The sequence below is a fragment of the Bos grunniens genome, chromosome 15, assembly GCF_055505025.1.
Source record: "Bos grunniens cultivar Pamir isolate PY7600 chromosome 15, Bosgru_T2T1.0, whole genome shotgun sequence".
Taxonomy (NCBI): domain Eukaryota; kingdom Metazoa; phylum Chordata; class Mammalia; order Artiodactyla; family Bovidae; genus Bos; species Bos grunniens.
The window spans coordinates 17,418,271-17,706,628 of NC_141179.1; the positions used below are offsets into that span (position 1 = coordinate 17,418,271).

The window sequence follows — 288,358 nt, forward strand, 5'->3', positions numbered from 1 at the left end:
CGTACCGGGGTCTCCTGCAATGCTGGAGACCAGCTGAGGTAGCAGAGAAGCCCAACATCTCTTAAGACCAGCTACTAATTGTAGGATTACCCTAAAGAGTCTTCACAGGATTAAGGTAGCAACCTGCTAAGCTGGCAATCAGTGTCCTTATTATAGAGGACAAAACTGGGGCTCTAAGAAGGGGGTAACTCAGCTATAGCAGGGAAGTGTGTAGCCAGACAACCCCCCCAGATCCTGCTGTTAGAACTCAGGGAGGCCACATGGTGGGGCTTGTTCATGTGACAGGGACTAAGGCACCCAGCCCACTGGGTGCTGTGGGGACCTGACTTGGTAACTGCCATCTGGCAGCTCTGAGACTCATTTGCACTATAGTTGGCACTGAAGAGAGGAAGGGCATCTCCCTTCATCCACCCAACCACACCCTCCGGGTACTCCCACACCCTGCCCCCTTTATCTTGCTTTGTGAGGAAATTAGAGTCATGCTCATGTGACCACGTTGGCTGTCCACTGTTCACAGGATACCAACTGCAGCTGCTACAGCAAAGGCCAAGAGCCTTTGCCCCTTTGCCTCTTTCCTCTTCTCTTTCACCATCGGGGCCCTCCTCCACACTTGTACACTAGAGGCCTTTTCTGAGACATGCGGGGACCCTCCTTCAGTTTGCAACAGGTTGTATCCACTGCTGTCGTTTCAATGCCTCCCTTGAAACTCAGCTCATGAGCTCCTTTGCCTGCATTGTGGCCCACCTGGCTGCCACGGGAGGGTCCGAGCTGACTGTGAAGCCAAAGCTCAGATCTGACAGCTGGATATCTGTGTATAAAGGACCTGATTATTCATGCTGTAAAGGCTGTAGTAGGCTCCAGGGGTCCAGAACTAGGGCTTGGGCCAGAGTGACTCTACAGGCAAATGTTTTGATGCCTGGGGGGGCTTCTGGTTATAGTGGCGCTGGGGCGAGTTTCTTGAGGTTCTGAAGGCCCACTGTGTGCAGGTTCACGGTGCATAGAGAAGAGAAGATGGAGTCTACCCTGGAGGTGGTCACAGCTCCTGGATGAGCCAGACAGGCAGGCAGGTCCCGAAAGCACCTGAGCTGCCTTCATGAGGGAGTGGTGTGGGGGCAGAGGAAGAGAACCAGGTCTGCTCCCTCGTGTGGTGCCCGGGGCAGGTTGTCGCCAGACTAAACACTTACCACGGTGATGACCATCGCTGCTGTCTGCAAAGGGTGTACACTGGCATGTGTCTTCATCTGAGCGGTCAGGCTGTCTCTAAACTATACTGGCCATGGGCATGGCCTGTCCTTGGACCTTCACATGTTTCTTCTCTTCCTTACTGAACATTCATTTCCAAGAGGGTTTTTGGGCTATAGGATGTTGGGTTTTCTCTAGCTTTGTCCAATGAGGATTGCTTTTCTGTTGTTGGTGTGGTTCGTTTTTCCAGCTCTCTTTCTTGGCTTATTCTGTGAATTTGTTTGTGCCAGAGAAAGAGCTCAGCATCTCCCTTCTGGCTGATATGTCACACAACAGCAATGCCTACCAGGAGATTCTGACCACATTTGCCAAAAGGGCTTCGTTTTGCAGATGACATCTTGAAAGTACCTACACTGTCCTTTCAGATACCCAAAGGCTACCTCAAAAGAAATAAAAACAAGAATTCTCAAGTTTAGTCTTCCAATATGTGGAGAGTCAGAAAAATCCCCTGGAGAAGGGAAAAGCTATCCACTCCAGTATTCTGGCCTAGATAATCCATGGACTGTAAAATCCATGGGGTTGCAAAGAGTCTAGCAAGACTAAGTGACTATAACTTTCACTTTCAGTCAGAAAAAAATCCAGTTTTCTGTCATTTCAGTGATTGGCATTGATTGTGGACACCCAAAGAATGGGGAGAAATGGAGAAAGAAGAAGACTAAATGCTGTCAGGTGGGGGAGGGAGGAACAGGGAGTGCTTGACATGAATCCCAGCTTTGCTGAGAGGTGGAGGGGATAGAATGAGAGGGTCCAAATGTAGACACTGGTGATGGTTACACAGCTTTGTGAAGGCCTTAAGATTCCCAGATTGCATCAATTAAAGTAAAATTTATTAAAAAAACTTAACAGAAAAATATATATAAATCCATAAAAAAAATAAAACCTCACAAGAAAACTAAACACAAACCAGATTAAAATAAGCTCAGGGGAAGGGAACTCAATTTCCCCTGGGTGGGGAGCGAGTTGATGGCGTCCACGGGAATCAGACAGGGATGGAGGCTGCAGAGCCAACCGTGCTCCTGGACGAGGTGTTTCCAGAAAGGGATCTGGGTCTCTGTCCAGAGCGGGGGCCCATTCTCCCTGCAGGGGTGGGTGAGTCATCATGGGCATCTGGGTCTTGGGCAGGAGCCAGGGCAGGCTCTCCCTGCAGAGGTGGTAACTCATCCCCGGACACGGGTTCTTCTGCCAAAGCCCGAGCAGGTACAGGTGCAGGTGGAGGTGGAGGTTTTCTCTGAGGGGGTGGGACATCGGTGCCTGGGGCTGGGGGTCCTGCAGGCACAGAGATCCGATCTTCTCAGGGTGCTGGCCAGTACCCAGCTGGCCCAGTGTCTTTGGGAGGGGAAATCTCAGGTCTCGATCTCCCCTCAGTGGATCCCTGGGTCCTGCACCTGTAGCAACCACCTCTGTAGGGACAGGTCTTGGAAGTGGAGCCTGGTTGAATTTGAAGGTCAGAGCTAGAGCTGAGAGAAGAGAAAAGTTTGCCCATAGGTCAACCTTGCCATGTGCCTAACTGGGCACTAAAGCTTCCTAGAGATTCCCAAAGAATTCCCAGCATGAGTCTTCTCTGCAGTCTATAAGATGGGTGGTGTGAGGCCAGCCTTTGCTTCAGGCCCAGCCACAGCTCTAGGGGACTCCTCCCTGTGTGGCTCAGCAGCCCCTCCCCACACCCTCACATGCACAGCCCCAGCCTCCTCACCTCTGTGCTCTGCCGTGCTGGGCTCCAGGTCCTCCTGCTGCCTCAGAGGCAGGGGTTCTTGGGGCTCTGGGCTGGAGCCGGATGTGCTGAGTTTTGTGGGAGCCTGAGACTGGGCCCCAGGGTGTGTCCTGGGTGGTGTCTGGGCCACAGCCTTCCCTGCTTCCTCTTCATTCCCAGTTGGGCTGACCCCTCCGTGGGCACACTCACCTGGAGCCTGCACTGGGGCTCACAGGCAGGGGGGTGGTGGTCCAACCCCTCCGTCAGGGAGGTGGACGGGGTGTCCCCCTCATCGGCCACATCCAGTGGGAAGCTCTGCAATGATAATGACCGTCAGCCAGCCCTGCTTGGAGTTTTCCAAGCTGGGCCTGGCCAGTATGGCTGCTGCTTCTGCCCACTCGAACTTCTGCTCCCAGCAGAGACATATGTCTGCTCAGGTACCCACCCAGGAGGAAGGAGACCCACCTGAGGGCGTGAGGTCAGCCTGAGCAGCCGGCCCTGCCTGAATTCTTCCCATCCTGCCTAGCCTGCTCTCCCCTGGGGTGTGGACACAACTGGCCCACAGGCTTCTGACCCACATCCGCCTGGGCTTGCTTGAGGCAGACACAGCCCGAGAAACCCCCATCCACGCACACAGGGAAAGGACTCAGGGTTACCTGGATGGGATGGGAGAGGGGACCTGGCCTGGCCTGGGGCTCCTGTGTTACCTTCCTTTTCCTTCAGGCAAAGGGACAGAGGCCTCTCGGGGGGAGCCTGAGCCAGCGTCGAGCATGTTCCCACACACTCTGCCTGTGAGCTCTCCCGAGGCCCCGGCCTCTGGGCAGGGGCAAACAGCAGAACATCTTGGCAGCAAGCGATATGGCTGGGGGCTCCTCTCCGCTGTGGAGGCCTGGATACCCACGTTCCGGGTTCTGTTGGGTTCTGTTGCCAGGAAGTGACATCATTTCCTGGGTTCTTACTAAGGTCCCTTAAACAAAGTTCCCCATGGGAACCTCTGGGTTGACTGTTCACCCACCCTTTTAGGCCATGTGCAGGCACAGTGACACCCACACCACCCACCCCACAGCCTTGAAAGGCCTGGGTGCAGCCAGGGCCTGAGCTCTGAGGACACAGCTGCTTTCAGACCAGGCTCCTTCTTCTCATCTGTGATGTGGCTCTGGACAAGCCATGTGCCCTTCAGGGTTTCCCCAGTCTCTCCTTCTGCAGAATGGGGGTCATTCTCCCATCTACTGCCTAGGACTGTTGGCCTACAAGACCTCCATGCCTTTCAACCTGGGGCTGGTATCACATGGAGCTTGTGCGCTGGGACTTCCCAAAGGAAGGATTCAATACAGGGCTGACCTAGCACAGAATGGGGCAGAAACAGGCCTGGATGGGCTCTGGGACCTAGGAAAAGGCACTCCCCTTCCTGCCTATTTCGAGACCCTGATCCCCCAATGGAGGACTGAAAGAAGACTCGAAGGTCACCTTCTCTTATACAAAAGAGGGCCCAACTTTCTGGTCCTCTTTTTCCACTGAGATTCTGGTTCAAGTGCCCCATCTCGGCTTCTGTGGGTGGCTGAGCTTATAATGGCTCCCTGCATTCTTGTCTTTTACTCTCATAACCTTGGGTCATTTTCCCCGTTCTGGGGTGGATGGACACTGTCATTGCTTCTAACTTCCAGATAGATATATGAAAAGTCTCTAAAATCTACTCATTTCCTCTCTTTTGTTCAGTGTCTCTCTCTAGATGTTTCTCTTTCTTTTCCTTTCTGAATTCAGCCTATGTCTTCCTCTTTCTCTCTCTCTGTCTCTCCTGTGGATGGATGGATGCCTTTGAATGCACATGTATATTATTAGCTTAGGGATAGGTTTTAGGGACAGGTTAGGTGACTGCAGCCATGAAATTAAAAGACGTTTACTCCTTGGAAGGAAAGTTATGACCAACCTAGATAGCATATTCAAAAGCAGAGACATTACTTTGCCAACAAGGGTCTGTCTAGTCAAGGCTATGGTTTTTCCTGTGGTCATGTATGGATGTGAGAGTTGGACTGTGAAGAAGGCTGAGTGCCGAAGAATTGATCCTTTTGAACTGTGATGTTGGAGAAGACTCTTGAGAGTCCCTTGTACTACAAGGAGATCCAACCAGTCCATTCTGAAGGAGATCAGCCCTGGGATTTCTTTGGAAGGAATGATGCTAAAGCTGAAACTCCAGTACTTTGGCCACCTCATGCAAAGAGTTGACTCATTGGAAAAAGACTCTGATGTTGGGAGGGATTAGGGGCAGGAGGAGAAGGGGATGACAGAGGATGAGATGGCTGGATGGCATCACTGACTCGATAGACGTGAGTCTGAGTGAACTCCAGGAGTTGGTGATGGACAGGGAGGCCTAGTGTGCTGCAATTCATGGGGTCGCAAAGAGTCGGACACAACTGTGCGACTGAACTGAACTGAACTAGAGTGAGATAATGGAGAAGGCAGTGGCACCCCACTCCAGTACTCTTGCCTGGAAAATCCCATGGATGGAGGAGCCTGGTAGGCCGCAGTCCATGGGGTCGCAAAGAGTTGGACACGACTGAGCGACTCCACTTTCACTTTTCACTTTCATGCATTGGAGAAGGAAATGGCAACCCACTTCAGTGTCTTGCCTGGAGAATCTCAGGGACGGGGGAGCCTGGTGGGCTGCCATCTATGGGGTCGCACAGAGTTGGACACGACTGAAATGACTTAGCAGTAGCAGTAGAGTAAGATAAAGGGTTTAGGTTGGAGTTGGTGTTGGGGGAAGGGACAAGGGTGGTGTGTTTTTTCTTGGAGACTTGAGTGCTGTTTGTTCTTAGTCTATTTTACATATGAACCGCTTATCAGATACATCACTTGCAAGTAGTCTCTCATGTTCAGTTGACTATTTTTTTGATTTGTGAATGCTTAGCTTTTCTGTTGCAAAGCTGTTCAATTGGATGGAAACCCATTGGTGTACCTTGTTTTCCTGTTTCCCTTACTTGAAGAGAGACCCATTTCTGCTTCTGCCCACCAAATGCGAAGGAGACTCTCATGTTAAGGAGCCTACGACCTATGCTTATTTCTAGAAATCTCGTAACATCGGTCTTTGGGTTGATGTGTTTCACTGATATTCAGGTGGTATGAGATAAAAACCAATAGAATTTTTTGGATGTAGCTGTCCGATTTTTCCATGGACATTTACTGAAGACACCTTCTTGTTCCCATTTGTATATTCTCCCCTTCTTTGTCACAGATGAGTTGACCATGGATGCTTGGATTTGTTTCTGGACTCTCAACTTGATGACATTTCTCCAAAGACACACAAATGTCCAAGTTTTAGATGCTCAGCCTCACTAATCACTAGAGGAGACAAGGATCACCATCCCTCATTAGGATGGCCTACTGCATAAATTGTGTTGTTTTGTGTGTTATTTTTTCAAAGTTCATGATTTTTCAGAGATATAGTTATTTATGGTACTGTGGAAGCATTGGAAACATGCTGTATGAAGAGATGACTGATTTTAAAAATAATGGTGTTTAAATATGTATAATTGAGTGTTTTATACCTTATTTGATAAAGCAAAAAGTATTTAAACTGAAGTTGATCATTTTTTATGGATATTAAATAATAACAGCCATAAAGTTTCACTTTTTACTATCTTCAAAGAAAAAAAGGTAAATTTTTGTTTCCTATAATGTTGTTATATGAAGGTCTGTCTAAAGGGTTTATTTAAAGCTTGTTCAGATGTATTCATAGCAGTGAAAATGCTGTTAACACCAGAAATGTTTTTCTATGATAGAAAGTCAAGCTGGCCTGTCTTTCTCAATAGCTTTTAATTTTGTGTTTACTACATCGTGTTTCTTTTTATTTCTTTAATTGGAGAATAATTACTTTACAGCTTGTGTTGGTTTCTGCCATACATCAGCATGACTCAGCTACAGGTATACATATGTCCCCTTCCTGCTGAAACTCCCTCCCTTCTCCTTGCCCATCCCACCCCTCCAGGTTGTCACAGAGCACTAGGTTGAGCTCCCTGTGTCACAGAGCAAATTCCCACTTGCTCTGGTTTTACATAAGCTCATTTATATGTCTCCAAGCTGTTCTCTCAATTGGTCCCACCCTCTCTTCCCCGACTGTGTCCACAAGTCTGTAGTCTGTTCTCTATGTCTGCGTCTCCATCTCTGCCTTACAAATAGGTTCATCAGTCACATCTTTCTAGATTCCACACCCATGCATTAACATACACTTGCTTTTCTCTGACTTATATACTTTTCTTTTTGGTGGTACTTTTCTTAATACTTGACTTAATTTGCAATGAAACAGTAAAAGGATTTCATGGACGAAAATGGCAACAACTGAGTGTTACATTTTAGCCTAGCACTCCAGGCCTAAGTAAGTCTAGGGTAAATTCATTTCTATGACAGCTTCTTTGATCACATTCACTACTTTTCCCTGTTGTCATGTGTACAATTTTCTGTTCCCTACATAATAATTACACGTGTCAAGTATCGTCTGTCAGAAGTTGTATAGCAATGAGGAAATATGTTCATAATGCAGACACCACAAACACCCTCCAAAAGGTGTATGTAATAAGAATACATTTTGTAATGAATTTCACGCCCTGAAAATATAGTTTAAAAATTGAAAAAGTGACATTAATATGGGTTATAGATAGGTTTTCAGTGAAGGTGGGCTAGACTAACAGCTAGGATCCCATCTTTCCTTAAAATGCAGAATTAAATATAAAAGGAACACACAATGGAGAAAAAAAAAAAGAGTCTCTTCAGTAAATGGTGTTGGGAAAGCTGGTCATTGACTTTTAGAGATGGGGAAACTGAAATTCAAGCAGACTTGCCAGGCACCAGGGCATCGTCTGGACCAGCCTCTCGTCCTCCTGACCTGGCAGGTGATCATCCACTTCCCTATGTGCAGCACAGCCGTAACCCAGCCTGTAGGGGTGCATTGGCTCATCCAGACGTTGCCCCTGAATAGAGGTTCCCAAGGCCAGCCTGGCTCTCAGGGACTGAAACAGCCTGCTGGACTCAAGGCTGGGATGGCAGTTGAGTGTTGCCAAATGAATGGGAGGGGAGAATAGAGCAGGCTATGACTGAAGTCCAAGGTTCCACCGTCCTGGTGGGAAATGTGTTGTCCTAGGCTCTGAACGTTCACGACGTACACTTGATCTGTGGTCTGTGGCTCAGACTTCAGCCTTTCAGGTGGGTCATTTGGGTGACCCTGACTTGAGCAGACACAGCTCTGTGGCCCTACCATTAGCCGTCGCATCCCTGTTGGCCAGAAAGGCAGCTGGACTGAAGGACAGGTGAGCTCGGATCACACCCTGGGGAGCGGGAGCACCAGGGCTGCCTTTGCGTTCCTTCCATTTTATTACAGTTTCCAAGTGTCTAGTTAGGAAGAGTGAAGTTGACCCCATTTTTTTGTGGTGGAATCTAGACAGGGGCAAGGTAGGGATTTTTCTTAGTGTAGGCATGTCTAGAGGCAGCTTTTTCATCAAACTTGCATCTTCAAACACAAGCCCTTCCATGGACTTCACTTAATGAACACATCTTCAGGAATGACAGAGGTTTCTATATATCTGCTGTTTCACCTGTCTACTATCTGTTCTGCCTATCAGAGGGTTTGGGGGGGGGGTGCAAATTTGTTGCTTTCATTGTTCATTTTGTACCTGCACATATATTTCAGCCCTCCTCATATTGTCTGTGACAATAATTTCCTAACAAATTAGGGTTCAGTTCACGTCAATTACTCAGTTGTGTCCAGCTGTTTGTGAACACATGGACTGCAGCACACCAGACCTCCCAGTCCTTCACCAACTCCCAGGGATTACTCAAAGTCATCTCCATTGAGTTGGTCATGCTATCCAACTTCTCATCCTCTGTCACCCCCTTCTTCTCCCACCATCAGTCTTTCCCAGCATCAGGGTCATTCAGATGAGTCAGTTCTTCTCATCAGGTGGCCAAAGTATTGGAGTTTCAGCTTCAGCATCAGTCCTTCCAGTGAATATTCAGGACTGGTTTCCTTTAGGATGGACTGGTTTGATCTCTTTGCTGTCCAAGGGACTCTCAAGAGCCTTCTCCAACACCACAGTTCAAAAGCATAAATTTTGGGGGGCTCAGTTTTCTTTACAGTCCAACTCTCACATCCATACATGACTACTGGAAAAACCATAGCTTTGACTATATGGACCTTTGTTGGCAAAGTAATGTCTCTGCTTTTTAATATGCTGTCTAGGTTGGTCATAACTTTTCTTCCTAGGAGCAAGCATATTTTAATTTCCTGGCTGCTGTCACAATCTGCAGTGATTTTGGAGTCCAAAATAATAAAGTTTCTCACTTTTTCCACTGTTTCCCTATCTATATGCTATGGAATGATGGGACCATATGCCATGATCTTTGTTTTTTTAAATGTTCAGTTTCAAGCCAGCTTTTTCTCTCTCTTTTTCCTTCATCAAGAGGCTCTTCAGTTCCTCTTTGCTTTTTGTCATAAGGGTGGTGTCATCTGCATATCTGAGGTGATTGATATTTCTCTCGGCAATCTTGATTCCAGCTTGTGCTTCATCAAGTCCAGCATTTCTCATGATGTACTCTGCATATCAGTTAAATAAAGAGAATGATAATATACAGCCTTGACTTACTCCTTTCCCAATTTGGAACCAGTCTGTCATTCCATGTCCAAGTCTAACTGTTGCTTCTTGACCTGCATACAGATTTCTCAGGAGGCAGGTCAGGTGCTCTGGTATTCCCATCTCCTGAAGAATTGTAGACAGTTTGTTGTGTTCCACACAGTCAAAGGGTTTGGTGTAGTCAATTAAGCAGAGGTAGATGTTTTTATGGAACTCTCTTCCTTTTCTGATGATCCAAGGGATGCTGGAACTTTGATCTCTGGTTCCTCTGCCTTTTCTAAGTACAGCTTGAACATCTGGAAGTTCACGGTTCATTTACTCATGACCTGGATTGGAGCATTTTTAGCATTACATTGCTAACGTGTGAGATAAGTGCAATTGTGTGGTAGTTTGAGCATTCTTTGGCATTGCCTTTCTTTGGGATTGGAATGAAAACACCTTTTAAGACCCACTTGACTTCGAATTCCAGGATGTCTGGCTCTAGGTGAGTGATCACACCATGGTGATTATCTGGGGTTGTGAAGGTCTTTTTTGCACAACTCTTCTGTATATTCTTGCCACCTCTTCTTAATATCTTCTACTTCTGTTAGGTCCATACAATTTCTGTCTTTTATTGTGCCTATCTTAGTGTGAAAAGTTCCCTTAGTGTCTCTAATTTCCTTGGAGCTATCTCTAGTCTTTCATATTCTCGTTTTCCTCTATTTCTTTTCATTGATCACTGAGGAGGGCTTTCCTATCTCTCCTTCCTATTCTTTGGAACTCTGCATCAAATGGGTATATTTTTCTTTTTTCCTTTGCCTTTCACTTCTCTTCTTTTCATAGCTATTTGTAAGCCCTCTTCAGACAGCCAGTTTGCCTTTTTACATTTCTTTTTCTTGGGGATGATCTTGATCACTGCTTCCTGTACAGTGTCAGCAACTTCTGTCCACAGTTTTTCAGGAACTCTGTCTACCAGATCTAATCCATTGAATCTATTTGTCACTTCCACTGTGTGATTGTAAGGGATATGATTTAGGTCATACCTGAATGGTCTACTGGTTTTCCCTACTTCAACTGAAATCTGAATTTGGCAATAAGGAGTTCATGATTTGAGTCACAGTCAGCTCCCAGTCTTGTTTTTGCTGACTGTATACAGCTTCTTCATCGTTGGCTGTAAAGAATATAATCAGTCTGATTTTGATATTGACCATCTGGTGATGTCTATGTGTAGTGTCATCTCTTGTGTTGTTGGAAGAGGGTGTTTGCTATGACCAGTGTGTTCTCTTGGCAAAACTCTGTTACCCTATGCCCTGCTTCATTCTGTATTCCAGTGTCAAATTAGCCTGTTGCTCCAGCTATTTCTTGACAAATTAGGGTGTGTGAGTGCAAAGTCACTTCATTCGTGTCCCACTCTGTCCGACCCTATATACTGTAGCTTTTCAGGCTCCTCTGTCCATGGTATTCTCCAGGCAAGAATACTGGAGTGGATTGCCATGCCCTCCTCCATGGGATCTTCCTGACCCACATAGAGCCACCTGTGAAGCCACACAAATTAGGGGGATCATATGTATTTTCATTTTGTAATCTATAGCTCTGTACTGCTAAAAGACTCTTAGTTCTGGAAGGATCTCTTTTGTATTGAAATGTTTCTGTGATGAGCTGTGAAAGATACCGGGATTCTTGGCCTCCAGAGATGAGGAAATTGATCCAGTGCCAGTGATGAGGCTTGATTGCTCAGAGCTTTTTATACAATAAAGTTTTATTAAAGTATAAAAAAGATAGATAAAGCTTCTGACATAGAAATCAGAAGGCTAAATTTTTAGCCTGTAATTCTTTCTTCTCATATCATGAACCTTACAAATTCATCTAAAGGGCAAATGTATAATCTTGTACTGAAATTCCATGACAAAGGTAATCAATATCTCATCTAAGAGTTATTGATCACTACTGTTTCTGCAGGGCTTCCCTGCTGGCTCAGTGTTGTAAAGAATCCACCTGGCAGAGAGGAAGACACTGGAACCCACCAAAAAAAGATATCCCATATCAAAGGACAAAGGAGAAGCCAGAGCAAAATGGTAGGAGGGAAACAATTACGATAAAATCAAATCCTATACCTGCAGGGTCGGCCACTCACAAACTGGAGAACAATAATACCAAGGAAGTTCTTGCACTGTAGCGAAGGTTTTAGACACCATCGACAGAGGAATGGGTAAACGTGGTATATATATACACATACACACAATGGAATATTACTCAGCCATTAAAAAGAATGAAATAAGGCCATTTGCAGCCACATGGATGGATCTAGAGGGTGTCATATTGAGTGAAGTAAGTCAGACAGAGAAGGAGAAATATCATATGAAAACCCTTACATGTAGAGTCTAAAAAGAAATAATACAAATGAACTTATAAAACAAAAACAGACTCACAGGGTTGGAAAACAAACTCATGGTTGCCAGGGGGAAGGGATAGTTAGGACTCTGGCAAGGTCATATACATACTGCTATACTTAAAATGGATAACCAACAAAACCCTAATGTATAGCACATGGAACTCTGCTCAATGTTATGTGCTAGCCTGGATAGGTCTCAGAGGGGTTTGGGGGAGAATGGATATAGGCATATGTATGGCTGAGTCCCTTTACTGTTCACCTGAAACTATTACAACATTGCTAATCGACTATGAAGTCACGCAGTCACATCGGAAGCCTTGTGACCCCATGGACTACGTAGGCCACCAGGCTCCTCTGTCCATGGAATGTTCTAGGCAAGAATACTGGTGTGTGTTGCCATTCCCTTCTCCAGGGCATTTTCCTGATCCAGGTATCAAACCCAGGTGTCCTGTATTGTTTATTGTCTGTCTTTCCTTCTAGAATGTAAGCTCAACAAGGGCATCGACTTTGTATTTTTCTTGTTCACTGTTCGCCTCCCAGAACTTAAAATAGTGACTGGTACATTGTACAATTTCAGTAAGCTTTTATTGGATGAAAACCCCTACCTTAATGTATGGGTACTATCCAACTGACTAAAATTTTACTGAGTACCTATGATGTGTCAAGGCCTGTGCTAGTAAAGTGCAGTGACAGAGTGGTTATCATCTGTGATTTTACAGAGCTAACAATCACAGATAAAATTTCAGACAATTTTCTACTGAACAGGAATATTTTATTATTGATAAAAAGTTACGTGATTACTTCGTTAAGATTCTACATAATTTAGTTCATTTAGCAACACTTTGTAACAAAAGTTTATCTTCAAAATGCTGTACTCTTACCCCAAGATCCCAAATATTTCAGGAACTACTTCAATTACTTTAAAAACCATCCCTGTTCCTCCATCATGGATTAAGTGATGTCAGCAATAGTAGTAGACTGAATATATTCTAACTAGTCTCTACTTCCAAATTTCTCCCAGGCACTCTCCTTTGATACTTTTCCACACATTTTCTCTTTAATTAAAAAATATAGGTAATTTAATCTCATTAAAAAAAAAAAAACGCTGAGCACTTCTTCCCTATATATAATATGTTCATAGAGATAATCAGACCTTTTGAAGAATTACACACCAGTTTCCCTGATCATAGTAACTTTGCAGTATGCTGATATTATTCAAAGTCCGGCAGGCAGCTTCCAATTCTCCCTCACAAAACACATGATAATAACGATGAAACACAGGACCTGGGTCACGGGATCCTAATGGACCAAATGGCTCAACACGCTTGTCCTTACCAGGATTTCCCTTAAAATGCCAGGGAACCAGTAAGTCTTGAGAATGAAAAGAAGTCCTGTTAGTATGAATAGGCAACTTGGAATTAGCAACATTCTTTGAATTACATCCCCCATCTTGAAAGTCATTTATGGAGGAGACAGAATGTGCTGAGTCTTGATTGCCTACATTAGGCAACTGCTTCACAAGCAACTCTTGCACTGATGCATCATTGCTGATTTCCTCTTTCATGCCTTGGCTAGTTCTGTTTTCTCTAAGATACTTGGACTTCTTCTTCTTATATTCTTGCTCCATAGCCCAAACATAGATGAGTGCCTTCCCACCAGGTCTTAGGAGTCGAACAAGTTCTTGGAGAGCTGCCACTCTACGCTCCTAGTGGAAAAAAACAAGAAAGAAACAAAACTGTATTGTTTATCAGCCAGAAAGAGATACAGAGAGGAAATGGGAAATATGATTGACTACAGGACTGTTTTCAATTAAGATGGACAGCACAGAAAATCAAACATAAGACAAATCTTATATAAAAAAAAAAAAGGAAAAAAGAAGAATTGTGTTCTGCAGTCAAGGAGGGTAAAAGGAGAAATAGAAAAAAAATTTTTTTTCTTTCCAATAATGGGCACAGAAGGTGTTCTGTTTTGTTTTGAATTCAGTTAAGGTGCCAGTAACTCCAAATCTATGTTACTGCTTAGATCAGGAGAAAATGAGTAGTACTCAGGAGTAATAAGATTTTTTTTTCCTATAAAATATTAAATTCACTTATTTTTAAATGAGAAGCATAGTGACTAATTAAAAACATTAGCATACCACTACCAGTTAAATACTTGAGTTTTGAAAAGAAAAGAATATGAAAAGAAGAAAAATAGAAACTCAGATCTTGGGAATGAGAGAAACAGCTGAGGAAGTAAGATGGGAAACAGAAATAGAGAAGAAGCTCAGAGGCTGAGAAGAGAGAACAAATCCTCAAAAGGCCTACAGCTGATCTCTTAAAGTCTCTTATAGCTCAAGTTCTGCAACTCTGTGTATTTGAGGAAGACATTTAAAGATGAGTAAGACTCAGGCAGGAAAAACGCAGAAATACGCAGCAGTAAAGCATAGTCACAACAGATCTCTGTTTAAGAAAGCACAACTCCCATGTAGCTCATCTCCAGTCCACGGGCTTTCTTTCAAAACTGGGGTACACTTTATGACATGGAAAGAAAGGAAAAGCTGAAATGTAGTCCAAGTCAGTGAAATCTATGAACATTTCCTGCCACTTAGTATTATCCCAGAGGTCTCTGAGACTGCTGCTGCTGCTGCTGCTGCTGGCTAAGTCGCTTCAGTCGTGTCCGACTCTGTGCAACCTCATAGACGGCAGCCCACCAGGCTTCCCCATCCCTGGGACTCTCCAGGCAAGAACACTGGAGTGGATTGCCATTTCCTTCTCCAATCCATGAAAGTAAAAAGTGAAAGTGAAGTCGCCCAGTCATGTCCGACTCTTAGCGACCCCATGGACTACAGCCTACCAGGCTCCTCCATCCATGGATTCTCCAGGCAGGAGTACTTCTCCGCTCTGAAACTGCCTCAATTCTTTTCATTCTTTTACTTTATTCTTCTCTCCAGCAGTTATTTCCACCATTTTATCTTCCAGCTCAATGATCCATTCTTCTGCTTCACTTATTCTGCTATTGATTCCTTTTAGAGTATTTTTAATGTCATTAATTGTATTGTTTGCCTCTGTATGTTTATTCTTTAATCCTTCTAGGTCTTTGTTAATTGATTCTTGTATTTTCTCCATTCTATTTTCAAGGTTTCTGATTATCTTTATTATCATTATTCCGAATTCTTTTTCAGGTAGTTTGCCTATTTCCTCTTCATTTATGGACTTCTGTGTTTCTAGTTTATTCCTTCATTTGTGCAGTATTTCTCTGCCTTTTCATCATTTTTTTTTTTTCAAACTTGCTGTGTTTGAGGTCTCCTTTCTCCTAGCTTCAAGGTTGAATTCTTTCTTCCTTTTGGTTTCTGCCTTCCTAAGGCTGGTGCAGTGGTCTGTGTAAGCTTCCTAAAGGGTGAGATTTGTGCTGAGGTGTTTTTTTTTTTTCCCTCTGATGGGGCAGGGCTGAGTGAGGTGGAAATCCTGTCTCCTGATGATTGGGTTTGTATTTTTGTCTTGTTTGTTGTTTGGATGAGGCATCCTGCACAGGGTGCTACTGGTAGTTGGGTGATGCTGGGTCTTGTATTCAAGTGGTTTCCTTTGTGGGAGTTCTCACTATTTGATACTCCCTAGGATTAGGAGTTCTCTGGTGGCCTAGGGTCTTGGAGTCAGTGCTCCCACTCCAAAGGCTCAGGGCTTGATCTCTTGCCAGAAATGGAGATTCCACAGGTGGTTTGTTATGGCATTAAATGAGATTAAAACAAATACCCAAACATAAGAAACCAAAGATGATCTACAGACAAGTGCAGTTACAAAATCAGGCAAATAATAATTAAAATAATGGAATATACACATAAATACCCATAAGCAAACTCAAAACAGTCCAACAAAAATAAAGTACAATAGACTGACCCTACAAACAAAGGAAACCAAAAATGATATCCACCAGTTAAGAACAAAATTAACTGAAGCACAAACTGGAAAACAAAACTAAAGCAAGATGTCAACTGGGGAATAAAGCAATGAAAACAAAACAAATATGGTGAGAAAAAGAAAGGGAAGAAAGAAAAGAATAGAAATGCAAAGTTAAATAGAGGTAGACAAAGATTTATATACATTAAAGATTAACTGCAAAGGGAAAAGGACAGGAAAAGGATAGGAAAAGTAAACAGAGGAATAAATATAGAAAAAATAATAGGTTAAAAAAATTTTAAGTTAAAACTATAAAAAAAGAGAGAGAAAAAAAAAGGAAAACTCCACAGAACTGCAAAAGACCAATGTAGAGGGAGAGGTTTATTATAACAGCAATACAAAGTGTGATTTAAAAAAACTCAAAAGCTTAATTAGATCTCACAGTGCTAATAAAACTGACAACTACAACAAAGGGGGTAAAAAGGAAAAGGGGGAAAAATCCAAAAGAAACTAAAGAACAAGTCAAAATATAAGAATAATAAATGTTTTTCCTGAGTCACTGCTGTCAGAGTCCTTTCCCTCACTGGGAGTCACAGTCCACCTCACCTCCTAGGATGCCCTCCAACACTGTGCTGGTCTCTGGACCTGCTGTGGGGACAGCTCAGACTCTAATCTGGTCCCACTCCTGTGTGTTCTTGCCTCCAATGTCCACAGCTATCAGAACGAGTACATTTTCTTTTGTGGGAGCTCTCAATGTCCTTTTATATATTCTATAGAGACAGTGTCTGCTTAGTTGATCATGTGGATTTAATCTGCAGCTGGTACAGCTGGTGGGAAGGTTTGGGGTCTTCTTCCACACTGCCCCTGGGTTTCAATTGTGGTTTTATTTCCACCCCTGCATGTGGGTCATCCACTGGGGTTTGCTCCTGAGGCTTCCCTGAAGGACTTGGTTTTGCCCCTGTGAGGGCCAGGAGTGGAGGTGGTGCAGCTGTTTGGGTCGCAGGGGTTCTGGCAGCACCAGGTACTCAGGGGAGTTGGCAGCTAGGGCAGCAGGAAATATAGTTCTCTAGAAGGGAGGGCAACCAGTATTGGCCAATACGCTCCAGTATTCTTGCCTGGAGAACCCCCTCCCTGACAGAGAAGCCTGGCAGGCCACAGTCCACAGGGTCACAAAGAGTTGCACACAACCGAAGAGAACCCATGTGCATAGGTGCAAGTCTTTTTTTGCCTGTGGCAGCTCTGTCCCAGTGAGGATTAAGTGTGAAGGTGGCATGGCTGCTTGGGTTGAGGGGACCCTGATGGCACCAAGTGTGCAGGGACACAGACTGCCTCAGCCGCAGGAGTTATGCCCCTATCAGAGTCTTTTTTCAAGCCTCTAGTAGTTGGCAATCAGAAGGCCTCTTTGGCTAGTCTTTCTCCATATTTCCACCCCTTCAGGCACTTAGAGGGCGTCCTTGCCTGGGGTCCTTCTCTGTTGTTTGTGGCATCAGGCACATAGACGGGCCCCCCAACTGGGGTCCTGCTCTGTAGACTGGCATGTCAGGCACTTAAAGGGGCACCCTGGGTGGGGTCCTATTCTGTTGTTCTGTGTGTCAGGTGCTTGATGGGCCAGCCTATCTATTGTTCAGCTACCAATGCTGGGGTATGGGGAGAGAGAGGCTACAGTGACTGATCCACTATGCATGACTCAGCAGTATCATCTTGCTTCCATGGCTGCCTGGCTTTCTCCACAGGCATGTCCCACCACAATCTCCTCCCTCATGTCCCCTCGGTCCATCTCTACACAGTTAATAGCAGTCCTTGCCCTGGGATTCCTCCAGCACCCTTACACTCCAGCTCCCAGCTGCTGCGGCTTCTAGGGGACCTGCGTCCCTGTCCGGGGCACATATGGCTGCAGCAAGGACTGTCTGATTCTCATTCCATTTAGGCTGTCACAGATCAGCTGCTTCACTCTCAGCCTTAACTGTTGGACCTAGCAATTGCCCTGATGTGGGGACCATCAGGGTCCCCTGCTTGGGGACCCTGCTTCAGTTCCCCCACCTGCTGAGGGCAGATCCAGTTCTACTAACACTCCTGTTTTTCCCCCTAGTTCCTTCATCCTACGGAGTTCTGCGTGGTTCTATATATTCTTTTCTGGTGGTCAAGTACTCTGTCTGCTCTCAGCTGGTGTTCTGCAAGCACTGCTGTGTCTGAAGGTGCACTCCTGATGTATCCGTGCAGAGAGATGTACTCCATGTCCAACTTGTTCCGCCATCTTGTTCCTGCTTCCTGCCACTTAGTTACAAGTTTTTAGAGCAAAAAAGACAATACTTACTGCTGTAGCAAAATGGTGAATAACAGCAATGGAAATGCAAGCGTCACAAGATCCACTGCGAATTGGTACTGCCAAAGCATCACAGACAAAGGCCTGATATTGCCTCTCTCTACAAATGTCCACAAGGTTTTGGCTATGATCACAGCCAATCTGTAAGAGATAAAGAATTACAAAACATCTTGTTTAAATGCCATAAAGTTATTAGACAGATTTCATATTCATTGTGAAAGGGTCTAAGACTATGATATTATCAGTTCTTACAGCCAGTACAAAATCATTTATATAATTTACAAGGGAGCATTTATTATTTTAACAGATACCAGACAGAATTCAAATTAGTGAATCGAAACAAATGACTAGAATAAAAATACCATTGGTGGAAACGAGAAGTTCTAATTGGCATCTAATTGATCACCATTCAGAATCTTGAATTTTTTTGTAATATTTTATTTTTTATCTTATTTTATTTGCCATGCCACATGGCATGTGGATCTTAGTTCCCTGACCAGGGATCAAACCTGCGCCCCATGAAGTGGGAGCATGGAGTATTAACCACTGACTGCCAGGGAAGTCCAATATCACACATTTTAAAATGGAAATTATGACATAAATAAAGACATTTAGTCGTTTGGGGGCGCTACAAATAATAGGTTTAAAGTATCTCTTATTAGGATATAAACTATTTAGTAATGGCCCAGATGTCATGAGGATGGCTTATTTTATCCTGCTTCTTTATACTTTCAAGATGTATTACATGCACCATCATAAAATAAAATCACCCTAAATAAAGTTAAATAACTTATTTCATTCTTTAAAGCCATTGATTCTTGTTCTGCTAAATATGTATATCTCAAGAAAGCTGAGCACTGAAGAATTGATGCTTTTGAACTGTGCTGTTGAAGGAGATTCTTGAGAGCCCTTGGACTGCAAGGAGATCAAACTGGTCAATCCTAAAAAAAAATCTATCCTGAATATTCATTGGAAGGAGTGATACTGACACAGAAATCCAATACTATGGCCACCTGATGTGAAGAACTGACGCATCAAAAGACCTTGATGCTGGGAAAGATTGAATGCAGGAGGAGAAGGGGACAACAGAGGATGAGATGGTTACATGGCATCACTGATGGATATGAGTTTGAGCAAGCTCCGGGAAATGGTGATGGACAGGGAAGCCTGGATGCTGCAGTCCACGGGATCACAAAGAGTCGGACACAGCTGAGTGACTGAACTAAACTGAGCTGACAAGAATACAGTGTTGCATTTGAAATTTGTAAAATGCAATTGAATTAAATTTTTTAGTATAACCAATATGGCATTCTATGGCAATGAAAACAGTGAAGGCAGCTAACAGCATCCTTTAATCTCCCCAAGCAGGTGAGGCCTAACATGCCTTATGCATATGTCTGGTACTGTGGCAAGTGTCTATGGGTTAGGACTGCCTGTCTTTTCTCTAGTTTTGCTATTGTTTTGTACACAGCTTTGCTGTTCTAAAGATACCATATATAGAGGGAGTGACAGAAACAGAGAAAGACAAGAAAGAGAAAAAAAGAGAAAGTGCATACATGCACATGCAACGTGCACATATAAACTAGGGAAGGAATTGGAGATTAAAGTTAAATCACTAATGATTATCTCCAGATATTTCTTCTTAATCCAGTCTCTACAATAGAGAGGAGATATATATATAAGTAGATTTCATCTAACAGAGGTAGCCACATAAAGTTTATAATTTACTCATTGGAATTTTTGATGTGATAAGTTTTGATTAATGCTGAAGGATCAGTATTCCCTCAGTTCATCTGAGAATAAAGATATGAATCTTCTCATCAAAAGAATTCTTTCTGAGTCAAGTCACACTGCCATGTCAGTAATACTTAATATGAATTTGCTCAATTTCTAGTTAACATTCAATAGCTTCAGTATTCCAGCCCACAGCTGCATTAATACCTGAGGTATAATAAAGGTACCAAGCTAGAAGTAAAGTATAGTAATGTCATTTTGATTACATTTTAAGATGGAAAAGTACTAAGAGTCCTTTAGTAACAACAGTGGCACAATTCCCAATTAACTGCTCTTGTTACCTGTGTAAGATATATAATTGGCCTTGTTGTTGTTCAGTGGCCAAGTCATGTCTGACTCTGTGACCCCATGACTATAGCACACCATGCTTTTATGTCCTTCATTTTGATATGTAGTTAGCAAGATAGTTTTTCTGACTTATTTGTTAAGCTCCTGGAAACTTAAAAGTTTCCAATCTCTGGAAGGATCAGGTAGAGAGAAAAGGTAAATGTTTCAATTTTGCTTTGTTGTTCTTGTTCAACCACTCAGTTGTGTCTAACTCTTTGTGACCCTGTGGACTGCACTACACCAGGCTTCCTTGTCCTTCACTATCTCCCTGAGTTTGGTCAAATTCATGTCCATTGAGTCAGTGATGCCATCCAACAATCTCATCTTCGGTTGCCTCCTTCTCCACCTGCTCTCAATCTTTTCCAGCATCAGGGTCTTTTCCAATGAGTCAGCACTTTGCATCAGGTGGCAAAAATATTGGAGCTTCAGCATTGGTCCTTCCAGTGGAAAAGAACCCCAATGCTGGGAAAGATTAAGGGCAAGAGAAGAGGGTGACAGAGGATGAGATGGTTGGATAGCATCACTGACTCAATGGACATGAATTTGAGCAAACTCAGGTAGATAGTGAAGGACAGGGAATCTCAAAGAGTCAGACATGACTTAGGGACTGAACAAGAGACTCTTTAGTTTCTCATTTTCTGGCATTAGAGTGGCATCATCTGCATATCTGAGATTGTTGACATTTCTCCCAGCAATCTTGATTCTAACTTGTGATTTATCCAGCCCAAGATTTCGCATGATGAACCCTGCATATACATTAAATAAGCAGGGTGACAATACACAGCCTTGACATACTCCTTTCCCAGTTTTGAACCAGTCTCTTGTTCCATGTCTGGTTCTGTTGCTTCTTGACCTGCATACAGGTTTTTCAAAATTTTAAAATCATCAACGTAATATTAAATATTCAATTCTAAAGATACTGATAAAAAGGAAAAAGCATTCAACTTAATAACAGAACTAAATCAAGTTTCACTTTTCTTCTATTAAAGTATCAAAAATATTTCAAAACCGAAGTATACTACAGTAATAGCACTGTGATGTAACTTCCTCTCATAACATATTCATTAATACAAATTGGCTGGACCTAGTTTAAAAAGCAATTTTACAAACCATCTTTTAAGAAAGATAAAAATGTTCACAATTTTGACCCCAATATTTATTCTTCGAAAAATTTATCCTAAGAAAATAATCCAAAGTATGGAAAAAGGTAAACAAGCTAATGAAACTGTCTTTAATGAAATCTACCATATGTTACAGCACATTCTTTGTATTAATGTACTTAACTCTTGAGAGTGACAAGATGGTAGAGTAGAAGGACTTGAGCTCACCTCCTCTCACAGAAACACCAAACTACTCTCAAGAAAACACGAAAATCACTACCAACTGCTGAACAACAATCAACAAAGAAGATATTCTACATCCAAAGATAAGAAGAATCCACAATGAGACAGCAGGAAGAGTGCATCTGCAACACAATCAAATTCCATTCCGACTGAATGGGCAACCCACAAACTGGAAAATACATCACAGAGTTTCTCCCACAGGACTGAGAGTTCTGAGCCCCAGATCAGGCTCCCCAGTCTGCAAGCCTGGCATCAGGAGGAGGCCCCAGAGCATTTGGCTTTGAAGGCCAGCAGGGTTTGACTGAAGGAATTTCAGAGGACTAGGGAAAACAGAAACTCCAGTATGGAGGGGGCACACAAGGTTTCATGCACACCAAGACCCATGAACTTGGTGACTTCGCAGGAGCCTGTGCTAGACCTACCTGTTTGTCTTGGAGGGTATGCTGCAGGGGCAAGTGTGTATATGTAGGGGTAGGGAGGGCTCTGGCTCATTGCGGGGATAAAAACCCTGGTGGCAGTGAAAGTGAAGTCGCTCAGTCGGGTCTGACTCTTTGCAGCCCCGTGGGCAGTAGCCTGCACCAGGCTCCTCCGTCCATGGGATTTTCTAGGCAAGAGTACTGGAGTGGGTTGCTATTTCCTTCTCCAGGGAATCTTCCCGACCCAGGGATTGAACCCAGGTCTCCCGCATTGGAGACAGACGCTTTACCATCTGAGCCACCAGGGAAGGTGGCAGAGGTACCAGCAAACTGGTGTGAGCTCTCCTGGAGACACCAAGACCTGGCCCCACCCAATAGCCTCTGGCTCCAGGGCTGGGATGCCTCAGGCCATATAACCAAAAGGGAGGAAACACAGACCCACCCATCAACAGAGAAGTTGCCAAAAGTTTTCTTGAGCCTACAACCACCTCTTAAACACATCTTTGACACAGCCCAGCCCAGCAGAACAAGACCGAGCTCCACCCACCAGCAGGCAGGTACCAGTCTCTCTAACCAGGAGACTCACATAACCCTCTAGACCAGCTTTACCTACCTACAATCCTGCAGCCTACAATCTACAATGCTGCAGCCTACAGAATAGAGATTGCAAACACAGAAAGTGTCAAATTGGAGCTTGCCAAGGGCATTTGCCTCTGCAGAGATTGAATCCTGTGCTGCTGCAGCTGCTAATGTTTGACACACCCTGAAAAATGAAATTAAAAGACGCTTACTCCTTGGAAGGAAAGTTATGACCAACCCAGACAGCATATTAAAAAGAAGAGAAATTACTTTGCCAACAAAGGTCCGTCTAGTCAAGGCTATGGTTCTTCCAGTGGTCATGTGTGGATGTGAGAGTTGGACTATAAAGAAAGCTGAGCGCTGAAGAATTGATGCTTTTGAACTGTGGTGTTGGACAAGACTCTTGAGAGTCCCTTGGACTGCAAGGAGATCGAACCAATCCATCCTAAAGGAGATCAGTCCTGGGTGTTCATTGGAAGGACTGATGTTGAAACTGAAACTCCAATACTTTGGCCACCTGATGCGAAGAGCTGACTCATTTGAAAAGACCCTGATGCTGGGAAAGATCGAAGGCGAGAGGAGAAGGGTACGACAGAGAATGAGATGGTTGGATGGCATCACTGACTCAATGGACATGAGTTTGAGTGGATTCCAGGAGTCAGTGATGGACAGGGAGGCCTGGTGTGTTGCAGTCCATGGAGTCGCAAAGAGTTGGACACTACTGAGTGACTGAACTGAACTAAAGGGAGTTCAGGGTGGACAGTGAGGCACTCAGTGCTCCAAAGAAACTGGTAGAACAGGTCTTTAGGTAGTTAGATATTTTCAGGAAATGATTTCACAATCCCAATCCTTACATCTCCTCATTTTAGAAAACACTAAATCCCTACATGGTGACATTGTTGGTCTTGTTGTTCAGTCACTTAAGTAGTTTTTGACTCTTTGCAACCCCATGGACTGCAGCATGCCAGGCATCCCTGTCCTTCACTATCTCCCTGAGTTTGCTCAAACTCATGTCCATTGAGTTGATGATGCCATCCAACCACCTGATCTTCTGTTGCCTCCTTCTCCTGCCCTCAATCTTTTCCAGCATTAGGGTCTTTTTCAGTGAGTTAGCTCTTTGCATCTGGTGGCCAAAGAATTGGAGCTTTAGCTTCAGCTTCAGCACCAGTCTTTCCAATGAATATTCAATGTTGATTTCCTTCAGGATTGACTGGTTTGATCTCCTTGCTGTCTAAGAGACTCTGAAGAGTCTTTTCCACCACCACAGTTCAAAAGCATCAATTCTTTGGCACTCAAGCATCTTTATGGGCCAACTCTCACATCCATACATGACTACTGGAAAAACCATAACTTTGACTATACGGACCTCTGTTGGCAAAGTAATGTCTCTGCTTTCTAATATACTGCCTAGTTTGTCATAGCTTTTCTTCCAAAGAGCAAGTGTCTTTTAATTTTGTGGGTGCAGTCACTGTCCACAGTGATTTTGGTGTCCAAAAAAATGATATCTGACACTGTTTCCACTTTTCCCCCACCTATTTGCCATGAAGTGATGGAGTCAGATGCCATGATCTTTGTTTTTTGAATGTTGAGTTTTAAGCCAGCTTTTTCACTCTCCTCTTTCACCTTCATCAAGGGGCTCTTTAGTTCCTCTTTGATTTCTGCCATGAAGGTGGTGCCATCTGCATATCTGAGATTATTGATATTTCTCTCAGCAATCCTGATTCCAGCTTGTGAATCATCCAGCCCAGCATTTCATATGATGTACTCTGCATATAAGTTAAATAAGCAGGGTGACAATATACAGCCTTGATGTACTCCTTTCCCAATTTTAAACCAGTCCATTGTTTCATGTCCAGTTCTAACTGTTGCTTCTTGTCCTGCATACAAGTTGATCAGGAGGCAGGTAAGGTGGTCTGGTATTCCCATCTCTTCAAGAATATTCCACAGCTTGTTGTGATCCACACAGTCAAAGGCTTTAGCGTAGTCAATGAAACAGATGTTTTTCTGGAATTCTCTTGCTTTTTCTATGATCCAGCAGAAGTTGGCAATTTGATCTCTAGTTCCTCTGCCTTTTCTAAATCCAGCTTGTACATCTGGAATTTCTTAGTTCACATACTACTGAAGACTAGCTTGAAGGATTTTGAGCATAATCTAGCTAGCATGTGGAATGAGTACAATACTCCAGTAATTTGAACATCCGCTGGCATCAGGTCCTCATAACTAGCTGAAAACCATTTGTAAAATAAGCACTTGATTGCACTGAACTCTCCCTTCACCAAAATCATATACCTTCCCCCACCACCACTCTGGAACAGTTTCTCAGAGCTAGCTGAGCTGCTGTCTCTGGAGCTGCAGTCCTCATTTTGCCCCAGACAAAACCTAACTTGCACTCACGTTGTGCATCATATTTTAGTCAACCCTTATGGCAACCAGTGAAGCAACCCAGATGGACTTCCCTCCTTCACCTGCACTCTATAAGGAACCAGAGCTTTGCTACCAGCAGCAGCCCCTTGTGCCCATCTGCTTCCTCAAGGAGTCCAAATGAATTTTGCTAAGTCTCTCCTGGTTCTTTGATCTCCTGTATTGGTTGATGATACTGAATTTTATTTGACAGTTGAGCAGGTTACCTGCCCCTCCCAGTTGAAAGATACTGGGGGGAGGAGGCCAGCTGAACTATACTCAGACATACCCACTCATGGTCTAGACACTAAGGGGGCTCAGTTGTAAGATACCAAGAAATACCCCTCCAGTAGACAAATTTTAGTGGGGGAGGGATGGTTGAAAGACACCAGGAAAAACCCACCAGTGTAAAAGTACTGGTTGGGGGAGGGTCAGTTGAAAGATACTGAGGTTGTTCAGTTGTAGCAGATTGAGTGGTCTGTGCTGAGTTAGGTAAGAGGCTGACATAAGGCTCTTCCTCAGTTCAGGTGCCTTAATAGAATTTGTTGGGATAAAAGTGAAGAGTGAATTTTATTCACAACACATTCAACTTAAAATGGGAAATAGAGCCTCCTAGAAAGAAGGAGCATCAGAAAGTAGCTTCTAACACTTCAGCCAGGGTTATGAACACACAAAACTTATACTTGCAAGTAACTACTTAATTGAGGAAATTATACTGAAGGAGACATCAACCGAAAAAGTTGAGGTTCTTTTGATAGTCCAAAATTGATATTTTTTGCATGCATAGTTAGAAAAAGCCAGTCCATAAAATCAAACACACTGAATAGAATGCTTACTTTAGTATCAGAAGGTTCTAGAAAAGGAAATAACAGAGGAACTTCACAGGAAACCAACAAGAAATTGCTTTAAACTATATCAGAACTGAAAAAGGCTGCTAGCACTGACTCTGCTAGGTCATAGATCTAGTAGGACTGAGAAGTCACATTTGGCTTTTCTTATGGGTACCTCTTTGGGATCCTCTTGGGGCATTTTTTTTGCCTTTTGGCTTTCATTTTGGGTTATTACATTGCTGTTTATTCCATTTGGCTTTTGATTTCTAGGCATCTTTGCCATTTGTTTTATTTGGAATGTGACTTCCAGTTGGTGAGGTTCTGGTTTGCTTTGGTTACTTTGGTTTGAACACAAAGATTGGTTTGAGCACGCAGACATCCAGTATGAACTGCTTGAGCTGAAATGGGAAATGCTTCCTCTAAGGTTCCACAACCAACCTGGGAACCCCTTGGGAAAAACTGTAAATGACTGTTTTATAGCTCTGATCCAATGACAAAGAAAAATGGCCTAAAAATATTAGATCTCTACGATGGGTAAATGGACTGAAGTTCCCTTACTTTCAGGACTCTTCCCCTATAATCAACAGCCTGTTGTTACTTCTGCTAAGTTGCTTCAGTCATGTCCGACTTTGTGCGACCCCATAGACGGCAGCCCACCAGGCTCCACTGGCCCTGGGACTCTCCAGGCAAGACACTGGAGTGGGTTGCCATTTCCTTTTCCAATGCATGAAAGTGAAAAGTGAAAGTGAAGTCGCTCAGTCGTGTCCGACTCTTTGAGACCCTATGGACTGCAGCCTACCAGGCTCCTTGGTACATGGGATTTTCCAGGCTAGAGTACTGGAGTGGGTTGCCATTGCCTTCTCCAAATCAACAGCCTGGGGCTGGTCAAACTAAGACCTCTCACCTCCCCAGAGGGGCAGTCCCCAATGGGACCAGTTGCCCTTGTTATCAGGGCTGATTTGAGGACTATCTAGTCTAAATTTAGGCTATGAAACTATGACCATAGAAATATAAAGAGAATTTTTGATAGTGTGGCCATAATAGTCTTTAGACTCCAGAGAAAATTGGCTAAAACTTTTTTGAAATTTTCCTACTAGGAAAAGATGCTTTTCTCTCCCTTTGCCTTGAGACCATGGCTCTCGGGGACACTTGTCTAGATCATTACTAATTCTTGAAACTGAGAAAAAAAAAAAAAAAAGGAAAAATCCTTATTCCAACTGTTACATATAAACTAGTGAGTTTTATATTGTGATATGTGATTCATGCCTAAGTTTGGAAAACAAAGTTATGAGATCTCTTGTGTCTATTTGGATATATGTATATCTCAGTATATGTCTTTGTATTTGGATATTGTTGCTGAAGTTAATTTGTAAATGAGCTCTATTTAATTGGTTTAAAGAAAAGTAGGCACTTAAAAATCAAACAATGCTAAGTCCAAGAGAAATTAAGCTAAATGGATTTCAGGTTCAAATGAATTGGGAAATACTAAGGATCTAATTAATACTTGGTATTAATGTTTGTTTGTTGACATGTGTTGGTACTTACATTGATTTTGGTAAATAACAGGACAGGGCTCACATGTGACCACACCAGGGAATCCCTCCCTATTGACTCAGGTTTTGCTTGTGGTGGAAAGTTCACTGGGATTTTCCGTTTTGGACTAGCTTTGTTATGGGTAAGCTTTGTTCCATCTTGTAGTCCCCCCAAACACCCAGGGTATTTTTAGAAGACTGCGAGACCTTCAACTATGCTTCCATGAAAGCAATTGGTATTTCCCTCTCCTGTGCCCAAGCCCTCAGAGGAAAAAAAAAAGAGGGGTGGGGGCAGTGATAGGGAAAAATCCTTTTGAACTCAAGCCAAAAAATAAAACAAAAAACACTGAGATTTCTGGTTCAGTCTTTATGTAAAAGTTAACAGGTAAAAGAATTTTGAACTGACTTGAAAGTAAGTACTTACAAATTAAATCTAAATATATAAAAAACTGGCCAAGATAAATTTTAGGACTTGTGATCTGGGAGATATTCAGTACTGAATTGATATCTGCTACTGAAGTGGCTTAAGCTTGTTGGTTTGATTAATATAGATTTGTCTAAAGTTACCAATGTTAAGTATAATATTCCTGTTGTACCTAGGTTTCAGTTCAGTTCAGTTCAGTCACTCAGTCATGTCCGACTCTTTGCAACCCCATGAATCGCAGCACGCCAGGCCTCCCTGTCCATCACCAACTCCCAGAGTTCACCCAAACTCACGTCCATCGAGTCAGTGATGCCATCCAGTTATCTCACCCTCTGTCGTCCCCTTCTCCTCCTGCCCCCAATCCTTCCCAGCATCAGAGTCTTTTCCAGTGAGTCAACTCTTTGCATGAGGTGCCCAAAGTACTGGAGTCTCAACTTCAGCATCATTCCTTCCAAAGAAATCCCAGGGCTGATCTCCTTCAGAATGGACTGGTTGGATCTCCTTGCAGTCCAAGGGACTCTCAAGAGTCTTCTCCAACACCACAGTTCAAAAGCATCAATTCTTCGGCGCTCAGCCTTCTTCACAGTCCAACTCTCACATCCATACATGACCACAGGAAAAACCATAGCCTTGACTAGACAAACCTTTGTTGGCAAAGTAATGTCTCTGCTTTTGAATATGCTATCTAGGTTGGTCATAACTTTCCTTCCAAGGAGTAAGGGTCTTTTAATTTCATGGCTGCAGTCACCATCTGCAGTGATTTTGGAGCCCAAAATAATAAAGTCTGACATTGTTTCCACTGTTTCCGCATCTATTTCCCATGAAGTGATGGGACCGGATGTCATGATCTTCATTTTCTGAATGTTGAGCTTTAAGCCAACTTTTTCACTCTCCACTTTCACTTTCATCAAGAGGCTTTTGTGTTCCTCTTCATTTTCTGCCATAAGGGTGGTGTCATCTGCATATCTGAGGTTATTGATATTTCTCCTGGCAATCTTGATTCCAGCTTGTGCTTCTTCCAGCCCAGCGTTTCTCATGATGTACTCTGCTTATAAGTTAAATAAGCAGGGTGACAATATACAGCCTTGACCTACTCCTTTTCCTATTTGGAACCAGTCTGTTGTTCCATGTCCAGTTCTAACTGTTGCTTCCTGACCTGCATACAGGTTTCTCAAGAGGCAGATCAGGTGGTCTGGTATTCCCATCTCTTTCAGAATTTTCCAGTTTATTGTGATCCACACAGTCAAAGGCTTTGGCATAGTCAATAAAGCAGAAATAGATGACCACTGGAAAAACCATAGCCTTGACTAGACAGACCTTTGTTGGCAAAGTAATGTCTCTGCTTTTTAATATACTATCTAGGTTGGTCATAACTTTCCTTCCAAAGAGTTCAGTTCAGTTTAGTCGCTCAGTCGTGTCTGACTCTGCGACCCCATAAATCGCAGCACGCCAGGCCTCCCTGTCTATCACCAACTCCCGGAGTTCACCCAGACTCAGGTCCATCGAGTCAGTGATGCCATCCAGCCATCTCATCCTCTGTCGTCCCCTTCTCCTCCTGCCCCCAATCCCTCCCAGCATCAGAGTCTTTTCCAGTGAGTCAACTCTTCGCATGAGGTGGCCAAAGTACTGGAGTCTCAGCTTCAGCATCATTCCTTCCAAAGAAATCCCAGGGCTGATCTCCTTCAGAATGGACTGGTTGGATCTCCTTGCAGTCCAAGGGACTCTCAAGAGTCTTCTCCAACACCACAGTTCAAAAGCATCAATTCTTTGGCGTTCAGCCTTCTTCACCTAGGTTTACTAGTGGTCAAATAAAACCTTATCTGTTAAAAATCTGTTGACAAGGCAAGTAACTCAATGTGGAAAAAACTGTAAGGAAACTAAGCTCTGTTTTCAGTAAAAGAAAGTGTGAGAAATAAAAGAATACTGAAAAGAGTTATGCATAATCAGGATTTCCTAAGACTGAACTGAATTTAGTTGGGTAAACGAACCTTTTTGAGACTAAGCTAAGACTTGGATTTGGCTTTTTCTTTCTGTTCAGAGAAAAGTTTTCTTGGAATGACATTTTTGATCATATGATTTCAAATCATATGATCAAATATACATTGATAACAGATGATATGAGTTTCTTTGCCTTTAAATGATTTGTATTTGCTTTTGAGATCTCTGGTAACTTTTGTTAAGGAATAAGTATGGTCTCACAGTGACTGATCTTATCTAATCAAGTGATTTTAAACTTTTTGACAAGTTTCCCAAATATCAAATTTTAATTAAAGTTCTTTTGATTTCTGGCTAATATTGGGATGCTTCAGAGGACCCCTGAAACATCCCAAAGAGAGATATTTAATTAGGTGCATTTGGTATGCTGAATTGCACGGAAAGTATTGTTGAGTGAGTAATAAATCACCTCAGATTATATACTATGGTAAATGTTACTAATACAGCTATCCTAGAAATTATATGGAGTGCCTAAAGTTCTTATATGTCCTGGTTAATATGTTATCAGTCATAATTCTAGTTATAATAGTAAAGTGTTGTCATGGCCATAACCAAGTGTCTTTGTCAATTGCATTGTGATTAGATTTTAAATGTGCCTTCAAAGTCTTTTGCCATTATAGACAGTTAAGGTTTTATTTTGATGTTTTTGCAAAAATGCTTCCTCCTCAAGAAGATTTATAAAAAGGACTTTTGGATAAATACAATTTTCTGACTTTCAGACCATAATGCTGAAGCGGGTAAGAAATTAAAGGATTCTAATGGGAAATCTGATGGCTTCCCAAAGGTTAACAAAAGGACAGAATGAACTGGTGAATATGCTTATAACTTTTATGGTTTATATCTGAAAAACTACTGGTTTGCACTGTGTTTTCCAGGTATAAGGAAAACCTTCCCCTCAAACTAATTATGACTTAGAGTAATTTGGTAAAGTTACACTTTTACAACTTGAGGCCTTGCCTCCAGGTGCATGCAGAGGCAACCTAGTTCAGGCAGAGCTATCTACATTACACAAAGATGGCCAACTAGAAGGGTATGCGCTCATCTTCTCCTGCGAGAACACCAAAATTACGACTAGCTGCTGAACAATCATCGATAGGAGAATGTTGGGACCCACCAAAAAAAGATACCCTATGTCCAAGGGCAAAGGAGAAGCTGCAACAAGATGGCAGGAGGGCCACAATTGCATTTAAAAATCAAACCTCATACCCACCAGAGAAGCTTGGGAAAGTACAACAAAACCTTGTGTACACAGGAACCAGGGAAAGGAACAGTGACCCCCAACAAGAGACTGAGCCAGACCTGCCTGTGAGTGTTTGAGGGTCTCCTGTGGAGGCCTGGGTTAGCAGTTGCCTGGCATGGGGACAGGGACTCTAGCAGCAGCAGTCCTAGGAGGTGTGGCATGTGGCATCAGTCCTCCTGGACGAGGTTGCCATTAGCCCCACCATAGAGCCACAGGGTAGGCAATCCCAAATTGGAGAACAATTATACCAAAGAAGTTCTGGCACTACTGTGAAAGTTCTAGGCCCCACAACAGACTTCCCAACCTGGAGATCCAACAAAGGGACTGAAAATCCCCAGTGAATTTGACTTTGAAGGTGAGTGGGATTTGATTATAAAATGTCCACAGGACTGGGAAAACAGAGACTATTGGAGGGCACAAACAAAATATAGTGTACACTGGAGCCAAGGAGAAAGGAGCAGTGACCACATAAGAGACTGACCCAGACTTGCCTGTCAGTGTTTGGGAGTCCCCAGCAGAGGCACTGGGTCAACAGGGACCTGCTGCCAAGTCTGGGCATTGACAGCAGCAATTCTAAGGGCATGGCATGCTGGCATAAATCCTTTTGAAGGAGGTTACCATTATCCCTACTGTAATTTGGCTTGAGGCCAAACTATAGGAAGGGAACACAACCCCACCCATCAGTAGAAAACTGGATTAAAGATTTACTGAGCATGGCTTTGCCACTAGAGCAAGAACCAGTTTTCCTCACAGCCAGTCCCTCCCATCAGAAAGCTTGCATAAACCTCTTATCCTCATCCATCAGAAAGCAGACAGAATGAAAACCACAATCACAGAAAACTAACCAAAATGATCACATGGATCACAACTTTGTGTAATTTAATGAAACTATGAGCCAAGCCTTGAAGGGCCACCCAAGCAAGATAAATAGGTCATGGTGTAAAGTTCTGACAAAACACATAGTCTACTGGAGAAAAATGGCAAACCATTTTGGCTCCTGCCTTGAGAACTCCATGCACAGTATGGAAAGACAAAAAGATATGACACTGAAAGATGAACCACCCAGGTCAGTAAGTGTCCAATATCCTACTGGAGAACAGTGGACAAATAGTTCCAGAAGGAATGGGGAAGCTGAGTCAAAACCAAAATAACACCCAGGTGTGGATGTGACTGGTGTGAAAGTGAAGTCCAATGCTATAAACAATATTACATAGGAACCTGGAATGTTAGGTCCACGAATCAAGGTAAATTGGAAGTGGTCAAAAAGAGATGACCACCATTTTAGGAATCAGTGAACTAAAATGGACAGGAATGGGCAAATCTAATTCAGATGACCATTATATCTCTTCATGTAAGCAAGAATCCCTTAGAGGAAATGGAGTAGCCCTCATAGTCAACAAGAGTCCAAAATGCAGTACTTGGGTACAATCTCAAAAATGACAGAAGGTTCTCCATTCATTTCCAAAGCAAACCATTCTACCACAGTAATCCAAGTCCATGCCCCAACCTTAATGCCAAAGAACCTTAAGTTGAACACTTCTATAAGGACCTATAAGACCTTCTAGAACTAATACCAAAAAAAGATGCCTCTTTCATCACAGGGTACTGGAATGCAAAAGGATTAAGTCAAGAGATACCTGGAGTAAGACGCAAGTTTGGCCTTGGAGTACAAAATGAAGCCAGGCAAAGGCTTACAGAGTTTTGCCAAAAGTATGCATTGGTCATAGCAAACACCCTCTTCTAACAACACAAGAAATGACTGCCCATCATGAAAAGATGGTCACATAAAGGACAGAAATGGTATGGACCAAACAGAAGCAGAAAAGATTAAGAAGAGGTGGCAAGAATATACATAAGAACTGTACCAAAAAGGTTTTAATGTCCCAGATAACCATGATGGTGTGATCACTCACCTTGAGCCAGATATCCTAGAGTGTGAAGTCAAGTGGGCCCTAGGAAGCATGACTATGAACAAAGCTAGTGGAGGTGATGGAATTCCAGTTGAGCTATTTCAAATCCTAAAAAATTATACTGCTAAAGTGCTGTATTCAATATGCCAACAAATTTGGAAAACTCAGCAGTGACCACAGGACTGGAAAATGTCAGTTTTCATTCCAATCCCAAAGAAGGGCAATGCCAAATAATGTTCAAACTATCACACAATTGCACCCATTTCACATGCTAGCATGATTATGCTCAAAATCCTTCAAGCTAGGCTTCAACAGTACATGAACCAAGAACTTCCAGATGTACAAGCTGGACTTGGAAAAAGCACAGAGATCAAATTGCCAACATCTGCTGGATCACAGATAAAACAAGGAAATTACAGAAGAACATTTACTTCTGCATTACTGAGTACAGTAAAGCCACTGACAGGTGTGGATCAAAACACAGAGTGGAAAATTCTTAAAGAGATGGGAATATCAGACCACCTTACCTGCTTTCTGATAAATTGGTGTGCAGGTCAAGAAACAACAGGTAGAACTGGACATGGAACAATGAACTGGTTCAATATTGGGAAAGGAGTATGTCAAGGCTGTACATTGTCACCCTGTTCACTTAACTTATATGCAGAGTACATCATGCAAAATGTAAGCCTGAATGAAGCTCAGGATGGAATCAAGACTGCCAGGAGAAATACCAATAACCTCCGATATGCAGATGACATCACCCTAATGGCAGAAAGCAAAGAGGAACTAAAGAATCTCTTGATGAAGGCAAAAGAGGAGAGTGAAAAAGCTGGCTTAAAACTCAACATTTAAAAAATGAAGATCATGACATCCAGTCCCATCACCTCATGGCAAACGATGGGAAAACAGTGGAAACAGTGACAGACTTTATTTTCTTGGGCTCCAAATCACTGCAGATGTTGACTGAAGCTATGAAATTAAAAGATGCTTGCTCCTTGGAAGAAAAGCTATGACAAACTAGATAGCCTATTAAAAAGGAGAGGCATCACTTCACTGACAAAAGTCTGTATAGTCAAAGCTATGCTTTTTCCAGTAGTGATATTTGTATGTGAGAGCTGGACCATAAAGAAGGCTGAGAGCCAAAGAATTAATGCTTTGGAACTGTGGTGCTAGAGAAGACTCTTGAGGTTTCCATGGACAGTAAGGGGATCAAACCAGATAATCCTGAAGGAAATCAACTCTAAATAGTCATTAGAAGAAGTGGTGCTGAAGCTGAAGCTCCAATACTCTGGCCACCCGATGAGAAGAGCCAACTCACTGGAAAAGACCCTATTGCTGGGAAAGATTGAGGGCAGGAGGAAAAGCGGGTGACAGAGGATGAGATGGTTGGATGGCATCACCAACTCATGGTATAAGAGTCTGAGCATTCTCTGGAAGATAGTGAAAGTCAGGGAAGGCCAGCATGTTATAAGTCCATGGGACTGCAAAGACTTGGACATGAAGGAGCAACTGAACTGAAAGACAACAACAAGAAAGCAAAATTGAAACATTTTTACCTTTTCTCTCTACCCTATCCCTCCAGAGATTGGAAACTCTAAGTTTCCAGTAGCTTTTTCAGATAAATTAGAAAAACTATCTCAGTAACTGGTCCATATAAAGAAATCTTGGAATTCTGCAGATCAGGAGAAGGGAAGAATTCACCTAGATCTGTTGGGTAAAATCTGTGATAAGCCCTTGGTGTGACTTTCCTAGCCCTAAGAGTTTTAAGTTCAATCTGAGACTCTTTATAAAAGTTTCAGTGAAGCAAAAAAAAAATATATAGATAGATAGCATATTCAAAAGCAGAGACATTACTTTGCCAACAAAGGTTCGTCTAGTCAAGGCTATGGTTTTTCCTGTGGTCATGTATGGATGTGAGAGTTGGACTGTGAAGAAGGCTGAGCACTGAAGAATTGATGCTTTTGAATTGTGGTGTTGGAGAAGACTCTTGAGAGTCCCTTGGACTGCAAGGAGATCCAACCAGTCCATTCTGAAGGAGATCAGCCCTGGGATTTCTTTGGAAGGAATGATGCTGAAGCTGAAACTAGTACTTTGGCCACCTCATGCGAAGAGTTGACTCATTGGAAAAGACTCTGATGCTGGGAGGGATTGGGGGCAGGAGGAGAAGGGGACAACAGAGGATGAGATGGCTGGGTGGCATCACTGACTCGATGGACGTGAGTTTGAGTGAACTCCGGGAGTTGGTGATGGACAGGGAGGCCTGGCATGCTGCGATTCATGGGGTCGCAAAGAGTCAGACACGACTGAGCGACTGATCTGATCTGATCTGATAGTTATGGTTATATAAACCACCAGGCCAGTTTTATTGAAACCAGGCTTAGTTTGCAAACAGACTTGTCTTAATTTAGTTATATTTGGTAAAAATCAAGGTTAATTTTAGGGAGAAAAAGATATTTTGATGAATGTTAAATCCCAGTTTGTCAATTGAGGTCTGTATCTACTAAGACTCATTTCCTAGATAGTTGTTTGTTGTTATGCTATACTAATATATATTGTCGCCCTGCTTATTTAACTTATATGCAGAGTACATCATGAGAAACCCTGGGCTGGAAGAAGCACAAGCTGGAATCAAAATTGCCGGGAGAAATAACAATTACCTCAGATATGCAGATGACACCACTCTTATGGCAGAAAGTGAAGAAGAACTAAAAAGCTCCTTGATGAAAGTGAAAGAGGAGAGTGAAAACGTTGTTTTAAAGCTCAACATTCAGAAAACTAAGATCATGGCATCTGGTCCCATCACTTCATGGGAAATAGATGGGGAAACAGTGGAAACAGTGTCAGACTTTATTTTTGGGGGCTCCAAAATCACTGCAGATGGTGACTGCAGCCATGAAATTAAAAGACTCTTACTCCTTGGAAGAAAAGTTATGACCAACCTAGATAGCATATTCAAAAGCAGAGACATTACTTTGCCAACAAAGGTCCGTCTAGTCAAGGCTATGGTTTTTCCAGTGGTCATGCATGGATGTGAGAGTTGGACTGTGAAGAAAGCTGGCGCCGAAGAATTGATGCTTTTGAACTGTGGTGTTGGAGAAGACTCTTGAGAGTCCCTTGGATCAAGGAGATCCAACCAGTCCATTCTAAAGGAGATCAGTCCTGGGTGTTCATTGGAAGGACTGATGCTGAAGCTGAAACTCCAACACTTTGGCCACCTCATGCGAAGAGCTGACTCACTGGAAAAGACTCTGATGCTGGGAGGGATTGGGGGCAGGAGGAGAAGGGGATGACAGAGGCTGAGATGGCTGGATGGCATCACCAACTCGAAGGACATTAGTTTGAGTGAACTCCGGGAGCTGGTGATGGACAGGGAAGCCTGGTGTGCTGCGATTCATGGGGTTGCAAAGAGTCGGACACGACTGAGTGACTGAACTGAACTGAATATAAAATTTAATTGAATTATTAAAGGATATTCTAAGCTTTTTTCTTAGGCTTATCTCAGTAATCAATCTTTTGACAAAGATGAGATGCCTCACAACCTGCAGCAAGGACTGGAAAAAGACATAACTGGACCATAACTAGAAGACAAGTGTCTAGAGATCTTTGACTATTAAGACCTAAATCCAGTAAGAGCACACTGAGTAGCCTTCTCCAGAACTAGGAATGAGTCTTCCTAGCAATGTGGAATGGGATGGTCATGAAATGCCTCCCAAAGTATGATCAAATTTATTACCATGAGGGGGTCCTCTATTGGCACTTGCAAAGGGCATTTGTCATCTGCCTCTGGAGAGAATGAATCCTCTGTTGCTACAGCTGTTTACTTTCACACCCTGAAGGGAATTCAGGGTAGAGAGTGAGGCACTCTGTGCTCCAAGGAAACTGGTGGAACAAGTCTTTAGATAGATATTTTCAGAACTGATTTCATGATCCTTATCTCCTCAGATCTAGAAAAGCACTAAATCCCTTCATGGTGACATCACCTCCTCATGCCTAGCAGAAAACCTTTTGTAAGGTAAGCACTGGATTGCATTGAACTCCCCTTTCACCAAAATTATATATATTGAGCTATCTTCCTGACCCAGGAATCGAACCCGAGTTGCCCGCATTGCAGGCAGATGCTTTACCGTCTGAGCCACCAGGGCAGCCCTATTGAGCTTCTCTCACTACCAATTTAGGGCAGTTTCTCAGCTATCTGAGATACTGTTTCTGGAGCTGCAGTCTTCATTTTGCCCCAAATAAAACCTAACTTGCATTCTCACATTGTGCATGTTTTTCTAGTTGACAAAAGCGGGACAAAGTGAGATGGCAGAGAAATATGTTCCAAATGAAGGGAGAAGATGAAAACTGAGAAAAACAAGTAGAGAAATAGGCAATCTACCCAAAAAAGAGTCCAGAATAATGATAGTAAAAATGATTCAAGATCTTGAAAAAGAATGGAGGCACAAACTGAGAAGATACAAGAAACATCCAATAGGCACTTCCCCGGTGGTCAGTGGTTAAGAATCTGCCTGCCAATTCAGGGCACATGGGTTCGATCCCTAGTCTGGGAAGATCCTACATGCTGCAAAGCAACTAAGACTATGCCCCACAGCTACTGAAGCCCTTGCGCCTGTGCTCTGCAACCAGATAAGCCACCACAATGAGAAGCCTGTGCATTGCAATGAACAGTAGCCCCTGCTCACTGCAACTAGACAAAGTACAAAGATCCAAAACCTATGGGTGGCAGCAAAAGCAGTTCTAAGAGGGAAGTTTACAGCAATACAGTCTTACTTCAAGAAAGAGAAAAATCTCAAATAAACCTAACCTTACACTTAAAGCAATTAGAGAAAGAAGAACAAACAAAACCAAAGTTAGTGGAAGGAAAAAAATCATACAGATGAGAGCAGGAATAAATGAAATAGATGAAGACAGAGAAAAAAAATCAATGAAAGTAAAAGCTGGTTCTTTGAGAGGATAAACAAAATTGATAAACCTTTAGCCAGGTATATCAAGGAAAAAAGGAGAAAGGACTCAAAACAATAGAATTAGAAATGGGAAAAAAAATCACAACTGATACCACAGAAATCCAAAGGATCCTAAGAGACTGCTGCTGCTGCTGCTGCTACTAAGTCACTTCAGTCGTGTCTGACTCTGTGCGACCCCACAGACAGCAGCCCACCAGGCTCTCCCTTCCCTGGGATTCTCCAGGCAAGAACACTGGAGTGGGTTGCCATTTTCCTTCTCCAATGCATGAAAGTGAAAAGTGAAAAGTGAAAGTGAAGTTGCTCAGTCGTGTCAGATTGCTACAATTAAATAAACTCAAAATGGATTAAAGACCTAAATATAAAACCAGATACTATAAAACTCTTACATACACACACACACACACAAAAACAGGCAAAAACACTCTTTGATATAAATTGCAGCCATATCTTTTTGGATCCAGCACCAAAAATAATGAAAACAAACAAACAAATAAACAAAAATAAACAAATGGGACCTAATTAAACTTAATAGTTTTTGGACATAAAGGAAACCATAAACAAAATAAGACAACTCAGAGAATGGGAGAAAATATTTGCAAATGAAGCAACCAACAAGGTATTTTGTATATCTCAAAAAAAAAAAATCCTGACAAGATATTTTGTATATCTCAAAAATACACAAACCTCTCAGGCAGCTCAACATCAAAAAAACAAACAACTGAATAAAAAAATTGGGCAGAAAATCTAAGTAGACATTTCCATACATATAGACAAAAAGCACAAGAAAAGATGGTCAACATCACTAATAATCAGAGAAATACAAATCAAAACTATAATGAGGTATCACCTCACACCAGTCAGAATGGCCATCATTAAAAGTCTATGAACAATAAAGGCTAGAGTGTGGAGGAAAGGGAACTCTCCTCCACTATTGTTGGGAGTGTAAATTGGCATAACCACTTTCAAGAAGAGTATAACGGTTACTTAAAAAAAAACAGAACCAGTATATGATCCAGCAATCCCTCATATTAATATGTTTGTGTGTATATACATATATATATGTACACACACACAACATAATATTACTCTGCCATAAAAATGAAATAATGCCATTTGTGGCAACATGAATGAACCTAGAGGTTTATCATACTAAGTGAAGTAAGAAAGATAAATATATATATTATATTATTAAATATAATATCATGTATATGTAAAAATTAAAAAAAATGATACAAGTAAACTTATTTACAAAACAGAAACAGACTCATAGACTTAGAAAAAAAACTTATGATTACCAAAAGGGAAATGTGGGAGGAGGGATAACTGAGGAGGTTGGGATTAACAGATACACACTCTCAATATATATAAAACAGACAGTCAACAGAAATCTACTCAATCCTCTGTAATAACCTATTGGGAAAAGAATCTGAAAAGGAATAGATATATGTATATGAATAACTGAATCACTCTGCTTTACACCTGAAATTACCACAACATTGTAAATCAACTACAATCCAACATAATTTTTTTTAAAAACACACAAATAAACAATGTACTTAACTCTTCCATTATCTATTTTACACATAGTAGTGTGTGTGTGTGTGTATATATATATATATATGTATGTCAGTCCTAATTTCCCAATTCTTCCCACCCTCCCTTTCCCTGCCTCCACCCACTGTGTCTACATGCTCATTATCTATGTCTGCATCTCTATTCCTATTCTGCAAATCTACTATTTTTCTAAATTCCACATATATGCATTAATATATGATATTTGTTTTTCTTTTCTGACTTACTTTACTCTGTATGACAGACTCCAGGTCCATCCACATCTCTACAAATGACCCAATTTCGTTCCTTTTCATAGCTGCATACTATTCCATTGGATATATATACCACATCTTCCTTCATCTGTTAATGAACATTTAGGTTGCTTCCATGTCTTGGCTATTGTAAATAGTGCTGCAGTGAACACTGGGGTACATTAATATAACACCATAAAGCAATTATACTTCAATAAAAAAATGTATTTAACTCTGATAAGACACTGTGAGTCAGATATTATTATTACCATATTCCTGATGAGAAAACTCCATCTCAAAGAATATAAGTAATTTGCCCTAAGTTGAGCAGTAGTAAAGTGGGTGCAGGGATTTAAACCCAGGTCTGTTACACTCTAAAAATTCATGTTCTTCCTCTTGTCACATTTGTATTTAATATACATGTTCACTACAGTGTTATTTAGTAGCTCCAAACTGAATACAACCAAATGTCAAGTTATAGCCACATCTTAGAATATTATAAAGTCCAGGAACTATATAAGACTACATATCAAGACAGAAATATTAAGTGATATATTTGAGTTATCAAATTGTATGCATACTCATGACTACATTAAACAAAATATAGGAAAAGAACACTAAAAGGATATCTTCACAATAAACTTGTTTATTATGGCATTAGGATTATAAGGGAATATATTTTACTTCACCCATTTTCTGAGTTGTGCCTATATTGTTTTTATTTCTTAAAAGTATAGAGCACATGAGCCACCCTCTCAAGTCTGGCTCCCACTGGTTCTGTGGTTCTTTTCTGTGTAATCTGCCTTAGTTTTTGTTAAGCCAGCATTTTGTGAGCATAGACTAAGAGACTGTGGTGCAGGAAAAAGGAATGTTATTTCTGGTATGCAAGATTTAAATATCAAACTAAGCAGTGTTTTCTGCGTGTGGGTCCCTACAGTCCCTTCCAAGGCAGGCATCCCGGGAAATTGGTTTTGGGGTGGGGACAGTCTAGGAACAGACCATCCAGCCTCTCCCATCTCCACTCTACTGGGCTCAGCATGAATTAGAAGGATAGGTACCACGTCTGAGTTTCAGATGCTGTTCTCCACATGGTCAGCCATGAGATCCGGAGAAGAGTTGGGGACTGTGGATGAAAAATCACTAAGAGGAAACATCAGGGCATTCTGGCTAAACCAACCTGACAAGGGTCATTAAAGATGACAGCACTATCCATCTAGCTGCTCAGAACATAAAGCCAGGCATCTGACTCCTCATTCTCTGAGGGACCTCACATCTAATCCATAGCAAATACTACTAACTCTAGAAAAAAATAACAATGAAAACACGACAACTCAAAACCTATGGGACTCAGCAAAAGCAGTTCTAAGAGGGAAGTTTATAGAAATATAATCCTACCTCAAGGAACAAGAAAAACACTGAAGAGCCAACCTAACTTTACACCTAAAACAACTGCAAAAAGAAGAACAAAAAACCCTCAAAATTAGTAGAAGGAAAGAAATCATAAAGACGTGAGCAGAAATAAATGGGAAAAAAAAGAAAGAAACAATAGTAAAGATTAATAAAACCAAAAGCTGGTTCTTTGAGAAGATAAACAAAATTGACAAGCCTTCATCAAGAAAAAAAGAGAGAAGAATCAAATCAACAAAATTAGAAATGAAAAGGAGAGGTTACAATAGACATTGCAGAAATACAAAGATTACAAGAGACTATTCAGTTCAGTTGCTTGGTCGTGTCCGACTCTTTGTGACCCCATGAACCGCAGCACGCCAGGCCTCCCTGTCCATCACCAACTCCCAGAGTCCACCCAAACCAATGTCCATTGTGTCAGTGATGCCATCCAACCATCTCATTCTCTGTCGTCCCCTTCTCCTCCTGCCCTCAATCTTTCCCAGCAACAACTATATGGCAATAAAATGGATAGTTTGGGAGAAATGGACAGATTCTTAGAAAAGTCCAATCTTCCAAGACTGAACCAGGAAGAAATAGAAATTATGAAAAACACAATTACAAGCACTGAAATTGAAACTGTGATCAAAAATCTCCCCCCAAAAAAAAGCCCAGGGCCAGATGGCTTCACAGGAGAATCTATCAAAGCTTTAAAGAAGTACTAATGCCTATTCTTCTTAAACTCTTCCAAAAGATTACAGAGGAAGGAACACTTCCAAATTCATTCTACGAGGACACCATCACCGTGATACCAAAACCAGATAAAGACAATACAAAAAAAAGAAAACTACAGGCTAATATCACTGATGAGCATAGATGCAAAAATCCTCAACAAAATTTTAGCAAACAGAATTCAGCAACATATCAAAACATATCAAAACAGCAACATATCATACACCATGATCGAGTTGGGTTTATTCCAGAAATGCAAGGATTCTTCAATATATGCAAATCAATGTGATACATCATATTAACAAATTGAAAGATAAAAACCATATGATAATCTAAATAGATGCAGAAAAAGCCTTTGACAAAATTCAGCACCCATTTATGAATTCAGTTCAGTTCAGTCGCTCAGTCATGTCCAACTCTTTGCGACCCCATGAATTGCAGCAGGCCAGGCCTCACTGTCCATCACCAACTCCCGGAGTTCACTGAGACTCACATCCATCGAGTCAGTGATGCCATCCAGCCATCTCATCCTCTGTCGTCCCCTTCTCCTCCTGCCCCCAACCCCTCCCAGCATCAGAGTCTTTTCCAATGAGTCAAGTCTTCACATGAGGTGGCCAAGGTACTGGAGTTTCAGCTTTAGCATCATTTCTTCCAAAGAAATCCCAGGGCTGATCTCCTTCAGAATGGACTGGTTGGATCTCCTTGCAGTCCAAGGGACTCTCAAGAGTCTTCTCCAACACCACAGTTCAATAGCATCAATTCTTCAGCGCTCAGCTTTCTTCACAGCCCAACTCTCACATCCATACATGACCACTGGAAAAACCATAACCTGACTAGATGAAGTTTTGTTGGCAAAGTAATGCCTCTGCTTTTCAATATGCTATCTAGGTTGGTCATAACTTTTCTTCCAAGGAGTAAGCATCTTTTAATTTCATGGCTGCAGTCACCATCTGCAGTGATTTTAGAGTCCCCAAAAATAAAGTCTGACACTGTTTCCACTGTTTCCCCATCTATTTGCCATGAAGTGATGGGACCAGATGCCATGATCTTCGTTTTCTGAATGTTGAGCTTTAAGCCAAAGTTTTCACTGTCCTCTTTTCACCTTCATCAAGAGGCTTTTTAGTTCTTCACTTTCTGCCATAAGGATGGTGTCATCTGCATATCCGAGGTTATTGATATTTCTCCCGGCAATCCTGATTCCAGCTTGTGCTTCTTCCAGCCCAGCGTTTCTCATGATGTACTCTACATATAAGTTAAACAAGCAGGGTGACAATATACAGCCTTGACCTACTCCTTTTCCTATTTGGAACCAGTCTGTTGTTCCATGTCCAGTTCTAACTGTTGCTTCCTGACCTGCATACAGATTTCTCAAGAGGCAGATCAGGTGGTCTGGTATTCCCATCTCTTTCAGAAGTTTCCACAGTTTACTGTGATCCACACAGTCAAAGGCTTTGGCATAGTCAATCAAGCAGAAATAGATGTTTTTCTGGAACTCTCTTGCTTTTTCCATGATCCAGCGGATGTTGGCAATTTGATCTCTGGTTCCTCTGGCTTTTCTAAAACCAGCTTGAACAACTGGAAGTTCATGGTTCACATATTGCTGAAGCCTGGCTTGGAGAATTTTGAGCATTACTTTACTAGTGTGTGGGATGAGTGCAACTGTGCAGTAGTTTGAGCATTCTTTGGCATTGCCTTTCTTTGGGATTGGAATAAAAATTGACCTATTCCAGTCCTGTGGCCACTGCTGAGTTTTCCAAATTTGCTGGCATATTGAGTGCAGCACTTTCACAGCATCATCTTTCAGGATTTGAAATAGCTCAACTGGAATTCCATCACCTCCACTAGCTTTGTTCGTGGTGATGCTTTCTAAGGCCCCCTTGACTTCACATTCCAGGATGTCTGGCTCTAGGTCAGTGATCACACCATCGTGATTATCTGAGTTGTGAAGATCTTTTTTGTACAGTTCTTCTGTGTATTTATGAATAAACGTCTTCAACTAATGGGCATAGAAGGAACCTACCTCAACTTGGTAAAGGCCATGTAAGATAAGCCTACAGCAAACATTATTCTCAATGGTGAAAAACTGAAAGCATTCCCTAGTCGAAGATCAGGAACAAGACAAGAGTGTCCACTTTCACTACTATTATTCAACATAGTTCTGTAAGTCCTAGCTAAAGCAATCAGAAAAGAAAAAGAAATAAAATGAATCCAGTTTGGAAAAGAAGAATTTAAGCTCTCACTGTTTACAGATGACATGATACTGTACATAGAAAATCCTAAAGATAGTATCAGAAAATTACTAGAGCTGATCAGTGAGTTTAGCAAAGTTGTGGGATACAAAATCAATACACAGAAATCACTTGCATCTCTACAGAGACACGTGTACCCCAATGTTCATCGCAGCACTGTTTATAATAGCCAAGACATGGAAGCAACCTAGATGTCCATCAGCAGATGAATGGATAAGAAAGCTGTGGTACATATACACAATGGAGTATTACTCAGCCATTAAAAAGAATACATTTGAATCAGTTCTAATGAGGTGGATGAAACTGGAGCCTATTATACAGAGTGAAGTAAGCCAGAAGGAAAAACATAAATACAGTATACTAACGCATATATATGGAATTTAGAAAGATGGTAACAATAACCCGGTGTACGAGACAGCAAAAGAGACACTGATGTATAGAACAGTCTTATGGACTCTGTGGGAGAGGGAGAGGGTGGGAAGATTTGGGAGAATGGCAATGAAACATGTAAAATATCATGTAGGAAACGAGTTGCCAGTCCAGGTTCGATGCACGATGCTGGATGCTTGGGGCTGGTGCACTGGGACAGCCCAGAGGAATGGTATGGGGAGGGAGGAGGGAGGAGGGTTCGGGATGGGGAACACATGTATACCTGTGGCAGATTCATTTTGATATTTGGCAAAACTAATACAATTATGTAAAGTTTAAAAATAAAATAAAATTAGGAAAAAAAAAAGAAAACCACACACACACAAAAATTAATAAATAAATAAATAAAAAGAAAGAGGCTGATCTCTGTATACTGAGAGAAAATTAGGTGCAAAGCCAAGATGAAAAAAAGTGCAATGTTCTCTTGATTATGTTTAAGTAAAAGAGGATAAACACACAGATGTATATATGTGCAAAGACTGTGGAAGTAGATTGAAGAAACTATCATTGGGAGATGAGGGAGGGGGAACTAGGGTGAGAGGGAGACTCATCTGCTATTTTTTATCCTTTTATACTGTTGTAATTTCTGAAAATCAGCATGTATCATTTTCATAATAATAAAACGATCTTTGTTAGATTTCTGGGTTAAAAAAAAAAAAAAAAGAAATCACTTGCATCTCTATATACTAACAATGAAAAATCAGAGAAATTAAGGAATCAATGCCATTCACCATTGCAACAAAAAGAATTAAATATTTAGGAATAAACTTACCTAAGGAGACAAAAGAACTGTACACAGAAAATTATAAGACACTAATGAAAGAAATCAAAGATGACATAATCAGATGGAGAGATATTCCATGTTCCTGGGTAGGAAGAATCAATATTGTGAAAATGACTATACTATCAAATTCAATCTACAGAGTCAATGTGATCCCTATCAAATTACCAATGGCATTTTTCACAGAACTAGAACAAAATGCTTCACAATTTATATGGAAACACAAAAGACCCCAAATAGCCAAAGCAGTCATGAGAATGCAGCTGGAGGAATCAATCTTCCTGACATCAGATTATACTACAAAGCTACAGTCATCAAGACAGTATGGTATTGGCACAAAAACAGAAATACAGACCAATGGAACAAGATAGAAAGCCCAGAAATAAACCCATGCACCTATGGATACCTTATTTTCAACAAAGGAAGCAAGACCATACAATGGGGCAAAGACAGCCTCTTCAATAAAAGGTGCTGGGAAAACTGGACAGCTACATGTAAAAGAATGAAATTAGAACACTTCCTAACACCATACACAAAGATAAACTCAAAATGGATTAAAGACCTAAATGTAAAAACAGAAACTACAGAACTCTTAGAGTAAAACATAGGCAGAACACTTGATGACAAATCAAAGCAAGATCCTCTATGACCCACCTCCTAGAGTAACAGAAATAAAAACAAAAGTAAAAAAGTGGGACCTGATTAAACTTAAAATTTTTTGCATAGCAAAGGAAACTATAAGCAAGGTGAAAAGACAACCATCAGAATGGGAGAAAATAATAGCAAATGAAAAAACTGACAAAGGATTAACGTCCAAAACATACAAGCAGCTCATATAACTCAATGCCAGAAAAACAAACAACCCAATCAAAAAGTGGGAAAAAGACCTAAACAGACATTTCTCCAAAGAAAACATACAGATGGCTAACAAACACATGAAAAGATGCTCAACATCATTCATTATTAGAGAAATGCAAATCAAAACTACAATGAGATATCACCTTATACCGGTCAGAATGGCCATCATCAAAAAGTCTACAAACAATAAACGGTGGAGTGGGTGTGGAGAAAAGGGAATGCTCTTGCACTGTTGGTGGGAATAAAAATTGATACAGCTACTATGGAAGACAGTATGGAGATTCCTGAAAAAACTAGGAATAAAACCAGCAATCCCCCTCCTAGGCATATACCCTGAGGAAACCAAAATCGAAAAAGACACATGTATCCCATTGTTCACTGCAGCACTACTTACAATAGCTAGAACATGGAAGCAACCTAGATGTCCATCAACAGATGAATGGATAAGACGTTGTGGTACACATACACAATGGAATATTACTCAGCCATAAAAAGGAACACATTTGAGTCAGTTCTGATGAGGTGGATGAACCTAGAACCTATTATACAGAGTGAAATGAGTCAGAGAAAGATAAATATCGTATTCTAATGCATATATATGAAATCTAGAAAAATGGTACTCAAGAATTTATTTATAGGACAGAAGTGGAGAAACAGACATAGAGAGTAGACTTATGGACATGGGGGAAGGGAAGGAGAAGGTGAGATGTATGGAAACAGTAACATGGAAACTTATCTTACCATATGTAAAATAGATAGCCAACAGGAATTTGCTGTATGGCTCAGGAAACTCAAATAGGGGCTCTGTATCAACCTAGAGGGGTGGAATGGGGCAGGAGATGGGAGGGAGATTCAAAAGGTAAGGGATAAATGTATTCCTATGGCTGATTAATATTGAGGTTTGACAGAAAACAATAAAATCCTATAAAGCAATTATCCTTCAATAAAAAATAAATTTTAAAAATAGCATATTAAGAACTACTGAGAAAACATGCAATTATAGGAAAATCAGATTGTCAACATATAGTTTAAAGGGCAGAGAAATAAGCAAAGGCATAAAGTACAATGAAAAGATCATATTAAACTCTTGATCTGAATTCTGTCTTGAGTAATAGCTAATCTCTCAGAGCCTCTGTTTTCTCATTATAAAAATACCTGCTTTTCAGGGTTAGCATGAGAATCAAATGAAATGATTCATATTAAATATTTAAATAACTATAAAAGCACTATGCAAATGTTAGTTATTATTGCTATATGAAACAAAGGATGCACAAGATTCTTGTCCTGAATTCTAGATATGAAGAGAAGTCCATGTAACGTACTCTGAGTTAGGGTACCCCACTGAGTTAAAAGACCATGCATTTTGAGGTTGTCACATTTCCTTCAAGATTATAGATCACATCATATATATATATATATATATATATATATATATATATATGGTGTGGTATTCTTCAATTTCATGTAAGAAATTGAAGGTGAATTCACAGATTTGCTCCTCACTATTCAACAAACCATTAATAAGTTTCTTTTATGTGTAAGTAAGTGGACATCAGACAGCCCTGCTGTGTCTGAGCTAACAGCCTGATGCTGTCACCATAGCTAGCCTCTAAGGTATCTCTCTTCTTAGAATGCCACACAGTATGAACTCTACAGTTAGAAATGAGGTTAAAACTTGTCCTGACACCTTGTAATCCTGAGCATGTCATAACCTGATCAAGTGTCAGCTTTCCCACTTCCCCATTATAGCACTTAGCACACAGCAGGTACTTGACACTGTTAGGTCCTTTCTGTTCCTTTCTTTACTGGGCAGTCAACAGTTAAAAAGCAAAGCCAAACAAAAACAGAAATGTATAAAAGAAACCTATATAATCATATCTTCAATTCTTACCATTATAGATACCTGACATTATTATTATTTTATTAAATTTGCAATCTCAACTATTTATAACAACCAAGAAAGTTCATACCAAATATTAATTATTTATCTAAGAAATACATCTGGACTAAAAGTACTTAAGAACAATGCACAAAACATCACTTGGCAAATAAGCTAGGCCAAGCTCTGGGTATGCATATCTCATCTATTATTGGAACAATTATAAAGGCCATAAGTTTCTTGAAGGTATAAAATCTTTTTGGTAAATTTTAACTCTGAAAATAAAGCCAACAGCTAATGCTGATGCTAGGAATGAAGAAGTCTGAAAAAGAAGTGTTTCTTAGCCAGAATATAGAAATTTTGAGTTAAATAGCAAAAGAAAAAATGCATGCATACCTCAGATAGGAAAAGAACAGATTTACTTCTAAAAGAAATGAATAGTTGTTCATAAAACTATTTCTAAGAGAACCCAAGCTAGGATTTAAAAAATATACTTTGTTAGAAATTATATAAAACAGTGATACTAATAATTTTTTAGATTTTGAGACTATCCTACATTTGAATACTTAGAATAATGTCTCAGGTCACATCATCTCATGAATGTCAAGAAACGCACATGTTTTCATGCTCAAAGATGCTGTTCAAAATACACTCAAATATCATTGCTCCATCCAGGTTGGGGCCTCAGCAGCTTAAAAGAGTAGGTTTCTCTTTTATCATACATAATTCCATTTCTTGTATAATGAAAACCCTAACTCCAACCCAGACAAGCAGTTTTCATTCATTCATGAACAACATCTACCAAGCCTTCTCTAAGGTCAGAAAATGCCAGTAGAAGAGCGGAAAGAAAAGAATACATGCAGCCTGCCACAGATGAAGTGAATGCAGATAATGGAGAGTGAGGGCACTTGTGATTTTCTAATTCTTCTGAATATATTCCTTCTTGAATCAGCTTTAGATTCTTCGTTCAGATTATCAAGAAATCATTTGTCTCGACTGTAAAAGGATAATGTTATACTGTGACTGAATCAATGTGGCTGACTTCAACCTAGTTTCACTGTCACAAATGATACCTGACTAGATAAAGCCGTAGGTTACCATCAAGAAAGTGTAAAAGCAGAACTCACTGAAAAACATTTTTGGACAGTACCTTAAGATTAAAACATCAGAAGATATATTGTTTGAAACTATGGTTAGAGCTGTGACAAATCTAAAACCTATCTCCTCTTAAATATAAACAAAGTTAATTCACAAGACCTTATTCTTTATAAACTAAAATTTAGTTGTAAGCATGATGGCAATATATGAATACTTATGTCTTATTTTTATGAAAAGCAATTCTTTTGTCTGTCTCTTAATGAAGAAAGTCTACCTTTCCTCAACTGCAGTATTACCTTTCTTTCTTTATGTAGGTGTATAATATCTAGGATGAGGTAAAGATTACAAGCAATCTGACATACTACAACAGCCCATGAGTGAACTGCTCTCATTCCCCTTACATAATCCCCTTACTCTAGTCCTTCCTTCCCTAACTTTGAGAAAGGGAAGCTCCAGTCCTCAGAGAGTAGTGCGGACAGGAGTATTTATAAACAACACAGTAATGCACGGAGAACTTCCTACTTCCTAACATAGCAGGGAAAAAAAAGTGATCCCTAAGAAAAGGAAATTGTAAAAACTGAAAACTTTGGCATCAGAGAGAAGTGGGTTCAATCCTAGGTAGAGCACTATAACCTTGGTCAAATTTTTAATCTACTTGAGGCTTAATTTTCTCAACAGAAAGACAATAAATACTAACCTTTTTTTCTACTATGAGTAAAAGAATACTAGATTTGGAGTCATAAGGCATGGGCTCAAGTTCTAGTTATCTCCTCTAAGACAGGGAGAGGCTACCCACTCCAGTATTCAGGCCTGGAGAATTCCATGAACTACACAGTCCATGGGGTCGCAAAGAGTCAGACACAACTGAGCGACTTTCACTTCTTCTTAGTTGCTCAGTCGTGTCTGACTCTTTGCGACCCCATGGACAGTAGCCTGCCAGGCTCCTCTGTCCATGGGGATTCTCCAGGCAAGAACATTGGAGTGGGCTGCCATGCCTTCCTCCAGGGGATCTTCCCAACCCAAGGATCAAACCCAGGTCTTCCACATTGCAGGCAAATTCTTCACTGTCTGAGCCACCAGGTAAGCCCAATAATAAAATACCAAGGAAATAATATAAAAACTCTGTGAGACTCAGTTTCTTCAATTATTAAAGATGGATCAAAGTATCTACTTTATACTTCTTATGAGGAACTAAGCAAAGAAAATGTTTCCTATAAATAAAAATCCTTTTTATAACCTATAAAGTTATATAAGATAGTTTTACTGATAAAGTAATCTTCTTAGAAAGCATAATCTAAAGGGAACAAAAAGCCAAGAAACTACAAATAACGGCATGCCTCTAAATTTCTAGGGGAATAAAAAAGAATAAGAGTGTTCATTAATTTTCAACCTGTTATAAATTTTCTGCAATGACCTAAAAACACAGCATTATAACATGAGGAAGGTGATAACCTTTACAAATAAAGCAAAAATAAAGCCAGAAAAGGTAATTACTTGCCATATATAACTCGTTATTGATGCCAAGATACTTTCCATTTCCACATCCAATATCAGCAACTAATGAACCACTTGGCAAAGCTTTCAAAAACTCGACTATATGTGGCCAAGGGGTGTGTCTCGTGCTGCTGAAGTGCCTAGCAATTTCCTCATAAACCCGATGGACATAATCTTGCTCCAGTTGTAAGGCTTCTTTATCACTCTCTGGAAATGATGCAGGAGTCTCCTTCATCTGGCTATCACAGACCAAAGGGTAACCTGATGAAAAAAATAAAGCAATATAAACCATTTATTTATTTTTAGGCCATGCCATGTGGGATCTTAGACCCCCAAACAGAGATCGAGTCCAGGCCTCCTGCATTGGAAGTGCAAAGTCTTAACCACTGGATTGCCAGGGAAATCCCTAAACCATTATTTTTATCCAAATGAATAATAAAGTTATGACTGCTTTCACAAAAGAAAAGGCAAATCAATCCACATTTGATGACCAGGGATAAGTAGGTTCTTATTTATCATTTTAAAAAAGTAGTTCTTACCAGTTATATATGTGAAGGGTCTAATATAAAAAGGGGTAAATCCATCTGCAACAAAACATGACTATAATTCTGCATGCCTTATATTGAAGATGCTTATTTCATCTTAGGATTAAGGGTCCTCCTGTTGAAGAAAGGATATTGATGGGCCTGGCCTAATCTGAAGAAACTTAGCAATTAACAGGATTTAGGGGTTTTGTCTTAGTAGGAGTTCTGGGGACCCTAATACTCTCAGAAGAAGAACCAGACCTAGAAACTGTGTGTGATTTGGTAATAATCACAAGATTTAATGAATACTATTTGAAGTGGTTTATATATATTGTCTCACAGTAACACTGTGAGGTAGGAACCAGTACATTCATTTTACAGATGAGGAAACTGACACAGAACATTAAATAATGATACTAAAGTGACAAAGATGGTAAGTCACAAAGTTAAGATTTGAACCCAGGCAACGGAAACTCCAAAACCCACATTCTCAATGACTACATTGTGCTGCCTCCTTCCAAAAAAAAAGGTAAATCATAAGGAGAACACAAAGTAAATGAGGTGACTGAGGAAATTTAGAATACAATATGTCAAATTAATTTTGAATTTGTCCCCTGTTCTTTATAATAACATCTAATATTCATTTCAAATTCTTCCTATTCTCTGCTATGCTCTAAATTCCCTTTATCTTCAGCCAGCCTGTGACACACATTTTTTTATGGGTAGTATACTAGATAATCAGAGAAGGCAATGGCACCCCACTCCAGTACTCTTGCCTGGAAAATCCCATGGACGGAGGAGCCTGGTAGGCTGCAGTCCATGGGGTCGCGAAGAGTCGGGCACGACTGAGCGACTTCACTTTCACTTTTCACTTTCATGCATTGGAGAAGGAAATGGCAACCCACTCCAGTGTTTTTGCCTGGAGAATCCCAGGGACGGGGGAGCCTGGTGGGCTGCCATCTATGGGGTCGGACACGACTGAAGTGACTTAGCAGCAGCATATTAGATAATAAAGGAAAAAGGAGTGTTCCCAGAGAAATCACAGACAAGACTTAAAGCAATATATATAAATCATATGGCAGCAAAGAATTGGGCTATAGCATTGATGACTTCAGGAGTTTTCCCTAAATGTAACTAGAAGATGCCAAATCTTAAATGGGGGTGGAACTATCTAGTCCTTACTAATGAGTAAAGTGAGGCTCTAAACACTTTATGTGGACATTTAAGAAAAGAGTAACCCTAGAAACTTTGAGGGCTCTAACATACATGTGGCAACAGATGGGTTAGTATGTCAGTTACAACAGAATTACAATTACACTACAATATACAAATTCCTTTCAACTAGTCTTGGTAAAAATCGTATTCTCTTGGAAACTATGAACATCTAAATTAGGTAAAGGGAGGATCACTTAAATCCACAAATTTTGACTAAAAGTATCTAAAAGTTGGCCTTGAACTTTTAAAAAAAAATCTGTAAACTGAATAATCAGAGCTTCTTACACCATCCCTTACACTAAATTAATAAATTCAGCACTCCCATTTCATTTAGTTTATGCTTTCCAATTTCTTAGTCTCTTTTTTTGTTGTTCTTTCTCAGGCCTTTATCAGGTGTAGTCGAAAAGCTTTTATACACACACACATATACATACATAAATAGTAAGTATAATATATACATTTTAGAAACTTTACAAATTTTTGCTTAGCTAAAAAATTTATGACATTTTGGTCCCATTTGTTTGACTAAGTATGAATAGAATGCTAGATTTCTAATTTATATTCACTCAAAACTTTATATAGGTCCAATTATTCTGGCATCTAGTATTACTGTTGAAAGTCTTAAAAGCTTATTATTTTATTAATATTTGAAAAAAAATTGAGGCCTGAAACTTCTAAACCAATTCTGAAAGTAAAGAAATATTATGTTGTAAAAAAAAAAAAAGGAAATTACCATATGATACAGTATTAGTAACTAAAGTTCAGGTTTTGTTCAAATTTCACTTATGCCAGTGTCCATTATTTGTTTTCATAACTTATCTAATATTCCACATTGTATTTAGTTGCACTGAGCAGCTTCAGCTGCATGAAATAAATTTTCCTTTCATTTTTATCCTGTTACAAATATTTTCCAATTTTCCTTGTTATGGCTTCTTAGATACACCCATCATTTAAAAATAGACATTTAATTACCAAATGCATGGAGATTTTTAAATATCCTTGATATTAATTTATCATATTGATATTAATTGCTCACTTAAATGCTTTCTTCTCTGCAATCACCCTCTGTGTTTTTTCAGTCTTTTAACCTTCCTGAGGCTTTCAATGGCTAGCCAAAGATCTCTCTTGGGAAATGTCACACTGCACTTGAAAATATGCATGTTATTTTCAAATATCTTTTTCTATCGATTTCTAACATAATTCCACAGTGATAACAGACTCTGTATGATTTCAAAACCTTTCAGTTCAGTTCAGTTGCTCAGTCGTGTCTGATTTTTTGAGATCCCATGAACTGCAACACGTCACGCTTCCCTGTCAATCACCAACTCCAAGTGCTTGCTCAAACTCATGTTCATCAAGTTGGTGATGCCATAAAACCATCTCATCCTCTGTTGTCCCCTTCTTTTCCTGCCTTCAATTTTTCTCATCATCAGGGTCTCTTCCAATGAGGCAGTTTCAATGATGTTCAGGACTGATTTCCTTTAGGATGGACTGGTTGGACCTCCTTGCAGTCCAAGGGACTCTCAAGAGTCTTCCCCAACAACACAGTTCAAAAGCATCAATTTTTCGGTGCTCAGCTTGCTTTACAGTCCAACTCTCACATCCACACACGACTACTGGAAAAACCATAGCTTTGACTAGATGGACCTTTATCGGCAAAGTAATGTCTCTGCTTTTTAATATGCTGTCTAGGTTGGTCACAGCTTTTCTTCCAAGGAGTAAGCATCTTTTAATTTCATGGCTGCAGTCACCATCTGCAGTGATTTTGGAGCCCAAAAAAATAAAGTCAGTCACTGTTTCCACTGTTTCCCCATCTATTTGCCATGAAGTGATGGGACCGGATGCCATGATCTTAGTTTTCTGAATGTTGAGTTTTAAGCCAAAGGCTCTTTAGTTCTTCACTCTCTGCTATAAGGGTGCTGTCATCTGCATATTCAAGGTTATTAATATTTCTCCCAGAAATCTTGATGCCAGCTTGTGCTTCATCCAGCCCAGCATTTCATATGATGTACTCTGCACAGAAGTTAAATAAGTAAGGTGACAATATACAGTCTTGACGTGCTCCCTTCCCAATTTGGAACCAGTCTGTTGTTCAATGTCTGCCTCTAACTGTTGCTTCTTGACTTGCATACAGGTTTCACAGCAGGCTGGTAGGATGGTCTGGTCTTTCCATCTCTTTAAAAATTTTCCACAGGTTGTTATGATCCACACAGTCAAAGGCTTTGGCATAGTCAATAAAGCACAAGTAGATGTTTTTCTGGAACTCTCTTGCTTTTTTGATGATCCAAAGGATGTTGGCAATTTGATCTCTGGTTCCTCTACCTTTTTTAAATTCAGCTTGAACATCTGGAAGTTCTCAGTTCACTACTGTTGAAGCCTGGCTTGGAGAATTTTGAGCATTTCTTTGCTAGTGTGTGATCATGAAAATTGTGCACCTTGTTTTACGTCCCTGGATATTCTAATGTCTCCTGGTTCATAGTCTATGGGAACTTAAATAGAATTTGTACCCTGCTGCTGTGTGAAAATTTGTATAAATCCTTAATTTTGTTGAGCTGGTTCATAGTGCTTTTCAGGTCTACTATATCCTTCTATTTTTCTGTACATTCATTCTATTATTTTTTGAGAGTTTGATAATGAAACTCCAAATAAAAATCTTGATTTATCTACTTAAAAATAATTGTAATATATTGTAAAACTATATATTATTTTTTCTGTATTTTCCAAGTCTCCTGTAAATGTTATCATACTTTTATAACTTAAAAAATAAAAATTACTTAGTCAATGTCCTTAACAACAAGAAAAATATTGGCATAAGAAAACGAACTTTTCTCTCCTACTAGACTTCAAGTTCCTGGGGTACAGAGCCATGCTTTACTTTTTTATAGCTTGTAAATCTATGGCTGTGTTAGACATTCATCAAATGCTAAATAAACATTTTTAATCAATGAAAAAATTGTGATATTTTAAGTCTTCATTGCCACTTTTAGCAGAAGAAACAAAAATCTGTTAAAACCTATTTTAAGCTTTTCACTAACATGACAATATCAAAAATGAAGCTTTCAAGTTTCCTAACAGAATAATATCATGCACATATAAAAAGGATTTCTAATTTAAAACATAATTTTAAGATAACTAAGTCCAAAAGCTCCTGTTGAGATACCTTCCATAATTGAAACCACCAAAATGTAAAAAGAATCTTAACATCACTGTCATTACTTATAAAACAAAAAGGGATTTTAATTTATTGAGTCTAAGAAAAACAGGTAATGATGCACTTGTAGAGACAATACAAAACAGCATCCTCCTGACAAGTTTTTGAACACTCCTTTCCAACTAAGACAAACCACTCTTTATCCCCCTAAAGTTATCTACTTATTAGAGAACAATTTGTCATCCTCAATTTCCCTGTTGCATTAATGAGAAGTAATTTAAAAATGTGATAAGCTGTTTCACGAAAAAATCTATTTTTGTACAGTGATACTTTAATGCCCCCAAACTGTAGTCCTCTTAACCATGAGTACAATAAATAAAACATTTAGAATCCAATAATGCTCAAGTACTATGTTTAAGGAAAATAAAGATGAGTAAGATACAGTTCCTGCCCTCAAGAAATATAAACTCTAATGTGGGTGGTTAAGAAAAGTATAAGTAAGTACAATACAAGGCAGAATATGGTAAATGCCATTACAGGAGTTAAGATAAAGCTCTTCTCAGTTCTGATGGACTTAAAAAGATTTTCAAACTAGATTTACTCCATTTACAGTAGAAACAAATTATATACTTACTACAATTACAAGGTGTTTGCCTCACTTTCCTAAATGTAAATGATGTCCGTATTCCCCTCTTGTTTAAAGTTAAGTCTTCAACATCACTGGTGATAATTCCACTTTTGTGACCCTTGGATGCTTGAACAGTATCAAATTTTCTGGGTGTGATTCTAGAAACAACAGTTAATTTATTTAACATTGTATTCATAAAAAATATTTCAGGTCCTTTAAAAACATTAAGAGAATACAGTAAATCTACAAGAATTTGTTGCAAATGTTAAACAAAGAAATAGAAGTCTCCTGTCTCTTAGGAAATCATCTCCAGGGTAATCATTAAAAGAATTTACAGTTAACTAACTATTCAAGGGGGAAAATAGAATAATAACAAATGTTTAATTAATATCAATGCCAAGAGGGAAAAAAAATAAGAAACAGATGGCAAAAGGGAAATAGCAAATTTCAATCCAATTATCAGTAATTATGTTGAATGTAAAAGGACTTCAAATCCAATTAAAGAACAAACAATTTCAGATTGGATTTTTTTTAAAAATCCAAGTACATGCTGATTACAAGAGATACACCTTATAATAAAGAAAGAATGGTTGAAAAACAGATAGAAAAAAAAATACAACATACAAACAACAATTATTTTGCATATACTTAGCAAAGCCAGAGAAAAAGTGGTATAGTTATACTAATCACAGAAAGTAGAAGTGAAATGAAGTGAAGTGAAGCCGCTCAGTCGTGTCTGACTCTTTGCGACCCCATGGGCTGTAGCCTACTAGGCTCCTCTGTCCATGGGATTTTCCAGGCAATAGTCCTGGAGTGGATTGCCATTTCCTTCTCCAGGGGATCTTGCTAACACAGGGATCGAACCCGGGTCTCCCGCATTGTAGACAGATGCTTTACTGTCTGAGCCACCAGGGAAGTCTACAGAAAGTAGCCTTTAAGGCAACTGGTATTAATAGAGATAAACAGGAACATTTCATAATGATAAAAAGGTCAATCCAACAAAAAACATAAAAATTCTACATATTTGTACGCACCTAATAGGGCATTCTCAAAATATATAATCCAAAAAATGAAAAAAAAAATCTAAATGGAGAAATACATAAATATCTTTGGAATTTCTAATATATCTTTCTCAGTAAGTGAAATCTAGCTGTGAGACAAAGACATCAACATCAGAAAACAACAGATAATGGAACAAAAAAGCATATGATTAACACAGATACAATAAGTAAAACAAAGATGCAAAATAAAAAGAGAAAAGTACAAGCCATTGTAAATTTTAAGAAAGTTTAAAGGGAGTCTTGGAAGTAAGATCAAGCTTTTGAATAGAAAAAAGAAATCATTTGGTATGATTCTTGCTAAAAGTAAAAAAACAATGGCCTTTTCAAAGTTAAATTTATAGAGTGAAATGCATGGATCTTAAGTGTATAGTTCATGCGTTTTGGCAAATGTATACAACCATGTAGCCACCATCCCAATCAAGATGTAGAATATTTCCAATTAACCATGAAACTCCCTCATGCCCTTTTCCAGTCAATCTTCCCCGCTCCTCAAAGCAACACATCAGCACAGTTTGCCTGTTCTTGAATTTCATATATAGTTGGCACTATCTTCTCTCTGGCTTTGCCCATTCCACATAATTTGGAGATTGAGCTGTGCTTTTTGTGTTTCAGTAGTGCATGTTTTTCTTTAATCACTGAGCAAATGTCACTATATGAACATGATGCAATTTATCCAAAATCTCCTGTTTACTAATATTTAGTATTCCCAGTCTGGGACTATTACAAATAAAGCTTATATACATTTCTTTCAGATACATTATTTTATACTCCTGGGAAAATACTTAAGAGTGAGATTGTTGGGTCAGAGGGTAAGAAAATACCAGTTTTCCAAAATGGTTGCACAGACTTTTATACTCCCACAAGCAGCATATGAGAGTTTCAGGCTCCTTGACATTCTCACCAAAACAATGTAAGTTTTAAATTTTAATAATTTTAGCAAGTGGAAATTGACATGAAACTGTAGTTATAATTTGTATTTATCTGATGACCAATGATACTGTATTTCTTTTCATGTGCTTTTTAGCCATTCATAGATCCTTCTGGTAAAGGATCTGTTGAACAGATCTTATGCCCAATCCTTTGTTATATATATGTACTATGGATATTCTTCCCCAAGTATAGATTGATTTTTCATTTTCTTGATGCTGTCTTTTGATAAACAGAAGTTTTAAATTTGGATGCAGTTATTTTGTCTTCTTTTTCTTCTAGTGTTCTGAAACCTTTCTCAAGGGGGGAAAAAAAAAACTTTGCCTACCTCAGATTTGCAAAAGTATCCTCTTGTATTGTCTTCTAGACAGCTCATAATTTGTGTTTACATTTAAATCTATGATCTACCCCATATTAATTTTTGTGAATGGCATGAGGTATATCAAGGTTAATGCTATTTCCACACAGATCTCTGATTTTCCCAGCACCATCTGTTGAAAATTTTCCATTCCATAATGAACTGTATTGGCATCTTTGTCAAAAATCAGCTGACACTACATCTATGAATATATTCTGTCTCACTGATTTATCTGTACAATACTACTATACTCTTTTGATTAGGTAGCTTTATACACAGTAAATCTTAAACATCAAGTAGAATAAATCCTCCAACATTGGTCCTATGTTCAAGATTGTTTTGGTTATTCTCTATCACTCACATTTCCTGATAAATCTTCAGTTCAGTTCAGTTGCTCAGTCGTGTCTGACTCTTTGCGACCCCATAAATTGCAACACGCCAGGCCTCCCTGTCCATCACCAACTGCCGGAGTTCAATCAAACTCACGTCCATCGAGTTGGTGATGCCATCCAGCCATGTCATCCTCTGTCGTCCCCTTCTCCCCCTGCCCCCAATCCCTCCTATCATCAGAGTCTTTTCCAATGAGTTAACTCTTTGCATGAGGTGGCCAAAGTACTAGAGTTTTAGCTTTAGCATCATTCCTTCCAAAGAACACCCAGGGCTGATCTCCTTTAGAATGGACTGGTTGGATCTCCTTGCTAGGGACTCTCAGGAGTCTTCTCCAACACCAGAGTTCAAAAGCATCAATTCTTCGGTGCTTAGCTTTCTTCACAGTCCAAATCTCACATCCATACATGACCACTGGAAAAACCATAGCCTTGACTAGACGGACCTTTGTTGGCAAAGTAATGTCTCTGCTTTTGAATATGTTATCTAGGTTGGTCATAACTTTCCTTCCAAGGAGTAAGCTTCTTTTAATGTCATGGCTGCAGTCACCATCTGCAGTGATTTTGGAGCCCCCCAAAATAAAGTCTGACACTGTTTCCACTGTTTCCCCATCTATTTCCCATGAAGTGATGGGACCGGATGCCATGATCTTCGTTTTCTGAATGTTGAGCTTTAAGCCAACTTTTTGACTCTCCTCTTTCACCTTCATCAAGAGGCTTTTTAGATCCTCTTCACTTTCTGCCATAAGGGTGGTGTCATCTGCATATCTGTGGTGATTGATATTTCTCCCAGCAATCTTGATTCCAGCTTGTGCTTCTTCCAGTCCAGCGTTTCTCATGATGTACTCTGCATATAAGTTAAATAAGCAGGGTGACAATATACAGCCTTGACGTACTCCTTTTCCTATTTGGAACCAGTCTGTTGTTCCATATCCAGTTCTAACTGTTGCTTCCTGACCTGCATACAGATTTCTCAAGAGGCAGGTCAGGTGGTCTGGTATTCCCATCTCTTTCAGAATTTTCCACAGTTTATTGTGATCCACACAGTCAAAGGCTTTGGCATAGTCAATAAAGCAGAAATAGATGTTTTTCTGGAACTCTCTTGCTTTTTCTATGATCCAGCGGATGTTGGCAATTTGATCTCTGGTTCCTCTGCCTTTACTAAAACCAGCTTGAACATCTGGAAGTTCATGGTTTGGGATCTGCTTATCAATTTCTACAAAAAAAGTCCTTTTAAGATTGTGATTAGAATTACACTAAATCATTAGACCAATCTGGGAATAACTGCTATCTAACAATATTAAGTTTCTATCCATGATTATGATATCTCTTATCTCTTCATTTATTTTGGCCTTCTTTAATTTCTCTTAGCAATGTTTCATGATTTCTAGCATACATGTGTTGTGTATCTCTTGTTAAATCTACTCCTAACACTTAACTCATTTGAAGCCAAGTTTTCTGCTTGATTTACTTTAGCAAGGCTATATGCCTATAGAAGTAGATTTCATGCTCACAGAGAATGTGCCAAGCCTGAAAGATGTCAGCAGATTTTTTAAAAGCATAATTTTATACTAAAGTTGTTGATACATCAAGAAACAAATATGTTGACTACACACCTAGAAAAGAGAAAAATCAACCATATAACTAAAGTGGGCTTGATCCTAGAATGAAATAATATGATGTATTTCAATTTTCATTTGGTCACTGTTCACTCAGCCTGATCCTAGAACTGGATTCCCAAAATGCAGCAGAACAAAAAATAAGTGGGACTACATCAAACAAAAAAGTTTCTGCACAACAAAAGGAAATCATTAACAAAATGAAAAAGAAACCTATGGTATTCCTATGGCATGGGAATTCTTATGGAATGGGAGAAAATATTTGCAGATTAAATATCTGATAAGGGTTAATATCCAAAATATATTAAGAACTGGTGGGGGCCAAGATGGTGGAGTAGGAAGACCCTGGGCTCACGTCCTCCCAGCAGCACACCAAAACTACAACTATGTATAGAGCAACTATCAATGAGAACAGCCTGAAGATTAGCAGAAGAGATCTACAACTAAAGACATACAGCAGGAACCACAATGATATGGGTAGAGGGGCAGAGATGTGGTAGAGTCAGGATCCATACCCCAGAGATCTGAGCCCCACATCAGGCTCCCCACCTGAAGGTACAACACGGGGAAGATGAGGTCCCAGAACACTTGACTTTGGAAGCCAGCAGGGCTTAATTTCTGGAAAGCCAGAGGGCTAAGGGAAATAAGAGACTCCACTCTTACAGGGAGTCTCACATACTTCAGGACCCAGGACAGAAGCAGCAATCTGAAAGGAGCCTGGGTCAGACCCACCGACCAATCTTGAAGAGCCTACCAGACAGGCAGAGGCAATTAGTACTTACCTTGGGGACACTGGTGCTGGCATCTACCATTATGGAATCCTCTCTCTTGCTTATTAGGGCTGGGACCTGCCCCTACCCTCCAGCCAGTATGAACCAGTCCTGGCAGGTAGCTGAGTGAGAACACAGCCCCATCCACTAGCAGGACAACTGTCATAGGACCTCTGAGCCTGATCCTGCCTCACCCACCAAAGGGCCCAGGACCTGGCCCTACTCACTGGCTGGTGGCACTAGCCCCAGGAGCCCAAGGACCCTGGCCTGCCCACCAGAGGGCCAACACCAGCTCTAGGGCCCTCAGGCCCCACAGCCAAAGAACCCAGAACTCAGCTCCACCTACCAATGGGCAGATACCAGTCCAGCACCCTGAGGGCCCTGCTCTACTCACCAATGAGCAGACACCAACTTCAGAATACCTTGGGCTCTTCAGCCAGCTGTGTCAGGAACCCGCCCTGCCTACCAGCAGGCCAATACTAGCACTACACACACCCCCCTACACACACCTCCCAGGGCTCCATAGCCAGCTCCCTCCTGATCCTGTCTCACTCACCAGCAGGCTGGCACCAGCACCAGGACCATTCTCAACATGCAGCCAGCCATGCCAGGACCAAGCCCCACCCACCAACAGAGGGCAGCTACCCACAGGGTGTGGCCTCACAGACAACCAGGCTGGGGGCAAGCTATGCCTACCAGACTGCCCACAGAAGGAACCAAGCAGTTCACACAGAGGGCACCCCTGGAGCATATAGCTCTGGTGTCCAGAAGAGAGTGTTCTGCTGGGCCCCACAGGATACTTCTTACATAAGACCACTTCTCTAAGATTGGGAAATGTAACCCAAAAAATACATAGACACAAAAACAGCAATTTAAGCAAAAAGAGGTGACAGAGAAAGAGATTCCAAATGAAAGAACAAGATAAAAGCCCAAAAGAAGAACTAAATGAAGTGGAGACAAGCAATCAACCCAACAGAGAGTTCGAGGTAGTGATCATAAAGATCATAGGAAGGGTAAAAGATAAAACCTAGTTTACAAAGCAAACATGACAAAAATATGATCAAGTTAAGATGAAATTTATTATCCACAAATTCTAGTTTAAAGAGAAAATAGAAAACAACTGACCATAGTTCAAACTATATGCCTCTGCAAAAAAAAATTAAGAACTCATACAGTACAATAACAAAAACCAAACAATCATTCAAAATCAGGCAGAAGATCTGAATAGATACTTTTTTCAAAGACAACATACAGAATGACTAACTCGTACATAAAAAGGAGCTCAATGTTACTAATAATCAGTGAAATGCAAATCAAAGTCACAATGAGATCAGTCCATGCTTATTAGAATGGCTATTACAAAAATGACAAAAAATAACAAGTGTTCGCAACTATGTGTAGAAAAGACCATCCTTATACATGTCAGTGATTATGTAAACTGGTATATCCCTATGGAAAACAGAAAGGAGATTTCTCAAAAAATGTTAAATAGAACTACCATAGGATCCAGCAATTCCACTTCTGGGTATTTACCTGAAGGAAACAAAAACACTAATTGAAAAAGACATCTGTACCCCTATGCTCACTGAAGCATTTACAATAGCCAAGACATGAAAACAACTGGGAATTACACTAAGTGAAATTAGTTGACAGATGCTATATGATCTCATTTACATGCAATATATAGAACAAAAATAAACTTACAGATACAGAAAACAGGTGGTTATGGGGCAGGTGGGGCGGGGTGAAGTGGGGTGGGGGAAGGTGTGTGTGGGTGGGAGAAGGTGAATGTGGTCAAAAGACAACTTCCAGTAATACAGTAAATAAGTTCTGGCTGTAATGGTATCTATAGTTAATAATACTATTTTGAATACTTGAAAGTAGCTAAGACAGTGTATCACAAAAGTTTTCAGTGTAAGAAAAAAATGTTTAACTGTGTGGTTGCAGATATTAACTAGACTTACTGTTTTGCCTATTTTGCAATATATACATGGAATCAGGTTGCTGTGCATCTGAAACTAATACAACCCACTCCATATGTAGATGAACATATGGAGAGAGTAACACGGAAACTTAAAATACCATATGTAAAATAGCCAATGGGAATTTGCTGTATGACTTGGAACTCAAACAGGGGCTCTGTGACAATATAGAAGGGTGGGATGGGGAGGGAGATAGGAAGGAGGCTTGGGAGGGAGGGGACAGGGTGTACCTATGGCTGACTCTTATTGATGTCTGACAGAAAACAACAAAATTCTGTAAAGCAATTATCCTTCAATTAAAAATAGATTAGCAAAAAAAAAAAAAAATCAGAACTTCTGGGCTGACATCTTTTGAAACTGTTTACTTTTGAAACTAATTAATTCAGAGTATTAGAAAAGAAGTATTTTACAAGTTGTAACCAAGCAGGACCCTACGTGGCCTTCCGCAAGAGATCCCTCCCCCATATCCTCTGCTCTTGATGGTTTAGTCACTAAGTCGTCTCCGACTCTTGTGACCCCGTGGACTGTAGCCTGCTAGGCTCCTCTGTCCATGGGGTTCTCCAGGCAAGAATACTGGAGTGGGTTGCCACTTCCTTCTCCAGGGGATCTTCCCAACCTAGGAATCAAAGCCGGGTCTCCTGCATTGCAGGCAAATTCTTTACTGACTAGGTTTGAGGGAAGCCCATCCTCTGCTTCCCTCATAGCTCAATTGGTAAAGAATCCTTTGCTTTTAGCTCCTCTCTAAAGTACCTAGATAATAGTTTCTGATTTGAATTTCCTTAATTGTTTTACAGATGCTAAAACCCCTCCCAAATGAAAGAAATCAACTACTTGATGACCATGAGCACCCAAGACCTACTGGAGCCTAAGGATGAAAATTAACCCCTGTGACACCATCATTTACTTCACTGACATCAACCAATCAGACAACTGTACATATATGCATCACATAACCTGGGAGACCCCTCCCTCACTCTGACTTTAAAAATGTTTTGCTGAAACCCACTGAGGAGTTCAGGCTTTTTGAAAACTAGCTGTCCCAGACTCCATGTATAGTACCCAACAATAAATGCTGCAATTTCCTTCACCACAATATGAAGTCAATAGACTGGATTTTACTGAGTGTGGGCAAGCGAACCCAAGTATGCTTGGGTAACAAAGTCCTGATGCTGTTTCAAAAATGATTTCACTTCTCTCTCCAAAAATTAATTTTTGATTATCAACCTTATATGTTACAGCCTTGTATGCCACATTTGGTTATTAATTCTAGTACTTGTGTTTCAGATATGCTCAGTTCAGTTGCTCGGTCGTATCCGATTCTTTGTGACCCTATGGACTGCAGCACGCCAGGCCTCCCTGTCCATCACCAACTCCTGGAGTTTACCCAAACTCATGTCCATGGAGTCGGTGATGCCATCCAGCCATCTTATCCTCTGTCATCCCCTTCTCCTCCTGCCCTCAATCTTTCAGAGCATCAGGGTCTTTTCAAATGAGTCAGCTCTTCGCATCAGTTGGCCAAAGTATTGGAGTTTCAGCTTCAACATCAGTCCTTCCAGTGAACACTTAGGACTGATTTCCTTTGGGATGGACTGGTTGGATCTCCCTGCAGTCCAAGGGACTCTCAAGAGTCTTCTCCAACACCACAGTTCAAAAGCATCAATTCTTCAGCACTCAGCTTTCTTTACAGTCCAACTCTCACATCCATACATGACTACTGGAAAAACCATAGCCTTGACTAGACGGACCTTTGTTGGCAAAGTAACATCTCTGCTTTTTAACATGCTGTCTAGGTTGGTCATAACTTTTCTTCCAAGGAGTAGGTGTCTTTTAATTTCATGGCTGCAGTCACCATCTGCAGGGACTTGGGAGCCTCCAAAAATAAAGTCAGCCACTGTTTCCACTGTTGCAGATATGCTAGAATTTTCCAATCCACAAAGGGTTTTACTTTTTTCCTTTCAAATACATATGATATTTTTTTCTTAATATGTATATTTTATTGAAGTATAGTTGACTTACAGTGTTTCAAGTGCACAGCAAGGTGATTCAGTTATATATATACACATATATTATTTTCAGATTCTTTTCCATTATAGGTTTACAAGATACTGACTATAGTTCCCTGTACTACACAATAAACCTGTGTTGCTTGTTGCCTATTTTTTTAAAAATTAGAAACCTAGCATTCTATTCATACTAAGTTAAGCAAGTGGAATCAAAATGTCATAAATTTTTTAGCTAGGCAAAAATTCATAAGTTTTCTAAAATATATCTATTATCTTATATATACTATATATATATGTATACAAAGGTTTTTCTACTATGCTTGATAAAGGCTTGAGAAAGAACATCAAGAAGAAGAGATGGAGAAGCTGGAAACAAACTAAATGAAATGGGAGCATTGAATATGAAATAGAAAATGTGAAACAAACAAGATAAAGATCATCATATAGTCTAGTTATTTTTAAACATGGCTACTCATTAGAAACACATCTGGAGCTCTGGAAAAAAAATGCAAAACCTGGGCATTTGTATTTATGAAAAAATTCTAAGATAATTCTGATATGCATCTGGATTTTAAAAAGTGATAATAGATTTTTCTATTAAATGATAGCTTTGGTGATATAGAATTCTACTATCGTCTATTGACCAATCATGATACAATGGTATTAAGTGAATAATAGTTACATAATCACAATAGTAAAGATGTTTATTAGTTTTCACAATCAATAGCCAGACAAAAAATAAAAGATCATTAGGAAATATGATTAATCTAACAATATAAAATAATTACATATAATTTGGGGGGTTAAGTAGAGTGATGTGGTAAGTTGAAATACATACATGTACATGTTCTCATCTGCCCAGTCTATGTCTTTTGGTTGGTACATTTAATCCATTGGCAACCCACTCCAGTGTTCTTGCCTGGAGAATCCCAGGGACAGGGGAGCCTGGTGGGCTGCCATCTATGGGGTTGCACAGAGTTGGACACGACTGAAGCGACTTAGCATGATCCTATTACCATTTTCTTAACTGTTTTGGGTTTATTTTGCATAGGTCTTTTCCTTCTCTTGTGTTTTCTACTTAGAGAAGTTCCTTTAGCATTTGTTGTAAAGCTGGTCTAGTGACACTGAATTCTCTTAACTTTTGCTTGTCTGGAAAGCTTTTGATTTTTTCTATCAAATCTGAAGGAGAGTCTTGCTGGGAGACTATTCTTGGTTATAGATTCTTCTCTTTCATCACTTTACATTATGTCATTTCCTTCTGGCTTGCAGAGTTTCTGTTGAGAAATCAGCAGATAATCTTATGGAAGTTCCCTTGTATGTTATTTGTCATTTTTTTCCCTTGTTGTTTTAATATTTTGTCTTTAACTTTTGTCAGTTTGATTATTGTGTGTCTTTGTGTGTTCCTCTTTGAGATTATTCTGCCTGAGACTCTCTGTGCTTCCTGGACTTGGCTGACTGTTTCCTTTCCCATATTGGGGAAGTTTTCAGTTATTATCTCTTCAAATATTATCTCTGGTCCTTTCCCTCTCTTCTCCTTCTGGGACTCCCCCTATAATGCAAATGTTCATGCATTTAACATTGTCCCAGAAGTCTCTTTGACTGTCTTCATTTTTTTTTCCCCTATATTCTGTTCTGTGGCAGTGATTTACACCATTTTGTTCTCCAGGTCACTTATGCATTCTTCTGCCTCAGTTATTCTGCTATTGATTCCTTCTAATGTATTGTTCATCTCTGTCTGCTTGTTCTTTAGTGCTTCTAGGTCTTTGGTAAACACTTCTTACATCTTCTCCATTTTGTTACCAAGATCCTGAATCATCTTTACTATCATTATTCTGATTTCTTTTTCTGGAAGGTTTCCTATCTCCACTTCATTTAGTTTTTTGAGGTGTTTTATCTTGTCCCTTCACGTGGGACATAACTTTCTGCTTTTTCATCCTGATTAACTTTCTGTGATGCTTTTGAGACTGTGGTTCTTCTTGCTTCTTTTATCTGCCCTCTAGTAGATGATGCTAAATGCGGCTTGTATAAGCTTCCTGATGGAGGGATTGAGTGGGAAAAACTGGGTCTTGCTCTGGTGGGCAGGGTCTTGCTCAGTAAAGCTAGAATCCATTTATCTGCTGATGGGTGGGGTTGTTGCTCCCTCCCTGTTGGTTGTTTGGCCTGGTTGTTTGGCCAGCTCTGGGATCTATGAACTCTATGGTAGGGTTAATGGTGACCTCCAAGAGAGCTTATACCAAGGGACATCTTCCAGGACTGCTGCTACCAGTGCCACCATCCTTGTGGCGAGCCCTTGCTGACCCATGCCTCCACAGGAGACTGCCTAACACTAGCAGGTAGGTCTGGCTCAGTCTCCTGTGAGGTCACTCCTCCTTTCCCCTGGGTCTTGGTGCAAGCAAAATTTTGTGCCCTCAAAGAATGGAGTCTCTGTTTCCCCCAGTCCTGTGGAAGTCCTATAATCAAATTCCGCTGACCTTCAAGGTCAGATTCTCTGGGGATTCCCATTCTTTGTTAGATCCCCAAGCTGGAAAGCCTGTCATGGGGCTCAGAACCTTCACAACACTCAGAGAACTTCTTCAGTGTTATTGTTCTCTAGTTTTTGGGTTGTCCACTCAGCGGGTATGGGATTGGATTTTATCGCAATTGCGCTCCTCCTACTATCTCACTGTGGCTTCTTCTTTGTCTTTGGATGTGGGGTATCTTTTTTTGGTGTCGATGGCTGTTCAAGAGTTCAAAACAGTTGCGATTTTGGTGATCTTGCAGGAGATCAGTACACACCCTTCCATTCCACCATCTTAAACTGGAAGCCCCCAATCACATATGATTTTTATTGCTTTCTCTTGTATTATCATACTAAGATGTCCAATATAATATTAAATAGAAGTGATGAGAACAAAAATCCCTGCCTTTTCAATATTTTAGGAAAAAGCATTCAATATTTTATTATTAACTGTGATACTGCCCGTGGGTTTTTCACAGATGCTCTTTAATCACACTTAAGAACTTTTCTTCTTATTTGGTTTGCCAAGTTTTTATCATGAATGGATGCTAAATTCTTTCAAGATATATTCTCTGCATCAATCAAGATGATTATTTTTTCTCTTTTGTTCTTTGATTTCCAACTGTTAAACAATCTTGCAACTCTGGGATAAATTCCACTTAATCTTGATGTATTTTCATTTTTATATATTGTAGGTTTGAGTTTTCTAATAATTTGTCACAGACTTTTACTATCTCTGAGAGATATTGGTCTGCAATTTCCTTTTTTGTAATGTCCTTGACAAATTTTGGTGTCAGGATAGTGCCAGCTTCATAAAACAAGTTGTAAGAACAGCTCATTTAAAAGAGTTCATGCTAAAGGCAATTTTTTAGAAGTAAAAACAAACAAACAGTGCCTGAAATTATATGACTGTTACTCTGATAGCAGAAAATGATTGAAACTAAAATGCTGAACAAAGAACAAAATTCAGTTATTTTATAACAATGAATATCTTGAAACTCTTATTAGCAGTTCTCTCTTAGGTACTAAATAGTTCTCTATTATGGCTCTTTGAAGTCAACTACTTCAGTTGCCTAGAGTTAAATCTTAGGCAAAGGTCAAGCAGTACTTACTGCTTTTGGAACCAATCTCAGATTTTCGGGAATAGGCAATCTATATGTTAAAAATAATTATTTAAGTATCTCTGAACATTTTTTTCCCCTGTACTCAAATTATAATCTAGTTGGGAAAACATTAAATAAAAAGATAAAACCATTATTATAAATTTAAATGATAGTTCAATACGATAGAAAAGACAGCACAAGCCAGTAGGAGACAACACAGTCTTTAGGAGTTAAGGGAGAAATTATTTCAGGCTCTTGTCATCAGAAAAAACTTTATACATCATAAAGGAAACAAACAAACAAAAAAGTTGAGCTATATGTTAAAAAGAAGTGAATGGAAAGGAAAATGAAATTTATTCCATTAAGAGTTGACAAAAGTGTGAAGGCTACAAGGCACCTGCATAAATTCAGATGAAAGGGAGCAAACAAATTTAGCTGTAACAGTATGGTTAAGAGCGTAGATCCTGAAGGCAGACTCTGATCTTGTCTCTGTCCCTGACTGGTTTTGTAACTTTGTACAAGTTATGGAACCTCCTTATGCTCCAGTTTCCTTTAAAAATGTGGACAAAACCATGAAAAAAAACTTTCCACTGTGATTATATCAGTTACATGAGTTAATGTATGTAAAGCTTTCAGACAGTATCTAGCACAAAGGGCTCCAAAAATATTTAAAAGGAGAGCTCAAACAGATTCATGAACTAACTGAACCCAAGGCTAGTCTAATAACATAAATGAGTGAAGCAGGTAGACTTTAGAAATACACTGTTTGCCATTAAACACATAGGAATTGTCTTCATTTCAAAAAAATTAAGCATTCTCTTCCATTTTTCTTAAAACACACATTCCTATTCCTTCTAGCTTTCCCCCCCACTTCTAAAACAGATGTAAGTTTAAGAAATAATTAATTTTCATTTAACTCTGTTATAAGATAAAAACATTAGTATGAGCACAGTGATAAATGACAACTGATACTCAGTCATACTGCAGGCAATCATAGAAAGCAGTAGGAACCTTAAGAGAACCTGAAAATATAGTTGCACCTAAAGAAGGCCATTGATAGTCTCAGCTACTGCTGTCAAAAGATACTGTGGTCTTATGTTTTCAGATGTTCTCAATTTTCAAAAGAAGCTGAAAATTCAGAATCATGTAAAAGCTGCTGATATTCATATACAACCAATTTTTTTAAATTCTACAATGTTGACTGCCAGTGCCCCAGCTAAACAGTCTGACTGCTATATCTGACTCATGTTCTGCCAGTCTGCCATCTCTGTTTTAGTGCATAGTAACTAGAACAGTAAACTTTAACTATATCCAATTAAAAGTGTTTGGGGACTTCCCTGGTGGCATAGTGGATGGGACTCCACCTGCCAGTGCAGGAGACACAGTTCGATACTTGGTACAGGAGGATTCCACGTGCCTCAGAGCAACTAGGCCCATGTGCCACAACTACTGAAGCCTAGTTTCAAATACTGAATCCTGCATACCTAGAGCCTGTGCTCTGCAACAAGAAAAACCACCTCAACGAATAGTCCAAGCACTGCAACAAAGAGGAGTCCCCCCTCACCACAACTAGAGAAAGTCTGCACAAAAACCAACAAAGACCCAGTGCAGCCAAAAAAAAAGTATTTGAACTGACTGTGTGAATCAGTCTTCTTCAGTGGTGCTTTCTAATGCTTTTTAACACAGATCAAAATATTTTTAATTCAAAGTTTATTTCTAGAGTTTATATGTATTTTTAGTACATTAAGTGTGCTTCTTTGATTAATTCTCCCTTCCACTCACATTCCAAGGAACCTTCCAATAGTTGACACACCGTTTCTTTGGTCAGTCTCCCTCTGTTCCTATCACTGTCTCTTCCCTTCACTTTTCTCCCTTCTTCTCTCTCTTTTCTTAACACACACATACATACACACACAGAGACAGGATAAACCCAAGGAGGAAAACACCGAGACATACAGTAATCAAACAGACAAAAATTAAAGACAGATAAAATATTAAAAGCAACAAGGGGAAAATGACAAATAACATACAAGGGAACTCCCATCAGGATACCAGCTGATTCCTCAACAGAAAATCTACAAGCCAGAAGGGAATGGCATGATATATTTAAAGTGAAGAAACAAAAGAACCTACAACCAAGAATACTCTACCCAGCAAAACTCTCCTTCAGATTTGATGGAGAAATCAAAACTTTCCAGACAAGTAACAGTTAAGAGAATTCAGCATCACCAAACCAGCTTTACAACAAACACTAAAGGAATTTCTCTAGGAAGAAAACACAAGAGAAGGAAAAGACTGGCAGAAAGTAAACCTAAAACAATTAGGAAAATGGTAATAGGATCATACATATTGATACATACCTTAAATGTAAATGGATTACATGCACCAACCAAAAGATATAGACTGGCTGGGTGGATGAAAACATGTGCATGTATACACTTCCACGTACCACATTACTCTGCTTGACCCTCCCAAATTGTATGCAACTATTTTATATTGTTAAGTTAATCATGTTTGCATTATGGTTTGCAATTGCAACTTTTATTTTTTTTCTGGCTATTGATTGTGAAAACTGATAAATATCTTTTACTCTTGTGGTTACGTAACTATTGCTATTAATACCTATTAACTATTAATACCATTGTATCATGATTGGTCAACAGAAAAACAACAGAACTCTATATGACCAAAACTAGGATCTAATAGAAAAATCTGTAATCAATTTTTAAAATCCAGATGCATATCAGAAAAATCTTGAAATTTTTTGAAAAATACAAATGCTCGGTTAGGAGTTCAGTCTCTCAGTCATGTCCGACTCTTTGCAACCACATATACTGCAGCACACCAGCATTCCCTGTCACCAACTCCCAGAGCTTGCTCAAATTCATGTCCTTCAAGTTGGTGATGCCATCCAACCATCTCATCCTCTGACATCCCCTTCTCCTCCTGCCTGCAATCTTTCCCATCATCAGGGTCTTTACAGTGAGTCAGTTCTTCACATCAAGTGGTCAAAGTATTGGAGCTTCACCTTCAGCATCAGTTCTTCCAATGAATATTCAGGACTGATATCCTTTAGGAGTGACCGGTTCGATCTCCTTGCTGTCCAAAGGACTCTCAAGGGTCTTCTCTAATGCCACAGGTCAAAAGGATCAATTCTTTGGCACTCAGCTTTCTTAATGGTCCAACTCTCACATCTATACACGACTACTGGAAAAACTATAGCTTTGACTAGACGGACCTTTGGCAGTGAAGTAATGTCTCTGCTTTTTAATATGCTGTCTAGGTTTGTCATAGCTTTTCTTCCAAGGAACAAGTGTCTTTTAATTTAATGGCTACAGTCACCATCTGCAGTGATTTTGGAGCCCAAGAAAATAAAGTCTGTCATTGTTTCCATTGTTTCCCCATCTATTTGCCATGAAGTGATGGGACTGGATGCCATGATCTTCGTTTTTTGAATGTTGAGTTTTAAGCCAGCTTTTTCACTCTCCTCTTTCACACTTCATCAAGATGCTCTTTAGTTCTTCACTTTCTGCAATAAGGCTAGTATCATCTGTATTTCTGAGGTTATTGATATTTTTTCCAGAAACCTTGATTCCACCTTGTGCTTCATCCAGCCAGGCATTTTTGCATGGGTACCCTGCATATAAGTTAAATAAGCAGGGTAACAATGTACAGTCTTGACGTACTCCTTTCCCAATTTGGAACCAGTCTGTTGTTCCATGTCCTTGACCTGCATACAGATTTCTCAGGAGGCAGGTAATGTGGTATTCCTATCTCTTTAACATTTTCCACAGGTTGTTGTGATCCACACAGTCAAAGGCTTTAGCGTAGCCAATAAAGCAGATGTTTTTCTGGAACTCTCTTGCTCTTTCTATGATCCAAAGGATGTTGGCAATTTGATCTCTGGTTCCTCTGTCTTTTCTAAATCCAACTTGAACATCTGGAAGGTCTTGGTTCACACACTGTTGAAGCCTAGCTTGAAGGATTTTGAGCATGAGCTTGCTAGCATGTGACATGAGTACAACTGTGCAGTAGGTTGAACATTCTTGGCATTGCTCTTCTTTAGGATTGGAATGAAAACTGACCTTTTCCAGTCCTATGGTCACTGCTGAGTTTTCCAAATTTGCTGGCATATGGAGTGCAGCACTTTCACAGCATCATCTTTTAGGATTTGAAATAGCTCAATTGGAGTTCCATCACCTCCACTAGCTTTGTTTGTAGTGATGCTTCCTAAGGCCCGCTTGATTTCATATTCCAGGATGCCTGGCTCTAGGTGAGTGATCACACCATCCTGGTTATCTGGGTCATTAAGATCTTTTTTGTATACTTCTGTGTATTCTTATCACCTTTGCTTAATATCTTCTGCTTCTGCTAGGTCCATACTGTTTCTGTCCTTTATTGTGCCCATCTTTGCATGAAATGTTACCTTTGTATCTCTAATTTTCTTGAAAAGATCTCTAGTCTTTCCCATTCTATTGTTTTCTTCTATTTCTTTGCATTGATTGCTGAGGAAGGCTTCCTTACCTCTCCTTGCTATTCTTTGGAACTCTACATTCAGATTAATATATATTTCCTTTTCTCCTTTGCCTTTAGTATTTTCAAAATTATAGGAAAGCTGGATCTCATCACCATTTTCAATTGCTGAAAGTGAAAAATATTTTAAATGGATATGAAAAAAAAATCAGGCAAATGTAATCCTTAGTGCACAAAATCAGGCTATCTGTCTTTATGGTTCATTTAGGACACGTTACAAACTCATTTAAATGCTCACTTCTCTGAATTTTTAAGAAATGAGTCAAAAAAAAAAAAATCTCCAACCAGGGCAGCATTAATAAGTTCGGAATTCAGCAGTATTTTAAGTGACAATATATGTAAATTTTAGCAGAATGATGCTTCCACCTCAAAAGGCTGAGGATTTATTCCTGCCAAGAATTAATAACTCATTTTATTTACATTAGATTCAATAAAAAAAACTCAGGGTCATTATGTAAAACAACTGGCATTCTTAAAAGTGTAAATGTCAAAAAGACAAAAAAAAGTTGAAAAACTGCTTCAAATTAAAGAATGCTAAAGAGAACTGACAACTAAATGTAATGCAGGATCATGGATCAAATCCTAGATCAGATGGAAAACTTACCATGAGGTACTGACAGACTCTCCTCAACCAAACTTTTGGCAGGTTCTTATGAGCCCAGACCACCAGACCACCTTACCTGCCACCTGAGAAATCTGTACGCAGATCAAGAAGCAACACTTAGAACCAGACATGGAAAAGCCAACTGGTTCAAAATTGGGAAAGGAGTACATTAAGGCTGTATATTATCACCTTGCTTATTTAACTTATATGCAGAGTACATCATGCAAAATGCTGGGCTGGAAGAATGAAGCACAAGCTGGAATCAAGTTTTCCAGGAAAATATCAATAACCTCTGATATGCAGATGACACCACCCTTATGGCAGAAAGAGAAAAAGAACTAAATTGCCTCTTGATGAAGTTGAAAGAGGAGAATGAAAAACCTGGCTTAAAACTCAACATTCAAAAAACTAGGATCATGGCATCTGATCCCATCACTTCATAGGAAATAGATGGGGAAACAATGCAAACAATGACAGACTTTATTTTCTTGAAGGGCTCCAAAATCCCTGCAGATGGTGACTGCAGCCATTAAATTAAAAGACACTTACTCCTTGAAAGAAAAGTTATGACAAACCTAGACAGCATATTAAAAAACAGAGACATTACTTCACCAACAAAGGTCCATATAGTCAAACCTATAGTTTTTCCAGTTGTAATGTATGGATGTGAGAGCTGGATCATAAAGAAAGCTGAGTGCCAAAGAAATGATGTTTTTGAACTGTGGTGTTGGAGAAGACTCTTGAGAGTCCCTTGGACTGCAAGGAGATCAAACCAGTCAATCCTAAAGGAAATCAGTCTTGAATATTCACTGGAAGGACTGATGCTGAAGCTGAAGCTCCAATACTTTGGTACCTTATGCAAAGAACTGACTCATTGGAAAAGATGCTGATGCTGGGAAAGATTGAAGGCAGAAGGGGGCGACAGAGGACAAGATGGTTGGATGGCATCATTGACTCAATGCACATGAGTTTAAGCAAGCTCTGGGAGTTGGTGATGGACAGGGAATCCTGACCTGCTGCAGTCCATGGGGTTGCAAAGAGCTGGACATGACTGAGCTACTGAACTAAAGTGACTCTGAGCCCAAATAGGCCCTGTCCTTAGGCATGTCTGCTGCTACTGCTTCTGCTAAGTCACTTCAGTCGTGTCCGACTCTTAGCGACCCCATGGACTGCAGCCCACCAGGCTCCTCCGTCCATGGGATTTTCCAGGCAAGAGTACTGGAGTGGGGTGCATTGCCTTCTCCTAGGCATGTCTAGAACCCCATTTTAGCAAGAATCCTGTTAAGTCAGTTTAGCCACAATCCACTATCCTCCATTATCTGATCATCCTTGGTAACTGACCAAATTCCTTACACCTATCTTTCCCCCAGGTGATGTCTGATCACTGTGGCCTGCCTTCAGGAAGAATCCTATTGTAGCCAGAATTTTCCCTTCCTACTGATGTTTCTTGTTAGTAATTTTCTATCCATACACACTGCCCTACCCTCAACCCCGGGCTCCCTGCCTATAAATCTCCATTTTTCCTTATTACATTTGAAATTGAGTCCACCCCTATACTCTCTTCCTTTATTCCAACAGTTCCTGAGTAAAATCTGTTTTTGTTGCTCTAACTACTGTCAAGGTCTGGTTTTCTTTGACAGTAGTATAAACTGCAACTAGCAAATTTTCAAAATGGATTGTATGAGCCTGATAAGAGCATTTGATTAATGTTGAATTTCCTGAATTTGAGGCATACACTGCAGTTTCGTAGAATAAGGGGCTGGAAAACTTATTCTGTAACAAGACCAGATAGTATGTATTTCAGGCATAGAAGGTGATCTATAGTCTCTATCACATATTCTTTTTTGTTTTTATTCTTTATAACACTTTAAAAATGTAAAACCACTTTTAGATCAAGAGCTATGTAAAAATAAGGGCTGAAGTTAGCTCAAGAGCCATAGTTTGCCAACCCCTAATACAATGTTCCTGCTCCTTAAAAATATGCAATGAACCATGTAAAGATAAAAGGTCATCATAGCTGCAACTTCCTCTCAAAGATTGAGCAAAAATAATAATAACAATAACACATTAGAGAAAAAAGTGATGACAAACAGTGCAGACACCTGATCAGCATAGTGTACTACCCAGAACTCCTGGGACTCAAGCAATCCTCCCTCCTTAGCTTCAAAAGCTGAGGATTAAAGCCAGATTTCTATTTCTTCCAAACTCTTTCTTCATATTTCTGTGTGGCAGCAGTGGACATAGAGACAAGATTTTGGCAGCAATGAAAACAGACAGCAGAATATTCACAATTGGTAAACCTATGTGAAAGGTGAAGGGAATTCACCATATTATGCTTATAATTTTTCTTTAAATTTGATATTTTTTCAAAATAAAGAGTTTTTTAAAAAGCCATAGATGTCCCTGGGGAAGCCAGGATATGTGCAAGCCTCAATGTGCAAGCCTGAGGCATGGTTCCAGTGGCTCAGAAAAGAATGAGACTCCCACAAGGCAAAAGGTATCCTGTCATCTGGGTCATCTCAGTACATACCCATGGGTCCAAAGGTATCTAGATTCTCCTGTCATCACCAGCAAACTCCGACAAGGCAGCATAACTGGCACTGTCATACCATCTGGGTGCTTAAAATCCATGACAATCTTGAAATAAAAGCAAAAGCATGAAGATCAATCAACCCAAAAAGTCATATACTCCAAAGATAAGAGCAATTCACTGATTCTATCTTTCTAAGCTAATAGAGATTAAAACATGGTAATGTTTATAGGAAAGCATAGCACAGTGGTTCTCAAACTTCAGTGCACATAAGAATCAACTGAATGACTAAAAGTAGGTCTACAGTAAGGCTCAAGAATCTGCATTTCTAACAATTACCTAAGGAAATTATGATGCAGGTGGTCAGAGAAGCATTCATACTATGAAAAACATTAGTAGTCAAATTCAAGGACTTAGAACCTGAAACATTCATATCTTGGCTTTTTCACTTACTGGCCATATGATTCAGGACAACTTATTTAATACCTCTGTGTCCAGTTTCCTCAATTCTTATAGGATTGTCAAGTATCTGGTACATTGTAAGTACAAAAACAGTAGATATTATTCATATGCAGGCATGCGAAGTCACTTCAGTCATGTCCAACTTTTTGTGACTCTCTGGACTGTAGCCTGCCAGGTTCCTTCGTCCATGGGATTCTCCAGGCAAGAATACTGCAGTGGGTTGCCATGCCTTCCTCCAGAGGATCTTCCTGACTTAGGAACTGAACGTGCATCTCTTATATCTCCTGCACTGGCAGGTGGGTTCTTTATCACTAGTGCCATGTGGGAAGCCCATTTTAGAATATTAACAATTAACAATTTAAGGAGAAGTAACTATTACATGCAGATTTTCATGTAATTCATTTTTCCTTTAAAGTGACACAACATTTTAGACTTAAATATTCTCTTATTTATTTATTTGGCTGCACTGGGTCTTAGTTGCAGTACATGGGATCTAGTTTCCTGACCAGGAATTGAACCTGGGGCTCTTGAATTTGGAGTACCATCTTAGCCATGGGACCACAAGGGAAATCTCTAAATGTGAATTTTTAAAAGGCACATCAAAGGGCTAAAAAAAATTTAAGTGAACAAATCAATCCATGTGAAAAATAAATATGCCAAGTTAGTATCAGCGGGATGAACATTATTTAGCATAATACCTTCATCAGAGGTAAATTTAGGACAGCACCAGGCACCAAAGCAAGCATTTAGTAACTAATACCTATTAATAATAATAATATTGGGTAAACAGATGATACACATGAAAATTCTTCATAAATTATATAGAATTATATTGATCCTTATTGCAAAATTCAGACTTAAATTGAAGAAAACAGGGAAAACCATCAGGCCATTCAGGTATGACCTAAGTCAAATACCTTATGACTATACAGTAGAAGTGACAAATAGACTCAAGGGATTAGATCTGGTAAACAGAGTGACTGAAAAACTATGGACGGAGGTTCGTAACACTGTTCAGCAGGCAGTGATCAAAACCATCCCCAAGAAAAAAAAATGCAAAAAGCAAAAATGGCTGATGCACGATACTGGATGCTTGGGGCTGGTGCACTGGGACGACCCAGAGGGATGGTATGGGGAGGGAGGAGGCAGGAGGGTTCAGGATGGGGAACACATGTATACCTGTGGCGGATTCATTTTGATATTTGGCAAAACTAATACAATATTGTAAAGTTTAAAAATAAAATAAAATTTAAAAAAAAGCAAAAATGGTTGTTTGAGGAGGCCTTACAAATAGCTGAAAAAAGCAGAGAAATGAAAGGCAAAAGAGAAAAGGAAAGATACACCCATCTGAATGCAGAGTCCAAAGAATAGCACACAGAGAATCAGAAAGCCTTTTAAAGTGATCAATGCAAAGAAACAGGGGAAAACAATGGGATGGGAAAGACTAGAGATCTTTTCAAGAAAATTAGAGATATAAAGGTAACATTTCATGCAAAGATGAGCACAATAAAGGACAAAAATGGTATGGATCTAATAGAAGCAGAAGATACTGAGACGAGGTAGCAAGAAAACACAGAAGAACTGTACAAGAAAGTCTTAATGACCCAGATAACCATGATGGTGTGATCAATCACCAACAGCCAGACATCCTGGAGCATGAAGTCAAGCAGTCCTTAGGAAGCATCACTAGAAACAAAGCTAGGGGAGGTGATGGAATTCCAGTTGAGCTATTTCAAATCCTAAAAGATGATACTATTAAAGTGCTACGCTCCATATACCAACAAATTTGGAAAACTCAGCAGTGGCCACAGGACTGGAAAAGGTCAGTTTTCATTCCAGTTCCAAAGAAGGGCTTGCCCTTCTGCACAGTTGCACTCAGTTCACATGCTAGCAAGATCATGCTCAAAATCCTTCAAGCTAGGTTTCAACAGTATGTGAACCAAGAACTTCCAGATGTACAAGCTGGATTTAGAAAAGGCAGAGGAACCAGAGATCAAATTGCCAACAACCACTGGATCATAGAAAAAGCAAGGGAATTTCAGAAAAACATCTACTTCTGCTTCATTGACTATGCTAAAGCCTTTGACTTTCCACAACAACATGTGAAAAATTCTTAAAGAATTGGGAAAACCAGACCATCCTACCGGCCTCCTGTGAAACTTGTATGTGGGTCAAGAAGCAACAGTTAGAACCAACGGGACATGGAAAAACGAACTGGTTCCAAATTGGGAAAGGAGTATGTCAAGGCTGCATACTGTCACCAGTTTATTTAACTTCTGTGCAGAGTACATCATGCAAAATGCTGGGCTGGATGAAGCACAAGCTGGAATCAAGATTTCCGGAAGGAATATCAATAACTTCAGATATGCTGATGACACCACCCAAATGGCAGAAAGTGAAGAAAAATTAAAGAGCCTCTTGATGAAGTGTGAAAGAGGAGAGTGAGAAAGCTGGATTAAAACTCAACATTCAAAAATCTAAGATCTAAAAGAAAAACAGAAAACGAAGATCATGGCATCCGGTCCCATCACTCCATGGCAAGCAGATAGAGAAAAAATGAAAACAGTGACAGAATTTATTTCCTTGGGCTCCAAAATCACTGCAGAGAGTGATAACTATCATGAAATTAAAAGACATTTGGCTCCCTGAAAGAAAAGCTGTGACCAACCTAGACAGCGTATTAAAAAGTAGAGTCATCACTTTGCCAACAAAGGTCCACATAGTCAAAGCTATGGTTTTTCCAGTAGTCATATATGGATGTGAGAGTTGGACCATGAAGGCTGAGTGCCAAAGAATCAATGTTTTCAAATCTGTGGTACTGAGAAGACTCCTGAGAGTCCCTTGGACAACACAGAGATCAAACCACTCAATCCTAAAGGAAATCAGTCCTGAGTATTCACTGGAAGGACTGATGCTGAAGCTGAAGCTCCAACACTTTGACCACTTGATGCAAAGAGCCAACTCACTGGAAAAGACCTTGATGCTGGGAAAGATTGAGGGCAGGAAGAGAAGCGGGTGAGAGAGGATGAGACAGTTGGATGGCATCACTGACTCAAGGGACATGAGTCTGAGCAAACTCCAGGAGATAGTGAAGGACAGGGAACTCTGGCATGTTAGTCCATGGGGTTGCAAAGAGTCGTACATGAGTGAGCGACTGAACAACAATAATACTGGTCTAAAAAACTCTTTTTCACTTTCTCATATGCCCTTTCAAACTAAGTATGGAAAAATAAAGTATGATGATAGAATTTAGTTTTCCAATTATCTATTCCAAACGATGACACATAATTTCAAACAGTCCATAAAGCACTCTCCACACTCCAAAAGCATTCTATTTTAAAAACACCGTAGATAAATTATGTTTGGGACATGAAACGTACTGAAACCTGAAACTTCCCTGAAATGTATAACTAACAGAAGATGGGCTGACAGACTGAGGATCAATAGATGAACAGACATTTAATAAAGCAGATATATTAAAATGTTAACTGTAGTATCTAGGTGGTGAATTTATACAGATTTACTGTATAATACGATCAACTTTTCTGTCTAAAAAATTTCATTATTAAATGTTGGGAAAAGGGGAGAAAAGTACCACTGTAGCCCATTTTTAAGCAAACAACATATAGGCTTCAATTTTCTGAATAAACACTAAGGTCCATAAAAAAGAAACAATAATAGATTGTTATTAATTTGGCTCAGTGGTAAAGAATCTACCTGCAATGCAAGAGACACAGGAGATGTGGGTTCCATCCCTGGGTCAAATCCCTGGGTTGGGAGGATCCCTGGAGGAGGAAATGGAAACCCACTCCAGTATTCTTGCCTGGAAAAACCCCTAGAGAGGAGCCTGGAGGGCTACAGTCCAAATGGTTGCAAAGAGTCAGACACAACTGAGCACTGAGCACACACAAACATTAATTCCTTCATTAGAGATGATCAGCTATGACTCAAAGGAATGAAATCAATCTGGGTGAAAACGCTTGATGGGAAAATATCATCAGATACTAGACTCAGACTCTACAGTTTTATCACTTCAGTTCAGTTGCTCAGTCACGTCTGACGCTGCAAAGCCAAGGACTGAAGAACCCCAGGCTTCCCTGTCCATCACCAACTCCCAGAGCCGGCTCAAACCCATGTCCATTGAGTCAGTGATGCCATCCAACCATCTCATCCTCTGTCGACCCCTTCTCCTCCTGCCCTCAATCTTTCCCAGCATCAGGGTCTTTTCAAAAGAGTCAGTTCTTTGCATCAGGTAGCCAAAGTATTGGAGTTTCAGCTTCAGCATCACCCTTCCAATGAATATTTAGGACTGATTTGCCTTAGAACTTACTGGTTTGATCTGTTTGCAGTCCAGGGGACTCTCAAAGAGTCTTCTCCAACACGAGAGTTTAAAAGCATCAATTCTTCAGCACTCCGCTTTCTTTATAGTCCAACTCTCACATCCATACATGACAACAGGAGAAAAGATAGCTTTGACTAGACGGACCTTTGTCAGCAAAATAATGTCTCTGCTTTTTAATATGCTGTCTACGTTGGTCATAGTTTTTCTTCCAAGGAACAAGTATCTTTTAATTTGATGGCTGCAGTCACCACCTGCAGTGATTTTGGAGCCCCCCAAAATAAAGTCTGTCGCTGTTTCCATTGTTTCCCCATCTATCTGCCATGAAGGGATGGGACTGGATGTCATGATCTTAGTTTTCTGAATGCTGAGCTTTAAGTCGAGTTTTTCACTCTCCTCTTTCACTTTCATCAAGAGATTCTTTAGTTCTTCTTCGCTTTTTGCCATAAGGGTGGTGTTATCTGCGTACGAGGTTATTGATATTTCTCCTAGCAATCTTGATTCCAGCTTGTGCTACATCCAGCCAGGCATTTCCCATGATGTACTCTGCATAGAAGTTAAATAGTAAGGAAGGTGACAATATACAGCATTGACATGCTCCTTTCCCAATTTGGAACCAGTCTGTTGTTCCATTTCCAGTTCTAATTGTTGCTTCTTGACCTGCATACAGATTTCTCAGGAGGCAGGTAAGGTGGTCTGGTATTCCCATCTCTTGAAGAATTTTCCACAGTTTGTTGTGAACCATACAGTCAAAGGCTTGGGTGTAGTCAATAAAGAAGAAGTAGATTTTTTCTGGAACTCTCTTGCTTTTGTGATGATTCAACAGAAGTTGGCAACTTGATCTCTGGTTCCTCTGCCTTTTCTAAATCGAGCTTGAACATATGGGAGTTCATGGTTCACATACTGTTGAAGCCTGGCTTGAAAAATTTTGAGCATTACTTTGCTAGCGTGTGAGATGAGTCCAATTGTACAGTAGTTTGAACATTTTTTGGCATTGCCTTTCTTTGGGATTGGAATAAAAACTGATCTTTTCCAGTCCTGTGGCCACTGCTGAGTTTTCCAAATTTGCTGACATATTGAGTGCAGCACTTTCACAGCATCATCTTTTAGGATTTGAAATAGCTCAATTGGAGTTCCATCACCTCCACTAGCTTTGTTTGTAGTGATGCTTCCTAAGGCCCACTTGACTTTGCATTCTAGGATGTCTGGCTCTAGGTGAATGATCATATCATCCTGGTTATCTGGGTCATGAAGATCTTTTTTGTATAGTTTTCTGTGTATTCTTGCCACCTCCTCTCTTAATATCTTCTGCTTCTGTTAGATCCATACCATTTTTGTCCTTTATCAAGCCCATCTTTGCATGAAATGTTCCCTTGGTATCTCTAATTTTCTTGAAGAGATCTCTAGTCTCTTCCATTCTATTGTTTTCCTCTATTTCTTTGCACTGATCACTGAGGAAGGCTTTCTTATCTCTCCTTGCTATTCTTTGGAACTCTGCATTCAAATGGGTATATATTTCCTTTTCTCCTTTGACTTTTGCTTCTCTTCTTTTCTCAGCTATTTGTAAGGCCTCCTCAGGCAACCATTTTGCCTTTTTGCATTTCTTTTTCTTGGGGATGGTCTTGATCACTGCCTCCTGTACAATGTCACGAACCTCCATCCATAGTTCTTCAAGCACTCTATCAGGTCTAATCCCTTTAATCTAGTTGTCACTTCCACTGTATAATTATAAGGGATTTGATTTAGGTCATACCTGAATGATGTAGTGGTTTTCCATACTTTCTTCAAGTCTGAACTCTGCAATAAGGAGTTCATGATCTGAGTCACAGTCAGCTCCCATTCTTGTTTTTGCTGACTCTATAGAGCTTCTCCATCTTTGGCTGCAAAGAATATAATCAGTCAGATTTCGGTATTGACCACCTGGTGATGTCCATGTGTAGAGTCGCCTTTTGTGTTGTTGGAAGAGGGTATTTGCTATGACCAGTGTGTTCTCTTGTCAAAACTCTGTTAGTTTTGCCCTGCTTCATTTTGTACTCCAAGGCCAAACTTGCCTGTTACTTCATATATCTATTGACTTCCTCCTTTTGCATTCCAGTCCCCTACAATGAAAAGGACATCTTTTTGGGGTGTTAGTTCTAGAAGGTATTGTAGGTCTTCACAGAACCATTCAACTTCAGCTTCTTCAGCACTACTGGTTGGGGCATGGACTTGGATTACTGTGATATTGAATGGTTTGCCTTGGAAACAAACAGAGATCATTCTGTCATTTTTGAGATTGCACCCAAGTACTGCATTTCAGACTCTTTTGTTGATTATGAGGCTATTCCATTTCTTCTAAGGGATTCTTGCCCACAGTAGTAGATATAATGGTCATCTGAGTTAAATTCGTCCATTCCAGTCCATTTGAGTTCACTGATTTCTAAAGTCGATGTTCACTCTTGCCAACTCCTGTCTGACCACTTGTAATTTACCTTGATTCATGGACCTAACACTCCAGGTTCCTATGCAATATTATTTTCTACATCATCAGACTTTACTTCCTTCACCAGTCACATCCACAACTGGATGTTGTTTTTGCTTTGGCTCCATCTCTTCGTTCTTTCTGGAGTTATTTCTCCACTCTTCTCCAGTAGCATATTGGGCACCTACCAACCTGGGGAGCTAATCTTTCAGTGTCCTGTCTTTTTGCTTTCTCACACTGTTCATGGGGTTCTCAAGTCAAGAATACTGAAGTGGTTTGCCATTGCCTTCTCCAGTGGACCATGTTTTGTCAAAACTCTCTACCATGAACTGTCCGTCTTGGATGGCCCTACATGGCATTGCTCATAGTTGCACTGAGTTAGACAAGGCTGTGGTCTATGTGATCAGTTTGGTTAGTTTTCTGTGATTCTGGTTTTCATTCTGTCAGCCACCTGATGGATAAGGATAAGAGGCTTATGAAAGCTTCCTGATCAGAGAGACTGACTGTGGGGGAAACTGGGACTTGTTCTGATGGGCAGGGCCATGCTCAGTAAATCTTTAAGCCAATTTTCTGTTGATGGGCAGGACTGTGTTCCCTCCCTGTCATGGTCTCAGGTCAAACAACAGGGAGGGAATATTATAAAATCTATAATGTTTTCCTGAAAACACTGCTTGTTAAAGACCAAGAAAGAAAAAAAAAAGACTTTTTCAAATATTTATTAAGGATTCACAATCAACAATCCTTGCCAGCAACTGCTGAATCATTCTGCCCTGTGACAGCTTTGCTCCACTGGAAGTTTTTCCAATTATTCTTTTCGGTTTTACATATTTTATTTTCTGAGTCAATAAAGATCAAGTTCGCAGCAAGCTCATGATAAGACAGGAAGAAAGGCAACAGGATACAATCACTATAACAATGACACAGCCATTGAGAATACAACAAAACTGGTTATAACCAATGTGGCCCAAGATGGCTGAAGATTCGAATTCCAAAAGCACTTGAGCCTTATTATACTTTTATTGCAGTGCATTAGCATGCTAAATGACACATTCTCAGACACCATGACAGGTTCCAGGTTGACCATAAAAAGACAAAAAGTGGGCTGTGGCCCAGCTCCTGGAAACTTCTGCCCCTTGTCTCAAACGGTTACAATAGTCCTCCTACTTCTTAGCATATGTAATTACCCAGCCCATAAACTAAATACACCACAGCCTGAAATCTTATTCTCGCCTTCTGAGAGTGTCCACATTCTGTCTATGGAATGTTTATCTCTCTACAAGATCTTTTACTTTACTATGGCTCACTCTAGAATTCTTTTCCACATGAAGCCAAGAATCCTCACTTGGCAGCCATCCCAGGAACTCACCCAAGACCTGGGACATGACTGTTTTCTCACACCCCCTTCTCCTGCAACAATGGGGCAAGATTAAAGATAATATTTAGTTCAAAGCAAACAAAAAACCCTAAACATGCTGCTCTCATAAAACCTTTAACACAACCAAATACAACAGAAAGGAAACTGCATAGTTATCAAGTATTTACTGAAGTAAAGATAAGATGTGAGAAATGAAATATTTCCTGCTGAATCAGTAAACAAGGATGTCACAGTCATCAGCAATTGCAGTGACTCATTGGAAAAGACCCTGATGCTGGAAAGACTGAAGACAAAAGAAGGGAGTGACAAAAGATGAGGTGGTTAGAAAGCATCACCAAGTCAATGGACATGAATCTGACCAAACACTGGGAAATACTGGAGGACAGAGAAACCTGGTGTGCTGCAGTCCATGGGTCACAAAAAGTCAGACATCTCTTAGTAACTGAACAATAATAATGTGGGCTGGTAAGCTCTGGGGACACTCAGGAAGAAGAAGAAACCTGTGATCTAGCAGCTATCAGACTGCAACCACTCCCTACAATGAGCCCCATGGAAGTTCAGGATGTGAAAAAGCTCAGGACACTGACCCCAGGACAGCAAGATGCATATTATAGGAATGATTTCAGTGAGCCCAGACACGTGCATCTTCCCATACACAGAAAAGCATTAAATTCCTTAACTTGGGATATCTGGTTTTCTTTTTATTAACAATCTTTTGACGTTCAGACTACTGCCTTTGGCTACAAAACTTCGCTCCCCCTTTTACCTCCTCAGACCAGTTCTCTCAGGGTTACTTGAGATGCTGTCTCCCAGACTTGAAGTCCTAAAAATTCCCACAGAATAAAATGTAACTCTCAACTTATAGGTTTTGAATATTTTTTAAGTTGACAGATGCATAACCGAAAAGTCCATGACACTGATCTCCTCCATGCTGGCTAAACAGGAAAATGAAAACATATAACACTCTGGGAGCACTTCTGAGAAAGAAGACAAATTTAATCCTGATCCTTATTGGTTAAAAATAGGCTGAGACCTTTAACCTTTTGAAACTCTTAAGGATATATCAACAAGAGACAATAAGACATGAAGAATGATGTGTGATTCATAGAGAATGAAGAAAGCTGAGAGGATATATTTAGCTGGAGAAAATATTTCATGCCTGAGAATTTAGCAGACTACAAAGAAGCCTGCCAAATATAAATCTTCTGTAGTTGCACTAACTTTTCCATGGGATTCAAACTGCAACTGGGCAGGACCCTATTGGGCTTTCCTGGGACAGACCTCTCCCCATAGCCTCTGTTTTAGCTCCTCTCAGTAGTACCTAGGTAGTAGTATCTGACACATATTTCCTGAGTTTTTAGATGCTAAAACCACCACCAAAGGAAGAAATTAACTACTTGATGAATATGAACATGTAGCTCCCAAACTTCTGGTGCCTAAAGACTGATTATCATCAATCAATCAGAGAACTGTGCAAGAGCTGATCACACACCCTGGGACACTCCCCTCCCTCACCTGGCCTTTTAAAAAGCTTTTCTGAGACTGTTTGAAGACTTCAGGGTTTTAGAGCATAAGCCACCCATTCTTCTTGTATTGATGCCTTTACAAAAAATGCTGCACTCTTCCTCCCCACAATACAGTGTCAGCAGATTGGCTTTACTCTTTTCAGGCAAGCAGATACAAATTTGGTTCAGTAACAACTTGTAAGTAAGTTTGCTTTTTATTTTAAACAGCACACAAAGGATTCCACATACCTCATCATGGCCATGTCTGCCACATTTGTGAGGTAGAAATTGTTAGGTAGTCACTGTAGGGCCAGGACCTCAGTTCATTTTTTTAACTTCAACTCCTTCTCCCATATAAACATTTTGCTCCACTGACTTAAAGCTATACTTGTTGTTCCAGATTCCAGGCATTCAGAGGAAAGTCTCCCTGGCATGGAGGGTCACAAAATATCCAGACTCAAGACAGAACAATCAGTAACTGTTGACCAACTTATCAGATAGGAAAACACTAGATGGACCATTAACTCTTAGCCCATACTTCTGGTCCTTATCCGGTCCTTAAACGATGGCGTGGGGTCATGAGAAAGAGTCACAGGATGGTGACCCAATGTCTAAGAAAACTCAAGGACAGAGGAATTTTTTAAAAAGTCATAAAAATAACAAAACTGGAAGACATAGGGACTTTCAAACTAATTGGTCAGAAATTATATACATCAGGGATGTGAGCCAACCAAAAATGAACAGATCAATACTGGTAAAGATATAAACCGCTATAATTGATGCCCTTTTGGGGCACTTCACCCCCTCTCAGTGTCTATGCTGGGAGCTTTATATTTCTCTCTCTCCTTCAAAATAAAACCCTGCCTGTGTGACTATTTGCATGTTTATAAAGTTCATTCTTCGGCTCCGTGAACAAGAACTCAGATTACTGTTTTATCCTGACAAGTAGAAAAGGAGAAAAAGAAAAGAAGAGACAAACACAACTGCAGAGATACAAGACTGAAACAAATTACTTACAAAAAAATACAACAATAACAAAAATACCTGTTAACATGTTCCCTGGATTTATAAATACAGAATCCCACCATATCATAAGATAATTAGTCCACTGTTGGGGTGAAGAGGAACTCAGTATATTTTTAGTAAAATAAATACAGCTTTTTGTCACTCTACAAAAGATGATACTCCCAAAAGTATACTTTCCTAAGCTGAAAAGTACCTAGAAGAGAAGCCTTCTGGTATACCATATTTTTCCAAAGCAGAGGAATTTAAATCCCCTACCTATACTACACGGGATTCCCTGGTTGCTCAGATGGTAAAAAATCTGCCTGCAATTCAGGAGACCCAGGTTCAAGTTCTGGGTTGGGAAGATCCCCTAGAGAAGGGAATGGCAACCCACTCCAGTATTCTTGCCTGGAGAATTCCATGGACAAAGGAGCCTGGTAGACAATAGTTCATGAGGTCACAAAAAGTTGGACATGAATGAATGACTAACACACACACACACACACACATACACACACACACCCCTACATCACACATGACTGCTTAGTTTCCAACCTTTAAGAAAAGTTAAAATCAAAGACCACAAGAAACCAGTTTCCCTTCCTTGCCTCCTACCTGGGAGCTACAGACCAGAAGGGAGTGACAGGATATACTTAAAATGATGAAAGGGGAAAACCTAAAAGCAAGATTACTCTACCCAGCGAGGATCTCATTTAGATTCAACAGAGAAATCAAGAGTTTCACAGAAAAGCAAAAGAGAAGAGAATTCAGCACTACCAAACCAGCTTTACAACAAATGCCAAAGGAACTTCTCTAGGCAGAAAACACAAGAGAAGAAAAAGATCCACCAAAACAATTAAAAAAATGGTAAGGGGAACATACATATTGATAAGTAATTTGAATGTAAATGGATTAAATGCTCCAACCAAAAGACACAACTAACTAAATGGATATACAAACAAAACCCTATATATGCTGTCTACAAGTGACCCACTTCAGACCTAGGGGCACATATTGACTGAAAGAAGGGGACGGAAACAGATATTCCATGCAAATGGAAATTAAAAGAAAGCTGGAGTAGCAATACTCATATCAGATAAAATAGACTTTAAAATAAAGAATATTACAAGAGACAAAGAACCATATTACATAATGATCAAGGGATCAATCCAAGAAGATATAACAATTATAAATGTTTCTGCACCCAACATAGGAGCACCTCAATACATAAGGCAGATGCTAACAACCACAAAACGGGAAATCAACAGTAAAATAATAATAGTGGGGGAACTGTTGTTGTTATTCAGTCTAAGTGACTAAGCACTCTTTGTGACCCCATGGACTGCAGCACACCAGGCTTCCTTGTCCTTCACTATCTCCAGAGTCTGCTCAAACTCATGCCCACTGAGTCAGTGATGCCATCCAACCATCTTATCCTCTGTCGCCCTCTTCTCCTGCCCTCAATCTTTCCTAGCATCATGGTCTTTTCCAGTGAGTTGGCTCTTCATTTCAGGTGGCCAAAGTATGGAGCTTCAGCTTCAACATCAGTCCTTCCAATGAATATTCAGGGTTAATTTCCTTTAAAATTAACTGATTTGATCTCCATGCTGTCCAAGGAACTCTCAAGAGCTTTCTCCAGCACCAAAGATTCAAAAGCATCAATCCTTCAGCACTTAGCATTATTTACGGCACAACTCTCATATCCATACATGACTACTGAAAAAAATCACAGCTTTGACTATATGGACCTTTGTCAGCAAAGTGATTTCTCTGCTTTTTAATATGCTGTCTAGGTTTGTCAAAGCTTTTCTTCCAAGGGCAAGCATCTTTTAATTTCATGGCTGCAGTAACTGTCCACAGTGATTTTGGAGTCTAAGAAAATAAAATCTACCACTGCTTCCATTTTTTCCCCATCTATTTACCATGAAGTGATGGACTGATGCCATGATCTTTGTTTTTTGAATGTTGAGTTTTAAGCCAGCTTTTTCACTCTCCTCTTTCACATTCATCAAGAGGCTTTTTAGTTCTTCTTCACTTTCTGTCATAAGAGTGGTATTGTCTGCGTATCTGAGGTTATTTATATTTCTCCCGGCAATCTTGATTCCTGCTTCTGCTTCCTCCAGCCCAGCATTTCTCATAATATACTCTGCATATAAGTTAAATAAACAGGGTAACAATATACAGCCTTGACGTACTCCTTTTCCTATTTGGAACCAGTCTGTTGTTCCATGTCCAGTTCTAACTGTTGCTTCCTGACCTGTATACAGGTTTCTCAAGAGGCAGGTCAGGTGGTCTGGTATTCCCATCTCTTTCAGAATTTTCCACAGTTTATTGTGATCCACACAGTCAAAGGCTTTGGCATAGTCAATCAAGCAGAAATAGATGTTTTTCTGGAATGCTCTTGCTTTTTCAATGATCCAGTGGATGCTGGCAATTTGATCTCTGGTTCCTCTGCCTTTTCTAAAACAAGCTTGAACATCTGGAAGTTCACGGTTCACATACTGCTGAAGCCTGGCTTGGAGAATTTTGAGCATTACTTTACTAGCGTGTAAGATGAGTGCAACTGTGCGGTAGTTTGAGCATTCTTCGGCATTGTCTTTCTTTGGGATTGGAATAAAAACTGACCTTTTCCAGTCCTGTGGCCACTGCTGAGTTTTCCAAATTTGCTGGCATATTGAGTGCAGCACTTTCACAGCATCATCTTTTAGAATTTGAAATAACTCAACTGGAATTCCATCACCTCCACTAGCTTTGTTTGTAGTGATGCTTCCTAAGGCCAACCTGACTTCACATTCCAGGATATCCAGCTCTAGGTGAGTGGGAGTGATCACATCTTTGAGATTATCTGGGTCATGAAGATCTTTTTTGTACAGTTCTTCTGTGTATTCCTGTCATCTCTTCTTAATAACTTCTGCTTCTGTTAGGTCCATACCATTTCTGTCCTTTATTGAGCCCATCTTTGCCTGAAATGTCCCCTTGGTATCTCTAATTTTCTTGAAGAGATCTCCAGTCTTTCCCATTCTATTGTTTTCCTCTATTTCTTTGCATTGATCACTAAGGAAGGCTTTCTTATCTCTCCTTGCTATTCTTTGGAACTCTGCATTCAGATGGGTATGTCTTTCCTTTTCTCCTTTGCTTTTTGCTTCTCTTCTTTTCACAGCTACTTGTAAGGCCTCCTCAGACAGCCATTTTGCTTTTTTGCATTTCTTTTTCTTGGGGATGGTCTTGCTCCCTGTCTCCTGTACAATGTCATGAACCTCCTCTGTCCATAGTTTATCAGGCACTCTGTCTATCAGATCTAGTCCCTTAAATCTATTTCTCACTTCCACTGTATAGTGATAAGGGATTTGATTTCAGTCATACCTGAATGGTGTAGTGGTTTTCCCCACTTTCTTCAATTTAAGTCTGAATCTGGCTTGTATAACTGAAACTAATACTGTAAGGCAATTATACTTCTTTTTTTTTTTTCCACTAGAGGAAAAAGTGTGTAACTCCAGAGACACCAAATGGAGATAATGATTACAGTAGATTTTCACTGCAACTAGAGGCAAGTTTTCCCCTTCTTTATAACTTATAGTTAAAAACTATATAATCACCTTTTAGGGTGTTGGAGGAATATTTAGGCCCCATTTTTTATATGTCTGTAGGAATGGAGAGAATTTCGATAAGAGTGAAAGTAATAGGAAGACCTGTTTTTCTCCATTTCTTTACTTCCAACTCTCCACAGAGAAGGCACACCTCAGCTCATTGGTTGGCCTAGAGCCAAACCTGCTTCAATGAGCCCTTTCTTCTACTTTTCAAATCTAACTCTAATTCAGAGTTGAAGTATTAATAAATCCAGTTGGCAACAGATCCAAAGCCATTATCTTTCATGTTTTCTCAGCTGCTGACATTCTGATATTCATTTATCTTTTATTTCATTTCTACACTGGTTACACAGTTAGGAGGAAAAAACAAAGATATTCTTTACTGTTCCCCTAAAGCTACAAGCCAGGATAAGAGGTAAAATGAAAATAAACAAAACAGAGAAGAGCTCTTTTCCCTTCCTGTCCTCATTACTTTTTAAAGCACTTAATAAGAATCCACACGTGGAGAGGATAAGATGGTTTTGCCTTATCAAACGTATACACTAGCTCTATAGACACAGTATCAACATGATCACACAAGCTTAGCAAAAGTTCAAAAGCCAAAGCAAAATTTAGCGATGCTGCTAAGTCGCTTCAGTCGTGTCTGACCCTGTGTGACCCCATAGACGGCAGCCCACCAGGTTCCCCTGTCCCTGGGATTCTCCAGGCAAGAACACTGGAGTAGGTTGCCATTTCCTTCTCCAATGCATGAAAGTGAAAAGTGAAAGTGAAGTCGCTCAGTCATGTCCGACTCTTCTCGACCCCAAGGATTGCAGCCTACCAGGCTCCTCCACCCATGGGATTTTCCAGGCAAGAGTACTGGAGTGGGTTGCCAAGCAAATGGAGTAACAGACTGGTTCCAAATAGGAAAAGGAGTACGTCAAGGCTGTATATTGTCACCCTGCCTATTTAACTTATATTCAGAGTACATCATGAGAAACTCTCGGCTGGGTGAAGCACAAGCTGGAATCAAGATTGCTGGGAGAAGTATCAATAACCTCCCATATGCAGATGACACCACCCTTATGGCAGAAAGTGAAGAATTAAAGAGCCTCTTGATGAAACTGAAAGAAGAGAATGAAACGTTGGCTTAAAACTCAACATCCAGAAAACTAAGATCATGGTACCTGGTTCCATTAATTCATGGAAAATAGATGGGGAAACTGTGAAAACAGTGACAGACTTTATTTTCTTGGGCTCCAAAATCAATACAGATAGTGACTGCAGCCATGAAATTACAAGACACTTGCTCCTTAGAAGAAAAGTTATGACCAAACTAGACAGCATATTAAAAAGCAGACATTACTTTCCCAACAAAGGTCTGTCTAGTCAAAGCTATGGTTTTTCCAGTAGTCATGTATGAATGTGAGAGTTGGACTATAAAGAAAGCTGAGCACTGAAGAACTGATGCTTTTGAATTGTGGTGTTGGAGAAGACTCTTGAGAGTCCCTTGGACTGCAAGGAGATCCAATCAGTCCATCCTAAAGGAAATCAGTCCTGAATATTCACTCGAAGGACTGATGTTGAAGCTGAAACTCCAATACTTTGGCCACATGATGCAAAGAACTGACTCATTTGAAAAGACCCTGATGCTGGGAAAGCTTGAGGGCAGGAGAAGGGGATGACAGAGGATGAGGTGGTTGGATGGCATCACTGACTCAATGGACATGAGCTTGAGTAAACTCTGGGAGTTGGTGATGGACAGGAAAGCCTGGCCTTCTGCAGTCTATGGGGTTGCAAAGAGTCGGACACAACTGAGCGACTGATCTGAACTGAACTAAGCATATGCAAAAAATACTAGAAAACAGTATTTACATCCAGGAACAAGATAAGATTTTGAAACAACCTCATACTTAAAAGACTCTTCTAGATTTGAAATTTTGATTTCTATCTAAAACTCTATCTTCAGTTTGCATGAAGTAAAGTGAAAATCGCTCAGTCATGTCCAACTCTTTACGACCCCATGAACTATATAGTCCCTGGAATTCTCCAGGCCAGAATACTGGAGTGGGTAGCCTTTCCCTTCTCCAGGGGATCTTCCCAACCCAGGGATCGAACCCAGGTCTCCCACATTGTGGGCGGATTCTTTACCAGCTGAGCCACAAGGGAAACTCGAGAATACTGGAGTGGATAGTCTATCCCTTCTCTAGCAGATCTTCCTGACCCAGGAATTGAATCGGGGTCTCCTGCATTGCAGGCGGATTCTTTACCAACTGAGCTATGAGGGAAGGCCTCAGAGCTTCAGTTTGCATGGATTGCTTTAAATCATGCTTTTGATAGCTTCTATAGCAGTTTAAGGGCTTCTCTTGTGGCTCAGCTGGTAAAGAATCCACCTGCAATGCAGGAGTCCTGGGTTCAATTCCTGGGTTGGAAAGATCCTCTGGAGAATGCCAAAGCTGCCTACTCCAGTATTCTGGCCTGGAGAATTCCATGGACTGAATATGTATAGTCCCTGGGGTCGCAAAGAGTAGAACATGACTGAGCAACTTTCAAATAGCAGATCAAATAAAGTACAACTATACTATAAAAATATATCAGTGAATAAACATGAACCTCTTCTTTATTTGTAAAGAAAACAACATTACCCATTACTGTTCAAAGTTTTTCAAGGGACTGAATCATTAAATATATGTGAACAAGTTTATCAAAATTCCAGACACATTTTAGTTTTATCTATAGACTGCAGTTACTATCTTTAGCCACTAGATGGCAATGTTGCTACAGTAAATCACTGTAAAATGGCCATTTCGGTTTTACTTAACAAAAGTACCATTACAGGGCTTTCCTGCCATCTAGTGAGCTGATACCTAAAACTCTGGACACCTAAAAGAAGAGACTGTGATAATTTCACATTCTATAAGAAATTAAATACTAATGGTGTCTTTACACTTCATTTTTAACTCTTAATTCATCTGAAATGAGAAATGTGAGAAATCCTATGAAAAGGGCATTGCATAAAGTAAGACATTTGCTGATAGCTAATAAAAGTGTTTGAAAATTTACCTCTGATCCCAAACTGAGAGAAATGATCTCATCCTCAAAAGCAGAATGTGTGTCAATATGAGCAGGAATTCCTGAGATTGAAGATAGGGTAACAGGTCACTTCACTTTTCTTTTTAGTACATTTAAGACATCTCTAAATATAGCCTCAAGGATTATAGTGAAAACATCATTTGATAAACAAGAATCTACTATAATTTTAGGTAAAGGAAACATTTAAGATTAATGTAAATAAAATTAAATTTGTTGTTGCTGCTGTTGTTGAGTCTCTAAGCCATGTCTAATTCTTTGTGACCCCGTGAACTGCAGCATGCCAGGCTTCCATGTCCTTCAATATGCCCAGAGTTTGCTCAAATTCATATCCACTGAGTTAGTGATGCTATTTAACCATCTCATTCTCTGCTGCTCCCTTCTTCTTTGGCTTCAACACATTCCCAGCATCAGGGTGTTTACCAAAGAGTCAGCTATTCCCATCTGGTAGCCAAAGTACTGGAGCTTCACTCTCAGCATCAGTCCTTCCAAAGAATATTCAGTATGGATTTCATTTAGGATTACTGCTTTGATCTCCATGGAGTCCAAGGGACTCTCAAGAGCCTTCTGCAGCACACAATCGAAAGCATCAAATCCTTGGTGCACAGCCTTCTTTATGATCAAACTCTCACATCCATACATGACTACAGGAAAACCAACACTTTGACCATATAGACATTTGTTGGCAAAGTGATGTCTCTGCTTTTAGTACACTGTTTAGGTTTGTCGTAGCTTTCCTTCCAAGGAACAAGTATCTTTTAATTTCATGGCTGCAGTCACCGTTCATGGTGATTTTGGAGCCCAAGAAAATAGTCTGTCACTGTTTCTACTTTTCCCCTTTTATTTTCCATGACATGATGGGAACAGATGCCATGATCTTAGCTTTTTGAACGTTGAGTTTTAAGCCAGCTTTTTCAGTCTTCTATTTCACCCTCATCAAGAAGCTCGTTAGTTCCTCTTCAATTTCTGCCATTATCATGGTATCATCTACATATCTGAGGTTCTTGATATTTCTCCCGGTAATCTTACTTCCAGCTTGTGCTTCATCCAGCCTAGCATTTTGTATAATGTACTCTGTATATAAGTTAAATAAGCAGGGTGGCAATACACAGCCTTTCCTAATTTTGAACCACGCCATTGTTCCATGTCTGTTCTAACTCTTGTGTCTTGATTTGCATATCGGTTTCTCAGGAGACCATTAAGGTGGTCAGAGATAAATTAAACTATCTCTTTAATAATTTTCCAGTTTCTTGTGATTCACAAAGGCAAAGGCTTTAGTGTAGTCAATGCAGAAGTAGATGATATTCTGCAACTCCCTTGCTTTATGATCCAATGGATGTTGGCAATTTGATCTCTGGTTCCTCTGTTTTTTCTAAACCCAGCTTATACATCTGGAATTTCTTGGTTTACACACTGCTGAAGCCTAGCCTAAAGGATTTTGAGCACAAGCTTGCTCAAAGTGTGAAATGTGTGCAACTGTACAGAAGTTGGCTTTAGCATTGTCCTTCTTTGGGACTGGAATGAAAACTGATATTTTCCAATACTGTGGCCAGTGCTGAGTTTACCAAATTTGCTGACATACTATGTGCAGAACTTTAACAGCATCATCGTTTAGGATCTGAAACAGCTTAGCTGGAATTCCATCACCTTTACTAGATTTGTTCATAGTAATGCTTCCCAAGGCCACTTGACTTCACATTCCAGGATGTCTGGCTCTAGGTGGTTATCAAGGTCATTAAGACTTTTTTTTTTTCCTGTGTATTCTTGCCACCTGTTCTTAATCTCTTTTGCTTCTGTTAGGTCCTCAGTTTTTGTCCTTTGTCGTGCCCATCCTTGCATGAAATGTTCCCTTGATATCCCCAATTTTCCTGAAGAGATCTCTAGTCTTTCCTATTGATTGTTTTCCTCTATTTCTTTGCATTGTCCACTTGCGAAGGCTTTCTTATCTCTCCTTGATATTCTCTGGAACTCTGCACTCAGATGGCTGTTGCCTTTCACTTCTCTTCTTATCTCAGCTATTTGTAAAGCCTCCTTAGACAATCACTTTGCCTTCTTGCACTTCTTTACTTTTGGGATGGCCTCCTGTACAATGTTATGAACCTCTGTCCATAATTATTCAGGCACTCTATCAGATCTAACTCCTTGAATTTATTCATCACCTCCACTGTATAATCATAAGGAATTTGATTTAGGTTATTCCTGAATGGCCCAGTGGTTTTCCCTACTTTCGTCTATTTAAACCTGAATTTTGCAATAAGGAGCTCATGATCTGAACCACAGTCAGCTTCTGGTCTTGTTTCTGCTGACTGTATAGAGCTTCTCCATCTTCAGCTACAAACAATATAATCAATCTGATTTTGGTATTGAGCATCTAGTGATGTCCACATGTATATTCATCTTTTGTGTTGCTGGAAGAGGGTGTTTGCTATGACCAGTGCATTCTCTTGGCAAAACTCTGTTAGCCTTTGCCCTGCTTCATTTTGTACTTCTAGGCCAAACTTGCCTGTTAATCCAGGTATCATGTGACTTCCTACTTTTGCATTCCAATCCTCTATAATGAAAAGGACACCTTTTTTTTTGGTATTAGTTCTAGAAGGTCTTATAGGTTTTCATAGAACCAGTCAACTTCAGATTCTTCGGTATTAGTGGTTGGGGCATAGATTTGGATTGCTGATACTGAATGGTTTGCCTTGGAAAAGAACCAAGATCAGTTTTGCACCCAAGTACTGCATTTCAGACCCTTCTGTTGATGATGATGGTTACTCCACTTCTTCTAAGGGATTCTTGTCCACAGTAGTAGATATAATGGTCATCTGAATTAAATTCACCCACTCTCACCCATTTAAATTCACTAATTCCTAAGATGTCGATGTTCACTCTTGCCATCTCCTGCATGACCACATCCAGTTTACCTTGATTCAAGGACCTAACATTCCAGGTTCCTATGCAATACTGTTCTTTACAGCACTGGACTTTACTTTCACCACCAGACATATCTACAACCGTCATTTCTGCTTTGGCCCAGCTTCTTCATTCTTTCTGGAGCTATTAGCAATTACCTCCACTCTTCCCCAGTAGTATAATGGACACTTTCTGACCCATGGGGCTCATCTTCCAGATCACAGCCTTCATGGATCACAGCCTTGTTGTGGCGAAGGTGACTGTGTAATTCAATGAAGCTATGAGCCATGCTGTGCAGGGTCACTCAAGATGTCAGGTCATAGTGGAGAGTTCTGACAAAATGTGGTCCACTGGAGGAGGGAACGGCAAACCACTCCAGCATTTTTGCCACGAGAATCCCATGAACAGAATGAAAATTAAACTAGGTCTAAACTAAAAATATAACTTTACATTAAAGCACCGTTGTGACTTGACTGTAAAATCAAGACTTGAGAGTCCCTGCTTAACCAGGGCATTTCCCAAATCTCATCCCAAGATAGCTAACAAAGTCATTCTGACCTATGAATACTGGATTCCCAAGTACTTGTAGAACAAAAACAACAGCCAGGCATGAAAACTAATCTTATGATTATTTAAGATACAGCTTCTTTCACGAGTCTCTCAATCAACACTGCTGTGGTTTTTCAGTCACTAAGTCATGTCCATCTCTTTATTACTCCATGGACTGCAAAATGACAGGTTTTCCTGTCCATCACCATCTCCCAGAGTTTGCTCAAACTCACGTCCACTGAGTAGGTGATGCCACCCAACCGTCTCATCCTCTGTTGTCCTGTTCTCCTCCTGCCTTCAATCTTTCCAAACATCAAGGTCTTTTTCAACAAGTCAGTTCCTCTCATCAGGTGGCCAAAGTAATGGAGCTTCAGCTTCAGCACCAGTCCTCCCAATGAATATTCAGGGTTGATTTCCTTTAGGATTGACTGGTTTGATATCCCTGCTGTCCAAGGGACTCTCAAGAGTCTTCTCCAGCACCAAAGTTTGAAGGCATCAATTCTTTGGCACTCAGCCTTCTTTATGGTCCAGCTCTCACATCCATACATGACTACTGGAAAAAACCATAGCTTTGACTATATGAACCTTTGCTGGCAAAGTGATATCTATGTTTTTCAATATGTGGTCTAGTTTTGTCATAGCTTTTCTTCCAAGAAGGAAGTATCTTTTAATTTCATGGCTACAGTCACCGTCCACAGTGATTCTGGAATCCAAGAAAATAAGTCTACCACTGTTTCCATTTTTTCCCCATTTATTTACTGTGAAGTGATGGGACCGAATGCCATGATCCTCTTTTTTACAAATATTGAGCTTAAGCCAGCTTTTTCACTCTCCTCTTTCACCTCCATCAAGAAGCTCTTTAGTTCCTCTTTGCTTTCTGCCATTAGGGTGGTACCATTTACATACTGAGATTATTGATACTTCTCCCATCAATCTTGATTCCAATTTGTGATTCATCCAGTCCAGCATTTCACATGGTGTACTCTGTATATAAGTTAAATAAGCAGGGTGACAATATACACCCTGAAACTACACTGACTGAGTATCTCTCTTACTTAAAAGAAACTTTGCTACATTGTGAGAGTATATAAAGCTAGTAAGACACAATCCCTGTCTTTAAGGAGTTTATAGACCAATGGAAACTAAGCTATCACAAAACATGATAAATGCAGAGGGAAAAAAAATGCCATAACTTGTCACTAATAAAGCCCTCAATATCATTTGATTAGTACAAATATCAGATGAAGATGCTGACAAGTGCAAAGAAGTTAATAACCTAAAATTTTCCCATTAAAATGTCATCCTAGAATTATCTTCCACATTCTCTACAGAAGAATAAGAAGATCAAGATGATCTAACTAATTAGCCTTCTTCTTGGTACCTATACATTATTTGATTTCTTCCATTTTACATGCTTTCTTTGTTTTTAAAGAAATCTTCTTCCTCTCCAAAAAACAATGCTGAGGGGGGAACAAAAGAATATTACAAATAACAACATGTCAATCTGTTTACACTTAAGATGCAAATTCCTCAAGAAACTGAGTGTAAAATTGCAAAGGGATTAAAATCAACACAGGTAATGGACATAAGCAAATTACTCTAAAAGTAAATTTAAGCAAAAAAATAATATCTTTGATCTTAGGGAGCTATGTAACCCACTAAATTACGAAATTTATGACTGGAATTGTAAAAGAAGAAATACTCACCATGCCCAGGTTCATACTGGTTTATAGTCAATTGATTAGGTTTATGTTTAATGAATCCTTCCTTCAACCATTTCTCTAAAATGCTCTCACAAATGTCAGGAAGACCTGAAATCAGTAATGATAAAAGTGAAACATATTAAATTATTTACTTTTCATGTTTAACCCAAGAATGAAAAAAACAGTCACTGTGATAAAAATCACACAGCTTTTAGTTTAGTAGTCAGATCCAAACATAACAGTAAGTTCACAAGCAAAAGAAAAAAAAAACAAAACTTAATAACCTTTTAAAATTATTTTATTAACTTTATCAAATAAAATATACAAAAGAATTTTGCAGACAACAATTTTGGTATTTTTTAAAGTAGCAATAAAATTATAAAATTTACTATATTATATGGAAACTAGCCTGACCAATTTCTTATTAAATTATTAATTTATTTTAAATTTAATTATTTGAAATTAATTCATTTAAAAAACATGTTTTTCAAAGTAGAACTAAGTTACTTTTATTGGAGTCATAAATGTTATTTCATGAGGCAAAGGAAATCCTTAAATAAGATGAAAGTCATAAAAATACACATAAATTGAATTCCAACAAAGACATCTACCAAAGGATTAATATCTAGATTATATGGTAAAATCTTATTATTAGATTGGACTACTCATTAGAAAAAACTAGCAAAGAAGATGAAAAAGAATTCACAGAAAAGGAAATAAAAATGGCCAATCTCACTAGTAATTGGGTATAAAGTTAAAAGTGATATTTCACATGCAACTGAGGTAGGGGGTAAGGAAGTAAGCACTTTGTGAGAGAATGTTGGTATAGCTCTTTTAGGATGCAATCTGTCAGTGTCTACTGACATTTTTAAGTGAGCATAACTTTGACAGAATTCTAATCCAGCAGTTTCATTTCCCTTGAGCAACTCTTGCTTAACAAATAAAGAGGTGTATACAAAGATATTTACTGTAGCACAACTTGTAAAAGCCAAAAGCTAGAAATAACCTAAATATCTAGCAAAAGGAAACTAAGTGAATAAGAAATTACTGAATATTCAATAAAATGAAAACCTGTATAAGATCTCTAACATATACTGTGATAATGTGACAATATATGAATATACAATTCATGACATACAATATACTGCTACATGTTAACAACTATATACTTAAACAGGTTATTTGGATGTAAATTCATTTATAAAGATTGAAATAATATACACTAAACTGTTAACTGTATTACTTCTGAAGAGGTGTATGGGAGTAAGGATAGTGCTCAAGAGAAATTAAATTTAGCTTTATTCGTATGTATAACATTTTTAACACAAAACTACACTATTTAATCTAAATGACTTAACATTTAATCAACTGTTTTATATGTTAACATACAAATAACAAATGAAAAATAATCTCAACCATGATATCCTAATATTATATATTAATATTTTTTCCTGAACCAGATCTTATTGTTTGCTAACAATTACTTACCCCCAGGTAACGGCTTATCTTTATCTACATTGTTGTTCTCATAGTGGAATTCATAGCCAAAATGCTTTACTCTTCTGTGTTTTAAGGATTTTTGAACTGTATCAAGAGAAGTAAACTATTTAGGAGAAAAAGAATTTCATTCCTTCATATATTTCAAAGTTAACTTTATGAATAAGGATTAATTTAGTAATGGTAATTTTTGTTAACTGCTAAACTATTGTCTTCAGTAAAATTGAACATTCTACTTCATATCTGCTATTCTTTTAAGTCTAAAATTGAAACAATCTTTTAAGGGTTTCACCCAATCAATTTGAAAAAGCTAAACATATACCCTGCCGCTCACATGACTGCTAATGATCTGGAAACAGAGTAACTACTTTGTAAATTTCTCTAGGACGTTCTTACTACATTATAATCATACAGTACTGAACTGCTAATTTCTCACTGTAAAAATTGCCTTAGAGTAGAGAGAACCAAATAAGACAATTTACATGTGTCCCTGTGTATCCTTGGGGAATTGGTTCCCTCAGATGCCAAAATCCAAGGAGGATTAAGTCTCTTACATAAAATAGCGCAGCATTTGCATATAAAGTAAACATATCTTTCACATCCTCCAGAATGCTTTAAATCATCTTTAGATTACTTATAATACCTAGTACAATGTATATGACATGTAAAACAGTTGCATATACAATATATATGTGTGTATATATATATACACTGGGCTTCCCTGGTGGCTTAGAGGTTAAAGCATCTGCCCGCAATGCGGGAGACCTGGGTTCGATCCCTGGGTCGGGAAGATCCTCTGGAGAAGGAAATGGCAACCCACTCCAGTATTCTTGCCTACAGAATCCCATGGATGGAGGAGCCCGGTGGGCTACAATCCATGGGGTCACAAAGAGTCAGACACGACTGAGTAACTAACAAAATCCAAGGAGGATTAAGTCTCTTACATAAAATCGTGCAGCATTTGCGTATAATCTAAACATATCTTTTACATCCTCCAGAATGCTTTAAATCATCTTTGGATTATTACAATACCTAGTACAATGTATATGACATGTAAAACAGTTGCATATACAATATATATCTGTGTTGCATATACAATTGCATATATAAAACAGTTGCATATACAATATATATCGAAAGTTATGACCAACCTAGATAGCATATTCAAAAGCAGAGACATTACTTTGCCAACAAAGGTCCATCAGGTCAAGGCTATGGGTTTTTCCAGTGGTCATGTATGGATTTGAGAGTTGGACTGTGAAGAAAGCTGAGTGCCAAAGAATTGATGCTTTTGAACTGTGGTGTTGGAGAAGACTCTTGAGAGTCCCTTGGACTGCAAGGAGATCCAACCAGTCCATTCTGAAGGAGATCAGCCCTGGGTGTTCTTTTGAAGGAATGATGCTAAGCTGAAACTACAGTACTTTGGCCACCTCATGCAAACAGTTGACTCATTGGAAAAGACTCTGATGCTGGGAGGGATTGGGAGCAGGAGGAAAAGGGAACGACAGAGGATGAGATGGCTGGATGGCATCACCGACTCGATGGACGTGAGTTTGAGTGAACCCTGGGAGTTGGTGATGGACAGGGAGACCTGGTGTGCTGTGATTCATGGGGTCGCAAAGAGTCGGACACGACTGAGCGACTGAGATGAACTGAACTGATATATATGTTGGGCTTCCCTGGTGGCTCAGAGGTTAAAGCATCTGCCCGCAATGTGGGAGACCTGGGTTTGATTCCTGAGTCGGGAAGATCCTCTAGAGAAGGAAATGGCAACCCACTCTAGTATTCTTGCCTGGAGAATCCCATGGACGGAGGAGCCTGGTGGGCTACAGTCCAGGGAGTTGCAAAGAGTTGGACACAACTGAGCAACTTCACTTTCATATATTATGAACTGCCAACATATTTTACCTTTTGGAACTTTCTAGAATTTTACTTCTTTTTCAGATTTTTTTCAACCCAGAGTTGATCGAATTCATGCATACAGAACCCATGAATACAGACAACCAAACGTATGTGAAACAGCTTATTAATGTTAGCTCTACAGTTCAGTTCAGTCGCTCAGTCATGTCCAATTCTTTGCAATCCCATGGACCGCAGCACGTCAGGTTTCCCTATTCATCACCAACTCCTGGAGCTTGCTCAAACTTATGTCCTTTGAGTCGGTGATGCCATCCAACCATCGCATCCTCTGTCATCCCCTCCTCCCCCTGCCTTCAATGTTTCCCAGCATCACAGTCTTTTCCAATGAGTCAGTTCTTTGCATCAGGTAGCCAAAGTATTGGAGCTTCAGCTTCGGCATCAGTCCTTCCAACGAATATTCAGGACTGATATCCTTTAGGGTTGATGATTTGATCTCCTGGTAGTCCAAGGGACTCTCAAGAGTCTTCTCCAACACCACAGTTCAAAAGCATCAATTCTTTGATGCTCTGGAAAAACATGACTACTGGAAAAACCATAGCTTTGACAAGATGGACCTCTGTCAACTCCACAAATGTTGGCTAATAAATATTCATCAATTTGGAGTTTTAAATTGATACCTATATATAAAAGCTATCTATTATTAATGCTCTTAAGAGTTGTTAGTATGACTTACCTAACAGTGGATCCAGAGCACTTTCAGTAATTTTGAGGAAACAGAATTTAATAAACCAAAGGAAAAGAAGACATTTTGCAGAAGCTTTTAAATATCAGATTTAAAGTTTTACTTACAATTTTGATTTTCTGTATCTTCTGTCCAGTTAACACTCTCCAAAAGCATTTTCTCGTCCTCAGAAGAAATAATTTCTTCTATTACTTTGAGACCTGGAGGCAAGGCTTGAAGCCCCAACTCTTTCCACTGTGCTGTGGGAAACAAAATTAAAACAGTCAACATACAAAACTTAAAGTTCTCATAGACAAATAATTCTGTTCAGTTAGCCTTTTACCAGTTCACAAAACCCCTGTGAAGTGGAGTATGTCCTGCTGTATCAGTAAACAAGGATGGCACAGTGATCAGCGATTTTGGGCCTCCAAATATAATAAATTGCTGAGCCCGGAGGGCGCCCAATGCCTGCAATCCACCAGCTATCAGCTGCTAGCAATCCCTACAGTGAACAAGGAACTAAGGATATAACAAAATCAAGAAACAGGATGCTGGCCCCAGAGAGATGAGGTTTGTAGAAAGAAGGATTTCAGTAAATAAGTCCCAGATGCTTGCATCTTCCCATACTTAGAAAAGCACTAAATCCCTTGAGATACCTGGTTTTCCTTAATTAACAATCTTTTATGTTCAGACTACCTGCCCCCCTTTGTTGCAAACTTTTCTATAACCTGACTGCTTCCTTCACCTCCTCAAAGCAGAGCTTTGAGGGCTACTTGAGATGCTGCCTCCTGGGCTTGAAGTCCTAAGAATTCTCACTGAAAACTCTCTACTTTCAGGCTGTGACTAGTTTTTTTAGTTGACACTTGGCTGATGGACAAGGGAACCAGAGCAGATTCCTCTTCTTCACCTGGATGCTACAGAGATCCAGAGCCTTGGTTCCTTTGCCCATCAGCCTGCTCGGCCAGTCCAGATGAATCTGGGTGAGTCTCTCCTGGTTCTAGGATTTCCCATTATTGGCTGATGATCCTAAGTTTTATTCAGTGGGGGAAAAAGTTATCCTCGAAACTTGGTTTCAAGGTGTACCTGGCTGCTCAGTTTAGACACAGGGTGGGATACCCTCAGTCAGAGGACTAGGAAGATTCTGCTCCAGCAGGGAACCCTCAGTGTTAAGGCACTGGGAAGGCTCAGTTTGGATACTGAGTAGATAGCCTCGGTTGAGAGACTTTGCTCAGTTAAACACTGAGTAAGGTAGGACTGAGTTATTAGGGGTAAGACTGACTTGTTGTTTTTCCTTGATTTGGTTTACCTTAACAGAGTGGCTCAAAATAAAATAAAAATCTTATGAGAACTTCTGAGCTCCAAAGGGACTCTTCCTTCCAGCCAGCAATGGCTTTCTCAGGTGACAGAAACTTGCAGGACTGGTAGAGGCAGACCTCTAGGTCTGTAGGTGCATGAGGCTGCAGCTACAGGGAAACCCACTCACATAATTAACAATCTGCTCAACCAGGGACGTGCATAAGAATGGGCCATTCCCCAATCTGAGCACTTGTGGAAGTCTTATACTTCACTGGGATACCCAAGGCACATAAGAGGGGGCTGAAACAACTCTGAGGCAAAACCAGAAGAGTAAGCCTTCAAGCAGCACACGCTGGTCTGCCACACGATCCTCATTAGCAATTTTGTCTTGACAAACTGACTTCAAAATGGGAAACAAAGGTTTCAAAATAAAAGAAAAAGGAAGGACAAAGTTCTAGTACCCTAGCTGGGCAAATGTATGTTACAAAACTTACAAGTGTTTAGTTGATCGGAAATTGGAGAAAATCTCACCCTGGAAATTGAGGGGGCTCTTCACTGCAAACACAGTTAAAGTTAAAACCTGGCTTGGTAAAACCTTAAACAAAGGGCTTTAGTTTCTTTATACAAGATGGTTACATCTCTTCTGCTTAAATTAACTGTGAAATAGGCATGTTCCATTGGGGAATAATTCCCCTGCATGGTATTATAAGACAAGGCATATAGATTACCACTAAGAACATACTAACTGAATGTACTAACCAGCAGTTACCTGAACCACACAAACAAGCAAAAACTGGGAACTAACATGCAAGGGGTAATTAATATAAAACTAGTGATTTTGCTTTAGTTTAACTCATAAACTCAGAATAGTCTTTGCTGAATGTTTTATACAAACCTTTAAAGGCATGATAAATTAAATTCTAAAATTATAGAACACAGAATTTTGTAAAATACATTTCAGTTCAATTAAAATCTTGTCACTGATTTCAGTAACTTTAGGTGATAGAACTGTTCTTCGTGGAGCTAAAAACAACTGTCTTTCTCTTCCAAATCTCTAAAACCAGAATGTGAATACAGGCCATAAGGACCTGAGACTGAGCCCAATTAACTCAAGCACACAAAACCTAAAACAAAGGGGAAAAAATGGCAGTTTTAAAATTCAAACCACTGGAAATGCTCCCTTAGCCAAACTTACAGATAACAAGCCTTAGTCATCTGAGCAAGCAATCTTAATGTATTCTGTTTGTAAACTAGTAAGTTTATATTGTTATATGTGGTTCATATCTAAGCTTTTAGTAAAGCCATGAGATCTCTAGTTTGCCTGTTTATGTCTGTGTACACATTATACATATGAGATATCTCTACTTCTAGAAAGTACTATCAAAATTAAGTCTATAAAGAGTTATACTTAATTTTAATAAAAAACATTTACATTTAAAATGGCAAAGATGATTTTCAGGTTCATGTGAACTGAGAAATATTCACTATTAGGCTGATACCTGATATTGATGCTTAAGATTGTTGATCTAATTAAGACATGTTAAGATTATTGTCAGACAGGACTGAGCAACTGAACTGAACTGAACTGAACTGAAGACGATTGTACCTAACCTAGGTTTAATAAATAAGACCTTACTAGATCTCTTGCAAGAAAAATAACTTGACATGAAATAACTTTAAAGTAAAAGTAAATGAAATAAGAACTTTGGTATAAAAACTTTAATGTAATTACATTTTAGAAATATCTACTTAAAATGATCTTTCCAGATATTTGGTAACTTAAAGTTCTAGAACTGTGTTAAATTAAGTGATGAAAGTTTATTAAATAGCTAAAAAGATACTGAGACATCAATTACTAAATAGAAAAATTAAGGTAGTTGGAAATATTGTTGAAAATGTTTGATATCACCTGAGATGTTCTCTATAAGAAAACAAATGTTTTTAAAAATTATCACTGGTGTTTATGCTCACCAATTTATAGAATGCTTCCCTGATAGCTCAGTTGGTAAAGAATCCACCTGGAATGCAGGAGACCCTGGTTCAATTCCTGGTTTGGGAATATCTGCTGGAGAAGGGATAGGTTACCCACTCCAGTATTCTTGGGCTTCCCTTGTGGCTCAGCTGGTAAAGAATCTGCCGGCAATGTGGGAGACCTGGGTTCAATCCCTGGGTTGGGAAGATCCCCTGGAGAAGCGAAAGGCTATCCACTCCAGTATTCTGGCCTGGAGAATTCCATGGACTGTATAGTACATGGGGTCAAAAAGAGTCTGACACGACTGAGCCACTTCACTTTCACTTTCAATTTAAAGACAGTTCATAATTGCTTGTTAGCTTTACTAAAAATCAAAGCTTTAAGAGTTGAGGATTCTAATTTAAACATGTAGTTAATGTGAATAAGAATAACACAGTAACATTTCAGTATACAATAAGAAGTAGAATGCATGATTTCAGTAAAGAAGGTATGAGAAATGGAATTACATTTTATTAAAAAAAAATATGAGCTGGTTAATTTTATTTGGATGGAAAATGAGACACAGGATGGATACAGAAAGTGATGAGAGAGTGTGGAAACAAACCCTGAGGAAAGAGTTCTATACACAGTCAGGATTAACCAAATTTAGACTGAAGTTGTTGAGTAAATGGACTTTAAGTGAGCTAGGACAGGACTGGAATTTAATTTGTTAAAATACTCCTTTTATAATAGATTGTGTGAGTTTCTGCACCCTTAAATGATCTATATTTATTTTCTTTTAATAGTTTTTGTGACTTTGGTTAAAAGAATAGGTATCATTTCATTGACCTATGATCCTGTTATGTTTTAAAACCTTTATGATATTTCTAACAAACTTCCCAAATATCAAAATCTAACTAAAGTTCTTTTAGTCTCCAGCTAACTCTGGGATGGATACTTTGAAGAAGCGTCTTTGAGACATCTCAGAGATGAATATTAAACTAAGTTTATTTGGTATTTTTATCTTCCCAACCCAGGGATTAAACCCAGGTCTCCCACATTTTACACAGATTCTTTACTATCTGAGCCACCAGAGAAGCCCCAACTCAAAAACATTCTCAAGTGATTGAAGATGAACTTTAGGTTGTAATGTATGGATAAATATCATTAATACAGATATTCCAAAATTTATATGACATCCCTAACATCTGGTATGTCCTGATATAATGTTATCAGTCATAATTGTAATGATTATACTAACATATGTTGCAGAAATATCCAAGTTTCCTAATTACATTGTACTCAACTCTATACCATGCTATTTTAAGTTTTGTCCTTTACAGACTATCATAATTTTATACTGCTTTTACACAATAAAGATTTTCAAGAAGACATAGAAAGAACTTTTAAAAAAATGTGTTTCTGATAGGCTTGATGCTACTAAATTGTATAACAAATTACAAACTGTAATGGAAAACCTGCTTACTTCATACAGATCAAAAGGAATCAATTACATGGGACTAAATGAACTGATAAATGTAATAAATAACTTTGACTTCAGAACATACTAACTTCAATCTGTTTAAATAAACTTTTTTTTTATGCTGTGACTTACAAGTTGATAAAGAATGCCTTTGTAAATAAAGATAAAACATTTTCAGTATTCTCTCTGCCTGCTGCTGCTAAGTCACTTCTGTTGTGTCCGACTCTGTGTGACCCCATAAATGACAGCCCACCAGGCTCCCCCGTCCCAGGGATTCTCCAGGCAAGAACACCGGAGTGGGTTGCCATTTCCTTCTCCAATGCATGAAAGTGAAAAGTGAGTGAAGAAGCTCAGTCGACCTTGCCAAGATTTGGCTTCTCTGGCTGGCCTTCCTATGGACTTGATGGTATTGCAACTTGATTACAACTAGTTATACTAATAATTTGTTCTTTAACTTGTTTTCTGTTTCCAAATTGTTTATATCTTTATCTCTCTGCTACACTATGACTTTGTCAATGTTACTAGCTACATTACTTATAATATTTTTGTCTCTTACGGTATGTGACCAGGCATCCAACAAATGTAATGATGATTACATAACTTCAAGCAACTGGTCAAAAATGTAGTTCTATATGCCATCAATAATTGTGATAGTGTGATTCTAGGTGTGGGAGGAAGCAGGCAAGGGAAACTATCTCGTGGATCCTAATAGGTTAAAAGATAGAGGATCCAGAGAATCTTTTATTATCTGTCAATGAGTCTAATCTACTACATAGTGGCTCAGACAGTAAAGAGTCTGTCTATAATGCAGGAGACCCAGGTTCGATCCCTGGGTCGAACTTGGGAAGATCCCCTGGAGAAGGAAATGGCAGCCCACTCCAGTATTCTTGCCTGGAAAATCCCATGGACCAACGAGCGGTGGCTGCACAGGCGCAGGAGGGCCTAGAGGAGCTATTCCACATTCAAGGTCAGGAGGGGCAGCACTGAGGAGATACCAAGGTAAGGAGCAGCAGATGCGCTTTGCTGCAGCAGCCGTGAAGAGATAACCCACGCCAAGGTAAGAGAAACCCAAGTAAGACGGTAGGTGTTGCAAGAGGGCATCAGAAGGCAGACACACCGAAACCATAATCACAGAAAACTAGTCAATCTGATCACACTAGGACCATAGCCTTGTCTAACTCAATGAAACTAAGCCATGCCCGTGGGGCCACCCAAGATGGGTGGGTCATGGTGGAGAGGTCTGACAGAATATGGTCCACTGGAGAAGAGAATGGCAAACTACTTCAGTATTCTTGCCTTGAGAATCCCATGAACAGTATGAAAAGGCAAAATGATAGGATACCGAAAGAGGAACTCCCTAGGTCAATAGGTGCCCAATATGCTACTGCAGATCACTGGAGAAATAACCCCAGAACGAATGAAGGGATGGAGCCAAAGCAAAAACAATACCCAGTTGTGGATGTGACTGGTGATAGAAACAAGGTCCGATGCTGTAAACAGCAATATTGCCTAGGAACCTGGAATGTCAGGTCCATGAATCAAGGCAAATTGGAAGTGGTCAAACAGGAGATGGCAAGAGTGCATGTGGACATTCTAGGAATCAGCGAACTCAAATGGACTGGAATGGGTGAATTTAACTCAGATGACCGTTATATCTACTACTGTGGGCAGGAATCCCTTAGAAGAAATGGAGTAGCCATCGTGGTCAACAAAAGAGTCCAAAATGCAGTACCTGGATGCAATCTCAAAAACGACAGAATGATCTCTGTTCGTTTCCAAGGCAAACCATTCAATATCACAGTAATCCCAGTCTATGCCCCAACAAGTAATACTGAAGAAGCTGAACGGTTCTATGAAGACCTACAAGACCTTTTAGAACTAACACCCAAAAAAGATGTCCTTTTCATTATAGGGGACTGGAATGCAGAAGTAGGAAGTCAAGAAACACCTGGAGTAACAGGCAAATTTGGCCTTGGAATACGGAATGAAGGAGGACAAAGACTAATAGAGTTTTGCCAAGAAAATGCACTGGTCATAGCAAACACCCTCTTCCAACAACACAAGAGAAGACTCTACACATGGACATCACTAGATGGTCAACACCAAAATCAGACTGATTATATTCTTTGCAGCCAAAGATGGAGAAGCTCTATACAGTCAACAAAAACAAGACCAGGAGCTGACTGTGGCTCAGATCATGAATTCCTTATTGCCAAATTCAGACTTAAATTGAAGAAAGTAGGGAGAAACCACCAGACCATTCAGGTTGACCTAAATCAAATCCTTTATGATTATACAGTGGAAGTGAGAAATAGATTTAAGGGACTAGATCTGATAGATAGAGTGCCTGATGAACTATGGACGGAGGTTCGTGACATTGTATAGGAGACAGGGATCAAGACCATGCCCATGGGAAAGAAATGCAAAAAAAGCAAAATGGCTGTCTGAGGAGGACTTACAAATAGCTGTGAAAAGAAGAGAAGTGAAAAGCAAAGGAGAAAAGGAAAGATATAAGCATCTGAATGCAGAGTACCAAAAAATAGCAAGAAGAGATTAAGAAAGCCCTCCTCAGGGATCAATGCAAAGAAATAGAGGAAAACAACAGAATGGGGAAGACTAGAGATCTCTTCAAGAAAATTAGAGATACCAAGGGAACATTTTATGCAAAGATGGGCTCGATAAAGGACAGAAATGGTATGGACCTAACAGAAGCAGAAGATATTAAGAAGAGGTGGCAGGAATACACAGAAGAACTGGACAAAAAAGATCTTCATGACCCAGATAATCACGATGGTGTGATCACTCATCTAGAGCCAGACATCCTGGAATGTGAAGTCAAGGGGGCCTTAGAAAGCATCACTACAAACAGAGCTAGTGGAGGTAATGGAATTCCAGTTGAGCTATTCCAAATCCTGAAAGATGATGCTGTTAAAGTGCTGCACTCAATATGTCAGCAAATGTGGAAAACTCAGCAGTGGTCACAGGACTGGAAAAGGTCAGTTTTCATTCCAATCTCAAAGAAAGGCAATGCCAAAGAATGCTCAAACTACCGCACAGTTGCACTCATCTCACATGCTAGTAAAGTAATGCTCAAAATTCTCCAAGCCAGGCTTCAGCAATACCTGAACCATGAACTTCCAGATGTTCAAGCTGGTTTTCAAAAAGGCAGAGGAACCAGAGATCAAAATGCCAACATCCGCCTGATCATCGAAAAAGCAAGAGCATTCCAGAAAAACATCTATTTCTGCTTTATTGACTATGCCAAAGCCTTCGATTGTGTAGATCACAATAAACTGTGGAAAATTCTGAAAGAGATGGGAATACCAGACCACCTGACCTGCCTCTTGAGAAACCTATATGCAGGTCAGGAAGCAACAGTTAGAACTGGACATGGAACAACAGACTGGTTCCAAATAGGAAAAGGAGTACGTCAAGGCTGTATATTGTCACCCTGCTTATTTAACTTATATGCAGAGTACATCATGAGAAATGCTGGACTGGAAGAAGCACAAACTGGAATCAAGATTGATGGGAGAAATACCAATAACCTCAGATTTGCAGATGACACCACCCTTATGGCAGAAAGTGAAGAGGAACTAAAAAACCTCTTGATGAAAGTGAAAGTGGAGAGTGAAAAAGTTGGCTTAAAGCTCAATATTCAGAAAACGAAGATCATGGCATCTGGTCCCATCACTTCATGGGAAATAGATGGGGAAACAGTGGAAACAGTGTCAGACTTTATTTTTGGGGGCTCCGAAATCACTGCAGATGGTGACTGCAGCCATGAAATTAAAAGACGCTTCTTACTCCTTGGAAGAAAAGTTATGACCAACCTAGATAGCATACTGAAAAGCAGAGACATTACTTTGCCAACAAAGGTCCGTCTAGTCAAGGCTATGGTTTTTCCAGTGGTCGTGTATGGATGTGAGAGTTGGAGAGTGAAGAAAGCTGAGCGCTGAAGAATTGATGCTTTTTAACTGTGGTGTTGGAGAAGACTCTTTGAGAGTCCCTTGGACTGCAAGGAGATCCAACCAGTCCATTCTGCAGGAGATCAGCCCTGGGATTTCTTTGGAAGGACTGATGCTAAAGTTGAAACCAATACTTTGGCCACCTCATGCGAAGAGTTGACTCATTGGAAAAGACCCTGATGCTGGGAGGGATTGGGGGCGGGAGGAGAAGGGGACGACAGAGGATAAGATGGCTGGATGGCATCACTAACTTGATGGACGTGAGTCTGAGTAAACTCCGGGAGTTGGTGATGGACAGGGAGGCCTGGCGTGCTGTGATTCATGGGGTCGCAAAGAGTCGGACAGGACTGAGCGACTGAACTGAACTGAACTGAGTCTAATCTGGAAATTACCAGAAGTGGCATATCAATAAGAAAGAACTTTGGTCCAATCTGGGATAATCCGCCAAGTACCATGTGACAAAAAATAGTCATGAAATGTCTCTCAAATATTGGTCAAATTTCCGACCATGGGCAGAGACTGTGAAATGGGAGTATTTCCTGCCATATCAGTAATCAAGGATATAAAAACCATCAGTGATTTCTTGCCTCCAAATGTAAACTGCTGAGCCCAGAGGGCACCCAAAAGAGAGGACAATGCCTTCAATACAGCAACTGTCAGCTGTCACCACTCTCTATGTTGAATGAAGAACTAAGGATATAATAAAATCAAGAAACAGGGGGTGGTCCCAAGATGGCAGAGGAACAGAATGGGGCGACCACTTTCTCCCCCACAAATGCATCAAAAGATCATTTGAATATGGAGAAACTTCCACAAAACAACTTCTCAACACTGGCAAAGGACACCAGACACTCATAAAGGTAGCCCAATGTCTTCACAAGGAGGTAGGACAAAAGATAAAAGATGAAAACAAAGATAAAAGATTTAGAGATGGAGACCTGTCCCAGGGAGGGAGTCGTGAAGGAGGAAAAGCTTCCACACAATAGGAAATACTTTCACAGGCTGTCAGTGGGGAGCTGTGGAGTCTCAGCCACCAGCATAACTGGAAAAAAAAAAAGAAAACCCACAGAATACACGCCTAACCACAACTACCAGTGGAGAAGTGGCTCAGATACTCACATCTGCCACCAGTGAGTGGGGGCTGGGCAGGGAGGCACAGGCTGGATCATCAGTCCTTAGGATAAATACCAGGTTTGGATGACCTGCGAACAATCTGAGTAGGCTAATTTGACATAGCAACCAAAACTATGGGATCGCCAGAGAGATGAAAAAAAAAAAAGGATGTTTCCTACAAAAGGCTCTAACGCCACGTGGTAACACCTGGAGCACTCACAGAACAAAAGACTGCATCTGCATCCTAGCAAATACCAAAGGAGAGGAAGCTAGCTGCTATTTGAAGCCCTCCCTCCCCGGAGGCAGAGAGGCAGGTGTGCGACAGCCAGAGTCGCAAGGCAAGGGGCCGCTGCAATGTTGGCCCAAGAGACTGCATCTTCCACCAAGCTGTAAACAGGCTGCCAGCTAACCACATCTTCCTGGGATCCTGGAAGGTCCACATCCACCAGGAGAGTCACAGCCTGAGATCAGCTTCCCAGAGACACACGGGACACGTGGGACTAGGCCCTCGTGGCACACACAGGAAACCAAGCAGCAGGGACTAGGGAGGTGGTAAGATGCATGACCCACCTGGGACCGTGGGCTCGCCAAGCACTGGTCGCTTGAGCAGCTTGGACCTGGGATGAGCACTAAACAGACACCCCATCTGGGCCTGTGCCCTTGTGGGGCACCCAGGAACCTGAGAGGCTTAGACTTGTGAAGTGCACAAAACACAGGATCCACTTGGGACAGGACTCTCACGGAGCACCCTGAGCCTGAGCACTGTGGACCCGGAAAGTACACTCCGCCTTGGGCTGTGGCAAACCCAGGGTGGTCCATCCAATGCGAGCATTGCCCACACATGCCAGCAGTATTTGTTTGCAATGTTCCTCCCTCTCCACAGCACAACTGAACAAGTGAGCCAAAATAAGTGGCCATCTTCGCCCCCTCATGTCAAGGCAGAAATTAAGACACTGAAGATACTTGCAAACAGAGCAAGCCAAAATAAACAAAGAAGGGGTAGCCACCCTGGAAGTGACAGGTGCAACAAATTAAAACCCTGACGTTAATGCTGATACTGTGTATTTTGGGGGCAGCTATAGACCTGGAGAACAAGTACAAGCCAGAACACAATCTGACACAGAACTGAACCCACATTGCCCACAACAGCTCCATAGAAATCCCTACATGTATTTTTACTATTATCACTTTCAATTTTTGAAAACTTGAATACTTTATTACTCCTTTAACTTTCATTTTTATAGCCTACTGTCACCTTTCTAAAAAAAAAAAGAAACTATTTTTTAAAAAACAAATTCCATAAAAAGATAAAAAATATCTTTTTAATTTTTGTGATCAATTTTATATTTTCTATATTGGATCTTTGGGAGTTTAACCTCTAGTCTAAGTTTTTAATCTTTGCTTTTTGATATTTATTATTAATTTTCTATCTTTAAGAATCTAATCTTCAATATCCATTTTCACTCAGGGATTTGATTACTGGCTTGATAGCTCTCTCCCCTTTTGACTCTTCCCTTTTCTCCTCCTGGTCACCTCTATCACCCTCCTCCCTTTTCTCTTCTCTATATAACTGTGAATTTCTCTGGGTATTCTTAGCTGTGGAGAGGACTTAGGGACTTTATTACTGGCTTGACTTCTCTCTCCACTTTTGTCTCTTCCCTTTTCTCCTCCTGGTCACCTCTATCTCCCTCCTCTTTTCTCTCTACAACTCTGTGAAACTCTCTGTGTGTTTCTGGCTGTTCAGAGTTGTTTCACCACTAACCTGGGGGTTTTATCTTCTATGCTGTATGGATGGAGAAGTCGTGAGGCTACAGTAAGATTGGGAACAAAACCCAGAGGCAGGAGGCTCAACTCCAGAACTTTAGAACATCAGAGAATTCCTGACTCAGGGAACATTAATAGACAAGAGCCCACCTTAAAGACTCCATACCTACACTGAAACCAAGCTCCACCAAAAGCCAGCAAGTTTCAGTTCAAGACACCACACTAACTCTCCAGCAAAATAGGAACACAACCCTGAACATTAAAAGATGGGCAGCCCAAAGCTATACCAAACCCATAGACAACCCAAAACTACTTCTGAACATCTCATGGCATTCTGGAGAGAAGAGATCCAGCTCCAACCACCAGAATACAGACACAGGTTCCCCCACCCAAGAAACCTTGACAAGCTGCTGGTCCAACCCCACCCACAGTGAGCAGACTCCACAATTAAGAGGAACCACAACCTTCCAGACTACAGAAAGGGCACCCCAAACACAGCAAGCTAAGCAAAATGAAAACACAGAAATCTCCAGCAGGTGAAGAAACATGATAAAAACCCACCAAACCAAACACAAAACAGGTAAACAGGGAGTCTATCTGAAGAAGAACTCGGGATAATTATATTAAAGATGATCCAAAGTTTTGTAAACAAAATGGAGTTACAGATAAATAAACGAGACAAGGATTGAGAAGATGCAAGAAATGTTTAACAAGGATCTAGAAGAAACAAAGAAGAGTCAATCAATAACGAACAATGCAATAACTAAGATTAAAAACACTCTGGAGGAAACCAACAGCAGAATAACTGAGAGAGAAGAGAGGAAAAGTGAGGTGGAAGATAGAATGGTGGAAATAAATTAAGAAGAGAGGGAAAAATAAAAAGAAATGAGGACAACCTCAGAGACCACTGGGACAATGTTAAATGCCCCAACAGCTGAATCATACATGTCCCAGAAGAAGAAGAAGACAAAAAGAAAGGGCATGGAGCTAGTTAGGGAGGGAGGGGTAGAAGTGGGCGTCTGCTGCTCTGGGGCAAGAGGAAAGCTGTAGCCCCCTCCAGGGTTCGGGGGTCGTGATAAGAAATCCTTCTAAAGGTTGGCCCAAGCTCCCTTTTGTTGCGCCTCTACGCACCGAGCATCTTTCATCTGCCTGCCCTGGAAGTCGCAGACTGGTTTTCTTTGGTCCCAGCTGTCTCTCCCATTCTGCAAAAAAAAAAAAAAAAAAAAAAAAGGGCATGAGAAAGCACTTGAGGAGATAATGGTTGAAAACTTCCCTAAAATGGGGAAGGAAATAGCCAACCAAGTCCAAAAAACTCAGAGAATCCCAAACAGGATGAACCCAAGGCAAAACACCACAAGACACATATTAATCAAACTAACAAAAATTATACACAAAGACCAAATATTAAAAGCAGCAAGGGAGAAGCAATAAATTATACACAAGGGGATCCCCATAAGGATAACAGCTGATCTTTCAAAAGAAACTCTTCTGATTAGAAGGGAATGGCAGGGCATATTTAAAGTGATGAAAGAGAAAAACCTACAACCAAGATTACTCTACCCAGCATGGATCTCATTCAGATATGAAGGAGAATTCAAAAGCTTTAAAGACAAGCAAAAGCTAAGAGAATTCAGCACCACCAAACCAGCTCTTCAACAAATGCTAAAGAATCTTCTCTAGACAGAAAACACAGAGGTTTATAAAAATGAACCCCAAATAACAAAGTAAATGGTAATGGGATCATACTTATCAATAATTTACCTTATACATAAATGGGTTAAATGCTCCAACCAAGAGACAAAGACTAGCCAAATGGATACAAAACAAAACCCCTATATATGCTGTCGACAAGAGACCCACATCAAACCTAGGCACACATACAGATTGAAAGTGAGAGGCTGGAAGATGATATTTCATGCAAATGGAGACCAAAAGAAAGCAGGAGTAGCAATACTCATATTAGATAAAATAGACTTTGAAATAAAAACCATGACAAGGAACAAAGAAGGACACTACATAATGATCAAGGGACTAATCCAAGAAAAAGATATAACAATTATAAATATATATGCACCGAACACAGGAGCACTTCAATAATGTAAGGCAAATGCTAACAAGTATGAAAGGGGAAATAACAGCAACACAATAATAGTGGGGGAATTTAATACCCCATTTACACCTATGGATAGATCAGCCAAACAGAAAATTAGTAAGGAAACACAAGCTTCAAACTATGCAATGGACCAGTTAGACCTAACTGATATCTACAGGGCATTTCGCCCCAAAACAATGGATTTTGCCTTTTTTCTCAAGTGCACACGGAACATTCTCCAGGATAGATCATATCCTAGGCCTAAAATCTAGCCTTGGTAAATTTTAAAAACTTGAAATTGTTTCAAGCATCCTTTCTGATCACAATGCAGTAACATTAGATAATAACTACAGGAAAAAAAAACTATAATAAACACAAACATAAGGAAGCTAAACAACATGCTTCTGAATAACCAACAGATCATAGAAGAAATCAAAAAGGAAATCAAAATATGCATAGAAACAAATGATAATGAAAACATAACAATCCAAAACCTATGGGATTCAATAAAAGCAATGCTAAGAGGGAGGTTCATAGCAATACAAGCCTACCTCAAGAAACAAGAGAAACATCAAATAAACAACCTAACTTTACACATAAGCAACTAGAAAACAACAACAACAACAACAATAAAACCCAAAGTTAGTAGAAGGAAAGAAATCATAAAAATCAGAGCAGAAATAAATGAAAAAGAAATGAAGTGGACTATAATAAAGATAAACAAAACTAAAAGCTGGTTCTTTGAGAATATAAACAAAATAGACAAACCATTAAACAAAATAAACACAATAGACAAAATAGACAAGCCAGACTCATCAATGAAAAAAGGAAGAAGAATCAAATCAACAGAATTAGAAATAAAAATGGAGATATCACAACAGACAACACAGAAATACAAGAGATCATAAGAGACTACTATGATCAACTATATGTGAATAAAATGGACAACTTGGAAGAAATGGACAAAAGTCTTAGAAAAGTATAACCTTCCATAACTGAACCAGGAAGAAATAGAAAATCTGAACACACCAATTACAAGCATGGAAATAGAAACTGTAATCAAAAATCTTCCAACAAACAAAAGCCTAGGACCAGATGGCTTCACAGGTGGATTCTACCAAAAATGTAAAGAGCTAATACCTATCCTACTCAAACTCTTCCAGAATATTGGAGAGGAAGGTAAACTCCCAAACTCATTCTATGAGGCCACCATCACTCTAATACCAAAACCAGACAAAGATGCCACACACAAAAAAATAGAAGCAAACTCCAAGCTAATATCACTGATGAACATAGATGCAAAATCCTCAACAAAACTCTACCAAATAGAATCCACCAACATATTTAAAAGATCATACATCATGACCAAGCGGGCTTTGTTTCAGGGATGCAATGATTCTTCATATTCACAAATCAATGTCATACACCACATTAACAAAATTAAAGATAAAAACCATATGATTATTTCAACAGATGCAGAGAAACCCATTTATGATTTAAAAAAAAAAAAATTCTGCAGAAAGCAGGAATAGAAGGAGCATACCTCAATATAATGAAAACCACATATGACAAACCTACAGAGAACATTATCCTCAATGGTGAAAAACTACAAGGATTTTCTCTAAAATGAGGAAAAAAGGGTGCCAACTCTCACAACTACTTTTCAACAGTTTTGGAAGGCCTAGCCACAGCAATCAGAGAAGAAGAAATAGAAGGAATCCAAATTGGAAAAGAAGTGAAACTCTCACTGTTTGCAGATGACATGATCCTCTATATAGAAAACCCGAAAGATACCACCAGAAAATTACTAGAGTTAATCAATGAATATAGTAAAGTTGCAGGATATAAAATTAATACACAGATATCACTTGAATTCCTATATACTAACAATGAAAAAACAGAAAGAGAAATTAAGGAAACAATCCCATTCACCATTGCAATGAAAAGAATAAAATACTTAGGAATAAATTTACCTGAAGAAACAAAAGACCTATATATAGAAAACTATAAAACAATGATGAAAGAAATCAAAGATGACACAAATAGATGGAGAAATATACCATGTTCGTGATTGGAAGAATCAATGTAGTGAAAATAACTACACTACCCAAAGCAATCTATAGATTCAATGCAATTCCTATAAAGCTACCAATGGTATTTTCAACAGAACTAGAACAAATAATTTCACAATTTGTATGGAAACACAAAAAACCTCAAAGAGCCAAAGCAATCTTGAGAAAGAAGAATGGAACTGGAGGAATCAACCTGCCTGAATTCAGACTATATTACAAAGCTACAGTCATCAACACAGTATGATATTGGCACAAAGACAGAAATATAGATCAATGGAACAAAATAGAAAGCCCAGAGATACATCCATGCACCTCTGGACACCTTATATTTTTGACAAAGGAGGCAAAAACATACAATTGAGAAAAGACAGTCTCTCTAGCAAGTGGTGCTGGGAAAATTGGTCAACCGTGTGTAAAAGAATGAAACTAGAACACTTTCAAACACCATACACAAAAATAACTTCAAAATGGATTAAAGATCTAAATGTAACACCAGAAACTATAAAATTTTAGTGGAAAATATAGACAGAACACTTAAACCACAGGAAGATCCTCTATGTCCCAACTCCCAGAGTAATGGAAATAAAAACAAAAATGAACAAATGGAACCTAATTAAACTTAAAAGCTTTTGCAAACAAAGGAAACTATAAGCAATGTGAAAAGGCAGTCTTCACAAGAAAATAACAGCAAATGAAACAACTGACAAAGAATTAATCTCCAAAACATACAAGCAGCCCATGCAACTCAATACCAGAAAAACAAATAACCCAATCAAAAAATGGCCAAATAACTAAACAGACATTTCTCCAAAGAAGACATACAGATGGCTAATAAACACGTGAAAAGATGCTCAACATCACTCGTTATTAGAGAAATGCAAATCAAAACCATGATGAGGTATCATCTCATGCCAGTCAGAATGGCCACCAACAAAATGTCTACAAACAATAAATGTTGGAGAGGGTGTGGAGTAAAGGGAACCCTCTTACACTGTTGGTGGGAATGCACACTGGTACAGCCATTATGGAGAACCATATGGAGATTTCTTATAAAACTGCAAATAGAACTGTCATATGACCCAGCAATCCCACTGCTGGGCATGTACACCAAGAAAACCAGAAGTGAAAGAGACACATGTACCCCAATGTTCACTGCAGCACTGTTTACAATAGGTAGGACATGAAAACAACCAAGGTGTCCATTGGCAGATGCATGGAAGTTGTGGTACATAAACACAATGGAATATTATGCAACTATAAAAGGGAAGACATTTGAGTCAGTTCTAATGAGGTGGATAAACTGGAATCTATCATACAGAGTGAAGTAAGTGAGAAAGAGAAACACCAATTCAGTATAATAACACATATATATGGAATTTACAAAGATGGTAATGACAATCCTATATACAAGGCAGCAAAAGAGACACAGATGTAAAGAACAGACTTTTGGACTCTGTGGGAGAAGGTGAAAGTGGGATAATTTGGGAGAATAGCACTGAAACATGTATATTACCATATGTAAAATAGATGACCATGCAAGTTCAATGCATGGAGCAGAGCACCCAAAGTCAGTCAGTGCTCTGGGACAACCCAGAGAGATGGGGTAGGGAGGGAGATGAGTGGGGGGTTCAGGATTGGCAGACATATGTGCACCTGTAGCTGACTCATGTCGATGAATGGCAAAAACCATCACAATACTGTAAAGTTAATTATTCTTCAATTAAAATAGTTAAAATTTTTTTTAAGTCAAGAAACAGGATTCTGGCCCCACATAGGTGAGGTTCACATGGAAGAAATTATTTCAGTATACCCAGACGCTTGCATATTTCTAAACTTAGAAAAGTGTTAAATTCCTTAACTTGAAAGATATATGATTTTCCCTAATTAACAGTAATCTTTGACATTGAGACTACCTGCCCCACTGTATTGCAAACTCCTACATAACTTGACTGCTTCCCCCACTGCCTCAAAGCAGTTTCTCAGGACTACTTGAGATGCTGTCTCCTGGGCTTGAAGTCCTAAACATTCCCACCAAATAAAACATAACTGTCAATTTCTAGGTTGTGACTGGTTTTTTTAGTCAACATTCTAAGCCTCATTTTTAGAAATCATAATGTTGAAAGGCATATAACACGTCAGTATGTGTGCTGCCAAAGGGAGCCCAGCACACAACATATTAAAAATACAAAAATTAAGGCTGAGATAAAAATCATGGTACATTTTATCCACTGCAATTACCAATAGCAAATACAACAGTATTTACTTAAGTATTTTGTTTGAACACGATCAGGCCACTTTTTAAATCTAAGAAAGTTTTCTCATATCTACAGTATGCCCCTCCATAAACAAACCAGATTCTAAATACTTAATATAAAATTTAAATATTCATTTTTACTTCTATGGTCAAGTAATAGAAAAATGTGAAATAACAGTATGGTGGTTTCTCAAAAATCTAGAGTTGCTATATGACCCAGCAATTCCACTCCTGGGCATACATCTGGACAAAGCTATAATTCAAAAAGATACACACACACCAATGTTCCCAGTAGCATTATTTACAACAGCCAAGACATGGAAGAAACATAAATGCCCATGGACAGATGAATGGATAAAGAAGATGTATGTGTACACACACACACACACACATATATATATAATGGAATACTACTCAGCCATAAAAAAATGAAAGAATGCCACCTGTAGCAACATGGATCGAAACAGAGATTATCATACTAAGGTAAGTGAGAAAGAGAGAGACAAATACCATATGATATCACTTATATGTGGAATCTAAAATATGACACATATGATCTTATTTACAAAACAGAAACAGATTTACAGATATAGGGAGCAGATTTTTGGTTGCTTGCCAAGGGCAGGGAAGTAGGAGAGGCATGGTTTGTGAGTTTGGGGTTAGCAGATGCAAGCTACTGCATATAAAATGGACACACAACAAGGTCCTACTGTGTAGCACAGGAAACTATATTCAATATCCCATATAAACCATAGTGTAAAATATATCACATATATATATAACTGAATCACCTCGCTATATACCAGAAACTAATACAACATTGTAAGTCAACTATACTTCAATTAAAAAAAAAGAAAGTCTCTGGATCTAATATAGGATTTCAAATAAAAACCATTCCAAAATTCATTTCATGCAATTTCTTACACTGTTCAACATGCTGGAGGAAAACCCAATGATAATATTCTCTGATTAAGATTTATTCTTAAACCATATAATTTTTAAAAACTGACCACAAAAACAAAATATGAAAACAATCTGCTTTGCAAAATCTGAAAGCTTAAGTCAGATTTAAAATTAAGTACATATAGAAACTGAGAATTATAACTTATAAAACATATCTTCAATGGAGTTATTTAAAGTTTCCTTTGAGTCTTATTTTAAAAAACATCATTTTGACATATACTCACTTACTTACCCACAGCTTATCTAGACAAAACTGTTTAACTGCCTAAACAGGTAGCAAATGAATATAATAGCAGGAGATGAGATGTTTAAACATCAAAGTTCATCTCAATATATCTCATTTCCATGGGTCAGTGGTGAAAAGATGGAATAACCCCTACAGCAATTTTGTAAAGCAGTCTGTCAAACTTTTATTTAAATTAGTTAATTGAATTTATTTAAATAAAATCAAATTTTAAAATCCACAGAATCATGCTGGACAACACAGATATAAAATATAAACATATTTCTACCAACACAGAAAGTTCAACTGACTATCACCACTATAAAGCTTCATGCATCTTTGGTGGCTAAAGCTGTTCCTCCATAATCGTGAGCCTTGGCACACAATCATTTGGATCACAATTAATTCCTAAGTGATTAATTGAAAGCTTCTAGGTAGACATTGTAAAATAAATCTGAACCCTTAACAATAAATACTGAAAAACACAATTAGACAGCAGGGTTCCAAAATAAATAACATATATAATAAAGATATTGTTAGCTTGGTGGGACCAGCTCCTCAGAAATAATTAACTGTATCTCAATCATCTCCCTTCAACTACTAGTCCCATACCTATACAATACTAGGAGTTTAAAGAATGTTAAAAAAAAGGGGGGGTTTGCTTAACCCCAAAATGGGATGTCCTATTTTGTTTCACAATAACTAAAACTTTTGACTTAGATATGAAAGAAAACTCACACAAAAGCAAAAACATTTTTAAAAAGATACCTGTCTGATATACCTTTTTCCACAAAATTCAAGTACAGGATGATCTTTTGTCCTAAATCATCTACTATTTCTTTACCATTGAGAGTATCATAGGCTTTCTTGGATTCTTCTACAGTTTTGTATCTTACACATGAGTAGGGTTTATTAGGTGGCATTAAGAGAGCATCCACCAATCCACATTTCTCTAAAACTGGAAGCAGTTGGTTCCTACTCACTTGATTACCCAAACCACCATTGGCAACAATCAGACTCTAAAAAGACAAAAAAAGAAAGTAATGAGCAGTTGATATCAACCTGTTATTTTTAAATAACATTTTAAAATAAAATATTGTAAATGATACTGATTTTTAAATAGCCTTTTAGTGACCATAAACACAAATTAAAAGATAACTTTCACTGTTCATAAATTTAACATAATGAAACAGAAAGAAGAGGTAGAGAGGAGAAGAAACGAGGATTTACATAAATCTTGCTTTTTGGCTAGACATTGTGCTATATATTTTTATACTCAATCTTCATTAAAACAATCTTCACAACAATCTTGTATGTGCTCAGTCACATCTGACTCTTTGTGGCCCCACAGACTGTAGCCCACCAAGCTCTTCTGTCCATGGAGTTTTCCAGGCAAGAATACTGGAGCAATTTGCCATTTCCTACTTCAGGGGATCTTCCCAATTAAGGGACTGAACCTGCATCCCTGCAACTCCTTCATTGGCAGGTAGATTCATCACTAGCACAACCCGAGAAGCCCTCACAATAATCCTACAAAGTGGGTAATATTAGCCCCACTTCATATGGAAAGAAACTAAAAATCAGAAAATGAGGGTAAGGTAGTAATTGTTTGGGGCTGAATTTCAAATTTACTTCTTTCAGTTTCCAGAATCTATACTTTTGGATATAACCATTATACAATGTTTACTAAAAACTAAAGGTAAAGGTACTGGCTCAAAGAAAAAAACAACTACGAGTTCTATTGAATACGAAATAGGAAAAGTTTCCTGTATCTGGATTATCCAGTCATTTTGCAATTAAATTTTTTTTCTTTGAAAATATCATGCTTACTTCCTTGTCATTTGCAATCCTGTTCAACTTTACTCAAGGAATTTGGTGGGGAAGAGGTCTCCTATTTTTATCCTGATGCTTGTAGCCTCATAGTCTCTATACTTAAAAACATTCTTCACCATGTTAAGATCTTGAAATTCTGAAGCATAACAAAAGTAAACAACTAATGGCCTACCCGCATCAGTTTCATCATTTACACCAGACACTGGCAAAGCTTTTCTGAAAAATGCCAGAGAGTAAATATTCTAGGTTTCACAGATCATACATGGCTCTGTCACATAGTTCCATTAATTATTTTTTGTTGTTCAGTCATCCAGTTGTGTCCAATTCTTTGCAACCCCAGGGACTGCAGCATGCCAGGTCTCCCTGTCCCTCATCATCTCCTGAAGTTTGCCCAAGTTCATGTCCATTGCATCAGTGATGACATCCAGCCATCTCATTCTCTGACACCCTCTTCTTCTGCCCTCAATCTTTTCCCAGCATCAGGGACTTTTCTAATGAGTCGGCTGTTTGCACCAGTTGACCAAAATACTGGAGCTTCAGCTTCAGCATCAGTTCTTCCAAAGTGTATTCAGGGTTGATTTCCCTTAAGATTAACTGGTTTGATCTCCTTGCCGTCCAAGGGACTTTCAGGAGTCTTCTCTAGCACCATAGTTTGCAGGCATCAATTCTTTGATGTTCTGCCTTCTTTACAGTCCACCTCTCACAACTGTGCATGACCACTGGGGAGACCACAGCCTTGACTATTACAAACCTTTTGTCAGCAGAGTAATGTGTCTGCATTTCAATATACTGTCTAGGTTTGTCATAGTTTTCCAGCCAAGAAGCAATCATCTTCTGATTTCTTGGCTGCAGTTACCATCTGCAGTGATTTTAGAGCCCAAGAGAAGGAAATCTGTCACTACTTCCACCTTTTCCCCTTCTATTTTCCATGCAGTAATAGGGCAGGATGCCGTGATCTTATTATTAATATTTAGTTTTAAGCTAGCTATTTCACTCTCCTCCTTCACCCTTATCAAGAGGTTGATCAAGAGGTTCTTTAGTGCCTCTTCACTTTTTGCCACTAGAGTGGTATCATCCACGTAACTGAGATTGTTGATGCTTCTCCCGCCTATCTTGATTCTAGCTTATAACTCATCCAGCCTGGCATTCCTCATAATGTGCTCAGCGTACAGGTTAAATAAACAGGGTGACAGCAGACAGCCCTGTCATACTTTCTTAATTCTGAACCAATCAGTTGTTCTGTACAGGGTTCTAACTGTTGCTTCATGACCCACAGAAAGGTTTCTCAGGAGACAGGTTAAATGTGTCTGGTATTCCCATCTCTTTGAGAGCTTTCCACAATTTGTTATGATCCACACAGTCAAAGGCTTTAGTATAGTTGATGAAACAGAGATAGATGTTTTTCTGGAATTCCCTTGCTTTCTCTATTATCAGGCGAGTGTTGGCAATTTGATCTCTGGTTACTATGCCCTTTCTAAACCCAGGTAGGTCGTCTGGAAGTTCTTGGTTCGTGTATTGCTGAAGCCCAGTGTGCAAGATTTTAAGCATAACCTTACTAGCATGGGAGATGAGTGCAACTGTCTGATGGTTTGAACATTCTTTAGTACTACCCTTCTTGGGGACTGGAATGAGGATTGACCTTTTCCAGTCCTGTAGCCACTGCTGGGTCTTCTAGATGTGCTGATATATTGAGTGCAGCACTTTGACAGCATCATCCTTTGGGGTTGTGAACAGCTACTAGAATTCCATTGCATCCACTAGCTTTCTTAATAGCAGTGCTTCCTAAGTAAGGCCCACTTGACTTCACACTCCAGAATATCTGGCCCTGGGCTCTGGGTAACTGATCACACTATCATACTTATCCAGTTCATCAAGATCTTTTTTGTACAATTCTTCTGTGTATTCTTTCCATCTCTTCTTGATCTCTTCAGCATCTACTAAGTCTCTATTTAGTTGTAATTTTTTAACAACCCTTAAAATGTAAAACTCTTTCTTAGCTAACAAGTCAGATTTGACCTGAAGACAGTAGTCTGCCAACACTTGATTTATATGAAGCTGGAGTTTAGAACATAATGTATCAGTTTCATATGTATAAAATGAGAAGGTTCATATCTAGAACCTTGTTTTAAAAGAATATAAAAGAAATTATTATAAAATTGGATAATAAGTAAAACTCTGCTCTGTTATGGGGCAGCCAATAGTTTATATGTACGGTGGCTCAGTGGTAAAGAATCCACCCACAGTGCAGGAGAAACAGGTTTGATCCCTGGGTGGGGAAGGTGCCCTGGAGAAGGAAACGTCAACCCACTCCAGTATTCTTGCCTGGGAAATCCCATGGACAGAGGAGCCTGGCAGACTACCATCCATGGGGTTTCAAAAGAGCTGAACAGGACTTAATGACAAAAGAACATGTAAGTATACACACACATACACACAATAAACATACTAATACAATACTATAAAATATGGTATAAAATTTAGTCTCAGATGGTTTATCCTGGACTCATTAAGTGAGATTATAAATTAAAGTACCAGAATAGCTTTGGTCATATGTAGCCATAATACAAAAATATTTCCAGTATTCCCAAATCTAAGGACATACAAGTTTTGTAACTGACAAGGATCCATAGCCCTACCTAGGAATTGGGGAAGACAGTGAGAGGTGACCTGAGGAGTAGCAGTACTCAGAAATGCTGTCCAAGTGATTTGTGGGCAATGCTAAAGTCAAACCATACAAAAACAAGTGCAATGCGGGAAGGAAGGGAGGAACTTACTTACTATTACATGTGGGCTATACAATTAACGCTTACTTTAATAAACAGTTGTTCAGTCAAGCAATTTTTCCAGTAATATGAAGAAAAGAATTCAGATTTTTTTAAAGTTATCTCAGTCCTGATAGGTTGAGGACCATGGCTCTAGAAAAACCTAACAATCTCTGTAACATTGTACAAAGATACCTACGTGCATCCGTGCTAAGTTGCTTTAGTCGTGTGTGACTCTGTGCAACCCTAAGGACTGAAGCCTGCCAGGCTCCTCTGTCCACAGGTTCTCTAGGCAAGATCACTGGAGTGGATTGCCATGCCTCCTCCAAGGGATCTTCTGACCCAGGGATCAAACCTACGTCTCTTAAGACTCCTGTACGGGCAGGCGGGTTCTTTACCACTATTACCACTGGGAAGTCCACAAAGATATCTATATTTATGACATATAGTAAAAAAAGCATTTGTTCTCCTCTAGATATATAACATATAATTGGAAGTCCTTCTACAAATGTTTTCTCTTCCTTAAAAAGTACTGAGGAGAAAAAAATAATCAAGTCCAAATAAAATGACACTTTGGGAGCCATGAAGATGAGGTTAAAACTTTTAAAGATCTAAAAGAGAAGTTCATCTCAACCAGAAACAAGTTTCAGAGGCAGCAAAGAAACCCATTTCTTTTCTTACTACTTTTCTACACAACCCCTGTAAGGGGAAAAAAAGCCAGTTATGCTTGAGAATTGATGAAAATAGAGTATGTCATTAATCTTCTGAAAGCCTCACAGCCACAGTGGCTCTTGGCAGTAAGTGTGTGCATATATATTAATTCTAATCTATTATCTACTCCATCCTTTTTTGTGGGATTTGGTTTAAATTATCTGAAGTTATTAATTTGTGTGTGTGTGCATGCTTTTATCGAAGGTCTTCTTCAGGAAAGGAAAAGTCCTCCACTAGGCTGGTTTTTAGATGATGTCTTACAACTGTTTCTTCAGTGCTTAGTGTTTGATAAGGATTTTGCATCTGCAAAGCACATTTCTTATCAGCCCCATCTTGGCGCTCCTGCTCTCCACTGCAGAACCAGGCCACAGGAACGCATCTCACACCACAAGCAGCTTACCTAATTACATTAAACTGTATTTCATCGGTTGTGGAGCCCACGAGCCACCCAGCATTGTCAGCACAGGCAGCGGGAGCAGGAGTACCTGGAGGCCCGTGACCATGAGGGAACAGTACAGGAACCTGGGCGTGAGGCACACTGTGCAAGGACACCATGGGTGGGTGAGCCTGAAGCTACTAATATGTAAGGAAATCTAAGCAGGGCTAATACTAAAGCTCCACTCATTCCTAAACTGCGATGCAGCACAGAAGACAGAACAAGAGTGACAGAAGAGTACTAGTCTGAGAATCAAGAGATCTAAGTTTTGATCTCAGCTTCACCTTCTAAACTGTATGTCTTTGGCCCTCAGTAGTAAGTTCCCTTACTATCCTTATCCTATATCTTTACAATCAGAACGAATAGCATAAGAATACTTTATACTCATATGGTATTTCAATGACTAGGAAGTACAATCATACACATGTTCTCTTTAGAATCTAACAACCCAATGTAATAAAAAGGTATGTAATAGTATGTCCTTACAAATGAAGAAAGCTGAGGTCAAAGGGTACTGCTCATGTACAAATAAGTGGAGAAGCTAAGAGTTAAGCTAACGTCTCCTCATTCATAGCCCAGGAAGAGTTGTGTGTGTGTGTGTGTGTGTGTGTGTGTGTGTATATACATGCATACATATATATCATTTAATCATTGCCCATCAGATAATAAAAAGGTTTTATAAATAAAATCTGATAAATAAAAAATGTTTCACAGCATATAATCAAAATACTTTATAATGGAGATGAAGTTAGGAATAGAAGAAAGAAGACTGCATTAGGGTACAAAAGATCTACCTTTAGATTTCAACTCAGCACCTTATATCAATGGACATATCACAACCTCAGAACCTTAGTTTTCTCACCTATCTCATAATGACTTCTAGGAAATTAAATATAATAATGAATATAAGTATGCTTTATAAACTGTAAATAGATATATGGTGTTATTGTTATTAATGCAGAATTGCAGTTTCCTCTAGTTCAAACAACACAATCAATGGAAATTCAAACTATACTAGGCTATGTCCCAAAACAGAAAGTTAGAAGCTCCTATCATATATATATATATATATATATATATATACACACACATTTAACAGAGATTGTAACACATGATGGAACTTCTTCTCTGAGCAATTATTAACAATGCTACTTAGAACACAATAACATGACAATACATTTAAATTCAAATTATAATAATAGTTCTAGGTTACCTGAGTAGCATAAGATACTGTCTCAATGCCTTCATGTCTCAGCAAAGTATGCCTGGCTTTAATTTGTTTCCTTAAGAGTTTCTTCTCAGTTTTACTGAGTTTGTAATTACTTTGGTGGTTGCTATCCATGACAATCCTGGGGAAAAAAAGAAAGGACAAAATGTCAATCTTAGGAATCAGAAAGGGATAGTTATAATACTGTTCATGTATTTTATACTTTATAAATGTTTCTATGTGACAATTTTTAAACACCTACTATACTTTTCACCAACCAAGAGAAGTGAGAACAAACAGATGCATGGACAACAAAGGAATATTTAAGAAGGTAACAAAGAAGCAAAAACATCTAACAGCATCCCTGGTAGGTTCTACAAAACAGTCAGTGCTTTAGTGCTATTAAGTGGGCTGTTTTCCCATATCCAATCTCTTTATTTATGAAGTCATAAGTAAAATGCGCCAGACAAATCTCACATGTTCTTGTTATTGTTGTTCAGTCACTAAGTCGTATCCTACTCTTTGCAGCTTCATGGACTGCAGCACACCAGGCTTCCCTGTCCTTTACTTTCTCCTGGCGTTTGCTCAAACTCATGTCCACTGAGTCAGTAATGCCATCCAACCGTCTCATCCTCTGCTGCCCCCTTCTCTTCCTGCCCTCAATCTTTCCCAGCATCAGGTTCTTTTCCAATGAGTCAGCTCTTTCCATCAGGTGGCCAAAGTACTGGAGCTTCAGCTTCAGCATCAGTTCTTTCAATAGTCAGGGCTGATTTCCTTTAGGATTGACTGGTTTGAACTCCTTGCTGTCCAAAGGACTCTAAACAGTGTTTTCCAGCATCACAATCCAAAAGCATCAATTCTTTGGCACTCAGCCTTCTTTGTGTTCCAACTCTCACATCCATACATGACTACTGGAAAAACCATAGCTTTGACTTTATGGACCTTTGTCAGCAAAGTGATGTCTCTGCTTTTGAATATGCTGTCTAGGTTTGTTATAGCTTTCCTTCCAAGGAGCAAGTGTCTTCCAATTTCATGGCTACAGTCACCATGTGCAGTGATTTTGGAGCCCAAGAAAATAAAAGCTGCCACTGTTTCCACTTTTTTCCCATCTATTTGCCATGAAGTGAAGGGACTGGATGCCATGATCTTAGTTTTTTGAATGTTGAGTTTTAAGCCAGCTTTTTCACTCTCCTCTTTTACCTTCATCAATATTAGGAAAGGAAAAAAAAAAGAAGCAAAACAAAAAATTCACAGTAGAATATACAGTATGATTCCATTATATAAAGTTCAAAATTCAAAAGTAAGCCATATGTTGTTCAGAAATACATATATAGCATAAAAGCAAGGAAATAATAAATACAAAGTACAGGAGAGAAGTTATTTCAGGGGAGAAGAGAGAACTACAATATGAAAGGGACACACAGAAGTATTAAAAGTATTTAAGCTAGGTGGTGGTTTAGGTGTTTATTTTATTGTTTTTATAAACTCTGTATGTTAAATATTTGGTATCTATAACTGTCAAAATAACAGGTATAAGAAACCATAGAATTATGTTTTCACTTTTTAAAGATATGTCAATCAGTAAGTAGTTCCTGAGTGCTTTCCCCAAAAGGTCTTCACACTATCCAAATCAGCGCCCTGCATCATGCTTTATTACAGAAGCCTGTTTTATAGCAAAATAAATACAGAATTTAACAAAATTTGTGATGTTTAATTTGTTGGCTTAATTCCTCCATCAGGATGTAAACTCCAGGAGAACAGGAATGCCAACACACAGCAGGTGCTCAATAAAAGTTTGTTAAAGGGATAAACGAATGATGAGTGAACACACACATGCCTACTTAAGGACTCAGCACTCTACAGCATACAAATTCAATACATGGTTTATGCTTTCAACACAGGTTTATAAGTTAGTTGAGGAAAACAGACAAACATTAAACAATGAAAGAATATGACATATCTTTAGGTAATTAAGTGTTAATGTTCTTTAAGAGTGATATAGAAACAAAAAAGATAAGATTGATGTTAACTGGAAAAGTTTGGGAGAACTTCAAAACAGAAGGGGACTTGAGATGAGTATCACAGGACAAGAAGATTACACAGTCATACGGAAGGGAAGGGATCCAGAGAGGCAATAAAGAACAGAAGCTAAAAACAGAAATGGATGTGTCTGGCAAAGACACTGAGTAGCGACATAATTTTTTAGAAGAGAGAATGCTGGCTGACCCACCAATTCCACTCTTCACCCACTTGAAAGCCTTCAAAGCTAGCAAACAAAATAAACATGAACTTAAATAAAATAATTTCAAAGTGGCTCTTAAAGAGTCAAAACTCTATTAGTTTTTATATACAGAATAAAAATGTTGAGACTACTGAAAAAACGGCAGTAATCCAGCTTAAATAATACATGTAGCACATGAGACAGGAGGTAAGGCCAGTAAAATAGGCGAGCTGGACAGCACAATAGGGAAATGAGAGGCAAGAGGACTTGCAATAATCCAGTTTAAGAAGTAGAAATGCTGTGTCTCATCCAGGGTGAAGGCTGTAGAAAGAAGGAAAAGGCAAACAGGGAGAGAGGGCAAAAGATAAGTTTTTTTTAGGCTGTGATGACTACTCAATAGGCTGTGATGACTACTCAGACATGAGGAAGAGAAGAATCGGACTGGTGGCTCAGACAGTAAAGAATCTTGCAGGAGACCTGGGTTCAATCCCTGGGTCAGGAAGATCCCCTGGAGAAGGGAATGTCTACCCATTTCAGTATTCTTGTCTGGAGAATTCCACGGACAGAGGAGCCTGGTGGGCTACAGTCCACGGAGTCACAAAGAGTGAGATTGGACTGAGTTCCTATTACTTTCACTTTGACTTTACTAACAGGACAGAGTGAGTGACAGAGAGGCTACAGTAATATCATTCCCAATTCTGACTGCAAAGTCAGAAGACGGTCAGGAAGAGCAGATCAGTAAGGGGAAGTGATAAGTCAGATTTAGGATATCATACATTTGAATTACTGGTGAGATACACAGTTCCAATGTCTAGCTGGCAGGTGAAAATATAAAGTGGCAAAGGAGAAGAAATAAGGTTAGAAAGAAAGTTTCTGGAGTCATCATTAGACAAGGAGATAGCTGAATATACATTTTTAACACTGCACTATTTGTTCTGTTTGTCCCCTTCCACTGGACTACGAGCTCTTTAATGACAAAAATTAAATATTTTTGTTTCCCCACAGCCTCCTCAGACAATATAACACAGTGTTTAGAGGTCGAAGTTCTAGTTCAAACCTCAGCTTTACCCTTTATTAGCTATCATGAACCTGTGTGAGTTACTAAGTTTTTTCTGTACTTAGGTTTCTTCACCTATAAAATAGGAATAAGAGTGCCTATTCGTGGCACATAACTCCATCCAAACCCTGCCCTAAAAAATGTGACCAAACTCTACCACGGTTTATAGTAGCATAAAGCCATATCTTAGGATGATCCCAGCTTCTCATTAAAATGAATGCCTGAACCTAGAGGTATATCAACAGATGAATGGATAAAGAAGCTGCAGTACATATATACAATGGAATACTACTTAGCCATAAAAAGAAACACATTTGAGTCAGTTCTAATGAGGTGGATGAACCTAGAGCCTATTATACAAAGTAAATCAGAAAGAAAAAAAAAACAAATATTGTATTAATGCATATATATGGAATCTAGAAGGATGGTACTAACAAACTCGTTCACAGAGCAGCGATGGAGATGCAGACATAGAGAACAGATTTATGGACAAGAGTGGGGGAGAAGAGGAAGAGGGTGAGATAAATGGAAAGAGTAGCATGGATGCATCAGAGAAGGCAATGGGAACCCACTCCAGTACTCTTGCCTGGAAAATCCCATGGATGGACGAGCCTGGTAGGCTGTAGTCCATGGGGTCACTAAGAGTCAGACACGACAAGCGACTTCACTTTCACTTTTCACTTTCATGCACTGGAGAAGGAAATGGCAACCCACTCCAGTGTTCTTGCCTGGAGAATCCCAGGGACGGGGGAGCCTGGTGGGCTGCCGTCTATGGGGTCGCACAGAGTCGGACACGACTAAAGTGACTTAGCAGCAGCAGCAGCAGCATCAATGCATATACACTAACATATGTAAATAGATAACCAATGGGAATTTGCTGTATGACTCAGGGAACTCAAACTGAGGCTCTGTAACAACTTAGAGGGGTGGAAATGGGTGGGAGACATGAGGGAGATTCAAGAAGGAGGCAACATATGTACACCTAAGGTGAATTCAAGTTGACGCATGACAGAAATCAAACCAATATTGTATGCCAATCATCAATCAATTAAAAATAAGTATTTTTTTTTAAATGTTTGACTGAGAAAACTTAAAATGCTGCCAGGAAATTTTGCTATTTGTTCTAGCAACTCATAACAATGCCTCTGACCTTCCTTTTTTTTAAGGCACTTATTAAAAACAGCTTACAGTTGTGAACATGTATCAGTATCTCTTACAATTCAGAAGTTTTTCTCTCAAGGACCTGAGTGTTATTCTTTTGAAATGTATTTTGGGTTTGTTATGGTGTGCTTTTTTTTTTTTTGGCTGCACCATGTGGCTTGTGAGATCTTATTTCCCTGACCAGGGATTAAACCCATACCCTTAGCAATGAAAGCATGGAGTCCTAACCACTGAACTGGCAGGGAATTTCCCCTTTGAAATGTAATCATCAGGAAGCACAGGGCCTCTATGACCGTCTTTGTGACAGGATGGAATCCTAACTTTGATAACTGCCAGCTAACAAACAGGTGGCCTAAGTGCATTTCCACTGACCAACTCTACTGAGCTGGTACATCAGGAAGATCCCCTGGAGACAGAAATGGCAACCCATTCCAGTATTCTTGCCTAAAGAATCCCATGGACAGAGGCGCCTGCGGGGCTACCACCCATGCGGTCACAAAGAATCACACAGGACTGAGAGACCAACACTTTCACTTTCACTCTACTGAGCACCCCCACACACCCTAAGCACTTACAAACAAATTGGAGCAGAGCTTAGCTCTTTCCCCTACTGTCCATAATTACCTAAATAAAATCTGTTTTCACTGTTTTAACTAATGTCTGGCTGTGCTACTCTCTGACATAATATCATAACTTTCTTAAATGACTACATATGTCTATTACTAAATTACTGTTAATTTCCAGAAGAGCCAGATGAGACTGGTTTAAAGACCAAGAAAAGCTGAGGGGGCCTCAAAGAATTATCTTATTGCCATTCCATTCCAAGATCACCATTTTTGCAGTCAGCAATGAAGAATGGGGATGAATCTACTAAGAGTTTTTTTCTAAATATGTTACATGAGCAAAGACTGCAAAGTGGAAGAAATGAGAAAGAAAAGAATCTGAATACATTGTTTTAAGTCTGACACTAAGAGTCACCAGCAGATGGAGCCTCATAATCACATTTCTGGTATCCCCTTTCCCTTCTTCCCTCAGTCAGGCAATAGTACTACACGTGAAGACAGGTCTGAGTCCCCTTAACAAGGAAAAGACTGATACCAGCTGCTGAGACCTGGAGGGGCCCCTTTCTAACAAGGCCAATTCCCTGGCCAAGGAATTTCCACTACTGCACAAAGGTGTGCACATGCCTTGCCATGTTATGGGACTGTTATGGGATGTGACAAGAGCAAGGTCACTATTTTATGAGAATATTAGCCATGCTGTGTCTGGCCTAAGCACACTCCCCATAGGATAATAAGAATTTTGCAATCTCATCTGGTCTGTAAGAAAGTTTAACCCCAATACATTCTATTGGATACTGCCCTAAGTGGAAATAATAATATATGTCTTATGGTCTCCTTGAATAAGAGCCTATAATGAACCAAGTAGTACAGACAAATGTTCCTGTGCTTGTACATAAATTAAATTAATAGCAAAGATTGGAAACAATTTGAGGCTTGGCTATAAAGTATATAGTACAGATATACAAATTACACATACAAATTTCTAGGACATACACATTATCAGTAATATGGGTTGACTCAAGGAAGGGAAAATAGGTAGACTGGGTACAGGAATGAGAAGGAGTGAAAGCTCCTCTTTTGCAACTTTTCAATTTAGTAGCTATTCAAATTGCATTATCAATTTTAAAAGGGGGAAAAAATGATTAGCAAAAGCTGACCCCATCACTTGTCATATCACTTCACTTTAATTCTTTGAAGAACAACTACTCTATCTTTTTTAATGCCCTCTTTAATGTGTTTATTCTGTTTTCCTCCTTTAACTTACTAAAATGGAAGAAAAGCTATAACAAAGATGACTCGTTGGAAAAGAGCCTGATGCTGGGAAAGACTGAGGGCAAGAGGAGAAGGGGACAACAGAGGATGAGATGGTTGGATGGCATCATCGATTCAATGTATAAGAGTTTGAGCAAAACTTATACAAAAGTGAAGGGCATGGTAGCCAGGAATGCTGCAGTCCACGGTGTCGCAAAATCAGACACCACTGAGCAACTGAACAACAATAAAATGATAGTAGAGATTTTTGTCTGTATTATTCACCCTGTAACACCCAGCACCTAGAGCAGGACCTAGCACATAGTAGCCAATGGATAAACTCTTACTGAGTAAGCCTAAACTTACTGAATTTGCCATCTTACGTTCTAAACCTCTTCTTCAGAATTGAGTTTGGTGGCCCTCTTCAATGTTTTCATTAATATATGATGTGCAACTATATCCCTGCATTTTCACATCATATTATAACTACTTTGTTGTGTGCTGCGTTCACCCAGAAGGCTGTCGCCTAATTAAAGGCACAGAATTTGAGTGTCTGGCATTCAGAAAGTACACAGTAAATATTTGCTAAATGAAATCAGCCAAAACTATTGGCTCACACTACGAAAAGCACAAGAGTCTCAGGGATTACTCAAAAAAAGGGCATAGGAAGATACGGCAACCCACTCCAGTGTTCTTGCCTGGAGAATCCCAGGGACGGCGGAGTCTGGTGGGCTGCCGTCTGTGGGGTCGCACAGAGTCGGACACGACTGAAGCGACTTAGCAGCAGCAGCAGCAGACCACCAGCAACACTCTCGTCACTGCACTGGCAGGAATCAGAAAAACTCAAGCTAACACCACAGACCAATACTCCCCAGATTACAATCGCTTGTCTCCAAACCCTCCAAAAAGACTGACACAGGCACCACGGGAGCACATGCACCTCAAACTCTAACAGAACCACTCAACGCACAGACACCCTACTGCCCACGGACAATCCCTCCTCTCCCTGGTGAGGTCCGAAGCTCATGCGGCAGAAACAGGACACCGGAAAAGGCAACAAGGGAAAGCGGAGATATGCAGCCTTCGTTCCGACCAATAAGAAGTACCACAAATCTCCACCTTGGCTCAGGAGCGGTTCTCAGCAAACGAGAGCTCTCTCCTTCGCCAAGTTCTCCCACTCTAACACAGAAAACCGAGACGGATATTCTCACACAACTCACCCGGGCGCCGCCATGTTGGAGAAAAACTGCACTACATTTCCCATGAGCCTTGTGGGCGATGAACGGCGCTCCCAGAATCCCTTTCGCCTCCCAGAAACTAGCTAAAACTGTCTCTGCCAAGAGTGTTTAATTACTGAGGTGCCTCCTCTCCGGTCCAGTGAAAATTACGTTGTCTTTTGAGGGGGTGTAGTAAGCGTTGTGAGTGCAGCTTACTTGGAGTAGCTTCCCAAATGGACATGGTCAAACAGGTTTGTGTCCCTCGGGCCCTGATTAGTACCCATCTCCTCCTTGGACTGCGTGCATCTTTCTTCCTGAGTCTTGTTAGGGGTATGGGTGGGGACTCTGGAGTCTAAAAGATGACTTGCAAGGATAAGAGAGAGGGAGGTGACTATGTATGAAGGTGCCCCGGAAATGATGAATACCACAGAAAGATGTGTGGAAGAATGTTGAGGGAGGTAAGACAGGAAAGATGGGTTGTCCTATATAATGGAAGCCTTTACACCATTCTGTTGTGTAGGCCTAAGGGGATCCCTGAAAGGGACTAATATGACCAGAGCTTCTGGTGGGAGGTAGGAAGAGAGACTAAAAGAAGACTAGGTACAGGCTATTGCAGTGCTGAAGTGAAAAGGGAAAAGATTTGGTAACAGATCAGAAATAAAAGATACCAGGAGATGATGATGATTAGCTATTGTTTCTGCTGTAATGTTATTTGTGTGATGTGAATGTATTATAACCATTCTGCTTGCATTGATTATGAGCTGTGTAAGTGCAGGGAAGGAAACTTGGGAGTAGAAAAGAAATTACTTCCTTATGGTGCTGCTGCTGCTGCTAAGTCGCTTCAGTCGTGTTCGACTCTGTGCGACCCCATAGACGGCCGCCCACCAGGCTCCCCCGTCCCTGGGATTCTCCAGGCAGGAGCACTGGAGTGGGTTATGGTGCTGATGTGGTGCCCCCATTTGCACCATACCACAGTGGACTATCAAGAAAACTTAAGGTTGGCTTCCCAGGAAAAGTGGCATTAATAAGAGTGTTGTTGAGTGGATGAATGATTTATATGGAGAAAAAATTAAAAGGAAAGAACAAGATGCAAAGGCAGATAGGCAGCCACTGCGATAGTCCAGTAAAAAAGAGGGTGAGGCTAAAACTGAATAGCAAAAGGGAAGAGGTAACATCAAGCTAAAGATACCAAATCAAGCTGATATTGCACTTTGCAAACTACTGTAGAGGGCATAAGAGAAAACATGTTCAATTTTCATATTGCATTCTTGCTTCTGCTCTACTGGATGTTCAAACAGACAAACAATAGCAACAGCAAAAGGCACATACCACTAGGACTTTCTGTGATGACTCAAAGGCTTGAATTGCCTGGTATGCTACCCACTAGTGACATCTGACTTTTGAGCATTTCAAATGTAGCTAGTACAACTAAGGAACTGAAGTTTGATTTTTTAACTAATTTAAATGTAAAGAGCTAGCTGCTGCTGCTGCTGCTGCTGCTAAGTCACCTCAGTCGTGTCTGACTCTGTGCGACCCCAGAGACAGCAGCCCACCAGGCTCCCCCATCCCTGGGATTCTCCAGGCAAGAACACTGGAGTGTGTTGCCATTTCCTTCTCCAGTGCATGAAAGTGAAAAGTGAAAGTGAAGTCGCTCAGTCATGTCCAACTCCTAGCGACCCCATGGACTGCAGCCCACCAGGCTCCTCCGTCCATGGGATTTTCCAGGCAAGGGTACTAGAGTGGGGTGCCATTGCCTTCTCCAAAGAGCTAGCTAGCTAGCTAGTGGACAAAAATATGACATTATGTCCTGCTAACCAATTTCAGTTTATTTCATCTCTATATCCACTCTGCTTGATGGTACTGGAGCTTTTAAAACTTGAATTTCTTAGCCTCTGTGAAACAACTCCTAGTTTTCTTTACATTTTCTGATCACTTGTTTTCAGAGTTTTTCACTAGCTTCTCTCTCTTTCCATGATTAAATGCAGGCAATCCTTCGTGTTTTGTGTTTGACCCTTTTATCTACAATCTCCCTGTCTGCCTCTTCAACAGATTTGTGAATCTTCTCCTAATTTTTATCTTCAATCCTTTCTTCCCTTTAGGAGGCAGTTTGATTTAGTAAAAACAATATGAACACTGGAGCGTGTGACCTGAAGTAGAAATTGCAAAATAACATTTGCCATATCAATCAATGGGGATTGATGTAACAATTTGACTATCATATAGAAAGTAGCTATTAGTGGTTGTTCATTCCTTTTCTACCCTCCTGATCCTGAGTTATAGACCCAAATTTCCAACCACTTGTTGTCCATCCATTCCTCCTTAAAAAAAAGTAGATATATATATATATATATATATATTTTTTTTTTTTTTTTTGGCCACTCCTCATGGCATGAGGGATCTTAGTTTCCCAACCAGGGATCAAACACCAGTCCCCTGCAGTGAAAGTGCCAAGTCCTAACCACTGGACTGTCACAGAAACCCAATACAGAAAAAAATTTTCATTCTAAGACAGCCAATCCAAAAAGTGGTACTGGGAAAACTGGACAGCTACATGTAAAAGAATGAAACTAGAATGCTGTCTAACACCATAAACGAAAATAAATTCAAAATGGAGTCAAGATTTAAATGTAGGGCCAAAAATTATAAAACTATTAGAGGAAAAGATGTTCAGTATCACTCATCATTAGAGAAATGCAAATCAAAACCACAATGAGGTAACACACAGTCATAATGGACATCATTTAAAAATCTACAAACAATAAATGTTGGAGAGGGTGTGGAGAAAAGGGAACCCCCTTGCACTGCTGGTGGAAATGTAAACTGATACAACCACTATGGAGAACAGTATGGAGATTCCTTAAAAAACTAAGAATAGAACTACCATACGACCCAACAATTACATTACTGGGCATATACCCTGAAAAAACCATAATTGAAAGAGATGCATGCACCCCACTGTTCATTCAGCATTTTTTTTTTACAATAACTAGGACATGGAAGCAACCTAGATATCATTCAACAGATGAATGGATACAGAAGTTGTGGTACATATATACAATGGAATATCACTCAGCTGTAAAAAGAATGTATTTGAGTCAATCTTTGTGAGGTAGATGAACCTACAGCCTGTTGTATAGAGTGAACTAAGTCAGAGAAAGATAAATATTGTATATTAATGCATGTATATGGAATCTAGAACAATAGTATGGATGAACCTGTTTGCAGGGCAGCAATGGAGATACAGACATAGAGAACAGACTTGTGGACACAGTGGGGAAGCAGAAGGTGGGGAGAATTGAGAATAGCATGGAAACGTATATTTCACCATATGTAAAACAGATAGCCAGTGGGACTCTGCTGTGTAACACACAGAGCTCAACTCAGTGAGCTGTGGCAACCTGGGTGGGATAGGGTGGGAGGTGGGAGGGAGGTTTATGACGGAAGGGACATATGTATACCTGTGGTTGATTCATGTTAATGTATGGCAGAAACCAGCACAATATTGTAAAGCAATTATCCTTCCATAAAATTTTTTTTAATTTTTTATTCAATACTTTTTATACAAGCCCTTATCTTTTGCTCAGAATATGGCATGGATCATTTTTCCCAGAGATTACTCCCTGAAGTGATTTCCAGCTACATTAAGACCCTGATTTATTCATTGTGTAACTTCGGTGTCTTCCATAGTCTTGTAATAACAGAAATTCAATAAATGTTGAACTGAAAAGAAACCTAATTTGAAGATAGAATTCATTTTTACCTGAACCAAAAGCTTTACACAGTGATTTACAATAATTTTTCAAAGGTATTAAATGCTTACTTAATAACTTACCTTAGTAAAACCCATTTTCAATTTCATGATAGGTGAGACTAGTGCAGAGGTTGGCATGATCTTTCCATAAAGGCCCATATAATAAACTCTCAGCTTTGTGGCCACATATGGTCTCTGGTCAGATATTCCTGTTGTTGTTGCGGGGTCGGGGAGAGGGCCACAAGTACAAACGCTTTAAGAATATGAAAACCTTTTGGACCTCCCTGTTAGTCCAGTGGTTAAGACTTTACCCTCCAAATGCAGGGGCACAGGTCCCACCCCTGGTCAGGGAGAATCCCACATGCCATGTGGCACAGCCAAAAGCAAGAATATGAAAACCCTTCTTAGCTGCCTGGCTTATGCCAGCAGGATTTGGCTCATGGCTGTAGTTTGCTGACCCCTAGATCCTCTTTCCTGGACTCCATAATCCTGAATACAGTCTCAAGGTTAAGCTAAGATTGGCACCACAATCTGAAGACCCTTATTACAAATTATAGTATAAATGAATTTAATCAGATTAGTCAATTACTACATTTTACAGTGTAGTAGAGATCTGTCCCACAGCAGAGTTCCAAAAACTAGGGATACGAGCAACATGTCATTTAGAATTGCTTTTAGTTGCTAGTGACAGAAAACTGAACTGACTGCTTGTAAACAAATAGTTATTTTTCCTCAAATGACAAGCTATCCAGACAAAAAGCAGTCACTGGCACTGGTTCTGCTATTCTAAAATATCATCAAGAGGATCTAGGTGGTTTCTAGTCTCCTGCTCCACCATCCTTAGTATGTTGAGTTTATCTTCATTCTTGATGTCCCCTGGTTACAAGGTAGCTGCTGCCACTCTAGACACCTTGTCCACCCTCCCCCACACACTAGCATCTCTAGCTGGATACAGTAAGCCGAGTCTCCATCTTTTCATCTAGGAAATGGAATCCCCCTCATTTCTTTGACTACATATGGCTTACATATAATATTATGCGTGATAATGGACACCCAGAGATATCCACACTCTAATCCTGGGAACTTGTGAATATGCAGATATAATAAAGTTTGCAGAACTTTAAAAAGATTATCCAGGGACCCAATATAACATGATTCCTTAAGAGCAAAACATTTACCAAAGCTGGAGCTAGAAGAGATCAAGCAGAAGAAGTCAAAAAAGTTTCAACTATGAAGGATTCAACACACTTCTACTTTCTGAGATGTAATGGTCCATCTGCAAAGACTGAAGAGAGGCTCCTATGAGCTAATAAGGAAATGGGGACCTCAGTCCTACAACCACAAGGAACTAGTTTCTACCAACAAACTGAAAAGTGTGGAAGCAGATCCTTTCCAGAGCATTTTCATAAGAGCTCAGCCAGTCAACACCTTGATTCTGTCCTTAAAAAACTCACAGCAGAGAGACCAAGCAAGCTAACCCAAACTTCTGGCCTTTGTAACAGTGAAATAACAAATTTGTGATAATTTTTTACATCAGCAATAGGAAACTCTTATTACACATGCTTACTCCACACCAATCATTAGCTAAAGGGAGGGGAATTACCATGACTACTTTAAGCTGGTGATGATTAATTCTGAGGGGTTGGTATGAGGCCCATACTCCCTGAGATTAAGAGGCCTTGATACTATATCTGGAGAAAAATAAAATTAGGAGTATATTAGCAAGAAAATGGCACCCCACTCCAGTACTCTTGCTTGGAAAATCCCATGGACAGAGGAGTCTGTTGGGCTGCAGTCCATGGGGTCGCTGGGTGTCGGACACGACTGAGCGACTTCACTTTCACTTTTCACTTTCATGCATTGGAGAGGGAAATGGCAACCCACTCCAGTGTTCTTGCCTGGAGAATCCCAGGAACGGGGGAGCCTGGTGGGCTGCCGTCTATGGGGTCGCACAGAGTCGGAAACAACTGAAGTGACTTAGCATAGCATAGCAAGAAAAAAATAAGAGAACATCTGTTGGATAGACAGTTAACAGCATGCTCCATTGGGGATTCAAAATTTCATTTGGCTGTATTATCATAATATGGTCTATCTCAAAACCTAAGAGAAAAGGATGCTAGAAAGAAGAGTACTCTCATCAACTAATAAATATTCAAAGGTAGCATTCTAATAGTTATTATATTTCATTCAAGATTCCTCACTCAGAAAACACTGAAAATGTTCCCAAAGCCTTGAAAATTGTTAATATTTATTATGGTTCCAAAATATGATTTCACTACAGCTTCAAATTCAATTCCTAGGACTTCCCTGGTGGTCCAGTGGTTAAGAATATGCCTGCCAACACCTGGGAAATAGGTTTGATCCCACATGCCACGTGGCAACTAACAAGAAAAGCCACTAAATGAGAAACCTCCACACAGCAACTAGAGAATAGCCTTCACTTACTTCAGCTAGTATATTGTCAGCCTGCTTATTTAACTTATATGCAGAGTACATCATGAGAAATGCTGGGCTGGAGGAAGCACAAGCTGGAATCAAGATTGCCAGGAGAAATATCTATAACCTCAGATATGCAGATGACACCACCCTTAAGGCAGAAAGTGAAGAAGAACTAAAGAGCCTCTTGATGAAAGTGTAAGGAGAGTGAACAAGTTCGCTTAAAGCTCAACATTCAGAAAACGAAGATCATGGCATCCAGTCCCATCACTTCATGGCAAATAGATGGGGAAACAGTGGAAATAGTGACTGACTTTATTTTTTGGGGCTCCAAAATCACTACAGATGGTGATTGCAGCCATGAAATTAAAAGATGCTTACTCCTTGGAGGGAAAGTTATGACCAACCTAGACAGCATATTGAAAAGCAGAGACATTACTTTGCCAACAAGGTCCATCTAGTCAAGTCTATGGTTTTTCCAGTGGTCATGTATGGATGCGAGAGTTGGACTATAAAGAAAGCTGAGCGCCAAAGAATTGATGCTTTTGAACTGTGGTGTTGGAGGAGACTCTTGAGAGTCCCTTGGACTGCAAGGAGATCCAACCAGTCCATCCTAAAGGAGATCAGTCCTGGGTGTCCATTGGAAGGACTGATGCTGAAGCTGAAACTCCAATACTTTGGCCACCTGATGCAAAGAGCTGACTCATTTGAAAGGACCCTGGTGCTAGGAAGGATTGAGGGCAGGAGGAGAAGGGAACGACAGAGGATGAGATGATTGGATGGCATCACTGACTCAATAGACATGGGTTTGGGTGGACTCCAGGAGTTGGTGATGGACAGGGAGGCCTGGCATGCTGCGGTTCATGGGGTCGCAAAGAGTTGGACGCGACTGAACTGAACTGAACTGCAACTAGAGAAAATCCGCACACAGAAACAAAGACCCAGCCAAGTCAAAAAAAGAAGTTTAAAAAAATTCAATTCCTATACTTCACTTATGAGATTGCTAATTTCCCCTCCTCCATCTACCCCCCACTGCAGACCATCTGTTTTTTGCTACTTCCTGTATTTCCCCCTCTGTCCTTAGTGACAAGTGTGTTCATTTTGCTTTTTTCTTTTTCCTATTTTTGATTTTTAAAAAACATTTTTATTTCTCAGTCTTTCCTCTCCACTTATTTCATCAATCCTGGATAACTGACAAATTTATACGAAATTTACTTTCCAAACTTCACCTTCTCTGCTGCATCCTTGGATTGCTGGCTTCTTGAAACTCCATCAAGAACGTATTATTTAAAACCACTTGATGTTCACTGTGACATTTTGAGGACTGAATGCATTATTCATTGCTATAGTGATGAAAATTCAATGAAAAGTTTGCAGTTTTATAAGTCATATGATGAAAGTATTGCCATGCAGTAACAGAGGCAAAAGTAATAAAAAAATAAAAGGGGCCAGTCTTTAATATGTAATACAAAACATAAGATTCTGCTTGGAGGATTGTGTTTTGGTCCATTGCAAAATATGTAAGCTATAAAGTATTGACCAAATCCCACCACCACCCCTTCCCCACAAAATGGTTAATTCTTGATGCTTAAAAATTGCTTACTTCCAGAATATTTTTCTGCAACATATTTTTCAAGTAGAGGAAAGTAAAAACATAACAGATATAGGGTTTTCCTGGTGGTTCAGTGGCAAAGAATCTGCCTGCCAATGCAGGAGACACAGATTTAAGAAGATCCCACGTGCTGTGTAGCAACTAAGTCCATGGGTCACAACTAGTGAGTCTGTGCTCTAGAGCCCAGGAGTCACAACAGTTTGCCCACATGCCTCAACTACTGAAGCCCTCATGTCCTAGAACCCGTGCTCTGCAAAAAGAGAGGTCACCACACTGAGAAGACCGAAACCTGTGACTAGAGAGCAGTGCCCACTCACCACAGCTAGAGAAAAGCCAGTGCAGCAACAAAGACCCAGCACAAGCAAAAATAAATAAAGTTGTAAAAAAAGAGAGAGAGAGATAATTCAGGGTGCAGGAAAATCTTTAGAGTGGCCAAAGGAGTAGGATTTATGATTTTTTTAAGTTATGATAAAACAATTTCTGTAATGTTTGTCTTTACAAGAAAAAATTTCTCTTAAAAATATATAAACAATTCATTTTAAAATGTCTACCTGCTTTAATGGCTTCATACTATCATTAATCTCTCAAAGACCCCAAAATACAAAGATACTTGCCCAGAGAGGGCAATTTCATCATTAACTACCTGGGTATAAATCCATGTTTCATATAATCTTTATAATCAGTTCTACTTTGGGGAGACTTGCTAGAGCTGATTAGGTGACCTTAGCTTTTACTTACATGATGACTGAGACCTCTTATTAGGAGCATCCATTTTGCCACTTTCTGTTGGTTATTTGTGCTTAGATTATGATCTTCATCTTCACTGTAGAGAATTTACAGTTTTCTAACTCACTTGTCCATTTTGCAGAAATAGTTTTGGGGTTATATAAGCATTTACCATGGAATCATAAGTTATTTTATCTGCTTCCACTTCATTCTCCTCATGTCAGCTACTTACATTCACACCAATCTACAAATGTGTGCAACTGCTGCTAAGTCACTTCAGTCGTGTCTGACTCTGTGCGACCCCAGAGACGGCAGCCCACCAGGCTCCCCCATCCCTGGGATTCTCCAGGCAAGAACACTGGAGTGGGTTGCCATTTCCTTATCCAATGCATGAAAATGAAAAGAGAAAGTGAAGTAGCTCAGTCGTCTTCAACTCTTAGCGACCCCATAGACTGCAGCCCACTAGGCTCCTCCGTCCATGGGATTCTCCAGGCAAGAGTACTGGAGTGGGATGCCGTTGCCTTCTCCACTACAGATGTGTACTGAGGATTAAATCGTGTAATATTTTAAAGCATTTATTAATACAGCAATGCCTAGCATAGAGGAGTCCAAACATGTTATATAATAATGCTAATGATAATAGTCAGTATCTCACACATAATTGTATGCTCATCTGGTATTTATTTTAAAAAAACCTCAGAGAATTGAAAAACTTGTCTACATGCTGGAAAATCTACACTGCCTTGCCCACCTCACTTCTGGTGCTCCCAATAAACCATGAGAACTAACCTCATTGGTTCCTCTAAGACAAAATTCAGCACTGTGTTATATTTTCTCCACTAAAAATACATAATATCCCAAAAGGCTTTCCCTGCCTGCCAGGCACAAGAATCATGTCTTGCTTAAAGCAAAGCAGGGAGGGGCCAGAGGCAGCCTCCCTGCCTGCGAACTCCCACTCTAATGTCTTCTTTTAGAGCACTTCTTAAAATCTGTGACATGTGACAATCAGACATGCAGATATAATGAAACCCCCGGTATACTAAATGTGAGTAGAGATTAACTTGATAGGTAGAATTCCAACACATTTTCCCAGATAACCTAAGCTGTGCACACTGCACATCAGAGGCCTGCACTTGAGCTTATGTCTCAAAGGATGGTCCTCAGACTAGTTGCATCAGAATCACTGCAATACTTGCAAAAACACCGAGGTCCATACCCCGTTAGATATAATAAATCAGCTAAAATCAATATATGTTTTAGTAGTTTCTCTGAACCCCAGTGAATTATAGTGTCTGTTTCAAAATCTCTGGGGCCAGCACCCAACCATCTTCTTGCTTAACAAGCAGTCTTGCTTCTAACCATTGAAGAAAATTATCAACATAGAGCTCTTAAAAATCTGTTCCAGAGTAACAAACTGTCAAGTTTCTAATGTATTTTGAATTTTTATTTCAGATGAAATGTAATTTTATAAGGTTCAAGGGACCAAGAAGATACAGACGATACAGTGCTCAGATTATCAAATTATTAAAGAACCCATATGTGGGGAAATTAACAAGATGGCACCAGTCAGGTTCTCTCACCCCACGCTCTCATGCCCTCTCACTCCATGTTCTGTAAACAGTAACTTTGCATGCTTATGTAACAGCTGAGATCACTTATAGCATAGTGCTTGCCCGTCATGAGGTACTCTCTTGGCCACAGGCTACTTTTGTTTGGAAAGCATACATAAGCTTCAACTGAAAAGCCCTGGGGGCTGCTGCATGGAGGCTACATTGGAGGAGCGTCATGGTTATGTTATATGAGGTTATGGTACGGCTACATTATGGTTATGTTATGGTTTTGTATGGCTGCTGTTACAGCTGCTGCATCAGCCCAGAGAGAGGCTGTATTATGGCTGCCATGCCAGCCAAGAGAGAATAAATGTGCTGCTGTTCCTACAGTGCCTCAAGTCTTCTTCCAGCCTCTTAGCTCAAGCTTTTCCTACCCTGGGTTCAAAGAACAGTGTGAACAGTAAGACAATTGGCATTATGAACAGGATCAATGACACACCATAAAATTATCTTAAAATAATTCTAATTATTGACATTTCCATATCTCATTTTATAGATAAAGCAACTTAAAAGACAAACTGTATAAACTATTTAAGTAGGAAATAGTTTTTAAGACTGATTTACATTCATGTCTGTGCTCTTATATGAATAAAAGGGCACAGTTTTATAAGTTAAAACATATCTATCTACAGCTACATTTTTGTGAGGTATTAAATACTATACTTAGGAGAAGGCAATGGCTCCCCACTCTGGTACTCTTGCCTGGAAAATCCCATGGACAGAGGAGCCTGGTAGGCTGCAGTCCATGGGGTCGCTAAAGGACATGACTGAGCGACTTCACTTTCATGCATTGGAGAAGGAAATGGCAACCCAGTCTAGTGTTCTTGCTTGGAGAATCCCAGGGACGGGGGAGCCTTGTGGACTGCCGTGTATGGGGTCGCACAGAGTCGGACACAACTGAAGCAACTTAGCAGCAGCAGCAGCAGCAAATATTATACTTAACATACTTTATTATTTAATCCTAGAAAACACAACCCTGGGAATAAATTTTATGTCCTCAATTTGACAAATATGGAATCTGAGGCTCAGTGAAGTTAAGCAACTTCTCCTAGATCGCATAATTAATAGTAGAAGAAGGACTCCAGCCCAAAGCTCTGCCTCTTTTCTAATTGCAATCTTTATGCTCAGGAACACCATTGCAGAGAAAATGTCTGATATTTTAAAGTCTATCCAAAGCTATGATTCAAATATAGACATGATAAATGAAAAAATGTTTTATTTAAATGGTTGCATTTCTTAAGCAAACACATGCAGAAATAATTTACACAGTATAACTTTAAACCTTCAATAAATATAGTGTACCCAGAGTCTCACAAGCTGGAAACAAGATTGTTGGGAGAAATATCAATAACCTCAGATATGCAGATGACACCACCCTTATGGCAGAAAGTGAAGAGGAACTAAAAAGCCTCTTGATGAAAGTGAAAGAGGAGAGAGAAAAAGTTGGCTTAAAGCTCAACATTCAGAAAACTAAGATCATGGCATCCAGTCCCATCACTTCATGGCAAATAGATGGGGAAACAGTGGCTGACTTTATTTTTCTGGACTCCAAAATCACTGCAGATGGTGATTGCAGCCATGAAATTAAAAGACGCTTACTCCTTGGAAGGAAAGTTATGACCAAACTAGACAGAGTATTAAAAGCAGAGACATTACTTTGCCAACAAAGGTCCGTCTGGTCAAGGCTATGGTTTTTCCAGTGGTCATGTATGGATGTGAAAGTTGGACTGTGAAGAAAGCTGAGTGCTGAAGAATTGATGCTTTTGAACTGTGGTGTTGGAGAAGATTCTTAAGAGTCCCTTGGACTGCAAGGAGATCCAACCAGTCCATTCTAAAGGAGATCAGTCCTGGGTGTTCTTTAGAAAGAATGATGCTAAAGCTGAAACTCCAGTACTTTGGCCATCTCATGCAAAGAATTGACTCATTGGAAAATACTCTGATGCTGGGAGAGATTGGGGGCAGGAGGAGAAGGGGACAACAGAGGATGAGATGGCTGGATGGCATCATCTACTCGATGGACATGAATTTGGGTGAACTCCAGGAGATGGTGATGGACAGGGAGGCCTGGCGTGCTGCATTTCATGGGGTTGCAAAGAGTCAGACACGACTGAGCAAATGAACTGAACTGAACCCAGAATCTTATTTGAAAGCTTAGATGCTTTATTATTAATTTCCAAAAAAGACAAGCAGCATTAATTGTCTTGTTTTCTTTTGTTGTTTCAGTTTGTGTCATAAATGATTGGCTGTCACCATTTTCTCAACCAATTTGAAATCATAGCTTCAGGGACCATGTGGGTTAGTAGAAAGTTAACTAGACCTAGAATTTAACTAGATCTTTCCAACATCTCTAAGAAACCTGTTGACATTCTCAGAATGAGAAATTAATAATTAGCATTGATTATGGAACTCTTCATGAAATCTAAACATAATAGGAATAACTTTGAAAAATCATATGAAACAAGAAACTTAGTGAAACTGAATTATTGAGGCAATAATAAAGGTAGACCATGATCTCAAGTTAAAATGTTTTCCATGCCTGTGAAAATAATTGCTTGGGGTTTATGAGTCTCTGACAGATTTCTTATGCTTCTGTTACAAATTCCTCCATAGTTTTGAATGCTCTTCCAATTTATAGTCCAATGACTATAAATATTATCATGACAGTGGCTTCATGTTGTTGTGGCTAAGTTTTGTCTGACTCTTTGTGACCTCATGGACTGTAGCCCACCAGGATCCTCTGTCCATGGGATTTCTCAGGCAAGAATACTGAAGTGGGTTGCCATTCGCTTCTCCACGGGATCTTCCTGACTGAAGGATCTAACCCATATTTCCTGCATTGGCAGGTAGATTCTTTACCACTGAGCCACCTGGGAAGCCCAGAATAATGTTAATTGGTTCTAATCTGACCCAAGGATGTTGAGGTGGGTAAGGTAATTAAACAAGCCTTGGATGAGAGTTCAGGAAACAAAAGGAGTTAGTGACAAATTGTTAAAGAAATGGAATCTAGAACCTAAGGAACTATACTAAGCTCATAGCCATATTCCTTTAATATAGCAGGCACTTTTGATCAGGAGATAGCAATAGTGGAAGCAGGAACTTGCAGAAACAAAAGAGATACCAACAGTATTTGGAAGTCAGGAACTTGCCTCAAAAGTTCCATAATCACCAAAGTCTTCTGGCTGACATGGAGGCCTTTAGGAAGTTCCACTTCACTGAAGTGATCCCCAGATATTCTCCCATTTAAAGAACAAATAGAAATCTAAGTACTAAAATCAAATTAGGAGTAGTGAACAACTGTTATCAAGCCATGGTAGCAAAAGGTTTCTCAGAAGCCAGCTTCGTTTAAACCAAGAAAAATCAACTATAATTTGACCAAAGACAAAGAACTATAATAAGAAACAGAAAGATTACAAGGATTTAAGACTCAAGTAATAGAACAGAGCCAAAGCAAATCTGACTGGGAACAAAAGACGTTGACACAGTGGTCAGTGCCAAAACTCTAAACTGGGCACCTGGTTCTGACAATTACCAGAGCAGTGGTGGGGAGCATATGAACAGACTGCCTGGTAGGACTGAAATCAAGACTAGGATGTTATTTTGGCAATGGAGAATGATTGTTTATTTAAGGGTAGTTCAGTTTCTTGGTTGTACTGAAGGTTTCTATGAGAGTAGCTAAAAATGAATGCTGTAAATCACAAGCACCTCCTTCCTTTACATTAGTTGTTGAAGTAAATACAGTGATGGAGGGCTGAAACCATGGTGTTAAAATGAGTCAGATAAGAGAAGGCAAATGAATTGTTTTACCTGTATGTTAAAGAGACAGGTAGGGAGAGGTTATCAGGCTTAATCACCAAATGGGAACACGTTACAGTAAAGAGTTCACTTCTAGTACAATGCCATGCATTCTTGGTTGTGCCATTTTATAAAGTATGGCTTGGTCTCAAGATGATCTGGAATTGTCTTTAGTTCTTCTAGAAAAGTCTATCACAGAGATGGTGGTTGAAGCTATAAGTACCTAGGAATATTGAAAGTGGAGAAGTGGGTCAAACTAATAACTGAAGAACAGCTGAAAACCTTTGCTTGGTGTTCTAAATAAATGCTCATATTTGAATGATCATTTGAATTTCCCAAGCGAAAACTGTGCCTCAGGATACTATTTCCTTCCCCTAGCTATGCTGCTGCTGCTGCTAAGTCGCTTCAGCCGTGTTCGACTCTGTGCGACCCCATAGACGGCAGCCCACCAGGCTCCCCTGTCCCTGGGATTCTCCAGGCAAGAACACTGGAGTGGGTTGCCATTTCCCCTAGCTATACTTTTCTGTTAAAGCAGGGTTAAAACCACATATATTAGGTTGGATAAAGTAAGAATTTCTTGGTTGTACTGAAGTCTTCTTTTAAATTATAGGACATAGTGAAGTGAAAAAGAAAGTGAAGTCGCTTCAGTTGTGTCTGACTCTTTGTGACCCCATGGACTGTAACCCCCCAGGCTCCATGGGATTCTCCAGGCAAGAATACTAGAGTAGGTTGCCTTTCCCTTCTCCAGGGGATTTTCCCAACCCAGGGATCAAACCCAGGTCTCCCATATTGCAAGCAGGAAAGGCAAAAGGGTTGTCAATTCTTGGGGGAGTATGCACATAACTTTGGCATCGATGATCATGGCCAGCCCTGGACTGAGCAGGAGCAGCAAAACGTGGGGGCAGGCTCCGGTCTGGCCCTAGCCAGGCTGTGACATTAACTACAGGGAATGATGCGCCCGGGCATGATGCAAAGCTATGATCCATGCCATGCAAGGCCACCCAAGACAGACAAGTCATAATGAAGAGTTCTGACAAAACATGGTCCACTGGAGAAGGAAACAGCAACCCACTCCAATATTTTTGCCTTGAGAATTGACAATATGAAAAGGCAAAAAGATATGACACCAGAAGATGAGCCTCCCAAGTTGGAAGGTATCCAGTATGATACTGGGAAAGAGTGGAGGGCAGTTACTAACAGCTCCAGTAAGAATGAAACAGCTAGGCCAAAGTGGGAATGATGCTCGTTGTGGATGTGTCTGGTGGTAAAAGTAAAGTTTGATGCTGTGAAGAACAATATTACATTGGAACCTGGAATGTTACGTACGTGAATCAAGATAAACTGGATGTGGTCACAGAGGAGATAGCAAGATTGAACATTAACATCTTAGGAATCAGTGAACTAAAATGGACTGGAATGGGCGAATTTAATTCAATGACCATTATATCTACTACTGTGGGCAAGAATCCCATAGAAGAAATGGAGTAGCCCTCATAGTCAACAAAAGAGTAAAAAATGCAGTGCTTGTGTGCAACCTCAAAAACTGCTATCAGTTCGTTTCCAAGGCAAATCATTCAACACCACAGTAATCCAAGTCTATGCCCCAACAACTGATGCTGAAGAAACTGAAGTTGACCAATTCTGTGAAGACCTACAAGACCTTCTAGAACTAACACCACAAGAAAGATGTCCTTTTCATCACAGGGGATTGGAATGCAAATGTAGAAAGTCAAGAGATACCCAGAATAAAAGGAAAATTTGGCCTTACCTGTACATAATTAAGCAGTTCAAAAGGCTAACAGAGTTTTAACAAGAGAACACACCGGACATAAAAAACACCCCTTTCCAACAACACAAGAGATGACTCTACATATGGACATCAACAGATGGTCAATACCAAAATCAGATTGATTTAGTTCTTTGCATCCAAATATGGAGAAGCCCTATATACAGTGAGCAAAAACAAGACCAGGAGTTTACTGTGGCTCAGATCATGAGCTCCTTATTGCAAAATTCAGACTTAAATTGAAGAAAGTAGGGAAAACCGCCAGGACATTCAGGTATGCTATGCTATGCTAAGTCACTTCAGTCGTGTCCGACTCTGTGTGACCCCATAGACGGCAGCCTACCAGGCTCCCCTGTCCCTGGGATTCTCCAGGCAAGAACACTGGAGTGGGTTGCCATTTCCTTCTCCAATGCATGAAAGTGAAAAGTGAAAGTGAAGTCACTCAGTCTTGTCCGACTCTTATCGACCCCATGGACTGCAGCCTACCAGGCTCCTCCGTCCATGGGATTTTCCAGGCAAGAGTACTGGAGTGGGGTGCCATTGCCTTCTCCAGGACATTCAGGTATGACCTAAATCAAATCCCTTATGATTATACAATGGAGGTAATGAATAGATTCAAGGGATTAGATCTGGTAGACAGAGTACCCGAAGAACTATGGACAGAAGTTCATAACATTGTACAGGAGGCAGTGACCAAAACCATTCCAAAGAAAAAGAAATGTAAGAAGGCAAAGTGGTTGTCTGAGGAGACTTTACAAATAGCTGAGGAAAGAAGAGAAACGTAAGGCAAGGGAGAAAGGAAAAGATATACCCAACTGAATGCAGGGTTCCAGAGACCAGCAAGGAGAGATAAGAAGCCCTTCTAAAACAATGCAAAGAAATAGAGGAAAACAATAGAATGGGAAAGACTAAAGATCTCTTCAACAAAACTGGAGATATCAAGGAAATATTTCACTCAAGGATGGACACAACAAAGGAAAGAAATGATGAGGAGTTAACAAAGCAGAAAAGATTAAGAAGGGTCAAGAACACACAGGACTATACAAAAAGGGTTTTAATGACCTGGATAATCATGATGGTATTGGCCACTCACCTAGAACTAGACATCCTGGAGTGTGAAGTCAAGTGATCTTTAGGAAACATTACCATGAACAAAGTAGTGGAGGTGTTGGAAGCCCAGATGAGCTGTTTCAAATCCTAAAGATGATGCTGTAAAAGTGCAGCACTCTATATGTCAGCAAATTTGGAAAACTCAGCAGTGACCACAGGACTGGAAAAGGTCAATTTTCATTCCAATCCCAAAGAATGGCAAATGATAAAGAATGTTCCAACTACCATATGATTACATTCATTTCACATGCTAGCAAGGTAATGCTCAAATCCTTCAAGCTAGCCTTCAGCAGTTCATGAACTGAGAACTTGCCACAGTTTCAAGTTATGTACAGGTATCAGAGGAGGAAACATAAAGCAGGCCTAACAGGGCAGAACTTAAGTCCTTTAATGTGGAGCTGAGCCATCTCCATCCTTGGTGTATACTGGGCGTGTGACTGCAAAAGTCTGACTGCTAAAACTGACATAGATCTGCTGTAAACAGCTGAGGCTTGAGCACTTCTCTGCTGTGATACACCTCAATTTCTCTTGGAGAAAGACATCCAGCCTAGGATTCAAACACTGTTTTACTACTCCTGTCTCACACTATTGCTGTTTTCCTCCCTACAACTTTGTCAGGGCCTATCCATAAATGCCATCATGGGCATCACATAGCAAGTTGCTTACCCCCTGAGGCAAATGATCTTCAGCCTTATTTTCATGTGGCTGGTAAAAGAGTTCATGATTAGATTCTAGGCCCCCAAAAGCTAGAAAACAGTAAGTCAACATCAAATAGCTAGACAGGATTTCTGTAACTTCCTCCTCACATGTCAAATCACCCAGGAAGTAGGCTTCACTGTGATGAGATGTCCCATTTGCTGAGTCTTCAAGAGTTGGTCCTCCTCAGTAAGAAAGGAATGTAAGACCTCACAGCAGAATTCTCTTTCAGCAACTGCTGGTTTAAATGCCCTAGACCATATTGTTGGGCTTCCCAGGTAGCTCAGCTGGTAAAGAATCTACCTGCAATGCAGGAGAACCTGGTTCTATCCCTGGATTGGGAAGATCCCCTGCAGAAGGGATAAGCTACTCACTCCAGCATTTTTGGACTTCCCTGGTGGCTCAGATGGTAAAGAATCTGCTTGCAATGTGGGAAACCTGGGTTCGATCCCTGGGTTAGGAGGAAGGCATGGCAATCCACTCCAGGATTCTTGTCTGGAAAATCCCCATGGACAGAGGAGCCTGGTGGGCTAGAGTCCATGGGGTTGCTAAGAGTCAGACTTGGCTGAGCAACTAAGAACAGAGCATATTGTTTCCAGGGTAAAGTCAAGGCCTGGAAGGCACAGGTGAGACTCAGAGTCCACTCATGTTATTCTTTGCAAGTTAGGTTGTCAAAGGCAACTCTCCAACTCCCTAGTGGATGTAAAGCCCTAAAAGATACACATGTACTCAGGTAAGGATAAAACACATTTGGTAGTCTCAGTTCAGTTCAGTTCAGTTCAGTCGCTCAGCCGTGTCTCCATGAATTGCAGCATGCCAGGCCTCCCTGTCTATCACCAACTCCCAGAGTTCACTCAGACTCACGTCCACTGAGTTGGTGATGCCATCCAGCCATCTCATCCTCTGTCATCCCCTTCTTCTCCTGCCCCCAATCCCTCCCAGCATCAGAGTCTTTTCCAATGAGTCAGCTCTTCGCATGAGGTGGCCAAAGTACTGGAGTTTCAGCTTTAGCATCATTCCTTCTGAAGAACACCCAGGGATGATCTCCTTTAGAATGGACTGGTGGGATCTCCTTGCAGTCCAAGGGACTCTCAAGAGTCTTCTCCAACACTACAGTTCAAAAGCATCAATTCTTTAGCGTTCAGCTTTCTTCACAGTCCAACTTTCACATCCATACATGACCACTGGAAAAACCATAACCTTGACTAGAAGGACCTTTGTTGGCAAAGTAATGTCTCTACTTTTGAATATGCTATCTAGGTTGGTCATAACTTTCCTTCCAAGGAGTAAGCATCTTTTAATTTCATGGCTGCAGTCACCATCTGCAGTGATTTTGGAGCCCAGAAAAATAAAGTCTGACACTGTTTCCACTATTTCCCCATCTATTTCCCATGAAGTGATGGGACCATAGGCCATGATCTTCGTTTTCTGAATGTTGAGCTTTAAGCCAACTTTTTCACTCTCCACTTTCACTTTCATCAAGAGGCTCTTTAGTTCCTCTTCATTTTCTGCCATAAAGGTGGTGTCATCTGCATATCTGAGGTTATTGATATTTCTCCCAGCAATTTTGATTCCAGCTTGTGCTTCTTCCAGCCCAGCGTTTCTCATGATGTACTCTGCATATAAGTTAAATAAGCAGGGTGACAAAAATAGTAAAAGGAGTACATCAAGGCTGTATATTGTCACCCTGCTTATTTGGTAGTCTAGCAGCAGCTAAAAACAGGAGAAGCCACCAGCAAGAAGAGTCAGGATCTCTTCAACCACTGTTGGCAGGGTCTGCTTAAACCCCAGGGGAAGTACAGAACTGCACAGAGAAACTAAACATCAGTTCACCGGTGTTGCTCGAAAACAGTATATTCAGAAAACAGGACAGACTTGTAAGTGACATGCAAGCAACAGAAGGTGGCAAAGTCATCACAAAACAGTGACAAAAGGAAGAGAGATCCAACAGCAGGCAAACCTTAGAATTCCCAGCAGGCATCTTCACCAGGAAGTCCCTTCCTGACCCAGGGATTGAACCCCTGTCTCTAGCATCTCCTGCATTGGCAGTCAGGTTCTTTACCACTAGTGCCACCTGGGAAGCCACAGCAGGAAGTCCACCAGGAGGTAAAAGGCTTGAAGAGTTTACAAGCAAAGTGATCTCCTTTGGAGAACTCCTAAAAGCAAAGCAGGGTCTCCCTTCTCAAAGAAAGCAAATTTGTTCTCAGGACATGGATTCAGTAGTAACGGACAGGAAGCACTTTCAAAAGGCTCCCAGACTAAACCTGAAACTGAGCAGCAGGTAGGAGCCTTACAGAGGCTTTCAAATCCCTGTTGGGGGAAGCAGCTGTGGCAGCAGCTGCTTTGGGTCTACAGGTGCGCTCAAAAGGCTCCCACTGGGAGAACAAGCCAAGCCTTCAGGTCACAGAGATGGAGGGGGCATCTGATTTATACCTCTTAGAGTGGTCAGGTAGGCCCCATCTCCTGGTTTCTTTCAACTATTCAAATTTTACATTGTTAATTCAATTTTTCTTAATCAAGCCATAAACTCTTTGAAGCCCACAGCTTATACTTTTGTATCTTACACTTTGGCATCCAGGATTAAGTACTGCATATAAGTAGTACTAATATATATTTGCTGACTCATTCTACTGCTAATTTAGAGGCAGCATGGTACAATAGAGAAGCACCCTGCATAGAAACACAAGCATTTAATTCTGGCAAATCTTGTCACTTTTATGCACTTCAGTTCTTTCTGCCCCTTCATGAATATGCATGTACTATAAGCTTAAAACTTTCCCAGTTTTGTTGTTCTGAGATACCCTGCTTTGGGAAGATCCCTGGTGTTCTCCTTACTTGCTGCAAGTAATAATAAATATTTCCTTCTCCTAATCTTAGGCTTAGTTGTGTCTTTTGGCTTGACACATGACAATAGGTGAACCCAGTTTGGTGTAACACTGTTAATTTTTAAATTATGCTTCTTTAAGACTTACGGTTTCTTAAACATGCCTCAGGAGCCATCGTGCACAATGCGAGTGTGAAGAGGAAAGGGACACTGGTCCATGACCACTTTATTGAGAGCAGATTCACTTTTGTTGGTTTTACATTTTGGAGTTCAGAGTTGAAGTTTCATTTGTAAGAACGTTGTTGAACCCAAGTTCAACAAACCGTGAGGCCAAACAAACCAAAGCATCAGAATCTAGAGCAGAGAAAGCCTTATTGCAAGGGCCAATAAATCAAGGAGATTGGAGAGGAGGGTGGGTGCTCATGGTCTAATGACCCAAAATTTCAGGTGAAGTCTGACCTTCCTCTGAGTGATGGGTGGTAAGGTAACAGGGTGGTGTCCCCGGAATCCCAATCACAGCCTCTGGTTCCAACCGGTCTGGGGTCCTTGTGCTTATGCTCAGCTGGAAGTTATCATCCTCCCCCTGGGTGGGGGCCTTAGTCCCTATAGGAGAACTCAGAAGTGTATCAGGTTATCATGTATATCCCTTGAGGAGGAACCAGGACCCTGCCTCATGGCTGCACTAGTTTTCTTGACTGTCTTTCCTTTGTTTCTGTTATCCCTTAAACGCCTTACTCCCCTAACTCATAACTGTTTGAATCTGCCTTTGGAACTCAAGGAAGCTCTGAGAGGCTGAAACATTCCTACAAACAAGAAACAGGAGACATAGAAAGCCTTTTTTAAAAAAATCTGGGTGGGCTTTACTAGGTCCTGCTTGGTTTCTAGAGTTCTGTAACTAAATATTTTTGAGTCACCTGACTCAATTATTTCAAAGGTCCTTTTCACTTTAACATGATTTTGTAATTTCATAGACATTAGGTGGGAAGAATCTTATTAATTGAATTCCATCCTAGTGCAAGAACTGTGCTTCCTTTACCCTCACTCTCCATTTTTGCAGAGGTGAAATAAAGACAGCTGTGTTGTTTGCTTCTAACCACATACCTCTTTCACACCCTTCAGTTCAGTCATTTCAAATGTGTGACAACCTCCCTTTCCTCCAGCCTAATTAGTGTTTTAATTTTTAGGAGACTTATCTGAGACACCTCTATCTCTGCTAGCCTTAGATACATCTCTGATTCTTTTGATTTTTCCCTTTCAATGATGTTTTTATCTCTTACTTCTTACTATTACTTCTTTGCTGGCATAATGTTTGTTTTTTTCACCCCTCTGCCTATTCATACCCAAGCATTCTCAAAACCACTAAGAAATTTATGTGAGTGACATCTGTAGATTAACAGACTCAACAATGGAGAAGGAAAAATGATACAGGAAGAAGAAATGGAAAATACAATAGGAAATAAGGAAACCAAGAGGAGTAATAGAAGAAGGAGGTATGTATGGTCTCTCTGTAACCAAGCAGGACCCTATGTGGGCTTTCTGGGACAGACCCTTCCTTCTATGTCCCCTGCCTGCCTCTTGTCGTAGAAAAGCTACAGTCTCCCAGTCTTCCGCTGACTTACAAAAGCCTGTCTCAACAATTAATGGTTGAAAGTGCTACTGAAGAGTGAGTTCTTGTCTCAGCACAAAAGGATTCAGAGACAAAACATGGAGACCAAGAAAACAAAGCAAGGATTTATTAAGCACTTTATTACACTCAAAAGGGAAGAGTGGGTGGACTCACGTGAGTAACTACCATGAACTTCTTTGGCAAACTAGTTATATCAGTTCACTTCAGTCACTCAGTCGTGTCTGACTCTTTGCAACCCCATGAATTACAGCACGCTAGGCATCCCTGTCCATCACCAACTCCCAGAGTTCACTCAGACTCACGTCCATCGAGTCAGTGATGCCATCCAGCCATCTTACCCTCTGTTGTCCCCTTCTCCTCCTGCCCTCAATCCCTCCCAGCATCAGAGTCTTTTCCAATGAGTCAACTCTTTGCATCAGGTGGCCAAAGTATTGGAGTTTCAGCCTTAGCATCATTCCTTCCAAAGAAATCCCAGGGCTGATGTCCTTCAGAATGGACTGGTTAGATCTCCTTGCAGTCCAAGGGACTCTCAAGAGTCTTTTCCAACACCACAGTTCAAAAGCATCAATTCTTCAGCTCTCAGCTTTCTTCACAGTCCATCTCTCACATCCATACATGACCACTGGAAAAACCATAGCCTTAACTAGATGGACGTTTGTTGGGAAAGTAATGTCTCTGCTTTTCAATGTGCTATCTAGGTTGGTCATAACTTTTGTTCCAAGGAGTAAGCGTCTTTTAATTTCATGGCTGCAATTACCATCTGCAGTGATTTTGGAGCCCAGAAAAATAAAGTCTGACACTGTTTCCACTGTTTCCCCATCTATTTCCCATGAAGTGATGGGACCAGAGGCCATGATCTTCGTTTTCTGAATGTTGAGCTTTAAGCCAACTTTTTCACTCTCCACTTTCACTTTCATCAAGAGGCTCTTTAGTTCCGCTTCACTTTCTGCCATAAGGGTGGTGTCATCTGCATATCTGAGGTTATTGATATTTCTCCTGGCAATCTTGATTCCAGCTTGTGCTTCTTCCAGCCCAGTGTTTCTCATGATGTACTCTGCATATAAGTTAAATAAGCAGGGTGACAATATACAGCCTTGACGAACTCCTTTTCCTATTTGGAACCAGTCTGTTGTTCCATGTCCAGTATATGGTGGTGTAAAAATAAATGGGCAGAATATTCATTGGGGAGGGATGGTTTGGGGGTCATATTTCTTGATTTTCATCCCAGCTCTATCATCCCAAAGAGAGGAAGGATTTTTGTCCTTATTTACCCTTGGACAGCAAGGCGATCAAACCAATCAATCCCAAAGGAAATCAACCCTGAATATTCATTGGAAGGACTGATGCTGGAGCTGACACTCCAATACCTTGTCCACCTGATGTGAAGAGCTGACTCATTGGAAAAGACCCTAATGCTGGGAAAGATTGAAAGCAAAAGGAGAAGGGGGTGGCAGAGGAGAGATAGTTAGATAGCATCTAACTAGATAGGCTAGTTACATAGACTCATTGGACATCAATTTGAGCAAACTCTCTGAGATAGTGAAGGACAGGGAAGCCTGGCAAGTTGCAGTCCATGAGGTCACAAAGAGTCAGACACAACTTAATGACTGAAGAACAACAACAAAAGCCTTGATCAGAAGTGTTACAGCATCAGTGCATGATGGGTACTGATGCTGCTAAGTTGCTTCAGTCGTGTCCAACTCTGTACGACCCCAGAGATGGCAGCCCACCAGGCTCCCCCATCCCTGGGATTCTCCAGGCAAGTACACTGGAGTGGGTTGCCATTTCCTTCTCCAATGCATGAGAGTGAAAAGTGAAAGTGAAGTCGCTCAGTCGTGTCCGACCCTCAGCGACCCTATGGACTGCAGTCTACCAGGCTCCTCCATCCATGGGATTTTCCAGGCAAGAGTACTGGAGTGGGGTGCCATTGCCTTCTCCAGGTACTACTTATCTGCAAGGATAATTCCATTTTAATGAGAGAATAAGCAAAATGTTACATTAAGATGCTGAAAATTCCTGCATTTTCCCACCTATCTTTGTCTACCTCCAGGACACCTATCTCCTCAAGGTATATGGCTTCCTGTCAGTCAAAGGTTTCTGCTTTTCTTTGTTTGCCCAAAGACTCCTGTTGTTTACAAGATGTATGTTTTCCTGCCATTTAGCCTGGCCCCCTTTCTCTGCTCATATTTAGTGATCTTGTTTGTTGTTGTTTTAGTTGCTGATTCATGTCTGACTCTTTTGTGACCCCTCAGACTGTACTCATCAGGCTGCTCTGTCCATGGGATTTCCCAGGCAAAAACACAGGAGTGGGTTGCCATTTCCTTCTTCAGGGGATCTTCCTGATGCAGGGATCAAATGTGCATCTCCTACATTGGCAGGCAAATTCTTTGCCACTGAGCCACCTGGGAAGCCCATGTTTTGCTATATATCTGTTCTAATTAAAGGATGTGAATATGTAGTAGCTGGGCAAGGAGAACTGGTAACAATTTAAACATAAGTTAGCTACATGGCAGTCACAGAATCCTTAGTTCCTTTCTAAAATACATAGATAACAGTACCTGATGCACATTTCCTAAATTGTTTTACAGATACAAAAACTCCATGAAATGGAAGTTAACTATTTGATGACCAGGAGCACATAACAGCCTGCAGACCTACCCAAGTCCCCAAACTGATAACGTTAGCCCTTGTGACATGGCCCTGTTACCTCACCATCAACCAGTCAGAATTGTACATGATCCGATTACATACCTTGTGAACCCCCCACCCCCGTCACCATGCCTTTAAATATGCATTCCTTAAACCCCTCAGGAAGTTCAGATATTTTGAGCATTAGCTGCCCTGGACTCCCTGTCTACCACTTTACGATAAATGCTGTACTTTCTTTCACCACAATTTGGTCTCTGACTGGCTTTACTGTGCATGGGTGAGAGAACACAACATCTTGGTATACAGTGATATTTATTCTTTTATTCTGCTTCTCTAAAACATGCTCCAAACTGCCATTAAATATGGCACTGCTTTGGCTAACAATTTTTTAAAAACTTGCACTTTTTCTTTCATCTCATCAAAGAGCAGTCAACTAACATAATTTTGAAAGACAATATCACATAGTAGGTCACATGTGGACTCCATAGATAAATGACCTGGAATCTTGCCAGCTCTGATCTTGGTCTCTCTGTACTTCAAGTTCTTTAATATGGGATAATAATAGACCTCACCTTCACAACTGTCATGATGATGAAATAAGACGATACAAGTAAAATGTTTTGAATAAGTCCTGGCACAAAGAACCTTATTCTAAAAAAATGTTTTGCTTTACAGCTTTGCCCCCACCTTTTTCTAATACATCATGTTCCTTTGTAAATGCATTGGCCCAGTCTCCTGTGGCCTTACCGTGCCTACCACAGCCTAATAAATGTTAATGGTAAACAATAGCAATCATTGCTTCTCTCTGTGGAATGGCTATTGCTCTTGCTGTTTTGCTAGAAAAATACTAGTTTCACTCAGGCAAAGAAAGGTGGTAACCACATCATAATATATCCACAATAGGCCTGTTTAGGAGGTTTAGCCTTGGGCAACAAACAAATTTTATAATTTTATTGCAAGAATATAAAAAACAAGTGAGCTACAGTTCATGCTTTTACATAACTTGGCTTATCTCCTATGTGTCTGACTCTTATTAATCAGCTGTGCACTTTAGAATCACCTGGGAGTTTTTAAAAACAATATATACCTAGGCCCTGTCCCTAAAGGATTCTGATTCACTAGGCTTAGGTGATGTTCTGGCATGTTTATTTGGAATTGTTTATCTAAGTGGTTCTGATGTAGAACTAGTGTTCCAAGTATTCCTGGCCCATTGCCTTCCATTCAAAAAAAGCAATTTCAACTACTGGAGTTAAGAAAATCACCCACAATTTTTATGGCCTCTCCATATAAGTAGGTATACCAGTGATTTCTTAACAAATTATCTAATCACAGAAGTAAATGTCTGTAGTTTAAGTTTATAATCATGAAATTATGATTTCATAATTATGAATTATTTTCCATTTGGATTGAGGTACCAGAAACTCTTTGGGTGAGGTTTTCTACCATTTTAATGAGTAGAAAAGGGAGACTTTGTGGATAAGATGGTGGCTCCACCTGTAGACTCCAGTGCTGGGAAGCCTCAGACCAAACATTCAATCAGACTAGAACACAGCCTCACTCATCAGCAGACAGACTGTTTAAAGTCTCCATGAATAAACAACTGCTTGATAAAAAACACAGACCCATACACAGCCCTACTCACCAGATGGACAAAACCCAGATCCACCCACCAGAGAGTGGGTATAAGTCTCTCACATGAGGAAGCTTGCACAAGTCTCTAGACAGCCTCATTGACCAGGGGGTGAGGAGCAGAAGCTAGAAGAACTACAACCCTGAAGCTTGTGGAATGGAATACGCAAACACAGAAAGCTAGATAAAATGAGATGGCAGAAGAATATGTCCCAGATGAAAGCACAAGATAAAAACCCCAGAAGAATGTTGTATGAAAGGAGAGAAGGTTAGCACTCCCCTTGATGAGGACGGAAGAGGCTCTCAGGCCTGACAACATGTGTATGGTTAAGGCATTCCCTCCTACTTTGTGGCAGCTAAGCACAGTTTATTACAAACATACAATGGAGAAAAGACAGTCTCTTTAACAAGTGGTGCCGGGAAAACTGGTTAACCACGTGTCAAAGAAAGAAACTAGAACACTTTCTAACACTATATGCAAAAATAAACTCAAAATGGATTAAGCTCTAAATGTAACACCAGAAACTATTTAACTCTTAGGGGAAAACATAGGCAGAACACTCACTGACATAAATCACAGCAGGATCCTCTATGACCCACCTCCCGGAGTAGTGGAAATAAAAACAAAAATAAACAAGTGGGACCCAAATTAAACTTTAATTAAATCAATGAGCTAAAGGAAATCAGTCCAGAATATTCATTGAAAGGACTGACGCTAAAGCTGAAACTCCAATACTTTGGCCACTGATGCGAAGAACTGACTCATTGGAAAAGACACTGATGTTGGGAAAGATTGAAGGCAGGAGGAGAAAGGGACACCAGGGGTTGAGATGGTTGGATGGCATCACTGACTCAACGGATATGAGTTTGAGCAAGCTTCAGGAGTTGGCGATGGACAGGGACGCCTGGCATGCTGCAGTCCATGGGGTTGCAGAGTCGGACATGACTGAGCAATTGAACTGAACTGAACTGAATTGAATTAAATTTAAAAGATTTTGCATAATGAAGGTAACTATAAGCAAGGTGAAAAGGCAGTCTTCAGAATGGGAGAAAATAATAACAAACGAAACAACTGGCAAAGAATTAATCTCCAAAATATAAAAGGAGCTCATGCAACTCAATACCAGAAAAATTAACACCCAAGCAAAAAGTGGGCCAAAAAATTAAACAGACATTTCTCCAAAGGAGACATACAGATGGCTACTAAACACATGAAAAGATGCTCAGCATCACTCATTATTAGACAAATGCAAATCAAAACCACAATTAGGCATCATCTCATGCCACTCAGGATGGCCACCATCAAAAAGTCTACGTACAATAAATGCTGGAGAGGGTGTGGAAAAAAGGGAACCCTCTTACACTGTTGGTGGGAATGCAAACTGGTACAGCCACTGTGGATAACAGTGTGGAGATTCCTTTAAAAACTGGAAATAGAACTGCCATACAACCCAGCAATCCCACCACTGGGCATACATATCAAGGAAACCAGAATTGAAAGAGAAACATGAACCCCAATGTTCATTGCAGCACTGTTTACAATAGCTAGGACATGGAAGCAACCCAGATGTCCATCCACAGATGAATGGATAAGGAAGTTATAGTACATATACACAATGGAATACTACTCAGCTATAAAAGGGAACACAATTAAGTCAGTTCTAATGAGGTGGATGAAACTGGAGAATATTAAACAGAGTATAGTAAGTCAGAAAGAGAAACACCAATACAATATATTAACACATATATATGGAATTTAGAAAGATGGTAATGATGATCCTATATGCAAGGCAGCAAAAGAAACACAGATGCAAAGAACAGACTTTTGGACTCTGTGGGAGGAGGCAAGGGTGGGACAATTTGAGAGAATAGCATTGAAACATGTATATTACTATATGTGAAACAGATGACCAGTACAAGTTCTATGCATAAAGCAGGGCACTCAAAGCTGGTGCTCTGGGACAATGCAGAGGGATGGGGTAGGGAGGGAGATGGAAGGGGGGTTCAGGATGGGGGAACACATGTGTACCCGTAGCAGATTCATGTCAGTGTATGGCAAAAACCACCACAATATGTAAATAAATTACCCTCCAATTAAAATAATTTGATTAAAAATAAATAAACAAAAATTTTTTTAAAAAGAAAGAACATGTTGAAGTGCTGAAAGAATAAACAAATATTCACAGGAAACAAAAATTAAAAATGGACAAATGGGTCTGCATCAAACTTAAAAACTTATATTCATCAAAATACACAGCAAACAGAATAAAAAGGCAACCTGTGGAATAGGAGAAAATATTTACAATCATTTACCTGATAAGGGATATCTAGAATATATCAAGAACTACAACTCAACAAGATATTACTTTGCCAACAAAGGTCCGTCTAGTCAAGGCTATGGTTTTTCTAGTGGTCATGTATGGATGTGAGAATTGGACTGTGAAGAGAGCTGAGTGCTGAAGAATTGATGCTTTTGAACTGTGGTGTTGGAGAAGACTCTTGAGAGTCCCTTGGACTGCAAAGAGATCCAACCAGTTCATTCTAAAGGAGATCAGTCCTGGGTGTTCATTGGAAGGACTGATGCTGAAGCTGAAACTCCAATACTTTGGTTACCTCATGTGAAAAGTTGACTCATTGGAAAAGACCCTGATGTTGAGAGGGATTAGGGGTAGGAGGAGAAGGGGACAACAGATGATGAGATGACTGGATGGCATCACTGACTCGATGGACATGAGTTTGAGTGAACTCCAGGAGTTGGTGATAGACAGGGAGGCCTGGCGTGCTGTGATTCATGGGGTCACAAAGAGTCAGACATGACTGAGCAACTGAACTGAACTGAACAACTCAACAAAAAGAAGTAACTCAATTTAAAAATCAGCAATGGCTCTAAAGCAATTATCTTTCAATAAAAAATAAATTAATTTTAAAAAATCAGCAAAGGACTTGAAAAAACATTTTTCCAAATATGATATACAAATGGTGAATAAGCATATGAAATAATACTCAAAATCACTAACTGTCAGAGAGATATAAACTTAAAGCACAATGAGATATTACCTCCACAGCATTAACACAGCTGCTATTAAACAAAATGAAAAAGAAACAAATATTGGTGGGCATGTGGAGAAATTGGAACCCTTGCTCCAACCCTGATGATAAGATTGTAAAATGGTATAACTGCTATGGAAAACAGTATAAGAATACCTCAAAAAACAGAAAATAAATTACTATATGACTCAGCAATCCCACTTCTGGGTAAATATCCAAAAGAATTGAAAGCAGGGCCTCAAAGAAATATTTGCATATCTAAACTTAAAGTAGCATTATTTATAATAGCCAAGAAGTAGAGTCAACCCAAATGTCCATCAAAAGATAAATGGATAAAGTGTGGTATATACATAGAATGCAGCCTGGAAAAGGAAAGAAATTCTGTCACACAATGTAACATAGATACATTGAGGACATTATGCTAAGTGAAATAATCCAGTTACAAGAGGACAAATACACGTATGGCTGATTACTTCTGCTGTTCATCTGAAACTAACACAGCACCATTAACTGGCTATATATCCCAATACAAAATAAAAAGTTTAACGTTTGGGGAAAAAAAAGAGGACACATATTATATGATTCTACTTACATGAGATACCTCAAGAAGTCAAAATCATAGAAACAGAAAGTAGAATGGGTTTAGGCTTGGAAGAGGGGGGACAGGAAGAACTGTTTTTAATGGGTATCGAGTTTCAAATGTGCAATATGAAAAAGTTATGGAGATCTGTTTTACAATCATGCAAATATATGCAACACTACTGAACTGTACACTTAAAATGAATCAGATAGTAAAAATTGTATGTGTTTTTAATCACAGTAAAAAAAAAAAAAAAGAACAAATGTTAACCTAGGGGACAATGGTGGAAATCACTACTGTGAAACAGAATGAAGAATGAAAAGAAATTAAGACAGTGTAAGAGAGATGGGGGGACAACATTAAATGTAGCATTATTTGCATTATAGAGATTACGGAAAGAGAAGAGAAATAAAAAGGACCTCAGAAAGTAGTTGAAGAGTTGAAAATTTTCCTAACATGGGAAAGGAAACAGTTTTCCAAATTCCAAGCAGGATAAAACCAAGGATGAACATGCTGAGACACATCATAATCAAACTGACAAGAATTAAAGGCAAAGAAAAATATTGAAATCAACCAGGGGAGACAACCAATAATGAACAAAAGAATGTCCATAAGGCTGTCAGCTCATTTCTCAGTAGAAATTCTGCAAACCAGAAGGTAGTTTTACAATATATTTAAAATGACAAAAAGGAAGAACCTACAACCAAGAGTACTCTACCCAGCAAGTCTTTCATTCAGATTTGACGGAGAAATCAAAAGCTTTACAGACAAGCAAAAGCTAAGAGAATTCAGCACCAACAGAACCACTGTGAAATAAATGCTACAGGAACTTATCTAGGCTGAAAAGAAAAGGACATAACTAGAAATAAGAAAATTATAAATGGAAAAACTCATTGGCAAAGGCAAACATACAGTAAAGGTATCAACATGCAAATATGATATCAAAACCAGAAGTTGTGAAGAGAGAACAAATGCAAGATATTGGAAATGCATTTGATATTAAAAGACAAACAACTTAAAACAGTCTTTTTTGTATATAGACTGCTATATCAAAACCTCATGGTAAGGACAAACTGAAATTCTACAATAGATATACACAAAAAAGAAAAAGGAATCCACACACAATACTGAAGTTGGTCATCGAATATCAAGAGGAGAGAACACAAAAAGGGAAAAAAACACCTACAAAAAGAAATCACAATTAACAAAATGGCAATAAGAATATGCATATCAATAATCACCTGAAATGTAAATGGATTATATGATCTGACAAATAGATGAAGACTGAATGAAAAAAAAAATATATATATATATAAAACAATGTCCATAAAAATGCTGTCTACAAGAGAACTAATTCAGATCTAGGTACACATACCAACTGAAAGTGAAGGGATGGAAAAAGATATACCATCAAAATGGAAATCAAAAGAACATTGGAATAGCAATACTCATATTAGATGAAATAGACTTGAAAATAAAGACTGTTACAAGAGATGAAGGACATTACATCATGATGATGAGATCAATCCAAGAAGAACCTATAGCAATTTTAAATACATACGCACTCATCAAGAAGAATCTCAACTTACCACCATAAAAGGAGAAATCAACTCTACACAATAATAGTGGTGGAATTTAATACCCCACTGTCATCAACAGACAGATCATCCAGATAGAAAATCAATAAGGAAAAACAGACCTTAAATGACAAAGTAAACCGGAAGGATTTAATTCACATTTATAGAGCATTCCACCCAAAAACAGTAGGATACACGTTCTTCTCAAGTATACACAGAGTTGATCACATGCTGGGCCACAAGTCTCAGAATATTTAAGAAAATTTAAATCAATCAAACATCTTTTCTGACCCAAATGTTATGAAATTAGAACTCAACTACAAGAAAAAAAAAAAAAAAACCTATAAAAAAACAAAAACATGTGGAGGCTAAACAATCTGATAATAAACAACCAATGGATCAGTGAAGAAATTAAAGAGGTAATCAAAAAAATACCTAGAGGCAAATGAAAATGAAAACAAGATGATCCAAAAGCTATGGGATATAGGGCAGAAAGGGTGGGTAGGATGAACTGACAGACTGGGACTGACATATATACACTACAATGTATAGTCAGTCAGTCAGTCCATTCAGTCACTCAGTCGTGTCCGACTCTTTGTGACCCCATGAACCGCAGCACGCCAGGCCTCCATGTCCATCACCAACTCCCGGAGTCCACCCAAACCCATGTCCGTCGAGTTGGTGATGCCATCCAACCATCTCATCCTCTGTCGTCCCCTTCTCCTCCTGCTCTCAATCTTTCCCAGCATCAGGGACTCTTCAAATGAGTCAGTTGTTCGCATCATGTGGCCAAAGTATTGGAGTTTCAGCTTCAACATCAGTCCTTCCAATGAACACCCAGGACTGGTCTCCTTTAGGATGGACTGGTTGGATCTCCTTGCAGTCCAAGGGACTCTTAAGAGTCTCCTCCAACACCACGGTTCAAAAGCATCAATTCTTCAGCTCTCAGCTTTCTTTATAGTCCAACTCTCACATCCATACATGACCACTGGAAAAACCATAGCCTTGACTAGACGGACCTTTGTTGGCAAAGTATTGTCTCTTTTTAATATGCTATCTAGGTTGGCCATAACTTTCCTTCCAAGGAGTAAGCATCTTTTAATTTCATGGCTGCAATAACCATCTGCAGTGATTTTGGAGCCCCCAAAAATAAAGTCAGCCACTGTTTCCCCATCTATTTCCCATGACGTGATGGGACCAGATGCCATGATCTTAGTTTTCTGAATGTTGAACTTTAAGCCAACTTTTTCACTTTCCTCCTTCACTTTCATCAAGAGGCTTTTTAGTTCCTCTTCACTTTCTGCCATAAGAGTGGTGTCATCTGCATATCTGAGGTTATTGATATTTCTCCCAACAATCTTGATTCCAGGTTGTGCTTCCTCCAGCCCAGCGTTTCTCATGATATATTCTGTTGCTGCTGCTGCTGCTAAGTCACTTCAGTCGTGTCCGACTCTGTGCGACCCCATAGACGGCAGCCCACCAGGCTCCCCCGTCCCTGGAATTCTCTAGGCAAGAACACTGGAGTGGGTTGCCATTTCCTTCTCCAGTGCATGAAAGTGAAAAGTGAAAGTGAAGTCACTTAGTCGTGTCCAACCCTCAGTGACCCCATGGACTGCAGCCTTCCAGGCTCCTCCTTCCATGGGATTTTCTAGGCAAGAGTACTGGAGTTGGGTGCCATTGCCTTCTGCATATAAGTTAAATAAGCAGGGTGACAATATGCAGCCTTGACACACTCCTTTTCCTATTTGGAGCCAGTCTGCTGTTCCACATCCAGCTCTAACAATGTACAGAGCTAATAACAAATGAGAACCTACTACATAGCACAGGGAACTCAACTCAATGCACTGTGATGACCAAAATTGGAATGAAATCTGAAAAAGAGTGGATACATGTATGTGTATAACTGGTTCAGTTTGCTGCACAGAAGAAACTAACAAAATATTGTAAGCAACTATAATCTAATTAAAAAAAAAAAAAACCCATGGGATGCAGCAAAAGTAGTTCTAAGAGGAAAGTTTGTAATAATGTAATATTACCTTGGAAACTAGAAAAACTTCAAACAACCTAACTTTATACCTAAAGCAACTGGAGAAAAAAAGCAAACAAACAAAGCACAAAGTTTGTAGGAGGAAAGAAATCATAAAGATCAGAGCAGATATAAATGAAATGAAGATGAAAAAAACAACTGAAAAGATCAATGAATCTAAAAGCTGGTTCTTTGAAGAGATAAACAAAATTGATAAACCTTTAGCCAAACTCATCAAGAAAGAGTGAGAAGGCTCAAGTCAATAAAATCAGAAATGAAAAAAGGAGAAGTTACAACAATCACCACAGAAATACAAAGAATCATAGAAGACTACTACAGGCAACTATACATCAATAACATGGACAACCTAGAAGAAGTGGACAAATTTTTAAAAAGGTACAATCTACCAAGATTGAACCAGGAAGATAGTAAATATGAATCTTCAAGCGTAAGTACTGAAATTGCAATTGTGATTTTAAAACTTCAACAAACAACAGTTCAGGACGTTCACAGGTAAATTCTGTCAAACATTTAAAGAAGAGTTAACAGCTATCCTTCTGAAACTATTTCAAAAAAATCTCAGAGGGAAGAAGTCTCACCAACCCATTCTTTGAGGCCACCATCTCCCTGACACCAAAACCAGACAAAAATACAACAACAAAAAGAAAATTACAGGCCAATATCACTGATGAACACAGACACAAAAATCCTCAATAAAATGTTAGCAATCTGAATCTAGCCATACATTAAAATTATCATACACCATGATGCAGTGTGATTTATCCCAGGGATGCAAAAATTTTTCAGTAACTGCAAATCAATTCGTTTGATGCAGCTCATCAAAAACTTGAAGAATTAAAAACCATACAATCATCTCAATAGAGGCAAAAAAGCTTTTGGAAAAAAATCAACACCCATTTATGATAAAGACTCTTCAGAAAGTGGATATAAAGGGAACATATCTCAACCTAATAAAGGCCATATATGACAAACCTACAGCTAATAACATACTCAATGGGGAAAGCTGAAAGCAATCCCTCTAAGATTAGGAACAAGACAAGGATGTCCACTCTCACCACTTTTATTTAACATAGTTTTTGAATTCTAAGCCACAGCAATCAGAGAAGGAAAAAAATAAATAAAAAGAATCCAAATTGGAAAATAAGTTAAACTGTAATTGTTTGAGGATGACATGATACTCTAAATAGAAAACCTTAGAGATGCTACCAGAAAACTACTAGTCTTCATCAATAAATTCAGTAAATTTTCAGGATACAAAATCAATACACAGAAACCTGTTGTATTTCTATGCACTAAAAACAAAAGATCAGAAAGAGCAATTGAGGAAATAATTCCATGCGTGCATGCCAAGTCACTTCAGTCATGTCTGACTCTTTGCGACCCCATGGATTGTAGCCCGCCAGGTTTCTCTGTCCATAGAAATATCCAGGCAAGAATACTGGAGTGGGTTGCTGTCCCTCCTCCAAGGGATCCTTGCAACACAGGGATGGAACCCCAACTCTTATGTCTCCTGCATTGATGGGTGGGTTCTTTACTACTAGCACCACCTGTGGAGCCTGAAACAATCCCACTTACTACATAGCAAAAAGAATAAAATACCTAGGAATAAACATACCTGAGGACACAAAATACCTGTACTCCAAAATGAAAAGAATATGTCTTTCATATTTTTTTAAATTTTATTTAACTTTACAATATTGTATTGGTTTTGCCATATATCAAAATGAATCTGCCACAGGTATACATGTGTTCCCCATCCTGACCCCTCCTCCCTCCTCCCTCCCCATACCATCCCTCTGGGTCGTCCCAGTGCACCAGCCCCAAGCATCCAGTATCGTGCATCGAACCTGGACTGGTGACTCGTTTCATATATGATATTATACATATTTCAATGCCATTCTCCCAAATCATCCCACCCTCTCCCTCTCCCACAGAGTCCAAAAGACTGTTCCATACATCAGTGTCTCTTTTGCTGTCTCGTATACAGGGATATTGTTACCATCTTTCTAAATTCCATATATATGCGTTAGTATACTGTATTAGTGTTTTTCTTTCTGGCTTACTTCGCTCCAGTTTCATCCACCTCATTAGAACTGATTCAAAAGTATTCTTTTTAATGGCTGAGTAATACTCCATTGTGTATATGTACCACAGCTTTCTTATCCATTCATCTGCTGATGGACATCTAGGTTGCTTCCATGTCCTGGCTATTATAAACAGCACTGTGATGAACATTGGGGTACACGTGTCTCTTTCAATTCTGGTTTCCTCAGTGTGTATGCCCAGCAGTGGGATTGCTGGATCATAAGGCAGTTCTATTTCTAGTTTTTTAAGGAATCTCCACACTGTTCTCCATAGTGGCTATACTAGTTTGCATTCCCACCAACAGTGTAAGAGGGTTCCCTTTTGTCCACACCCTCTCCAGCATTTATTGCTTGTAGACTTTTGGATTGCAGCCATTCTGACTGGTGTGAAATGGTACCTCATAGTGGTTTTGATATGCATTTCTCTGATAATGAGGGATGTTGAGCATCTTTTCATGTGTTTGTTAGCCATCTGTATGTCTTCTTTGGAGAAATGTCTATTTCATTCTTTGGCCCGTTTTTTGATTGGGTCATTTATTTTTCTGGAATTGAGCTGTAGGAGGTGCTTGTATATTTTTGAGATTAGTTGTTTGTCAGTTGCTTAATTTGCTATTATTTTCTCCCATTCTGAAGACTGTCTTTTCACCTTGCTTATAGTTTCCTTTGTTGTGCAGAAGCTTTTAAGTTTAATTAGGTCCCATTTGTTTATTTTTGCTTTTATTTCCAATATTCTGGGAAGTGGGTCATAGAGGATCCTGCTGTGATGTACGTTGGAGAGTGTTTTGCCTATGTTCTCCTCTAGGAGTTTTATAGTTTCTGGTCTTACGTTTAGATCTTTAATCCATTTTGAGTTTATTTTTGTATATGGTGTTAGAAAGTGCTCTAAATAACAAATAACACACAAGGGAATTCCCATAAGGATAACAGCTGATCTTTGAATAGAAACTCTCCAAGCCAGGAGGGAATGGCAATACATACTTAAAGTGATGAAAGAAAATAACCTACAGCCCAGATTATTGTACCCAGCAAGGATCTCATTCAAATATGAAGGAGAAATCAAAAGCTTTTCAGACAAGCAAAAGCTGAGAGAATTCAGCACCACCAAACCAGCTCTCCAACAAATACTAAAGGATATTCTCTAGACAGGAAACACAAAAACGGTGTATAAACTCGAACCCAAAACAATAAAGTAAATGGCAATGGGATCATACTTATCAATAATTACCTTAAACGTAAATGGGTTGAATGCCCCAACCAAAAGACAAAGACTGGCTGAATGGATACAGAAACAAGACCCCTACATATGTTGTCTACAAGAGACCCACCTCAAAACAGGGGACACATACAGACTGAAAGTGAAGGGCTGGAAAAAGATTTTCCATGCAAATAGGGACCAAAAGAAAGCAGGAGTAGCAATACTCATATCAGATAAAATAGACTTTAAAACAAAGGCTGTGAAAAGAGACAAAGAAGGTCACTACATAATGATCAAAGGATCAATCCAAGAAGAAGATATAAAATTATAAATATATATGCACCCAACATAGGAGCACCGCAATATGTAAGACAAATGCTAACAAGTATGAAAGGAGAAACTAACAATAACACAATAATAGTGGGAGACTTTAATACCCCATTCACACCTATGGATAGGTCAACTAAACAGAAAATTAACAAGGAAACACAAACTTTAAATGATACAATAGATCAGTTAGACCTAATTGATATCTACAGGACATTTCATCCCAAAACAATGAATTTCACCTTTTTCTCAAGCGCACACGGAACCTTCTCCAGGATAGATCACATCCTGGGCCATAAACCTAGCCTTGGTAAATTCAGAAAAATTGAAATTATTCCAAGCATCTTTTCTGACCACAATGCAGTAAGATTAGATGTCAATTACAGGAGAAAAACTATTAAAAATTCCAACATATGGAGGCTGAACAACACGCTGCTGAATAACCAACAAATCACAGAAGAAATCAAAAAAGAAATCAAAATTTGCATAGAAACGAATGAAAGTGAAAACACAACAACCCAAAACCTGTGGGACACTGTAAAAGCAGTCCTAAGAGGAAAGTTCATGGCAATACAGGTATACCTGAAGAAACAAGAAAAAAGTCAAATAAATAACCTAACTCTACACCTAAAGCAACTAGAAAAGGAAGCAATGAAGAACCCCAGGGTTAGCAGAAGGAAAGAAATCTTAAAAATTAGGGCAGAAATAAATGCAAAAGAAACAAAAGAAACCATAGCAAAAATCAACAAAGCCAAAAGCTGGTTCCTTGAAACGATAAATAAAATTGACAAACCATTAGCCAGACTCATCAAGAAACAAAGGGAGAAAAATCAAATCAATAAAATTAGAAATGAAAATGGAGAGATCACAACAGACAACACAGAAATACAAAATAAGAGACTACTATCAGCAATTATATGGCAATAAAATGGACAACGTGGAAGAAATGGACAAATTCTTAGAAAAGTACAACTTTCCAAAACTGGACCAGGAAGAAATAGAAAATCTTAACAGACCCATCACAAGCATGGAAATTGAAACTGTAATCAAAAATCTTCCAGCAAACAAAAGCCCAGGTCCAGACAGCTTCACAGCTGAATTCTTCCAAAAATTTAGAGAAGAGCTAACACCTATCCTACTCAAACTCTTCCAGACAATTGCAGAGGAAGGTAAACTTCCAAACTCATTCTATGAGGCCACCATCACCCTAATACCAAAACCTGACAAAGATCCCACAAAAAAAGAAAACTACAGGCCAATATCACTGATGTACATGGATGCAAAAATCCTTAACAAAATTCTAGCAATCAGAATCCAACAACACATTAAAAAGATCATACACCATGACCAAGTGGGCTTTATCCCAGGGATGCAAGGATTCTTCAATATCCACAAATCAATCAATGTAATACACCACATTAACAAATTGAAAAATAAAAACCGTATGACTATTTCAATAGATGCAGAGAAAGTCTTTGACAAAATTCAACATCCATTTATGATAAGAACTCTCCAGAAAGCAGGAATAGAAGGAACATACCTCAACATAATAAAAGCTATATATGACAAACCCACAGCAAACATTATCCTCAATGGTGAAAAATTGAAAGCATTCCCTCTAAAGTCAGGAACAAGACAAGGGTGCCCACTTTCACCATTACTATTCAACATAGTTTTGGAAGTTTTGGCCACAGCAATCAGAGCAGAAAAAGAAATAAAAGGAATCCAAATTGGAAAAGAAGAAGTAAAGCTCTCATTGTTTGCAGATGACATGATCCTCTACATAGAAAACCCTAAAGACTCCACCAGAAAATTACTAGAACTAACCAATGAATATAGTAAAGTTGCAGGATATAAAATCAACACACAGAAATCCCTTGCATTCCTATACACTAATAATGAGGAAATAGAGAAATTAAGGAAACAATTCCATTCACCACTGCAACAAAAAGAATAAAATACTTAGGAATATATCTACCTAAAGAAACTAAAGACCTATATATAGAAAACTATAAAACACTGGTGGAAGAAATCAAAGAGGTCACTAATAGATGGAGAAATATACCATGTTCATGGATTGGAAGAATCAATATAGTGAAAATGAGTATACTACCCAAAGCAATTTATAGATTCAATGCAATCCCTATCAAGCTACCAATGGTATTCTTCACAGAGCTAGAACAAACAATTTCACAATTTGTATGGAAATACAAAAAACCTCGAATAGCCAAAGCTATCTTGAGAAAGAAGAATGGAACTGAAGGAATCAGTCTGCCTGACGTCAGGCTCTACTACAAAGCCATAGTCATCAAGACAGTACAGTACTGGCACAAAGACAGAAATATAGATCAATGGAACAAAATAGAAAGCCCAGAGATAAATCCACACACATATGGACACCTTATCTTTGACAAAGGAGGCAAGAAAATACAATGGATTAAAGACAATCTCTTTAACAAGTGGTGCTGGAAAAACTGGTCAACCACTTGTAAAAGAATGAAACTAGAGCACTTTCTAACACCATACACAAAAATAAACTCAAAATGGATTAAAGATCTAAAAGTAAGACCAGAAACTATAAAACTCCTAGAGGAGAACATAGGCAAAACACTCTCTGATGTATTTTTGATGAAAGAAATAAAAAATATCACAAACAGGTGGAAAGATATACCATGTTGTTGGATTGGTAGAGTCAATGTTGTGAAAATGAATATATTACTCAAAGCAATATACAGATTCAAGGCAGTCCCTATCAAATTACCAATGGCATTTTTCATAGAACTAGAACAAAAAATCTTAAAATTTGTATGGAGACACCAAAGACCCCAAATAGCAAAAGCAATCTTGAGTAAGAAAAATGGAGCTGGAAAAATCACACTCCCTTATGTTAAATTATACTACAAAGATACTAGTCACCAAAACAGTATGGTATTGGCAGAAAAACAGAAATAAAGATCAATGGAACAGGATGGAATGCCCAGAAATAAACCCATGCACCTATGGTCAATTAATCTGTGACAAAGGAAGCAAAAATATATGATGGAGAAAAGACAGTCTCTTCAACGAGTGGTGCTGGGAAAACTGGACAGCTACAAGCAAAAGAATGAAAGTAGAATATTCTCTAATCCCATACACAAAACTAAACTCAAAATGGATTAAAGCCCTAAATGTAAGGCCAGATACTATAAAACTCTTAAATAAAAACATAAGCAGAACACTCTTTGTTTTCAATTGCAGCAACAGATTTTTCAATCCATCTCCTCGAGTAATGGAAATAAAAACAAAAATAATCAAATGAGACCTAATAAACTCCACAGCTTTTGCGCAGCAAAGGAAACCATAAACAAAATGAAAAGACAATCCACAGAATAGAAGCAAATATTTGCATACAATTCAACCAACATAAGAGTAATCTCCAAACAGCTCATGCAGCTCAATATCAAAAAAACAAATAGTCCAATGAAGAAATGGGCAGAAGACCTAAACAGACATTTAAAAGACACTGAAATGGCCAAGAAACACATGAAAAAAATGCTTAACATTATTAGAGTATTGCAAATCAAAACTAAAAGAGTTATTACCTCACATTAGTAAGAATAGCCATCATTGAAACGTGTGTGCTGAAGTCCGTGGGGTCACACAGAGTCAGACATGACTGAGTGACTGAACTGACTGACTTTAGTAGGTACTCAAGAACAGTTTGTTGAAGTTAAAGAATCATGAATTTATAAATAATGTTTTTGAATTTCAGAAATGCTTCATAGAAGAAACACCCTTTCTACAATAACAACAGAAAGAACAGAAACTCTAAACCCAACTGTTAAGTGGAATTTCAAGAATGAAAAGTCAGATTTTCAAAGGCTGCTCTAGATTTTCACTGAAATATTTAAATACACCATGCCATGAAATATAAAGTTATAGAATTTTATATGACATACCACTGAACTAAGCAGAGACATGCAATTCAGTGGAATATTTTTACTATATGTAGGAAATTTCTGGGCATACTAAAGAAAGACATATCAGTGACACTCCTTCCAATGGAGTCCTATCAAAATCTGTCCATATCTGTAATTTACCACTTATTCTTCAGCATTAATTTCACCTTTTCCATGATGTTTTCTACTTCTAGGGATTTTTGAGGGCAGGCTTCACATTATTTATCTTCTATCTTTATTGCCCACCAATAAATGCTGAATGAAAATAGAATGTCATTGTAATTTGCATGTTTTTCAGTTTCTGTGTTAAATTTAAAAAAGAAATGTCTCCATGTATATGGTAACATATTTTATGAATCAAATATTGAGACTCATCATTTAAAATACAATCTGACAATGAAAATATTTGAGATCTGGAGAGTCAGAAAATTCTGGACAGACGAATACCTCAGCCATGTTAACAAAAACCTAAATCAAATTCTTCTTCACCACATAAATATCATGAAAAGAAATCCTGCTTTCTTTATTATATCTTCCCCTCTTTCAACAACAGGATGATAGATTCTGAGGGAAAGAAATTAATTTAAAGCACTAATATCTATGACAAACTTAATCTTCAGTGCTGTGTTACTTGAAAATGAATTAAGTATATAGATTTTCAAAGAAAATTATTCAGCTTTGAAATATAAAAATTCTGTTTCACAGATGCAAATAAGCCTTTAGGTTTCATGTTGATTTTAAGATAATAGAATATAGAAGATGAAGCAAATGGACAATACATATGTGGGGTAAACAGTACAAAAATATTTTTGGAAGAACAACTAATTCACAATATGTGTTAGAATAAGAAATTTGTTATTATGTTGTGTAATAGCTATTTGTTATAACTTTTGTCACAGCTATATTTCAGTTGCATCTTTTCAAACCATCTGTTTTAAGTGTAATTATGCTTGAGATTTTTTCTTTCACCTTTTTTTTTTAACTCTGGACTATATGTCCTGCAGAATTCTCCTAAATAAACTAGGTCCTGAGTTGAATTTTTCACTCTATCCACGTTTACCATATAGATTGCACCCAAACGTCAACAAAATGCTGTTCACTGGCAGATTTACCATGATAAAGAATATAACAAAAGATAGGCCATTATTTAATGAAAGTTTTATGTGAGATCAGAATTATTTAAGCTACTTAGGTACCTTGTCCTGAAAAAAGTACAGATATAAAATTTTTGTTTCTGATTCCTGACCATCACTCATTTCCCTCCACTATCTCCAATGGACACTATTTTCTTCCTAGTGATGGGAACTGTCTCTTTTTCTAAGAACAGAGACTTCTATCCACAATAGATTAGAAACAGAGGAACCACTTCCTTGTCATGCTGGCCACAGATTTCCTGACTGCATCTTCCAAGTTAATGCCAGAAGTAACAGGGAGTTGGGTGTTGCTGAATATGCTCTGAGACTCTTGGACCTTGATTCCTTCAAGCCTGATCGCCAGATATGAGTTCTAGTTTTCAAGAGTCTTTGATGGTGCCATCAGTAATATTAGCAAATTTCACTATTCACCTTAGGATCAGCAATAAGCAGTTAAAATATTTAATACACTTGAGCTTCCCTAACACTGAGATCCCAAGAAGTTGGCTGGACTTTGACCATGAAGAGAATTGATGTCATATGGAGCAATGTCTAGCCCAGCACCATTCACACAGCACATGGTATTCCCATTTAATTTGATGTATTTTAGGTCACATCTGATAACTTTTTAGTAGATGTATTTTTTATTTGTTGTTCATGGCAAATATATCTTTTTGTAGATATAGTGAATTGTCCTCAAAGTTTATCTTGGCATCAAACAGACAACTTGTCCTTCTGGAACTTCACCAAAAGGTTTTACTTCAACCTAAGATAAATTTCTAGCAAAAAATTACATAACAAATCTGATTCAGAGCCTGATTTTCCTGGAACTATAGAAGCCTAAATTTTCTCCTTTCTGCTAAACTTGACTGTTCTTCAAAACTGTTTTAAAAATGTAAATTTGTGCCTTAAAAATAGATTCTGGTAAGGAAGTTGCCACTGATTGAATGTCAATGTCCCTGCCTGAGGCTGCCCATCTGTAAAAGCCTTTGTAAGATGAGCCCATTAAAATTTCCAAGTAGGAGCATCATACACAGTGTTGGTATATTTGAACTATTATCTTGTTGTCTAACACTAGTTTCTTATTCTTAGATTTCTGCAGGATCAACCATCTTTCAGAGATTAATTAAATTTTCTTGTACCTGAGAACCAAGACTCACAGATGTTTTGAGCCTACATTGTTATACTGGAATGACATCTTAAACAAACACCAACCACAAAGGAGTCTGACTGGTTGATTGAGATGAGAAGAGAAAGAGGCTTAGTAGAGATTTAATTCTTTATTGGAAACAAACCTGAATAAAAATCCCAATTATGTGTGTGTGTGTGTGTGTGAACGTGCACATATGTTTGTGGTTACATTTTGTAGTTTTTTTTCCTTGTAGTTGATTTCTAGTTTCATAGCATTATGGTTGGAAAAGATGCTTGATATTATTTCAGTTTTCTTAAATTTTATTGAGACTTGTTTTTGACCTAGCATGTGATCTATGTTAGAGAATATCCCATGCGTATTTGAAAAGAATGTGTATTATGCTGTTTTTTGATAAAATGTTCTACACATATCTATTAAGTCCACTTTGTCTAATGTGTCTTTTAATGTCAGTGTTTTCATATTGATTTTTTTTTCTGGATGATACGTCCATTGATGTAAGTAGGATATTAAAGTCTCATACTCTTATTTTGTTACTGTCAATTGTTCCTTTATGTCTGTAAGTATTTGCTTTATGTGTTTAAGTGCTCTTATGTTGGGTGCTACGTGTTTACAATTGTTGTATTTTTATGCTGGATTGATCTCTCAATCATTATGTATTATCTTTCTTTGTTTCTTGTTACAGTCCTTGTTTTCAAGTCTATTTTTTCTAGCATAAGTATTACTACTCCAGATTTTTAAAAAATTTCCATTTGCCTGTAATGTCTTTTTTCATCCCTTCACTTTTATTCTGTGTGTGTCTTTAGATCTAAAGTGCGTCCCTTGTAGGCAGTAAATATATGAGTCTTGTTTTTGTATCCATTCAGCTACTCTACGTCTTTTGATTGGAGCATTTTCTCCATTTACACTTAAAATAATTTTTGATGTATGTACTCACTGCCATTTTGTTAATTATTTTGGAGTTGTTTCTGTAGTCCTTTTTTGTTTCTTTTTTTTTTTTGTTCTATTGTGTCTTGATAACTATCTTTAGTGTTATGTTTGGATTCCTTTCTCTTTTGATATTTGTATCTATTATAGATTTTTGGTTTGTGGTTACTATGAGGTTTATTTATAGAAATTTAAATATATACATAATTATTACTAGGTGCTGATCTCTTAATTTCAAATGCATTTTTTAAAGCCTGCATTTTTACTCCCTGCAACATATTTATTTTTGACATCATATTTTTTATATCATATTTTATATCTTTTTGCTTTGTGTGTTCCTTAACTACTTATTGTGAAAATAGATGATTTTACCACTTTTGTCTGTTAGCCTTCCTTCTATCTTTGTACATGGTTGATTTACTACCTTTACCATATTTACCTTTACCAATGAATTTTTCCTTTCATAATTTTCATGCTTTTAGCTGTGGCCTTTTCTTTTTAATTTAGAGAAATTCCTTTAACATTTCTTGTAAAAGTGGTTTCATGGTGACAAACTCTTTTAGCTTTGCTTCTCTATAAAATTTTTTTATCTCTCCTTAAAATCGGAATGAAAACTGTGCCAGGAATTCTTGGCTGCAGGTTTTTCCCTTTCATCACTTTAAATATATCATGCCACTTCCTTCTGACCTGCAAAGTTTCTGCTGAAAATTCAACTGATAGCCTTATGGGTCTCCACTCCAGTGTTCTTGCCTGGAGAATCCTAGGGACGGGGAAGCCTGGTGGGCTGCCGTCTCTGGGGTCGCACAGAGTGGGACACGAATGAAGCGACTTAGCAGCAGCAGCAGCCTTATGGCAGTTCCCTTGTATATAACTTGTTGCTTTTCCCTTTTTGTTTTTAATATTCTCTATTTTTAAGTACTGCCATTTTAATTACTGTGTGTCCTCTTTGTGTTGATCTTATTTGGAACTCTCTGTGCTTCCTGAACCTGAATGTCTGTTTCATTTTCCAGGCTAGGGAAGTTTTTAGCTCTTACATTTTCAAATACGTTCTTGTCCCCTTTCTATTCTCTTTCTAGGACTGCTTTAATTTGAATATTATCATGCTTAGTATTGTCTCAGAGGTCTCTTAGACTATTTTTATCTTATTCTTTTTTCTGTTCAGCTTCAGTTATTTTCACTACTCTGTCATCCAGCTCACGGATAAATTCCTCTGTATCATTTAATCTACTGGTGATTCTTTCTAGCATATTTTTCATTTTAGTTATTGTGTTCTTCATCTGTTTGGTTCATTTTTATATTTTCCAACTCATTAAAAACTTCTAACTTCTCACTCTGTTCATCCATTCTTCTCTCAAGTCCTTTGATCATCTTTACATTCAATACCTCGAGTTCATAGTTCAAGGTATTTTATCCATCTTTGTATCTCCAATATCTAAGACAGTGTATTATACATACTAAGTAAAGTGTTAGTTGCTCAGTTGGGTCTGACTCTTTGCAACCCCATGGATTATAAACTCTGTCCATGGAATTATCCAAGCAAGAATACTGGAGTGGAGGCACTCAATAAATGATTATTAAGTGAATTACATTTTGGACCAGTCTTTAGGCCAACTGGAAAGCCTTCTCCAGATCATGTTTTAAGAACTACTGCCATAGAAACATATCTATAAATCTTCCTTTATTTTATTTAAAGAAGTTCCTAGCAGAATGAATAACTCATGTAATCTCAGTCACAGTTTTATCAACACAGATATTAAAAGCCATTCTGGGTCCAACTCTCACTTTCGTTTAGGACACAGAACTCCATAGGCCTATAAAATTTGTTCTATTAGAAAAGAGTGGTCTTAAATTAATTTTTAAATTTTACACAATAGTTAAGCAATGGCCTAATGGTTTTTTAAGCCCATAATTTTCATTTCTACTTTCATTATGAAACTGATACATTCAACACATACATCTTCTATTACAAATTCTTCAAGTAACAACACTTAAGACCAAAGCTAGATTAAAAATAAATAAATGGGCCATGAATTCCACTCCACCCACAAAATGATTCAAGCAGGAAATTTCTACTTAACCATGGCTCAACCTAACCTTGCTAAAGAAAGAGACCTTTGGGTGGAGAAGTTGTTATGCAAATAAATTCCTAAGGATGATGCTCAGTAAGAGAGTCACCTGTCTGGAAAAGACTAATCCCTGTGTCACTTGTAATGGATCAATCTGGAGTCCAAATAGATGACAGAGTGTAGTATCTCCTAGGTCTTCCCTTCCTCCTCGGATCCACTGCTGAGGCAGACTTTAGAGGCACGACTTCTTCCTCCATGGATTCCCTACTCATCACATCTAAATACTACATCAGGTGATTTCAGTTTCTTCAATTATCTCTCTGTGAATCTCATGGTAATCTGGTAAATATGCTTTTTATGTGGAAATAATGGCAGGTGGATTCATGGCTAACATTTATGGACCACTGCTGCTGCTGCTGCTAAGTCACTTCAGTCGTGTCCGACTCTGTGTGACCCTGGGATTCTCCAGGCAAGAATACTGGAGTGGGGTGCCATTGCCTTCTCCATTATGGTCCACTATGGGACAACAATTATGCTAAGCATTTAACAAATCATTTATGAATTTAATCCTGCCAGCAACAACACAGGGTAAATATCCTTTAGTTTATTATATTATCATCCTCACTCTAGAGATAAAACTGAAAGAGGTTAAGTCCAGGTTGCTTAACTTCCAGGCTAGTACCTGAACATTATGTAACATTGCTGTAGCAAATGTCACCAAACACAATTAATTCAAACAATTAACTGGTACAAGGTGGGACCTTGGACCTTTGCTGCAGTGATGTAATGCTTGCACCTGGACAAACATCTCCTTGAGCAACAAAATACAAAGAAACTATAAGAGACTAAAAATAACTGTAGGCATGCATCAGTTCACTTCAGTTGCTCAGTCGTGTCCGACTCTTTGCGACCCCATGAATCGCAGCATGCCAGGCCTCCCTGTCCATCACCAACTCCCGGAGTTCACCCAGGCTCACTTCCATCGAGTCAGTGATGCCATCCAGCCATCTCATCCTCTGTCGTCCCCTTCTCCTCCTGCCCCCAATCCCTCCCAGCATCAGGGTCTTTTCCAATGAGTCAACTCTTCGCATCAGGTGGCCAAAGTACTGGAGTTTCAGCCTTAGCATCATTCCTGCCAAAGAAATCCCAGGGCTGATCTCCTTCAGAATGGACTGGTTGGATCTCCTTGCAGTCCAAGGGACTCTCAAGAGTCTTCTCCAGCACCACAGTTCAAAAGCATCAATTCTTCAGTGCTCAGCCTTCTTCACAGTCCAACTCTCACATCCATACATGACCACAGGAAAAAACCATAGCCTTGACTAGATGGACCTTTGTTGGCAAAGTAATGTCTCTGCTTTTGAATATGCTATCTAGGTAGGACACAACTTTCCTTCCAAGGAGTAAGCGTCTTTGAATTTCATGGCTGCAGTCACCATCTGCAGTAGGCATGCACAGTTGGGGCAAATTAGGCACAAAAAGATACAAAAAGACCAAAAGACCCAGCTGCCACTTCTGGAGAGCTGGGCGCAAAAGCCAGGTGTCAGGAGCAGAAGCAAGGTACTGTGCATGGCCTCCACACTTAACACCACCGAAAGAGTAGTCAAACAGTTAAGCTACCCCTCCTGCCTGACACATGGACACACCCCTACCCTTACTCCATATAAGAAACTAGCTTGCCCCCACTTTGGGGAGTGGGCAAGGGAAGCTATTACTTGTTTTCACTTCTTCCTGCAGCCACTGCTGCTGCTACTGCTGCTACTGCTAAGTCGCTTCAGTCATGTCCAACTCTGTGTGACCCCATAGACGGCAGCCCACCAGGCTCCCCCATCCCTGGGATTCTCCAGGCAAGAACACTGGAGTGGGTTGCCATTTCCTTTTCCAATGCATGAAAGTGAAAAGTGAAAGTGAAGTCGCTCAGTCATGTCCGACTCTTAGCGACCCCATGGACTGCAGCCTACCAGGCTCCTCTGTCCATGGGATTTTCCAGGCAAGAGTACTGGAGTGGGCTGCCATTGCCTTCTCCGCCACAGGAGCCTCAATAAATCCTTCCCTGAATTTCTTGTCTGGCACTTAGTCAACTTCTATTGATTGGGGAAGGCCAAGAATCCTGGTTGGTATCAATTGCTTTCACACTACCTGAGTATAAGTCCCTGGCAGTTTGGCAGCCCATGAGGACTTCCTGAATTAATTCAAATATATATTAGTCCCAACAAGTCTATAACCTGAAATTCTATAAACTTATGTGTCATCCTACTAGGTTGTCTATTAGCTATATTTTCCCAAAGTTTATTAACTGATGAGAAATGCTTTGTTTTTCTTGTGACAAAGCTATGTATCATAGTAGTTTTCCTTGAAACAGTACCTAGTAGTCAGCTAAAAGATAAAGGATATTTTATCATGGGGATATTTTATTGGTATAGACTAGCGCCGAAGAATTGATGCTTTTGAACTGTGGTGTTGGAGAAGACTCTTGAGAGTCCCTTGGACTGCAAGGAGATCCAACCAGTCCATTCTGAAGGAGATCAGCCCTGGGATTTCTTTGGAAGGAATGATGCTGAAGCTGAAACTCCAGTACTTTGGCCACCTGATGCAAAGAGTTGACTCATTGGAAAAGACTCTGATGCTGGGAGGGATTGGGGGCAGGAGGAGAAGGGGACGACAGAGGATGAGATGGCTGGATGGCATCACTGACTCGATGGATGTGAGTCTGAGTTGAACTCCGGGAGTTGGTGACGGACAGGGAGGCCTGGTGTGCTGCGATTCATGGGGTCGCATAGAGTCTGACACGACTGAGCGACTGAACTGAACTGAGCTCAAGAAAGGAAGAGAATACCTACTCTACTGAGATTGATTAGGAAAAGGAAAGAAAGGTTGGGCTTCCCTGGTGGCTCAGATGGGAAAGAGTCTGCCTGCAATGCAAGAAACCCAGGTTTCGGGAAGATCCTCTGGAGAAGGAAATGGCAATCCACTCCAGTATTCTTGCCTGGAGAATTCCATGAAACAGAAGAGCCTGGTGGGCTACAGTCCATGGTGTCACAAAGAGTCGGACATGACTAAGTGATTAACTTACGCTCAGTAGTCTTTATTCTCTGGTGCAGTGGGGTGAGCTGGATGTCCATTTTTTAAAAACATGGTGGGTTGAGAATGTGGAAAAGAGAAAAATTTTAAGGATAGCTGCTGTGAATTGGAGGAGGTAATAGTAATACTGATTTATAGATGATAGATTGTGGCTTTAGCTAAAACAAACAAATTTGTAATGAACTTTGGCTAGGATTTTTTTCCACAATGCTCTGTGGATCCTTAATGGTAGAAATCTGTGAATTTGTGACTGGAGGGAAATTAATAGAGTAGGAAAGGGAAAAACTGTCTCCAATCCTAGGCTTATTAAGAAGACTAATAAGAAAAGATGTATATAGTCTAAGAGATTGAGAAGAGTTGAGAACCTGTATATATTCATTCATTATTTCACAATCTTTTATGCAGGATCTATCACATATCAGTTATCTGTTAAATTCTTTAATACATGGTGAATGAGATCCTGCCCCGAGTTGAACATTAATATGTGGCAAGGCTGTCTCTAAATACTATGGAATACATGTATACAAACATACTTTGGAAAAGTTGATTCTAAGTGGTGCCAAGTCTGTCTCACATTCAGATTATAAGAGAAACAGAGAGAAAAACTTAAGTTATTCAGACAGTAGGTAGAACCAAACAGTCAACTAATACAGAGAATAACTAGGAACATAAACAGAGGTCAAAGGTGGTAAGAAGGTGAAGGTTTAGGAGGTAAATGATCCTGGAAGAGATGTTTGAGATGTAGGAGATATGAGAGTCCAGGCTGAATATGGCCACTGGAGAAATGCCATTCTTTGAGGTTAGATAAAAGATTTAATTTGGTGTGAGGATTAAACTCTATGGGCTTCCCATACCCCTTCCAGTTCATCATTTGAATTGCAGGTCCCTACCTAGAGGAGCTAGCTGAAGGAGTCAAATGAAAAGAATAAAAATAATTGGCAGGGATCCAAGTCCATGTAGTTTGGTGGACCAAGGGCTATCATTATTTTTACTGATATTTTTGAGAGAAGGAATCAAGGCCTATAGATTAATTTGATGAACACAAAGGCAAAAATGCTTGGTTTGTGTCCTTGGAGATTATTTACTTTGTAGGTGTTTATTGCCTATCTTCTTCAAGCTAGATTTTAAGCGCTATGAGGGCAAAGATCGTGTCTGTCTTATTCATAATTGTTTTCCCAGAACAATGCCTGCACAGTAAACTGTTTTACATTAAACAATAGCAGTAGACTGTGATCAGCGCTGTACCATCAGAATGCATTGGTGCTCTGGAAGCAGAGCATTAGCTCTACCTTGCAGTTAGGGGAAGCATTCTGAAAGAAGGTGGCATTTGAATTTGAAGAATGGGTAGGACTTTGTAAAGCAGAATGGAAAGAGAAGAGTCTTCCAGAAAGTTTGGAACACCATAAATAAAGGCAAAGCATTACGAAACACATGGAATGTTCGGGAGCTATTGAAAAGTTTATTTTTTGAGCAATGGTAGTTTAAAATGTATGCAGTATCAGTGGAAAGTAAATTTCTTCCCATGCAAGTATACTTTACTTTATGGAATAGTAGTAAAAGAAGAATAGTAAATTACTTTAAAAATCGGCTTTGGAGTGAAATTCTTTTGTCATGTGGATAAACCTGTCAACAGTGAATCTCTCCTAAAAAGCTTTTCCTTCCAAAGAGGACTCATATATGGCTGCCCAAGAGGTTTTATTTTAGAAGTATGAAGAAGCTGAAGAGTATAAAGGGAAGGTAATAGTGGATAATGCTTCTAACAACAATAAAAAAAAATTGGAAGGATAAAGGGTAATGCTTATATGATGTGAGGAAGGAACACAATTTGTTCACCATTTAAGGGCTATCACTAACCTAACCTTTCATAAAAACTGTATGGTGGAGGTGGAACCTACAGGAATTTTATTCAGTGAACATTTACTATGTAACAGGTGCTTTGCAATCATTGTCTCACTTAATCCTTACGCCAGTCCAGAGAGGAAGTCCAGGACTTACCATTTTATAGATGAGGTAACAGAGAGGAAGAATAGCTGGGTAAACTACTCGAGTAGTAAATGAAACCGAAACCGAGGCCTACCTCCAAGGTCATAGTCTTTCCCCTACTCTATCCTGCTTCTAACTTAAGAAACTGTTTAGAGAGAAAAACGTTCTTCTTAATACGAAATACAATACAAAATAAAGGCACAGGTCTCCGTGTGTGTGTGCGTGTGTGTGTGTGTGTGTGTGTGTGTGTGTATTAAGTGAGTTCAGAGCCAAGTCCTCTTGCACTGTGAAGCAAAGTTCCCCAAACAGCCCCAGGTCTTGTTGTTCATAATTCATCCATTATAATTAACCCCAGGGTTAAGGTATTGTTTCTGAAACCTGATAAAAATGCAAATATGTAACCTGAGAGGATTGACGTGACCTCAATTACAAACCAAACTAAAAAGCTGGCTCTTTAACTTGACCGGACTGGTCTAGTAATCGGGAAAGGAGGGTACTGCTGAGGCATCCCTGTAGGTGAGGACCCCAGGCTCAGGGAAGCAGGTGAGGGGTGAATGTCTGGATTGGAGAGATCTCACTTGGTAAAATAAGCTGAGCAAAAAACAAACTTGGCGCTCTGAACAATTCTCCGAGAAGGGAGCAAGGAATACATCTTGCCTTCTTATTCCAGGATTCTTTAGGAGCCCCATAGACAAGTCTCCTGAGGTTCACCATCTTCCAGCCTGTACTCCTTGCTTTCTGCCCAAGCAGCCAGGTCTGCAGATTTAACCCTTCCCCTCCAGACGCCCGCGCTCCCTCCCCCGCGACTGGGCATGCTCAGTGGCTTCCCGGGTTGTGCTTCCAGGGAAACCTCCGCACGCCCTACCCGGGGCTGCTCTCGGTTGCCTGCTCGCCGCCCGCCGCCTGGGGCCCATCCCAGCTTGCTCAGCTCCTAGCGACCCAAATTCCGGCCCTGCCCCCGCCCCGCCCGCGTCCGCAGCTAGTGCGGCAGCCCTGGTCCAGGCTCCGCGCTGGGACCGACCTCGTCCAGCGCCGGGCGGAGCGCGCAGCCGGAGCGCTTGGGAGAGCAGAGATGGAGACCCGACTGCCGCACGCCGGGACCTGCTGAGCTTTTGCGGCCGCCGAGTTCACGTGAGTAGCGGCGTCCTGGGGCGACCCACCGGGAGCGGAGAGGAGAGGCGCGAATGCCCTTGAAGAGGAGCGAGGTGGCGGCGAGGACGCGAGGCATCGCGCGAGCCGTGCAGCGTGTGGGGCGCAGCAGGAATGCTGCGGGTGTGGGAGGAGGGTGTTGCAATGAAAAGTGCATACTACCTCGGTGCAGGGGCTTCGTGGTCATTGAGGACCGTCATCTGTCCCCTCATCTTGCCACCCCAAATTAGCACCCGGGGGATGCAGGTAGGCAGGAGAAGCTGTTTACATCTTGGCTGGGGCGCTAATCACCTATTGACCGAACGCCGAAAGCTTTTGAGGAGGCATGGTTGGCAGAGACCAAAATAGGAGCGGAGACAAGGGCGGCCGGGCAGGGCGAGTGGCCCGTCGGGGTCTCGGGACCCCCTGCCCCACGGCCTGAGGCCACAGGGGCAGTGCAGGACTTCGGGTTGGCGGGCCGCAGAGCTGGAGGGTCATCAGCGCCCGGAACCCGGGGACCTGTCTTAGGAGCTGACGCTCGGTGCCTCCTACTACCAGGAAACCCCTCACTTACGAGAACATCTCTTTCCTAGGCAGGTAGAATTGAACAGGCGACTGGGGAGCGACGGCTGACAGAGCTATTAAAAGCAAAACAGTTAAGTGTGGTGATGAGCTGTGCGATTGTGAGTGCCTTTCGCCGCCCCCCCCCCCGCCCCTCAAGTGTGGGTGCTTCTATTCACCGTGTTTCCTCCCCACCTGTAAGTGGCGAGTCCGGTAACACACCTTATAAATATTTCAGGAACGACCTCGTAGGCTCGGTTGCTTCAGATCAAGTTTAATGAATATGTTTGTCAGCCTTTATGCTCCGCACAGGCAGGTAGAAGCCCCGTGCCTCAGTTTGCCAGATCTCATCCCTTTCCTATACCAAATAGGAAAAAGATACTGCCAGCCCCACGGTGAGCTTTAGATTGGTACCGTAAATTTGAGTCTGTCGTTCGGAGAGACCAGTCTTGGGCAGATATCCAAGCGTTGTTCTGCATCTCTGCAGTGTGCGTGTTGAGCCTGGAGCTTGACAAACCAGAGCTTCCAATATGGTGGAAAGCAGGTAATATGCTTATGTTGGAATAAACGTCTTAATTCATTATCATCTTAAGACACCAAGTAGTTACACAGAATTAGTCATTCTCTCCCTAGAAGTTGAATCTGAGATCTAGTTGAAATTTTAAGAAAGGCAAAATTTGTATTCCTCTACAACTGGGAGACATTTCTCTCTCCTGAATTCTTCCGTGGGAATAAGAAATGAAGGTCTTTTCCATAATCACTGTCAAGAATAAGGAAACAACACAGTAATGTAGAAAACTTTCAGGATTGGAAGAAGCTGTAGGGCATCTTTCCTCACACTTTGGGTTATAACTTCCACTGTAACACACACACCATTAATGCGCTACAGTGGTACTCCTTTGCTGAAGAAACCTGCTTTTTCCTCCCTTAGTGAGACTCTTAGTATGTCTCTAAACAACTTGTGAGGAATTCCTCTGTTGACCAAGATTTCAAGCCTCTAAGATTTACATTATGCTGAAAGAGACAAGTCTCTTCTCTTGTAAGACCATGCACATTGAAGCTAAACAATTCAGTGTACAGATATTTCTCATTTAGAGAAGACTTTTCTAGCAAAGCCCCACTGCAGTTACATCACAGGCTCCACCTCCGCTTCCCAGGCTACTTCTCCCCAGCCTGTTAGTGAGGACAGTATGTCTCACTGTGCTTGATGAAGAAAAGGAATCCCCGAATGAAAGACATATATTTCTCATATTGTGTTTTCAAACTTAAAATTTCAAAAAATTTTTCATTATTAATACATAAATGCAAGGACTTAATTCAGAAATAGTATTGATAATGACTCTGAATATCAGCTTTCCAAGAAATCTGGGGCAACATTACAGTATTCTCTGTGCTGAAATTATTGATAGACGGTATTAGAAGGGAATTCTATGAAATTAACAAAATAAGTAAAAATTTTCTATAAGAAACAGCATTTCCTAAAGTATGTTACTGACTTGCTCAGAAAGTAACCCAGTATCATTAACAGACATAAAATATGGCCAGTTGAGAAGTTTGCAGAGCTCAGATACAAGCCTCCAGGTGCTCTAAAGAAGCATTCTTTGAGTCCTGTGAGAATTTTTAAAGAGTCACTGGTAAAGCTGTCAGATTTGGCAAATAAAAATATAAGCTACTCATGAGTTAAATTTGAATTTCAGATAAACAATGAATAATTGTTTTTAGTACAAGTATATCCCATGCACAATTTGAGGTATACTAAAAATTGTTTTATTTGTTGTTCATCTGAAATTCAGTTTTGACTGAGCTGCCTGTATTTTATCTGGCAACTCTATAGTCACTGGAAATATTTCGGTCCTCTTTTTGGGGTCATTGTGTTTTGAAAATTGAAAGTGGAGCAGAAATCATATGCTTTTCTACAGACAATCTGGGACAAGTCCAGTTCTGGTTCAAGCTATTGAAAATAACTCATGCTTAAAAGTGAGATGCATACGCATTCGGATTCACCTTGTTGTACAGCAGAAACTAACACAACATTGTAAAGCAGTTATATTCCAATTAAAAAAAATTTTTAAATACTTTTAAAAAGTGAATCGTTCAACACATCTCTGCTTGCTAGATTTAGTGAGAGGTGCCAAAAGATACAAAGATGAGTAAGGGAAGTGGGGGTAGAGGAAGAGCTCTGTATCATAAGATATGAGACTTCCAGGGTCCACTCGAGGAGCCTGGGAAAGCCACTGAATTCTGCTTAGCGGCTCTAGTCAAAAATGATGAGCAGTTTTGACAGGTCTGACCTTGAATGAGAGAGATCTTACCCTGGGAGGTAAGGAATAAAGAAATTCATGCCTTTATACCTAATGGAGTGGAGCTAGAAGTTGACGGCCTCAGTCAGAGGACAAAGAAGCCTGCTGAGAATGAGGAAAATGAAAAGGGAATGCTAAAGGACATTACATAGTTGGTGATGGGAATGGAAAAGGGAGCTGAAAAGGGACAAGTCCAAGGATTGGTAAACGGTACTTGGGTGAATGCATCTCACTGCATTAAAAAAATAGTTTGTTTGCCTTTTGACTAATACTTAAAGGGCTTCTTTACAGTTCTGCTACCTTCCTGGTTTCCTCAGGTGAAAAAAATCATCATCAAACAAATCTGGTATATAGCATTTTAAAGTTTTGTTATTTTTATGTAAAAGATGATATTTAAATTTGATATTTGTGATGCTGATCAATATTTGGTTGCTTTTGCCCAAATTCCTGAAATAAGATAAGCAGATGTTTTGGCTTTAGCAAGTCTGTTGCTTCAAATAGGAAAAGATACTAAATTGCAATCATTTTCTGATTTAGTCCAGCTATCTTTAAGGAAGCAGATTCTGATAATGGAAAAAAAATGTAGATTTTACAGAAATAGAACTATATGAAAATGGCCATATGCTTATAGTACTAGAAAATACCTACTCAGAATATTTCAAATGTAATTAATTCCAAAAACACACCACTTATATTTATGTCTTTGAAGACCCAGTGGGTACTTTCACTATTGATCATTATAGGAATTTTCCAGGGAAGTTGAAGATCAAACCACTATGGTCCAAATAGAGAACAGAAAATCTCCTTTTTCTGAAGGTTCCTGTTTGCCAGTCTCAAGCAAATGATGGTAGAGTGCCATCCTAGATTTCATGTCTGTTAACAGATATAGTTATCTCTAGGGACCATCTTCAGAAAAGCTTCATATAATTGAATATCCATACAGTGCTGTGCTATGCTTGGTAGTTCAGTCGTGTCCAACTATTTGGGACCCCATGGACTGCAGCCTGCCAGGCTCCTCTGTCCATGGGGATTCTCCAGGCAAAAATGCTGGAGTGGGTTGCCATGCCCTCCTCCAGGGGATCTTCCCAAGCCAGGGATTGAACCCAGGTCTCCCGCATTACAAGCAGATTCTTTACCGTCTGAGCCACCGGGCCCAAGAATACTAGAGTGGATAGCCTACCCCTTCCTTCAGGGGATCTTCCTGACCCAGGAATCGAACCGGGTCTCCTGCATTGCAGGCGGATTCTTTACTAGCTGAGCTACCAGGGAAGCCCTGAGTATCCGTATGTATGGTTAAATTTCTACTTTATATTACAGTAAATAAGCATATAAAATATAAACTTTAAATTACAGTAAGTTTTTTAAATCACAAAATTACTCTATGTTAAAATGCATAGTGAAGCAGTTAATTCAGGTTTTTCCTTATCAAATGATTATTCCTTAAAAATAAAACAGAAAACACTCTGTTTCAAGTATTTATATTGTTCTTCTTTGTAGTGTCTGGCAAACATATCCTGCCTTATAATTCTGATAGTACATGAGAAAAAGAGTGATCAAAGACATCTTGAAGTTGCCAAAATCTCAAAGCAATTAGACTACAGTTTCTATTTTCAGCAGGGTTTCACTTATTAAAGTGATATGACTTATTAAAGAAAGCCTTACTTCAGTGATCTCTAAAGACAGCTTATGCGAACTGTCACCCAGAAAGAGCTTTAACTGAAATTGTGTGCTCAGTTCACATTCTAAGTCTTCAGTAAATAGTCTGAATTTAGAGACTCTGAAGACAGTTTGTTTTTGCATCCCAGGAACTTTTAGCCCTCCAGTTCATTTATGCTGACCATGAGCAAGTCTTATTTAACATCAGTTTCTGTGCTGAAAAATGAAAGATATACACATTTCAAAAGAGAATATTGTGTCAACTCCAATCATCTTTGTCTATAAAATAAACATTAACTGTGTTCTAAGGGATAAATAACTTCAATCTCAATGTAATTAGACAATTTCTATATTGTCTGTGTACAATCTGTAATGTTTTTGATGCCACCAGAATAATTCAGAATTTGCTATGTTTGATCTTTTGCTTTTTTTAAATATAAATCAGATGATTGTGGTAAATGTTTAAGGAGAGCTCATTGCTGCTGCTGCTGCTAAGTCGCTTCAGTAGTGTTCGACTCTATGCTACCACATAGACGGCAGCCCACCAGGCTCCCTCGTCCCTGGGATTCTCCGGGCAAGAACACTGGAGTGGGTTGCCATTTCCTTCTCCAATGCATGAAAGTGAAAAGTGAAAGTGAAGTTGCTCAGTCATGTCCGACTCTTAGCGACCTCATGGACTACAGCCTACCAGGCTCCTCCGTCCATGGGATTTTCCAGGCAAGAGTACTGGAGTGGGTTGCCATTGTCTTCTCCAAGGAGAGCTCATTAAGCCCCCTTAAAATCAGTTTCAAACAAGCTAATGACTACAGATTCAAAAGTCTACATAACTTTTAAATGTAGTTTCTATTTTAATTATTGGGATTGGGACTTTGTTAATTAGAACGTGTGGTATAAGGTCTTATTTCAGCTGATATAACTCTCAGTCCTTTTTCCCTTGTATAAGTAAAGCTACCATATGTTTAGAAGCTTTCATTCATGATGAAACTAATAACTTATTTATACCACGGCTGCTTTTTGGTTTAGCAAATGTCATCAATGATAACATAAACTCTGTTCCCTATTGTTTTTTTTTTTACATTACAGTTTGGCATTATAAATATTTTAAGTGTGAATCAGTCTCTGGCATGAATTAACTATACAAATATATTTCTTCCTTTTGCTTCAGAAGAAGAATCAAGATGCTGTACCCTTCAGTATTTGAAAGCCAAATTTTCTGAAGATTCTATATTCTGGTAGAACAGTTATATTTTAATTTCAAATTTTCTTTGGTCTTAGAATCCATTTAAATTAGCAAAAATCTTAAAAAAGTTGTTTTTAATTGAGAAGTTTTATCATATATTCTTTAAAATGGTAAACATTTATCAAAGCTATTTTAATTAATATATATTATGCACATCATTAATCATAACAATTGTAAATATATATTTACCCTTCATAGGACAACCTAAATACATAACTTAAAACTTTGAAAGCTTACATTAAAATATCTGGCATAGAAATTTGGTTTTCATATTCTGTCTCATGTATGATCTGTATGTAGCCCAATATGTGAACTAGTACATGAAAATCAAGACATAAAACAGAAAGATTGGATTATAGTTTTTGATGTTTTGTATCAAGTATTTCTTCTATTATTCCTTTAAATTGTAGATAACATAGAATATTTAAAATAGAGCCAGACTCATCAAATTTTTACATCTGTACCAACCTTCTGGAATACATCTGTCAACTAGACTCTTGAGTAATCTTTGTAGATGAAATGAAAAAATGAGATCTGGGATGAGATCTAATAGCTGGATTCATCAGCTGGAACCAAAGAATGTTTCTAAGTGTGAAAGCTACATAGAAGCTTGTTTCTGTTGGCTTGCTTCAGATCTCTTCCCTTGACCCTTACATTTCTACAGTTTTAGGGCTTCCCAGATGGCTCAATGGTGAAGAACTCCCCTACCAATGTAGGAGATGCTGGAAAGACGTAGGCTGGATCCCTAGGTTAGGAAGATCCTCTGGAGGAGGAATTGGCAATGCACTCCAGTATTCTTGCTGGGAAAATCCCATGGACAGAGGAGCCTGGCAGGCTACAGTCCAGAGGGTTGCCAAGAGTCAGACGCAACTGAGTAATTGAGCACATACACACAGAGATAGACTATACATATATCAGGTTTGTTGATAATGCAAAGCTCCAAGAACTAGTGAATTTGAATGACAATCAGGGTTACACTTAATATCCCTTAGCCCAGAGCAAGAGCTGAAACTAAAATTATGTGCAGAAAGAATTGGTTTCATTTAGTTTCTAAGATTAGTTGCTAAGGTCAGGGAGTAGAAGTCCTTCTTAACAATAGTTTGAGTTGTAAAAGTTAGTTCACTTGAGTATTAACCAACAGTACAGAAGAAATTAATGCTTTCTTTGGTTGCATATTAGAGTCCATAGAGTCCATTAGAGTCCAATAGAGTCCATATTAAAAAGATCAAAAACAGACACTATTAACTCACTGTACTGAAAGTGATGCATTTTGGGCCATCTATCAGGAAATGTAGTAAGGGAATGCCTGACTCTTGTGAGCCTGGGTAGGATGTTGGCTCATATGACCTTAAAAGCACCTCCTAAATCTGATTATGCATTTTACATTGAGTTCTTAGGCATTTACTATGAACCTGCCAACATCTAATTAACTTAGTAACATTTATGTAGCACATAACTATTGTACATCCTTTCCTTGATTAATAATGAATATCCTCATTCTTTTCTACTTAAAGATTATTCCTTAGATAATTAACCAATCATCACTTAAATGCTTCTACTTTGTGACCACCAGTGGGTTCACCTAGTTAAGATCAGACTTGGAATTCTTAGATAAAATAATATGTTCTTTGAATAGCCACAGAGTAGCCACAAAGGATCATGTTCAGGTTCTAAAATAAAATGGCACAAAGTAGACAAAGATGAAAGGCAGACATGTATTCACTCAGTGTATTCTAGTGTACTCTGTCTGCAGTGTGTTTTGGCTTTCAAAGGTATTTGTTTATATAGAGTGGACACCCATCTTTACTCTTGAACACTGCTGTCTGAACCCCTTTCCTGTGTTGAGGGGGCTGTCTCACATTATGAGACAGAGGCCACTTCTCACTATAGCAGCTAAAAGTGCCAGATGCTTTTTCTCCCAGGCATCCTTGCGTGAGATAAGACGTGGACTCATCAGAGACATGGACCCAGAGTCTGCCCCAGAAGCACATATTTTTTTGGCAATACTCTTGATCAGTCCTAGGGAGAGGTCAGTGGAGCCAGCTATTGATTCTGGACCTGATAATGGAAGTAAAGGTGTCTTTATTAGACTGGCTCTATGTTGTCATTTTAAACATTATTTTTGTCTACGTTTCACTGGACACGACTGAAGTGACTTAGCAGCAGCAGCAGCAGCATCAACCTCTAAACCCAGTTCTCCAGCCCTCCTGGAGATTCTGTAGATTACCTTCAAATTCATTTTCTGCTTAAATAGGCAGAGCTAGTTTCCATTCCTTGTCATAATAAGAAACCCTGACTGGTATGAGGCAAACAAGTCCATGCTTACACTGGCATCTTAGTCAGTCACTGGTGCCTACTGAGTACAAAGTACTATCAAAGGCTCAAGAGGAAACATTTATTCATTTTCTGAGTATTTCTTTAACAAGACACCTTGCTTGGCATTTGGTAGGAGAGGCAAGCAAAACTGGTATTTTCAAATTAGTGGTATGAGGACAAGTAGGAGAAGGTAGGGATGCCACTGTCAAACTTTGATAAAGGCAGATATTCTTTGAATTTCTGACTCTCAAGATTGATTTAGTGTAGGGATGAAAGGTTGGGGTGAGAAAGAATGCTTTGGGGGAAAAATATATGTGTCATCAAAGCTAAGAGTCAAATTGTTTTCTTCATCTTAACATTTATGAAATTAGAACACATTAGAAAAATTAGAAAACAAGTGTGTCATGTTTTAATTGCCACCTTTTTCTCCTCAACCCATCTAACATATTTCACCAAGTCTAAGATGTCATTGAATATATACTACTACATTTTTACCATTAAGAAAAAAGGCTCTGTAAGTAATTACTAAAAAATGATGATACGTAACAGCATAGTGGGGGCTTTAGAGTAGATTTAAAGAGAACTTAAGATAATTAGGTCAGTCATGGAAATGTTGTGAGTTAAACACCAAATTCTGTTTCGTTGTTCTAGTAGTCTCCCAAAGCTGTTGAAGAATAGTAGTAGATTTATGTTATGAACAAATTCAGGTACTAATCATTTTAACTTTATTTGACTTTAAAATGTGCCTGTATACTTACAGGGATTCTCAGTTTGTGGATGGCACATTTATTTTTGACGACTTTTCTATTTGTACAGAAGTCAACAGAATAACATAATGGATCCTAGTATTCAACAATTATCAATTCATGATAAATGCTGTTCGATTTTTAGCCCCTACTCTCTATCCACCCAATTTTATTTTGAAGCAAATCTCAGACATCATACCATACCATTTGTAATATTTCAGTGTATATCTCTAAAACACATACTCAAAATATTGTTTTTCTGCTTTCCTAGAAATAAAATTTATAGTTTGTAGCACCTTTTTAAATAAACAAATTGTGTGTTTATTTTAATTAGGTTTTAAGCTACCTTTTGGGGGAGGTTTTTAAAAAGAAAACCATCTGAAGAATACTTCAGTGTCCACTGATTTATTTGTAAGACATTTATATGATGCTAGTAGGTCATATTATAATCCTGCAGTAATATATATCTTGATTTCCCACTCTGCAACTTCGTTTTGAATATGTTCTCTAGTTGAAGATGTGTTTAAAGAATATACTGCTGTTCTTGCCATTTCCAAAGCAATCTTCAGAAATGTCACATCTATTCTGTTATTATTTTTGGCCCCAAGAGGAGGATTCCTAGTTATTATATCAAATGACTTGAACTGTGTCAACATTTGTCAGCTCAAACTCTTCCACTTTCCCATTAAATATTTTCAATACATTTTAATTTGTGTCAAATTGAACAAACAACCTACAGCGTGTGGTCTGGTGGCATACTATTCTAAAGTAACTTGGGCTTTTTGAATCTATCTACTTGATGTAAGCAACTGACTAGTTCCTTGAACCTTAGTTTCTTCTTTTTTGTTTTTTTAAAGTGTGGGTTCACAGAGTTTAAGGCCATTGGACTTCAGGAGGCTGGAAACACCACCCTATGTATGTCACCTTTAAAAAAAAAAGTTTTTGTATTTAATCAAAGTAATATATATATCATTTAAAACGTCATATAATTATACAGCATTATAATGTAAAATAGACCTGTTGCCCAGTCCTTTTCCATTCCACATGTGTTTCTCAGGTATACTCACTTTAATTATTTTAGCTTATTCTTCTGGTGTATTCCACCTTACTTTTAAATAATACGCTAATATTGTTATTTCTCAATATTTAAAAATATGATATCTACTGATTTTCTACTATAGAAGTGAAGATTTAACTTTCATACCTAACATCTTTCCCTTATATGCATTCTTTTCTCTTTCCTCACTTCTCCCATTATCTCTGTTTTCACCTAAGAGAGTTTCACATGTATCTTGCTTTGGATGGTTTTCTGAAGGGTAAATCTGAGGACTAGCGATCTGTCTGCCACTGTTCTGGGAGCTGAATGGGAGAAGAAGGCTGGATAAATCTCACATTTATCATGTAGACTTTTGTTTAACTTCCTAGTATTCAGTATAGAGCTCAGCCTCATTTCTTGTTTCTAGAAGTTCAGAACCTATTTAACTCATCCCCTTCAAAAGTTAATCTCACCTCTTCTGATGGAATGGAGAAGGGTTATGCCTCTTCTCTTTAGGTAGGGAGGAGATCTAGGCCCTAACTTGTCCTTATGAAAACTTTCAATCAAGTTGTGTTGATTCATTCTGCATTCCCATTTTTAGAGGAGTTTGGCATCCCTAACTCCTGAACATGACTGAGATTCTGTGCTCTGAATTGTATTGCCTTTGGGTTTACTTCCCTCACTGTAGGTTTAGTCAGATAGGTGAAGTAAATTTCCATTTGCTTATCTTTCAGCTTCCAGATTCTGCTGACATCTCATGTGCACTCCTGTTGCCCTTAGCCTTATGGATTTATGCTTTTTGATTTATTTACGTTAGTTGAATTCAGTTCAGTCGCTCAGTTGTGTCCGACTCCTTGAGACGCCATGGACTGCAACACACAATGCTTCCCTGTCCATCATCAACTTGGGAAGCTTACTCAAACTCATGTCCATTGAGTCAGTGATGCCATCCAACCCTCTCATCCTCTGTTGTCCCCTTCTCCTGCCTTCTGTCTTTCCCAGCATCAGGATCTTTTCCAGTGAGTCAGTTCTTCGCATCAGGTGCCCAAAGTATTGGAGTTTCAGCTTCAGCATCAGTCCTTCCAATGAATATTCAGGACTGATGTCCTTTAGGACTGACTGGTTTGACCTCCTTGCAGTCCAAGGGACTCTCAAGAGTCTTCTCCAGCACCACAGTTCAAAAACATCAATTCTTCAGTGCTCAGCTTGCTTTATAGTCCAACTCTCACATCCATACATAACCACTGGAAAAACCATAGCTTTGACTAGACGGACCTTTGTTGGCAAAGTAATGTCTCTGCTTTTTAATATGCTGTCTAGGTTGGTGTTAGTTGGATTATGTGTTGGATTACATGTGTTTTATTTGTTGTGTTTAGACGGAAGTCTATAAACATATTTAGATGACAAAAATACACAGAAGAACTATATAAAAAGATCTTAATGACCCAGATAACCACAATGGTGTGATCACTCACCTGGAGCCAGACATCCTGGAATGCGAAGTCAAGTGGGCCTTAGGAAGCATCACTACAAACAAAACTAGTAGAGGTGATGGAATTCCAGCTGAGCTATTTCAAATCCTAAAAGATGATGCTGTGAAAGTGCTGCACTCAATATGCCAGCAAATTTGGAAAAGTCAGCAGTGGCCACAGGACTGGAAAAGGTCAATTTTCATTCCAATCCCAAAGAAAGGCACTGCCAAAGAATGTTCAAACTACCACACTTCTGCTGGGTGATAGAGAAAGCAAGAGAATTCCAGAAAAACATCTACTTCTGCTTTATTGTTTACACCAAAGCCTTTAACTGTGTGGATCACAACAAACTGGAAAATTCTTCAAAAGATGGGACTACCAGATGACCTTACCTGCCTCCTGAGAAATCTGTATGCAGGTCAAGAAGCAACAGTTAGAACTCTACATGGAACAACAGACTGATTCCAGATTGGCAAAGGAGTACGTCAGGGCTATATAACACTCTGCTTATTTAACTTCTATGCAAAGTACATCATTTGAAATGCCAGGCTGGATGAAGCTCAAGCTGGAGTCAAGATTGCTGGGAGAAATATCAATAACTTCAGACATGCAGTTGACACCACCCTAGTGGCAGAAAGCAAAGAGGAACTAGAGTCTCTTGATGAAAGTGAAAGAAGAGACTGAAAAAGCTCAGAGCTTCTATATTGACTTCAGAAAAGGCAGTGTGGGCAAAGACTGTTTTACTTATTTTGAGTCTCTAGTGAATGTAATGAGTGCATAATGATATTTATTGACTAGAATTAAGAACTGAGGTCTCTTCCTACCAATTGTCTGTCTGTCCTTGGATAAATCATTTATTGAATTTGTTTGAGGCCACACAAGGTCACTTAGGAAAGGTATAGCAGAAGAATAGGAACATTGGGGAACACCTATACTTAAAGGGCAGGCAGAGGAAGAGTGTGAGATAGACAGAAAATCAGGAGAACATGGAAACATGGAAGCCAAAAGCAGACCTTTCAAGAAGTAACATCACATTAAACCATATCAAACAAAGATAAGAAAATAGAGCTTGGATTAGGCCATGCTCTGCCTTCAACCAAACATTTATATACTCACTTAGTCTATGTATAGATAAATGTTTATCATTCCTGAGATGTTTATGATCAGAGTGATCTTTGTAGTATAAGGAAGTAGTCTTGAACCCTGTGTATAGGTGAGAATGTGAATGGAATGACTATGATGACTATGATAGGGGAAGGGAACCAGAGCTCAGAGAGACTATGCAGTATAGATTTGGGAGGCTAAGAAGGACGTGAGTTAGTCATATGTGATCACCCTATAACATATTATAGACTTAACCTGATTTACCTGGAGAAGGAAATGGCAACCCACTTCAAGTATTCTTGCCTAGAGAATCCCATGGACAGAAGAGCCTTGTGAGCTACAGTCCATGGGGTCTCAAAGAGTCAGACATGACTTAGCAACTAAACAACAACCTGGTTTAAACTGAATAAAAATGTTTGAGTCAGAGAATATGTTTTATGTTTCATCATACTGCAAATGGTGATTGCAGCCATGAAATTAAAAGACGCTTACTCCTTGGAAGGAAAGTTATGACCAACCTAGACAGCTTATTCAAAAGCAGAGACTACTTTGTCAACAAAGGTCCGTCTAGTCAAGGCTATGGTTTTTCCCAGTAGTCATGTATGGATGTGAGAGTTGGACTATAAAGAAAGCTGAGCGCCGAAGAATTGATGCTTCTGAACTATGGTATTGGAGGAGACTCTTGAGAGTCCCTTGGACTGCAAGGAGATCCAACCAGTCCATCCTAAAGGAGATCAGTCCTGGGTGTTCATTGGAAGGATTGATGTTAAAGCTGAAACTCCAATACTTTGGCCACCTGATGTGAAGAGCTGACTCATTTGAAAAGACCCTGGTGCTGGGAAAGATTGAGGGCAGGAGGAGAAGGGGACAGAGGATGAGATGGTTGAATGGCATCACCGACTTGATGGACATGGGTTTGGGTGGACTCCGGGAGTTGGTAATGGACAGGGAGGCCTGGTGTGCTGTGGTTCATGGGGTTGCAAAGAGTTGAACATGACTGAGCAACTGAACTGAACTGAAGCTTCATCAAGTTAAGTCAGCAGGCTGGTGTATAAAATACTTGAGAAGTCTATCAAGGCTACTATTTTGCTAGAGTGCCGTGCAAACAAAAAGTAAATTCAAATTTTCCCTGAGGTTAGGCCATGGCCAGCCACTTCAGAAATACTGTTTTGGCTACAAAGGAGTAGATTAACTCAGCACCACTTATGGAAAAACAATTCAAAGGACATTTCTCACCAGTAGTGTCTCAGATTATCGTACATTGCATACCAATTATGATTTGTTCCTGTCTTTTATGTAATTTTCTAGTTAACAGTAATTAATATATTAACAGGTGTGCCTCTTTAAAACAAAGCTAGATTTAAAAAATAAAGTAATTCTTTTTGCTTTCTATAGAAAACATTTAGAGAAGTTATTTAATGAGCACCCAGTGAGCAGGGACTTAAATACCATTTGCAAAATGCTTTCTTCTACCATCCAAAGCCGTTTTTGGTGTTTCCTCTTTCGGGGCAGATAATTAGAATTAATTGCTATTTTTGTTTCCTGTTTGGAGAACAAATAATTAGGACTAATTGCTATCTTCCTTCCCATCACTTGTCCTACACAACCAGCAAGTCAGTTTGATTCTACCTTTGAATTATTTTTTACTTCTGTTTGCTTCTCTTTATCACAATCTTTGGTGTGCCAGTTCAGGTCACAACCTGCCAGAATTTATCTAAACAGTCTCTTAAGTGATTCTTGATAAAATGAGCTTTTACTGTAGGGGAGGATATAATAAGAATGGTAAGACAGTAATAATAATACTAGAAATAAGTAGCAACTCATTGATTGCATATTACATTTAACTATGCTAGGCTTTGGTTGATTCACTTCTTAGAGCAGTCCTTCTAAATGTACTTGTGATTTCTCTCCCCATCTAACTGAACCCCAGAGGGATTAAGCAACTTGTCTAAAGCCATTTGGCTATTGGTGAAACTCAGACATGAATTCTGTCTCCAGAACTTGTGCTCTTAACCAGCATGCATATTCTCTGTCATATTTGACAAATTTCCCTTAAATAGTAAGGATCCTTTGTAGTATTAAACTAAGTTGCCCTACCCAGAAAGGGCTTCCCCTGTGGCTCAGTGGTAAAGAATCCACCTGCAGTTCAGCAGCCGCAGGAGATTCAGGTTCGATCCTTGGAGGAGGGCATGGCAACCCACTCCAGTATTCTTGCCCGGGAAGGTCATTGGACAGAGGAACCTGGTGGATTACAGTCCACTGGGTCACAAAGAGTAGGACACAACTGAAGCAACACAATTTAGCACACATGCACATGTTACCCAGAACAGTACTGGCACACAAATATTCAAGAAGTTTTTGTTTTGTTTTAATGGAAAGACTGAGGAACCACTATGTACAGGTCATGAAGCTGAAGTATTATGATACTTCATTTATCCCACATCATTATGAATGAGTTTATTTTTTTAGGTAAACCAGTTTTCTAGCTAACTGAAATTAAACCATTAAGTATAATTTTTAGAAATTTTTATAAAAATCTTTCTGAAATGTACTCCATTACTTTATTGCCTTATGACAATCCTAATTTAATATTATCCTGATGGCAAAAAGTATTGTTAGGAACAACAAATGTTGCATATGCTGTTTATTTATCATTTCCTCTGGGCTGTAGTTTAAATTACCATTTATATGCTGAGGAAACCCAAATCTTTGTATACAACTAAGATTTCTCTCCTGACTTTCAGAAACATGTATATCTACAATCCCTCTTGAGCCTGAAGATTCAAAATGAACCTAAGATCCCCAGATACAACCAGACCCCCAAATCTGCATTTCCAAAATTCCATGTCTTACTGGAAAATTCCACTGTCTACCTAGTTGCTAGCCATAAACATGGGCATAATGTTTGACTCTTCCTTTTCCTTCACTAACCACCCTCAATCAGTCAGTTAACAAAAGTCCTATTGATTTTACCTTCTAAATATCTCTCAGATCCGTCACAATTTGTCTCTATCTTTTGCCTTATCCTGCCATTATTATATTTGCCTAGATGATTGTAACAACCTTAAAAATGATGCACCTACTTATATTTCACCACAATCTAATTTATTCTCCATACTACAGTGAGATTACATTTTTAAGACTACAACTCTGATCATGGCACATCCCAGTCTATAACTTTCAGTAGTTCTTCACTGCTCATGGGATAAGTTTCAGAGGTCTTTAATATCACATAAAGCTTTCAATGACCTGATCCTTTCTTGACCATCCATATTTTGCCATCTCAGTTTTTACCTGTTCTTCTCATTGAGCACTACACTAGGTCATATTGAATGTTTTCCCCTCCATACGTTGTGTATAATATATTCTTGCTTCTAGGATTTTGCATGTGCTATTTGGGGGAACCCCCAAACCCTACATCTAAGGTAAGCATCTCTTACATTCACTGTCCCAGCACCCATTTTCACTTGTAATATTGTGGTTAAGTACCTATTTGTTTTTGTATTGATACACCAGCTTCTCTTCTCTCTTCCTTAAGACTGTTGGGTCTGGAAGATGGAATTCATAACCTCTTGTTCACCCTGTATCCTTAGTGCCTAACTGTGTTTAGAGCATAGTAGGCACTAACATACTAATAATTTTTTAAAATGGCTTTAGATTCACAGAAGCATTACAAAGATACTATAGAGTTTCCTTATACTAGTGCCCAGCTTCCTCTATTGTTAATTGTGTGTGTGTGTAGGAATGTGTGCTCAGTTGTGTCCAACTCTTTGTGACCCCATGGACTGTAGCCTGCCACACTCCTTTGCCCATGGAATTTTCCAGGCAAGAATACCAGAGCAGGTTGCCATTTCCTTCTCCAGAGGATCTTCCTGACCCAGGGATCTAACCCACATCTCTTGCGTCTCCTTCATTGGCAGGCAGATTCTTTACCAGATGAGCCATTACTCAGCCACAAAAAGAAACAAAACAGGGCCATTTGTAGTGAGGTGAGTGGACCTAGAGTCTGTCATACAGAGTAAAGTAAGTCAGAAAAAGAAAAACAAATATCATATAATATCATATATTAACATATATGTGTGAAATCTAGGAAAAAAGGGTACAGATGAACCTATTTGCAAAGGAGGAATAGAGACGCAGATGTAGAGAATGGACATGTGGAAATGGGAGGGTGAAACAAATTGGGAGCAGTGTGTGACATACACACACTGTCATGTGTGAACAGATAGCTGGGGGAAGCTGCTGTATAGCACAGGGAGCTCAGTTTGGTGCTTAGTGATGACCAGAGGGGTGGGATGGGGGGTGGGAGGAAGGCTCAAAGTGGAGGGGATATATGTATACACATAGCCAATTCACTTTGTTGTATAAAACAAAGAAACTAAAACAACATTGTGAAGCAATTATACTCTAATTTTTTAAAATCTTATATTAATATGCTACATTTGTCACAACTAATGGACGGATACTGATCCCTGTTAACGAAAATCTCTGCTTATTCAGATTTCCCTAGTTTTAACTTAATGTCCTTTTTCTGTCCTAGGATCTGATCCTTGATACCACATTGTATTTAATAATCGTAACTCCATAGGCATCTCTTGACTGGGACAGCTCCTCAGACTTTCCTTGTTTTTGATCTTGAGAGTTTTGAGCAATACTGGTTATTTTCTGGTATAGCCCTCATTAAGTACTTGTCTGATGTTTTTATCATGATTAATCTGGGTTTAAAGGAGAAAAACCACAGAGGTAAATTGCTGTTATTTTTCTTTTTTTAAAGGATTTAATTGCCGCCCCTCCAAATCTGAAATATACTGATGCTCCAAGAAAGTGAAAAGTTTTGTCAGTTTGGCCAAAGATAAACATCACTGGTTAACAACTTTCATATATTCACAAACCTCATCTTCAATACTATGACATACTTTCTGACAATCACACTGCCTCGATTTTATATCTTTGTAGTTTCCTATTCACCCACTCCAGTACTCTTGCCTGGAAAATCCCATGGACAGAGGAGCCTGATAGGCTACAGTCCATGGGGTCGCAAAGAGTCGGACACGATTGAGCGACTTTACTTTACATTATTCACCCAGCATCCCAAACACTGAGTCCCACATTCAGACACATCAAGGCCTTCCTAAGCCCAACCCTATTCCAAACACATATTCTAAGTAACTAGCCAAAGCTCTGTCCATAGCTCACAGATCTCAGCTGTTCACCCCCCACAACTTCTGCTTCCTAATTCCACAGGGTATTGACCACAAGTCCATGGAGAAAGTCTTACGTCATGTATATTTTTGTCTGAACCTGGACATCTAGAAGCTGGACCAAAACTCTTAGGATTCCTTGGAGGTGGCCAGGCAAGGTCAGTACGTCAGTGTGGACTGGGCAGACCAGCACCTGAGAGAAGAGATGACCATCTCCCTTGTCCGTCCAGCAAATTTTCAGTTTTGGGCTGCATTTCTTAAAGTGCCATTTCATTACGTTATATCAAGGGTATATACTGTCAACATGAATTATCACTGTAATATTAATCTTTATCATCCGCCCAAGTTAATATTTGTCAGCTTTCTCAACTGTAAAGTTACTTACTTCTCCCCTTTCATTATTGTACCCAGGAAGTCACTACAGACATACCTCAGAGATTTTGTGGGCCTGTTTCTAAACCAATGCCATTAACTGAATTGTAAGAATTTTTTGGTTTGCCAGTGCATATACACATTATGTTTAAACTATACCATAGTCTATTAAATGTGCAACGACATTATGTCTAAAAAATGTACATGCCTTAATTAATAATATAACGTATTTATTGCTAAAAATGCTGGCCAACATCTGAGCCTTCTGTAAGTCATAATCTTTTTTCTGGTGGACTGTCTTACCTTGATGTTGATGGCTGCCAACTGATCACGGTGGTGGTTACTAAAGATTGGAGTGACTGTATCAATTTCTTAAGACAGCAGCAAAGTTTGGTGAATCAATTGACTCTCTCATGAACAATTTCTGTGTAGTGTTTAATGGCATTTTACCCACAGAAGAACTTCTTTCAAAATTGAAGTCAATCTCTCAAACTCTGCTTCTGCTTTATCAACTAAGTTTATGTAATAATCTAAATCCATTGTTGTCATTTCAATAATCTTCACAGCATTTTCACCCAGAGTTGATTGCTTCTCAAGAAACCACTTTCTTTGCAACTTCTCATCTGCTCAAGTTTTATGAGATTGCAGCAATTCAGTCATAGCCTCAGACTCTGCTTCTAATTCTAGTTCTCTTACTGTTCCTACCATATTTGCAGTTACTTCCTCCACTGAAGTCCTCAGCCCCTCAAAGTCATCCATGAAAGTTGGAATCAAATTCTTCCAAAATCCTGTTCATCATGAATGTTCTTAGTAACATCTGGAATGGTGAATCCTTTCCAAAATGTTTTCATTTGACTTTGCCCAGATCCATTAGAGGAATCACCATCTATGGCAGCTATAGTGTTACTAACATATTTCTTAGATAGTAAGAATTAAAATTTGGAATGACTCCTTGACCCATGGCCTACAGGATGGATTTTGTGTTAGCAAACATAAGAACAGTATAGATTTCATTGTATATCTCCATCAGTGCTCGTGGGTGACCAGGTGTATTAAGTAGTAATATATTTAAAGGAATCCTTTTTTTCTAGCAAAATTTCCCAACGGTGGGCTTAAAAGAGTCAGTAAACCATGTTGTAAGGAGATGTGCTATCATCCAGGCTTTGTTGTCCCACTTATAGAGCACAGGAAGAGTAGATCTAGCCTAATTCTTAAGGGCCCTAGGATTTTCTGAATAAGTGAGCGTTAACTTTAAGTTCACCAACTGCATTGGCCCTTAACAAGACAGTCAGCCTGTCTTTTGAAACTTTGAAGTCAGGCAATAACTTCTTTTCATTTCTGAAAGTCTTTGATGGCATTTCCAATAGAAGACTGTTCTGTCTACATTGAAAAACTGCTTCATGAAGCCACATTCATGAATTATCTTAAGCTTCATACTTTTTAAAAGACACAAAAGTACAAAGAATAGTATACAGCCCCATCACTCAGAATGAACACATTTACCATTGATTTTGCTTTTTAATAAATAAAATATTTTAAAAATTGGAGGCCTTTATTTCACTCTCCAGTCCTAAAACCCTCCCTCTTCTCAGAAGCAACCACAATCTTAAGTTGACACATAAAATTTTTTTCATGCATAAAATATTTTACAGAAATTGCTGTGTATTAAAATACTGGCAAAACTCCCAACAAACAAAAGTCTAGCCACCAGGTGGCTTCAAAAGTGAGTTCTACCAGACATTTGGAGAAGACTTAATACCTATCCTTCTTAAACTACTCCAAAAAATTGCAGAGGAAGAAATTCTTCTGAATTCATTTGATTAACTCACCATGATACCAAAACCAGACAAAGATATCACACAAAAGGAAAATTAAAACCAGTATCACTGATCAACATAGTTGCAAAAAACTCAAGAAAATATTAGCAAATCGAATCCAACAATACACTAAAAGGATCATTTACCATACTCAAGTGGGATTTATCTCAGGGATGCAAGTAGCCATAAATCAATCAATGTGATATACCGTATTAACAAATTGAAGAATAAAAATCATACTATTGAGAGGGGCAAGAGACAAGATGGTGGAATAGAAGAACTTGAGTTTACCTCCCCTCATGAAAAAAACCAGAATCACAGCTAACTGCTGAACGACCATGAACAAAAGACTCAAACCTACTCCAAAAGATATTCTACGCCAAAAGACAAAGAAGCCACAATAAGATGATAGGAGGAGCACTTTTATGATATAATCAGATCCCATACCTGCCAGGTGAATGACCCACAAACTAGAAAATAATTGTATTTCAGAGGTTCTCCATAGGAGTGAGAGTTCTGAATCCCAACCTCAGGGTCTGGCATTGGGAGGAGGAGCTGCCAAAACATCTGGAATTGAAGGCCAGTGGGACTTGAGTGCAGGAGCTACGCAGGACTGGGGGAAACAGAGACTGTATTCTTGGAGGATGCACACAAGGTTTCATGTGCACTGGGACCCAGAGCAAAGCAGTGACTCCACAGGAGCCTGGGCCAGGCCTACCTGCAGGTCTTGGAGGGTCTCCTGGGAGGTAGGAAATGTCTGTGGCTCACTGTAAGGACACTGGTGGGGGCCCCAGAGAATATTCATTGGCGTGAGCGCTCCTGAAGGACACCATTTTGGCAACAAGACTGGCCCCACACAACAGCATGCGGGCTCCAGTGCTGGGACACCTCAAGCCAAACAACCACCAGGATGGTTAAAAATACCTAAAGTCATCCTGAGCCTACTGCCACCTCTAAATGCACCCCTTGATGTGGCCCTGTCCACCACAGGAACAAGAACCAGCTCCACCCACCAGAGGACAGGCCAGTCCCTCCCACCAGGAAGCCTGCACAACCTTCTAGACCAGCAACACTCACCAGGGGGCAGACACCACAAAACAGAAAAGAACTACAGTCCTACAATCTGAGGAATAGAGACCACAAACACAGAAAGGTAGACAATAAGAAATGGCAGGGAAATACGTTCCAGATGAAGGAACAAAATACAACCCTGAAAGAACAACCAAGTGAAGTAGAGATACGCAAACTACCCAAAAAAGAATTCAGAGTAATGATAGTAAAGATCATCCAAGATCTTGGAAAAAGAATGGAGACACAGACTGAAAGGATACAGGGAATGTTTAATAAAGAGCTAGAAGCTTTAAAGAACAAACATAAATGAACAATATAAATTCAACACCCATTTATAATAAAGTGGACATAGAGGGAACATATCTCATCATAATAATGTCATATATGACAGACCCACAGCTAACATCATACTCAACAGTGAAAAACTGAAAGATATTTCCTCTAAGATCAGGAACACAACAAGGATGTCCACTCTCACCACTTCTATGCAACATAGTTTTGGAATTCTGAGCCGTGGCAATCAAAGAAGAAAAAGAAAAAGGAATCCAAACTGGAAAAGAAGAAGCAAAAGTGTCACTCTTTGCAGATGACAAAGTACTATACATAGAAAATCCTGAAGATGCTACCAGAAAATTCCTAGAGCTCATCAACAAATTCAGTAAATTTGGAGGATACAAAATTACTACACAGAAATCTGTTGCATTTCTGTACACTAACAACAAAAGATGAGAAGAACAATTAAGCAAGCATCCTGCTTACTATCATATCAGAAAGAATAAAATACCTAGCAATAAAGGTACCAGAAGATACAAAAGCTATAAGATGTATTATAGCATTTGTATTTGTATTCCAAAAACTATAAGATGCTGATGAAAGAAATCAAAGATGTCACAAACAGATGAAAAGATATACCATGTTCTTGAATTGTCAATATTGTGAAAATGACTATACTACCCAAGACAATATACGTATTCAATGCAATTCCCATCAAATTACCAATGGTATTTTTCACAGAACTAGAACAAAAAAAAAATCTTAAAATTTTTATGGAGACACAAAAGACCACAAATAGCCAAAGCAATCTTAAGAAAGAAAAATGGATTCAGACTATACTACAAAGCTACAGTCGTCAAAACAGTGTGGTGCTGTCAGAAAAACAGAAATAAAATCAATGGAGCAAGATGGAAAGCCCAGAAATAAATGCACACGGCTATGGTCAATTAATCTCTGACTAAGAAGCCATTGAAGGTGGGAAGACAAGGGGATGACAGAGGATGGGATCGTTGGATGGCATCACCGACTCAATGGAGATGAGTTTGGGTAAACTCTGGGAGTTGTTGATGGACAGGGAGGCCTGGCTTGCTGCAGTAGTCCATGGGGTTGCAGGGAGTCAGACATGACTGAGTGACTGAACTGAACTGAACTGAAAGAGGTGAAATATATGACGGAGATACTATTGTCTCTTTAATAAGTGGTGCTGCAAAAACTGGGCAACTGCATGCAAAAGAATGAAAGTAGAACATTCTCTAACACCGTATATAAAAATAAACTCCAAATGGATTAAAATCCTAAGTGTAAGGCCAGATACTATAAAACTCTTAGAGGAAAACATAGGCAAAGCATTCCTTGACATAAATCGCAGCAAGATCTTTTTTATCCACCACACAGAATAATGAAAATAAAAACTAAGCAAATGGGACCTAATTAAATTCGAAAACATTTGGACAACAAAGGTAACCATAAATGAACTGAAGACAGCCCACCAAATGGGAGAAAATATTTGCAAATGAAGCAACAACAAGGGATTAATCTCCAAAATATACAAACAGCTCATGCAGCTCAAAAAAAAAAAAGGCACAAATAGCCCAATCAAAAATGGGCAGATGATCTAAATAAACATTTCTCCAGAGAAGACATACAGATGGCCAAAAACACATGAAAAGATGTTCAATATTGCTAGTTATTCATGAAATACAAATCAAAACCAATGAACTATCACCTCAAACTGGTCAGAATGGCCATTATCAAAAAGTTTACAACCAGTAAATGCTGGCATGAGTGTGGAGAAGAGGTAAATCTTATCTACTGTTGATGGGAATGTAAATTGGTATAGCCACTGTGAAAAACAATATGGAGCATTCTTTAAAAATATTACTACCATATGACCCAGCAATTCCACTCCAGAGTATGTTCCCAAAAGATATGAAAGCAATAATTTGTAAAGATATATGCACTCAATATCATAGCAGCATTATTTACAGTTGCCAATATATGGAAGCAACCAAAGTGTCCATCAACAGATGAGTGGGTAAAAAAGGATTTGGTATATATACACAATGGAATACTACTCAGCCATAAAAATGAACAGAATTTTGCTATTTGCAACTTGGAGGGTGTTATGCTAAGTGAAATAAGTGAATACCATACTGCATGATATTTCTTATATATGGAACATAAAAAATAAAACCAACTAGTAAATAGAACAAAAAAGAAACATATTCAGATATAGAGAACATACTAGTGGTTACCTGTGGGGAGAGGGATGAGGGAAGAACAAGAGAAAAGTAGGAGATTAAGAGAGATTAATATAAACGACTATGTATATCGGAGAAGGCAATGGCACCCCACTCCAGGACTCTTGCCTGGAAAATCCCATGGGCGGAGGAGCCTGGTAGGTTGCAGTCCATGGGGTCGCGAAGAGTCGGGCACAACTAAGCGACTTCACTTTGACTTTTCACTTTCATGCATTGGAGAAGGAAATGGCAACCCACTCCAGTATTCTTGCCTGGAGAATCCCAGGGACGGGGGAGCCTGGTAGGCTGCCGTCTATGGGGTCCCACAGAGTCGGACACGACTGAAGCGACTTAGCAGCAGCAGCAGCAGCACTATGTATATAACAAAGAAGCTATAAGGATATATTGTACAGAACAGGGAATATATTGAATATTTTACAATAAATATAAATGGGATATAACCTTTAAAAATTATGAATCACTATGTTGTACATCTGAAACTTATGTAATATTGTAAATCATCTATACTTCAACTTGAGAAGAGACTGGCTTTTGTTTAGGCTGAGTTTCCACATTCCTAGGCTGTTTTAGTTGGTAATTGTGTCTCTACTGAAAGCCACTTGTCCACACATTTAGTTTCTTGCCTTGTCTTTGTTGCAACTAGTGTTGTTTTTCTTTCTCTTATTGAAGTAACTTCATTCTGCTGTTGCTCTCAGCCACTCTCTCTTCTCTATATGTTTCTTCATGCTGCTAAGTCGCTTCAGTCGTGTCCAACTCTGTGCGACCCCATAGACAGCAGCCTACCAGGCTCACCTGTCCTTGGGATTCTCCAGGCAAGAACACTGGAGTGGGTTGCCATTTCTCCAATGTGTGAAAGTGAAGTCGCTCAGTCGTGTCTGACTCTAGCAACCCCATGGACTGCAGCCCACCAGGCTCCTCCGTCCATGGAATTTTCCAGGCAAAAGTACTGGAGTGGGGTGCCATTGCCTCATCCCAATTTACTGCTTTGTAGGCAGCTGCTGATGTCCTTCCTTGTTGGAAGAAGACCATTACCTTGATATTGTGCATTTTGTGAAAGTGTGTTGTAAACTGACATGCATGAAAGAAATATATAATTTCACCATTTTATTTAGAGTGCCCTCCAGAGATGGGGTTCAGTTCAGTTCAGTTCAGTTGTGTCCGACTCTCTGCGACCCCATGAGTCGCAGCACGCCAGGTCTCCCTGTCCATCACCAACTCCCAGAGTTCACTCAGACTCACATCCATTGAGTCAGTGATGCCATCCAGCCATCTCATCCTCTGCCGTCCCCTTTTCCTCCTGCCCCCAGTCCCTACCAGCATCAGAGTCTTTTCCAGTGAGTCAACTCTTCGCATGAGGTGGCCAAAGTACTGGAGTTTCAGCTTTAGCATCATTCCTTCCAAAGAACACCCAGGGCTGATCACCTTTAGAATGGACTGGTTGGATCTCCTTGCAGTCCAAGGGACTCTCAAGAGTCTTCTCCAACACCGCAGTTCAAAAGCATCAATTCTTCGGCACTCGGCTAGGGACATATTATTCATTTGTTTTGAGTACTTGCTTTTTATCAGCTTTTTTTTTTTTTTTTAGCTTAAAAAACATCACCAGTTGCTTCTAGTTATTTTTTGAGTTATACTTCTGAAAGGCTGAGGCTGCCAGATTGAAGACCATCTGATATCTGGAAATCAGAATAGTTAATTTATTGGTTCTTCATTTTTATCTTTCATATAAATACTATTCTTCAAGATATAGGAACAGTATCCAAAATAGATGAAAAGTTTACTTTTGAAGAGATTGCTCTTGAAACTAACAATTTCTCCAGCAAGCGACTTGAAAGATATTGTGTAATTATAAAGTGAAAGGCTTTAGCTTTAATCTCCACCTATTGAATTACATTGCTGTGTGGTCAGTTTGGTTGTTAAAAGTTTTGGGTACATAGCACCTTATCTGCTTACTAAGATTAGCAGAAATTTGATTTTTCTAGCCCCATTAACAGTAAATATATCTAATTTCTTCCCACAGTTTACTTTGACAAAGGCAAATTTGGAGACACTTACGACCAGTTTGTATAACATCTGGATAATCAAAATAGTCACAATGAAGCACTTCTTGAGGTGAGTATTAATGGTTTCCTGGATGAGCCTTATGAAATGGAGAGACTTCCTTAACAATTAGTATAGTATTTCTGTTCACCATTTGTGATCCTATAAGCAGGTCTCTTTGGATTGCATGTAATAGCATTGTTTTGGCTAAGAATGATTTGGCCATAGAGTTCCTTCTGCCAACTTTATATGCATACTGATGCTAGGAGAGAATACTTGCAAATAGGAGATCACAAGAGAATATAGGCACAAAAGCATGGGGCAGGTATACTTCGATGGTTTAGGTTTGAGGAATTAGTAGTCAAGGAATCAGTATAATTTGTATAGAATCTTTTTCTTTGAAAAAAGTAATTTTAAATATAGATTTTGGTTGGCCGGCCAATCCATACAAGCATTTTCAAATCTTCATTTTTGGAGAAAAATATATATTCTAAGCTTTTGCTTTGCCTGCCTCAGTGATGCCTCTGAGATCTGCACTAATTTTTGGTTCCCTGAATATTATGCTGTATAGGGTGCCATATATGTTTGTGTATTTTAGAATGATCTTGTTTTGTTTTGAAAGCTATTTAGTTGGACATATAGTCATAATTATTTTTAAGAGTATTGACTGTCATTCACAGTTCTATAAATAAAATGCTCAGAGAAATTTTACATTAAATTAAAATATGACAAAATAAAGTTAATTTGGTCCTGAATGTTAGAAAATAAAACACACCCTCTACAATATTGAGTTTCTTTCCTGCAAGATGGTGACCTACCTATATTTCATATTCGTATCCCTTGTTCTGGCTATTTTCTCTAAGAAAATAATTAGTTGGCTTATTTCTTTTAGGAAATGATTTAATTCTTTCAGTAGATGCAATTTAAGATTTTCTTTTTCCCACTGGTTTTCATTGCATTGTTATTTCTGGAGCACCTAAATTATTTGTGTGGAATTCACTATGTTTTGGTTGGCTACTGGTGTTTATCCAATCTTAGAATTGTGAAAACCTCTCAGAAGGTTAGAACTAAATTATTTACATACATTAGCATTTACTTTGTTGTACCGAATGTTCCTCAACCTGTTTATTTTAGATGTGTAAAAAGATAGTATTTGAAAAATCACTGGGACATTTACCATCAAAGTATTTAACTCATACATTTTTGGTTGCCATGGCAATTAACCTATCTGTTTACACATTCATGAAAAATTAGTAACTATAAATCTCCCTTGAATGTAAATGTGGTATTTTTTAGTTGCAGAATCATATTAACAGAGAGCTTTAATACTGGTTGAAGATTAGGAGTTCCTTTTGTAAAACGGGGCGGGGGGTGGTAGTGGTGAAGTGTGTACCAAGCCTTGAACTACTGAATTTCTTCTTCAATGTTTTATTTGTTTTAAAAAAAACCTGAGTGGCCTCAAAACCAGCCATTTAAAGAGAAATAGCATTTGTTTCTGTTAGATTATGTTAAGTTGCATAGGTATAGAGATTATATTTTTAATATTAATTTGTATTTTATGATTTAAAACCGATACAGTGGGAAATCTACCACTCTAATTTCACACAGAGCAGCACCAAGGGTGGTGGAACTGGCGTATCCCTATCAGTTATGTGTTCTTATACAAATTGTTCTCTTTTAACTTGGCACATTTGTCGTATAAACATTACTTAACATTGAAACTGAAGCTAGGATAATAAACTACACATCAAGAAAGAAATGAGGATTTTCTCATTAATCCTTGGTTTTGAAATAACAAAAGGAAACTCAATCATCATTTCTTCTTAATTATTGCTTTTGACTTTAATTTTTGTTTTTAATTCTTATTAAGTTATAACTTGTGTGTATTCATTATATGTTAATGTTTGTGGGACTTGGAGGAATAAGAGGCCAAGAAGCAAGAATCCTGCATCACAGGCCCTATCAGGTAATTTAGATTGCCTTCTGTTCCCTGTGGTCCGTTCCTACAGATGCTGGACAATTTGGCAATCTTTACATTGGAACTAAAGAGATAGTTACATAAATATAACTTGAACAAATCATGTGTTAATTCCTGAGCTCAGCAAATATATTATGCAGAATAAGGAGTTGACTTTCACTGAGGAGAATTGGCATCATTTAAAAGCCCACAGAGTGATTAATCTGTCTACTTCTGAATTACTCTAGAATGAGCAATTTCTGAGGTGATGTACAGCCTCAGGAAAAATGAAGTTAATCTTAAAGAAACCAAGTGTGGGAAAAAATGAGTTTTAATCCACATTTAAGGTACATGGAGCCCACACTCTTCTCTTTGACTACCTGCTACCATCACATATGTTAATGGTGTAACTACTCAAAGCTTAAGGGAATAGAAAAAACATGACATGAGATATTAGAAATAAATGCTATAGGATTAATACACCCAGATGAAGGGTGTGTTTTAAGTTGACATTAGATATGGGATATTGGATAAGTACCCCATAGTCACCCAGTATGACTTTAGCCATGATCTGCATTAAAAAAAAACACGGGATAAAACTGAGAAGAAAGTGTGTCTATGTGTGATCAGAAAGAGGGGACACTTTTTGAGTCCAAAATAGAACTGAAGCTTAGAGTTTAGTTTATTTAATATATTTCATTAATTTCAATTCAATTGATGTTTATAACAGAGAGGACTTATATCAAGATCTTTTCCTTTACTAGAATTTAGTTATTGAGATTATATACATTTAAGGTCACTGGAACATTATTAATTTTGAATTTTTCTAATAAAGGGGATATTAGGAGTCACCCCATATAAATAATTGCTTCCAGCTATTTCAGCCTCAAGATCTCAGTTTCTTGGCATGGACCTTACTGGTTACTTTCCTTCCTTAAGCAGAAGAGAGGAAAGTGAAAACATCTGCCAACCTCAAACCTCCATGGGAGAAACTGAGATATAGAGCAGACTTGTACTGGCTATGAAACAATAGAGGGAGAAACAGTATTTCCCTGCTATGATTAATAGATACAGGCTTCCAGTTCACAAAAATATCTGTAAATGGAGTTTTAGAAGTCATTCACACTTGATTAATATCTTCATCCACTGATTGAATTAGTAACATTTAGTACTACTAATAATTCTAGTACTATGCCACATTTTAACTTTTATTTTCTCTTCATAACAACTGTAATAAAAGAGGAATTAATACTTCACTTTATAGCACGGGGCAAAAAGTTTAACAACAAAGTTAAAAAAAACTCATGCAAAGCACACAGATATTGAATGCACGCCTATCTGACGTCAAAGGTTTTTTCTCTTAATATCTGTATCATGTTACTCCCTTACTGTATACCTGTTGTGAGGTGTTCTGGGTGATACAAAAGTGAATATGAGGTGGCCTCTTCTCTAAAGTAGCATACCACTTGGTAACGACATAAAGCCACACTTAAAAATTAAGATGTAAGAAGGAATGTGATTGGTGACATGCTGCAGCTATTTTGTGACAGGAATATTCAGGGAAGGCTTCACTGAGTTGATGTTGAAGGAAAGAGATAGAGGATGTAATAGATGGAGAAAGTGCTATGAGCAAAGCCTAAGAAAGTATGACCAGCTGCCACAAGCATCAAGTGGTCAAGGCTTATTGGCTGTAAATCCTTTTTAGGATGAGTACAAGATAAGGTGCAAAGATAAATTTGGGGGGCAGTTCTTGGACACCTTTGGAAGCATGGCATAAAACAGCCCAGAAGCATGGTAACACTTTCACCAAGAAATAATATGGACCTTAAAGAAAAAGATGAACCTGAAAGTGAAAGTTAGTCACTCAGTCGTGTCCGACTCTTTTGTGACGCCCTCGACTGTAGCCCACCAGGCTCCTCTGTCCATGGAATTCTCCAGGCAAGAATGCTAGAGTTGGTTGCCATTTCCTTCTCCAGGGGATCTTCCCAACCCTGGGATCGAACCTGGGTCTCCTGCATTGCAGGTGGATTCTTTACTGTTTGAGCCATTAGGGAAGCCCTTATATAAAAAGATGTCAGACCAAAAAAAAAAAAAAAAAGAAAATCTTTTTTCCTTGAAACATATGTCTAACTTTATCTTAGAGCCAGATATCTAGTCCATTCCTTCCATTATGAGTAGCTTGTGCACAGTCATACAGTATTGAGGGTAGATTTGAAGTCAGACTTCAGACACTTCCATATTTATTTGGGTAGCATTTCCATTCAGCACCAACTAATTTCCACTGCTTTTGCCGGGCTGAAGGTGCAGGTTCATGTAGTTCTTCCAGAATTTGACTAGCCTCAGTTGAGACTTTAACTGAGCATATTTTTTGGATGTTGAAGCAAAGTCCTGAAAAAATGGTAGATTTATGGTGCACCCGAATACCTCTCTCATTGTAGACTGGTACTTTTAGCCATAGTTTTCTCTTTTTTTTTTTAGGACACATACATACACACCACATGTGTATATACATACATAAATATACACATGTATACATACATACATATATATATCTATGTATGTGTATATATTATATATAGACCCATACAGAGGTACACACGTTTACACATATATATTTCAAATTATTTTGTTTCCTGTATTAAAACAAAGTATCCATACCCTTATTGGAATATGTTAACCTGAATAGTTTTCTAGGCAGTTTCCTATAGGTGATCTCATCAGAGCTTGCCATGACATGTTTTTTGAACCTACAATATTAGTTCTCCTGCCCTGTCTGTTTGCTTTCCCAGGTTAGGGACTTTTTCAACTCTTAGGTCTTCAGATATATGCTCTGTCCCTTTCTCTCTTTTCTCTTTCTGGGACCCATGTAATGTGAATGTTAGTATACTTGATGTGGTCGCAGAGATCTCTTAAACTGGCCTCATTTGTTTTTCTTCTCTGTTTAGCTTCAGTGATTTCCACTACTGTGTTTCCAGCTCACTGATTTGTTCCTGTGTCTCATCTAAGCTGCTGCTGCTGCTGCTAAGTCACGTCAGTCGTGTCTGACTCTGTGCAACCCCATAGACGGCAGCTCACCAGGCTCCCGTCCCTGGGATTCTCCAGGCAAGAATACTGGAGTGGGTTGCTATTTCCTTCTCCAGTGCATGAAAGTGAAAAGTGAAAGTGAAGTCCCTCAGTTGTGTCCAACTCTTCGTGACCCCCATGGACTGTAGCCCACCAGGCTCCTCCGTCCATGGGATTTCCCAAGCAAGAGTACTGGAGTGGGTGCCATTGTCTTCTCTCTCATCTAAGCTACTGTTGATTCTTTCTAGAGTATTTCTTATTTCAATTATTGTATTCTTCACCTCTGTTTGGTTCTTCTTAATATTTTCTAAATCTTTATTAAAAAATTCTAATTTCTTACTCTGTTCATCCAATCTTCTGCCAAGTTCTTTGCACATCTTTAAGTCATTAACTTTACCTCTTTATCAGGTAGATTGTCTATCTCTACTTCACCTAGTTCTTCTGGGGTTTTATCTTGTTCCTTTGGAAGATATTTCTCTGCCATCTCATTTTGCCTGATTTGCTGTTTTTATTTTTATTTTTTTAATATAAATTTATTTGTTTTAATTGAAGGCTAATTACTTTACAATATTGTGGTGGTTTTGCCATACATTGACATGAATCCGCCACAGGTGTACATGTGTTCCCCATCCTGAATCCCCCTCCCACCCTCCCCATCCCATCCCTCTGAGTCATCCCAGTGCACCAGCCCTGAGCACCCTGTCTCATGCCTCGAACCTGTACTGGCGATTTGTTTCACATATGATAATATACATGTTTCAATGCCATTCTTCCAAATCATCCCTCCCTCTCCCTCTCCCACAGAGTCCAAAACACTGTTCTATATATCTGTGTCTCTTTTGCTGTCTTGGCATACAGGGTTATCGTTACCATCTTTCTAAATTCTATATATATGTGTTAGTATACTGTATTGGTGTTTTTCTTTCTGGCTTACTTGACTCTGTATAATAGGCTCCAGTTTCTGCTGTTTTTATTTCCATGTATTTGGAAGGTTTGTTTTGTTTTCTGACCTTGGAGAACTGGTCTTTCATAGATGATGTCTTATGTATCCCAGCAGTACATTCACCTCTTATTACCAGAGCTCAGTGCTCTTGGGGTGCCCCCTATGTGGACTACATGCATCCTTATACTGTGTGTGTGTTAGTTGCTTAGTCGTGTCTGATTCTTTGCAACCCCATAGACTGTAGCCCACCAGCCCCTCCATCCATAGGATTCTCCAGGCAAGAACATCAGAGTGGGTTGCCATTTCCTTCCCCAAAAGGAACTATAGAAAGAAAGAAAGTGAAGTCACACAGTTGTATCCGACTCTTTGTGACCCCATGGACTATAGCCTATGAGGCTCCTCCATCCATGGAATTTTCCAGGCAAGAGTACTGGAGTGGGTTGCCATTTACTTCTCCTCCTTCTACTGCAGTGGGCTGAATACTGTAGATGGTCTGGTAGGCATGGCTATTCTTACCTCTCACCCCTACCCCTGCCTTGGTCAGTTGGTTGCAAAGCCTGCTTTGTGCAGAAGCTGCTGGCAGCTGGTGGCAGGGATGGGTCACAAGATAGCACTTTGGGGATTCCAGAGGCTAGTGTTGGCCCTCCTGTGGGTTGACCTGGGATCCAGGACAAGTGTTTGTGGGGCTGGGGGTGTTTGATCAAATGTTGGTCTGCTGATGGCCGGAGCCTGTTCATTATATGGCCCACTGCAGGGCCTGGAGTGTCCCCAGATAGTTTCAGCTCATTGGTGAGTGGGCTGGATCCCACAATGACAGGCTGAGGCGTTCAAAATGTCTCAGAACTGGTATCCTATCAGCCTGGGGTAGGCAGAGCCAGGTTCTGGGTTCTCCGGCTACATAGCCCTGGGGGTCCTGGAGCTGATGTAGGGTGGTGTCTTGTGTGTTGCTGGGTGAGGCCAACTCCTGACACAGCTGGCTGCAGGGTCTGGGGTGTCCCAAAGCTTGTATAATCCCACTAGTGATCTAGGGGCTGGATCCTAGGGTGCCTGGCTCAGAGGTCTTAGAACTGGTGTTGGCCTGCTGTTGGGTAGGCTGGGTTGTGACATGTTAGGCTGTGGGGGTACTGCCGTGGTCCTGGAAGTGGTGTCTGTCTCCTGGTGGGTGAGCCCTGGTCCTGGGGTCTCAGGCTGTAGGACCCAGGGTCCTGAAGCTGGTGTCAGCATGCTGGTGGACAGGGCTGAGGCCCTGGGGTCCTAGGGCTAGTGCTGGTGCCCTGGTGTGTGGGGCCAGGTCCTGGGCCCTCTAGTGGGCAGGGGTCTTAAGGCAGTAGTCCTGTTGGTAGATGGGACCGTGTTCCTACCCAGCTGATTGCTTAGCCTAAGGCATCCCAGTACTGGTGCTGACAAGCCGGTGGGTAGGGCCAGGTCCCAGAGCTAATAAGTTCCAGGGAGGATTCTAAAATGTCACTTGCCAGCACACATGTCCCTATGGTAGGACACACTCCTCACAATGGCTGCTGCCAGTGTCTGTGTCCCCAGGGTGAGCTCCAGTTGCCTCCTGCCTCTCCAAAAGGCTCTCCAAGATCAGCAGGTAGGTCTGACCCAGGCTCCTTTCAAATGACTGCTTCTGCCCTGGTTGCCAGAGCGTGTGAGATTCTGTGTTGTTGTTGAGTCACTCAGTCATGTCTGACTCTTTGGGATTCCATGGACTGTAGCCTACCAGGCTCCTCTGTCCATGGAAACTTTACTGGACTGATTGCCATTTTCTTCTTGGAGATCTTCCTGACCTAGAAATCAAACCAGCATCTCCTGCATTAGCAGGCAGATTCTTTACCTGAGCCACCAGGGAAGCCCCGTGAGATTTTGTGTGTGCCCTTTAACAGTGAGGTCTTTTTCCTACCGCTCTCCGGGTCCCCTGATTGGCCTTCAGACCTTAACCTTTTGGTGATCATCTTCCTGGTGCAGGATCCCCAGACTGGGAAGTCTAATGTTGGGCTTGACCTCTTTGCTCCATGTGGAGACCCTCTGCAGTTGTGATTGTTCTGTCATTTCTGGGTCATCTACCCAGGGGTCTGACTGTGCCTCATCTCCACCCCTCCTACCTGTCTTGTTGTGGTTCCTTCTTTATATCTTTAGTTGTAGAAGATCTTTTCTGCTAGTCTTCTGGTCTTATCAACTGTTGCTCTGTAAATAGTTACAAGTTTGGTGCGCCATGGAAGGAGGTGAGCAAGCAGTCTTCCTACTCTGCCATCTTGGTCAGTCCCCTTGTCTAAATGCTTCCTAAATGTCAAAGCATAATGTGTTTGCTGATTCTCTTATAAATAAACTAGTAAGTATGTTGTCCAAATAGAAAAAAAAACCTGAATTTTAAAAATAAATCTTGTAAAATGGATGGATTTTAAATTGTTTTTAATTAAATAGTGATCTCATTAGCAATTTAAGAGAAGCTTATGTCTCTCTTCTTTGAAAGGAAAAGAATAAACCATTATTATTTCAGTCATACCACAGTCAGCTATTGCTCCCTAATCCCTCATATAAAATGTCCCAGAATTAAAAAATAGTGCCCTTTACTATAGCAATAGCATTTGGAATAATGTCTATCCATGATAGATTTATACCCACTAATTTTAGAAGGCAGCATGTCTTTTCAGATAAAGAATGATGGAAAAGAGCTGGAGAGGGACCTCCTTGCTGGTGCAGTGGCTGGGACACTGTGCTTCTACTTCAGGGCATGCAGGTTCCATCCCTGGTCAGGCAACTAAGATAGCACATGCCACAAGGCCAAAAAAAAAAAAAAAAGAATGATGGAATTCCATCCAAGGGGCTGCACACTGCCTCACTGCTGCTTAATGTGAGGGAGATAATCTTGTTTCTCTAGAGGCCCACAAATGGTTTATTTGTATGATTTCACATTTCTAATCCATGTATCAAGTCCTCCAGAGCCTCTTTTCCTATGGATTCTCATTATTTAGAAGGACCCATTTACTAGGCCAAATACCTGTTGATGAGTTAATTTCCAACTGACTGCCAGTGCTCCTAATTGGGAACTTCAATAGAGCAACTAAAAATTTTTAAAATGTCATTTCAGAAAGTACATGTGATGTTGGAAACATTCAGTAGTCTGCTGTTCTTTATGGCCATTCAGATGAAAGTATTTCATTTAAGAAAGTTGTTTTGATCCAAGAATTGTGATTATTTTGTATGTGTCTTTCCTCACCAGTAGTGTATTTCTTGTTTATTATAGGATTCCTTCAAGCAAGAATTAACTTTCAGTAGCAAATTCATTGAAACTGTTCAAAATAAGCTACTTTTCTCTTCCTGTTTCAAAAGAAGATATCAGAGTCACAAATTTAAGATGATGGAGTAGTGTACAGGTACCACACCCCCACCCCACAAACAGGAGACCACAGGGTCCTAGGTACATCTCCTGTTTTCGAGGCCTTATCACTGCTGAATGGATTCCCCTAACAAAGACGCACGAGACAGGAGCTCACTTTTATTTGGTAGAGATAGGATTCATTTTGAATAATTTACATTGGGTGGCTATTCTTGTGCAAACTAGGGGATGAATGTTAAATGATAAAAGTGATCATTTTTGCCTTATGGAAGGACATTGCTGTGAATTCAGCCATAAACTTCACTCTGCAGCATATTAGTAAATAACAGTAACAGAAAATGTTGGAAATAGAATATGAGTAAGTAGCTCTTGTGTATTTATTCACTTTTTGTTCCTGGACAGGGACATGAACCCTGGGCCCTGTATAAGACTGTATAAGTAGCTCTTATGTTAAATCAGATTCTTCCAGTGCTTAAGCAAGGCATTCATCTTTGAAACTGCAGTAGCTCCTTTTGGAACATGATCAAGAAGCTGTGATTGAAAAAAGAGAAACAAACACAAAAAACCTGCTATCTGTACATATAGTTGTTAAAAATAGGAGATGGTGGGAATTCCCTGACAAGCCAGCAGTTAGGACTCTGTGCTTTGAGTGTGGGCCTTGGTTCAATTCCTGGGCAGAGAACTATGATCCAGCAAGCCATGCAGCGTGGCAAACACACACACACACAAAAGCACACACATATGAAAGAACAGGAGATGTGACAGTATTTTCTTTTTTTAGTCTTGAGAATTTGATTGTTAAGTTCCTATACAATATAGCAGAGCTTTACAGTAGTGATTTGAGAATCTTCCATAAGAACTAAGAAAACTAAGGATAGTGTTATGAAGAATAAATCAAACTATCTTCCTAAATAAAACTAAGACTGTTGGTTTGATGATTCAAGTTAGGAAATAACAAAACAAGCTGCGCTTTAAACCCTCTGAACATAGGGTTCAGGTGGTAAAGAATATATGGCAGTAATTCTTCTAAGAATAGGAACAGAAGGATAGGATTAAAGAAAGCAAATGGGATCTGCCACACAGGTATATTTGAGATGCCTTCATTCCAAGCATGCGGTCAGAAAGGAGATAAAATTAAAAGAAGGAAAAGTACTATAAATCCAAAAGTTCCTATTCCTAAACACAGAATGGAAAGGGACACACCTTTCTCCCTTTCTCCCTCCTTCCTTTCTTTCTTTTTTCCTAAACCAACTACTGATTAGCTTCAGTTCAGTTCAGTTCAGTTGCTCAGTCATGTCCAACTCTTTGCAACCCCATGAATCGCAGCACTCCAGGCCTCCCTGTCCATCACCAACTCCCAGAGTTCACTCAGACTCAAGTCCATCGAGTCAGTGATGCCATCCAGCCATCTCATCCTCTGTCATCCCCTTCTTCTCCTGCCCCCAATCCCTCCCAGCATCAGAGTCTTTTCCAATGAGTCAACTCTTTGCATGAGGTGGCCAAAGTACTAGAGTTTCAGCTTTAGCATCATTCCTTTCAAAGAAGGAATTCCTTCCCGGGGCTAATCTCCCTCAGAATGTAGGAGATCTCTTAAGGTTGGATCTCTTAAGAGCATTTAAAGATCCACTTCTTAATTTCTTCCTTTTCAGGGTAAACATGACAAACGACTTTAACATTCTTCCCAAATATTTAATCATTTTTATTGTTCTCTGGACCTTAAGCAGTTTTCCCACAAACTTTATAATTAACACACTGAAATAGATTCAAACATTTAAGGAATGATCTCCTGGTAGGTAGCATTTGATGATGAGGAACAGCCATCCTGAGGTGCTCATATGGAGGTTTTGCTGATCTGGTCCTTTCATGAGGAAGCAACTTGGGTACTTGTTCTCATCAAAATAAGACTTCCAAATTAAGAGGTAGCACTGATGTTTCCTTCTCTGACCATGCCTTAGGTTTATGATCTAAATGCAAAATAAATAGTATCTGGCAAAACATGGTTTGATCTGATGATTGGCTGGAAAATACCTCACATAGAAAGAAAGTACAGTGCCTACCATAACAAGCTGGTTGCTTATGAAATATTTATGGGCATGTTGGCCAATTAGAAAAACAAGGGGAAAAAATAAAAATAGATCCTGGATAGTATTGATGAATAACATAATTAGACTATCAGCCCAGAAATTATGAAAGGGTAAGGAAGCAGTGTATAAAAGTCAGTGCCTGTAATGCAGGAGACCCAGGTTCAATCTCTGGATCTGGAAGATCCCCTGGAAAAGGCAATGGATACCTACTCCAGTATTGCTGCCTGGAGAATTAATGGACAGAGGAGTCTTAACAGACTACAGCCCATGTGGTCACAGAGTCAGACACAACTGAGTGACTAACACTTTCACAACTGAAAGGAGCATTTCTCTTTCATGATTGGTGATATTCTTCCTGTGATTATATGAGAGAGTTGTGATGTACTTTACAGAGCCAGTGAGCCCTAAGAAATGAGGCATCATCTTTAACCCCTCATTGTGGGTTTCCACCAGATGTTGTTGTCTTTGACTGTGTGAATATCCTCAGGGGAACTGAAAAAAAAAAAATGCATAGAACATGATATCTTTTCTCTCCTTTTGTGTAAGATTGTCTGATGCAAAATAATTCCCCAAGCATTTTCTTCTCATATGCAAGGAGGCCAGTGGGAGAAATCATAGATGGGCTATAAGCCACTCTACATCTGACTGCTTCCTGCCACCTAGAAGGACACCTCTAGGTCTCAAGCCACATCTTTGTATAGATCTGATGAAGAATTTGCATGGGGGAAATTTTCTGCAGTTTAACTTAATTGGCTTGTACCTAAATAGGGTGAATACAAAGATACTCCTTAAACAGTAATTAGAATCTTTTCTCTAGGCAGATTTAGTACTACAAGAACCTGATTATTATGCAGTCCTAATGTACAGACTTAAAAGAGGCTTCATCTGAGCAGCCGGCCCACATGCTAGACAGACTTTACAGGAAGTAGCACATGGGTACCATAAGGGCAGATATCATGGGAAGCTTTATTTTTGACTTAGTAATAGGATTAATGCCAACCAGTTATTAATATCATTACCATTTGGCTGATAACCAGTTAATAAGGATATTGCTCAATCTTTTCTTCTGTCATAGCTATCCAATAGTTGGAAAAATAGAAAATTTTTTCAAGAGAGTGAGTTGAAGTTGTGTATAATTTCTTACTCATCTAATTAAAATGTTCCATTAATTATTTTCAGGGTTACGTTTTTTAGAAGCTGGTAATCTAAATCTTAACAGATCTTAGAACATATTTGACTAAAACAGTTGAATTGCAGACTTCACAACACAGTAAATCCATTTTTTTGTCTTTCAGTAGAATCTGACTTCATATAGAAATTTCATATCTACTTGTTTGTAGTGATTTTTGGTGATCACTGTTATAACTTTCTTTTTTCTTAAAATAATATATACATATTAAAAAAGAAAATTACTTAACCAGAAAAGCAAGTAAAAATTACTCATAATTCCATTACCCAGACAAACCTCTGTTAACCTTTTTGTTGAATATCCTGCCAATCTGTTTCTCCTTGTTTGTGTATCATCATTAAATTTTTTGTTTTATTTATTATAAGAAAAGATATATTATTCCATACATGTTCTTTGGATATTTTATGTTATTAGGTACTCTAGAATCCAATTTTATTATCTACAAAGGATTCTCTCATATTTTAGTGTAGCGGTTTTGGTTACTTATATGTTTCCTCTGTTCCCTTTGCATTTATATGATATAAACTTCATGCTTTTGTACAAGTTAGTTTGTTGGAATTGTTGTTTTTAACTTAAGCTGTTCGAAGTATTGGAGCCAGAGCAATTGAACAAAGGAACACAATTAAGGTATTTGTTCAAATCAGGGAATCATCACATCACAGAGGCTTAACTACACTAATTAATTAGTTAACTACACTAATTCATCTGAATGACCCTGGATCACCTTATGTTAGAATTGGAGGAAATTAGTGAACATGTGAGAAAAATATCTTTTAGAAATGACACCAATAAGAAGTATTATAAATAATTCTGCCTTTTAGGAAAACAACTCTACCTTCTAGGGAAACTCTAGTATTCAAAGAAGATGAGTTGAATACAAGTTCCTGGATAATAAATCTTTACCTCTATAGCCTGAGTCATTTGAGACTCCTAACAGTATCATGAAGTAGTAGACATATTAAAAACTAAATATGTGGACTTACATATTAAATATGTAAATATATAGATTCACATATTAAATATGTAGACTTGTATTAAAAACTAAAAGTTGCCATAAAATGCAAATTCACATGTGCCAGAGACATTGTGGATAAGTACATGATTGGTGACGATATATTTTATAGTTTGTCCCCTAAAGTATAGTTCCAATACTTTATTGGAGTGAGATAGGGTGTACAATGAAGAAAACTTTGTTTAGCAGGAGCCCGGAACAAACTTGTCAAGAGGGGGAGTTTTGGAAAGTTTAAATCAGAGAATGTTGGAGAACCAAAGGTCAACATGCTTGTTCAGTGAGCTGATAAGGAGGCATTCTGGCACATCCAAGAAGTATTGGGATTGGTCAGCAGAAAAGACAGGTGGCCACACAATCGAGCCTTAAAGAGGACAATAGTACCAAAACAAAAGCAGAGGAAAGGAGAAAAATGGGAGCAAGGGAAGAAATAAACAGCAGCCAAAAAAGGCACCAAGGAAAAACTGGAAATTTACGAGGGTGAGCTGAGAGGCTATTCATGGAGGCAGAAGATGAGAGTTGCTATAGCATGTTCTTCCCCATGGCTATAGGAGAGACAGCTTCTAAAACACAAGGATTCTGTATTCAAGGTACTGATTTGTTTTAAAAATATTTTTAGCCAAAGGTAGGAAAAGAAAGGATTTCCATGCTTCACCCTCTGTTGGTGTATCAAATTTACTAGAATAGGCATTCTGGAGCTTGCTGTCATAGTAGGTATGTCCTTACAGACCTAGGGCTTCACTCCTGATGATGGATTTTGTAGCTACCTCAAATAAAGTAACATGGGATTGAAATAATGAAATATGCGTGTGAACCCAAGAAGTCTAATGGTTGGTTTTCTTCTGGGCTTGTTGCTTGCTGGTGGTGGCTGCTTTCTATTCTCTTCCAGAGTTCCGTTGGAAGAGTGCTGTCTTTTATTTTTGACAGAATGCTGATCCAGGTGTGCCTGTTTTTTTATTGTAAATTTTTGTGGCGTTGCCTGAAATTTGTAATGAGAAAACTGACTGGAAGATGTGAACTGCAACGAATCTGTTATAATACCAAGCCTGGAGCTTCTAGAACCATGAAAATTGGTAAGCATGAAACAAAGAAGTAAGCACAATGTAGACTTTCTGTAATTGAGGATACAGTGTTATATTTCAGTACAATAATTGTAAACCACTTGTAAAAGATAATATTTGAATAGCTTTTAAAATTATCTCTTTTCCAGAAACATCACTGAGAGATTCAAAAAGTAAGGTAAGTAAAATTGTTTCTGTATTTTTCAGCAACTTCTCACTTGGAGGCTTACCTCCAATCATCCAAAAGTAAAAATTTTAAGAAACAAAATATACCTCTGGCTATGGGCTTCCCTGGTGGCTCAGATGGTAGAGAGTCTGCCTGCAATGCAGGAGACCCAGGTTCAATCCCTGGGTCAGGAATATTCCCTGGAGAAAGAAATAGCAACCCCCTCTACTATTCTTGCCTGGGAAATCCCATGGACAGAGGAGCCTGGCAGGCTACAGTCCATGCAGTCACGAAGAGGTGGACACAACTGAGCGACTGAGCACATGTATACTAAGGCAAACTGAGAAGAAAGAATTTTTTCCCATCACAAACCACTGTGCTTTTTATCTAAAAGCAGGTACTCATGAATTTCCAGACAGATTTATGCTGCACATATTACTTCATTGTTGAATTCATCCCTTTTTATATCTCATTCCAAATCATAAATATTCCATGGAAATAAGAGAAGTGTTATCTCTCTGCTACTTCCTCAATATCCAAATCATTTAACTTTATACTCAAGATTTTCCAAGCCACTATGCTAGCATTTCTAGCACATAGTTAAGCACCCGCATAAGAAAGAAAAATTTGTTTCTTAAGATTCTTGAATATTTAACTTTGACATCCTTAAGACTGTATCTCCTATGTACTTCACACAGTCATAGACATATACTCATTAACAATGGAAACCATGTGTATTCAGTGAGAAAAAGAAAATATAATATTTCTATGTGAGTAACTTGAAACAGATGGAAGTGGTAAAAAAAACAAGCTTATGTATTTTTGTTTTATGTTTATTACCTTATTCAGAAAAACACCAAATTTACTAGAATTTAAAGACTACATGAATTTTTGTTTTTAAGCTTTAAACAAATATTTGAAGCCCCAATTTAATTAGACCCCACTTAAGATACTAGTGTTCATGACAAGGGAACTGATTTAAACTTGTTTTCTAGCTATTACAGACTTCAGTGAGTGTTCATCCTGATGCTATTGAAAAAACTATAGACGACATCATGGAACTGAAAAAAATTAACCCCGACATAAATCCACAGTAAGAATATGTTCATCATGTTATAAATATAAAACAGAAGTCACATGCCACATACTTAGTATTTCTAAATATGCTGTTTCTAAATACTTTCTCACACACGCTTTCTCTCTCTCTCTGTCCTTTCTCTGCCCCAGATAATTATCTGCATGTTTTGACTTTCAGGTGAAAAATAAAGAAAAAAGATGCCTTTTTCATTTTTGTAAATAGCAGCAACTTTGTAATTCTGTTGTGATTTATGTTTATGCTTTGAGGTGCAATGAATGTAAGAAATCTGATGGACGCCCTTGATATCAGAAGATGAAATAAAGGGTGCCCATTCATCAACAGTCACTCCATATGCTGCCTATGTTTTACATTAACAGTAAATGTACAAATTGTAAATGTGCCTGAGCTGACTCTGCTCTATGAAGAATATTTCTTCAGTTCATGACAGACTGTTAATCTTGGAGACAGTTATTACCTGCTTGTGAAGAAGACAGACATGTGTGGGAGGAGAGATGACTTTTATATGAAGACTTTAGAATTTTGTAATTAGTTGTCTTATCTTGGAAGTATTAAAATGCATTTGGAAATGTATATGATATTTAAAATTAGCTTTATATTTTCCATTGGGTACAGGAATTTTTCTGTAAAATTTTAGTCTAAGGATATTGGGTAGAATAAATTCTGTATGCAGATACAGTCAGATACAGTTTAGGTAGGTAACAGTCAAACTGTCTTTTAGATGTGCATACTTAAGAACTTCAGATGTTACATTCAGAGTGCACTTAGCATAGGTCTCTTATGTTGGAGGGATTCCAGGTACTAGCTAATTGCTCATCACAAAACTCCATTTCCACATGGTATCCATAGCATTCTTCTGCAGATGCTTCAGCTAATTAGCTGCTTTCCCTTATTCAGCTTTATTAAATATGATTTAATTATATAGTAAATGTCTTTTTGAAACCTACTGACTTATTTCTCTGAAATGGTGGTAAGAATGCAATTCATTTAAAATTTAAGATTACAGTTAGGCATGAGAGATATATTAGACCTATAGAGATTGGGTTAGATTTAATAGCAAATCTTTTCTGTCTCTTTTATGAAAGTTATATATTTCATTCAGAAGTGTTTCCTTACCATCTATTCTTTTGATTTCCTTTAGGAAGAAAAAACTTTTATAGGTAGTATTTAATTGTGGTTTTGGACCGTGAATTTTAAATCATTATAACTGGGCTCAAACACAGCTTCATTAATCAAAATAGGAACCATTACAATCAACACATTTTTGCCAATGAGAAATGTTTGTTTATTCCTGTAGCATAAAAACCCATGCTTTGGGATTTGACAAACCCTTGGAAAGCATTTTCTGCCTCCTGCTGATTGTAGAAGCGTTTTCCTTGCAAAAAGTTGTTGAGTTGCTTGAAAAAGTAGTAGTTTACTTTGAGAGGTCAGGTGAACATAGTGGATACGCAGAACTTCGTAGCCCAGTTTGTTCAACTTTTGAAGTCTTGGTTGTGCAACATGTGGTTGGGCATTGTCGTGGAGAATTGGGCCCTTTCTGTAGGCCAGTGCTGGTTGCAGGCATTGCGGTTTTCGGTGCAAATCTTCAGTTTGCTGAGCATACTTCTCAGATGTAATGGTTTCGCGGGATTCAGAAAGCTGTAGTGGATCAGATCAGCAGCAGACCGTCAAACAGTGATCATGACCTTTTTTTCATGCAAGTTTGCCTGTGAGAAGTGCTTTGTAGCTTCTTCTGGTTCAGCCATTGAACTGGTTGTTGCCAGTTGTCATATAAAATCCACTTTCATCACACATCACAATCCAATCAAGAAAAGCTTTGCTGTTGTTACATAGAATAAAACACTTCAAAATGACAATTTTTGATTTGCAGTCAGTTCATGAGGTATCCACTTATCGAGCTTATTCACCTTTCCAATTTGCTTCAAATCCTGAATGACCATAAAATGGTTGATGTTGAGTTCTTTGCCAACTTCTTGTGTTAAAAGGGTCAGCTTCGACGATTGCTCTCAGTTGGTCATTGTCAGCTTCCAGTGACTGACCATTGCGCTCCTCAATTCCAAGGCTCTCATCTTCTTTGCAAAACTTCTTGAACCACCACTGCACTGTATGTTCATTAGCAGTTCCTGGGCCAAATGCAGTGAGTTGTCTCCATTGCTTTACAATCCATATAAACTCGAATGAGAAAATTGTTCAGATTTGCTTTTTGCCTAAACATCATTTCCACAGTGTCAAATAAATTTAAAATAAAAAGCATCTAATAAGTCATTAGCAAAAAACGTAAAGCAAGAAATGTGCATTAAAATGATGTATAACATGGCCACATTTATTTAAGACTGTATTCCAATATCAAATGGCAAACTTCAACAATGCAGAAATTAGGGTTAGGGTTAGCGTTTGGGGTTATGGTTAGACCCTGACCCAATAGATTGTATTTTACAGCCGAATATGAATTTTAGTGTTTTTTTTTTCCAGTTTGACATTGACAAAATGTGATCTTTAAAAAATTAAATAATTTTCTGGAAAAAAAATCAAGAAATAGAGCTGGGGGAAATACCATGTAATCTATCAAGCCATCACTACTATTAACCTTACTTTGTTTTATACATTTTTTCAGGTGCCACTTATGGTGGTGGTAAGAATTACTACTGTAAAATTGAATTGGCTCCCTTGTTCTCTTTTTTATTTTTCCCACTCTCCTCTTTCCTCCAAATTAACTGTCTTCTCTGTCCTCTGTTGATTTTCTGGGTGATGAGTACCACTGTGCCTTTTTCCTAAGTTTAAATATCAGATTTAGGTTTTTTTTTAAATTGAACATTCAGTTTTATATCAGTTTAGTGTTCTGGGTTATCTGACACTGCCCTTTGTGTTTGAAATAAACATACAGTCCTAAAATAAGATTTTCTATTGCCCTCAACTTTGAGTTAAACTCTATACATCTTTTCCCTCTCAAAAAAGATGGTTATGACACTGTCGTTGTGATTATGATGACCCCCCATTCCAACAAAAAATGTTTAAATTTAGTGAGTGAATTAGAAGTCAGAGTATATTGAGCAGTAATTCTTGGCTTGCATCATATGAAATTGCTTTTGTTGAATCACAAAGTTGAATGACTATAAGGAAACTAGCAGCCATCAAATGAATACAGGAGGGTAATTTATGTAACAGTAATTTATGGAAAAACAGGATCTTGGTGATTATTTAGTCACCTGTTTAATGAACTCGTAATGTTATTTGACTGCTTAAGGAGACTCTATTTCACATTTTGTGTTATAGGAGAGAAAAACAGCATTCAGATCATAGGAAATAATGATCATCTCTATGTCATGCTTGCCAGGTTGATTTTTGTTCCAGTGATATGTTTTAAGGGGACTGATAATCAAACAACCTGTACATTCAGAGAAGACTGAGCAAGATAGTAAAACATCTGAAAACCACGTCCCATGAGAAGGAACTGCAGAAAGTGGGGATTTGAGATAAGACCCTGGAGATGAGACTGGAAGAAAGAATTCGTCTTAAAATTAATAGACGTGGCAGGGAAATGTGGAAATATATTTTCTCTGAGAACAGCATTTGAACCATTTTGTAATAAAGCACATTTGGTTTCAGCATAAGAAAAAGCATTCAGACAAGTAGAGTGGTTCGAATGAAATGGGAAATGTAAAGTAGTGAGTTCTTTCTCTTGGCATTGACTTATCTGTCAGGGGTGCTTGCAAGCAGAAGTGTTTTAATTTTTGTTGCTTTCATTTGTTTTGAAATTTCTCTTACCCCTAAGCCCCTGGGACTTTCTCTCACACTAAATAGCTGCCCACACACACCCTTCTGAAGAGTTTCTGATGTATCTACCTAAGGGAGTAAAATGATCCCTAAGAAACTATGACCACCTGTATTTTCTACATCTTTCAAGTCACCTGCATAAAGAGCTCCCATGTTTTTAAGCCATATTATTGCAATTTGACTTAAGAAAAGACTGGAATGAGAGGTAAATTTTAACTGACTTCCACAATTGTCCATGTGGAGTTTCAGTTAAAAATTGTGCTTCTATTAGATCCTATTTGAGCAATTTCCTAAATATTATATAAATATGAAAAGCCCTATTGTACATACATTAAGTGAACAAACACCAAAGAATATGTTTTGTTTTTCCTCATATGTGTTTCTTCTATTTTTTAACACCTTAGATTGGGAATCTCTCTTCAGGCTTGCCTTCTGCAAATTGTTGGCTACAGAAACCTTATTGCAGATGTGGAAAAACTGCGCAGAGAATCCTACGATTCTGATAATCCCCAACATGAAGAAATGCTTTTGAAGGTCAGTCCTTGAACACATTTCAGTTCTTTACTTAGGTCAGCTGTTTGTCAAGCCCCTACTGTGTGCTAGGCACCGGTCTGGATGTGGGGGAAACCAGGGTGAATATGACACGAACACATTGAAATAATAGGTAAAACCTACTTTTTCTTGCTAGTTCAGATGTTGAAGGTAAATTTTTCAGTAGAAAATCCATGTGAGAAGTTAAAGCCAATTTTCATGTGTAATCTAAAAAGGCATGAGAGGTGATTTATATGGCCTCTCACATTTGGCTCAAGTTTAGATTATTTAGAGCTTCCCTGGTGGCTCAGATGGTAAGGAATATGCCTGCAATGCACGAGGCCTGGGTTCGATCCCCGGGTTGGGAAGATCCCCTGGAGAAGGGAATGACAACCCACTCCAGTATTCTTGCCTGGAAAATTCCATGGACAGAGGAGCCTGGTGGGCTACAGTCCATGAGGTTGCAAAGAGTCAGACACAGCTGAGCAACTATAATACTTTCACATTCACTTAGATTGTTTAACTGTGTCAAAAACCAATAGAAATAGCATTAGTCAAAGAGTGACCTAGGATTTCCACTTATGGCTTTTAGTAGACGTCAAAGAAGATGAAGTTGGTTTCTGCTTCCACAATAGCTCCCTGGGGAAATTACCGAAGATCTTAATGAGGATTATTTATTCATGTAACTTGGAGAGTATTAAAGAATAGGTAAAAGTTTATATATGGTGTATTAAAGCTGTTTGAAGAATAATATGCAGTTTTAAACACTCCTTCTGGGCTGTCAAAGCAAAATCTTCAAAATCTTATCTGATCTGATACTATATTATGACACATCAATAAAACTTTAAAAAATGAAGACAAGTCTTTAGAACTATTCATCTGAAATGTTTTATAAATTCATTTCTGAAAATAGATGCTCTTTAAGTTGGAGTGCTTCTTTGTCCTTTCCTAGAATTCAAAATGGCGGTAATGAAATTGGAAGAAAACATTTGTTTAGCCGCTTTAACTTATTTTATTGAAAAATGTAAATAGAAACTATAATTTGAAAAGTGTATCCTTTTGTGATTTTGTGTGTAGTATATATTTTTGTGTATGTAAATGCTTAAGCAGATGACTCATTCATCCCTACTAATTAGTGCTAGATCTGATGTCAGTCATTAAAAGTAACAATAGTTTTATTCTTAACAATAGTTTCTTCTTTTTCTCCTCTGCTTACTTTTAGCTACTTAGTGGCTGAGCTTCATCTCTTTGGTTAGTTTTTTCCTGTGTTCTGCTAGGGATAGTCAACTTTAATTAAAGGAACTCAAAGGTGGGAAATAAGAGGTGATGAAAGAGAAAAGACATGTTGTAGTTAACGCACTGGCCATATGCTCCTGAGCAGTTCATTAAAATGACTAAAATGCCCTCTGAATCAATGACATTTGGGTACCTGATATACATCATCTTAGTTGATCTGTTGTTTGTGTCCTGGCACACAGGTTTTCAGCAAATACGAGTGAATGAATGAATTATTGAAGTCATAGATACAGATCAAGAACTTTTATGATACAATTTGAGTATGTCAGTGTTATTTTTATAGTCATAACTATACGAGATAGGCAGGGGGACGATTTTTGTTGTTATTTAGTAGCTAAGTTGTGTCTGACTCTTTTGTGACCATGAGTACTGTAGCCTGCTAGGCTTCTCTATCCATGGGGTTTCCCAGACAAGAATACTGGAGTAGGTTGCCATTTCCTTCTCCAGGGGATCTTCCTAACCCAGGGATCAAAGCTGTGTCTCCTGCATTGGCAGGTGGATTCTTGATGGTCGTTATCTTAATTTTTTTCATCATTAACTTTATTTAAAAAACTTTTTATAGAGGTACTGTTGATGTACAATATTATGTTTCAGGTTATACACAATGAAAGTGAACGTGAAAGTGGCTCAGTTGTGTCCAGCTCTTTGAGACCCCATAGACTATACAGTCCATGGAATTCTCCAGGCCAGAATGCTAGAGTGGGTAGCCTTTCCCTTCTCCAGGGGATCTTCCCCACCCAGGGATTGAACCCAGGTCTCCTGCATTGCAGGAGGATTCTTTACCAACTGAACTATCAGAGACACCCTAAATAATAATTCATAATTTTCAAAGGTTATACTCCATTTACTTATAAAATATTGGATATATTTCCTGTGCTTTACAAAATATCCTTATAGCTTATTTTATATATAGTAGTTTGTACCTCTTAATGCCCTACCCTTATCTTGCCCCTCCATGCTTCCGTCTCTCAACCGGTAACCACTAGTTCTCTATATCTATGATACTTGTTTAACGTTTTATTTACTAGTTTATTTTTTTAGGTTCCATATGTAAGTGATATTGTGTAGTATTTTTCTTTCTCTATTTGATTTATTTCACTTAGCATAATATCCTCCAAGTCCATGGGGCTGAATCCCATTGTATGTATAATATATATACCATGTCTTTATCTGTTGCTGGGCACTTAGTGTGCTTCCATATCCTGGCAACTGTAAATAATGCTGCTTTGAACATTGTAGTACATGTATCTTTTCAAATTAGTGTTTTCAGGTTTTTTGAACATATATCCAGGAGTGGAATTGCAGAGTCATATAGTAGTTCTACTTTTAGTTTTCTGAGAAACTGCCATACTGTTCTCAGTGGATGCACCAATTTATATTACAACCAACAGTATACGAAGGTTATCTTTTCTCTACATCCTCACCAGCATTTTTTCCTTGTGGTTTTTTTTGATGATCGCCATTTTGACAGGAATGAGGTGATTTCTCACTGTGGTTTTGATTTGCATTTCTCTGAGGATTAATGATGTTGAGCATCTTTTAATGTATCTGTTGGTGAAATATATGCCCTCTTAGAAAAAAATGTTTATTCAAATCTTCTGCCTATTTTTAATCATATTTAAAAAAATTTTTATTGCAGTACAGTTGATGTGCAATGTTATGTTAGTTTCTGGGGGCTTCCTAGGTGGCTCGAGTGGTAAAGAATCCCCCTGCCAATGCAGGATACACAAGAGACAATAGCTCCTGATGTACAGCAAAGTGATTCAGTTTCATACACACACATATACATATTCTTTTTTGCATTCCTTTTCATTATGGTTTATTACAGAATACTGAACATAGTTCCCTGTGCTGTACAGTAGGAATTGTTGTTTATCCATTCTATATTTAATAGTTTGCATGTGCTAATCCCAGATTCCCAATCAATCCCTCCTTACCTACCCTCTTGGCAACCACAGATCTGTTTTCTATGTTCTGAATCTATTTCTATTTCATAAATAAGTTCATTTGCATCACACTTTAGATTTCACGTAAAAGTGATACCATATGATATCTGTCTTTCTCACTAACTTCCCTTAGTATGATTATCTCTTTGTTGTTGTTCAGTCAGTCAGTCATGTCTGACTCTCTGCGACCCCATGGACTGCAGCATGCCAGGCTTCCCTGTCCTTCACCATCTCCCCAAACTTGCTGAAACTCATGTCCATTGAGTCAGTGATGCCATCCAATCATTTCCTCTGTCTTCCCGTTCTCCTCCTGCCTTCAATCTTTCCCAGAATCAGGATCTTTTCCAATGAGTCATTTCTTCCCATCAGGTGGCCAAAGTATTGGAGCTTCAGCTTCAGCATCAGCCCTTCCAATGGATATTCATTCAGGACTGATTTCCTTTAGGATTGACTGGTTTGATCTCCTTGCTGTGATCTCCAAGTGACTCTCAACAGTCTTCTCCAATACCACAGTTTCTGCAAATGGCATTATTTCATTCTTTTATATGGCTGAGTTGTGTTCTATTTTTATCCATTCATTTATCAATGGACAATTATGTTGCTTCTATATCTGGGCTGCTGTAAATATTGCTGCTATGAACATTGAGGTACAGGTATCTTTTCAGATTATACTTTTGTCCAGATATATGCCCAGGAATGGGATTGCTGGATCAGATGACAGGTCTATTTTTAGTCTGTTGAGGAGACGCCACAGTGTTTTCCACAGTAGCTATACCAGTTTACATTCCCACGAACAGTGTAGGAGGATTCTCTTTCCCTAACACCTCTCCAGTGTTTGCTGTTTGTAGATGTTTTAATGATGGGCCATTCTGACCAGAGTGAAGTGATATCTCACTGTGGATTTGATTGGCACTTCTCTAATAATTAATGATGTTGAGCATTTTTTTTCATATGCCTATTGGCCTTCTATATGTTTTCCTTGGAGAAATGTCTGTGTAGATCTTCTGCCTATTTTTTGGTTGGGGTTGTTTGTTGTTTTGTTATTGAGTTGCATGAGCAGTTTGTATATTTTGGAAACTGAGCCCTCGTTGGTTGCATTGTTTGCAAACATATTTTCCCAGTCCATAGATTGTCTTTTCATTCTGTTTATGAATGCCTTGGCTAGGGAAAAGCTTGTAAGTTTGGTTATTCTCTGTTTATTTATTTTTTCTTGTATTTCCATTGCCTGGGGAGGTTACTGGTGCTGGACTTTGTTTATTGAGAAGTTTTTTTTTTTTTTTTTTTGTATTACTGATTCACTTTAATTACTGGCAATAGAACTGTTTATATTTTCTATTTCTTCCCCATTCAGCCCTAGGAGATTGCACTGTCTAGGAATTTGTCCATTCCTTCTAGGTTGTTCATTTCATTGGCATACAGTTGTTTACAGTAGTCTCCTACAATCCTTTACGGGCTTTCCTCGTGGCTCAAATGGTAAAGAGTCTGCCTGCAGTGCGGGAGACCTGGGTTTGATCCCTGAGTCAGGCAGTCCCTTGGAGAAGGAAATGGTAACCCACTCCAGTATTCTTGCCTGGGAAATCCCATGGACAGAGGAGCCTGGCAGGCTACAGTCCATGGGGTCACCAAGAGTCGGACATGACTGAGTGACTTCACTTTCTTCACGATCCTTTATGTTCTGTGGTGTCAATTGTACTTACTTGTTTTTTTCCTTGTTGAGTCTAGCTAAAGGTTTATCTATTTTATTTATCTTTTCAAAGAACTAGCTTTTAATTTCATTGATCTTTATATTATTTTCTTTGTCTCTATTTCATTTATTTCTGCTCTGATCTTTATGATTTCTTTACTTCTACTAACTTAGGTTTTTGTTTGTTCTTTTTTGAGTTGCTTTAGATGTAAGATTAGGTCTTTATTTGAGATTTTTCTTGTTTCCTGAGGTAAGGTTGTATTGATATAAACTTCCCTCTTGAAACTACTTTTGCTGCATTCCTGGGTTTCAGATCATTGTGCTTTCATTTGTCTCTAGGTATTTTTTTATTTTCTCTGATTTCTTCAGTGATCCATTGGTTTTTACTTTTATATTACTGGCCTCCATGTGTTTGTGTTTATTGTAGTTTTTCTTGTAGTTTATTGCTAATCTCGTAGCACTCTGATTACAAAAGATGCTGGATATGACTTCAGTTTTCTTAAATTTTTAAGGCTGACCTTGTGGCCTAGCACGTGGTTAATCCTGGAATATGTCCCATTGCTCACGAGAGTAACATATATTCGGCTGCTTTTGAATGGAATGCTCTATAAATATCAGTTAAGTCCATCTGCTCTAATATGTCATTTAAGGCCTATTTCCTTATGATTTTCTGTCTGGATGATCTGTTTGTTGATGAAAGCAGAGTGTTAAGCCCCCCACTATGATTGTGCTACTATTGATTTCTCCCTTTATGGTTGTTAGTATTTGCCTTACATATTGAAGTGCCTCCTATATTGGATGCATACATGTTTACAACTGTTATACCTCCTTTCTGTACTGGTCCCTTGATCATTATCAGAGAAGGCAATGGCAACCCACTCCAGTATTCTTGCCTGGAGAATCCCAGGGACGGGAGAGCCTGGTGGGCTGCTGTCTATGGGGTCGGACAGAGTCGGACACGACTGAAGTGACTTAGCAGCAGCAGCAGTAGCTTGATCATTATGTAGCATCCTTCTTTGTCTCTTATAACAGTCTTTGTTTTAAATTCTATTTTGGCTGATACGAGTATTGCTACTCTAACTATCCTTTGATTTTCTTTTGCGTGGAATACTTTCTTCCAACGCATCACTTTCAGTCTGTATATATCCCTACATCTGAGGTGGGTCTCTTGTAGACAGCATATATAGGGGTCTTGTTTTAGTATCCACCCAGCCAGTCTGTGTCTTTTTATTGGCACATTTAACCCATTTACATTTAAGTGTATTCCTATATCAGTTTTCTTAATTGTTTTGGGTTTGTTTTTATAGGTCTCTTTTTTCCCTTCCTCTTTCATTTTCTTCTCTTGTGATGACCATCTTTGGTGTTGTGTTTGGGTTGCTTTTACTTTTCTGTGTGTATCTATTGTAGTTTGGAGGTTTGCTGTTCCCATAAAGTTGTGCTATAACAGTTCATCTATTTACATGGTTTTTTGTCTGTTTGTTTTGTTTTGTAAATTGCCAGTCTCTTTCCCACCTAGAGAAGTTCCTTTTGTTGCATAGTTGATCGGGTGGTTCTCTTAGCTTTTGCTTGTCTGTGAACCTTTTGATTTCTCCATCAAATCTGAATGAGAGCCTTCTGGGTAGAGTATTCTTGGTTGTCGGTTCTTCCCTTTCATCCCTTTAAATATTTTGTGCCACTCCTTTCTGTCTTGCAGAGTTTTTCCTGAGAAATCAGTTGATAACTTTATGAGAGTCCCCTTGTATATTATGTGTAGTTTTTCCCTTGTTGCTTTTAAGATTTTATCTTTGTCTTTAATTTTTGTCAGTTTGATTACTCTGTGTCTCGGTGTGTTTCTCCTTGGCTTTGTCCTGCCTCAGACTCTCTTCTATATCTTTGTTAACCATTTCTTGCATCTTCTAAATCTTTGCCTCCATTTTCCCCCAGCATCCTGTATCATCTTCACGAGCATTATTCTGAATTCTTTTTCTGGAAGATTGCCTATCTCCACTTCATTTAGTTGTTTTTCTGGGATTTCATCTTTTTCTTTCCTCTGGAACATAATCTTCTGTCTTTTCATTTTGTTTAACTTTCTGTGATTGTAGTTTTCTTTCTGGATGCTGCAGGATTTCAGTTCTTTATGCTTCTGTCTGCCCTCTGATTGACAAGGCAATCTAAGAGGCTTGTGCAAGCTTATTGATGGGAGGGACTGGTGGCTAGTAGAACTATATCTTTCTCTGGTGGGCAGGACTGTGCTTAGTAAAACTTTAATCTGCTGATGGGTGGGCCTGCACTCCTTTTCTGTCAGTTGTTTGGACTGAGGAACCTAGCCCTGGAGCCAGAGGCTCGATGGTGGGGCAAATGGTGGCCTCTAGGAGGGCTTACACCAATGAGTACTTCCTAGAACTTCTACTACCAGTGCCCTTGTACACACAGTAAACCACAGCCACCCCTACACCTCTTCAGGAGACCCTCCAACACTAGCAGATAGATCTGGTTCTGTATCCTTTGTTCACTGCTCCTTTTCCCTGGACTCTGATGCACACAAGACTTTGTGTATGCACTCTAAGAGTAGAGTCTCTGTTTTCCCTAGTCCTGTGGAAGTCCTGCAGTCGAATCCACATTGGCCTTCAAGGTCAGATTTCCTGAGCAGTCCTATTCCCTTTGCATAACCCCCAGGTTGGGAAGCCTGACGTGGGACTCAGAACCTTTGCAACAGTGGGAAAACTTCTATGGTATAATTGTTCTCCAATTTGTGGGTCACCACTACACTAATATGGAATTTGATTTCATTGTAATTGTGCTCCTCCTACCATCTCATTGTGGCTTCTCCTTTGTCATTATACATAGGGTGCTTTTTTTGGTGGGTTCCAGCATCTTCCTTTTGATGGTTGCTCAGCATTTAGTTGTGATTTTGGTTCTTTTGCAGAAGGAGGTGAGCACACGTTCTTCTACTTCACCATCTTGAAACTATCTCCTGCTTTTTTTTTAATTTTTATGATCTAGTAGGTTGATTATATTTCCCAAACTTGGAGTAGTAGCTTTTTGTAGGAGACGTCCTATGTGTCCCAGCAGTAAACTTCCCTCTCTTTACCTGAGCTTTATGTTTTAGGGATTCCCCCTGTGAGAACTTCAAGGGTTCTTCTATTGTGGTGGGCTGATTATGTGGGCAGTATGGCAGGCTTGTTAGTCACCGATCCCATTGGTTGCCAGACCCTGCTTTGTATGGGGGCTGCTGCCTGCTGTTCAGTAGGACCAGCTCAGGAGGCAGCTGCTGTAGAATCCTGGGTAGCCCTGAGGCTAGTACTGGCACACTGGTGGGTGGAGTACAGATCTAGGGATCTGGCTACAGGACCCAGGGGGTCCTGGAGCTGGTGTCAGATTGCTAGTGGATGGAGTCAGTTCCTGATACAGTTGGGTGTAGGGTCTGGAGCATCCCAAAGCTTGTATTGTTAGCCTGCTAATAGGTGGTGCCAGAGCCTAGCTAGTCCCAGTGCAGGGCCTGGCCCTCTGGTAGATAGGCCATGTATGTAGGCTTGTGACTGTTATCTGCTCCCTGGTGGGTGAGGCTGCTCTAGAGGCTAGAGAAGGTTCCCTAGAGAGCAGGGCCAGAACCCAGGTGATTCTTAGACTGATGTCTGCTTTGTAATTGATGGAGCTGGATTCTTGGTTCTCTGATTGGAAGGGCCATATTCCAGAAGCAACTGTGGGTTTAAAATGTCATAAGGTCACCTAATCTGCTGGTGGGTGGGGCTCTGTCCCCATCCAGTTAGTTGCTTGGCCTGACATGTCCAAGTGCTGGTGCCTACAGTGTTCTGGGCCAGAGCAGGGGTGGGTCCTCGGTCTACAATGGTGCTTGCCGGTACCATTGTCCATGTGGTAGAATGAACTCCTCAAAATGGTAGTCATAAGAGTCTGTGTTCTCGGGGTGAGCTGCAGTTGCCTTCTGCTGCCCTAGAAGACTCTGCAAGATCAGCAGGTAGGTCTGACCCGGGTGCCTATCAAATTAATGCTTCTTCCCTCAGGCCCACTGCATGTGAGATTTTGTGTGTGCCCTTTAAGGGTGAAGTCTCTATTTCTCCCAGCCCTTTGGTAATTTAGAAAGAAAAACTCCACTGACCCTCAAAGTCAGATACTCTGGGGGCTCATCTTCCCAGCACAAGACCCCCAGGCTGGGGAGTCTGATGTGAGACTTAGACCTCTCACTCCTTGGAGAGAACCTCTGCATTTCTAATTATTCTCCCATTTGTGGATCACCCACCTGGAGTATGGGACATGACTATATTGCAACTCCACCCCTCCTACCTGTCTTGTTATTCCTTCTGTTAATCTTCAGTTGTAGAAGATTTTTTTTCTGGTAGATTTTGGTCTTTTTCGTTGATGATTTTTCTGTAAATAGTTGTGATTTTGATGTGCCTGTAGTAGGAAGTGAGCTCAGAATCTTTCTACTTTGCCATCTTGCCCAATCTTGGTTTTCATTACTTCAGAGATAAGCAAACTAAAGTATGTTAGTCCAGTCTCCGATTCACACAGCTAGTGAATTACAAAGGGCTGTCTCCCTCTATAATAGGCACCTTGAGCAAAGACATATTTTCTACCCTCAAATGGCTTGTAATCTAATTTGGGAGGTGCTCTACATCTTCAAAAGACACTAAATCTTATCCATAGAGTGTCTCTAAGTTCAGTTCAGTTCAGTCTCTCAGTCGTGTCCAACTCTTTGCGACCCCATGAATCGCAGTACCAGGCCTCCCTGTCCATCACTATCTCCCAGAGTTCACTCAGACTCACATCCATCGAGTCAGTGATGCCATCCAGCCATCTCATCCTCTGTCATCGCTTTCTTCTCCTGCCCCCAATCCCTCCCAGCATCAGAGTCTTTTCCAATGAGTCAACTCTTCGCATGAGGTGGCCAAAGTACTGGAGTTTCAACTTTAGCATCATTCCTTCCAAAGAAATCCCAGGGCTGATTTCCTTCAGAATGGACTGGTTGGATTTCCTTGCAGTCCAAGGGACTCTCAAGAGTCTTCTCCAGCACCACAGTTCAAAAGCATCAATTCTTTGGCGCTCAGCTTTCTTCACAGTCCAGCTCTCATGTGTCTCTAAAATACCTCTCAAATGATTCCTGTTCCCACTGCCTTATTTTAGCCATCATTTCCAACTTGAGCTATTAGAATAGCCTTTTAATTCTGCCACTAACTATTAGCCTTCTCCCTTCCATCTTCTAAAATACCACTGGAGGGATTATTTTCATTGTATTCTCAATTACAAACTTCAGGTTTTCGGTGTCTGGTAGAAGAAAACCAGAAGGCATCTTCACATGCATTTTGGACCCTTTCCAGTTTATTTCTTTAAGCTATTTCTCCTTTATCCTATTATGTACAGCTCCCCCATACTCTGTCATTCACCATGACCCAGATTAAGCCATGCCATCCAACTGTGGTACCCTGTTACCCATTACTCTCAGAGTAGAATCTGGCTCATTTTTTAAAAATGTTGTTCATTGAGTTTTGAAATCTTCTCTAGCAAGTTTAGGCATAGGATCTTTATTGTCTTCTTCAGTTAATTAAAATTCCATAGCTGATAATAATAAAATCAATAATAAGATGTTCCTTGAGTGTTTAATATGTGTCAATTGTTAAAGTAAAGGTTTTATAGCATTATTCCATTTAATTGTCACAATAACCAATATTGGTATTATACCCATTTTGCAGATGAAGAAAATTGATATTATTCTCATTTTTCACATAGTTAGAAAGGGCTTTTAATTCCTGCACTAGGCTATCTCTCAAGGGAGAAACTATGTCTTGTTCATATTTGTTATTTCCACGGGCTGGCCTGTGGTTTATGTTTAACTTATTGAGCTTAGGTTTCTTCACCTTTAAGATGGATAATAATATCCTTATTATCTACTTCACAAAATTGTTTAGAGCTAAAGTAAGCACACCAAAACTTGTAGGTCAAAATCTGGCCTATCACCCATTTTTCTAAGTAAGGTTTTATAGGAACACATCCATGCTCATTCATTTATGTGTTGTCTATGGCTGCTTTTGTACCCCATTGAAAAAATCAAGTAGTTGTGGCAGTGAACTTATGGCCAATAAAGCCTTAAGATATTTGCTGTCTAACCCTTTACAGACAAAGTTTGCTGACCCTTGGTTTAGATGCTTGAGTGATATATTGCCAAATTATTTAATTGCTTTCATTTATATAAACATGCTGCTGCTGCTAAGTCACTTCAGTTGTGTCCGACTCTGTGCGACCCCATAAACGGCAGCCCATCAGGCTCCACCGTCCCCAGGATTCTCCAGGCAAGAACACTGGAGCAGATTGCCATTTCCTTCTCCAATGCATGAAAGCAAAAAGTGAAAGTGAAGTCGCTCAGTCGTGTCCAACTCCTAGCGACCCCATGGACTGCAGCCTACCAGGCTCCTCCATCCATGGGATTTTCCAGGCAAGAGTACTGGATTGGGGTGCCATTGCCTTCTCCATATAAACATAGGAGACCATAGGAGACCATTATCAGTGTTTCTCCTTATAAACTATGAAAAAGAAATCTGAGGCTTCCCTGGTGGCTCAGCAAAGAATCTGTCTGCCAGTGCAGGAGACACAGGTTCCATCCCTGGCCCAGAAAGATGCCACATGTCACAGATCAACAGCCCAGGCACGACAACTACTAAGCCCATGTGCTGCAGCTATTGAAGCCCATGTTTCTAGAGCCTCCACTCTGTAACAAGAGAAGTGACTGCAGTGAGGAGCCCATGTACTGCAACTAGAGAATGGCCCCTGCTCACCACAACTAGAGGAAGAGCCCAGCAATGAAGTCCCAGAACAGCCAAATAAATAAAATTATTTTAAAAACCCAAAATTATAAAATTATTTTAAAAAGAAAAGAAAAAAAAAACCTTTATTTTTATGGTTGTTTAAACATAGGCTGGGATACAACTGATTAACATCACTTTACATTGATGTAGCACTATCCATATGCGTTACTCAAATGGACATTTCTATTAAGTGTTTTCTAACCAAGTTAATAGTAAAGGCAAAAATTTAGGTGGATTCATGTACTTAATAGAAAAAATATAACCCCAAATTAAAAGGTCTGATCATAGAGCTGCTTCTTCTTCAGTGGATAGATAGACAAATGCCCTTGCTCTTTCTGTTCTGTGGCAGACCAGAGACAGGGCAGAAGTGTTCAAATACGCTTGCAATAAAGTCTGAATGCAAAGAGGAGAGAATTAAACAGAGCACAGGATGATGGACTGACTCAGCATGCAGCTTTCACATCTCTAGCTTGTCATCTGCACAAGAATGACCCTTCTGACCCTTGTCTCCTGCAGTTGGCAGGTGGCTTTGTAATCATTCTACTCCCAGTAGTACAGCCTTAGATGGCTAGACTCATCAAAGCCCCTCACCAGAGGCCCACCACCTTAGTTAAGATTTCAGTCAGCTTCCAGGCGCAAGAAATGACCTTACCTTTCAGAGCTACCCTGCTGCCTCCTGTTATTTTTCTGGGAAGAGCTTATCTATCAGAGGAGAATCCAGTAGGCAGTTACTCAAGCATTCTTACAGGAAATGAACAATTGGTAGCACTTCATGTAAGTGGTTTAGCATAATTGACTTTCATTTTCCGTGAAAGTGACACGTTAAGAAATTAAGAACACTTTTTAGCCATTAATCTAGTCTGTTGTGATATACTGAATTATTAAAATGGAATTTCTTTTTTTAATTTATTTTTAAAACATTTTATCACTCAAAGCTTTTACTTTCCCAAACCAAGTATTCTCCAAATGAAGGAAGTTTATCCTTTAACTGTAGAAATGAAATGCTTGCTGTTGGCATTTTATTCCACTCACTTGATCAAACCAGGTATTTTTAAACTGTGTAGGGCCTTGAGATTACTTCCAGATATTGTTCAAGTGAATATGATGAGCTTTGCATTCTGTTTTTGTTTGCTTGGTTTTCACTGTGGCAGTAACCAAATCAGTTCCCAGAGGATTTTTTTTTTAAGGAAATCTTTTCTCTCAGTTGTTTGTACTTTCCCAGTGAATTACAACATTTTGTCTTTGGATGAATAAACAGCACTGGCAAATTCTTATATGGGCAATATAAAAAGAGATTTCTGGGGGCTTCCCTGGTGGCTCAGGAGTAGAGAATCCACCCACCAATGCAGGAGACACTGGTTCGATCCCTGACTTGTGAAAATCAGAAATATGTCAGAGCAGCTAAGCCTGTTTGCCACAACTATTGAGCCTGTGCTCTAGAGCCCAGGAGTGGCAACTACTGAGCCCATGTGCTGAAACTACTGAAGCAGTAGAGCCCATGTTTCATAAAAAGAGAAGCCACTGCAATGAAAAGCCTATGCATTGCAACCAGAGAGTAGCCCTGCTTGCCACAACTAGAGAAAAGCTTGCCGAGCAATGGAGAACCAGCACAGCCAAAACTAACTAAATTAAAAAAAAAAAAAAGAGTTTTTTTATATCAGTTTGATATTTTATTTTCAAGCATGATAGATATACTTTCTTTTCTCTGAAATTTTTTTCTCACCCTTTAGATTGAATTTACCTGTTGTGCTAAAACATAAAATATTGTTATCACTTGAATAATAAGTAATTTTGCATTCATGCCTAAAAGAACTTTGATGAATTACAACTCTTTTTGTTAGTATTTCCTGTCATTGGACTTTGCTTTATACTATGTCAGATGTGATATATACAGTTCCCTTTAAGCTTTAAAATCCATATAACATAGAATTAGCAATTTAGAAGGTGAATTATGTCTTAAATAGTAATAAGAAATTTTATATTTCTGTTTATACTTGTCTATAATGAAGATATAACATGAAATACTATTAATAGCCTAAAAAGTAAATTTGGCCTAAAAGTAAATTTACATACCCATCTTCATTTACTAGAAAGAACTAATATTTTGAACATTACATGTTTATACAGTTGTGGGTCTCAGTCTTTCTCACTCTCTCAAGTAATAATACATTCTGAGTTTATTTTTCTATAGGAAGTTTAAAAAGTACAACCAGTTTCTTAAGCAATAAAGAGCATAATGTCTAGAATTTATATCTGTCCAGTAAAATGCAATTGATCATAAATTATTTTAGGTAACTCTTAACAATGATAATATCTTTTTGAGGTTTATTCATGAATGTTATTGATCTTTCTTTTTTATTTTTTGTTGTTGCTCAGTCGCTCACTCATGTCTGACTTTTTATGACCCCGTGGACTACAGCATGCCAAGCTTCCCTGTCCTTCACTTTCTCCCAGAGTTTGCTCAAACGCATGTCCGTTGAGTTGATGATGCCATCCAACTATCTCATCCTCTGTCACCCTTTTCTCCTGCCCTCAATCTTTCCCAGCATCAAGGTCTTTTTCAATGAATCGACTCTTGGCATCAGGTGGCCAAACTATTGGAGCTTCAGCTTCAGCATCAGTCCTTCCAGTGAATATTCAGACTTGATTTCCTTTAGGATTGACTGGTTTAATTTCTTTGCTGTCCAAGGGACTCTCAAGAATCTTCTTTAGGACTGCAGTCCAAAAGCATGAATTCTTCGGTGCTCAGCCTTCTTTCTGGTCCAACTCTCTCATCTGCACATGACTACTGGAAAAACCATAGCTTTGGCTAGATGGACCTTTATTGACGAAGTGATGTCTCTGTTTTTTAATATGCTGTCTAGGTTTGTCATAGCTTTTCTTCCAAGGAGCAAGCATCTTTTAATTTCATGCTGCAGTCACAGTCCAGTGATTTTGGAGCCCAAGAAAATAAAATCTGTCACTATTTTCACTTTTTCCCCCATCTATTTGCCATGAAGTGATGGGAACGGATTCTATGATCTTAGTTTTTTGAGTGTTGAGTTAAGCCAGCTTTTTCACTCTCTTCGTTCACCTTCATCAAGAGACTCCTTTGTTCTTCTTCGCTTTCTGCCATAAAGGTTGTATCATCTGCATATCTGAGGTTGTTGATGTTTCTCCCAGCAAACTTGATTCCAGCTTGAGCTTCATCCAGCCCAGCATTTCGCATGATGTTCTCTATATACAAGTTAAATAAGCAGGGTGACAATATATTTTTATTTTTAATTGAAGTGTAATTGCTTTACAGTGTTGTACAACCACATGAAATAGCTCTAAATGTACACATATCCTCTCTCTGTCGAGCTTCCCCACCACCATCACACCCCTCTAGGTCATCACAGAGCACCATGCTGAGCTCCCTGTGTTCTATAGCAACTTCCCAATAGCTATCTGTGTTACACATGGGAATATATATATTTCAGTGCTTCTCTCTCAATCCATCCCATCCTCTCCTTCCCCAGCTGTGTCCACAAGCCCATTCTCTACTTCTGTGTCTCTGTTCTTGCCCTGTAAATAGGTTCATCAGTACCATTTTTCTAGATTCCACATATATGTATTAATATATGATATTTGTTTTCCACATTCTGACCTACTTCACTTTGTATAACAGACTCTAGGTTCATCCACCTCACTACAACTGACCCAAGTTCATTCTTTTTATGGCTGAGCAATATTCCATTGTATAGATTGTACCACAATTTCTTTATCCATATTCTGTCCATGGACATCTAAGTTGCTTCCATGTCCTACTTATTGTAAATAGTGCTGCAGTGAACATTGGGATACATGTGTCTTTTTGAATTATGGTTTTCTCAGGGTATATGCCTAGTAGTGGGATTTCTGGTTCATACGGTAGTTTTTTGAGTAATCTCCATACTGTTCTCCACAGTGACTGTATCCATTTACATTCCCACCAACAATGCAAGAGGGTTCCCTTTTTCTACATTCTCTCTCGCGTGTTATTGTTTGTAGACTTTGTGATGATGACCATTCTAGTGGGTGTGTGGTGATACCTCATGGTGGTTTTGATTTGCATTTCTCTAATAATGAGCGTACTGAGCATTTTTTCATGTGTTTGTTGACCATTTTCTATGTCTTCTTTGGAGGAATGTCTGTTTAGGTCTTCTGCCCATTTTTTGATTGAGTTGTTTTTCTGATATTGTGTTGCATAAACTGCTTGTATAGTTTGGAGACTGATCTTTTGTCAGTTGTTTCATTTGCGGTTATTTCCTCCCATTCTGAGGATTGTCTTTTCATTTGTTTATAGTTTTCTTTGCTTTGCCAAAGCTTTTAAGTTTAATTAGGTCCTGCTACTTTATTTTTGTTTTTGTTTCCATTACTCTAGGAGGTGGGTCAAAAGGATCTTGCTGTGAATTGTGTCAAAGAGTGTCCTTTTTCCTCTTAAGAGTTTTGAGTTTCTGGCCTTATATTTAAGGCTTTAACCCATTTTGAATTTATTTTTGTGTATGGTGTTAGAAGGTGTTCTAGTTTCATTCTTTTACACGTAGCTGTCCCATTTTCCGAGCACCACTTATTGAAGAGGCTGTCTTTTCTCCATTGTATATTCTTGCATCCTTTGTCAAAGCTAAGGTGCCCATAGGTACGTGGGTTTATCTCTGGGCTTTTTATCTTATTTCCTTCATCTGTATGCCTGTTTTTGTGCCAGTACAATATGCCTTGATGACTAGCTTTGTAGTATAGTCTGAATTCAGGAAGGTTGATTTCTCTAGCTCTATTTTTCTTTCTCAGGGTTTCTTTGGCTGTTCAGGATCTTTTGTGTTTCCATACAAATAGAGAAATTTTTTGATCTAGTTCTGTGAAAAAATGTCATTAGTAATTTGATAGGGATTCCACTGAATCTGTAGATTGCTTTGGGTAGTATAGTCATTTTCACATATTGATTCTTCTAATCCAAGAACATCTTTCTTTATTCAACTATATGATGCTTATTTATTCTTGTCCCTGTTATCAATGAGAAATGAAACTCAAGTCAGTTCACTTTCTTTTTGTTAACAGTGCTGCTAATAGTTTTGCTATAAAGTTAGCTAATCATTTCTGAGGACTTGAGTAATGCATGACCTCAAAATTATTCCTTTTCTTCCCTTCCCTTTATTCTCTTACATGTTTTTGAAGATTCCAAAACACTTTTGTAGAAGATTTTGTGTATGTCACTTCATGGGAAATAGATGGGGAAACAGTGGAAACAATGGCAGACTTTATTTATTTGGGCTCCAAAATCACTGCAGATGGTGATTGCAGCCATGAAATTAAAAGACACTTACTCCTTGGGAGGAAAGTTATGACCAACCTAGATAGCATATTCAAAAGCAGAGACATTACTTTGCCAACAGAGGTCCATCTAGTCAAGGCTATGGTTTTTCCAATGATCATGTATGGATGTGAGAGTTGGACTGTGAAGAAAGCTGAGCGCTGAAGAATTGATGCTTTTGAACTGTGGTGTTGGAGAAGACTCTTGAGAGTCCCTTGGACTGCAAGGAGATCCAACAAGTTCATTCTAAAGGAGATCGGTCCTGGGTGTTCTTTGGAAGGAATGATACTAAAGCTGAAACTCCAGTACTTTGGCCACCTCATGCGAAGAGTTGACTCATTGGAAAAGAATCTGATGCTGGGAGGGGTTGGGGGCAGAAGGAGAAGGGGACAACAGAGGATGAGATGGCTGGATGGCATCACTGACTCGATGGATGTGAGTATGAGTGAACTCCGGGAGTTGGTGATGGACAGGGAGGCCTGGTGTGCTGCGATTCATGGGGTCGCAAAGAGTCGGACATGACTGAGCGACTGAACTGAACTGCACTGATACACACATATACACATAAACCTATCACTGACTAGGAACTAAAACAGAAAGATTAAAAACAGTAAAATATACACAAGTATACATTCCATTGCCTTCAGATCAATGACATCATCACATGTCATTCAGCCTCTGGAAAATTCCACTGTATTTTTATGAGAAGATGAGAGTGAAAAGACAACTGACCTCTTAGTTCTATTACAAAATAATTTTTGCTTCCCAGGCTTCCTGGAAACGTCTTAGGCTCCCCCAAGGAGTCTTTCAGTCATACTTTGAGAGCTATTGTCATAGATAATTGAAAGATAATCAGATCTGCAATTGTAATATACTTGCATATATTCAGATTTCCAAAGTTCTTCTTAATAGTGTAGTTTACTAAATTTTAGCCAGTAAGAAATAGTATTATATGTGTGTATATTAACAAGCTAATTTTTTCCTTGTCTTCAGTTATGGAAATTCTTGAAGCCCAATACTCCACTGGAATCCCGGATTTCTAAGCAATGGTGTGAAATTGGTTTCCAAGGTGATGATCCTAAAACAGATTTCCGAGGAATGGGACTTTTGGGACTGTACAATTTGCAGTAAGTAAAATGAAGAATGGTTGAGCTTTAAAGTTATGTCTGGCCTCCTTATATAGAAATGTCAAAGTTGAGTTATTAGTCCTAGAAGCTACTTCCCAGAAGACTCCAAGTAAACATTCAAGTCCTCTGACTTCAACTCAGGTTCATAAAATTTAAAAAACTACTACCATCTTCCTTTTATCTGGCAAACTTCATGCATTCTTTTAAACAAGTCTCAAATTTATTTTAATTATTTTATTATGAAAAATTTCAGTTGTATACAAAAACAGAGGGAAGATTATAAAGAATCCCCTTTATACTGATCATCCAGATTTAGTAATTATTGACATTTTGAAATACTTGCAGCACTTTTTTTTTGGTAGAATTATGTTAATGAAAATCTTATACTGTTTGTAGTTTCAGTCTCATATGTCAATATGTAGCTTTAGAAGACATGAATATTACCTTACATTAACCCCAATGACATTATTACACCTAACAAAATTAACAATGATTCCTTGGTATTATCTATATCCTGACCATATTCAAATTTCCTAATTCTCTCAAAAATGTCTTTTATAGCTGGTTTGTCATAATCCAGTTCCATGTAAGATCTATGCATTGCACTTAATGATTATCTTTCTGGTCTTTTTTAATTCAAGCAATTGCTCCCCCTCTATCCTCTCCTTTTGCACTCCCAGTCATGTCATTAAACTCATGCAAGAATCTAGGTCAACTTTCCAGTACTATAAAATGTCCCACAGTCTATATTTGTCTGTTTGCATCTGTACCCATCCCGGTATTTCTTGAAAATAAGAGATATTCGGAAACACTTGAGTAGGTTCATGTTGACAGTGTCGCATCCCCACTCTCAGTTTTATGCTGAGATGAATCAGAGGAATCACAGCCTGATGGCTCCGTTGCCATCTAGCCATTTAACCATTTCCTCCAGTGATCGTCACTGAACCAATTAATTGTACATAGAATGTTTCTCTAATTTTGTTATTCTTCCCACAGTTTTTGGCTGGAATTCTGTAAAGACAGTTTCTTTTATTAAATATGGTTGTTTGGTTTCTCTAAAATACAGGCAGGCTAGCTGCTCAAGTAAATAAGTTACCAGTTTTCAGAGGGAGGAGTTGGTGCCCTAGTTCCTTTGTTAGTGATCACACTTTTTTTTTCTTGGCTTTATCTCTATATTTTTAATTATCATTTTAACTCCTGGTTTTTGTATGTTTATGTGATTTAATAATTGTCCTCATTATTTTTTTCATGCTTAAATTAGGTCATTTGTAGCCATTCATTTTCAAGAAAAAAGGAATCCTTGTAGGTTGTTCCTAGGAAGGGTAGTGATATGTTTTTAAAAGAAAAAAACTGACATTTTTAATAGCACCCATTTTCCCCCTAGATCTTTGCTTTTATTTTAAATTTAAGAGGTTTAATAATCACCCATGCCTTTTCTTAAGATGGTAAATATTTTATACAATTTTAAAGGTCATAATCAATTTACAGTTATTAGAAAATTTTGCTTCCATTCCCCATGTTTTAAAATACATCCTTATAGCTTGTCCTACACCCAACAGTTTGTATCTCTTTTAGCCTGATTTTGTCCCTCCTCCCTCTCTCCACTGGTAACCACTAGTTTGTTCTTTGTGTGAATAGTCACCCATTCTTTTATGAAGTGTTTTAAATGTTACATTATTATGTAATGTGTGAATGAATAGAAAAGTAAAGGTGGGGTTGCAAATAAGTATGTAAAGGATGAGCTTTTGATAAGTACAGCTGGGACAGTTGACGTTCTATTTGAAAAATAAATATCTACCTTGCCTCAGTTTACAAGATGAATGTCAAAAACAACTGTTTACAACTTTTAGGAGAAAATCTTTGAAATATGTGAGTAAGGAGGGATCTCTTAAAGACAAAAACCAAAAAAGCACAGCTGTAAAAGAGAAATCAATGGCTCTCAGACATTAAAAGTGAGACTTTCTGTAAGATAAGCCACCATAGACAAAATGAAAACCAAGATTGACATTCATATACATGATAAAGGATCCATCTCTAGTATATTAGGCTCTGAGGGTTTATTTATCTTATTTATTTGAATGTATTTGTAGATATACTGGACCAAGAAATAGTAACAGATAGGCTATAAAAAAAGAAACCTAGATGATCAACAAAAGTATGAAGAGACTCAATTTCATTAATAATCACAGATATGTTTATGAAATTTGCTGACTATCTTTGACCTTTTTGTAAGAAAATTTAAGAGCTTGTTTTATCCTTTAGATATATTCAGGAAATTATATACACATCAAATCAAATAATATATGCTATACTTAATTGTATTTTATAATTGTCTTTATGAAGTAACTTTTATGATATATTTTTGAGGGTATGTAAGCTTTTTGTATTTGTTAGGAAATTCATTGCCCCTTTTCCCCCAAAACAGAATTTTAACATCTCTATGCTCTGTAAGATATTTTCATCCAAAATTCACCCCAAGAATATTCTCCAAGAAAATACACTGACCCTCATCTAGTCTCATCCTTTCTCTGCTGTTTGGCTGTCAGAACCTCTCACCATGTTGCCTTCAACCAGGCCTTTTCTGCCTTCTGAGGGGCCTCATCCTGCCTTCCTATTAAGAATCTGTAACCCTCTTCTATAAAGCAATTATCCTTCAATTAAAAAATAAATTAAAAGCAAACAAACAAAAGAATCTATAACTCTCATTAAGAATATCTTTGGCTCTCTGGGGAATGGTAAAGTTCATAATTAAATGTTCAAACCTACTGGAATCATTCCTAAAACTTTGTGGATTTTACAACTACCCTATTAGATTCTCATTGTATTTAGAAAATTCTGTTATGAAAAGCTGTTCATTCTCTGGAGGAGCTGAAACAAGTGATATCACTTATGTTGGTATCCATCTCTGAATCCGAAATGACCTCAAATTGGATTGAAATGAATGTATTCATAAGGTCCGGAGTTATGGTTTTCTTTTCCCTCCAACTGCAGGTATTTTGCAGAAAGAGATGCTGCAGCAGCTCAGCAGGTCCTCTCTGATTCTCTTCACCCCAAATGCAGGTAATCATTAAAAATAAAAGGTGAATTAGGTTTTGTAAATTAGGTAGAATTAACTTCATCTCCTATATGGCTCTATTGATGAGATTCTCAAGAGAGTCAAGCCACCAAAAGTGAGGCTTACAGCTCTTTTAAACAAGCACTTTTGACAAATGCTGAATAGGAAAGTTAAAATGTCAGACTTGTTACAGGTTTTAGGATGTAGAGTGGCACAGTTCAAGTGAAATATGTATTTACCTGAAGGGATTAGTAGTACCCCTGGTGTCTGAGAAGATTGAGTAGTAGATGGGCATAGAGGAAGGAGACAGTAGAGTATGAAAGAAGTGAAACACAAGAGACCAGAGAGGGGGAATAGAGGGAAGAATGGAAGTCTTGGAGTCAGAGACCAAGTGAGAACGTCTGAAATTGCTGAGGCTCTTTTATTTTCTTAATAAAATTCCAGATTGTAAATTGTTTGTGTTTTCATTTAACTTTCTAAATTTTTTTTTAACCGATTGCATTAAGGGATATCACTAAAGAGGAAATAAGGTATTTTTCTGTGCTTTTGCTTTTTCTCACTTTTATTTTAGGCTAAGTATGGGTAAGAATTTTTCAAGAAATATAAATTCATGAAAAATTTCTAAAAGCAAACATTTCCCGACATTTTATATAATATAGTTCGTTACATTTGGCCTGCATTTTGGTAAAGGAAAAATCAGATTAGACTGACCTGATAGAAAATGTCAGAGTCTTTCTACAACTGTGTCTGTTGAAAAAACATTTTGAAATGTCACCTAAGGCTGAACACATTACCACATATCTCTGATCCCATCTACTCCAAGAGATGGACATTTTATTTGGGAATTTTGTTGCACAAAGCATATTAACTCTTCTATTAATGTATTTCTAATTGTATTATTATGAAGAGTATATACATGCTTTAGTCACTCTTATTATAAGGAGTTCTTCTATTATGTATTCATATTTTTGTATCACTTTTTGCTTCTCAGCATGAACAGAGTCCTTGTTAGTGTTCATGATTACTAAATAAGTCCCAAATTTTATCATACCACTCTCAGAATCTATGAGTGGTATAGATTGACTTTGGGGCTCCCCTCTTATCTTATATTATACTGACTGTAGCTTCAATGGCTAAGATTCATTAAATTATACTATACTTCCCAAATTTATAATTATAATCTTTTATAAGGTTAAATTTTCATTTTGTTTATCTTTTATTTACTTTGAGAAAAACACTAAGATCCCTTAACTCTTTCTTCATACATTGCGTGGCTAAAATCAAGCTATTTTAATTTTTTAACTACATTGAATTACGTGTTTCTGTTAATGTAGAGATTCTGAACTCTCTATAATTAAAATTGGCTGAGGAGTCTGTCTGCACTGTTATTCTGTGGAGAAGCATTAAGTAGAAGACATGAATCCTTCATGGTCCTTGGGAAGTGGCAATAAGCTTAAAATATTTGTTAATAAACTATTGGAGAGGGATTAGTTTTGTCTATGAACCATTCTGAAAGAAAAGCTTTATAATTTTATATCCTGTGTTGGCCATCAGAGAGGAAGTATTAAGGGTTTGTGTGTTTACACTTAAGAAGAGACTAGAATGTGTGGGGTGGAGGGGCATGCAAATCCTTTGTCCCTCAAGCTACAAATAAAATTGACTAGATGAAGTTCAACTATTAACCACTTCAAATTGATGGTAAATGTCATTGAATACAAATCAGAATGTCTTGAAATCACCACTGTCCTTCACCAGTATCTGAAAGAAATATTTATTAACCCATTGTGATATCACCCCAGATTCTTTCAGACCCTGAATATTTCAGGTGCTGAACAGGGAGAAGCCAGTAAATACTAAGGAAGGTTTCCCCTTGTCTGCCCTTCAGCAAGCATTATACATTGTTGCTCTTGTGAAGATCTATCCTGAAGTAACTTGAGGGATAAAAGTAGATTGGAGTTTAAGAGGAGAATTTTGACCATTTGTTTTTGTGCTTGTTTGTGGTGTGTATGTTTCCTGAAGAGAGGAATTCCTTCTGTTTGGGCTCGACATCCTATAGAGTATCATTACTTATAAGTATTGAAATGAGTGGAGGTCATTTGGCCTTTTCTTACATTTCCAGTGCAGATAGATTTAATTTAACAAAATACAGAGACACTATGAATTTATAAAGCTTTGTTGAAAAGAGCTGCTTATAAATTTGTTTATACAAAATTTCTTAAATTTCACACCTAACTCTTTTTAGTTTGGGTATGAGTCGGTTAAGGTAAAAATCTCCCGATGCCTCTTTGGCTGATAATTGGCAGTTACACTTTAAAAAGAAGTGGCTTATTTTGACATGAATTAAAGACAGTTACTTTGAAGTAGAGCCAGTCATTTATAGAGTAGAAAGTACTTAGAGTAAAACACCAATTTTGCATCATGTTTTTGTGGGCTTGTGCTGTGTATAACATGTGTGTCTTTTGATGTAGTGTTTGCATTGTTTTATGAAGAACTCTTTCTCTTACTTAGATGGAAGCTAAATGTTCGTAATAACTCTAGTTTGAAAATTGTATTTAGTTCCAAGACTAACGACAGTTTTTAGTGTAGAGCACTGAATGAAGGTCACATTGGCCACAGAGAAGAGTCCAAGGTGGTTCCTGCCTACAAGATGTTGGCAGTATGGAAGTGGGTGAGAAGGGGCATAAGAAAGTACACAAAATAATAGAATGCAAGTTAGTATTTTCAGAATGCCTTTATTGTAGTACCATTTCTTCAGATAGTCTTATTCATAAGCTCCGATTATAAAAAATGTGTTAAAATGTGTCTGCTATGGGTTAGTTATCTCAGCTTAGCAAGAGGATATGCTATAGCACTTGTTGGAACAGAATTTTTAAAGCTTATGTGTCTCTCCTTCCCTTCTCCCCTCCCTCCCCCCTTTTTTTCTGTCCTTCTTTCTTTCTTTCACTATCAGTAAATGTTTATTTGGAATCTGCTGTGTATAAGACATCACAAATAAGGTTAAATAATATAATTACCATGAGGGAAAACCAGATGAAGCGCAGTGTGGGAAATCATGAGAAAGTGAGGTAGCATCTTGCTAGAGGAGAGAGCAATACCAGATGAGGTTTCATGGAGGAAGTATTGTTTGATAATTAATGGATAACATAAAAGAGTACATTTGACTTTTAGGTCTGTCTCTCACTACTGTACTATAGTGAATAAGGGATAAATACCATGGCTTTAAATAATTCCATTTCTGAGCTCTGTACAAATTGCATTGTAGCTTTTTAGTTAATAACATTTAAATTGATTAGTGTTTCATAACTTAGTTATAGGCTTCCCCACATCTAGTCAACAGTTTAAAGAAAAAACATTAAAAGAGAACAGCTGCTAATTAGAGATCAGATCTTACATATTTACTTATTTGTTCACTCATTTATTCAGCAAGTTCAGCAAAGCAGAATGGGAGAAGAAAAGGATGGATAAAGCAATTGGGTGAGTCTGGGACTCCATATATAACGGGTTGTCAGTCTGAGCCAGAACCAGAACAAAATGTCCTAAGAGCACAGCAAAAAATGGCAAGGATGAAAATCCATTTGTCCTGATGGAAATAAATAATCCAGTTTTGAAAAGGACCTGTTTATGTTATTTGGATTTACTTATATGATTATATGATACTACTTTGCTTGTGTTCTAGTCATAAGGTTTAGAAAGTTATAACTGTATGGAAATGATTTTCAAAAATCAGAATTTGGAATTGTATTTGCTAGTTTGCTTTTAAGGATTTCTATCAAGTGTCTAGCTATTAGTTCAAATTTTACTTTAGGACATAATGCCTCATGTCATCCAAAAATATTTCTGAACAGAGTACTTCTTTTTTATGTGCTGGATTTACAGTACCAGAGAAGACTTAAGAATCCATTTGACTTAATTTTGAATAGACATGTGGAAAATGAACTAGAAAATATACCCTGAGTATTAAGATACTAATTTTTCCTCATTTTAAAAGTAATATTTGATTTATTATAGAAAATTTCAAAAATATAGAGAAGTAAACAGAAACACCCTAGTCATATTGCTCTAATATACCCATATTAATATTTTATAGCATTTAATTCTTAGAATATTTTTGTTCACATTTGAATGTATATAATAAAACTTGGCTTGTTCCTTATATATTGTTTTATATCCTGCTTAAATCATCTTTAGGAATATAGTTTTACTAGCTGTAGTACACGATGAGATTACCATAATTTATTTCACCAATCATGTTCTTTAGGATATGTGAATAATTTACATATCTTTGCCATATAAATGACTATCATTGCATATAAGGCTTTTTCATTTTCTTTTTTTTTCTCATATATTTGGGAATGGAATTAGTAAGTTAAAGCATACAAACTTTCAATTCTCTTGGCAAACATTATTAAAATTTTCTGTTAATTAATAAGATTCAGAGTTTTGATAAGGCTGTGAGGAAGGGAAATCTGCCATTCTCATAATTTAATAGTAATGTAAAAATCAAATTACCATTTTTTTGAGATGCTTACTTCCCATATGTGACACACAGTTGGTGTTGTGGCTTGTACTTTACAGGTACTCGTTTGCAATTGTGGGCATCAATATAACTGATCTGGCATATAATCTACTGGTGAGCGGAGCACTAAAAACTCATTTCTACAACATCGCTCCAGAAGCTCCAACATTATCGCACTTCCAGCAAACATTCTGTAAGTGTCTCGTTGCTTAATTATTGACATAGACTTCTGTAGAGAACACTTTCAGCAAGGGCTGAAGCTGAGAGATCTTTGTGATTTGGTTGCTTTGGAGCCATTGAACTCCTCCTTTCGTTTGTATTTTGTTTTCTCATTCAAAACCACATATTTTCAGGCATCATGAATCTTTTCTCGTTCCCTCCTCTTACCTAATATTCAATGTATCAACTTCCCATCTGACTTAAAGACATCATGGATGTCTTTCTCCCTCTGATCCAGCATGACACTTAACCGTACAGGCTTTGAAAACAGCCTGAGTTGACTCCAGATCTACATTTACTACCCTCCCCTAAACCTCAGCCATCTCATCTATAAAATGGATGCAAAATGAGATGAAGATAAAATGTTTCTTTTATTGGCTAGTCCCATTGTTAGTGCTCCGTGAGCATTAGAAAGAGGAGGTGGGGGTTTAGTGGGGGATACAGATGGTGGTGGAGTTGTTGGTATTAATTTTACCGCTACCACTATTGCTACAGAGGGTAGTGTTTGCAGTTCCTTCTAACTGTAGGTGCTAATAGAGGGAATTATTGTTGACCCTGAACCTGAGGTTGCAGTTGTGCTGAGGTTTCAGATGATAAAGATCAGACTGTTTAGTAGAGTCCTGGTATGCTATTGTCCAGTTTTAAAGGCAGAATCTTAAAATGTAGCTATATGTCGTTATTATCTTTGCAGGCCAGACGTTAACTGGTTTGGAGGAACATAGAAAGATAATCTGCCAAATCATCAAGTAACCCTAAGCAACTTATAGAAGAAATGCCTTTTAAGTTATTTTGTAGTTTTTGTTGTTCAGTCGCCAAATCGCGTTGGACTTTTTGTGACCCCATGGACTGGAGCACGCCAGGCTCCTGTTCATTTAGACATTGCTTATTGCACTGATGGCTTTACTTAAGCTTTTTTTTTTAGCAAGAAACTATCAAAGTTCTTCTCCTTTTTTTTTTTTTTTTTTTTAGCTTTTTTTTTTTCTTCTGTTAAGTTGGTAACCAGATCTGCACTGTTTCTAATTATGGTTAAGACCCCATCATTCCACCCCAAATCTACCACAGGAAAGTGTTGTTCCCTGGTTCATTTTTAAAATGTGATAAAGTCAAAAGTTAACAGATATTTATTTTATTTAGATTCCTAAATTAATAGTGCTTATATTATCTAGGATTCTGTCATCTCTTATATCTGCCTAATCAGGACATCCAGGGCTTCCCTGGTGGCTCAGAGGTTAAAGCGTCTGCCTGCAATGTGGGAGGCCTGGGTTCGATCCCTGGGTCGGGAAGATCCCCTGGAGAAGGAAATGGCAACCCACTCCAGTATTCTTGCCTGGAGAATCCCATGGATGGAGGAGCCTGGTGGGCTACAGTCCACGGGGTCACAAAGAGTCAGACACAACTGAGCGAGAGACTTAATCAGGACATCTGCTTTAGAAAGCAGATCCCTAACAGGTGGCATGGAAAGTAAGAAGCAACCTGATTTATTCCACAAGACTCTCCAAAAGGTTTAAGAATTGGCAGCATTAAATATCTCATAAATGAGGGTTAACATAAGACCAAAACTGGCAAGTTTGCTTGAAAATATGTTAAGAATCTCTTAGAGGCCTAAATCCCATTTTCCAAGAGACAGCTTCTGTCCTGACGCCTCCTCAGCAAAGGCTGGTTACTTTCCAGAGAGAGAAAAAGAAAGGGTTTCTGGTCTTATGAGAATCAGGTACAGCTAATGGCAAACCATACTGAAAGTGATGATGAAGACTGAGACCCAGGCTCCTTCTCCTACCCGGTTCCTATCACTTTGGCAGCCAGTCAAGAGATTGACAAAGGCCTTCTCTGAACTCTGAACATCTCAAGAGAAAATAGCTGAAAACGCTGACCTCTGGGTCTGCCCCGTGAAACAGCCTAGCCATATCACTCTACAGTCATGCTCACTATCAGCAAAACCTACTTAGTGCTTAGCACTTCCAATTAACTTTTACTCCAATTGGCTTTTTATTTAGTAAAATACACTGCAGAGAGCCAAATTATTATCAGATGTTTGAGTGAGATGCTTAAAAACATGTCCTTAAATTCTTTGACACTTCTTCTGTTAAAAAGTAGGGTTTTTGTGTTCCTGTCATCCCAGCCCAATTGGGCTGACCAGTTGGTTGACCAGTAGAATAAGCAGAATTCATTCTATGTGACTTCTAGGGCTACATTAGGAAAGGCTTTCATTTGTGGGTAAAGAATATGTGGTACATATATACAATGGAATGCAGTACTACTCAGCCATAAAAAAAGAATGAAATAATGCCATTTGCAGTAACATGAATGCAACTAGAGATTATAATACTAAGTGAAGTAAGTCAGAAAGAGAAAGACAAATACCATATGATATCACTTATATGTAGAGTCTAAATTATGACACAAACGAACCTCTCTATGAAACAAAAACAACCCAGGGATGTAGAGAACAGATTAGTGGTTGCCAAGGAACAGCAGATTGGGGAAGGGATGGAATGAGGTTGGAGTTAGCAGACGCAACTCCAACAAGATAAACAACAAGGTCTTACTGTATATCCTAGGGAACTATATTCAGTATCCTATGATAAACCATAATGGAAAAGAATATTATAAAGAATGTGTATATATGTGTAACTGAGTCACTTTACTATGCAGAAGAAATTAACAAAACATTGTAACACAACTATATATCAATAAAATAATATTTTTAAAGAAAAAAAGTTTTGATCTGGAGATCAGGGATTGAGCTGCCTTTGGAAGCATGAACCACCATTTAAGGGATCTGATTCCTTTGTGTTGTGAGGAAATCCAGGACATACAGAGGAGCCATATGTAGTAATCGAGACTGACAGCCTCAGAGGAGGTCCCAGTGGATAGTCAGCATCCACTAGACATGTGAGTGAATATGCCTCCAAATGATTCCTGCCACCAGCTGTCAAGTCACCACCCCCAACCTTCAGATCTTCCCATTTGAGACTCCAGGCATTGTGGATCCATCCCTCTTATCAGTCAGTCAGTTCAGTTGCTCAGTCATGTCCAACTCTTTGTGACCCTGTGGACCCTTTGAGAGCCCATGGACTTCCCGGTCCATCACTAACTCTCAGAGCACATTAAACTCAAGTCCATTGAATCAATCATACCATCTCATCTTCTATCATCCCCTTCTCCTCCTGCCTTCAATCTTTCCGAGCATTAGAGTCTTTTCCAATAAGTCGGTTCTTTGCCTCAGGTGGCAAAAGTATTGGAGCTTCAGCTTCAGCATCAGTCCTTCCAGTGAATATTCAGGACTGATTTCCTTTAGGATTGACTGGTTTGATCTCTTTGCTGTCCAAGGGACTCTAAAGAGTCTTCTCCAACGCTAGAGTTCAAAAGCATCAATTCTTTGGCACTCAGCTTGCTTTATGGTCCAACTCTCACATCTATACATGACTAGTGGAAAAACCAGAGCTTTAACTAGACAGAACTTTGTTGGTAAAGTAATGTCTTTGCTTTTTAATATACTGTCTAGTTTGGTCATGGCTTTTCTTCCAGGGACCAAGTGTCATTTAATTTCATGGCTACAGTCACCATCTGCAGTGATTTTGGAACCTAAGAAAATAAAGTCTGTCACTATTTACACTCCCATCTATTTGCCATAAAGTGTTGGGACCGGATGCCATGATCTTCATTTTTTGAATGCTGAGTTTTAAGCTAGCTTTTTCACTCTCCTCTTTCACTTTCATCAAGAGGCCCTCTAGTTCCTCTTCACTTTCTGCCATAAGAGTGGTATCATCTGCATATCTGAGGTTATTGATATTTCTCCTGGCAGTCTTAATACCAACTTGTGCTTCATCCAGTCCGGCACTTCACATGGTGTACTCTGAATATAAGTTAAATAAGCAAGGTGAGAATATAGAGCCTTGACGTACTCCTTTCCCTATTTGGAACCAGTCTGTTGTTCCATGTCCGGTTCTAACTGTTGCTTCTTGACCTGCATACAGATTTCTCAGGAGGCAGATAAGGTGGTCTGGTATTCCCATCTCTTGAAGAATTTTCCACAATTTGTTGTGATCCACACAGTCAAAGGCTATAGCACAGTCAATGAAGCAGAAATCACGTTTAGAATCCCTCTTATGCCCTTTCCTAATTCCTGATAACCCATTGAATAAATGAGTATATTAAAATGGTTCTTTTAAGCCACAGAATTTTGGAATAATTTCTCAAGCAGCCCTCTGTTCATTTCAGTTCAGTTGCTCAGTCGTTTGTGACTCTTTACAACAACATGGACTGCAGCACACCAGGCATCCCTGTCTATCACCCAGCTCCCAGAGCTTGCTCAAACTCATGTCCATCGAGTCGGTGATGCCATCCAACCAGCTCATCCTCTGTCGTCCCCTTCTCCTCCTGCCTTCAATCTTTCCCAGCATCAGGGTCTTTTCAAATGAGTCAGTTCTTCACATCAGGTGGCCAGAGTATTGAAGTTTCAGCTTTAGCATCAGTCCTTCCAGTGAACACCCAGGACTGATTTCCTTTAGGATGGACTGGTTGGATCTCCTTGCAGCCCAAGGGACTCTCAAGAGTCTTCCCCAATACCACAATTCAAAAGCATCAATTCTTCAGCACTCAGCTTTCTTTATAGTCCAATTCTCACATGCATAATGACTACTGGAAAAATTATAGCTTTGGCTAGACAGATCTTTGTCACCAAAGTAATGTCTCTGGTTTTTAATATGCTATCTAGGTTGGTCATAGCTTTCTTCCAAGGAGCAATCATCTTCTAATTTTATGGCTGTGGAGCCCCCCCAAAATAAAGTCTGTTACTGTTTCCACTGTTTCCCCATCTATTTGCCATGAAGTGATGGGACCAGATACCATGATCTTTGTTTTTTGAATGCTGAGTTTTAAGCCAGCTTTTTCACTCTCCTCTTTCACTTTCATCAAGAGACTCTTTAGTTCCTCTGTGCTTTCTGCCATAAAAGGGTGGGGTCATCTGCGTATCTGAGGTTATTGTTATTTCTCCCAGCAGTCTTGATTCCAGCTTGTGATTCATCCAGCTAAGCATTTCACATGATGTATTCTGCATATAAGTTAAATAAGCAGAGTGACAGTATGTCGCCTTAACATACTCCTTTCCCGATTTGAAACCTGTCTTTTTTTCCATTTCTGGTTCTAACTGTTGCTTCTTGACTTGCATACAGATTTCGCAGGAGGCGGGTCAGGTGGTCTAGTAGTCCCACCTCTTGAAGAATTTTCCGCAGTTGTGATCCACACAGTCAAAGGGTTTGGCATAGTCAATAATGCAGACATAGATGTTTTTCTGGAACTCACTTGCTTTTTCCATGATCCAACGGATGTTGACAATTTGATCTCTGGTTCCTCTGCCTTTTCTAAGTCCAGCTTGAACATCTGGAAGTTCATGGTTCACATACTATTGAAGCCTAGCTTAGAGAACTTTGAGCATTACTTTGCTAGTCTATGAGATGAGTGCAACTGTGCAGTTATTTGAACACTCTTTGGCATTGCCTTTCTTTGGGATTGGAATGAAAACTGACCTTTCCAGTCCTGTGGCCACTGCTAAATTTTCAAATTTGCTGGCATGTTGAGTGCAGCCCTAGATAGCAAAAACAGTAAGGAAAGCCTCAAGCATGAAAGAGAGTCTAAAGCAGGCAGAAATAAAGCTGCTCTAAAGAAATAGAAACAAGGCAGAGAGAAGAAAACTTTAAAAATGTGTATCATTACTGTCCCCAGGAGATAAGAGCATAATTGCTACTATGAAACACGAACAAGGTGCCATAGAATGAGCACTCAGAGAACAAAAGAGTACTCTTAGAAATTAAAAATCAGATTACATAAATGAAACCTTGAGGGAGAATTAGAAGATAAAGCTGGAAACTCTTCCAGAAAGTAGAACAAGAAATATAGATGGGAAACAGAAAAGAAAGATTTGAAAGGACCATTCTTAGACATCTATAATAGAAGGGCTAGAAAAAGAACAGTGAAACTAAGGGGAATGAATCAAAGTAATACATCAAGAAAAATATTCACAACTGAAGGATGACTTTCATATTTCAGCTAGTAAGAACTAGCATAATAGATTAAAATGGATTCACACTCAGGTCCATATCATTGTGAAATTTTATGACTTAGGGAAGAAATGATTCTAAATATTTCCAAGTCTGTCACATAAAGAATTGAGAATTAAGATGGCATTGAACTTCTCAACAGCAACATTTTATTCTAGAAGATGGTAGAATAACGTCTTCAAACATTTGAGAATGTTATTTAAAATCTAAGGGAATATAGTTTCCGATTTAGAATTCTATAACCAGTCTAACTTACTAGTTAAGTGTGGGAATAAAATAAACACATTTTTTAAATACAAGGTCTTAAACATTTTACTTTTTTGTATCTTTATAAGAAAGTTCTTAAAGGATGTATTTCCAGGAAATAAGAGAGTAATCCTTACAGGAATAAGTGGGGTCCAGAAAGCAGGAGATCTATAAAGAAAGAGAAGAGAATCTTCAAAATGAAGGAAGTAAAAAAATCAAGCAATGGAAAATATGTTATTTAGAGATATGGAAGTCAGTAATCAAAGAATCAACTGAATGAATTGAAATGTTTATTTAAAGAAGCAGGAATTAGGATAGGAAGGGTTTCTGGGGTTTTGTTTGTGTTTTGTAACAAAACTTCTAAACTATTTGACTCTATGTATAGTTTGACGCTCATCATCATTAATTGGGCTTCCCTTGTGGCTCAGCTGGTAAAGAATCCACCTGCAGGGCAGGAGACCTGGGTTCGATCCCTGGGTTGGGAAGATCCCCTGGAGAAGGAAAAGGCTACCCACTCCAGTATTCTGGCCTGGAGAATTCCATGGACTGTATAGCCCTTGGGGTCTCAAAGAGTTGGACACAACTGAGTGACTTTCACTTTCACTTTCATCATTAATTATTGGGGCTTCCCTGGTGGTTCAGTGGTAAAGAATCTGCCTGCAAATGCAGGAAGTTAGATCCCTGGAGTGGGAAGATACTCTGGAGGAGGAAATGGCAACCCACTCCAGTATTCTTGCCTGGGAAATCCCATGGACAGAGGAGCCTGGCGGGCTAGTCCACATGGTTGAAAAAGAGTTGGACATGACTTAGCGACTAAACAACAGCATCACTAATTATTAGAGAAATATAAATCAAAACTACAATAAGATTTCACCTCACTCTGGTCAGAATGGCCATCATAAAAAAATCTACAAATAATAAATGCTGGAGCGGGCATGGAACAAAAGGAACCCTCCTACACTGTTGGTGAGAATGTAAGTTGATACAGCTACTATGGAGAACAGTGTAGACATTCCTTAAAAAAAAAAAAAAAATAGAACTGCAATCCCATTCTTGGGCATATATCCAGAGAAGACTATAATTCAAAAGGTTACATGCACGCCATGTTCATTGCAGCATTATTTACAGTAGCCAAGGAATGGAAGCAACCTAAATGTCCATCAACAGATGAATGGATAAAGAAGATATGATATAGACAGATGGATAGATACACACACACACAATGCAGTATTACTCAGACATAAAAAAAGAATGAAATAATGCCAATTATAGCAGCATGGATGGACCTTGAGATTATCCTACTAAATGAAGTTAACCAGGCAAAGACAAATATCATATGATATAGCTTTTATGTGAAATCTGAAAAAAATACAAATGAACTTAGTAACAACAACAAAAAAGATAGACTGACCCACAGCAGTGGAAGACAAACTATGGCTACCAAAGGGGAAAGGTGGGGAGGTTAAATTAGGAGGTTGGGATTTACTTATACACACTATACATAAAATAGATAACTAAGAAGGACCTATTGTATAGCACAAAAGTATACTGACTATGTTGTAATAACCAAAAAGGGAAAGAATATGAAAAAGAATAGGTATATATATGTATAACTGAATTATTTTGCTGTACACCTGAAACTAATAACAACATTGTAAATCAGCTGTACATCAATAAGTTCATTGACTATTCTAAAGCTTTTGACTGTGGATCACACAAACTGTGGAGAATTCATCAGAGATTGGAATACCAGACCATCTTACCTGCCTCCTGAAAAACCTGTATGTAGGTCAAGAAGCAACAGTTAAAACTGGACAGGGAACAATGGACTGGTTCCCAATTGGCAAAGGAGTAGGTCAAGGCTGCATATTGATATTGTCACCCTGCTTATTTAACTTCGGTGCAGAGTACACCGTGCAAAATGCCAGGCTGGAAGACTCACAAGCTGAGATCAAGATTGCCAGGAGAATTATCGACAACCTCAGATATGCAGATGATTCCACTCTAATGACAGAAAGTGAAGAGGAACTAAAAAGAGTCTCTTGATGAGGGTGAAAGAGGAGAGTGAAAAAACTGGCTTGAGACTCAACATGAAAAAAACTAAGATCATGGCATTTGGTCCCATCATTTCATGTAAATAGATGGGGAAAAAGTGGAAACAGGGCAGATTTTATCTTCTTGAGCTGTAAAATCACTGCAGATGGTGACTGTAGCCACAAAATTAAAAGATGCTTGCTCCTTGGAAGAAAAGCAATGTCAAACCTAGACAGTGTATTAAAAAGCAGAGACATCACTTTGCCGACAAAGATCCATAGAGTCAAAGCTGTGACTTTGCCAGTAGACATATATGGATGTGAGAATTGGACCATAAAGAAAACTGCCAAAAAAATTGATGCTTTTGAATTGTGGTGCTGGAGAAAAAGACTCTTGAGAGTCCGTTAGACACCAAGGAGATCATACCAGTCAATCCTAAAGGAAACGAATTCTGAATATTCATAAGGACTGATGCTAAAGCTGAAGCTCCAGTACTTTGACCACCTATGTGAAGAGCCAATTCACTGGAAAAGACGCTGATGCTGGGAAAGATTGAGAGTAGGAGGAGAAGGGCAACAGAGGATGAGATGGTTGGATAGTATCAGAACTGAGTAGACATGAATTTATGCAGACTCTGGGAGATAGTGAAGGACAGGGAAGCATGGCATGCTACAGTCCATGGGGTCACAGAGAGTCAGACACAACTTAGCAACTGAACAGCAAAAACATGTATAACTTGAATAAAAAAGCAAATTTTAAAATACTTAAATTTTCATGACTTATTAATGGAAAGTGAAAGTCTCTTGTATTTGTGATTACAGCTCTTACTTTGACAACTAGGTGATTATATTTACTCCTATAATAGAGGGACTAGGCCTCTTTAGAAGAAGCTAACTGCCCTGGATTTTTTATTCCTCTATCAAACGTAATCCGTTCTGCACATCTCCTCTGTAATATTCTTGCAGTTACCTGTGTCCTTAGGTATGTTTTTGTTGTGTACTAATCAAATGCAGTGAAGCAAAACCAGGACACACTCAGGCAACAACAAATTTGCTGCAGTCCTGGGTTGGAAAGGCAAGTTTGTATTCCGAACAGGCATTTCATCTAGGTGAACGAATATATAAGAGCTCTGTTACTTTGACTTTACAGTATTACTCAGTGAGCACTGACTGCGCTGCCACGTCAATGTGCTATGAGAATTACATTTGATCTAAAGCTCCACTGAACGTGCAGCTGCATTGAAATGAAATGAGATTAGGTGTAGTGAGCAGAAGGAAGTACAATGGCCACAAGAGAAAAAAGAATTAGCTTTTCTTTGACCTTCAAAAGAAGGAACTATACACAGGAATAATAACCAGAAGAAGTGAATCCACTGGAAAAGGCAGTTTATTTCATGTCCTAGCTTCCAGCCATAATTGTGTGATTGTACACCATTCAGGTATCTGTTTAAACCTGCTGTCCTCATCTGTAAAATTTAGACTTATCTGCATTTCCTATTCTATAAAGCTGTTGTAAGAATTAAATAAGACTGTAAGCAATAAAACTCTAAGCAATTAAAAAAGAGACTGGCTTCTCTTTCCTTCCTCTGCTCTCCATGTCATTATGTTAGCTTCCTTAGCTAACAAATCATTATCTGAAATGTTCTGCCTTGGTCCCTCTCCAAAAAACTGAGAGTTGGGGAGCATGGAGCTCTACCTTATCCTTGTATCTGTTACATGTTTGTTAATTAGCAGATGAGCCAATTGGTCAGTAAGCCAAATGGATTTGTGAACACTCTGTAATGTTATACAAATGAGTGAAGTTTTGTGATTATGATATGTACCCTGGAAGCCACGCCACCATTTTCACATTTTGATTAGAATAATGTTACAGTGTCTAATTATTTTTCTGATGTGATAGAGAAAGAGTCTCAGGGAATCGGTTTTCAAGATTTACAGCTTGACTTTTGTAGCCTTGAGAGGGAGGAGAATGGTGTTAGATTATTAAAAAACCCCTCCACCTTCAACTCTTATTCTAGTCATTTAAACCTTTCAAAATGTTTTCCTATAGTTGCGTGTAAGGTAGAAAAATGGTGAAACCAAATGGATTTGTATTCTTCTAAAACCCCTGTGCCGTCTTAGATAACATTCAGAGTGAGTGAAATTCACACTGTGGAAAATGAATTCCTCATTAAAGAATTTTTCACAGTGCCTGTTTATTGTCAACAGTGGTAAATAAAGCAAAGCTAGGGGAGGCAATGGTATTCAGTTGAGCTATTTTAAATCCTGAAAGATGATGCTGTGAAAGTGCTGAACTTAATATGCCAGCAAATTTGGAAAACTCAGCAGTGGCCACAGGACTGGAAAAGGTCAGTTTTCATTCCAATCCCAAAGAAAGGCAATGCCAAAGAGTGTTCAAACTACTGCACAATTGCACTCATCTCACAGGCTAGCAAAGTAATGCTCAAAGTTCTCCAAACTAGGCTTCAATAATATATGAACCATGAACTTCCAGATGTTCAAGCTGGACTTAGAAAAGGCAGAGGAACCAGAAATCAAATTGCCAACATCTGTTGGAACATCAAAAAAGCAAGAGAGTTCCAGAAAATCATCTACTTCTGCTTTATTGACTATGCCAAAGCCTTTGACTGTGTGGATCACAACAAACTGGAAAATTCTTCAAGAGATGGGACTACCAGACCACCTGACCTGCCTCCTGAAAAATCTGTATGCAGATCAAGAAGCAACAGTTAGAACTGGACATGGAACAACAGACTGGTTCCAAATAGGGAAAGGAGTATGTCAAGGCTGTATATTGTCACCCTGCTTATTTAATTTATATGCAGAGTACATCAGCCAAAATGCTGGACTGGATGAAGCACAAGCTGGAATCAAGATAGCCAGGAGAAATATCAATAACCTCAGATATGCAGAGGACACCACCCTTAAGGCAGAAAGTGAAGAAGAACTAAAGAGCCTCTTGATGAAAGTGAAAGAGGAGAGTGAAAAAGTTGGCTTAAAGCTCAACATTCAGAAAACTAAGATCATGGCATCTGGTCCCATCACTCCATGGCCAATAGATGGGGAAACAATGGAAGCAGTGACAGACTTTATTTTTTGGACTCCAAAATCACTGCAGATGGTGACTGCAGCCATGAAATTAAAAGACACTTGCTCCTTGGAAGAAAAGCTATGACCAACCTAGACTGCATATTAAAAAACAGAGACATTACTTTGCCGACAAAGGTCTGTCTAGTCAAAGCTCTGGTTTTTCCACTAGTCATGTATAGATGTGAGAGTTGGACTGTGAAGAAAGCTGAGCGCCGAAGAATTGATGCTTCTCAACTGTGGTGTTGGAGAAGACTCTTGAGAGTCCCTTGGGCTGCAAGGAGATCAAACCAGTCAGTTCTAAAGGAAATCAGTCCTGAATATTCAATGGAAGGACTGATGCTGAAGCTAAAACTCCAATACTTTGGCCACCTGATGTGAAGAACTGACTCATTGGAAAAGACCCTGATGCTGGGAAAGATTGAAGGCAGGAGGAAAAGGGGATGACAGAGGATGAGCTGGTTGGATGGCATCACTGACTCAATGGACATGAGTTTGAGCAAGCTCCAGGAGTTGGTGATGGACAGGGAAGTCTGGCGTACTGCAATTCATGGGGTCGCAAAGAGTTGGATACTACTGAGTAACTGAACTGAACTGATTCACCTTTCAGTTTTAAATGTGGTAGAAGGAGGTCACAGTTGGGAAGCAGAATACAGTAAGTAAGTTCTCATGTCAAATACTTAGCATTTATTCCAAAATGTCCCCAATCTAGACAACGTTTTTGAGACAAAAAGATTTGAATATGAAATTATGGTTCAAAGCAAAAGTGTCTTATTAACAATTTCATGTAGTTTAATGACCAGTCTGTATTGTTCAGAGTTGATTTATAGTTTTCATTGTCTCATAATTGTCAAAATGCAATTGCTTGACTTGTCAGGGTAATTTAAAACTTGATTCAAATCAAATTTCAAGAGAAAAAAAGCTGAGTGGAGTACTTTTGAAAAATCAGACCATTATGTTAATTTAACTAGGAGGGGAAGAATGAAGTAGTTACTGTCTACCTTTCAGAATATGTTCCAGATGTTATTCATATTCTAGAAATGGCAGAATTGATTTTTTCCAGTATTCTTGCCTGGGAATCCCAGGGACAGAGGAACCTGGTGGGCTGCCGTCTCATGGGGTCACACAGAGTCCAACACAACTGAAGCGACTTAGCAGCAGCTCTAGAAGAGTGAGAATAATTCTGGGACCAAGTGCAAAAATCTTGTAGATTGGTAGCTTCTACTTGCACTAGTTTTAAAGAATAATTTTTAACACTAGTATTTATTGCATTTGCACTCTATAGTTGCTGATACTTGGTTTGACATCTCTTTCAGCATTCAGGGTGATTTTGAATAAGATTAAGGATTTTTTTTTTCCTCTTGCATTCTTGTCACTTATCTCTAACAGGTTATCTGATGCACGAGTTTCATAAGTTTTGGATTGAAGAGGACCCTATGGACATAATGGAATTTAATCGTGTGCGAGAGAAATTCCGCAAGAGGATCATAAAACAGCTGCAGAATCCAGACATGGCATTGTGCCCGCACTTTGCTGCCTCAGAAGGTTTAATCAACATGTAGTCACCCACACTTGTTTCAATGGATAGCCCGGAACACTGCCTCATTATTGTGTTAGATCTCTGCTTAGGTCCTGGCTCATGCACTGAATGCACTCAGTGATTGTATGCATGCCTTTTGTTACAGTGTTTTCATATCTTGGTCATAATTACCAGATCCCCAGATACCACCATGTCTGGAGTATCTGTCCTCCAGTGACTGCTCATATTGTGGCATCATGCAGTGTTACATCTTGCCTTGACACCCAGTATGGAGAGAGTTTTCTATTTTTTTAAATTGTCTTCCTCTCACTCATAATTTAGCATTGAAGAATTGTATTTCTCTAGCTGTATTTTATATGTAAAAGATTTAGCTGAATTTTGTTCTGTGAAAGCCTTTTAATTTATTGGTATGTTTTGTGACTACAGCTGCTAGCTCTTCAGACCAGGTTCATGCTTGGACCTCATTCCAATAAAGTATAAGACTTTAAACTGATACAAACAGACACATGATAAGATAAATCATTATTACAAACACCCCTGCACTTCATGAAAATGTAACAAGGCTTACAAGAAGCAAATTTAGGTAGGTGTTGTTTTTGTCTGAAGTACTACAGAATTATATTGTAATTTACCCCCAGTTGTAATTGTGGCATTGTCATCTGGACATCATATTATTTTATTCTCATAATTTTACTGGCTTGGATGCCTAAATATGTTTATGATGCTTCAGCCTCAGAAAAGAAGTATGCATACTGCAAATGCTGCAAAAGCTTTTTCACTGCCTGCCTCTTACTGAACTCAGAGTTAAACCCAGGCCCTGTTGTGATCCAAGCATCTTTGCTTGGGGCACTGAGTGCTGGCTGGTTTGTTGTCTATGTCAAAAAGTAATATTAAAAAAATTTTTTGCAAGAAAATGTGTTGCAAGAGAAGAACCTGACTTATGAAACTAATGGCCCTGTCTTTTATCAATGGAAGAAGTAAATTGCTTGGCAGGGGAACAAAATCAAATCATTTCGAAACTGCTTAAAGTCATTTTAAAAACCATGATTTAGTTCAGAGTTATGATTATAGTCTGTTGAATAGTATTTACCATGGCATTTCATCCCCATGGTATTTTATACCTTCTGACTATCAATTTTAGTATTATTAGACGTTTGTGTAATCATTTGCTTATTTAAGTGAATTTTGAGTACGGCCTAACTCAGTTATGAATAAATTACATGTCATTCTACTATAATGTATAGTGGATTTCATTTTAATATTTTTGTGTTTGTACACCTTCTGAATATGCAAATATGCGGGTGGGTAGAATGTCAAAGACTGACAACCTGGAGCTAAATATAAATCATGAGTAACCAGGTATGAATTACAGTGTGTTATGTCTGAGAGATTGCTTTTATTTAACTAACCTTGAGGCCTGATGTTGCTTTAATGAATGAATAAGATCCAGCTTTTTCTTTGCAACTTCCTTTAAAGCCCAATTTCTCTACTGTTAGCTGATATAGAAGATATTAAGGTGCCTGTTGTTTCCAGTCCATTCCAGCTCCTCTAGGATTTTGCTGTCCTTTCCCTTTCAGCTGTGTGCCAGGTGGCAGGATTTTGCACTGCATCTTACATACCTTTGTGCCTTTTCTTAGAATGGGGAAAGGAAGGAGTTGATTTAATGCATGAATAGTGACAGGAATATATATTCCTCTTCAGAATAAGTGAGAATTTGTAAACCTGGTAAATGACCTGTTTTGGGAGCCCTGAGTTTCCACCACAGCTGACACTGTTATATATGAAGGTGTTATTCTATTTCACGCCTTTGTAAGCCACATATATGCATTGTCTCTTCCTATCCAGTATAGTCATGTGCCACTAATATGGTTTGATAACGTATCGTATTTAACCAGCTCATGTCTCTTCTGTAAGGCAGAGATCAGTTCAGTCGATCAATCGTGTGTAACTCTTTGCAAGCTTGCAGCATGCCAGGCTTCCCTGTTGGAGAAGGAAATGGCAGCCTACTCTAGTATTCTTGCCTGGAAAATCCCATGGATGGAGGAGCCTGGTAGGCGGCAGTCCATGGGGTCGCTAAGAGTCAGATACAACTGAGCGACTTCACTTTCACTTTCATGCATTGGAGAAGGAAATGGCAACCCACTCCAGTGTTCTTGCCTGGAGAATCCCAGGGACGGGGGAGCCTGGTGGGCTGCCATCTGTGGCACAGAGTCGGACATGACTGAAGTGACTTAGCAGTAGCAGCAGGCTTCCCTGTCTATCACCAACTCCCAGAGCTTGCTGAAACTTCTGTCCATCAAATCAGTGATGCCGTCCAACCAGCTCATCCTCTGTCATGCCCTTCTCCTCCTGCCTTCAATCATTCCCTGCATCAGGGGCCTTTTCCAATGAGTTAGTTCTTGTATCAGGTAGCCAAATTATTGGAGTTTCAGCTTCAGCATCAGTCCTTCCAATGAATATTCAGGACTGATTTCCTTTAGGATTGACTGCTTTGATCTCCTTGCAGTCCAAAGGACTCTCAAGAGTCTTCTCCAACACCACAGTTCAGAAGCATCAATTCTTTGGTGCTCAGTTTTCTTTATAGTTCAACTCTCAAATCCATATATGACTACTGGAAAAACCATAGCTTTGACTAGACAGACCTTTGTCTTTGCTTTTGAATATACTGTCTAGGTTGGTCATAACTTTTCTTCCAAGGAGCACGCATCTTTTAATTTCATGGCTGCAGTCACCATCTGCAGTGATTTTGGAGCCCAAGAAAATTAAGTCTGTCACTGTTTCCATTGTTTCCCCATCTATTGGCCATGAAGTGATGGAACCAGATCCCATGATCTTAGTTTTCTGAATGTTGAGTTTTAAGCCAACTTTTTCACTCTCCTCTTTCACTTTCATCAAGAGGTTCTTTAGTTCCTCTTTGCTTTCTGCCATAGGGTTGGTATCATCTGCATATCTGAGGTTACTGACACTTCTTCCAGCAATTTTTATTCCAGCTTGTGCTTCATCCAACCTGGCATTTCACGTGACGTACTCTGCATATAAGTTAAATAAGCAGGGTGACAATATACAGCCTCAACGTACTCCTTTCCGTATTTGGAACCAGTCTGTTGTTCCATGTCCAGTTCTAACTGTTGCTTCTTGACCTGAATACAGATTTCTCAGAAGGAAGATAAGGTGGTCTGGTATTCTCATCTCTTGAATACTTTTCCACAGTTTGTTGTGATCTACACAGTCAAAGGCTTTGGTGTAGTCAATAAAGCAGAAGTAAATGTTTTTCTGGAACTCTCTTACTTTTTCAGTGATCCAACAGATGTTGGCAATTTGATCTCTGGTTCCTCTGCCTTTTCTAAGTCCAGCTTGAACATCTGGAAATTCATGGTTCACATACTGTTGAAGCTTAGCTTGGAGAATTTTGAGCATTTCTTTGCTAGCATGTGAGATGAGAGCAATTGTGTAGTAGTTTGAACACTCTTTGGCATTGCCTTTCTTTGGGATTGGAATGAAAACTGATCTTTTCCAGTCCTGTGGCCACTGCTGAGTTTTCCAAATTTGCTGGCATATTGAGTGCAGCACTTTTACAGCATCATCTTTTAGGATTTGAAAGAGCTCAACTGGTATTCTATCACTTCCACTAGCTTCGTTCGTAGTGATGCTTCTTAAGGCCCACTTGATTTCACACTCCAGGTTGTCTGGCTCTAGGTGAGTGATTACACCATCGTGGTTATCTGGGTCATTAAGATCTTTTTTGTATAGTTCTTCTGTGTATTCTTGCCACCTCTGCTTAATATCCTGTTTCTGTTAGGTCCATACCATTTCTGTCCTTTATTGTGCCCATCTTTGCATGAAATGTTCTCTTTGTACCTCTAATTTTCTTGAAGAGATCTCTAGTCTTTCCCATTCTATTGTTTTCCTCTATTTCTTTGCACTGATCACTGAGGAAGGCTTTCTTATCTCTCCTTGCTGTTCTTTGGAACTCTGCATTCAGATGTATATATCTTTCCTTTTCTCCTTTGCCTTTAGCTTCTCTTCTTTTCTCAGCTATTTGTAAGGCCTCCACAAACAATAGTTTTGCCTTTTTACATTTCTTTTTCTTGGGGATGGTCTTGATCACTGCCTCCTATACAGTGTCACGAACCTCCATTCATAGTTCATCAGGCACTCTGTCTATCAAATCAGGCAGAGATGGTTGATGGTAACAAAGCTAGGAGCTTTCCCTCCCAGCTCCTTGGATTTCTCTCTGTTGTTTCTTAACACGACTACACAATTTTAGGATGAACAGACTCTGCCAACTCCTTCTAGTTCTGATTATTATTAGATTTCTTGTTCACACCTCTTTGTGAAAGATGTATTCTATCCTGTCATATGAAGTGAGGTGTGAAAAAAAAAGGGGAGAAACTTTCAAAGGCATATTTTAAAGTGGGATGTCGCTATGTGTTTTTCCCTTGAACATTTTTAGCTTGCTTATAGTTACTTCACTGAACAAGGGTCAACCACTTAAAATGTAAATTAGGTAGCATGCCCTTACCAGGTTTTTCAAAACACTACTTGCTATGATAAAAAACAGTTTGCCCAAGAAAGAAAACTTTTTGAAGCACCATTTCTGAAAATTGTGACTTCAATCTGATTTTCCTTCTCACAGTTCTTGTTATTGTAGTGAAAAAAAATATTTTTTGCTTGGTGACCCACCATCGTTACTCTTTGAATTGAAGCTTAAATATATACTAGACCTGAAAAAAAGGTCTGAAAGATACATCTTCCAAACCAGGTACTTCTGAGAGAAAAAGAGGATGTTGTTAATTTCTTTAGGACAGTAGGGTGAACTGGGACAATTTGAGGAAACTGAGATATTAGGTGAGAGACAAAGAGACAGACACAAGTAGGAATCATCCTACTCATCCAAGCAGACAAATGCAAACTAATTTCACTTTCTAACCTCTGGCAGGAAAAATACATCATAGGGACATAGACATTTTGATATCTAATATACTACCCCCAAATCTTAAGACACATCAGAGATAAGGGCTTGGTCTGAACTGAAAGGTGGGCTTATAGCAGGTCAGCAATGGGGAAACAAAGTCCAGCAACCAAACTTCATGGTGACAAACTATCCTGATCCATAAACACAGAGGGCCAGATCATACTGAACAGGAATGAGGAGGGAACCTCCTCCAGGATTGGTGGAATGTAGAGCTAGGGAATGGGAGGTGGAGGGAAGAAAAAAGAGGCAGAAAGGAAAAGTGCCAGCCAAGCCCAGAGCCACATCCAGGAAACTGAGCCATAGTGACACACGCTTCATCAACGCAATGCCTCTGACTTTTCAGGGAGCCTGACAAAAGTGACTGCTCTAATCCAGAAACAAAATGGCAAAAAAGCAGGACAAAGTATAATATCAAGTCCTAGAAGATGAAAGAGATTCTGGTATGGATTCTGTTTCAAGAATTAACATTTAGTTAGGGTTGCTGCCAGATGCCAGGACTGCTAGTCCTTCCCTTACATTATTTCATCTCCTCAACAACATGCAAATTGAGATTATTTGCATGCTTGTTTTTCTAGACAAACAAGATTAGAGAATTTAAAAATATTGCCAGAAGTCTCAAGAGAAAGAAAGTCACAAGGAAGTATTACCTCACACCTGTTGGAATGGTTATTATCAAAAAGGAAAGAAATAGCAAGTGTTGGTAAGGATATGAAGAAAAAGGAATCCCTTGTGTGCTACTGATGGGAATGTAAATTGGTATAACCACTGTGGGAAACAGTATAGTTCAGTTCAGTCGCTCAGTCGTGTCTGACTCTTTGCGAACCCATGAATTGCAGCACACCAGGCCTCCCTGTCCATTACCAGCTCCCAGAGTTCACTCAAACTCACATCCATCAAGTCAGTGATGCCATCCAGCCATCTCATCCTCTGTTGTCCCCTTTTCCTCCTGCCCCCAATCCCTCCCAGCATCAGAGTCTTTTCCAATGAGTCAACTCAGAAACAGTACAGAGGCTCCTAAAAATAGAACTACCCTAGGATCCAGAAATTCCACTTTTGGATATATATCCAAAGGAAATGAAAACACTTAATTCAAAAAGATACATGCACCTCCAGGTTCATTGCAGCATTATTTATAATAGCCACATCATGAGATTAACCTAACTGTCCTTCGATGGATGGATAGGTAAAGAAAACATGATATATTTATAAACACAATGGAATATTATTCAGCCATGGTGAAGAGGGAAATCCTTTCATTCGTAACAACATAGATGGATCTTAAGTCAGACAAAGAAAAACAAATACCATATGATCTCACTTATATGTGAAATCTATTTTTTAAAGCAACTTTTAGATACAAAGAACAGATAGGTAGTTGCCAGAGGCATGATGTATGGGCTGGGCCAAATGTGTGAAGATAGTCAAAAGGTAATAAATGAATAAACAAATAAGTAGCATCACACAGTGGTGATGTGATCTACCTATTGTCAAAAGACAATAGATAGATCATAGATACATAGATGATAGATACAGCATAACAAGATCTTGAACCCAGAGCCTTAAGCGCCGACTTAATCATTATGCTGGCTACCTAGTTGGAATTATTTTCTACTGTCAAGGGTAGATTATAAACATGTAGATTATATACCCCTCCCAAGTTATAATACACTATACATAAATAACATCTCTTGCTCAGATGTCCGTGGGATGAATTCATACTTAACCATACTATCCCTCAGAACTTGCCATATTTTTGGCCAGAATTTCTTCCTTGATACAGAAAGAACAATTCCAACAGGATTATGAGCTCTATCTCCAGATCCTTGCCTCCTCCAAGAGCAAGAGAAGCCTGCATACCTCCTTCTGGCCCTGCAGTGGAAAACCTCAGCAAAGTGCCCTTGCAGGGCCTGACTGCAATATATTCAGGTTAGTAGCTATAAGGCATATCTGTAGAAAAAATAGCTTTACAGAACTTCAAAGATGTGAATTCTTTGTAAATAAAACAATCCTTTTACTTCAAAGATTCTTATGTCCCATGACCTGACATAGCCGCCAGAATGCTACTACTCATAGGCACCTGAACATGTGTGATGTCATCTGTTAACAACCCTGGGATACTTCACAGGGGGTAGGGTTGCAAAAAATAAAATGTTGACTTAGTCCCTTTCTATTATTTTATCTATTATGTACCTAGCATTGTGGCCTGTCTTGCAAAAGAGACTATAGAGGAAAGTTGATGGCCACTAGAAAAGTGTGGCAAAGAGAAGGGAAAGCTGAGATTAAATTTGTAAAACAACAGTTAAACCCCCTCTGTCATGCAAGGTGAATCAAGACAAGGTTAGGGATGAGGGGAACCCTTTCATGGTAGATCACTGCCCACCATACAAGAGCTTGAGTGAATTCCACAGCATCCCAAGACATGAGTTTGGAATAGGCTTTCCTAGGGAAATTTCAAAGCAAGTATTAGTAAGAGAAAAAAAGGTATAAATGATTCCTATTGTCCCAAGGCTACCAGGGCCTGTGTGCTGTGCCAGACACACTGTCAGTCTGGGTCCAGGTGAAGAGCTCCTGCACTCCTCTTCCTCTTCTCTTTGGGGGCAAACCGAAACACACCTCGGCAGAGGAAATGAACTGATAGGTGCATATTGTGGCCAGGCAGTCTGGATCTGGCTGCCAGCTGCTCTATCCCTGCAGACTTTGGGGTCTATGGGATGTTACCGTAAGGAAGGAAATCTCCAGTCCTCAGGGAGGCTGAGCTTGCATGTAGGTCCTTCTGCTGGGAGAAAGAAGAACAGCTGGTTTGTTCCAGAAGCCCAGAGAGAGATTTTGAGTTATTTTTTTGCCAAATCTCATATCACACCCATACAGTTATATTCTAGATGTATTAGCTCTTCTGTGCAAATCGTGTAGCAATTACTGAGAAATAGGAACATCAACAGCCTGAAGTGGTATGATACCAGGAGTTTTGTAATCCACTTTTGGTCAAGTTTTTACTATTTCTGCAGGGTACACTAGGAAAAATCTGCAGGCAGAAGACGCATATTCCAGGTTATGTGCTGCTAGCCTCCTCAGGCTAATGACTTACCCTCTCAAACTTGGCTTACCATCTGTAACAGAAAAATAATAATGGCAGCTCCCTTTCAGAAGATTACTGTAAGAATAAAAATCAAATAAACAAACTATCATTCATTAAAGTGCTTGGGAAGCTCCAAAGTACCAATTAAACACATTGGTAGTAATTACGGTACTAATTATGTCTAATTATGGTTGGCTTTTATCTGTTTGGTTTTTGGCTGTGAGCTTACTCTAACAGAAAATTAAGCTATAAAATTTGTCCTTGTAGCCAGTGTCCCCATTAATTTTATTCAGCAAGCATTTATTGAGAACTTATTTTTGTATCAGGGATTTGCCAACTCTGGGGATCAAATGGAAAAGAATATGGTGCTATTGATCTCATGGAACTCATAGTCTAAATCTACTGCCTTGCTTCTTGCTCTGAAAAATATTGATCTGGTCATTCTTCACTGAAACCTTACATGGTTTAGTCTCAACTGTTAATAGTTTAGAAGTAAATCAAACACGTCCTTTGCTTTCCTTCAATTTACTTTGTCAATATAACTTGACACTGTACCCACCTCTAACAAAAGACTGCATGTTTTGTTGTTATTACCCAGAAGCACAAACAGGAGTTAGTATAGAGAAAGTGGAAAGTTGTTATGGACTGGATATTTGTGTCCTCCCAAATTCCTATGCTGAAATCCTAACCCTCAAGGTGATGGTATTAGGAAGTGGGATCTTTTATCACCTTTAGTGGTAAAACTCATAAATAGGACTAGAGCCCTTATAAAAAAAGACAGGAGAGAGCTTCCTTTCTCTCTCTCTCTCCATACCCTCTCCCTTTCTCTGCTTTTTGAGGGTACAGTGAAAAGATGGCCATCTACTTAGAAGACAGTCCTCACCAGACACTAATGTTGCACCTTGATCTTGACTTTTCAACTTTCAGAGCTGTGAAAAACAAAAGTTTCCTGTTTAAGCCACTCATTCCATAGTATTGTTATAGCAACTCCCCAAAATTAAGACATCAATGTGGATACAGGTCCCAGGCGAATTGCCAGCCCTCCCACCCCAAATGCTTCTTGAGGAGTTTCCCACAGTAGCCAAAGCTGCTGCTGCCCCAGATGCACACACCCACAGATGGCCATTCTCAAAGAGTTTCCTTCTTTCAAGGTGTCAGGCAGGGTGGCTAGCTTCCTACATGCTGGAGAAAACAGTCTTCACTTACTAGCCAAACTCTTCACCTCACTGAAGAGAAACCACCTAATTGCAACTTGGCAGGTAGCTCAGTGGTAAAGAATCTGCCTGCAAATGCAGGAGATGCAAATTTGATCCATGGGTTGAGAAGATCCCCTGGAGAAGTAAATGGCAACCCACTCCAGTATTCTTGCCTGGGAAATCCCATGCACAAAGAAGCCTGGTGGGCTAAGAGTTGGACACAACTTAGCGACTGAATATGCACAACTATCAGAGAAATTATTTGAAGTCTGAACCTAGAATGAACCCAGGAGCTTGAAAACACCAAGAGAATGACAATCAAAATAATGCAACTCTGCTGTGCAAATGTTCTGACCCTATTTAAGAGCATACCAAAACAGAATAGAGCCATTCTTAAATAAACCAAAGACTCTCACACAGATTAACAACAATCTGAATCTTTTTTCATGATTTAGAATAAAGATAGTAAATGTAATTTAGAATACTAGCCAGTTCAAAGAAAGCTATTAAAATAGTCTTATGAAATAACTAGACTTGGAGTTACATTTACACATAACTAATTTCCTGGCTTTTAGGGCCTAACTTGTACTTGTGTTCCTGCTGCTGCTAAGTTGCTTCAGTTGTGTCCGACTCTGTGCGACCCCATAGACGGCAGCCCACCAGGCTCCCCCATCCCTGGGATTCTCCAGGCAAGAACACTGGAGTGGGCTGCCATTTCCTTCTCCAATGCATGAAAGTGAAAAGTGAAAAGTGAAAGTGAAGTCACTCAGTCGTGTCTGACTCTTTGCGACCCTATGGACTGCAGCCTACCAGGCTCCTCTGTCCATGGGATTTTCCAGGCAAGAGTACTGGGGTGGGATGCCATTGCCTTCTCCAACTTGTGTTCCTACCTCTCTTTAAATATGAAATGAATTAACATGCATGAATGTGCCACACAAATGTGAAGATCCATCTTAAAATGCTATTAACTTGCTGTGGATTTTTAATGGATTAATGTGTTTAATCATTTGTTTTATTTTTGTTTTGTTTTTAATCATTTAAGTTGTGAAGTTTAATAGAGATATAAGAAATGTAGCAAAAATGAAATATAAATTATTTACACCACTCAGGTCAAGGAAGAAAATATTATCAGCATCTCAGAAGCGCTCCCTTCATGCCCACTCCTTTGAAGTCATAACTCATCATTTGGATGGTAGAATCTGTTTTAGTTTACTATATAGTTTTACCACCTGAATGTGTGTTTTATATGTATGTATTGCCATCCCTTTTGGGTTTTTCCTTCTTTTAAACTTCATCTAAATGCAGTTATACTGTATATAACCTGATGGGTCCAACTTTCTCCCTCAAAATTTGAAATTCATCTATATTATTGTATATACTAGAGTTGTTTTATTTTCATTGCTGAATGTTTTCTATGGTGTGAACATATCATAGTTTATTCTCTCCATCTGACAACGCTTGCCTTTTCTTGGACTCTTACTTCCACAAATACTTAATTTGATTATTGATATGATTGGATTTAGTTCTATGATTTTATGATTTGTTATTTATCTCATCTGTTTTTAAACTTTATTTTCAATAGACTATATTTTTTGAGCACTTTTAGGTTCACAGGAAAATTGAGCAGAAGTTTCAGAGTTTTCTCATCTGTTCCCTGTTCTCACGCATGCTGTCATTAACAATATCTCCCACCAGAATAGTACAGTGGTTCTAACTGCTGACTCTACACTGGCACGTCGTAATCACCCCAAATCCATAATTTACAGTACGGCTCACTTTTGATGTTGTACATTACATGGATTTGAACAAATATATAACGGCATGTTCTTTGATCTTTTTTCCTGTCTAGCCTTCTTTTAGCTTAATTGATTACTTATAAAATTTCCAATTAACTTTAGCTTTTTAGCAAACTTTTCCTTACTTTTAAAAAATTTATTTTAATTGAAGTATAATTACTTTATAATATTGTGGTGGCTTTTGCCACACATTGACGTGAATCAGCCATGGGTGCACATGTGTCCCCACTATCCTGAACCCCTTCCCACCTTCCTCCACATCCCAACCCTCTGGGTTGTCTCAGAGCACCGGCTTTGAGTGCCCTGCTTCATGCTTCAAACTTGCACTCATCATCTATTTCACATATGGTAATATACATGTTTCAGTGCTATTCTCTCAAATCATCCCACTGTTGCCTTCTCCCACATAGTGCAGAAGTCTGTTCTTTACATCTGTCTCTCTTTTGCTGTCTTGCATATAGGGTCGTCATTACCATCTTTCTAAATTCCATATAAATGCATTAATATACTGTATTGGTGTTTCTCTTTCTGACTCACTTCGTCTGTAAAATAGGTTCCAGTTTCATCCACCTCATTAGAACTAACTCCAATGCATTCCTTTTTATAACTGAGTAATATTCTATTGTGTATATGTACCACAACTTCCTTATCCATGCATCTGCCAATGGACACCTAGGTTGCTTCCATGTCCTAGCTTCTGTAAAGAGTGCTGCAATGAACATTGGGGTACATGTGTCTCTTTCAATTCTGGTTTCCTTAGTGTGTATGCCCAGCAGTGGGATTGCTGGGTTTTATGGCAGTTCTATTTCCAGTTTTTTAAGAAATCTCCACACTGTTCTCCATAGTGGCTGTACCAGTTTGAATTCCCATCAACAGTGTAAGAGGGTTCCCTTTTTTCCACACCCTCTCCAGCATTTACTGTCTGTAGACTTTTTGATGGCAGCCATTCTGACCAGCATGAGATGGTACCTCATTGTGATTTTGATTTGCATTTCTCTGATAATGAGTGATGTTGAGCATCTTTTCATGTGCTTATTAGCCATCTATATGTCTTCTTTGGAGAAATGTCTGTTTAGTTGTTTGGCCCACTTTTTGATTGGGTTGTACTTTTTTTGGTATTGAGCTGTATGAGCTACTTGTATATTTTGGAGATTAATTCTTTGTCAGTTGTTTCATTTGCTATTATTCTCTTCCATTCTGAAGGCTGCCTTTTCACCTTAATTATAATTTCCTTCATTATGCAAAAGCTTTTAAATTTAATTAGGTACCATTTGTTTATTTTTGTTTTTATTTCCATTACTCTGGGAGGTGGGTCACAGAGGATCTTGCTGTGATTATAGTTTCTGGTCTTACATTTAGATATTTAATCCATTTTGAGTTTATTTTTGTGTATGGTGTTAGAAAGTGTTGTGGTTTCAGTCTTTTACACATGGTTGACCAGTTTCCCCAGCACCACTTGTTAAAGAGACTGTCTTTTCTCCATTGTATGTTTTTGCCTACTGTGTCAAAAATAAAGTGTCCATAGGTACGTGGATTTATCTCTGGGCTTTCTATTTTGTTCCATTGATCTATATTTCTGTCTTTGTGCGAGTACCATACTGTCTTGATGACTGTAGGTCTGTAGTATAGACTGAAGTCAGGCAGGTTGATTCCTCCAGTTCCATTCTTCTTTCTCAAGATTGCTTTGGCTATTTGAGGCTTTTTATGTTTCCATACAAATTGTGAAATTATTTGTTCTAGTTCTGTGAAAAATACCATTGGTAACTTGAAAGGGGTTGTGTTGAATCTATAGGTTGCTTTGGGTAGTATATTCATTTTCACTATATTGATTCTTCCAATACACAAACATGGTATATTTCTCCATCTATTTGTGTCATCTTTGATATCTTTCATCAGTTTTTTATAGTTTTCTATATATAGGTCTTTTGTTTCTTTAGGTAAATTTATTACTAAGTATTTTATTCTTTTTGTCACAATGGTGAATGGGATTGTTTCCTTAATTTCTTTCTGTTTTTTCATTGTTAGTGTATAGGAATGCAAAGGATTTCTGTGTATAAAATTAATACACAGAATATAAAATTAATATCCTGAAACTTTACTATATTCATTGATTAGCTCTAGTAAGTTTCTGGTGGAATCTTTATGGTTTTCAATGTAGAAGATCATGTCATCTGCAAACAATGAGAGTTTTCTTCTTTTCCAATCTGGATTCCTTTTATTTCTTTTTCTTCTCTGATTGCTGTGGCTAGGACTTCCAAAACTATATTGAATAGTAGAGGTGAGAGTGGGCACCCTTGTCTTGTTTGTGGTTTTAGAGGAAATGCTTTTAATTTTTCACCATTATTATTCATTTTTTATGACTCATCTTTAGTTCTTCTAGGACCTTTCTAAATATTTCTTGCATTGTCTCAATCCTTGTCTCTAGTCTATTTATTTGTAACTACATTTTGTTGTCTAGATTTGGGATCATCTTTACTATTATTATTCTGAATTATTTTTCATGTAGAATCCTTATCTTCTCCTCTTTTGTTTGGTTGGGTGGATTTTTATCATGTTCCTTCACCTGCTGGACATTTCTCTGTCTTTTCGTTTTGTTTAGCTTGCTGTGTTTGGGGTGCCCTTTCTGCAGGCTGGAAGTACATGGCTCCTCTTAATTGTGGGGTCCACTCCCTGTGGGTGAGGTTGGACCAGTGGTTTCTCAAGGTTTTCTCTTGGAGGAGCTTGCATCTGTATTCTGGTGAGTGGAGCTGGATCTCTTATCCCTGGAGTGCAATGCAAGTGTCCAGTAGTGAGTTTTGAGGTGTCTGTGGGTTTGGCATAGCTTTGGGCAGCCTGTCTTTTAATGTTCTTGGCTGTGTTCCTATATTGCTGGAGAATTAGCATGATGTGTCTTACACTGGAACTTGCTGGCTCTTGGGTGGAGCTTGGTTTCAGCATAGGTATGGAGACTTTTGGGTGAGCTCTTGTCTATTAATGTTTCCTAGAGTCAGGAGTTTTCTGATGGTCTAAAGTTCTGGAGTTAAGCCTCCTGCCTCTGGCTTTCAGGCCTTCTCTTACAGTAGCTCCAAGACTTCTCTGTCCATACAGCACAGAAGATAAAGCCCCTACATT

The 288,358-nt window shown here is 39.2% G+C and overlaps 2 protein-coding genes, 2 long non-coding RNA genes and 1 other non-coding gene across 25 annotated transcripts; 3 read left to right on the forward strand and 2 right to left on the reverse strand.

Annotated features, from left to right (window-relative positions):
- Positions 1–2,047: 2,047 nt before the first annotated feature.
- Positions 2,048–3,815, reverse strand: LOC147357365 (uncharacterized). The gene is made up of 2 exons (XR_015141799.1): positions 2,936–3,815; positions 2,048–2,699 (listed from the first exon to the last, which is right to left on the reverse strand). It is a non-coding gene; the product is annotated as an uncharacterized LOC147357365 (long non-coding RNA).
- Positions 3,816–12,673: 8,858 nt separating this feature from the next.
- ALKBH8 (alkB homolog 8, tRNA methyltransferase) lies at positions 12,674–137,242 on the reverse strand. Of its 13 annotated transcripts, none has more exons than XM_086339017.1 (13): positions 137,113–137,140; positions 129,646–129,781; positions 123,472–123,709; positions 103,640–103,771; positions 100,922–101,017; positions 99,437–99,541; positions 94,254–94,324; positions 83,032–83,158; positions 76,478–76,584; positions 56,111–56,262; positions 50,591–50,847; positions 18,113–18,262; positions 12,674–13,628 (listed from the first exon to the last, which is right to left on the reverse strand). In XM_086339017.1, exons 6-13 carry the CDS (start codon positions 99,449–99,451, stop codon positions 13,071–13,073), a joined length of 1,437 nt encoding a protein of 478 aa, XP_086195143.1. In that variant the 5' UTR covers positions 99,452–99,541; positions 100,922–101,017; positions 103,640–103,771; positions 123,472–123,709; positions 129,646–129,781; positions 137,113–137,140; the 3' UTR covers positions 12,674–13,070. The 13 variants fall into 13 exon arrangements, 10 of the variants coding, with proteins under 10 accessions (XP_086195143.1, XP_086195144.1, XP_086195138.1 ...); XM_086339018.1 differs by having other exon boundaries at positions 123,674–123,709; positions 137,113–137,138; XR_015141796.1 differs by lacking the exon at positions 83,032–83,158 and having other exon boundaries at positions 50,587–50,847; positions 137,113–137,242.
- Positions 137,243–158,797: 21,555 nt separating this feature from the next.
- Positions 158,798–161,974, forward strand: LOC147357367 (uncharacterized). The gene is made up of 2 exons (XR_015141800.1): positions 158,798–158,942; positions 161,668–161,974. It is a non-coding gene; the product is annotated as an uncharacterized LOC147357367 (long non-coding RNA).
- Positions 161,975–163,603: 1,629 nt separating this feature from the next.
- Positions 163,604–163,729, forward strand: LOC147357368 (U6atac minor spliceosomal RNA). The gene has a single exon (XR_015142524.1). It is a non-coding gene; the product is annotated as a U6atac minor spliceosomal RNA (small nuclear RNA).
- A 25,581-nt stretch (positions 163,730–189,310) lies between these two features.
- ELMOD1 (ELMO domain containing 1) lies at positions 189,311–275,441 on the forward strand. 9 transcript variants are annotated; one of them, XM_086339027.1, is made up of 13 exons: positions 189,484–189,621; positions 207,294–207,408; positions 215,062–215,153; positions 217,001–217,047; positions 229,591–229,736; positions 229,874–229,902; positions 230,886–230,983; positions 235,165–235,294; positions 253,316–253,449; positions 256,441–256,509; positions 259,928–259,978; positions 261,080–261,213; positions 274,054–275,441. In XM_086339027.1, exons 5-13 carry the CDS (start codon positions 229,592–229,594, stop codon positions 274,224–274,226), a joined length of 963 nt encoding a protein of 320 aa, XP_086195153.1. In that variant the 5' UTR covers positions 189,484–189,621; positions 207,294–207,408; positions 215,062–215,153; positions 217,001–217,047; position 229,591; the 3' UTR covers positions 274,227–275,441. The 9 variants fall into 9 exon arrangements, with proteins under 9 accessions (XP_086195157.1, XP_086195155.1, XP_086195149.1 ...); XM_086339029.1 differs by lacking the exon at positions 207,294–207,408 and having other exon boundaries at positions 189,312–189,621; XM_086339023.1 differs by lacking the exon at positions 217,001–217,047 and having other exon boundaries at positions 189,334–189,621.
- Positions 275,442–288,358: the final 12,917 nt, after the last annotated feature.

Excerpts from the sequence above, each read along its gene's own strand:
- ALKBH8 (XM_086339011.1), bottom strand. The coding sequence starts at position 137,156 with ATGGGAAATGTAGTGCAGTTTTTCTCCAACATGGCGGCGCCCGG. Across the intron at positions 123,710-129,645 it reads CAGTATCTTATGCTACTCAG|AGTCTGATTGTTGCCAATGG; the intron begins GTAACCTAGAAC and ends TTGTCTTTTTAG. Across the intron at positions 101,018-103,639 it reads AGATACAGAAAATCAAAATT|TTCAAAAATCCTTAAAACAC; the intron begins GTAAGTAAAACT and ends CTCTTGATACAG.
- ELMOD1 (XM_086339031.1), top strand. Across the intron at positions 253,450-256,440 it reads TTGGGACTGTACAATTTGCA|GTATTTTGCAGAAAGAGATG; the intron begins GTAAGTAAAATG and ends CTCCAACTGCAG. Across the intron at positions 261,214-274,053 it reads GCACTTCCAGCAAACATTCT|GTTATCTGATGCACGAGTTT; the intron begins GTAAGTGTCTCG and ends TATCTCTAACAG.